Genomic DNA, 288,358 nt, shown 5'->3' with positions numbered 1-288,358 from the left:
GCTTTGTGAACTTGTTTAAAGTGTGGTCTATGATGTTCAGGTGTTCCTTTTACCATTATTTTTATTTTAGTTTTTATTTTAGTTTTTATTTTAGTATGTAGCATTTGAAAACCAGTGTTGCAGCAAGTGAGTCATGCAGTGAAGGAGGAATAATCTTTCCAATTATAAAAATACTCATACTTATTTGTTTTTTGCTAAAAAATTTTTTTTATAATTTTGCATTGGAAAATGAGCCTTTTGGACTGAGATTTTAATGGTTGGATTCAAGGAATAGTTACAGCACTTTGATGCTTGTGTGATCAATTATAACATATTATGTTGTCAATACAAAAAAATCCATTGACAAATAAATATATGGCTGCAGCACTGGTTTTAGCATTCTCGTAAACATTTTTACTGAGCTAAATTAGGATAAGATTCTAATTTGAATTGTGGTTCCAAACTTCCAAGTGCAGCCATTGTAATAAAAAAACTATCCCTGGGAGAGCACCCGGTGAAGCAGTGTGAATATACAAATTTATGTTAAAAATAAATGTCTTCCATTAATGTATTCGTTGGCTGTTTAATGCCATGCAGTTCGGCAAAACACTTAAGCCTTCATGTACATATTGAAATCATGTTTTTTTTTTTTTTTTTTTTTTTTTTCCTTAGTGAAGTTTTAAAATTAGTATTAGCGATAAAGTAAAAAAATTTTTTTGTGTGTGACTGTGTTTTTGGAATTTTTATTGCTCTCTCGTTGTTTTGAAAAATATTCATGTTTTACAATCTGCCAAGTTGTCTAATATAAATGGTATATAAATTATTCATATAGACACTTCACGCATTTGTTTACCCGTATTGGGTACTGTTAATGAAATAATCAGTGACTTACTGTGTTGGACTTGTTTGCTCCGTGGTTAGAGCTTTGGGCGGGTGGGTCAGGAGTCCTGGGTTGGGAACTCGTTGCTGAGTGGTTCCTTCACCTTCATGCTGCAGAAGGCAATGATGAGCCATTGCAGTATCAGCTCTCCTGGTAGGCCCCAGTCAGGTCTGGCCCACCTCCCAATGGCAGGTTCTGGGATGATGAGTTTTTCATTGTATAAAAATTTTCACTGTCTTTAAAAGGAGAGATTTTTCAGTTTTTCAAAGAAAGATTATTTAGTAAGTGTGTATTCTCACCCTCCCTTCAACTTATAATTTCCCCTAATGTTTACTCTTCAAAAATTATACAATTAACACTATTAAACAGCTTGCTTCATCTGTGTGCTCCCATTGGTATGTTTCGGGACTGCTGACAAAATAAATGCATTATGTGAGTGGAATGTTTGTGGCGGCAATGTGAAGTTTGAGTATAGTTTGAAAGGTTTTTGACATTGTGCTGAATTTTAGACTGCGAGATCAAGATATGTCTGTACGAGAGACTTGTGTTTGTACATTGAGGAAAATATATTTAAAATTGTGATAAACCTAAAACATTGTATGAGAAACATAATGATTTTAACTTTGTATATAAGTTAGTGTTGTGAGTTGTGATATTTGCATTGTAGTAAAGCATTTTTATATTGCTTGTGAAGATAACACACCACCTATTCTGTGATAATACTAGCTCTACCATCAGCGGTGTGCTGTAATCTGGGTTTGAATAAATACTAGTTGAAATTCACAGACTCAATACTTTTATTTCAACATTGTGTTTTCTGTAAAAGTTAAATCAAAATAGTATTTTTTGTATGTATATATCTGGATAGACCCACTTTTAAACGACAGATTATTTTTTACCAGAACGCCTATAAACCTTTAAAATGGTGAAAACCTGTTTCACATATTGTTTGGAACTACCATAACTACCTCAGAAGACCAAAGAAGCTAATTGTGTTTGTCCTAAATATTTTACTTGTAGCATAGATGTTTATTTCTGACAGTTTAGTTAATGTTATTAAAGTAAAGATACTATTTTTTGGGAGATTTTAGTATTATTTCAACTTATATTTTTATCACAAGAATTATGATTAATCATCACTGGTATCCATTAAAATAAATGGCATTTAATAAGTATTCTAAAAAAAAAGTTTGATTTAGATGGTTAATGGTAATGATTGGTTATCTTATTTTAATTGTCTGTGGAATTTTTATGTAATCTAATATACATCTTGTGTACATGAATAATATATTTAGCTTGTTTCCAAAGTTCCTTTGTTTAATTATGTAACTTCTAAAATATACATATTATACACTAAACAGTATTTAATTGGTTGCAGTTCTTTCAAAACATTTTCTTTTTCCTATAAAATAAGTGTTGCTTTCAGTGGTGCGTCTGGACTTGAAAGCAAATCATTTCCGCCCAGGCAAGAAAAACTACGAGAGAGTGCGCTGGTGTTTCACACACACAGAGCTTACATTTGATTTGCTTTTCGCATGGAAACCCACTGGTACGTGACTCTTTCATATGTGAAAATGTCTTTACATCAGTTGATTAAATGTTGAGTTTTTTTCAACGGCGCAGTTTTTGTTAACGAAACTAATGCAGTAACTTCCGTTGCAGAAGTCGAAATCTGCCCTTCGTCGGTTGCCGCTTACTTTGTTTCTCGTGGCTACAAAGTATCGCTGTGCCAACCTCGCTTCCTGAAGCGACTTGATTACAACGTTAAGGTTCCCGTCATAGATGAAGAAAAAGGTTGTGAGCCATCGGCATTACTGGAGTGGGTTGGTGCGTACAGCATTCAGGCAGATCTGTAAGTACAGAGCTTAAGTTGTGTTCAGTGATGTCTGTGCAGAGATTACAACTACTTTAACTCTTTCAGCTGACGTACAAATGTAATTTCTTTCACTATCACAGTTTTGATACAGGTGGAGCAATTGGCACAGTAGTTATACACTGGACTGTATACTAGAGGATTTGGTTCCAATCCCGGTTTGTTTATCCTGATTTTTTTCCCCAGTGGTTTCCCAAAAGCATTCTCCGCTAATGCTGGGATAGTTCCTGACTGTAGGCCATCAGTTTCTCCGGATGTTCTTGTTCTGTGCCTTGCATCTACTATCTTTAACAAGTGGCAAAGTTACAAGGTTTTTTCGTGTATTTCTATGAGTTTGATCACTGTTTATCTTAATTGATTTCCACAAGCCCATACAACTACACATATATAATAGTTAAGATTTGAGTATAGAATAACTATTACACATTTACCTTTTTTATTAAGGTGTCCAAATATGTTAAGTTTTCTATGATTTCACAGTTTTGGGATTTTAGTCACATCTCAGCGGCGCCCATATAGTTTGATTGAGGATATGTGAGAATTAGAATAAAAATGTTGTATGAACATATTATTTAAAAAATTGGTCTACCAGTTAAAGTTGTTTTCTATTTTTATCCATTTTTATTGTGTACTCGTATGATACTGACAGTTAGTAACTTGTGTAAAATAATTTTTTTATGGGTTGCTCACATAAAAAAAAAAAAAAAAAAGAAACTCCTGGAAGTTGTGTTCAAAGAAATTATGTCTTTTTTCCCCTTCAAAATAGTGTAAGAAACCTTTATTTGCTTTCATTTCAATAATTGATTGAAATTATTATCAATAGTAACTATTTATACTGTGATAAGTATGTGTGTGTGTATGTATATGTATGTGTGTATGTGTATATATGTGTGTGTGTGTGTGTGTGTGTGTGTGTGTATATATATATATATATATATATATATATATATATATATATATATATATATATATATATATATATATATGTAGTGTCAAAATACAAGCATGTCCAAAAAAAATTAATTTTTATTTACTTTTCGTATGATTTGATTTTGTACTGTAAGTGTATATGTTTGTAGTGTCAAAATACAAGCATGTCCCAAACAAAAATCAATTTCTATTTTGTTTCATATGATCTGATTGTGTAGTACCTGTGTTGTTGTTGTGGTGTGGTGCAGGGAGTGTGGTTCCCCCGAGGACTTTGCGAGCACATACCAGCCGCCCGAGGGCAGCAGACCGCTCGGCCACGTGCTGTACCTCCAGTGGACGGGCTTCTTCATCGCTCCCGACATCCAGAGGCTGCTTGCTGCGCTGAGGTGCTGTCCACAGCAGGGACCAGATGTGCATCTTGATTTTTTCGCCTTCTTAAAATTTGCGAATCCTGATCAAAATTCGCGGGCAATGTGTGGGAAATGCACCGTAGGGCGTAAATGGCCAGTGCTAATTACATACAGTGGAATCTCGATTAACCAAGTTTAATGTGGTCTGAAACTCTGAAGCAACCTCAAGTTAGCAAAATTCTGGATAACACGGCTATAATACAAAATTCATCTTGGTTTTCAGTTGGCCCGGTGGTATCATTTTTCTGTTGATATTTCTCCAGCTTTTCTTCTGTGTAGATTCTTTAACGTTACATGATGATTTACCCAACCAGTAAATAGTATCTTTGAGGTTATTTACCTGTAGGCTTTTGACAACAGTTAGATCATTTTCTTGGTCCTCAACTATTTTTTCAACAGCTTTGCTGATAGAGGCACTTCAAGTTGGTTTTGATAATATGGAACCTCGTTAATCGAAGCTGGTTCATCGAGACTACCGTGTACTCAGTGGCGGATGCAGGTGGCTACATCACCTTCTGAAGCTATGAAAAAATTTTCAAAATATCAGTGAAGACAAGTGTTACTGCATGAGAAGCCACATTACCTATAGCTACTACTGTAGGTGCATATATCAGTGTGTTAGGCTCAACAACTCCAATGTAAGTTTTTTTGTTCAATTTATTTTTGAAATCCCCCTATTCCAATGGCAGGAAAAAAATCATGTATCCAACCTCTGACTACTAACATTATACGAGAAACTGGTTAGTAATGAACTGATGATATTTCATTTGATAGGTATCTACACAGTCTGAAATGAAAGAAATAATGCAGCCTGTTTAAAATATGTTTAAAAGAAATGTTGGAAGCAGTTTGAAGTTTGCTAATGTGATAGACTGTATTAATTAATTTTAATTTGATTCATTTAGTGTTGGTGCAGTTGAACTTTGGCAGGACTTGTTTGTGGCGTTGTGGTGCTGAAGGAGCTTCTTGTCGGTGCGAGAGGACGTCCCCTGGGTCAGCGCCTACGTGCAAGGCTTCAAGGACTCCCCCGTGAGCTGGGCCCTGAGGGAGCACCAGCACTACGCCAGCGGGGGAGAACGACTACGCTCTGTTCCTGAGGCCCGGCGGCCACTTCCTGTCCTTCACGGTGCTCGCCTCCAACAAGAGGCCGAGCCGGAAGCTGTCCTCCAAGCGAGGCCGATGAAGCGCCCGGCGAACCGAGTCTCGTAGCTCGTGGAAGTGTGTGTCCATGCTGAACGTAAAAGTTCAGTTTAAACTTGTCAACTTTAGTAGCTATCTACAATTATTATTTTCTTTTAATTTTTCTTTTTAAAATTGTAAGGTTTTGTAGGTGATGGATGGTCTCGTGCTAAATAATAACATTGATAAAATAAAAAGTTTTTAATTTCAGATATAAAAAGTTCTTACTAGGCTTATAAATTATAAAGTGAAGCTAGTTCAAAAAATTGTTTTTGAGTAGTTTCAAACACTGCACCCAGTGTACTGTGAATAGTGTAATGCCAGAACAGTAATAAAACTTGTAAAATGAAAAGAAACATTAAAATAAAAAAATCACTTTTTTTTTTGTGGAGGGTGTGAACTCTGCTTCCCCCATAAAAATTATCCAAGGCAAGTTAACCTGAGTGTGGATCATCATATCTATATGTTTTATATATAATTTAAATAAAATTTTTCAACCCTAGAAGACAAACATGATATAATTACTAAAACTTACCTGGGTGGCTTATATGTGATTTCCAGCTGTAAATCTATTAGATTTACACAAAATAAAAAATTTAGAGATAAAAAATATAATGTTCAAAACAAAACATTTCTTAAAATATACTTGTTCAGTTTAATCATAATTTTTAAACTGAGGAAGGCTGGGTGTGCATGTATCTTCTTTACCGCCTCCTTCCTTTCTCTTTCAAACCACCTTGCTCCCTTTCACTACTAAATTTTATTGAAGAGCACTACAATGCCTTATCTTCAGCATGATGTATTTTGAGTTATTAAATAATACTGTTATGTCAATTTATTTAATTTCGTTTTAATTTGTCAAATTGTTAACAAAAATTCCTTTATCAATTTGGAGCAATTTTTTCATGATTATCATGTTAAAAACATAGTATGTACGGTATGTGCCTACCTTTAAATTATTTGCATAAGAATAATGTATTTACACATTTATTAATGTTATCTTGGTAAGTTATAAAAATCTATATTCTCGTAAAGAAGGTTTTGCATTTTTCATTTTGGTCCCCAGAACAGATCTGTCCAAGCCAAACTCGAGACCAAACATGGTCAGTTGTTATCAACTTTGACTATTGCATTTTAGAAACTGACAAAACACGGGAGTCATTCATAATGGACTCTAGCAACGTGCTTATTTAGCAATACTGCAGAAGTTTTCCTAGACTTTGTACCATGAATACGAAATGAAAAAGAATCAAACGACAAATCAATAACACGGTACAAAACAAAGTAGAGGTCTTGACATGAGAACCCTTTTAAGTATTCAAGAGAGCTGCAGCCGGTATCACGAACATCATCATTTGTCATGGACTGCTTTGACGAGAGGAGACAAGCAAAAGAAAACAACAGTGTGGACATGCAAATGTCACGCATGTTATTTTAATGAGCTTTTGAGAAAGGAGGGGGAAAAAGATAGAGAAACTTTTGTTGGAGGATGAGTGGATGGTTCAGCCTATAGAGAAATAGTTTTATGACGTACAACATCTACACAGCAGTGTTCCATGGACTACTATACTAGGTGTGTGTGCAAATAATTTACTTATTCCCAGCACATTTTTTAAAATTGTTTTGGTCTGGTTTTGCTTTTTAAACTAATGGAAATTGTTACATTCAAGTTTGGCTCAGTCGGGCTACCCAGAAAGGTAACATGCCCTAATACACTTGCAAATTTTAAGTTATGTTTTTCTCATACTTTTTTGAGATTATATCTTTGAGTAAGAGTTTTTTTAAATAATAATTTTTTTTTATTCTTTGCCGAAGCGTAGCCAACAACTTACAACGATACAGTTCCAGATGATTCTTCATGTACACGTAACTTGTTGCTTGATTATATAAATAAAAAAAAATCGGACAAAAGTTGATTAATACCTTCTGTTTAGACTTAAACAGAAGTAAGATAAACTGTAAGACATGGATGGTCTCATCAGCATTACTGTTGCCATGGGCATGTGCCAACGCTTGGGATTGATTTTCTAATTTTTTATGCAATTTATCTGTATAAATATAATTCTTCTGTACATGTGTAATGTCACTGAACTCCTCTTAAATGACGGGACCAATTTTGATGAAATTTTTTGTGTGTTTGGGTGGATCCCTTGATGGTTTAGATTCTATGAAAAAAATATGTGGCATGGAAATACACAATGCATCAAATTGCCAGACAATTTTTGCAAAATTAAAGATGTATCAATTGTAAGCATTTTCCCAGATTTAAGCGCTAATTACGTTAATCATGTGTGGCTATGTGACGAGCTATTTTGGCCGCAAAAAATATTGATGTTGACTATTAATTTCAAAATACAACAGTCATTGCCTGGCAATAAGATGTTCAAATCAATCTACGTTGTTGATACTGACGAAGCAGTAAACTATCCTGTTGAATTCACTGGATTTACCAGGTATGCTACCACATAACTTGCGATTAAAAATTGATTCACCAATCATTTTGCTTCAGAATTTAAGTGCACATAAGCTATGCAATGGCACGTGATTGGTCATTAAAAAAATCATGGGCAATGTTCTTGAAGTTACCATTTTGAACTGCAAGTTTCAAGGTGATGTTTACCTGCCATGGATTCCAATGATCTCTTCAAACTTGCTCATTCCATTCAGATGCCTTGAATGTACATTTGTGGATTGGATCTAGAAAATCCGTGCTTCTCACATGGCCAATTATATGTTGTGTTTTCTCACGTTGGCAAATCATCAAGTTTGTTCATTTATACACCTCGGGGATTGACGAAAAACATTGTTCATCAGATCACATTAAGATATACAGTAAACAAAACAAACTGTTTCTTTAAGTATTAACAATAAATATTTATGTCAGTACTTTTTTTTTACATTAATAAAAATATGATGTATAGAAAAAAAATGTTTTTTTTTTCTTTGCTTGCTATTATTTAATCAAAATGAAAATCATCCAAATTTGCATCAAGCATTATATTCCTCTGTTACTTGCAGTCCATCTTTGGTGTTCATATGGTTCAGTGAATCCACAGAAATACACAGAAATATTTACCACCAATCTCACGAAAAGTATGTTCAGGTAGGACGTCTTTGAGTCAGCTAGTGTGTGTAGGAATGTTGGTATGTATGACATTGATAAACTCATTTGTAACTCTCCACTTCTATGTAGTTCAACCGATCGCCATGGGTAAATTCAATTTTATGACAGAAAATCATAGGTCATAGACATACAGTGAGTGTGCTTCATTTCTCTATGTCCCCCACACGGTCATACAGTGTCTGGCAACTTTTTATCCTCCTTGGTGAGACCTGTCCGCTTAGTCAGATGCTTTGTATGTGTGAGCCTACGTCAAACGAATTACAAAAAAAAAAAAATGAGTGAGGCATTGCAAGCTATGCCAGGCATTAGCTAGATAATGGAATCTTTTAAATATCAGTAATCTTTCATTTGTCCATTTTTTTTCTACAATTCTTTGTAAATTCTAGATTACATACAGACCATCCATTTTTATGTATGTAGAGGTCAATAAATATACACTGGCAGACGTTCTGCCAGTGATAAAAACTGTTTTGCACACTTTCCATTCAAATTAAGAAGACAACATATTGCCTACACCTGGTTTGGAAAACAGTTCTCTCCATCCTGTGTTCAGCCCGGGCAACACCAGGTACTGCAGCTAGTGTGTATATGAAGGTTAAAAAAACTCCCGCTTGGCTGTGAACCAGCAAGCGTTAAATTCATGGTCTCACGATCAGTTCATGATTGGTTGTGAGTTGCCGGTGATGCGGCCTGTCGCCATGGCGCTCGAGTGACGGTTGGGGACGCACCTACCTTCCCTTGCAAAGGTGAACCAGGACGAAGCAGCACCAAGGGCAAATCGACCATTCACGACAAACATTACCTCACGAGTAGGGAGATGATTACGAGGTGAATTGCGATAAAACTGAAATAACACCGCAAAGCTTGTCAGTACAAATTACACCGAAATGCAAGTTAATACACCATTTGGCTCCGAAGTGTAACTAAAGACACGAAATAAACCAGCAATATGACTACACAATTCTCAAATTTCAAAAATGTAATCTTTTATCATGGTAAATACACGTTGAAGTAAATTATTCAGCATGAATTTTGTATCAGAATATGTGACATGAATGGAAGAGGAAAAAAAATAGTATTATACTGTTTAATTTTTCACCACTTACCATTAGTAACCCGTTTTTACATTAATGATGGCACATTTTTTAAACGCACAAATATTTGCTGATTTATTTTTATCTTGCTCAGTAGTTCTGTTCTAGACATGCTTATTGTAATGATTATACTGTATTAGTATATCAGGTGTCAATAAAAATGAGAATATTTTAGCAAAATAAATTTAAGATATATTTGTTGATAATACACTTTTTTTTTTTAATCTTGGGCATTTCTTGGGCAGGCACCAAGGACACATGTTCTTGAAACTTGAAGCATGGAAAATCTGAAATAGGGTACTTTACATTGCAAAACATAGTTAATTACTGACTAAGCTAAAAGCTTATAACTTTTTATAAAAAAAAAAAAAAACCTTTTATAGATGCAAAATTGACTCTGAAGACCAAGTACATGCATGATAAATATGATTATTTAAGTATCAGAAAAAATATACCTATTCGTCTACAAGGTATCAGAGGGTCCATAATTTTACACAAACACTATTTTTGGTTTTTTTTATTAAGCAATTTTTTAGCTTCAGAGTACTAGTCTACACAAAGCTAAAAACTAAACTAAACTTAAGTGTTAAAACTAAACCCTATATTAAAAATCAAGAACCTGTTGAACACTCATTGGAACTTAAATTGTTGTATTATCAATGATACAAGCCAATGTTACTATATGTTATAAACTTGAGAAAAGATGGATTTGGTGCTTGTTATAGGTATAAAAACATAGGTACATACTTGAGTGAAAAGTAATAAAGTAGAACCACTTTCAAATATTGTTAGTGATATTATGAGAATATTTCAGCAGTCCTGTGGCAAAATATCATGTAGGTCTATTTTATTGAATAGTTAACTAGTCTTTTGATGATAATTTACACTCAGAAGTATATTGGATGCTCTAACCAACAGTGGTTAAGCCAGTTGCATTATAATTTTTAGGCTTGTGAATTTCCTTTGAAAATGAAAGAAATAGTATGAAAATTGAAAAAAAAAATAATTCTAGCTAACAATGGTAGAGTGTGTAACTCAGTAAACATAATGGAAGTGAAACTTGTTTGGCAATTCAAACCTTGACTTGTAAGTATATTATAGGCATGTTAAACTGTAGAAAAGTTGTATTTATGAAGAAGAAATAATTTGGTTTTTATAGTTTCACCCGTCTAAAACTTGTATTACGTGCATGTTAAGGCAAGTTCTATTTAATTCAGACTTCTGCAGATCCGGACAGGGATGAGCCGCGTTCAGCCCGGGTTGGCGGGACTCTGCTATGGCAGGGAAAGAGTGGCGGTGCTGAAGGGAGAGTTGCAGTCCGTCTGAAGCCTAGTTGCGTGGTGGGTGGTGACTGCAGGTGTGCTCGTGTCAAGCCAAGCTACTGGCACGAGCCTCAGGGGAGCAGGTGTCTGCCGATCACCGTGGGCCAGCTGGCGGAATGGGCGGCCGAAGAGTGGGGCGACAGAGAAGCCCTGGTGTCCGTGCATCAGGGAATAAGATGGTCCTTCAAGGAAGCCAAGGAGAAGGTATGCAGGGCACGTCGTCTTTTACCTGTCGTGAACATCCGTAAGCTAGGGTAAAAAATTATTGAAGTGATAAAGAGCACTAGCTTGATTTGAAGTCCTTATTAAAGAATTTCTTGAAAGAAAAAAAAAAAATGAAGTGAGATGGTTTAAATTTAAATTATCCCCCCTCGCCAATCATTGAAAGACACATTTCCAAACGCTACACACGGTCAATATTGCATTAAAACTTTAAAATGTTATTTTATCACGCTATTAGAAGATTTAACATAACAGCAATATTTTGTTTTCATACTTTTTTTTGTGTATGTACCAGAAAGACACCCGACCTGAGAAATTCTTGTACCCGAAAGTACCCGAATGTAGATGTGGGTGTACCCGAATTGTTTGGATTATGGTTGGCAACACTAAATGGATTTGCACTTCCAGCAGTGCATTCGAGAAACGGTAAGCCAGGATGATTTTTTTTGACCAACAACTTCAACATTAGCCATTATTGCTAACACGTGCACACGTGGTGGAGGTTGTGCGCTTGATCCCAGCACCCTGGCCCGGCGAGCCCCGAGTTGGCAAGCAAGTCTTCCGTAGTCCACTTTAATCTTGGAAGTCCTCTCGTCTTAAGTCTGTGTGTAACTGGGCGAGTTGAAAACCTTGGAAAAACAAAATAGTAGTACAGGAAGAAATCAAACTCATTCCTTTGATGATGCAAGAGAGCTGAGGAAGTCGTCGCTTGACTTGTACGAAAAGGGTGCCATCATTAATTAGTTTAGTTGGAAACGTTTCACGTGTCAACCTCATGGCTCAGATAATGTCAGAAATTTTAGGAGTGACAAAGGCTATTTATTATCTTCCCCCCCTCCTTCCATGCGTATGCCCCTGCCAGCATTTCCGAAGCTGTCCTTGACTAGGATGTGTACCCACCGACAAACCCCAGTGCCACTACGTAAGACACTGCTCATTAGTACTGATAAAGCAGTTAAACAAAATGTTTTTACAGTGGAGAGGCACTTCGTGAGAGTTAAAGTGAGTTCAGAACACAAATAAAAACTACCTAGCTGAAAGTGACTGCATGTAGTTAAAATGTGTGGTAGTGTTATTATGTTAGTTTTTAATATGTCCTATATTTGAGTAAAATATTTTGATATTCTTTACCATGATAAAAGTGTATCCGTATACGTGTTGTGAAATTTGAAGGCAGATGAACTTGCCGCCGGACTCATAGCTCTGGGCCTGAAGATGGGCGACCGGGTGGCCATCTGGGGCTACAGCTCTAGTTACCACTACCTGGCAGCGCTCGCAGCTCCGAGAGCAGGCCTGATACTGGTGAGTCCGTGCCGACGGCACAGGCGGGGCGCCCGTGGCGCGTCGAGGTCACCGCTGTTCCACCTCTGTCGTTCCACGGCCCAGGCGAAGGTGGACCCCAGCAACCGGGCCTCGGAGCTGTGCCACTGCCTGAACACGGTCGGGGCCAGAGCGCTCCTGGCCGCCGAGACGGACGTCTCGCAGGACTACTACCAGATCATCCACAGCCTCGCGCCCGAGCTCTCGTACTGCGAGGCCGGCCGGCTGCGCAGCGAGAAGCTCCCGGAGCTGACGACCGTCATTCTCACCGGCGACCAGCCTCCGCCGTAAGTCTGCTCGCTCACTCGAGCCCCCACAAAATTACAAATTCTGGAAAAAAGTCATTAAAAATGAAAACAAATTCCAAACACATTTAAATTTGGAAGTCTTAATTAAAATTTGTTTCTCTTATGATAAATTGTTTTAAATAAAACATAGAATGTGAAGGTTAAATAACACTCGAAAATACATTTTTTTTTTGTTGTGTTGGGGGAAAGGGGAACACACAATTTATATTTCCAAGAGGAAAAAGAAAATTAATTCTTGTTATGTTTGTGCTAGTTCATTTGTAATAATGAGCTCAGGGTCTGTTCGTTTCCTTCCCTGCGTGTCGATGGCCATCCTTTTCATGCGGGCGGCATTATCACTGAGAGGTCAGCCGGTGGTTACACAGGCATTAAGGGGCATTACGGGGAGATGCCCCGTGACAATATATTGTAATATTTTTATTTACTTTTTTCTTGTAACTTAAATGTACAAAAGAATGAATGTTTGGCATTGTAATAATGGAATACAAACTTCCCTAATTATGTCTTTCACAGAGGAAAATTGTACTGGAAAATGAAAACGTTAGATAGGAAATTAAAGTTGGTGAATAAATTAGGTAATGGAATTGTGGGAAGTGTCGCCATAAGTTGGCGTTAGCTAGGTAATGGAGTTTATTCTAGTGGGGGGGAAAAACTATTTATCACTACATCTGTTCTCAGTGACAAGGATGGTGATTCATAACACAATCCATAGGTTCCAGAATAGGAGACAGACTCTTGTGGATACATGCAACGGAGATGGGTACTATCTCAGTCATCCATATACATGACTGTGTAACCAATTGGAGCTCAATATTTGTCCAGGGTGGATGTCATTTTTATTTTAAATATGTTAAAAGTTGTTTCGACTTCGATACCATATGACCTCGACTGTTGTTCCGTTATGTTGTTTGGTTTTACTATAGTGAGTAGTCCAGAGGCTGCACCCCTTGTTCACCCCTGTCGCCCTTCTTCCCTACGTCAGCGTGTGCCGAGTGCACGAGCCGGTGTTTGAACAGCACATCAGCAACCCCGAGACATACTGCCAACTAACATTAAAGATAATTGCATTTCTTTTAATCTTATTACCCAAGGGCAGGGGTGCAACAACTAAATTACCTTATTATAAAGAATCATCGATCCCTCCTATTGAAGTGGGGGGTCCGGGGGTCCTCCCCCGGGAAAATTTGTATTTCAAAGTGGAAAATGGTGCTATTTAAGCAGTTTTATCATCTAAAAATTGATTACACAGCACTTTATTTGCCCCCGTTTGCCCCCACTTCAAGGTTTCAGAGGGGGGGCAAAATACCCTTGCCCCCCCCCCCCCCCCCCCCTGTTGTTGCGCCCCTGTCCAAGGGTACTGTATTTTAAACTCACACTAAAATAGATTCAAATTAAATTTTAATACAATGTTTTTTAATTTTATTGATTTAGGGTTCATGCTGTTACTGTGTAATAATTTCTTAATGTTTACGGCACCTTTCTAAACTAGCACCAGCGGTCGCCACATGGTGCGAGAAGCGCTGGTTTAGTGCTGTTGGGTGCTGACCTTTACCCCAGTCTCCCATGAACACCAGCACCCCGAGGAAATAAAGAAATTCAACTGTGCTGCTCACTGACAGTACTCATCCTGGTAATCCAATTCAACTCTATAACTTTTTACCTATTCTCTGGGCCGAGAGCTCAGGAGGCAAACTGTTCAGTTATCTGTGTAATCCATGCGCTGAACTTTTGTCACCAAAGCGACCAGACTTTATCCAACTGCGTGGGTGCGTTGGATTTTATTTTAACTGGTTCTGTGCCATAGAAACTTTTATAGTCGCTGTGACATTGTTTTGTATTAATGTACGTGTAGCACTGGGACCATAAATGTGTTCCTCCGAAACCACATGGGATTGCATTCACAGAGTAAGGCTTGTGGGATGCCTAGAGAGTTTTATAAAGCCTAAGAGCGGACCAGATCTTTGTGAAGGCGCCACTCGGGCCATCAAGCCCTGAGTTTCTCGGAGGGCCCGTGCACCCTTATTCTGTCATGCCCATCTTCCAGGAAACATCGACTCACTCATGACTCATACCCTCAACAACAACACTTTAAGCTAGTTATGTTCTGACATGATTATTTTCTGGTAACCACAAGCTTCATGATTTATTTACTTTCATAACTAGTCCTGGCTTTTTTCACATTTTATTTTTATATTCTGTATTGCTACATTACTAAATTAAATCCTATACAAACATGTATCTAACTTTTTTTACTGTTGTGCTAATCTCAGTTGATTACATTTCCATCTGTTGTAAAAACAAATTGACTGATGGCGAAATGTGAAACGCTTGCGCTTCAGTGATCAGCGTTATATGATCATGCATCCATCTCACCTGAGAACCCACCTAAAAACTTAAATTACGGTACACGGAACATTAGCTAATATCTGTTGGTTTTAGGGGCGCGTACCACATTGACGAAATACTAGCCATGGCTACCCCAGAAGCTTTGGAAGAGGTCAAAAATATGCAGAGTACTATTCAACCTGATCAAGGAGCTTTCATCCACTATACTTCGGTAGGTATGATGCCAGCTGTGTTTCTTTGACATTTCTGTTATTAAAAATATATAATTACTGTATTTTCAGGTATATAAAACTAGAATTTTATGCAAGTTTGAAGAGCTTAACGCTGCTTCTCATCTTAATGACAGGTTGTCTTATGTGGAACTTACATTGCTTTTGCATGGAGTCCACACACCCAGCGGTACTTATGCTGATGTTGTATGGAGGATGATAGGAAATAAGTATTTTTAGAAGGAATTGACTAGCTTGAGCCTGGTTTTGATCTTTTTACCTCCACTTTTTTTTTTTATCAGTATGGTCTCATTTTCTATGCTGCAGAAATTAAAACCACGGTATTTGAAACTGAGCTCTCTTCTTTTGTTTATATACTGTAACTGATGTTTGAAAATTTTTAAGGGCCTCACACATTATATGAAGAACATGTTCTCAAAATCAATAAAGATTGCGTCCACCTGTTTGTCCTCCAGCAGTCCAGCCATCTGCGTCTCACAGGAGAAACCCTTCCTCTCAACCATCCATTCCAGCTCTCTAATTTTTCCTACCATATACCTTACTATTAGTTTTTCCATCACCTGCCTATAATTTTCTGCTTTTACCTTATCTCCACCTCTCTTGAAAATAGGCCCCACCACTGCCTCCTTCCATTGCCCTCCTCTAGTGACTGTGTGTATAGTACTTGCAAGTATCTACAGACCTCCTTCCCTCCTAGCTTGAGGAGGCTGTTTCCTATCCTACCTGGACCAGCCGCCTTCCTCCCCTTTAGCCTACCCACCTCCCTATCACCTCCTCTATCTTTACTTCCAGGTCTCTCTGTACCACCAGCAGCTCTTTACCACTGCACCGGTACATCGCATTAGTTGTTTGTTTTTTTTTGTTCAAGGCGTGGCATAGCGTATCCTCAAGGAAGAGCATGTATAATTAGTAGAGCAAGAGTGTTTTGCTTGTAGACTGCCGTAGCAAAGCACGGCATCAGCTAGTTTAAAATAAAGTTGTGTTAGGGAGGCCTTAAGGGTCATATTGTTGTCAGGGCTGACCTAGTAACACTCAAGGTCAAGTTTGACAATATTCTATATTGCTGCTATCCAAATAAATCAACATGTTGCTTGATGACAATAGCTTAGCAAAGTACCCGCACAGCATAAAAATGAAATATACAAAGTGCAACAATATAAATCATAACGGTAGTAAAACACGTAACGACAACTGAACCTTTTCAGGGAACAACTGGGACGCCGAAAGGAGCCTTATGGAGTCACCACAATGTCGTCAATGCGTCCTACATCTACGGAAAAGTGCTTGGTTTTAACGATGGTGTAAGTACATGAGGCCCTAAATTGGCTAAAATATATGTCTCACTCCTTAAACGTGTCTGTGTTTCTCAAGATGGGATATGTCTCCAAATATTTTCACAGTTTTGACATTTTTATAACATGGTTTTTGTTTCGAGATTTTCTGTGAAATTATAGCTTATATAGTCTGGATTCGAGAAGCTTATTATTACAAGCGAGAAAAATGCCTTGTTTTAATGTCTATAATCTTATAATCTCTACGACTTACAAGCAGTGGTTTCTAAACTGTGTGTATGTGTAGAAGGGAGGTAGAGGGGGAGGTTAAGTGAGTTATTCTTTGGGGGTGGGAAATTTGTGTTGGGGGGGGATGTTTAATGTGAGAATATGTTAATTTTTTGTACATATCACCATTATATTGCACTCTCTATTCCTATGCAATATAATAGTATGCTTAAAACACGTGTTTTCCTTGCTAAGAAAGATTCCGTTTACATTCCTTACTGTTTGCATTGTCGAAAAGTGTTAAGAAGCAGTGACTTGCCACATCTCAAATGGGGCATATTTATTGGTGAAATAACTGTTTTATCTGGGTTGATGTTAATGTATTAAGTTAAATGTCTTAGTAGCTACAATAACATGTATTTTTAAATATTTTCATTTTGTGGTATTTATTTTAGTAAAAATAATGTTTGATATCATGTCTTGAAGACATAAAATACCAAACTAAAACACTTTTTTAAGTGAAGGTAACTCGCAGAGACTTGGGAACGACATGCCACGGCCTCTTGTCGCAGGTGCACCGACTCTTGGCTCAAATGCAGAGCTGTCACATTGGGACCAGCATGACTGCCTTTGCGAGTGGCTTGCACTTCGGTTGCACGACGGTGTTCGCAGCAGCCAAGTTCGACCCCCGCTCGTCGCTGGAAGCTCTCCTCGCAGAAAGGTAACGTGCGATGAGATGTAGTGGAAACACCTAGAACCTCAAAGTGCTGCCCAATCAGATGAAAACCACATGCAGGAAATTATTAGGTAGTAGAGTAAATCATGATTAAGTAAAATAAAATTTTTTTTAATAAGCCATACTTGATTAGAAAAAATTATTATTATTAAAGTGTTTGAATGATTTGATTTTGGAGTGAAAATTTTTTGGTAATATGAATAACTAATTTTATTTTTTTATTTTTTTAGGTGTACCTTTTCGCTGGGGACACCTGTAATGTACATAGATATGATAGCAGCTTTGCGAGAACTCAGTTTAACTATGAGCTACCCTAGATGTGCCATCGTAGGAGGCACAACGATTCCTGAAACTTTAGCTAGAGGAATAATTGATGCTTTTCAACTGGATAGATTTATTGTAAGTACTCTACTCAATAAAGTAAGTGTTAATACACCAGTGTGTAACTTAAAAATTCATTGTTTATACGGTGTTGTTTAGTTTTTTTTAAATTTTATAGCTCTTTAAACTACAAAAAAAAATTACTTGAAAAAATTTATTTTTATCACATTTTTCCAGCCTGTTTATGGAATGACAGAGGGAGTACCTTTTTTCGTTTCAAGTAAGGAGGATACACTTGAGCAATCCATTTCAACCATGGGAAGGGCAGTTGAAGGTTTCGAGGTAGGTGGTTAAATCTGTTTTAGATTAGTTTTATGTTGCAAAGGTACACCTGTGAGGAAAACAAAGTAATGCTACTTATAAGGACGTACATTTTTAATGTTTATTATTTGCATCATTAGCATAATGTAGGCCAGCGCATGCATTGGAGTGTTCTAAGTGATTCCTTTGTTTCCTACACAGTTCAAAGTGGTGGATGAGGGTGGAAAGATGGTGCCCATGGGCACCCCCGGAGAACTGTGGGTCAGAGGATTCTGCGTCATGCAAGGATATTGGAGGAACGAAGAGAAGACTAAGGAAACCATCACCGAGCACGGATGGTTAAGGACTGGGTAAATGTTATTTTTTTTTTTTTGAAAACACGATATTGCAAACAAAAAATACACGATTCGTCGTTAACTGTAAGTCAAAACTACCGCGTATAAATTAAAAATATTAGTAGCTGTTTATTTATTTTTATTCCAGTCGTGATTGTTCAGATGCAGAAAATAAAACATTTCCAGCACCATAATTTTGTTAGGTCTAAAAAAAATTTTTTAAATATTTCCGCAGCAAATAATCATTCACGTAGAATGTTCATTTTATTTTTCACAAAAAAAAAGAACTTCCAAGGTCAGATTTAAAAAATTTATTGACTGAGATGGGATTAAGGTTTTGAAATATTTTCATTTTGTAATATTTTGTCATTTGTTTTATTTTCTTTCTCTCCTTTAATATTCCAGACTGTCCCGGCAAAGCAGTCATAAAGTAACAAGTCTGAAAAAACTATTGATGTGTAGGTTGGTGCTGTACTTGAAAATTGCTTAGGAAATTTAGAAGTTAGTACATTAATTTCTAGATTAAGTTGCTGAATGAAAATAAAATAATTTCTTAAAACTTATTTGTTTTTTTGCTCTTCACTGTTTGGGGAGCTTTAACAATTTTGTGATTGCTAAATAAATAATTATTCACACTTGTGATTGTTGGGAATTAGTAGATCACACAAATTATCACGTCAAAACACCATTTTGCTGAAATTTTCCACTGTGAAATTCTACCTTTCTAACTCCGCAGCTGCTAAAAGGAATATTTTGTACATTTGAACGTAGGTGCATGAAAACTAAGTTGTTTCAAATTTCAAAGAAAGGTTTGCTTTCAAAAGTTTGTATCTTGTCTAGGGATCAAGTCATGCTGAGTGAAGACGGCTACGGACAAATCGTTGGCAGGATCAAAGACATGGTGATTAGAGGAGGGGATAATATATTTCCTAAAGAAATCGAAGACTTTTATCTCACTCATCCAGAAGTTGCAGATGTACAGGTTTGTTGTAGTTTGTAAGTAAGTGCATTAACTAAATAATTTTATTAATAATAATTTTAATTGAAATTATACTACTTATACATAAAATATTGTTTCCAAAATTTTATTTAAAAATTAGAGATGTTTAATATATTATATGAAAAAAAAATTAAGAAAAAAATGAAACAGATCCACAATTATTTTAAAAGATTTAATTTTTTCTAAATTTCTTTGCATGGCATGTAAACCAATGCACAGTCAGTGGACAGACAAGGTGTCTTAAAGTGTTCAGACAGAGGGGCATATAGCTTGTAAGTAAACTGGTGTTCCACAAATTAAAGTGTGTAAATATATCTTTCTTTTTTCTAACAAACTCTGAATAGATAATCATGTTTGGCGACAAGCAACTTGTGATTTAAAAGGATAACACATGCGTTGCAGTCATTCAGATACAAAGGCATTTAGCATTATGATACTCATCAAGAATAGAATAAGTGTCGTTCAGTATAACAAATACATCACTGTAAAGCTTTAAGTAATATCTGGAAAGGCATGCGAGCACACAAAAAAAAATTATTACAGACGTTTACCAAAAGATTAAATATAGATATATATAATATATATAAATTACAAAAAGTGAGTCTACACGTGAAATTTATGCCCAATAAAAGTATGTGGCAAGGCAAACCACCCTACACAGCCCGGTAGACTTTACCACAAAGTTAGCTGTCAAACTGCGTGCACCCAATATACTACGCTGCAAACATTTAACAGCCAAGGAATTAAGCAAGAACCAAACGGCCTAAATGATTTGTAAGGCGAACTAATTAATGCAAGGCATAAGGAATACTGCACGCTACAGCCAGACACGTGACTGAAACTAGCAAAAATGGTAGGCGATCCCGAAAGGCAAAACATGTAGAAAACAGGAGTTAAATTTAAATAAAGAAATACAAAACCCAAAGCAACAAGCAAGACCGCGGCGCGCGAGACTCACCTCGGCACGACATGGCTGTAAGGGACACACAACTCACTGGCACCAGCACGTGAATATTAACGTTACTGACGAGGGACAGGAATATGGGAAGGTGTAAGTAACCAGCCCTTCTACTATCGAGGCGGGGTCAAGAAGACCTCCCAGTCCAAGCCAGGGACCTGCGCCCCTCCCTCTCCGTTCAGACGAAGGCCTATTCCTGTAGAGGGAGACTCACCAGACGAGGCCTCGGGTGTACACCAGGGCCCAAGATCGCACAGCGGCCGAACGAAGAAGGATTGTGGCAGCCTCAAGCCAACCAGCCACATTCTTCCCCGCAGCCATTAGGCTTCCACCGACGAAGTACCTCCTGCCAAGGGAAACCAGCTCCCAGCTTCAGGGCAACCGCCCTATAGGGAATCACCAAGAAACTGGAACAACCATTTCCAGGACAGGACACTCCCTGCTGGGGATACCCTCCCCGAGTTAATTAAACCATTCCCCCCTTTCCCCGCCCTGGAACCAGCATTAAAGGCGAGCCAGGTAAAGGCAAAACGTTTCAAACCAATTCAAAGGTGCACAGGTCAATACGGGCATACCAAGCATCACGCTACACAAAATAGTGAGCTTGTTCCAATCAATGAATTTATTATTAAGGCCTCTAGTTCAAGTACTGTGATACTTTATGCAGTTGCTGTTGCATTTGTACTCACGTGGAGTGGGGATGGAAAACCGCTTTGAGGCAAAAAGGGAAATATCCATAGTGCAGCTGTCCAAGATCAAACACAAAACTTTGTGATTGCAAGTCAGATGTTCTGATATTTCATCACAACAGTATAATGCCAGGTAGAAAATATAAGTAGGTGGAGTGAGTGCCTTGATAAAGATTCACCCTGTGTGTTCGTTTTGTTTCTAGGCATTTGGCGTTCCAGATCCACGTTGGGGCGAAGAAGTCTGTGTTTACATCCGACCAATAGATAAAGCAGATCTCAGTGAAAAAGACATGAAGGAGTTCTGTGTCGGTAAGGTAAGTACACAGAGATTATGTTCATTTGTTGGTTAATGGTAGATGCAATACTGTAAACATTGTAATTGGTTTAGAAAGTGCCCAATTTGCTTGCATTTTACAACTCATTTCCAAAAACTAAAGGGGTGGTTTTTTTATTTTACAGTGGAATCCGTTTATAATGACATCGAAGGGAATTGACAAACACGTCATAATGAACGGAAGTCATACAAGGCGTTTTGTAAAAAAAAAAAAAAAAAAACCTTTTTTTAGGTGAATACTGATGTATTTTAATAGAGACACTTAGCATATAAACATGTGTACAAACATGATACATATATGTACATATTTTTCATTTTTAAACTAAGAAATCTGTACTTTTTGTCTGTTTTTTTTTTTTTTCCATTTTATTGTAATAATGATGAACCACAGAATGCCGGATTAACAACCTTGCACTGTAGTAAACTCACAGGGTAATTTGTTATTTCTGAAAGTATGTTGGAGTTTTTCTTTCTTTCTTTCTTTCTTCTGCGTGGTATGAATCTTACTGATGTTAGGTAGGCCTGTGCGAATACTAGAGTTTTGATGCGAAGCGAATATATCAAATCGAATGTTTGAAATATTCAGGAAGTAAAATCAAATAGTGAATATTGTTCTTGCAGAAGCTGTATTACTCTTATTTTATAAAATAAATGATTGAAGTAAAAAAAAAAAATTCTTTGATGTTCATAATGTTTGAACTAATGAAAAGATAATCAATTGGGCCATATGTATAACATCATTTAATAAAAACTTATAAAATAATATATTAATACTGAGCATTCATAAAAGCAAACAGAGTACCACCTTTTGATTTTTTTAAGTAATAACAGACTTCATTTAAGCAAAACATATACAAAACATATATTCATGAGCGAATCTTATACTTCCAATGAAGCTTTGAAACAAATACAAAGCTTCACATCATACGTGAAGCTTTGCATCACAACCGAAGCTTCAAATAAAACAAATTGCAAATTTCCTGGTTTAATCGAATATTAAAAAGAGCTTAGATTGATTTGCTTAGTCGAAGCTTTGCACAGGCCTAATGTTAAGAAACTCTTAGTTCAGAATTCTTGATGAGTAGAGTTAATTCAACTACCCTGCTGAAGAAAATGCTTTGAAAATGTCTAAATAGACGGTCACTTTCAAACAAAAGAATTTTTCTCGAATTTAACAGCAACTAGTTAGTCTAATCTTCAAGACTTGAGCCATTGAGTCATGATATGAGCACATCTATATTTGTATGATAAATATTTTATAAGGTACAAGCCCTTACCTGTCATTTGAAATCATTTATACATAAATGTTGTTAGGGCATACTTATTGACCAATGACAACAGCATCTTTGTTGCTCTAGGTTGCTGACTTCAGGATTCCGAGATATATTCGTTTCATGCAAGACTTCCCTCGTAGCATGACAGGTAAAGTAAACAAGAGGAAAATGAGAGAAGAGTTCCTGAAGGATCCCGAATTCCTAGAGACCCAACAGTCAGCAGACAATTAATTGAGAGAAGTTAAAGTTGGCACACTTGAAGATTAGATAGTAATTTGTATTTTTGTATTGTATTTAAACATGCCTGAATAATGATATAATGGAGAACATTTTACATCAGTTCACATGTGTAGCACGAAATACATATTAAACTGAAGAGGCCCAGAGAACCTCTTCGTTTATTAAGCCTGAACGTCACGCCTCACACCTACCCCCCCCCCCCCCCTCCCCACCACACCTCTTCCCCTCCCTCCTTTCCACTCCTGGGTCTGTGACACAGCGTTTCTTTTCCCCTTCTCCCCGCGCTGCGATGGTGGCGCCTCCAGTGGCAAGTCAATGTGCGGCCGAGGGCCTTTTTCACCTCTAGCTCTGGTTGGGGTCGGTTGTGCGTTCGGTGGTGATTGTCCACTCTTTCGTCTGGTCTGTAATGTATTTGGATGCTTTGATTGTCTGCGAGGTGACCGTGGAACTAGCGTAAAGTAAATCGTGTGTTTCCATAATCTAACTGTAACATTCATTTGGCTGTCACCTTCTGAAATTGTCTTTCGCTCCTTTCATGGAAACACACGTCTCTTGCCGACCTGGGTGCTGCAGGATGGTTTTGCATTGCCATTCTTTCTGCCTTTTTTTTTCGTGCCCTTTGTAAAGTGTGGTTTTCATTAGCCTCCTGGTTGGCCACCCCTTCCCCTATTTGAATACCCGGTATGGGGTTTCGATCGCAGGCGCTGCTGGTTCTGTCGCACGTGTGCGAGACGTCTGTGTGCACGTCTTAAAGCCCGGGTTTTCTTGTTTTCGTGCAGCGTGCTTAATTTCTGGATACGTTTCCTTCCCCGACGGTCGCAATTTACGTTGGGCCATGCCATGCCGATTCCAACATTCTAGAGGAGGAATTTGTCCGAGCGTAGGTGCTCACTTTAACTTAGTTCATTTATGCTCGCGTTTAACTCGCTCAGTACTACCGCTTGTGGCGCACGATCTACCTTCATAATCAGTAACTTGTTTTTGTTTTGTACTTGTGCACTTTAACCTGTACTTATTATTCCAAAGAATATATATACATTTGTGTGTATAAGGATACTTAATACACTAGTCTCATGTTCCTTATGATCCCGTCTATTTGTATACTCCTTTATGTACACCTATAAACTAGCTGCAACAGGTTCTACTAGAAGAACTCCCCCCCCCCCCCCCCTATCCTATATTGATTAGCAGGTTGAAGCATCCTTCAAAACATCAATGACAATATGTAAAAATCAGCATTTTGTGTGTCTAATTAGCTTTTTTGACTTAGAATCAATAATAAAGTAGAAACATTGATTTTGTGTATTTCTTGGAATTTTATTTATAATAGATAAACTATTTTGAATTGGGTTGTCGCTACATTAAAATTTTCTAAGTGATTTAACTTTAAAAGTAACAGTGTCATATCAACATTTAAATGGCTTTCAAGGTGTACATATATCCATAAAAAGTGCAAATATGGCATTGCTAAGATTTTGAAACTTAATATGATATTATGGTGAAATGTTATGCCTCCAATGTGCATTTATTTATTTATTTATTTATTTAAAATTGTAATATGTCAACCAATAGTCTTTAAGACTTTTATAATGACACATATAGACAAATACACGATACATGTATACAAATACAATGATGTCACTGCAAATATATGGACTCCCACCCCCTCTGTACCATAGTAGGCCAAATTCGCAAATGGCCTACATGAGGATAAGAGTACCACATATTAGCAGTGTCATCAACAAATACAAACAAACACAGATACAATAATTAAAGACAAACACAATTAAAAAACTAGAAATACAAAATAATGCATCCTACTGTAAGCACAAAGAGAATCTAGTAATACAGTAAATGAATAATGTATAATGGAGATAATGTAACTAGTACAATAACATAAATTGTGTAAAATAATATATATATATATATATATATATATATATATATATATATATTGACGACAGTCGTCGTACCCTCCCAGATACAGAGGCCGTACCTGGCCACCGACGCGGGCCTGAGGGGGCCTATTTTCCCCCCCAGTGAACCCCAGTGTGTGCGACGGCCAGGGACGCACCCGCGTGCGCCCTAGCATGCCAACGAGTGTTTTTTCTATGTGACTTTATCTTTTATTTCAGTGTGTATATATTTGTAAACGATTAAGGGATTTGAATGTGTGTAATTAACTTATTTTATTTATTATTCATTGTGCAAGTTCGCTGTGTAATTAATGTCTCGTGTATGTCTTTGTAAATAATTCAATAACTTTTTCTGAAGTGTTTCGCCGTAGTATGTAATTGCAGCCTGGCGCGCCGCGGGACGGAGCTCTCTCCCACGCCGGCCGATTTTCCCCTCCCCCCCCGCCACCCGCGGGCGCCGGCCCGCGGGCGAGCGGGGAGAGGCAGTCGCGTCCTGGTCTCGAGCGGAGACAGACGTGTTCGTTGCTCCGCGAGCCGCGCACGTTGCGCTCGGGATTGAACGTTCGCTCAGTCCGCAGTCGGTCACGGCAGCTGAGCTGCCACCGCGAATCAGCTTAGCATTGTTAACTTACGAGTCATCGGGAGACGTGTCTAGCGGGCAGTTTCTACAACGCGAACGTGGTGCTTCGAGTCTCTGAACTTTTCGCCGTCCACGGAACATTACGTAACGGGCCGCGTATGTACAGCGTTCCGTCTTCGGGCCCTTTCTCACTGGGTCAGCCTAGCATTAATAAACTTTACGATTCGCGCCGAAACGTATTTGAGAACCGCCCCGTCATCAGGGAGTCCGTGTCGCCGTGGTAGGGCACTTGTTCCGCGACGGTTCCGCCAGGCTGCGGCAGGACTTTATAAGCGTTAATAAAAGACGGCTCGTGAAATTCGTTAATGCCGTGTTCTGCTTGCGACAACCTACCAACATTCCTCGCAATCACTTCACTCTCCCTCCAGGTCCCGCCTTTCCCGGTCCCGGCCACGTTGGCCTGGACCCACACCTCTCCGACGAGGGCAGTACGGGCATAACAGGACATTTATTTCAACGGGAAAACGGGGACCTGAAGCCGAGGGACGTCATTTGGCGCCCAACTAGTGTGGCCGTAAGCATACGCAAGCGCACGCAAGCGCACGCAAGCGCACGCAAGCGCGCAGGTGCAGGACAGAACGGAAGCAGGTGCGGCTGCGCGGCGTGGGAGCGGCTCGAATTCGAGACGTCGCGCCGGCGCGCCGGCGGGAGATAACGCAGCGCGGGAACGGCGCGAACACGAGACGTTTCGGCGAGAGATAGCGCGTCGTGGGGGACAGAAATACAAGACGGCGGTGCAGCGGTATCCCGGACTGAAGATAACGCGCTGGGGAGGATCGTATTGTATTACTGGGGGAGATTGTGTTCACGATCCGCGGATCAGTAGCACAGGAGGACAGGATGGCGTGGAAACAGGCGGGACAAGAAAGATACGATCTAATCAGTTTCGAAACGGACTTGTGTGAGGAGGGAGACTCCGCGAAAATGGACGTAAAAAACGAGGTTTGCGGGTCCGGCGGCGCGGCCGAGGGCGCAAACAGCACGGACAGCACAGTTGAGGACAGTAAACGGGAACAGGGGGACAGGCACGCGGACGCAGATGGGCCGGTAGTGCGGTACGTGAGCACGCAGTTTGAGTTGCCAGAGTTTGCGGGGAAAGACAACGAGGACCCGCGGGAGTTTTTGCGGGAGTGTGAACACCTCCTAAAACTGTACGAAGTGCGACGGGCGGAGTGGACGCCGCGAGTGGCGGGACAGCTCCGCGGCGAGGCAAGGAACTGGTGGTCAATGGCCGGGAGTTTTGATACCGAGTGGGGACATTTTGTGCGCCAAGTCAAAACGAGGTTTGATAACGATCAGGCGCGGGCAATGTGTTTGCGGACATTTTATTGCCGAAACCAGGAGGAGGACGAGAGTGCAGAGCAGTTCATTTACGAGAAGTTACGCATGTTCCGCCGATTGGGGACAAGTGGGGACGTGAGTGCGGCGTTGCCAACCATTGTCGAACAATTGCTGCCAGAGTTTCGCCCCTTCATGAGGACGGCTGCTGGTCGTGACACGGAGGAGTTCGTGGCCCTCGCCCGCGTGATCGAACGTGACATGTCGCAGTGGAGGACGGCACTCAGGGGCGCGAGAGCTCCCCGTGCTCGCTCGGGGCCGCGAGGGGTCACCGTCACAGAGGTCACGGACAGTGACTTGACCGTGGTGAGCTACGCCGGCGGCGCGGGACCGCGCAGGACAACAGACCGCGGTGGCACCAGGGAACGCCCGGAACCAGCTGCGACAGGAGGAGGACGTCACGAGCGGACAGATACGAGAGAGAGGGACGAACGTCCGCCGCGATGCCGTTTTTGCCCGGACGCGTACCATTGGCATCGCCTCTGCCCCACCAGAGCCGCGTGGGAGGAGGCGCGCGAAGGCAACACGTCGCAGGCGGGAAACGCAGGACCGGGGGCGGAGGGACAACTGGGTGCCGCTCCCCGGCCCGCCAGCCACCGGCAGTCCCAGTAACTGACAGAACACGTCGACCACCACCGGCGCCTACCGCACTAACGTCCTGTATGCCGCCGGGAAGCAGGGGACAACGGGACTACTCCTCATCAGCTGTCCCCATGCCGAGGCAACTGCGGGGACAGCTGACTGCCGGCGCCACCACCGCGGCCCTGAGGCCGGGTATACCAGGGCCGGACCAGCCGCCTCGTCGACACGCCGTCGACGGGGTGGACAACCAGAGCGTCAGCGCAGGCATCCCGCCGGCCATCTCCGGGCAGGGACAGCTGACTGCCGGCGCCACCACCGCGGCCCTGAGGCCGGGTGTACCAGGGCCGGACCAGCCGCCTCGTCGACACGCCGTCGACGGGGTGGACAATCAGAGCATCAGCGCAGGCATCCCGCCGACCATCTCCGGGCAGGGACAGCTGACTGCCGGCGCCACCACCGCGGCCCTGAGGCCGGGTATACCAGGGCCGGACCAGCCGCCTCGTCGATACGCCGTCGACGGGGCGGACAACCAGAGCATCAGCGCAGGCATCCCGCCGGCCATCTCCGTGCAGGGACAGCTGACTGCCGGCGCCACCGCCGCGGCCCTGAGGCCGGTTATACCAGGGCCGGACCAGCCGCCTCGTCGACCTGTCGTCGACGAGGTGGACCACCGGAACGTCAACACGTCGGCGCCGGAGCGAGCCGCGGACCTCGCCGCGAGTTCCCCACGCCCGGACGGCCAGGTGGCCGGGGGCGGTGGGGGACAGACGACTGCACAGCTGGGGCAGGTCGGCCCCGAGGAGCAGGAGCTGCTGCGAATTCCTGTCCGCGCTAACGGGCGGGAGATGCTGGCCCTGGTGGACACCGCCGCCAGCCGAACCTACATCGCGGCCCACCTGGTGGGAGCGGAGGCAGTGACACCGCGGAGGGAGCTGGTGCAGCTGGCCACCAGGGATGCCGTCGTTGCAGCAGGGGGCATCACTCAGGTAACAATGAGCATCGTTGGTCACGTTAGCCACGTCGAGGCCTGGGTGGTCCCCGAGCTCCGCGAGGGGCTGATTCTGGGGGTCCCATGGCTGCACGAGGTCGACGCCACCGTGGAAGTACGAGCTGGCCGGATGCACTTCGGCACCCAGGGGCGCTGGACGGTGTACGGCGTGCACCAGGTTCCCCCCAGTCCCCCTCAGTCAGTCATTCGCCTAGAAGACCTTCAGCACGGTGTTCCAGAGGAGTACGTCGATGTCATCAACCATGTCCTCACCTCTCAGGCACAGGTATTTGCGGCCGCGGACCGGCTACGACGGACAAACGTGACGGAGCACCGGATACCGATGGTACCGCACCGCCCTCCCTTTGAGAAGGTATACGGATTTGGCATCCGGGAACGGGAGGCCATACAGACTCAAATTGACGAGATGTTACGTGACGGGGTAGTGGAACCCAGCACCTCCCCGTATAACTCACGGGTGGTGCTGGCCAGCAAGAAAGACGGAAGTCTACGCTTTTGCGTAAACTTCAAGGCGATAAACAAACTGACCATTCCCGCCCCGCCCCCGCAGATCAATATCACAGACGCACTGGCAGGACTGGGGGACGCCACTATTTTCACGACACTAGACTTAAAATCAGGCTACTGGCAGGTGCCGGTATGTCTGGAGGACCGCCCTAAGACGGCATTTACGGCACCAGACGGTCGACGTTACCAGTTCTGCGCCATGCCGTTTGGTCTCATGGACGCCCCTGCCACGTTCCAGGCCCTGATGGTACGTGTTCTGGATGGGTACATTGGTGAGTTCGCCAGTGCCTATCTGGACGACGTTATCATCTGGTCCAGGACGTGGGAGGAACACGCGCACCATCTGGCATTGGTGCTAGAACGTATGGCCAGACACGGACTGACGTGCGCCCCAAAGAAATGCCACATTGGGGCCACGGAAATAGAGTTCCTAGGACACATAGTGACGGCGGAGGGGTGCCGCCCCCGACCTGAGCAGTTGGAGCTAATAGAGGGAAAGGGGGCACCGAAGACCAGGAAGCAGCTCCAGAAGCTGCTGGGGCTGCTCAACTGGCTGCGGTCCTTCGTCCCCGACTTCGCCACGGTGACGGCCCCGATGACGGACCTACTGTCGCCGAAGACTAAGTTCCGGTGGACCCCCGCCGCGGACGAGGCCTTGCGACAGGTGAAGCGCCGGTTCAGGAACTGTCACACGCTCTCACGCCTGGTGCCCAGCCGCCCCATCTTCATCCAGACGGATGCGAGTCAGGAGGGGATGGGGGCGGTGTTGTACCAGATGGATGACCGGGGCGAGAGGCGCGTGATCGAGTACGCCAGCGCCAAGTTTGGGCAGGCTGAGCGGAAGTATCACGTGAATGAGCAAGAGTGCCTTGCGGTGGTCTGGGCCCTACAGAGGTACCGTCACCACGTCGAGGGCCGCTCATTCACGCTGAGAACCGACAGCCAATGCCTCCGCTGGTTGGACTCCGCTCAGGGCCGGAAGTCTAAGTTCACTCGGTGGGCCATGCTGATCCAGGAATTCTCGTTCACGGTCGAGCACATTCCTGGACGTGAAAATCAGCTGGCCGACGAGTTGTCCCGGAATCCGGACCCTGAGAATGAGTTCCACGACGACCAGGGCTGGGAGGAAGTGCTCCTCCCTGAGCGTGAGCGCGGGGTAGAGGACTCGGTGCCGCGACCGTGCGCGTTGTACGCGCTGACAAGCCCCACTGCTCCTGCACCTGACGCGCGACCCGAGACTATGACTGACCTGCTGGCGTGGGTCCACGCGGCGCAACTCCGGGACCCCGACACCCGGACCCGACTGACAGAGTGTGGGGAGGGGGTGATACCGGGCTGCCGGAGCCTGAACGGGGTGCTCCAGACCAGGGGGGCTCACAGGTCGAGCGGGTGGCGGACCCACGTGCCGCCCGAGGCCAGGCGCTGGGTCCTGAGCTACCTGCATGACCACCCCCTGGCGGGACACCCGGGCGCGGAGCAGACGCTGCGTGAGGTCAGACGGACGTTCCGCTGGCCTGGCGACGCGGCAGAAGTAAGACGCTACGTGCGGGCCTGCCTGCGTTGCCAGGAGCGGAAGTCCAGGCGACCCGACGGCAAGGAGCAGCAGGTCCCACGACGGCCCCGGAATCCCTTCCACACTGTGGCGGTGGATATTATGGGGCCGTATCCTCGCACGTCCCGTGGTCGGCGATTCATTGTTGTGGTCACGGATGTCTTCACCCGCTGGGCGGAGGCGTTCGCAGTACCAAACGTGAAGGCCGGCACCGTGATTGCCCTGCTCGAGCGCGAGTTCTTCCCGCGATACGGGTACCCCGCGGTCCTGCTGACGGACAACGGGGTGCAGTTCACGGGGAGAAGCTGGCGAGTGTCCTGCGCGGGTTGGGGGGTGGAGCATCACACGACGCCCACCTACCATCCGCGCGCGAATCCGACCGAAAGGCGGAATCAGGACATTAAAACTCAGCTGCGCATCCGGTTGGACGAGGACCACACCAAGTGGGACCTGCACCTGCCGACGCTGCTGTTTTGCCTGCGCCGTCGGACGAACGCGGTCACGGGCCATTCCCCCGCTGAACTGGTGCAGGGCCGGAACCTCGCCCTGCCCGGGGAAGCGCGCGCAACCCCCGACTTGCACAACATGACCACGGACGATCTGCGCGAAGACGCCCGACGTCGCCAAGCTGACTACCTGACTAGACGTACGCCGCAGACGCACCAGCCCCCAGCACGACTAGAGCCTGGCCAGCAGGTGTTTGTTAAGTGTCATCACCTGTCGGCTGGCGAGCGGGGCTTTTGCGCCAGTCTGGCTCCTAAGTGGGCGGGGCCACAGGAGATCGTAGACAGACTGGGCACCACCTCGTACCTCGTGCGTCGCGCCGACGGACGGACAACTAAGGTGCACAGGGACGACATTCGACTGATAGGCGACCCGCACGACGAGTACGACCACGACGACAGCGGACCAGTGGACGGTGACGAGGCCGAGGATGACGTCACCGAAGGTGTACTGGCCGACCTCGGCGCCCCTGTGGTGGTACCGCCGGAGCCGGACCTGGGACGTCGACGGGGACACGCCCACCCCAGGTCACTGCGGGGGGTTGGCAGGGACGTTGACAGGGACGACGACACACGGGACGGGACCGATGACAACGTCGCAGTAGGAGTCCTGGTCGACCTCGATGACCCCGTGGTGACGCCACCGGAACCGGATCAGGGACGTCGACGGGGACACGCCTACCCCGGGTCACGGCGAGTGGCAGGCGAGAACGCTGACGGGGACGGTGACACACGGGACGGGACCGATGACAACGTCGCAGTAGGAGTCCTGGTCGACCTCGATGACCCCGTGGTGACGCCACCGGAACCGGATCAGGGACGTCGACGGGGACACGCCTACCCCGGGTCACGGCGAGTGGCAGGCGAGAACGCTGACGGGGACGGTGACACACGGGACAGGACCGATGACAACGTCGCAGTAGGAGTCCTGGTCGACCTCGGTGACCCCGTGGTGACGCCACCGGAGCCGGATCAGGGACGTCGACGAGGACACGCCCACCCCAAGTCACTGCGGGGGGTTGGCAGGAACGTTGACAGGGACGACGACACCTGGGGCACGACACATGGACGGGCCCCCACGACGACACCGACTCAGCCTCCTACGGGGGGACAGCAAAAGGGGAACGGTGGTTGGCAACTGGCAAGAGGGGGCGGGGAACGGACGCCCGTCAGAAGGGGCGGAAGGGGTCCGCGTGGCGCAAGCATGGCAGAGCTGGAGCGCTTTGTGGACCGGGTGCTCCCGCCTGATGACGTCAGCGCCTACGCCAACGACACTGATGGACCGCTCATCGAGGACGTAACACATGACAACACTGCTCAGGGCGACCTGGTCGACCTGAGTGAACCAGTGGTGACGTTGCCGGAGCCTACCCAGAGACGTGGACGGAGGTACGTCCACTCCTGGGAACGGCGGGTGACGGGACGGACGTGAGCAAGGACGTGACAGACGGGGTAACGGTCCGGCTCCTCAGTGGGGAGGGCGATGTCGACAGGGCCCAGCAGGTGGTCCTGGACTTGCCTTCCGGGGAGCCGGGGATGACCGCTCACGCGGGGAGGGGACCGGCGTTGCGCCGGTCCACGCGTGAGAAGACGGCCCCCCACTACCTCCGGGACTACGAGTGGGGGAGTCAGCGCAAACCCCGCGACGTAAGACAAACGACCGACGGGGGGTTACGCTGCAGCGTGATGCAGCTCCTGCCCCAGTTTGCCCGACCCGGACGGAATGACGTGACGAGCTCCGACGACCAGACAAGTGGCCGGACGCGGACGCAGCTGCCGGTCTAGGTCGGCGTCGGGGGCCAGGACGGCCTCGGGAGAGGGGGGGCATATGACGACAGTCGTCGTACCCTCCCAGATACAGAGGCCGTACCTGGCCACCGACGCGGGCCTGAGGGGGCCTATTTTCCCCCCCAGTGAACCCCAGTGTGTGCGACGGCCAGGGACGCACCCGCGTGCGCCCTAGCATGCCAACGAGTGTTTTTTCTATGTGACTTTATCTTTTATTTCAGTGTGTATATATTTGTAAACGATTAAGGGATTTGAATGTGTGTAATTAACTTATTTTATTTATTATTCATTGTGCAAGTTCGCTGTGTAATTAATGTCTCGTGTATGTCTTTGTAAATAATTCAATAACTTTTTCTGAAGTGTTTCGCCGTAGTATGTAATTGCAGCCTGGCGCGCCGCGGGACGGAGCTCTCTCCCACGCCGGCCGATTTTCCCCTCCCCCCCCGCCACCCGCGGGCGCCGGCCCGCGGGCGAGCGGGGAGAGGCAGTCGCGTCCTGGTCTCGAGCGGAGACAGACGTGTTCGTTGCTCCGCGAGCCGCGCACGTTGCGCTCGGGATTGAACGTTCGCTCAGTCCGCAGTCGGTCACGGCAGCTGAGCTGCCACCGCGAATCAGCTTAGCATTGTTAACTTACGAGTCATCGGGAGACGTGTCTAGCGGGCAGTTTCTACAACGCGAACGTGGTGCTTCGAGTCTCTGAACTTTTCGCCGTCCACGGAACATTACGTAACGGGCCGCGTATGTACAGCGTTCCGTCTTCGGGCCCTTTCTCACTGGGTCAGCCTAGCATTAATAAACTTTACGATTCGCGCCGAAACGTATTTGAGAACCGCCCCGTCATCAGGGAGTCCGTGTCGCCGTGGTAGGGCACTTGTTCCGCGACGGTTCCGCCAGGCTGCGGCAGGACTTTATAAGCGTTAATAAAAGACGGCTCGTGAAATTCGTTAATGCCGTGTTCTGCTTGCGACAACCTACCAACATTCCTCGCAATCACTTCACTCTCCCTCCAGGTCCCGCCTTTCCCGGTCCCGGCCACGTTGGCCTGGACCCACACCTCTCCGACGAGGGCAGTACGGGCATAACAGGACATTTATTTCAACGGGAAAACGGGGACCTGAAGCCGAGGGACGTCATTATATATATATATATATATATATATATATATAAAAAAAATTGGATTAGAATACAATTTTTTTTAAAATTAAAGTTAGATATTAGTCTATAATTTATATCATTTTTGTTGTGTAGGTGACCATCGAACAAGTATTCAACAACTAAGGAGGCAAATTGGAGTGTACAGGATGAACGTGAATGATAATACAAAAATAAAATATAAGTTTGAAATAGTGTTTGTTTAGTAAGTTTTTTTGTTTTTAGTGAATTACTTTATAAATAAATTGAAAACATGTATAAACTCAAAGTCTCCCGAGCGGAGGCTGTACTTACAAGGTTTCAAACTGAATACTGTAGCTATATGAGCCCATGTTTAAGTGCAATGTCCTAGTTGTTTAAGTTTGAAAAGGCAACAATGAGATGCAAGGTTTTGATACCTTCGTGAAACGTCTTTGCTGGAGGGGTAACAATTTCCGATCGTGTGAGGGGAAATATGTGGTGGGGGAACCAGCAGAGGAGGGGAATAGTTAGGAAACTGTTCTTCTCAGCCAGCCAAGCCCCCCACTTGCTCTGTGGTAAGGCAGCGCCAGAAGGCAGCCAGCCTGACTGCACTTCCTCACACGGGCCGCAGGTACAAGAGGAGAACCTACACCAACCCTCAGCCAGTGCTACCCTGCAACTCCCTCCAAGAGTGTTGGGCGGGGAAAATAATTTATCATTAAAAGTAGTTTAAATATTTTCAATATCCCTATACGTTGGTTTACATGTAGGTATTAACAGTTACGTGCGAGGTCAGGGGCATAGCCAGGGGGGGGGGGGTTTTTTAGGGGTTCAAACTCCCCCCTTAGCACAAATCTTTAATTCATTTCTTATTCATCACTCAAACAAATTTCATATTAAAATTAATAAAATTTTTACCATTACAATATTTAAATTTAAGTACCGAAAACTGCTAAAATAGCACTATTTTTTACCTTAAAATCCAAATTTTCCCGGTGGAGGACCCACGGACCCCCGCTTTAATACGGGGGGGGGGGGGGGGGGGGGGGGCATGCTTCTTAACACCCCCCATACACAAATCCTGGCTACGCCACTATGCGAGGTACATACTTTAACTGTTACGTAATTGAAGTTATTTTTTTTTTTTGCAGGTATATTTCACTAAACTGTTGAACTATTTACAGTATTTTTAAAGTACCAATTTAACTAGAAATCAATTATTTTTAAATAATAATAGTTCTGAATTTTAAGTTTTCGGCACTATTTTTTTCATTCTTGCAAGTCTGTCAAAACTTTATGAAATAAGGTGAAATAAGTTAAGTTATTCATTCCAACAGACTTAATTAATGGAGTTGTAAGTAAACTTGCATGACAAAACGAATGAAGGTGACAAAGCAGAGTGGGGCTGGCTTAAGAGCACACTGTCTTCACAAACTTCAAAGAATGATGTGCACAATTTATACTAAGCTACTTATGTTCTGAAAACACGATGGAAATGCTGGGAAAATAGTGGGAACAGCATCTTGTCATGATCTGTCAAAACAATTCTCCAAAACATGAGCAGAACACTGCCGGCTATATTGGGTGGGCAGCCAATCTTTCCTTCTCACAGCCTTTATCCATAGTGGCCTGATCTCTTCATTGATAGGAAATCTGAATAACAAATAAAACCACAATGTTTATTTTCCCTAGTAAGTTGTACTTTAATAAGGTCTAAATATTGAATGACTAAAACCATATGTATTTGCTCTGTACATTTTACGGGTAGTTTATCAGTGCCTTGCTTGTTCTATTAAATAAACCAATTGCTGGCTAAATAAATAAACTACTAACCTGTGTTAAATGTTACTTTTATATTTTTAAAATAACTTTTTTTTTAATGTAGTACCTAGTGGTGGTCTGCACCTGACTTATAAATATGAACGTTTTATCATGCGGTTTATACATAAAATTCACTTAGTACTATCCTCATTTCTGTGGTCATTTTTGCAGGGAAGGTGTGGCTTTTCTTAAAGATTATCAATTATTTAATGTTTCCTGGTGGCATAATGTGTAGTTTTTTAATAGTTTATTTTCATCTCTTAATTTTAATATTTTACATTAATGTAACCTTTCAGCCATGTTGACCTATTGTACATATTGTTGCAATACTGACGTCAGCCGGGGCTTCGCCCCACGAGCCTGATCATCCTCCGTTCCCTTTCCCACCACCTTTCCTACCCGGCATTTGTATTGTGACGTACGTAGCCGTGTGAGATTCAAACTGTGCGCCACGAACTACAGCAAGAGGGCGCTTAGCTGCAGTGCGTCGCACCCCTATAAGTCTTAATAATTATTGTAATCCTTTTCTTTTCGCCCCAAAATAGTGTCATGACGCCTATGTATGTGAGTGTCTTTTGTTTAATTAAATTACGATGTTTTTGTAGTAAAATACGTGCAAGCACGGACAAGGACGCTCCCTAGCGGGCGACGGCGGAACTAACATGCAACTTGATTTAAACTATTTTTACCTACATAAGTAATAATTACAGACGGTCTGGTCATGGGTGTGATGTGCTATTTTTTATAAAGACTTTATGTTATTTTCCATAATAACCCGGGGCACGCAATAGCTAGGATGTTAACGGTAATTGTGTTCGGCGCGAAGGGCGCCATGTTGCCTTCCGCAAGCCCATGTCTCTCCCCAGTCTTCTTCTACAGCCGGCCGAGAGCGGACGTCTCTGCCGACACCCCGAGGACATCACCGTTGTTTCACCGAAAAGTAGTTCTGTTAAGTAATTAATCCAAATCGTTTTATTTATATCCTCGGGGCCTCTCTCGGTCGGAGAGACTGCTTAACTAATTATTGTTTACTCTCCGGAGTTTTTAGTCATCCGTGTAAGAAGTAAGAACTTGAGGCGACCACGTGCGTGGTTTGCCTCCTCACCGGGCCTACGTGCCACTAGCCCAGTATAATAAGTGTTATGTAATAGTGAAGTTTTTGCTCGTCAAAGTATAATTTGTCATGTTAGAGTTAGGTTACCACCGCTGCACGGTATCGTGCCACCAAATGTACTAATGAATCAGTCCCTGGGACACATCTAGATATCACGTAGAGTCGCCGGAGACACGGGACTACGTGCCACTAGCCCAGTATATTAAGTGTTAGGTAATAGTGAAGTGTTTTGTTCGTCAAGGTATCATTTGTCATGTTAGAGTGTATTTTGTAACCGCCGCATCGTGTGTACAAGTCCGCCCCTCACGCGCATTAAAATCGTGAGCCGCCACTGAGGAAGTGAGCTGCGCGTGTGACTAGTCGCGTCGGGAAAACCGTTACGGCCAGAACGGGCAGCAATATGTATAGGGCTGTGCCGTAGTAAATTCATCCACTATTCTCCAGAAACTTTGTTCTTCTTCAGGCGTCCCGAGTGCCCATAACAGCTCGGGGGGCCCTACTGCGTTAACCCCTACCTCCAGTAGCGGATCCAGAGGGGGGGCTAAGGGGCTCAAGCCCCCCCCCAAAAGCATCTGGGTCCACTATTGTTTTAGTGTTTGCCTTGATAAAGCCTAGCCTCAGCTGGGTCAAGCCCCTCCCAAACCAAAATCCTGGATCCCCCACTGCCTACCTCTAGCCACAAGGCCGAACCCTCCGAGATCTCGAACCCAAGCAAAAATCACGTCAAAATAGTAAGAGGTAGCGGGGACGGCGTCAGTATTAAATTTTGCCGGAACTTTAGCCGGAGGTCATAAAACCGGCCCTTAGTGAAGCTCGCGATGACCTGCGAACTAACAGTGCTAGCAGTAATTGAACCCACTATTATAAGTGTGTAAAATGTGAATTTGGGAAACCTTTTCACAGGTGAGAGAGCCAACACCCGAAGTTCATGCTTTTTTTCTGTATCTTTAATGTAGCTTTCCTAACCAAATAAACCGTCCACAATGTTTTAAAGTATTTATAATGTAGCTAACCTAACCTAATTGACCATTAGTATCCTTTTATCAACACCGCCATATTTATTTACAATGAACAAAAAAAACCGCAGATGCACGATCGGGCGTTTGGCTCTCTCGTCTGTGAAAAAATGGCTTCCCGTGACTCCTGCCTTGGTTCTATGATCAACAAACAAATCGTTAGAAATATTCACATATATACTGATGGAAGTATACGTTAATATAGTGTGCCACTTGATTTGACATCATCCAGCCCTGTGGAGTAGTCGAAGCCCGAGTCCCAGTCCCGGCCGCAACACACCACCGTTTCAGAACATGCATATTAAAAAATTGCAGCTGCTAACGACACGTATGTGTTGTGTTGATATTTCACAGAGACTTCAAACAAGGAAGATGCACTGTCAGTGTAATTAATGATTTCTTCAGGAGGTCGGGACAGACTGGCCATAGTTCATTTTTAATTTCGTAGTTGTTCAGGATATCTATTCCGCTCCGATTGCCCCATGTACTATAATCGTTACCTCCAGACTAGCCTGGGCCGATTCTGTTACATGGATCTCTAGCATCTTTCGTCTTAAAATGATTTGTATGCTATTATTTTAACTTAACTTTGACTTGTCCCGGGCTTCTGCGGGGGACCCTGGAGTGGTTCAGGTGGGGGTAAAAACCCCCAATGAGTGACGCGATCAGGCGTCTGGGCCGAAGAGCTCTTGCAGCCATGCAGCAAGTCTGCCCGAGATGGGCTGCGGCCGCGGGTCGCGAGGGTTTCGGGGGGCGGCGGTTGGGGAGAGGAGGAACTTCGATGGCGGTGAGGGGAGGAGCGGGAGAGCCGGTGGGTGAGACTAGTGTAGGGGTATGAAGGAACAGGAATTGAGCAGAGGGCGAGTGCCCTGGGGAGTAGGGAACAGGGGAGTTGTCCAAGAGATTCGGGATGGTAGGTAGGGCTGTGTTCCACCGGCCCAGTGAAGTAGCCCAGCTGGTACGGCTAGCGGCTACAGCAGCTCCTTCGATGTCGGCTATTTTTGGCATGGTGCGGCAGAAGGGGGAGTAGCAGGAGCAGTCCCCGAGCAGAGGTCGCTGCCTAAGAAGAGGGAGAGGTTACTGCCTACCAGAGGAGGAAGGAGTAGGAGCAGTCCTCCAGGGAGGTTGCTACTTAAACATAACTGTTCAATTTTATGACAATTTTGTTTCCCCAGAGGTTACTTGGAAAAGCTTTCACCCTAACGATTTTATATATTTTTTTCTAACCCTGGCTTAATTTTTTTTTGGTTTTTTCCTAGCCTAAGTTAATTCTAAGTGTGTAGAAGAGGGTCCAGGTTAGGGGAGGACCTAGGTGTGTCTCAGGCCGAAGCCTATACACTCTACCATGCGGGTTTCGAACCATGCAGGACAAGGGCGCGTGCAATCGTGTGCGTAGTGGGGTTTACTGGCCAGCCATGGCTGCAATTGGCACCATGACTGACGCCCCATTGGTCGCCTAGCTTAAAAGCTAGCTAAATGTGACCCAGGTAAAACCTGCATAGACACAGGGAAAACCCTGGGCCGGGTCATGCGGGGATCAATTATCATGCATTAAGCATGCAGGTAACTACTGGACAAGAGGGAAGAAGGGTCCAGGTAAGAAGAGTTGGAGGGGCTGAAAAATCAACCATGCTGGAGTTGGGTGCTTGGGCCTTGCGGCCCGCATTTAAAGTTTGGGAACTCCTGGGTTGTTATTAACCAGGGGCGCAAGCGCGCCCAGGGGCGGGCGACTTCACTCGTCAGCCCAGCCACAGCTGCCCAGGCAGCCACAATTAAAACAGAAGTGGGCAGACGAGCCAGTAAACCGGCTCGAACTGTGGGCGCACGGAGCGAAAGGCAGCCTGATGTTGCGCCATCTTCATCTTCCTTCTTCAGGTTAACAGCAGTACTTTTCAAGCCAGGGTGGGGGGAGGGAACCAACCTCGCCACCCAAAATCCCCGAGACGGTTGAAGGTCGCGCCGCTCGAGGCTACTACTGCCAGACCTACAGTAGCCCCAGCTGAAGGTTCCTGATGTCTTCCTTCAGAGTTCCGATGCATTTCAATTCCGTTGCGCGCGCAGCAGTTCACAGCTCCACAAGTTCCAGCCCGCAGTTCGTCTACACTTCGCTACTAAGGCACATCGAGCTCCCCTGCGGTGCTTTCGCCGACGAAGATGCTTCCTGCCATGCGCCGAGCTACATTCAGGCTACCTTTACCCCGATAGCCGTAATAACGACTCCACAGGCCGGCCATTGGTCCGCGGACTGCTATTGGTTATTCACAGCCACCCCAGCGAGATTGCAACTCTCGAGCTGGGCTCCTGTATCCGCCACCCGCGGGACGCGGTCGGTAGCAGTTGGCGCTGCTAGGCCGCCCCAAGCACGCACACAAATCCCACACGCACTGCCAGCCTTCGGTTACCCAATAGGGCGCAGGGAACTCCCAGCCAACAGCCCGCGAGAGAGATGCGCACGCTCCGAGAGACGACCACCGACATAACGACTCTTTCATTCTTTCGCCTCATATTATATAGCACAGAAGCATATGCCTAAACTTATGGAACCGGCTGACGCAAGAGTGTTTTTAATTGATTCTCGGTTATGGTTGCATACTTACAGCACCACCATTATGTACTGCAGGTAAGTTGCAAATTAAATTGCAAGTTCTTCCTCTTTTAGTGCTCGGGTGATACAATAAAGTGTCAGCCATCTAGCAAACAGAAATTTAAGTGCTGCTTTTCCACTGTTATTATCCTTTTCCTTTTACTTAGCACAACTAGAAGAGTTTGAGTGTACTGGCCCACATAGGGGTGTGTCATTGGGTCCAATCATGTGGTATAACTACAGCTGCATCTGCCAGTTTCCCAGTCGCCTTTTTTTTCTCTCGATGTGGATATGACCTTAGTATGGCACAGGGCCCGAATGGGCCACCTTCGGCCTAATTGTTGGGGAAGCTTTTCGATAGCTGGTGCTGGGCAACATCATCTATTGTCACTGAGCATTCCCGTTCCATTTATTGTTTAGTAGGTACTTTTGAAGGTCATAATTTGGTACTGATGCCGTCCCCGCTACCTCCTATGATTTTTACGTGATTTTTGCTTGGGTTCGAGATCTCAGGGAGGGTTCGGCCTTGTGGCTAGAGGTAGGGGTTAACGCAGTAGGGCCCCCCGAGCTGTTATGGCCACTCGGGACGCCTGAATAAGAACACAAAGTTTCTGGAGAATAGTTAATGAATTTATTACGGCACAGCCCTATACAGGATGCTGCCCGTTCTGGCCGTAACGGTTTTCCCGACACGACTAGTCACACGCGCAGCTCACTTCCTCAGTGGCGGCTCACGATTTTAATGCGCGTGAGGGGCGGACTTGTACTCGTGATGCGGCGGTTACAAAAATACACTCTAATATGACGAACGATATCTTGACAAACAATACACTTCACTATTACCTAACACTTAATAAACTGGGCTAGTGGCACGTAGGCCCGTATCTCCGGCGACTCTACGTGATACCTAGATGTGTCCCAGGGACTGATTCGTTAGTACATTTGGTGGCACGATACAGTGCAGCGGTGATACCTAAACTCTAACATGACAGATTACATTTTGACGAGCACACATTCCACTACTTTATAACACTTAATAAACTGGGCTAGTGGCACGTAGGCCCGTGTCTCCGGCGACTCTACGTGATGCCTAGATGTGTCCCAGGGACTGATTCGTTATTACTTTCGGTGGCACGTGTCGCCTTCTGGCTGCCCCGTGCGGGCCAAAACTAAGTAGCCGGTAAGCTAAGTTGGGGCGTGAAGCGCCGACGTAAAGTCTCGTAGACTCCCCACAGTACTCACATATTATGTAGAACACTCATCTTGGAGCACTGATTTAATTATGTGAAATACCTCATGGTAGATTGAGGCCGGCCGCGGAACTGTACGTAAACGATTATGAAAATATTATACTATTGAAACTACATGTCGGTGAAAGCAAAGGTTGATGGTTCCGCGTTGCGCGCAGGCTGCCGGCCTGTCGGAGCTCCTGAAGGACACTGCCAGTGTCACTGTGGGCGACCCCCCTCCCCCGCCAGCCCTCCCGCGGAAACGTGTGAATTTCGCGGGAAACTGAACCAGCCAGGTTCGGGACAAATCGCACAGTGAAACATGATTTTGCAAGGACTGAAATATTAATTGATGAAAAATAATGTTTAATAAAAACCTGTGGAAAAATATACAAAAATTAATTTCTTGTAGTGCGGCGGAGGGATATGCCACACCTGGCCGGATCCTTCCGCCGGCGTAGCACTCGTTTCCAGGCGTTCGCCTCGTCGCACGAACTACACTTTGCTGCGTTCGGTGCACATGCTGTCGTCGCCTGGCCGACTAGCCCCTGAATAATAGTATTTAGCCGGTTACTCAGTGTTCGGTAGAGAGGGTTCGGGCCGCGTGGCCAAGGGACTAAGTCACCAGGATAGCAATTAATACACTCCAAGACGGTTTCCAGGTTCTTTATATACGGAAAATCAAACCCTTTACAAGGGGCTGCCGCGTTCCCGCCTATGACCGATCCTGTAGGGCGGAGCCCGGTTCCGCGCACTGTTGCTGCGGTAGTTGGGTCGTGGGGTCGATTGCCCTGCGTGGCCCACTAGGACCATCGGCGGTGTTACGTGGGTCTGAGAGATTCCCTACTCGGCGGTGGTTGGGGATAGCAGGTTTAAAGAAGCGTACGCTGGAGTGAGTTAATAAATGACGTGTGTCATTTATTCAGTCGACAGTGGCTCTGGTGTAACGTTGTCGGTTACACGCCACGTCGTACAATAGGTGGCGTTACAAGATACAAATTACACAATTACACTCAACTGAGTCTGAGAGTTACTGAATTACCGTAGCACAAGTTTACAAAAGGAATGTTACACGAGGTTGCGTTATATAAGTTCACGAATGTTACGTGGAGAGGTGCGTCGCACAAGTTTACAAAAGAATGTTACACGAGGGTGCGTTGCACAAGTTTACAAAAGAAATGTTACACGAGGTTGCATTGCACAAGTTTATAAAAGAATGTTACAACGTCAGTAGTTGTTCCGTATTATCGTGTCCCTAGGCGTTTCTGAGCCTGACTGCTCAACGAGGGGTGAGGGTGATTGGAGGCGGCCAATCCCGTAAATCTGCGTATTGAGGCGGTGCTCGCGTCCACGGCAGTGGAGCGCGGACCGCAGCTAAATTCGCTCAAGAGTTCCCTTACGGGGAGTGTCAGCGCCGGAGCGACTGAGATTAACAAAAGTTCTGTCCTCAGGAGTCGGCCCGTACCGGATAGTGCACCTACCCCGCTGACCAAGTGCGGTGCAGGGGGGGGTGTGATATTTATGCGGCCGGATTAGGTCCTGGACCGAAAAAGCTGGACCGGGTACACACGGAGAGATTATTAAAAAGGTTTTGAAGAATGACTATAGTTACCAGAAGTGAACTCGGTGTGGACAAAGGATGATGTCTCTCCGTGGGACGTGCGTCCGCCCCGGTCCACGAGTCGCGCTGTACTGGCGTCATGTCATGGCGTCCGGCCGAGGCTCGGTGGCCCTCGCGCCAGGGTTGACCTCATTACGTTAATTTCTGATCTGATAAGTTAATAAGAGAATTCAATGATGTTAAATTCTTATATAAATTATAAAGGCTGAATTAAGGTCATTTGTCCCTTCTATGAATTGAAAGTTATTATATTTAAGAATTATTGTGTTTGAATTTTTTACGTCACACCAGCGACTGTTCGTTTCTTGTCAGATTGTTCTGGTGTGGTTAATGACGCAACACAAGGTTTGAATAATTATGTCATAAGGTCTGATTGATTAATTCAGGCAGAAGGCCGCCAGGGGAACACTCACACGCGTATTTATGTAGTTGCACACGTGAGTGCCCGGGCACTCCTACGTCGCACTTCTGTCAATCGACTTTAAATTACTACGTAATATAGTTTAATAATTAGTGTTTGTTTTTATACGTGGTTGATTGAAGTGACGGTCTGTTTATTTGGGAAAGGCCGGGTTCTACCTTAGTTGTTGGTGGCTCGCCTGACTCGGGTGGGCCATGGCTAGGGGCGCGTTCCGTTAGCGGGGTTGCTACTGGCGGTTGCAGGTCGGGCTTTAGGGTGGCCTTCGGTCGGACGACGTCAACCTATATACAAACTGTGAGGTTTCAGTGCACATTATTTAAGCTTAATATGCATTGCTAAATTTATTCGCAATAAAGAATGCTGCAAATTAAAGAACATATGAGTTTATTATAATTATTCCCTCTCAAGATTTTTTAGTTCAATTAAATAGAATTTTAGTTTGTGTAGGAGTTGTTTGCAGCCAGCCTCAGTTCAGGCTGAATGCAGTTCCTCATGTTAGTATTTTCGAGCTGGATACTATTCTTGATCTTCCCAAGGAGCTCTTAAAATGAGGCCAATGATTTTAAAGTAGTTGTAAAACTTGTTGCCATCTCGTCGAAGTTCTTGATAAAGCGTGGCAAAAACGCCTGTTTCATCGCGCCTTTGATTAATAGGGTGTACCCAATATGTTTTGGTACATCGGCGTCTTTGTCGTCGAAGACGTCACCTACTGTAAAGAAGATACATGGCCACGACACGTGTACGATCCATTCCAATGCTTACTTGCGACTACGCAATGGCTAGCGCCCTAGCTAAAAAAGGCTCCCCGTGTGAAAGAGTGGAAGGTAGGAACGGAAAAAGCTCCCGCTCGCGAGTGCGAGCCGCACGGCTCTCCGTGTGAAAGAGCCCTTAAGTTATTCCCATTTCCCCCAATAATTTTAATTTAATGTTAGGCATTGGGAGCATGGCAAAATATATTACTTTCATTAAAAAAAACTTACGAGTTTTTATTTTCATACACATTTATTAAAAAATGAATATCCAAAGTAAGTTCTAAATTTAACCAAACATTCAACCTGGGACTAAATATTAATGTCTGCTTTCGGTAGCGAAATTGGTACGTGGGGGGGGGGAAATTGTTGTTGTCAAACACTTCCACTAATGGTATTCTTTTTAATTTTATGGTACGTTTTCACATATAAATATTTATTATTATTATTTTTAGTATTATAATTTGTCTTTTCGACCCTTTAAATCCCTCCTGTTTTTTTTAACCAAAATTTTCATGTTAAATCTGAATTGTTGGCTCTATTTAGTTACAGTGCTAGCTACACTTTTACCATAGACAAAAGGTGCTTTTACTGTGAGTCATTTGTTTTGATAGGTTATCGCATAATATAGAATTGTAAAGCAAATTGTCACTGAAATGTCTAATTTTGCGTAAATTTTTGCTACGAAGTTGTTTAAATTATCTGTATTTCGTATTTTGAAATAATACAGTTAGTTAAGTAAATGGGTGTATTGCAAAATAAATATAACAGAGTAATATTAAGTGGTAAGTGACTTTCTAATGTTTCACTTGATTACATTGAAGACTGCAAAAGATAAAGCGATAGGACTGGCAGAAATCCCAATTTCAGTGATAAATAAGTTTATGTAGGCGCTATTGTGTTTTAAAGTGTTAAAGGTTTTTATATAAGTAGTTAGGATAATTTATAGGCTGTTTTATTACACTGTGTTAGCAATATTTACATTTGCATTCTTTAAATGTATTTTATAAAAAATTTTTAGGTTCAGGAAATATGGACTAGCTCCAATGCTTTATCCAAACATTTTGGGCGGCATTCTAGACATTCCTGAAGATGTCGGAAGCAGTCTCTTCTGGCTTTCATCAACTAAGTGTAACAAGTAAGTTTTGTGTTAAATAATAATTCTGTGTAAATCTAATAACAAATCAAAATTTATTGTGTGATAGCATGTGAACAGCATGTAAAATTTTCATAAGTACAACACAAGTGAAGCTACATTTGAATACATCACACAGTTCCAAAGTAAGGTAATTTTCTAGATTGGCAGCTTTTAAATGGGGGGGAAATGGTACTTTTGAATTTATTTCAAATTGCTACTGGATTCTGAGTCAGTAGGCAAGGCCATGTAGTCAAAGATAATTGTGGAGTAAAATCATTAAAGATTATAAATATTTTGATTGAAAAATTATTAAAATCTTTGGAAAAAAAATTACATTTGAAAGTAATATTTTACATCAATATTTACTTGTTTTCATCTTGCTAAGTGACAAATTTTTCCAATCTTAAGCCCGTTTTCCATTTATGTGTTTTCTACAGTATCATGTGATATGATCAAGTGCTCTGGATTTTCAACGTACTAAATCAAAACAAGTATCATGTACATCAGAATCAATGTACAAAGGATAAAACAATTAAGATCAAATGACAGGATTTTTCGACGTATAAATTAAATTACAAGATCATGTAGGTACTTTAGAATCAGCGGTAAATATTTACTTGGGCGGTATTTCCGAAAAAAAATGTTAAAAAACCGAAAATACCTTTATTTTATGCTCTTCAACTTCCTCTTTTCATTAAAAGTGGCGGAGGTAAGAAATTCCAAATACTTTAGGAGATATCGAATTTTTAAATTTCATCATATTATGTAGTTGATCAGTATTTGTGAAAATAAATGTTAAAAATCCGAAAATATCTTTATTATATGCTCTTCAACTTCCTCTTTTCATTAAAAGCGGCGGAGATAAGAAATTCCAAATACTTTAGGAGATATCGAATTTTTTAATTTTGCAATACAAGACCTGTTGAACCATTCGAGCGGCGCCATTTTTGTTATTTTGCGGTGTGTTCGTGAATACGTGATTCGTGAATGCGTAATTAATAAAATGGTTGATTAGGTCAGGTCAGTTACATTATTAATACTTTCAAACTAAGCCGACATTAAAAATTATTTTGTGAATTAATTTTAATGGCTGTTTAGTTTTAAAATATTTATAATGTAACTGACCTGACCAAACAAACCCGGACAGAGGGTGAACAGTAAACTAAAATGGTCGATTAGGTCAGGTCAGTTACATTATAAATACTTTCAAACTAAGGTGATATTAAAAATAATGTGAATTAATTTTAATTATTCTTTAGTTTTAAATTATTTATAATGTAACTGACCTTACTTAACAAACCCGTAACAAAGGATGTACAGTAACAACTCACGTAATTTTTTTTGTTACTTATTACTTGCACAACAATATCAAAATAACAAATAAGACTTTAAAATTAGAAACGTTAAAAACTCACCTAAGTTGGAGGCGGTAATTAAACACCGTTTTAAACAATAATTGAACTAAATAATCACATATTAGTTCATTTGAATTCTGTCCTATCACGAACAATCACGTGACATCATTATCCAATAAAAAAATAGATACTCGTACGTAAACAAGAAACAATGGTGCACGCACGCCACAGGAATGCCCTGGTTTTGTGCTGAAATTTAAAAATTCGATATCTCCTAAAGTATTTGGAATTGCTAATCTCCGCCGCTTTTAATGAAAAGAGGAATTTGAAGAGCATATAATAAAGGTATTTTAGGATTTTTAACATTTTTTTTCGCAAATACCGCTCAACTACATATGAAGAAATTTAAAAATTCGATATCTCCTAAAGTATTTGGAATTTCTAATCTCCGCCGATTTTAATGAAAAGAGGAAGTTGAAGAGCATAAAGAAAGGTATTTTCGGATTTTTAACATTTTTTTCCGGAAATACCGCCCAAGTAAATATTTACCGAATCAGCATATACATAATCATGCTATCAGGATCAGATGTGCAGGAGGTTCTACATATAACAACAAAACTTCAACAAATCATGAACAAACCTATAACGAAGATGCGTACATCTTCGCTGTGAACAGAAAATTATGTAGATGTTTGCGATCATATTGAACCTTTTGACCAAAAATGAATACTGCGAGGTACCAAATGTAATGAGGAATTCGCCAACCATACTCGGGTACTTTCTGCCGTGCATCACGCCACACTCCCAGAAACACCAGCCACGCTTACATCGGACAATACAACGGTACAAAATTGACTTATCCTCATTGAGCAATCATAATTGTCTGCTTTCAGCTAATTAAAGCTTTTCACTTATGAATCCACACACCAAATGATTCAATAACAAAAATTTAAATTTCATGAATCTTGCCTCCATACTGAACTGTTACAATTTTATCCAAAGTTTGTCACTACATGGGTACAAATTCTTCTTAAAATTCAAATGAAACAACGCTGCAATAATAGAAAACAATTTAAAGTTTTAAATAAATTTAAATGGAAGTAACCTAATAAAATGTATGTGTATGTACGTCGTGTGTGGTTGGCACTCAAAATACACAATAAATAAAAACTTCTTTAAAGTGGCAACTCGTACACATCCATAAAATAATGCATTAATACCTAGTTTCCATTATTAATAAATGACCCTATTTGGCACAAATGCTACCTTAACAAAAAAAACACAGAGTTAATTAATATGGCGTAAATGATATACTTACGTGAATACATCACTTGAACCGAAAACCTTTTGCAGGTAATTAAAATCTCACAATATTGCAGTCCTGTCTGAACACTTCTACCATGATGGTTAGTAGAACGGAAATTGAAATATATGAAAAGTTCTTTTTTTATGCAGTAGCAGCTAATCTAGCTAATTACTTATCATTCAAACTGTTTTCACACACTAATATAATTATGTTGAAATTTTCCGTTTCACATGCTAAATTTTGTCAGCTTATAAAATATAAAGCAGTTGTTTACCTAAATCCAAAGCATTTAATTTCACCATTTTGGTTTTTAATGACTTGTAATGATCAACTGTAAAGCATTGCCTCACAAATAAATTCCACAGTCACATTAGTATCACTTGTTATATTTTAAAGGCACATAAAACCATTCATTAGATATTGTAGCTGCTAATGTACCTATTGTTGTCTGAATTATTGCAAACCGAAATTAGTTAACTTTTGACAACTTTCTGGGCGGTGTGCGCATGCTTTTTGCAAATTTAGCAGATGCTATATATTTATGTATATTTGACTTGCGTGCTTGCGTACATGTGAACTGTATGTGCATGCTGCTGCAAATTTAGCCCAGTCTTTGGTCCATTTATTACTTGAAACAGGTGCTGTTCAAGTGAACAGCAAAACTGTGTGTAAAAAATTTTGATTCACTCCAGATGTAAGGTTAATTCTGAAGAATAGCTTCACTTACATTAGGAAATTCTATTTTAAAAAAATTGATGCTTTTTTTTTCAACAGAGCACAATATTTTTTTTGCAGGAGAAAGTTTTCTGTGAAAAAGCAAAAATTCCAACAGTATTTTTATAACTATTATTGTTACTTGCCTGTTCTTCTAAGGGATAATTTTGAATTCTCAGTAGTGGCAGAGTCTAAGCCCATGGAAATTATGGTTTGAAAATTATTAAAACAGAAAATAGTGAAATGAAAATAATAAAAATAGGTATAATATGTAAAATACAGAATTTTCATTTGATATCCACTAATTTTAAATTTTGTAAACCACATAATTTTCCTCTGCTTTAAGAATCTTCACAGCAGCCAATTTTTCCAGAATCCATTGAGAATAAAAATCTCAATTTTACTAGAATTCATACTTTGTTTTGGATATTTTAGAGTATTTTAAATGTTGTTGACCTAACCTAACTAAACTATCAGTTTAGTTAGGGTCATCTGGGTGTGCATAATACTGCTTCTTAGAAAAAAATAAAGATTGAATTTTTACCATTTTAACTATTTTAAGAAAATACTTTCCATTTTATCTATCTAGGCCTACATGTAAAAGTGCAAACGCCTAGCCTCCTCGAAAAAAAACATCACTACAAAAACACTCTTCGAAAACAACCAATGGTGATTTTAAACACCTTAAAATTACATAATTAATGCTTTTAAAAAAAAAAATTTTTACAGAGCCACATAAACTTGTGCGGACATTAACATTTGTCGAAACATTTTTGTTTTGTACCCTTACACATATTAACCCGTAATATCCACATCATCTAGATGTATCAATTGGTGTAATACTTAATACATACAATGATTGTGAAGTTTATTTTAATATAGTTATAGCATAGTTTTTAATTTAAAAAATGTGCTAAATTAGTAATATGTTTAAAAAATAAATAACTTTTTTGTTTTGGCAGTTGAATGTGCTCACCTGAGAGGCGGCACTTTTCTAAAGCCAAACCCTTACGTGGAATTTTCTGTGGATGACAAAGCGCCCCGGAAAACAGAAGTGGTGAAAAACACCTACCAACCCAAGTGGAATGAGGAATTTACTATGTGAGTAATTTCTTCACTTCAAATCTAGTTTTTAGTAGCACATATTTATTTAAGGAATAATATGTTATAAATAATTTTTTTATATATATTGGTTTCCATGATTTACTGAAATCTCTTCAGGTGTGCAGGGATGGATAAGTACTCTAAAGCTGGACACTCAGTGATTTGTAACGTGCGTCCACTTCCCATCGGTCCATCAAACGCGTGACCTCAAGCCAATCAGAAGGCCCGAAAAAATTCCATCCGTTCGTCAAAGGCTTCCCTAGCTTTAACTTTCAGTGGATGAATGGATAAGTGCTTGATGGCCGTACGGATAATTGGGAATTGCTTGGCTCATTGATGATCGGACGGGTGACAGACGGACGGATGGATAGACATGATTCTTTTCCAGATTTGCGTCACTGATTGTTTTGATTTGCGTTTCTAATGACCTTGTTATCAACACGGTGTAAAGGCCCAACATTCATTTAACAAATGATAAAAATCTAAATCATCCTTTTCCTTTACTTATAAGCTATAGGATTTAATACCATACTGTTATAGGAATGTTACACGGGATAGATGCTGTATGTTTTCAGTGATGTAGCCATGGAGAATGGAAAGGGAGTGGGGATGACTAAAACAAAAAAATTGTATCTGCCAAGCATCACCAGATACACAATGGATCGGTGTGAGGTCTCATCCCCGCCCTCATCATGATATAATTAATATAAAGTAGGCCTACTATTAAAAAATCTCTTACAGTTACTTTGGGCATTGAAATACCCTGATAGAAAACTATTTTACTTTTAGTTGAGAAAATATACAGTAAAAATTTAATTACTTTAAAAATTACTGATAATTTTTTATCTCTACAGTTAAGTTTTAACTCATGGTGCTTTCATGACTATTGGGCTGCCCCGACCCTTCAAGATTTAATCATGTATTGGAGTATTACATGAAAAAATAAACAGTATCAAGACATAGTGACTTATCATTATCTTGTGGGAACTTCAAGTGTGTCATTGGCGACTCACTGCAGGCGAGATTAAAATGTTGCAGAGATAAGGGTTGATGTTCCTTTGACCCGCCAAATTTCGCATTTCTTTGACAGTAAACCACAGGTACTCAAATGGGATGTACGTGTTATTGTAGTGTTTGTGTCGGTTGTGGTCTCTGCAAGTGTGTGGTATTGACTGCCCGTGTATGTTGGCCAGTTGCGATAGTGTCCGCCTGTTGCGGTGCTTCCTTCAGGTGGCGTCTGCCTGCTCTTTCTTGGTGCCTGCCGAGGGCAAAGCCCACGTACTTGCTGTAACTTCGTTGTCTTTTGTATGTGTGTTCGTGCCCACTGTGGAAGTCCCTTGAATGTTGGTGAGCAAGTGACTAATAAAATAAATAAATAAATCTTTTCAAAATTAAATTCACTTTTATGGTATTAAAAATTAGTAATAACAGGAAGTTCGCATTCTGAGAAGTCAGGGAAAATCAGGGAAGTTGAAATTGGCTAGGGAAAGTAAGGAAATTTACTTGAAATTCTGGGAAAGTCATGCTCCCGTGTGCCATTACCCAGAACGTGAAAGCAATTTTTTTTTCCTCAAATGGGTAGAGCATAGTCATAGGTACACACTAAAATGATCTATGCAAGGTTCTGCTTGAACTACTTTGGGGATGATCAAGGCTGGATTATCTTTATTTCTTTCAGAAAATTGTAAAATAGATAATTTAATTTAAAAAAAACAAAATAGGGGTGATGTGTTTTTTGGTTAGAGAAAAAACAAAAAAATTATATTATATATTTGTGTGGACACCCTGATTAAATATTTATTTCTTAAGAGTATTTGCTTTAAATATTTGTAATTATAAAAAAAAGACGCTGTGGAAAATTATATTCCCAAATAATGGAGTAAGGTGGCACACTGGATTCGCATCCTAGGATATTGGGGTTCAAATTCCAGTCCAGTAATTAAAATTTCTGTGATATCCATTGTGACATTCATGATTCCAGCCCCCACGAAGCAAAGATAATGCTACCGAGTTGTTTTAATACACAGCTGGTCTAGAAATTGTTTTACGAGACTGTTCTGGCTCTGATATAAGTAGAGATCGGAAAATTTCGCGCTCTCAACGGCCTTCAGGATAGTCTACGTATGCCCCTGTACACTCGGGGAAAATAACGCAAGTTCATTGGCTGCCGGCTCGTAAGTCGTCTCGGCCGGTTTGTCTGTGATTCGATCCTTCTTTGGTCGAGGGTTTATAATTGGTCGAGATTCCGTCCAGATGAACAGCAAGCCAATGGCAAAATCATCTAAGAGGTACATGTATTTGAATTCTAGCCTACTGCCGAATGAATCCGTGAATTTTTTCCGGTCTCCAGATGTAAGTACTCCGAGAATATTCTCGCAGGGTTCGCATCCGAAGAAGGCAAGCTCGGTTTCCGATAATTTACGAACACATCCGGAAATTCATGAAGACGGCCAGTTTAAATGTAACCAGAGTTATTTTTTTTACATTCAAGAGGAGAATGTTTTAACGGTGTACAAGAGTCGGTGGGACTCCTGGGAGAGCGTGGCGGGCGGGTGTCGGCAGCCTGGTGACGCCCCAGTCGCAGCTGCACTTCCGGCTGCTGGACCACAGCTCGTTCCGCAAGGACGGCCAGCTGGGCGAGAAGCGGCTGGGGCTGCGCGAGGTGCTGGCGCACTACGGCGGGGAGTGCCGCGACCTGGAGTTGACTCTGGACCTGGTGGGCAAGCCCAAGCACGAGGCCGCTGCCCCCCCGGGCAAGGTGGGCGAGCTGGTGGTGCTGCTCAGCGGGCTGCGCCTGGGTACGTGCAGGTTACAATACATCTGTCATGTTGCCAGACATGTGAGAAGGAAATTGCCCCCAAGACCCCGACACGACAGTCCCGACACGACGAAAAAATTTCAACAGCCAATAAGAACCTGGTTCATCCCGACGAAACAGGTTCTTATTGGCTGTTGAAAATTTTTTCGTCGTGTCGGGGCATTGTGATTCCACCTTAAGGAGGTAAAATTGAAAACTAAGTGAAAAAAGCTGAAGTAAAAGTACAGGAACCCTGTCTTTCCTTGTCTTTTTTCTGCCTTGCAGGTGACAGAGTAATCAGATTACAGATGAGGCTTTTCTAAAGGACACTGCAAAATGTTGTAAAAGCCAAGACACCACGAACGGACATGTGTTACGCTATTGAGTGCTCCATGCTATTTCCCGTGCATTAATAAAGTCTACTGACAGAGTATTTAAGTAATTATATTGGTGATTGATGTACGGGTAGAAAGTCATTTGGCTGTTCATTTTGACAGCCGGTAAAATGTTATACACAATCAGCTGAAAAAAAAAAACACTTTAAGCAAACTCTCTCAAAAGTGCTCAGTTACTCCTGAAATCATTTTCGTCTGTTTGCAACAAAGTAGGAAATTTATCTTAATGTCACTAGTGTATAAAATGTTGTGATGAGCCATGGTCTGTATTGCAGGCCAGGCCAATAATGAGGGGAGGCCACCCACCAATCGCAGTGTCTTAAACGGCGGAGTGAGGGGGCGTGTGCGACCGGCCGGTAGCGAGAACACTGCCCCCTCTGTACCTCCCTCCCACCAGAATGGTATCCTCACATCTCCTTCGGCAGGCCCAACAGGTGAGTCGGTCTGTTACCACTTCTGATTGAGTCTCGAATGAATGTCGTTCCGTGCCTCTCGCTCCCTCTTCTGCGTGTACTTGTTCACGTACTTACTTGCTCTTGTTACTCTAGAGTAGCCACATTTATCCGAGTCTTGCTCTACGGCTTGATGAATTGCAACCGATTTACTGAGTCATTCGTGGTTTTACCAGAGTTTGACTTGCACTTAGACATAAATGGCTTAATCTCCGAGCCAAGCATGTGGATATGGCCGCTGGCAGGATCAACCAGGTAGTTGCATACAGCACGTTCACAACACGTACACACACCACAGGCAAACTGTGCTGATAGTGGTAGAGTGTTATCTAAATGTATGTTATATTGTCATAATCATTACAAGGAAACTACACTTTTTGGTATGATTATAAGTAATAACACCTATCCTTGTCCTAACTTAGTTTTGTTGTCTGAACGCAGCTTTTACTTATATTCACTTTTTCTTAGCTGCTGTTACAATTCCAAACTAAATTGTAAATACGTTATTGACAATACTGGTTCAAGAGTACTGCAGTTTAATAGTCTATTTCAGTCTCCAATATTGTACAGTAATCATTAAAAAAATGACTTTTAAATAGATTAATTACTAAATTTAATAAATTGGCCGTATCTCCAACAACTATTCATTGGCACTTCGATACATAGTTACGTAAATTGTGTATATTTATACCTTATATCTTATTCAATAGTATTTATTGTGTTAACATTGTATAGGTATTGTTTATTTTCATTATTTTAATATTTCACATTACATGAGTATTTTTTGTTTTCATATGTCTGGGTTATATTTTTTCTTTGGCTTAGTTGTATCTTTTTTGAATGTTGTATTTGTGTTTTGCCAATCTCTAAAGTTAGCTAGCTTAGCTGTTAATAGGCATGTTTCAAATAAAAATATATATTCTCTGTGTCAGAATATTTAATACTGTGAATGTTTGGCCTCAAATGTTGTGAAAAGTATTATTATGTAGGATGTACTTTTTATCAGCTACAATCTCTTGAGAGTTAAAATTGTAATGCTGGTAGTAAATGCTGTAGTTTATTATTATTTTTTGTTACATTCAAATTTTCATTTCACACCTAAAGTTTGTAATACGTGTAAAGTAATAAGCAGTAAACCTCAATGTTTTATCAACTCCTGATAAGTGCAGATAAACAAGATAGTAACTGTATTCCTGGAGTTTAAGTTTTCATGGCAACCACATTGGTAGAAAAACAGTCTCTTAACTGATAGAGTGGCAGACAATTGTCACTTTGTTCTAAACTTTCTCAGTTTTGACCTCATAAGTGGCATTGTTATTTACTGACTTTGATAACTAAAGTGACTATTTTCGTACTAATTATTATTTTTTGGTCTGTACATGTAAATTTTCAGTAACTAAATGTAATGCATGTTAGTTATGAGTAAAGGTAAGATTATATTGTGAATAGTAATTAAACCAAATAAACAGTGAAATTGTAGTCATACAATGCCAAACACTGAAATAGAAGTCAATACATGGCATAACACTGAAAGGCAAAGCAAAAACACAAAATGCAGTGACATACATTTCAGTTGTCTCATTTGTCTATTAAAATCTTCTTATATATATATATATATATATATATATATATATATATATATATATATATATATATATATATATATATATATATATATATATATATATATATATATATATATATATATAAAATGAATGTTTGTGTGGTTGTCTTCTGTACGCACACACATCGTTCATTCAATAGAGTTGAAACTTTGCACACTTGACCTTTGAAACAAGGCGAAGGTCACTGTCTATGTGAGATTTCGATAAAACAAAACCTTAAAGCATAATTTAATTATTCTTGGTGAAAACTCGCCATTCCATCACAACTTGACCACTTCTGGAAAGATGTGCTTCAATATACATAGTGGCTGAGATTATTTTATGGTACTCTTAAAGGAAGAGTATAATAGTAAATCATACATCCAAGCAATTTAAGATGAAGGTAAAAATTATGATTTAATATTTATAATTAATGCCTGATTCTTTAGAAATAAAGATAATGTTCACACAACTTGTCAAAATATCAAAATACTGCTCTAGAGCCAATGTCTAGACATTGCATTTAAAAAAAGTCTAGCTGTACTTATCATTTTCTAGTTTCTTATAAACTGAAGAAAATTAAAGATTATTAAAGATTTTTTTGTTTAACTTTCATCAATATATGTAGAATTCTTTTTTTATACTTTTTAAGTATCTTAACCTCTCATTTTGGTATCAGTTCATTAATGTCATTGTTGTTTAAATATGTTTGTATTATTACATACGTACTTAATTGTTAATGGAAGTAAAATGAATTTTGCTATTATTACTTACAAACTGTGGTTTTCAATAAAACCTTAAAACCTTGGCTTTAGGTATGTGTAGCTGTAAGTGTGTGCGAACGTGTTTAGAAAACCACAGTAATTGATAGATGTTTAAACTTGGAGTTTTTAAAGACATTATGCATGTATCTTGGGCTAGCCAGTCAACCTTTCGAGATATATGTTTTTATTTAAAGCCAAGTAATGGAATGAATTGGGCAGGAACTAATTTGTGGCATGCCATCTGAAACTCAACATTTGAGTTTTAATTTTAATTGCATATCATGGGAAATTGGGGGGGAAAAAAAGTTTTCATAGAATTTAATATTGTTGTTTCGTTTAATTTATTATTTAGATTTTAATGTTCCAGCAATGAGGTAAGTATTAACGGATCCTTAAAGATTAAAGTAACACAGCTCAGTAAAATCGTAAAATGAATCCATCTTGGGTATGGTTGGAAACAGTACCAGTGATGATTTTGAGAAACGACGGAAAAAAAAAAAATCAGGCTGGCTGGACCCGAAATTTGGATCCAGACCCCTCTGTGATTCTGGTCCGAAGTTTCTGGATTGGGATCACTCGGCTGAGTGTTTTGATCGGGTGTGCCCCGAAGCGTGGCGGCAGCAGGGTGTCCACAAGGAAAAAAATATTTCGTACCAACTTAGGCGAGAAAAAAGTACTAGATTATAATATTGTTATGGTTTTAACAATTTAGGAAGTTATAATGAAATTGCAATGCTCTATAACAAATATCACACACCAAACACACACATACATTCCATAGTTTTTAAAAAATAATCATGCTTAATAATGAAACATATTGGAGTCACTGTAATATGTTTATATTAAAGAAAAATGTACTAGATCTGAGTGTAAATGTACTTGACCACTAAAAAAGTTACAAAAGTGTTAGATCTAGTAGGAAAGTACTAACTGTGGACACCCTGGGCGGCAGTCTGTTGCACGGTGACCGTCTTGTCCTCAGCCTCAGTGAACGGCTCGGCAGGGGTGGTGCTGGGCCCGCCCCCGGGGCTGCCCCCCGCAGCCAACGGCGTGGCGGGCCAGGCGGCCGGCCCCCAGGCGGACCCCGCGCAGAGGGGGGCGCAGCCGGCTGCACCTGAGGAGCCCTTGCCACCGGGGTCAGTGGCGCCTGTTCCCCGTGGCGTGGTCGATGGCCACGATGGTCACGGAAAAGAGTTCAGGAATAAACAGTAACAGTGTTGGAAGTTACTAAGTTCGAATTTCCGGTAACCTTTTTGCCTTGCATTTTTTTTTTGACGCCTCACTTCAGTAAAAAAAAATGCACTTGGTATAAATATTTGGAGACTCTCCGTTTAAATCAGATGGAAATTATCTCTGAATTTTTTTTTTTATTTTTTATTTTTTTTTTTAGCTTTTCCTCAAAAATTGACATGTGTCTGTGAATAAATAAAAAAAATAACTACAACAAAATAAAATACATTAGAAGGAGGAAGAGTTTTTTTGCCGAAGAATTGACAAGATTTTATTAATGTTCCAAGATAATTGTTTTGAGTTCATCATCGAATGAAGATGAGTGTCCATAAAAATGAACTCGCCCGTGAATTTAGGATGAGCCCAAGATTATAAGAATCGTAGACCTATATTTTGTATTGTGTTTAGTTTTGCATTTTAATTATAAAAATGGCTCTGTTAATATAAGAAGTTGTGAGAAATCTTTTAATGGTTCTGAAAAAGTCCTGAATTGTGTTCGCTATGTATTTGTAGACACCCTGATTATTCTCTTTCTGAAACTGCTCTTAGCTGAAACATGTAAGCTTCTGATTCTTAGAATTGTTAAAAAAAAAAAAATTTCTAAGTTCTTACGCAACTTGTTTCCACAAAGTTATGGTCATACCAGTGTGCATTTTAAGAAATATTATTGTATTTAATTTAAAAGTTTTTTGTTTTGTTTTGTTTTGTTTCTATTTCAAGGTATTTTATTTTTGTTTATTTTATTTAAATATATTTTAAGGATTTAAATACCAGATTTTATGTAGATGATATGATTATTTAGGAACCTTTAAAGTATTTTATAAGCCTAAAATAACTTTATTTAAATGTATGAAATCTCCTGTTGATTAAATGTTTAGAGAATTTTAAACACAACTTTCAGTTTTAAGCTAAGGTAGTATATAATTCATGATAATTTACAATTTATATATCGTACTGCTGACAAGCTTGAATCCTTCGGTAAACACACACAATATACAATACATAAAAGTGTGAAGGTTGTATTTGCTTGCACTGAGGGATTAATGCCATGTGGACTGTATATAGAAACTACACATTTCAGGGATATTTGGGAAGGATTATCAATCATGACCTGCATTTAAAAAATAAAATAAAAAAAGTGGAAAACCAAAACGAGGATGGATGGCTAGATCGAGTATTGAACCGGGGTTTCTCAGGATTGCAAGTTCAGCATCTTACCAATGCACCTTTACACTGCATTTATTGGAAATTGTATAAATAATGGGATTTTGGGGGGAAAGTGTTTTTTTATTTCCTCTTCCTCCTCCTCTTCCTCCTCCTCTTCCTCCTCCTCCTTCTCCTATTTCTCCTTCTCCTCTTCCTCCTCCTTCTCCTCCTTCTCCTCCTCCTTCTTTTTCTTTTTCTTCCTCTTCCTCCAATGTACATGGTCTATCATTAATGTTGTTATTTTAAGGATACTTAGCATGCATCAAAGGTAGCTGTGTAATATAATATTAAGTCTAGCCTTTTTTAGTTGAAACTATGCATTGACTTGAATTTGATTAGGTCCCCCACTCTGCCAGCATGAAATTGTCATCTTGCTGTTTAGTAACCGTGCTAAACGATGTCTCTCGTATAACTTGTGTGGCCCGGTGCCAGTCGGCCTGGCGGAGAGAGAGAGAGAGAGAGCAGTGTGTCTGGTCGCGCGGCAGGTGGGAAATGCGGTTCGACGTGTACGGCCGGAGGTACTACGTGGACCACAACACCAGGAGCACGTCGTGGGAGCGGCCGCAGCCGCTGCCCTCGGGCTGGGAGATCAGGCGCGACCCGCGGGGCAGGATCTACTACGTGGACCACACGACCCGCACCACCACGTGGCAGCGGCCCAACACGGAGCGGCTGCAGCACTTCCAGCACTGGCAGGGCGAGCGGGCCCACGTGGTGCAGCAGGGCAACCAGAGGTTCCTGTACCCGCAGGTAACCAACACTTGCCCACCTTTACAATTTTTTTTCGTAAGATGCGCGAAAATCACGTCCGTTTCACAGATTGTACAAGGATATCTGCAATGTTAATGTATGTTAAAACAAAGTTTTTTCTTCTTTGTGATACTAAGCTAAAATTGTTTCCATAATGGTAAATAATGAGAATGATTGTTGGTCTGCAATGTTAATGCATGTTAAAACGATTACATAATTTCGATACTCGAAAAAATGTGATATCATGAAAGTTTATTAATTTTTAAATGGCCGCGAGCAGTTTACGCATGTTATATAATTTTTTTATGTATTTTACTAATTGAGGGTTTCAAAAGTTGGCAAGTCTGGTGGTAACCCATGCAACTTCTTGTAAGTGATCACAGTGTGTAGTGGTTGACGCCTTTGATGCTACAAACAAGTCAATTGAAAGGATTGGCAACACCGGAATAAATTAACTTGTGCTTTTATCATGTTTATCGGGTTTGTTAAGTATCTGTTGAAAACGATTACAAAAAATTGTGAATACCAGCCGATACCAGTACCAGGGTTGCTATGGTCAGGTAAAATCAGGAAAATGCTAAGGAATTCAGTGTATCCTGGAAAAAACCAGGAAAATTAAAAAATATTTCTGGAATTTACTGTACATACTATGAACCAACACACTTTCTCCCACGCTGTTGAGGTATAAACTTTTGGAGTTGTTTAAGGAAACATGTTTTTTCCCCCTGTAATTTTTTAGTTCTGTTATGTCGCAAACACGACAGACATGATGGCATTTAACAAACCACAGTAGACCTTTACACCTTTCCTGTCACTTCGACTGATTGATAGCCATTGATCTTGGAATGGCATGATGCTGTGATGTACATTGTGACTGATACTTTGATGATTTCAACTAATCTGTGTGGGCCATAGAAGGAAAAATTTGTACATAGCGCACTGTACAGTCTATGATTGGCAAATTCCCTGATCTGCCCAGCTCTAATTTACTAGAATACCCCTTAATAAACATGTAGTAATGACAATAAAATCAAATAACAAGCATAGTGGGACTACAGAAGCAAACGATCCTTGGGAGGATGGGGGGATCTGTTTAACCCCGCCGGGGATGTGACTTGAAGCCCGTATGGGCAGTTGCCGAGTGTGGTACCGTGTGTACCGATGCTGACTGTCGTGCGTGACAGCACTCGGCGACGGCGACCCCCGCCCCGGAGCAGGAAGAGGACGCCCTGGGACCCCTCCCGGCCGGCTGGGAGAAGAGGGTGCAGCCAGACGGCAGGGTGTACTTCGTCAATCACAAGAACAGAACCACCCAGTGGGAGGATCCCCGGACGCAAGGGTGAGTGCTCTTCTCACCCCTGGCATCACAGTACTTGCCTATCAACATTCGAATCTTCTAACAAGAAATTACTTTATGTCTTTGAAAGTGTATTTTCGTGTGCCTCTTGCCTCTTCTCTGCGCTCTCCATTCTTATATCCAATCCCTCACGCTTTTAGAGTTGCATTCAAACTGAGTGTTTGTGTGATCCAGAATATGTTTAATCTAATTAGTTTTTAAACGTAAAATTACAGGAGCATAATTAAAAAAAAAAAAAAAATTCTTGGTCATAGTTCATTAGTGAAATTGCAATCTTGTTTCACCTCAGAAAATCACTTATGTCACTAGTGCAAGAAATCAGTTAATTTATAGTGAAATCATTTCATGTATTCGATGTAACGATGTAAGAATCTGTTTGTGTTTCCAGTCAAGAACTAGGAGCCGACGAGACGCCACTGCCTCCTGGTTGGGAGATACGCCTTACAGAGGATGGTGTTCGGTACTTTGTCGACCACAACACTCGTAGCACGACATTCCAAGACCCCAGGCCAGGTGCACCAAAGGGGTGAGAATATTGCAAATGCAATCAGAAATTTTATGACATGCTTAGTAACTTGTGCTTGTATAAATACAGAAGTTAATAGAGAATGTATTTTGCTGAAATATGAGCAAGAATGTTTCTTTCTGAATGTAAAATTTTAATGTTTAACAAACACTGAAATATTATTTTACGCATAGGTGTGCAGATAAACCAGGAAGGAGAAGAGATAGTGTTGCGTTGCCAATTTAAGATTAGAGATTATATCTTAACTATGCAATATTAGTACTTAATGATTTGGTCAGGTGAGGACATGTAACTTAAACTTAAGATCTTAAACGTTGTGGTGGAAATGTAATGTTTCAGTCCCAAAGGCGTGTACGGCGTTCCCCGGGCATACGAGCGCTCGTTCCGCTGGAAGCTGAGTCAGTTCCGCTACCTCTGCCAGAGCAACGCCCTGCCCAGCCACATCAAGATAACGGTGACGAGGCAGACCTTGTTCGAGGACTCGTACCACCAGATCATGAGGCTGCCTGCCTACGAGCTCCGCAGGAGGCTGTACATAATATTCCGTGGGGAGGAGGGCCTCGACTACGGCGGCGTGTCGAGGTTGGTGTTCGGGCTCTGGGGCCTGTGGGGTGGGGCCAGTTGCAAACACGCCTTGGTGTTGAAGTTGTCTGTCCCATGGGTTCATTATTTTTTTTGTTTGTTTGTTTGAGTTGGAATCCAAATTACCTTTCAAGCCCTTTGCAAGAAAACAAGTTTTTAAAAGTGTGTATGTAAATTCTTGCTAAGAAGTCAATGTTTAAAAAAATTTAAGACTTATTAACAGGGTAAATTTTTAAAAGGGTAAATGGATTAAATGGATTAATTGCTACATTTTCTAAATATACTATGTAGGATATTTTATAGAGGACTTAACCTCAACAGTGAATGTTGGTAAATTACAAACTCAAATATTCGTTATTAATCGAAAGTTGGTTGTTTGAAAGTGTTAGTATTTGAAATTGAATCAAATACTAATAATAAAATATTTTCGTATTCAAAAATTTTAATATTTGCACAGGCTTGCTAAATACCAAAGATATGACTATATAAGATGTTTACCTTTGTGTTGTACGCACAACACAAAAATCAAAGTATCGTGTGTAGTAGGAAAAACTATATTTTCTACATTTGAGAGATCAAAATACTTTTTTTTTTTTATTGAAATTTGTTTTCTGTGTTACAAATGTATGATGTACCGAATTATGTTTTGAAATGGAGTCTTATCAACTCATATTAACAGCTTTATATTACGCCGAACTTCATGTTTCCACAAGAATGTTAAGATTTTGTGAAAAACTTTACAAATCTTTGAATTTCATTGTTTTTCGCCAATGTCATGGTTCAACATTTTCGGGGTCCCTACTAATATGCCACCACTTGTAAGTTCATCTGTTTGTGCCAAGTTCTCAAAAAACTTAAAGTGACTGCATGTGTGTTGTTCGCAGGGAGTGGTTTTTCTTGCTGTCGCACGAAGTGCTCAACCCAATGTACTGCCTTTTTGAGTACGCTAACAAGAATAACTATAGTCTTCAAATAAACCCTGCGTCCTATGTCAATCCAGACCACCTTTTGTACTTCAAGTTTATTGGCAGGTTCATAGCCATGGTGAGTTCACACTGCAAATTTTTTTTTTTTGCAAGTAAACAATAAAATTTCTTTAAGGCTGTTTTCTTATCCGTAAGCCAGAACGTTACACTTTTACTTAAAATGAGGAAAAGGTGTCAATGAAGGTGAAACTATATTGATTTGGACGTAGTACAAATTTTGTGGAGTGGAAGCAAATTAAAATAAGTTTGAAATGCTATTTTTTAATTTTATTAAGCCTTGACTCACATAATATCCTCGTAAAATGCCACCCAAAATTTTTTTGAAAGGGCTTTATCCCTTCCTTAATAAGGCAAGGCACTCAAGACTTTCATTTTCTAAAAAGTGTCTGAGGGTGGTTATTCAGCCATTCAACACCTTTGTATCACAAGTCTGTTGCATGCTGATCCATCCACAAATTATAATAAATTATCACTATTGGTAAGTCATGAAGGGAGAGAGAGGTAGGGAAAGGGATTTCTGTGTGTTGCTTGTGTAGGAGGTGTGTTTTGTCAATTGACATTTAAGTTTAAACATGTGTGACAACTTTTTTGGGTTTTGTGTCACACATTTATTAATTTGAAATGTTTTTTTAACACAGGCACTCTATCACGGTCGCTTCATCTACTCTGGCTTCACCATGCCCTTCTACAAGTGCATGTTGAACAAGAAGCTAACCATGAAGGATATAGAGTCGATAGACCCCGAGTTCTACAACTCCCTGGTGTGGATCAAGGACAACAACATAGAGGACTGTGGCCTGGAGCTGTACTTCAGTGTGGACTTTGAGATCCTGGGGCAGGTGATCCACCACGAGCTGAAGGAAGGGGGCGACAAGGTGCGAGTCACCGAGGAGAACAAGGAAGAGTACATGAGGCAAGTAGAAGGATCCCGGTTCTGCTTGTGTATTGTAGCCAAGCCTGTCGTTCGAGGGACTAAAGGAGTAATTATTATTCCTTCATATTGTAAATAAAATTGTGCTCTTCATGATTTTCTGATAAAATATCTTTTATTTTTGTTACAATCTCCAGTGTCATTTGACAAATACTATTTAGGAACTTGTTCTTATACTGTAAAATGGCTTTTTTTATGACTCTTTAAATGTTGACAGCACATATTATGTGTGTGTGCCTGTATGATACCCCATCGTTTGCATACTATAATAACTTTATTTTTTTGTTAACTTGATACTAAAATGTTGAATGTTGTGTGCTGCTTTGAAAGAAAAAAAAAGTTTCACGCCAATTTTGGTTTTTTGAAGTTTATTAATTGGTGCAAAAAAAATTTAGATTGTTGGCTTTTCAATAGAAGGCTTTTTGAAAAGGCTCAGGAAATTAGGTTCAGTTATTAAGGTGCAATACAATTTGCGAGTCTCGTGTTGGACTGTAACGTTGATGCCGAAGGTTGATGACGGAGTGGAGGATGACGCGCGGCATCGAGGAGCAGACCAAGAACTTCCTGGACGGCTTCAATGAGGTGGTGCCGCTGGAGTGGCTCAAGTACTTCGACGAGCGGGAGCTGGAGCTGATGCTGTGCGGCATGCAGGAGATAGAGGTGGAGGACTGGCAGCGGAACACCATTTACCGTCACTACACCCGCAGCAGCAAGCAGGTCGTCTGGTTCTGGCAGGTCGGTTCCGATACCTGCTGTTCACAGAACATGAATTGAAACATGATAGATTAGCCGCGTGACGCCCAGCGACGCGGAGAAACGGTAAACGGTAAAAGACTTGACGAAACTATTTACAGACGGCACTGCTGAACACGATGGCCGCCACAGTGGCGCACTCACGATCGATGGCGCCAAATTCAAATATCCAAACCACCACACACCACACATTCTAGCACTATGCCCAAACACCTGCATATGGTTCGCATATTTTACGCAGAGTTCCAATTTTTTCAAAAAAATTTTTGCAAACCTTACATGAGTTTTTTACTTGATAAAAAAAAAATATTAATATTGCACCATGTGGTTCAATATGAATATGTATATTGGTTTTTGATATATAACTCCACGAGTAAGTATAATTTGTTTAATTCAAATAGCTTTGCTATGAATGTTAAGCACATTGGAAAAAACTGTGCCGTTATGCTACATCTTCCCCCCCCCCCTTTCCCCCCTCGGACAAGGCACCAGCAGTAATGAGATGAGGCTGGCTTATGGTCGGAGGACGTTCAGACACTGCTCAGTACAGCTGAACTTTCGTCTGCAAGAAAAGAAGCAGATTTAATCTCAAAAGAGTACACTTATTTTTTCTTTCTAAAATTTCAGAATATATGATTATGACTATCAGTATTTGGGGAAATAATTTTTTACATATAAAAAATAAATACGTTGATCACTGACTGACTGTAACACTGTATGAATTCTGTTTCCATGCGCTTTACAGTGTAACATTTTCATTGCTCTTTGCTAACCTGTTCCTCCTAGCATTGCTGCCGAGTCCGTGGTGCAAAAATAATAAGCATGACGAGGCAGTTTCAGCATTTTTCAGTGATAAAGTAGCGAGACGTGGCTTAGTTTGCCACATTTTGGCCACATACATCTGTTTAATATAATTAAAATTGTTAGTCTCCACTTTCAAATGTGAATTACCAGTCACTGTTGTGTCAATTTTACAGCCTGATGATAGGTTTAAATTGATCGCGAATGGATGTTAAGGCACATTTGAATTGCACTGCCAATATGTTTGCCATCCTGGTGTATATTGAATTGAATCCACAGCAAGTAAGATTATTGAATGACCAGAGACAATTAACATGTAATGTAGTTTTTCAAGAGGTTCTTCATTAAAAACTTTTTTTTGTCAAATATTTTTTTATTATTATCTACTGTTTTTTTATCTTAATTTTTCACATACATACAAAGTGGCTTATTAAATTTTGAATAATTATGATGAATATATTTGATTATACTAAGTATAATTGAGTATTGAAATAATTATATTTGGCAGGATAATGGTTTAATTGGACAGATTACTCTCACCTCCAGTCGAGGTGATTCAGGTTTGATTACTGGCGGGGCCAAGCCCAAATTATTTACAAGTGGGACATGTGGCAGCCGTTGCAGTGGCACTCCATTTCCTTCACTCATTCACTCATGAATGCCTCACTCTTGTCTCATCACTCGTAATCATCTATAAAGATCTTGGTGGTTGTAAGATCACAATTTTTTTATTTTAATTTTAAATCCTTGGATTGATCTCTAGTTTATATCATCTTAATAAATGCGTACTACAGTTAATTAAGAGTGTGTGTGTTTGTTTGCCAAATTGCACTGTGGCAGAGTACAGTGGCGAGCTTGTATATTGGGCGTCTCTAGGGTATCTTGCGTATCTGGCATGAATGGCCACTATTTTAGAACAAGTGCTGTCACCACACACACACGTGCACCGTACATTGGTGAGTGTTAGGGAATCCGTTGTGACATCACAGAACACAAAGTTCTCTATTTGCTTATGCATACAAGTTTACTAGAGGTGAAGGATACCTCTTGGATGTTCAATGCTATGTCAAATGTCAAAATGTGTAGGGAATGTTATAAGAATACAAATTGTTGAGAGAAATGCAGTCTTGTGTCATGCATGAGAAAATAAAGTTTTTTTTTATAGTGAAACTTCTTTGCTGAGGGGGGCTAAAATTTTCGAGCATTACGAAAATTCTGATCACATGAGGGGAATAGTCAGATGCGTGGTGGGGGAACCGGTAGAGGAGGAGAGTGCGTCAGTGGCGACGCCACTCCAACGCATGAACTAGCGGTTGAAAGGGAAGACCGCAAAAGGGGGGGGGGGGGGGATATGTACGTAGCGTAGCATGCTATGTATGCTATATGCTAGATGTAACGGCCGGATGAAAACACATCAGGGGAGAGGTAGAAATGACCCAGCAGTGATGCTGCTAGTGTTTGTCTGTTCATCAGTGTTTTTTTTTTATTATTAGTATTTGAAATCACACCCGTATCCTTGTTATTAAATCTTGTTCAATAAAAAAAATACTCATAATTTATCTCTATCTATACAGAATAAGCCAGAAGTTTCACTTCTTTCGCGTGTGGACTCCATGCGCACATTTTTTTTTCTTGTATTTTTTTCAAGCTGTGGTTAATTTATTTTCTAGTTTGTCAAGTCTGCTGACAGCGAGAAGCGGGCAAGACTTCTGCAGTTTGTCACCGGGACGTGCAGAGTGCCTGTTGGTGGCTTTGCAGAGCTCATGGGTGAGTTCTTCACATTTGTAGTTACAGTATGAATCAAAGCTGGTGCAGTATTCTAGTTAGGAACATATTTTCTGAAAAGCCTGGCGAGAAGTTACTTTTTACTGCAAAACTTCACGTGCCCATGTGCCAATATTTTTGTTTACAAATTAACTTTAAAGAAAACCATGCACTTCACCCTACATCAATTTATCCAAGTGATTGAAAACACACAATTTTGAGCAGTTTAAACTCAAACTATTAATGTTGGTCAAACCATTTACTCAAGAATTTATCCAGCATTTCGAACACCACGACTAATATCTTTAAGTTATTTCACTACTGTTGCAAAATGCTGAAGAGGAACACAGTATGTGCAAAATTGAAATCATGGGACTATTTTACATTTTAAACATTAAATAAAACTTTTTTTTCTTCTGGTTTTGGGGGAAATTGTCTAGATGATATTGAACACACAAACAAAAAACAGGGAAACTGTTATGCTATGAACAAAAAGTTAACACAGTAGTAAAAATGTTTTGTACGAATTGATATTCACTACCAAATTTTCACCATGTTAACACAGAAATAGCTTAAATGCTGCATTATCTATAGTACCGCAGATGTTTTGACTTTAAAACAAATAAGCACATGAAAACTTTAGAAAATTAGCCAGATTTTAGCAGAAATTCACTGTAAATGTATGTGTAATATTGCTGAACTAGGTAGGTAGTTGTCATAAGTAACTAAAATGGGTGTATAACTAGGGTTAAAAATGTATGTATGAGCTTATTTCATTGAAAATTTGAAAAGGAGGCTGATTTTTTTAAATTTTGCAGTTATAATCAAATTTTAATTTTCTTTATCACTATTGAATATAATAGAATCTGCAAACTAAAATTTCTTTATTTTCAGTTAAATTAGCTGCATAAAAACATTTTTTATTTCAAAAATTTTAATATTTTGACAAACTTTTACATATTATTATTATAACTAGCTCAACGTAACCAACCCAGTCATATTTCTCAGAAGCTACTACACTGTAAATTTACCTTTTTTTTTTACCTTAGTATTTGTTACATGGTGTGAAAATATTTTTAGTGGGATTTCAATTCTCACAGTATCATTCTTACTATTCAAAATTGATATTTGTATTCGAGAAAAATTTATTAATTTTATTCGTTTCAAACTAAAAAAATTAACATTCGCACAGGTGTACTACTTAAATGAAGTGTGTGAAAATTTTTATTTTTATTTATTTCAATGAGGCTTTAAAAACAAAAGTGATACATGTAGTTGCTAGGCTCCTCATGGAGCCAGCTTAATTACGTGTGTGCTGTTTGATCTTCAGGAAGCAACGGTCCTCAGAGGTTCTGCATCGAGAAGGTCGGCAAAGACACGTGGTTGCCTCGATCCCACACCTGCTTCAACCGCTTGGATCTGCCCCCGTACAAGAGCTACGACCAGATGGTTGAGAAACTGAACTACGCCATCGAGGAAACGGAAGGCTTCGGCCAGGAATGAGAGAAAAACAAGTCCTATTTTTACCATATTGTAAATTAAAATTCATAGAATGCACTTCCATGACTGCAACATACGTTTACTGTAGTCCATTCTAGATGAGGTTCACTTGATTTCTAAAGTCACATTCATATTCTCCCTTCAGTTATGCAGCAAACAGGTTTTCATAGCTGTGTAAGCAACTGTTGGAAAATGAGTTACACCCACTAGTACACTAGTTTTTTTATTATTATTAAATAGTTGGCCCACATATGTGTAACCATGCAGAATGTGTTTACATTTTGTCATGATACCCATCCAAATTATACAAATTTTGCACCACTATGAAAGTTCCATCAACAATGCTACCAGTTAAAAATCACAAAAAACTTTTATGCAGTTTATTATTTTTTTTTGTGTGCTTTACTTAAATTTATTCTTGGCCTCACTTAAGATTAATCATTATATGCATTTCTTTTCATACCTATAATTTTTTTAAATTTAGAAGTATGTGCAGTGATTAACCCCCCCCCCCCCCCCCCCCCGCAAAAAAAAGTGAGTTGAAAAATGCTGCAGTTAGTTTTAGTTTTCAGCCAACCCAATTTTTCTGCTGCTACGTTTATCCACAGTTATATAAAATTATCTGATTTAAAGTTCCCTAGATATAACTTGAAACAAACTCTGGAATGGTCTATATGTAAGTACAGACACATTTTTTTATTATTTGCTAAGCTTTTTTTGATCCAGTCACTCTAAATTACTATTTTTATATATAAAAATTTAAAACTTAAATAGTTTTTATGCATGCTATAAATTTGAAGTCCTCTGTGCAATAGTGGGAAGTGAAAATACAGTATCATTTTTGTGCTATTAAGCTACTCCCTTAACAGCACAAACAGTAAGATTATGATCGAAAGGTCCTTATTCTTTATATCATTGTAAATTAAAAGTTAATATTTTTAATTATTTTATAAAGGCTATATATATCTCTTAGCCAAAATGCTAGTATATTTGTGTAAATTACATAGTGAATTTTAAAATTATTTGTCAATACTTTAAAAGCTGTTTGTATATTCATGAAGAAACTTGATAAAAGCCTAAATTCTAAAGTTTACAAAGTTGTAATTTGTATTTCATAGATCATGTGCAGAATTGTCAAAACTTACTACAGCAAACTCATTTTGAATACATACTTTCTTCTTAGGTTTCCCTGATTGATATTTTTTAGAATCCCACTTCATTATCCTGTTTGTACATTGTATGTTATATAGTTAATAAGTAGACATTATTTGTATCCTTTCATTTTGTGTAGAAAATATTAAAATGGGTTTGCAAATAAGTACTGTCCATGTCCAAGATGAACCTTATATGTTTGTATATAAATATTTTAGAGTTTAATAGACTGTAAATAGTTGTGTACATATAAATGAAAGGTGGAATGAATGAAATATATTTGTGAGTTTGGTACTGATTTTTAACATTGTAACAAGTGCTGATGTGGTGGTTGAATTGCCATGATAAGAGATGTTAGTTTGTATGTTTACATTAAAATTCATAAAATTGTGTAGACTTGCATAAATACTGTAAATATGCTGGGTAAACTTAGTTACAAAATGGGCCTGTTTTACTCTATTTACGCTTACATCCTGCAGGTTTATGTTGGTAAAACTGGAATGGCGGAAAAGCACCCTGTCCAACCGTGTTTGCAGTAGGTCTGTTAAGTTTACTTTTGTACTGACCAAAGAGTTAAGGACTAATGTGTAAATCTGAAAGAATTGGTAATATCATTGACACAAATTCTTATTTTATGTGCTTGTGTATTGTGTATTAAATTTATGTGCCAAGAAGAAATAATATTCTGTTTGTCATGGTCCTGTTCCGACTTATTTCACTAGATAATTGATTGCATTGCTTCTATCACATTCCGCAAAAACAGCTAGTTTTTATTTGCTCTGCATAATTGACAAAATCCAACCAGTGAAAATATGAACTCCATAAAAATTTCAACTTACTTTCACAATAGCTTTTCATACATTGTTCAAAATATAGTTTAATAAAGATGCAGTCTACAGTGATGGAATCTTTTGCAATACGTAGAGTAGTATTTTTACTGGATGAAATTTGGTTGGTAATATGTACTAATTTCTATATTTCACTTAATAACTTTACCCTGAATTGTATTTTTTGTTTATTACAACAGCTATAAAAAAATATAATTTTTCACATAAATTGAAACTTTTGCAGCTCAACCACAAAATTTGGGAAGTCTCAATTATTCTTTCAGTCTCTAGCTTGCTATTAAATGAGTAGGAAACCTTAAATAAAACCTGAAGTCTGCAAGCATGCTGTGCTTAAGTTAGGAAGACAGAACCCTGTGGTTTCACAGCATAGTGGATTTGGAAGAGGTAAGGTTTGATGTTGTGATAATGCCAACCTTTTGACTGACTACAACTACTGTGAAAATTTTTATTTCTTAAAAATTCTTTGTATTACAAAAGAGAATCATTTATTAATTGAATTATTTTTCCAAGTGTCTGTCCTATAATTTGTAAATGATTGTAACTTAGACAATAGGAATCATATGGAATTGTAAATCAAAATTAAACCAGTAACATTGTGGTATTACTGACCAATCTGTAACTATTTAGTGTGCTCACACTGATTCCAAAGTGACTGCATTATAGTATACTATTTTATATTTGCAATTATTCTGAATGTATGTAGGGTGTGGAATGACATTGATACACGAATCACCAAGAGAGCTACAGTTACTGATACTTACAATGTAGCCACTCAAATATAACATCATTTGCATAACATGCACAAACACTTAATAATTGTAATACTGTTGCTATGTTTTTGTGTCTCTGTTGTAAGAGAATTGACGTATTTTGAGTAAAGAAAAAGATATTGTAAGAACTGAAATTTTTATTCGTAACAAATGAAACCAGCCATGAACTGAGTACAACCAGTTAATTTGGTACCTTCACATTATGGAACATCGCTCACTATGTCCTATGATCTAAAATCACTATCATGCATTTTTAAATAGAGATAACTGGTAATTATAGGTAACATTATTTTAAAATCACACATGAGAATATAAAAAATATTAAAAACTAGATTCATATCTAACTTACATATAAACCATTACAAAAATTGATTTTTTGCTGTCTTAGAAACATACAAATTACTTAACATGCAATCGCAAATTTCACTGAGATCCAGGTTTTGAACTTCTGTGTCCTCAAGTAATTTATCATGCAGCAGTTTTTCGGCGTTTGTTCTTATCATTGATGACAACTGAGCCAGCACTTTTTGTAGAAAGGGTATCCTGCTGAAACATTTTGAGGTCTGCACAAAATAGAATCTGCAAAATATGAGCGGTCAATTCATTAAAATTCAAATATTTTTACCTAAATATACAAAGTCACATTTTGCCATCCACAAAATTGTTCAGAATTCTTCCAGCAAGTTCTTTTACATGTGTGTACCTGACCTCAGCAAGTTCTTTTACATATGTGTGCCTGACCTCAGTACCTTAACTGTTATTTGCCGACTTTGCTCGAATATTTAATTTTCACCACAATTTCAGATACCCTGCTAGTAGTGTAGGCAAAAGCTTCATTTTTTTTTATGGTTTTTTTTATAGTTCCCAAAAATAGCCATAATTTCACTTGGCCATTACAATTTAAAAACATTAGGTTTTTTTGTTTGTTTGTTTGTTTGTTTATTTATTTATTTATATATTTAAATTGTCACCAAGGTTTAAACGTTTTATTATTATTTTGAGGTAACCAGGAATTGTTTAGCTTATACTTTTATCAGTACTTTAAATATTCTAGCATTTTTGGGTTGTGCATTAAGTAGTTTTGGGGTTATGTAATCAATCATTTTTAGTTAACATTGAATATTTTTCAGCTTTAACTTTTGCTAGTACTTTAAATATTCTATTTAGCATTACCTTAATAAACAAAGGTTACAAAATGCAGGTGCATTTCGGAAGGAGAAGGAGAAAGTTGTTACTTACTGTGTGAGCCCACCCAGCATACACCCCGTACAGGTCTCTGAAGTAGTCCCCGATCTCATCGTAAACCTTCGCAGTTACCGACTTGTACTTCTTGAGGTGCGGCATATACCGCTGCGAGGCCACTTGGAATATGTGCGTGTCAACTGGGATAGACTCGAGATGGTTCAGGGACATCAGACAAATACAGTCAGCCACCTGAAATGCAAAAAAAAAAAAAAGTAGGTAGTTTGGCTCTTAGAACTAACCATACATTAACACAAACACATCATAGTATTAAATTTAATTACATCTGCATATCAGAAATTTACTCAGGAGTCAACCTTAGTTTACAAAAATAAAATAATGTTTAATGAAAATAGGTGTTATAAATTAGGCACTATCATGATGTTGATATTTATATGATGTATCCTTGTTTTATGTATGTATATTCTTTATTTACAATGTCTGGAAACTAGTGATGGTTCGAATCCCATTTTTCTCGAATCCGAATCCCAAACTACCTCGAATCCACCCCTCGAATCCGAATCCAGTTCTCAAGGGTTAATTATAAAATAATTTATAAGTTAAGAGAAAAAATTAAACATTATGCAGAATTATTTAACCCTTTAAATTTTTTTTTAAAAAAAACAAGGATTTTGACACGGTCTGGATTAAGACGATTCCTTTTTTGGTCACATGTTTCCTGCAGTGCTGAACAAACGTTCAGAGAACACTGTCGTAGGTGGTGAACACACATATTTTTTGGACAGTTTATGTAGCCTGGGTGAACACGCATACTGAGTTTTTCAGTATTTGAGAATGTTTATTTCTGGGTTAACTGTAGGATCACGTAAGAATCTGGTCACTTCATCAATTGCTGTAGAATCCGACATGGTGGATTTAAGGCATTCAGGCATTATCTGTGAGTACAGTGATTCATGTATCCACGGAAAACGAAAGTCAACATCCGACGGAACAATATTTTGTAGTTACCAACTTGACATTTGTTTTAAGTCCCAAATGAAGGTAAACGCTTTCCTGAAATATTTAATGGAAACTGAAAGGCGCCATCTTGGCTTCAATGGTTTTAGGCCATAAGAAATATTGTCGTGCATCTTTTAAAATTAAGCCTCACTAAAGCATAGTGATTAATATGCCAGAAGTTAAAAGAGACGGAGTGTTTTCTCTAGTTTACCCATTAAAATTTTTTATATTAATATTAGTTATTTTTTATGTTGCTCAAAATGATTGGCTAACAAATTCATTGGTTGGCCATCATGGAATTCTCAGATAATACATATTTTAACGTTGGTAGTCTACACAAACCAAACTTGGTCCTAAAAAAATTCATAAATAGAACGTGTATCAGAATATTTAAAATTGAATTGCGATTAAAATAATAATTGTATAATGTATTAATTTTTGTCATTCATTATTTCATTGTTATTACTACATGTGCGACCGTAACTTGTGATGAAAGTAGGCATCATTGTTGTATTACTAAGTAACAGATTTCTCTGTAAAGTTATTTTTAAAAAAAACAAGATTCATATTTAGTCTAGATCCCAAATGTACTTTATTTTATTTTTTAGCATATTCTGAGAATACATATGTGATTTATGCCTTATTTAATGCCAATGTAGCGACAATGCATCCATGTTCATGAATATAAAGTAAGTTTCCCAAATCAGTACATGCTTCATAATTTTTTTTTATATAATAACGAATTAAAAGTACAATACAGTAGAACCTCGTTAATCCGTGATGCGCTAATTCGGGAATCGGATAATCCGGGAAGATTTAAAAGAGAAGAAAAAAAAAGTAAAAATTGTCAGCGCTTAAAATTAACGTCACGCGGGCCGGCGGCCGGCAAACACTGCAAGCCATCGCGTGGGCCGCCAAACTCTGCAATGCTGTTTGTACCGACCCTGTGTCGCCCCCCTTTCAGCTGTCACATTTGTCACTCTTTAAACTTGAGGGGGATGTCCTGACTTCTGCTTCCCGTCTCCCTTTGTTTGTTTCCACCCGCCAACGCACGGCAGGCGCCTGGCGAGTGACGTGTCTGGCTGGCATTCGGCTGTACGAAGTGGGAGAGGGGGGAGGGTGCAAGGTTAGCACGATCTTATCTTTCTCTCTTCGGCTGTTGTAAATGACAGTGAACTAATGGCTAGGCAGTGCTGTATTTTTTAAGCCGAGACACTAATTCGAAGACGGCCGGCCCTTACCGTGAACCTTACCCTGAACGGCCTTAACCCAGCTGCACGCCGGTGTCTGAGAAGCTTGACAAGACCTTCCGGGCTTTTAATCGCTAGTCCGTGAAATTCTGTAATCCGTGATTATCTCGGTCCTGACCATCACGTATTAACAAGGTTCTACTGTACCTCAATAGGATGTGTTCCAAGGAAAACGTAAACAGGCCAAGTAAATTGTAAGCATTTAATTTTTAAAGTACTACATTTACATCAATATTTTTCCTCGAATCCCGAATCTTTTCCCTCGAATTTCGAATCTTTCGAATACTAGAGATTCGGTGGGATTCGACCGGCCCATCCCTACTGGAAACATAAGTGGAAAACGTTTCACTGCAGCTGCTCCTAAGAGGGTTGAAGCTTTTGTTCTTGATGAGTCTCTCCTGGAATGGGACTATAAGAAGTATGCTGTGAACTGGTGCTAGGTGCAGGCTGAGATGAATCACAACTTTGATTGCTGGGCCCAGACTCTGATGAACTAGTGGTGGGCCTAACAAGGGTCGCAGGTATCCTTGTACAAAAAGAGAGCTTTAGCTGCCTGCCTGACTTATGAACATTAAGAAACTCGCCACTTTCCCCCCCCCCTTTTTTTTTCCATGGCATTTATTTTCTTTAATTCCAGTGTGAGAAATATCCACATATTTTTTTGTGTAACGTACAAAAAGCCGAAAACGTATCCTTACCAGCTCTTAACCACAATTTCCATTCCTTCTCTTCCAACCTAAAGTCTTAAAAATGACACTTCCCTGGCATTTTTAACACTGATAAAACACTGCAAAATACCAGCTGTAGGTGTGCTGAAGACATACCACAAGTTTTTGAACAATTAAATTTTCACACACAATCACAATGAAAATACACAACAAAATAAAAATGTTGAAAAAAACACGAGTTTCATAAACACACGTCCTTAAAAAAAAATACAGCTACATCTTATCTGTACACTTGTTACTTTTTATCAGTAATTTAATTTGTTACGCAGAAAACGTCAATTCCACAATAATTTACTCATTTTTTGCTTCTACTGTGTACTAAATTATTATTGTTAACCGCACAGTCGTCACAGGCTTGCACCGTCATTACAACATGATCACGGTATTTGCTCACATCCAAGTAGGTTTTCGCTGAGAAGTTTTAAAAAAGAATAAATATTTTAATAAAAATTAAGCTGTTATGTATGATAAAAAAATGCCTGTGTGTTGTTGACAAGCACCCACAGTTGTAGAGTTAAAATTATTTATCATACTGTAACAGAAAAAAAAACATGACCAACATGACTTATCCATGAGCACAAATTCAATATCACGACTTTCATCACTTTTGTGACCCTGTTACAATTGGGACCTAGGTAGAGTGATTTCTCACCTAAATTCAAAATCCATATAGCCACTTTTGTGAATGCCAGTGCATGCTTACATATACGCATTGCTCGTTTAACAGTAGGGGAATGTAAAAACTGAATCACAATTAATAGCTACTTTAAGTTAAATTCATTCACAACTTGTCCTTACTGAGTCTGTTGTCACACAAGGTAACACACCAAACGAACCTTTGCTCCAATGCCAGGAAGCTTCATCAGTTCCGCCTTGGCCTCGACGTACGGCAACTCTTGCAGCTTCCCCAACCAAGCATCGCCGCCCATTTCCTCGATCTTGCAAGCAGACTGGTGGATGAACTTGGCTCTGTAGCCGAATCCAGCATTGCGCAACGCCTTCTCCACGCCGGTGCTCGCAAGGGCTGAAACCACCGGGAAGGCGTGGTACACTGTGTCGCCTACAGTTGCAATCTTCTCCCCGTACAACACGCACAGTTTTTCAACCATTGACGATATTCTGTTAACATGAAATAGAAAATACCGACCTAAAAATCCATTCTGATAACCCTCCAATGCAATGATAACAAGTAAAAACAAATGTCAAAACAAAGATTATAAAATTATACAACCACAAATGAGACAGGCTTTTGATATCAGTTAAATTTACCCAAAAATAAAGATTCGTGACTATTCCTTCACTTTTTTAATTAGTTAAGGTTACTTTATTGCATCCTTTAGATTTTTTATGCATACAGCCGACGACGGTGGTCGATGAAGATTCTGAATAAATGTCCGAAACGAGGTTGGTTACCGCCACAGCCTGGACCACAGCCATGAAGTTTGTCCCTTGAGGGCTTGATGCACATGAATTAATTGCTTGAGCCACTGCCAAACACAACTTATTCAGACAACATCGAGCAGAGAACTAACGGGATGATGCCACTGTCTTCAGCCAACACCAGGAAGAGGAAGACACATGACCAATTGCCCAATCAAAAAAACAGTTTTCATAAAACAACCAATAACACGTTTCACTACAGAAAAACTTCCCAAGTCCATGCCTGGCTTTACTGTCTTTCGCTTTCCTTAGTCAGATAAAAAATTCCGTGGGAACTGCCCAGGTCCAACTTTCTCATCATAAGAATACATACAGAATTTGCCAGAAAGCTTAGACAGATATTAAAAAAATTCTGAAAAAAATTTAATGCCTCCGAGTTGCACACCTGTCTCGTCCTTTTATTCACCCAAACAATACCAAACATTCTAGAAGCATTATTAAAGCTTTCGAATAAAATCAAATGTAAAATAATATTAATAGGCATTAAACAAAAATTTAGAATACATTTACTCACATAACACGAGAACCAATAAAAATATATATAAACTTCTTTTCTAAATAATTAATCTTAACACAGAAATTATTTACAAGAGTATTAATAATGATAAAATATAAGTATAAAAAACTAGATCACTATAAACTTTAAACTATATAATCAGCCGATTCCTCTGAATGACAAAGTACAATATTTATTTCTCAAAATTTATTTTAAAAGCTAGGAACGCAACGTTACACATTTCTCACTGTCTCTTATCCTCTGAAACCAATCTCTGCTCCTCATTGAGCAGCTGGTCAGCAATCCACAAATGTATAAAGAAAATAAAAAAATATATAGATAAATGCACCAAACATAATTTACAACTACGTACGTGTGTATATTATTTTTATTGAATATAGCACAAATATTAATTGGCAGAAGGATAAAAAAAGGGCCAACTAATAAATTAAATATTTAATTTGTTCTTGAAAGAACTGTTAAGTTAAAAAGTATGTCTCTTGTAAATGTGGGAGGGTATGCCCTCCTTATTGGCACATTTATTAGCAATCTTACACAGAATGAAGCTGAGAAAAAAGTTTTCAAGAAATGTGACGAATTTAACCTGATGTGGTTGAATAACTATAGTTATGAAAGAAGAATGAAAAGAAATAGGCACATAAAAATACTGTTAAGTATGAACTGCCAAGGAGAGAGTTGTATTTTAAATGCAGTGGAAGAAGACCTCAACAGATGGGAACAGCAAATAGCCGTAAGGGATACCTGAATCGTGAACGTGCTATACAGGCGTTCAACAAATAATTTACCTACTAAATAAAAAAACTAATACACACCTTGATATGTTGTTGTTAGAGGAACATATAAACGAAAACAAGTTTTCTACGGGATCTTGAGCAAGGATTCTCACTCCTTGAAACTTAACAGCTGCTTGCTTGAAGTGAGGGTCCTGCTGAGACCACTTGCAGTAGAGTTCCTGCAACGACTCGTCCAACCGGAAATACTTCCTCAGCAGCTGTGCCTTCTGCGTGTCGTCTTGCAAGTGGCGTGTGCAACCTCCACTCGCGTCAGCACCTTCACCGACCCCTGGGTCCTCCGCTCTGTCGGCTGGCGAGGTGACCCTGTACAGTACGTGCGTGTCGTCTTGCGACAGCGTCCACACGGCGTGACCAAACACACCGGTCCATTCGTTCTCACCTGATGACTTCCATCTGGAACAGAAAATTCAAGACACCACTTTGTTACTTTATATTTTACTGGTGAAACATTGTCACTTTCCCCACTTATTTAATGTACACTATGTATAGCTTTCTCACAATGAAATGCTATAAATATGTTAACAATAAAATGCTTGTCGATGATTCCTCGGTACTGGGATTTTCTTACGTCACCGCTTTTTTGTAAATAAAAAAAATATATATATACGAAAATTGTTTTTCCAGTACTGCAAACGTTCCTTGTTTCACCCTTAAAACAGTGTTGAAAAATTCCCACTGGTTTCTGAGATATTAACATTTATCGGTCACATTACAATACCTACTGATGCGGCCAACATCATTTTTGTGTAAATTTTGTATTACATGTTTTTATGCAGTGAAAGGTTAATACAATATAAAATATATCATTAGTCCCTACTGCAAATCCAAGCTTTAATGCTAAAGGGCCTAGCAAAACCTGTAATACTAGGAACGGACTTCTTAACTAGGTTCAAGATATTTGGATTTCAGAGGGTGGATTATCACGTCTGCCGATCATACACAAACATCAAAGACCACAGATAGTGGCAAATTTTGGAAAAATATGTAATTTTGATTAGTCAGCCAACTAACTTTGCATGTTTATAATTATTCCATAGAGAATTTAACAGCATCTGAAATGGATTTGTTTAAAGCAGTACAAGAAATCGAAATAATTATTTCAAATTTAAAAGAATAGTTCTTCGCCAGTTAATGAAACTTCATACATTTTCGAATAAACCAGGTTTAGACAAACTGTATCGAGCGAAGACTGAGGTGAAACCCGGTGAATCATTTCATCATAAATCTTATCCGATCACAGCCAAATATTTGAAAGAGGCCGAAGAATACCTTAACCTCATGCTAGATTAATGTAATCACTAGATCAACCAGTCCATATGCAAATCCTATTTTGTGTGTCAGAAATTAAGATGAGACAGTACATATGAGTTTAGACACATGCAACATCAATCGCATTACCATAGGTGACCAGCAACATTTTACGTCTATACCAAGAAGTTAAATTTTTACTAACTTGATTTATCCGCAGGGTATCTGCAAATTCCTTTGAATCACAATACGGTAAATATGTAGTTGGGCGGTATTTGCGAAAAAAAATGTTAAAAATCCGAAAATACCTTTAGTGTATGCTCTTCAACGTCCTCTTTTCATTAAAAGCGGCGGAGGTAAGAAATTCCAGATACTTTAGGAGATATCGAATTTTTAAATTTCATCATATGTATTTGAGTGGTATTTGCGAAAAGAAATGTTAAAAATCCGAAAACACCTTTATTATATGCTCTTCAACTTCCTCTTTTCATTAAAAGCGGCGGAGATAATAAATTCCAAATACTTTAGGAGATATCAAATTTTTAAATTTCATCACAATACCAGTGCACTGATGTGGCGATTATCATTGTTTCTTGTTTACGTACGAGTATCTACTTTTGTTTATTGGATAATGATGTCACGTGATTGTTCGTGATAGGCCAGAATTCAAACGAACCAATACGTGATTATTTAGTTCATTTATTGTTTAAAACGGTGTTTAATTACCGCCTCCAACTTAGGTGAGTTTTTAAGGTTTCTAATTTTAAAGTCTTATTTGTTATTTTGATATTGTTGCGCAAGTAATAAGTAACAAAAAAATTTTACGTGAGTTGTAACTGTGCATCCTTTGTTACGGGTTTGTTAGGTAAGGTCAGTTACATTATAAATGATTTAAAACTAAAGAATAATTAAAATTAATTCACATTATTTTTAATGTTGGCTTAGTTTGAAAGTATTAATAATGTAACTGACCTGACCTAATCAACCATTTTATTAATTACGCATTGACGATTCACGTATTCACGAACACACTGCAAAATAACAAAAATGGCTGCGCTCAAATGGTTCCACAGGTCTTGTATTGCAAAATTAAAAAATTCGATATCTCCTAAAGTATTTGGAATTTCTTATCTCCGCCACTTCTAATGAAAAGAGGAAGTTGAAGAGCATATAATAAAGGTATTTTCGGATTTTTAACATTTTTTTTCGCAAATACCACTCAAATACATATGATGAAATTTAAAAATTTTATATCTCCTAAATTATTTGGAATTTCTTACCGCCGCCACTTTTAATGAAAAGAGGACGTTGAAGAGCATAAAATAAAGGTATTTTCGGATTTTTAACATTTTTTTTCGCAAATACCACCCAACTACATATTTACCCACAATACAAAGCAGTACACCACATTCTTGTTTAAAAACTACCGATATGTATTTCAGGTTATGCCATTCGACTTATGCAATTATAACGTTGCTATAATTCCTGTAAAATCCAACTACTGTTAGTAAAGTCCTAAACACTTTTCAGAATTGGAAAAATTGGTAATCACGTGTAATTTTTCGGGTGCTGGTCCACCATCTTTTCAAGGTTTCTGAGACTTACATGCACACGCAGCACAGGTGATACGCATTTCCATTTCATATTCACAAAATTTTGGTAAATATGTATTGTACGGATTAGCGCCAAAAAAAATCGTACAAATATGAAATAACTTTCATTATATGCTCTTTTACGTCCTCTTTTCAAAACCGCCTGCGGAGATTAAAAATTCCAATTACTTTTGGAGATATCGCCGTTCTTATTTTGCAATACAAGCCCTATGTAATCATTCAACAGACGCCATTTTATATTTTGCCGTGTGTGCGTGAATGCCTAAATAACAGAAATTTTCCATTAGGTAAGGTTAGTTACATGATAAATACTTCAAAATAAACGGAAATTAAAAATAATATCAATTAATTTTACTTGTATAGTTTTAAGTATTTATAATGTAACTGACCTGACCTAACAAAACGGGACAAAGGTGGATTAGGTCAGGTCAGCTACAGTATAAATACTTTGAAACTGAACGGACATTAAAAATAATAAAAATTAATTTTAATGGTTGTTTAGTTTTAAAGTATTTATAATGTAGCTGACCTGACCTAACAAACCAGGAAAAAGGATGAACAGTAGGAACTCACGTAATTTTCTTTTTACGTGATGTAGTCGTTTAACTACGTCTCGGAAAAAAAAAACATAATAATACTTGTAAACAAGCAACAATGGGAACGCGGGAAGCCTACGATTCACTCATCCTTCTGGACATACCCGAATACTCATGTTGGCAAGCCTTCTTTCAACAGACGAGAGGCAAACGCCCGATCGTGCATCTTCGGTTTTTTTTTTTATTGTAAATAAATATGCAACTCATGAAAACTAATTGTCAATTAGGTTATGTTAGCTACATTATAAATACTTAAAAACATTGTGGATGCTTGATTTGGTTAGGATAGCTACATTAAAAATACTGTGAAATCATGTAAACGGTTTCCTAGCGCTGGATAGCTACATATTAAAACGTTATTTGCTAAGCAACCATAAAATGATTTTACAGTTTTTTTAATGTAGCTATACTTACCTAATATAACCAACCATCTACAATGTTTTAAAGTATTTTTATTTACTTCTTGCTTATTTTTAAGAAAAGAAGGCTTGCCAACGTGAGTATTCGGGTATGTCCATAAGGATGTGTGAATCGCAGGCTTCCAGCTGAAACGCCGCATCAGTGCACAACATGAAAATTAAAAAATTCCATATCTCCTAAAGTATTTGGAATTTCTGATCTCCGCCGGGTTTAATGAAAAGAGGAATTTTAAAGAGCACAGAATAAAGCTATTTTCGGATTTTCAAATTTTTTTTTTAAAAAATTGCCAAAAAATGAATATTAAAAAATTCGATATCTCCAAAAGTAATTGGAATTTTTTATCTCCGCAGGCGGTTATGAAAAGAGGACATAAGATAGCATATAATGAAAGTTATTTCATATTTGTACGATTTTTTTTGGCGCTAATCCGTACAATACATATTTACCAAAATTTCTCCTACCAAATGCTGTATACAGTGATCTAAGATGTTTACACATCAATAAAACCAAACAAATTTTATTAGTTCATTATTTTAAGGTTTATTATAAATTTTACAAATTGTGGTATTGTGAGACAGATTGGTTACCTTAAAAATACATTAAAAATACTTTAAAAAATTGTGGACAGTTGGTTAGGTTAGATACATTTAAGAAAATTTTAAAACAATGGTTGCTTGGTTACGTTAATATAGTTACATTATTTTTAAATATTTCTAATGTAGCTAACCTAACCTAACCTAACCACCCGTTCACACTATTTAAAAATATTTTTAACTTAGCTCGACAGCATCTAATTTTCCTAAATTACGTACTACCGAAGCTATGCTGAGTCGACCAGCAGCATGTCAACAATATCCACTTATTTTATGATCACATGTAAACAGTAGCTAATTAACCTGAAGCACTGCCCTCCTGTAAGTGTGTATAACAATTGTAGTTCAGACTTCGAACATGGTAATTTTTTCCACATAATTAAAAAAATAATAAACACCCTTAAAAAATATTCAATCAACCCGGCATGGACGTCTTTAAACGTTTGAAAAATTAAAAATTATTCATCGAGCGCCATTTATACATACAAATGAGAATCAGAATACGCAAATCAATGTTGACAACTGTAACGCTCAAAGCAGACAAGCGAGAGAGCGCCACGGGAAGCCTTCTTTTCACATACGAGACAGCCAAACGAACAATTGTGCAAGTGCATCTTCGGTTTTTTTTTTTTTTGTTCATTGTAAATAATATTAAAAATTCAGGAATACTTTTATTTTGTGCTACAAAAATTCGCCACAGAGTCGCTCGTGTGCGTGGGCTCCAAAAGGTCTAATATTATGAGTAGAAGCAAAAGTATCTATTATAAAAGTATTGGTATCGTAAAATAGTACTCGATACCACAAAATATCGATACTTTTTTGTGTCCCTAGTTGTAAACATTTATAAGATTAAGATTTTGAAAATCGTTTATTCAGTGAATACGTTATACATAATCAGCACACAGGGTGCGTGAACTTAAAGGACAAGTACGTTTATAAACACCATAAGATTTGTAACCGTGTAACTATTTTTTTCTTTTCAAAAATGCCCACGGACTCTCCCGTTGGTCCTGCACGTCTCATTGACTTTTCATGTCAAGTATGTTCCAAATCCTCTGTTTCTGAACTAGGAAAATCATCTTCATCTTGCATTCTCAATTTAAAGGTTAGTATTTTTCATTTGTATCGTAGTTTAATTGTAATTGTGGTTAAAATTATATTAATTATGATGAATGATATTGTGAAGGAAATAGGTAGTAGACTGAGGTAAGGGAGAAGGCATACGCCACATTTGTCAGGCCAGTGATGGAGTATGGGGCTATGATCTGGGACCCCTACCTAGTGATGGAGGTAAGGAAGCTGGAGAAGGTGCAGTGTAGAGCAGCGAGGTGGGTGATGAGTATGTGGAAGAGAAGGGAAATGCATAGTCCATCTGAGATGCTAAACATTACAAGGGAGGAGAAGGGTGGAAAGGTTAGTCGGACTGTATAACGTGATAAAGGAAGAGGGACTGGAGACAAACTGAAAGTGGTAGGAACGCTGTTCCTGCCAAGACAGGAAGGGAGTGGAATGGGTTGGATGAAGAGTTGGTAGGGGTGAGAGATGCAAATGATTTGAGGAGAATGCTTAGTTGGGGGAGTGGGGAAAATTGAGTGAAAAGAGAGGACTCCTTGCCACCGGGTGAAAGCCCAATTGCAAGCGTAATGGTCAATTTAATTCAATTTGCGGATGACTCCGTGTGGTATGAAACTGTGGGGGCAGCGGCTCACCTGTAGGAGGAATGAAGAAGGTGGAGGATTGGTCGACAGTGAATGGAATGGATTTTAATATAAACAAAATGGTGTCGTGTTACATACTACAGTCCTAGGTACGTATTCGGTAAATATTTACTTGGGCGGTATTTGCGAAAAAAAATGTTAAAAATCCGAAAATACCTTTATTTTATGCTCTTCAAGTTCCTCTTTTCATTAAAAGTGGCGGAGGTAATAAATTCCAAATACTTTAGGAGATATCGAATTTTTAAATTTCATCATATGTAGTTGAGCGGTATTTGCGAAAATAAATGTTAAAAATCCGAAAATACCTTTATCATATGCTCTTCAACTTCCTCTTTTCATTAAAAGCGGCGGAGATAAGAAATTCCAAATACTTTAGGAGATATCAAATTTTTTAATTTTGCAATACAAGACCTGTGGAACCATTCGAGCGGCGCCATTTTTGTTATTTTGCCGTGTGTTCGTGAATACGTGAATCGTGAATGCGTAATTAATAAAATGGTTGATTAGGTCAGGTCAGTTACATTATTAATACTTTCAAACTAAGCCGACATTAAAAATTATTTTGTGAATTAATTTTAATGGCTGTTTAGTTTTAAAATATTTATAATGTAACTGACCTGACCAAACAAACCCGGACAGACGGTGAACAGTAAACTAAAATGGTCGATTAGGTCAGGTCAGTTACATTATAAATACTTTCAAACTAAGGTGATATTAAAAATAATGTGAATTAATTTTAATTATTCTTTAGTTTTAAATTATTTATAATGTAACTGACCTTACCTAACAAACCCGTAACAAAGGATGTACAGTAACAACTCACGTAAATTTTTTTGTTACTTATTACTTGCGCAACAATATCAAAATAACAAATAAGACTTTAAAATTAGAAACGTTAAAAACTCACCTAAGTTGGAGGCGGTAATTAAACACCGTTTTAAACAATAATTGAACTAAATAATCATGTATTAGTTCATTTGAATTCTGGCCTATCACGAACAATCACGTGACATCATTATCCAATAAAAAAATAGATACTCGTACGTAAACAAGAAACAATGGTGCACGCACGCCACAGGAATGCGCTGGTTTTGTGCTGAAATTTAAAAATTCGATATCTCCTAAAGTATTTGGAATTTCTAATCTCCGCCGCTTTTAATGAAAAGAGGAATTTGAAGAGCATATAACAAAGGTATTTTCGGATTTTTAACATTTTTTTTCTCAAATACCGCTCAACTACATATGAAGAAATTAAAAAATTCTATATCTCCTAAAGTATTTGGAATTTCTAATTTCCGCCGATTTTAATGAAATGAAGAAGTTGAAGAGCATAAAATAAAGGTATTTTATACTTGAAGAATAAGCACTACTTTATAAAGTATTACTTATTCGCCAAACAAGCCTTCGACTATGAATCCCGCCCTTAATGTTTTTATTAAGAAACGAGGTGAAGTTACGAATTAATTATTGTTGTATGGTTGGCAACATTTTTTAGCAGATGGCACTGAGAAACTCCTTATCCTTTAAGATCAATATCAATTTATTTCAACAATACATTCACGTGTTACAAACAATTTTTAGAGATAGTAGGATTATTTTTCTCAATTTACAAGGATACTTCAACAATGAGAATAACAGTTCAGTCAACATAATAAGATTGTGTCAACAATTCACTCTGCATCAGACACAACCTACATGTGGTAAACGTTCAATGGTCTATTGGTGCCCATTGTACAATGCCAAGGTAGAATGCCTGCACGACTTCTTCTTCTGGAATGTATTTGAGCATCTTTCGTACATCTTGTAATTTGTCTGCATTAATTGGGATAAAACCATTGGGATAAGCTTTCTGAGTTGGAAGACCTGGGTTGTGGGGATATGTTGGGCCAAGGGCAAATGTGTGAGCAACTAGGCTATCAATAAATGGCTTGGCTACGACAATGCCGAAGTGGTCTGCAGAAAATTGGAACTCCATGAAGGAGGAAATGCTGAACGGGATTTTCTGACTTCGTGGTACATTGCAGGTTGATGATTCCAGGGAATTTACATTCTTTTTGTAAATAGTTGGCCACCAACTATGAAAGTTGTACACATTTTCACTTTCGACAATGTTCACTGCAAATTTTTTCTTTGCACTAGAGTGCACAATTAGCTCACACACATGCTTTAGTGTGTAGAATCTGTCCAAACGATGCAAACACCTTTTCACCACAGCAAAATCTCTGTCCGAAGGTAAAAATGAATGGCCTCTGATGGGAAACAGAAGTCTGATCTTGAGGAACCGTTTTTGTGCAGTTAATGCCATTAAAAATCTGATGACAGTGTTGTTTTTGTTCTGGCCTGGACATCCGTCACAAAACAACCATATCTCGGTTGCTGAGTCAGGAATAAAGTTGTTCATGTAGTCAAGTAGGAAACTACATACCTCGTTCGGCCCCTTTTTGGCCTGTCCTTCGTGGTATATGTAAAATACGGCCTCGCTGGTTTTAAGGTTGTGCACTGAAAATACAGGAACAGTCAGCTGACGAAGATAATACATATCCTGCACTGGAATCTTTGGCAGCGATATGTTTTGCATGTAGTCAAATGACAATGCAACAAAATCATCTCTTTCGATGCACAATTGAGATGCACGTTTCAATGTTAAATAGAATTTCTTGCTCCTGCGTTTATGCACAAGGAGTTCGGCCGTTGCGACGCGTTTGGCGGTGTCATTTAGACAGCTTTTCAGTTTAATACTTTTTTCTTCACAAATTACACAAGTATCAACACTAGGTCTACCAAACTTCAAACTAAAATGGCTCTTGAAATACTTGTGGTAGTAATGATATGATACATTCCTGTCTGCATACTTGTCAACAAACATTTCATGCATTTTCTTGACTGTTAGTTCTCCACTAAGATAATAAATATCAACATCACCATAATGAGTTTGATGAACTGGAAAGGAGGATATATGGCTATGAATATCCGCAAGAATAGTAGCGTCTTTTGCACTTGATGGTTTGTGTTTTCCCCTCTCATCACTTGGTGATTTTCCAAGTAGTATCAGCTGGCACAAACGCTTGACACTAGATTCACTAACACAATAAATACTCAAAAATGCTTTCTTACACACAGCAACCAGTTTACCAGAGTCCCTTACATGGTACACAAACATAGCTTCTCGTCTGCCAGGTTCGTCTTTCCTGCCCCTTCTTCTTTGAACGTCTTTACGCATTATTAGTCCTTGCAAAAACACATCCTGCTCATTCTTGGTATTAAACCCATTCATTTGGTTTACTGCCTCAATGAAGGTATTATCTGAAACTAGCCTGAAGCACTTTTTCTTGCAACTGAAATCAAAGAACAGTACATAATTATTATTACCTCTTGTAATTTGTTCGTCACTCGTCAATATCTGTTAATGTTAGTAATTTAATTGGTATCTAGTACAAAATGCAAAAATACACCAAACAGTCTACGCCCTACTATTTCTAACCATTCGGAAATCTGTGAAAAATAGTGTGATTGAGTTCGAGGTACATAACTGAACACAACCATTTAATTTTATTGTTTAGCTTAATTATATTATTTATTCAAAAATAAAATATGACATTTTGTTTTGTAAAGCACTCTAAGATTTTTATATGCCATAGAAGTCACTAGTTTAGTAACCTGTATCCTGATTCGAACTAGGTACTTTATAGTAATAAGTCGTGCATTTTCTGCAACGTTTGCATATAACAACAATTATGTATAGTAAATGCCGTAAAAGGGGAAGACTGGATAGCAATATATAAATAACATTCGTGAGAATGTGACAAATAATCTATTGGCTGGAGGAATAACTTTTATTTTTTTTATTTTTGGAATAAATGTTAACTTATATTGTATTATTATCAAGTATCACTCTTTTTTAACACATTTAACACACAAGGGGTTTGTGTTGTTAATTATATTTTCAGGACATCTATTAATAAACTATTCTGAAGGTAAAAAATTTATTTTCTATTCATCTATATTTACAGAGAAACATTTTACTGATTTAAATGTAATGTTCTGCAGTTCGTTTTCCTGAGATGGCAACACCACTAACATTTCTCACTAATTGCAAGACCGCGAGTGTTCTGGTATTCTCATTTTACTGTATTATTTAGTATCGTTCTTACAACTTATTAGCACTATGTACTTACCCACATTCTTGTCCAGTGCATCTAGCTGGTACAAGCTTGTTTACATGGTTCTTGTGTTCCAAACCTTTTACCTTAGCCATTTTTATAATGTTTCTTTTGTATTCAGCAGTCCTTTTGACACCCTTCTTTCGTATATCATTGTTGTCAATAGCTTCTTCAAAATAACTCTTCAAACTACTGCTAGAACACGCCATTTTCCTGCAAACTTACTTTTGTTTTATTTCACAACACGCACGTTTGCAACAACATTTTCGTTCACACTGAGCTGAACATATTTGTCAACAGATAGCATACAAGTGTCAGAACATTTAGTTCCAGTTATTTAAGGTAGATGGCATATGTGTCCACACAACCACGCTTACTCTCACGTCAAAAAATTTTTCACAGTCAAAACGACCTAAGTCCGGGACTTAGGTTGTTTTGTCTATAAAGATAAAAATTCAGGAGCAGATAAAAACGCAACAAAGACGTGGACTAAAGTCATTTTACTAGTAAACTGTAGCCCTTTGCAATTGCTTCACGATTAGGCAATAATCTCAAAACACCAAAAATGTGACTTAAGTTGTTTTGCAAATTCACCATTCAAATATTTACCCCACTGGTATTTTACTATACGCTACAATCCCGCTTGTTTTAGTATATTCGGCAACGCTACTTTTTATAATATTATTTTACTGCTACCATTTTAATGTCCTGGTATTGTTATGTGTAGACACTATTATAGCCCTACCTATTCTAGTATAGAACACAATACCGTTAATACATTACCTGCATATATTTTGCGATACTAGGCCTACATATAATTTAATTGTTTTTTTTTTTTTTTGTTTTTTTTGCTATGATTTAAACTTATTGGGTTTCTTTAAGTATATGTCAGCCCTGCCCTTTCTAGTCCATTATTTATAATGAACATATCAACGTTCAATATATTTTTTTTATCTATAGCTTAAGTTGCATTGTTGAAGGTAACTATTGATGGAGCACTTGGTTATAAAGTTCAAGTTAAATTATCCTATCAGTCGACAAAATCACCTTGGCAAGACTAATGAGATAATCAAATAATGTAATGTGGAAATATGAATTCTGTTATTGAGTGTATGGGATGTAGTTTCATATTAGTAACTGTAGGCATCCAAACAGTTCTCATGTTGTACTTATTTTCAGATGGAGGATAATGTGGCTGATGTAAAGGACACTGCTCCTGTTTCCGATATATCGGTAGAATTGTCACAACCAACGCTAAACACACTTTTGGAAGGACTAGGTAGAATAAGAGACCAGCTTTCAACTATTACTGCTAAGAAATGAACATCTGCAGCCGGAAAATTACATATACCTGTATTTTCCACATTAAAATGTGGATATTACAGTTTGTTTTGATTATGTAGCTATATTACTGTGATAATTATATTTTTTGACAAATGTTTTTTGAGAGTTAATAAATACATTTAACTACAAAGTAGCCTATTGATTTTCAAGCAATTAGTAATGTGAAAATGTGTTGTTCAATATTTCCTTTGTTTGGCTAAGTTCTGTAATCCTCTTTATTGTAAATTTTTTTTTACCTACCTGTGAAGATCTTGTGCTCAGGCACGTTTTTTTCCCCTAGTTTTTCCAGAAAACATAATTTAGTATACGTTGCCCCTCCCACCATGATACTTCACTTTACTCCTATCCTAAACTGAAAATCTCTGTCACTCTTCTTAAAGAGCTTCTTGGGAGGTATTAAAACTGAGTTGTCTACTTTTTCCAATTACGTATGAGTATCCTTTGCTTTAAGGTGACGTCGTCCGGGCCTGCGGCCCCTTTGAGCCCGATATGCCACCGCCCAACCACCGTCTCAGTTCAAACCTCCCGCTCGTGCGTGCGTGGGTGCGTGTGTTTCTAGCCCGGCAAGAGGGCGCTTAGATGCAGTGCGCCGCACCCCTAAATATGTTAATTAATATTGTAATCCTTTTTCTTTCCGCCCCAAAACAGTGTAACGATGGCTATGCATGTATGTGTTTTTAATTAATAACTTCATGATCTTTTATTATTTTATAAGTCCAAGCACAAACAAGGACGCTCCCTAGCGGGCGACGGAGGAACTAGCATGAAACTCATTTGAACCCTGTTTTATGTTTATAAGTAACTAGCTGACCCGGCGAACTTCGTACCTCCTTAGCGTAGCAATGATGCACTACTTTATTTTGTATAGCTGACCTATCTTAGGTATGAGTACCTATTCAATTTGAACTGGAATCTATAATATCCTCCATATAAAAATGAATCCATAATTCCCTGGTATCACTATAACTGAAAAGGACCTTACTAATTTAATTAAATAAAAAACAAAATATATATTGTCAAAATAGTGTTTATTCCATAGGATTCAATAGTTCCACTAATGTTTTTACAAATTGCTATTGAACAACTTGGCATTTTTAAGTAAACAATGAGCTCAATACCACGCGCGCTCTATAAATCAACTAATAGTCTCTGTACCCCTCACTGCTTCTCTCTACTCTAATGCTTTTTGATAAACTATATTTTTAGTTTTATGTTCTGGCGCGTAAATAAATAATGTTGATGGTTTTCCGACACGGGAACAGGCTACATATAATTGGCCATGTGAAAAACATGGATTTTCTAGGTTGATGCCACATACACTTAGCGACTGCCCTTGCGATTTATTTATTGACATTGCAAATGCAAGCCGCACTGGAAACTGTAAACGCTTAAAGCTGAATGTCAAAGGTTACTTTAAAAATATTTATATTGTACAAAGTGTTGGGTTAGTTTGGAAATAATTTTATATATGGTGGTTCAGTATTCTTAAATTTTCTAATTTTCCGTTATATTTTTTCTTTCATAAGAACCTTCTCGTGACAATAACAAACACAACAAAAAAAGAATTAGTGAAATCGGTTCAGTCATTTACGCGTGATGGCGTGACCAAGGGAAATAGGAATTCATTATTCTTAAATTTTCTAATTTTCCGCACAATTTTCTTAATTTTTTCTTTCATAAGAACCTTCTCCTGACCGTAGCAAACACAACAAAAAAAAAATTAGTGAAATCGGTCCAGCCGTTCACGCGTGATGCCGTGACCAAGGAAAACGGGTTTCATTTTTATATATATAGATTATTACAGACGGTCTGGACATGGAAGTAATCTAATAATTATTGTAAAATTAGTTATGTATTTTCTAAGAGTAACCCGGGGCACACTACAGCAAAGTTGTAACGGTAATTGTGTTCGGCGCGAAGGGCACCATGTTGCCACCCGCAAGCCATGAGCTCAGCCCAGTCTCCTTCTACAGCCGGCCGAGAGCGGACGTCTCTGCAGACACCCCGAGGACATCACCGTTGATTCACCGAATAGTAATTCTGTAACTTAATTTATTCAAATCGCTTTCTTTTTCATCCTCGGGGCCTCTCTCGGTCGGAAAGACTGCTTAAGTAATAATTATTCACTCCTCTGAGTTTTTATCTCACCGGTGTATTAAGTAACGGCTTGAGGCGGCCACATGCGTGGTTCGCCTCCTTACCTAATCTGAACCGTGCCTCAGGCGTTTTACAGTTGTATCAGTGAAGGAGCGTGTAAGGACGTATACCGTGAGTAGAATAAAAGCCAATTAACTGTGTTACATGTTTTTTTGTTCGGGGGGCCACGTGGGTCCCTAACCTGGCCAGCGGCGTGTGGGACGCCCTGAGAGCCCACTGCGGAATAGAAGCGTGCCCGACGCTGAGAGCGGGCTTAGGTAGGGACATGAGCTGCGTGTAACATCTGGAGGGCTAATATCTCGCCGCACACGGGCCACGTAACGCCCTGGGTTAGAGTCTTCAGCCGGGTCCACGTGCCCACTCACGTGGTGGCGCCCATTAATTCCTTCCGATATTCACACCTCAACACCGGTACGCCATCAAAGGTTATTAATTTTCAGACTAGGAAGTCAACAGCCTGCTTTATTTTCAGAAAGTTGTGGTCAAGTGCAGTAATGAAGAGTATGGGCGAACATAAATGCACATGAACCCAAATTTAGAAGAGGATGCGTTTATGAATTGTATATTTAATATATTTTTAATTCAGTATAGGTATGCTGCCAAATTGTTTTTTGCACAATTAAAATTATTCTGATTGTCTCATGGCAACACTCATGTGAACACCCAGTTTTTAATTCACCAGCCACTACTGTTTGGAGTGGATCATGCTAGTTGCGTACTGGTGTAAAATTTCTTATAAAATTATGCAAAACTCACTGGAATTGAGGAAGTGATTGATCAAGTCATAGGTAGGAAATGTTTATTTTTTCAGGGTCATGAGTGGTTTAACAGTTCAGAGATTAATGTTATACCTGGTTGAGCTCCTCAGAGCAATTAATGACAGGAAATAGTCCATTAGTAAAAATTCTGAAGTTTCAGAATTCGATTTTTTAGTGTTTCATTAACATAAAATATGTTAAGTAATAGTGTTTAATAAACATAAGCAATTTTAAGTATTAGTGTCTATGAATATTTGAAAAAATATTTTATTTTAGTGAATATTTGCTATTCAATATTAATTAATAATTTGTATTTGATTTTATAATTCATATTATATTATAATTATATACAATACTTTAGGCATGTTATAAATGATGGAGTGGATTTTTACTATGCGCACGCAACATGCAACATAAATGTTTAATTTATCTGCATTATAAATTATTACATTATTTAGTAAATAATTAAAATTAATGAATTAGAATAATATTCTATTGATTTATATTATTAATTTTATAAAATATATTATTAATTTTATAAATATGTTTAAATTAATATTGAATACTGATTATCAAAAAAAATTAATTTGATTGTATTTATACATTACCAACTGTATTTACAATATCACTCTAGTCCTTTTATTATTTTATTTCTATCAATTATTTGCATGCAAAATTAAAATAGTTTTTTATTATGCCAAGTAAGTATAACTTCTAACACACCTGCATAACTATACACACTTTTTTTTAATTATCAAAAGACAGGCCTACATCATGTGAGACTTATGCACAAAAAAAATTGCATCATATAAGAAGCAGTGAACATTATTTATACATTATATTACATTATATTTTAACAAATAATCAGTGATTATATTTTAATATTATTAGTAATACTACATTTTATACATAAGTATAATCATTTCCAGCAACAATTTTATCACTTTAAGAAAATGCATTGTCAGGTCCCCCCCTCCCCAGCATTATTTGACTCCATTTTTTTTCTTAATTTTTTATTTTGGATCAATGTTTATTGGACTCTTGTGAAGTTTGAAGAGTAAAGTTTCATTGTATGTTAAAATTTTATTTGAAAAATATTTGATATTCGTGTATATTGTGATATTGTATTTGAAATTCAATTTGAATAAAAAAAATTATTTAGTGCCGTTATTAAAATAAAATTTAACCTTTGCAATTACACTCCAAGCTACTTAAGCTTCAACTTATGTAATGGACTTATGGTGCAAGCATAAAAATGTGGCCTAAAAAGCTCACTTTTTTATATTTATGGCTACATTCTGCTTAATTTTTTTTTGTATGGTACACCAGACATGTATGTTCTGTTGGTTTATTTTTTCGTAGAATGTGGCAAAAAAATTAGGTATACAATAGGTACAGATCTCAACCACCCGAGTTGAACTGGGAGAACATAAAAAAAATCTAATGTTCATAACCAAAATAATTTATTCTCTTGGATATTGTTTTCTTAGCCAGATTGAGTTTACCACATTTTTGAGTTGCAATATTCGCAATTCAGCACGTAATGTTTAAAAAAAAAATTATCTATGAATGAATCAATAGTTATTATCCATGATTTGAAGTTAAGACTTGTTAAATTTGTACTTTTTGATAAATATTATATGCCACATTTGCCAGTTGGATGGACGCAAACGCAGGGGACACATCATGCACTGTTCTCCAGTCTGGATGTTTGCAGGTTTTGATTTTTAATCTAGTCTTAAGCGATATTTTTAACAGACTGTGCAAAAAGAGGGGTATTATAACAAGCTTTTTTTTAAAAAAAAAAAAAAACTTATGTGATCACACAGATCTGGGTTTGATTATAATAATTTTAATATTTTTGTCAGTATTTCTTACAGTGTAATTTTAATTGAAACATGCCTACCTGTAAAGAATATGTTTCAATAATGGTCTGGAATCAGTATGATGGTTGTATCATTTGACAGCAACTGTGTTCAAACTCTGTTGGCAACATTGCTTTATGTATTGAGAGGGGGAACTTTCACAGAGGTTCTATTTTCAGGAACGCTTAGTTTTATAACACACACTTGTTTTATTCACAACTCAAAAATTGATTCCGATGAATGAGACAATTTTGTATTGATATGTGGAGATAAGTGTAGGTTAAATAATAAATGAATAGTTTTTTTTTTGTAACAAATTTACTGAAGCAAATTCTGAAGTCACACACTAGAATATAATTGCACATGTATGACCCAGATTGAACATGTAAAATAAATAACATGAAAAAATGCAAAGAAAAATTTTATTTCTAAATCAATCTGATTCTCAACAAAAATATTTTTCTGATTACTAGATCATGAACTTCGAGTCACATGACATTGCTAGTTCACATAACAGGTGGAAGAGTAACATTAAATGCCCACGTACACTTTGAGTTTCATTCCCATACTTCCTGTTCATACGCCAACATGAAGTGATCGACCGTCGCTTAAATTACAGCTAACAATAGTGCAGTGAGGTTATTACAACTATGTACAGTAACAGAATCAGAGTGTACTATCACCAAAGAAATTCTCCGAAACAAGCCACTAGCCATTTTTCAGTTGCATGCAAAAGCAATCCCACAAAATTGTTAAAAACCATTTTGAATTCAGAAAATTATATAAATCCACAGAAAACCATCATTTGATGGTTACATTTGTCCTTTTTTTTTTGTGAACAATATCCCAATTTTATTTTGGTAGAAAATTTAGTCTTTAACTTCGCTTCTCAGTTCACAGTTGAAGTGCAATTCCTGGCTTCGTTTTTGTCTGCAATATTAAACATAACTAATGGCAGGAAATAAATCCAAAAGCAACAGAGGTGACAGTTTTTCACATGTATTTGAAATTAGTGAAGTTAATATTTCTCCCAAAATGATGTGCGAGAAGCAAGGCTACCAACTACATGATGCATCTTGCATGCAACCGAGATGGTGTGCAAGGAATGGGCCAGGTTTAAGGCTGGCCTTACACGAAGTGGAGCTAGCACGCACGAGAGCTTCTTACATCCTGGAGGCAACACAGAGACCGAAGAAGGAATAAAGGGATGTTTTGAAAGCATGTTGAGTGACTGTAATTGCTAGTAAGGCATGAGCAAATTGTATAAAAATGCTGAATACTCTTTAATTAGTTTGATATCATGTCATTAATTATCCAGCACCTCTGATTTTTTTTTTTAATGAATAGTGTACTATGTTAACCAATTGTTTAGGAACATTATGAACATTTCTATTTTCATCATGAGTCATGGTTGTCAGCCAAGTTCAAAAATAAAAAGAAATGTGTATATTTTAGGGGCACTATTTACTATGGCAAGTCCACTGTAATACCTCTAGCACAGATGGGGTGGGGGTGCGATTGCCAACGAAAAAACTTTGGAACACTTACAGATAATGGTACCACAGTCAGCAGCCAGCCAGCCGTACATGCAACTAATAATCTTAAGGGTAGGCCTACCAGGGTAAATACCAGGTCATGCAAACACAAACAAAATATATTTATTCAAACAGTTATAAAATAAGCAGCCAATATTCAGACAAAAATGATTAAAATATGTAAAAAGTGGAATTTTGATTATTTTGTAACATCTAGTACCAAAAAAAAAATTTAACTTCATTATAGGTCCTATAGCAAAAATTGTTTCAAGAAATCTTTCAAAATACCTTAACAGTGCACACACTCCAAAATACAAAATTAACAAGCATGGTTATGAACAGAGGCTTACGTAGTACAACCTCTAAAATGATTGTTGGTAATGGACCACTTGAATACAAACTCAGAAGTCTATAGTTATAATTTTGAGTTCTGCTTGGGGGGGTTAAGATTATTCCTGTGAACCTCAATGACAATACTCAACTCGATCACAACCATCAACCACATTTTAAAGGAATGGAAATAATCAAGAAAGAGCTGAGTATCATAAATATTTTAACATAAGACAATTTCAAAATCATTTCCATGCAAGAATTTTTCCATATGAATGTAATTAGCACACTGATTTACAATTTTACTTATATGAGTGTCTAGTGAACTTAAACAGGCAGACTATTTCAACAGAAGCAATTTATACATGGCACAAATTTGATTTAAGTTTAACACCCTCTAAAAACAGGATACTGACTAGTATCAAATCACTGCTTGAAACTGGAGCAACCAATAAATTAGATAAAAATTTGATTACAAGTATTTTAAAATTAATTTACAGCAGTATTTACATCAACCAGCTGGTCCTGAAGATTTGACTCTTCAGATAAAGAGCATGAACTTCCACTCAAATATTGCACAGTTCATGCCAGCATGGACTAACACTTCATGACAAGGACACACAGCTCCTTACAGCAACATCATATATGGATCCTCTATAAACTCTTTGAACTTTGACAGCCATTGTGCCCCGACCGCGCCATCTACCACTCTATGGTCACAACTTAATGTAAATGACACAAAAGTTGCTTCTTCGTAACCCTTCTCCGATAATTTACTTGGAACCAGTCTTATGTCACTAGTGCCAACTGCAAGGATGCATGACTGAGGAGGATTGATGATAGCACAGAAATTTTTCACTCCAAACATTCCAAGGTTGGAAACTGAAAATGTCCCTCCTTGAAATTCTTGCGGTTGCAACTTTCCCTGACGTGCTTTGGCAGCCAGAGTCTTAATGTCCTTACTTATAGCTGCAATACCTTTCGTATCAGCATTGAAAACTATGGGAGTTATGAGACCATTTTCCGTAGAGACAGCCACGCTTACATCGACAGAATTGTACTGACGAATAAACACGTCCATCCACGAAGAGTTTGCTTCGGGTACCTTGGTGCAAGCCATGGCTGCTGCCTTGATAACAAAGTCATTTATGCTCAATTTGCCACCTTCTTTTTCAAGTTGCTTGTTCAGTTTGCTACGAATCTCCAAAATTTTGTCAATTCTTGCATCAATGGTCAAGTAGTAATGTGGTATCGTTTGCTTCGACTCAAGCAACCGTTTGGCTATGATTCCACGTATGTTGGAAACTGGTAGGTCTTCAGAAGGCGCCCCACGTACAGCTGTAGCTACGGACATCTTCGAAGCTGCTGTAGCAACTTCCCCTCGTAAATCTGTGGACTTGATAGATCCAAACATACCACTTCCTTTGCCTATTGCTGCTAGATCTATACCTTTCTCGGCAGCCAGTTTCTTCGCTAAGGGACTTGCATACGGTCGCTCTGTGCCTGAAACTCGTGAAGTGATGGGATCAGCTGGAGTTTTGGGGGCTGGTGGTGGGGCTGATGGCATTGCTGGAGCTGGGCTAGGAGTTTCCACTTTTGCAGCTGGCGTAGCTGCAGGTCCATCTGTATCTTTGAAATCTTTAAAGGCTGCAACATCTGCCTCATTTTCAACAATCACACAAACCAGCTTCCCTATAGGTACATCTCTTGTACCTGCTGCAATTATAATTTTAGCAAGATACCCTTCATCTGGGGTTTCGAAACCGATTGTTGCTTTATCAGTTTCTATCTCAGCCAATAAATCACCTTCGTTTAACTTGTCGCCTTCTTTTTTTGCCCAACTAATGATAGTACCAACCTCCATCGTCGGTGAGAGAGCAGGTAGCGCAACTTTGCTGTGCGGCGGGTAACTACCCGAACTGTAAAAAACATATTGATTCGTATCCCACATCCACCTGAACACAACTCTTCTTACCAAGGGTATGCCATTACCATGAATGTGCTTTCTTCTCTTGCACTCTACACTTAAACATCTAACGATATTAGATTTTAATGTTCTTGAAGTGAATCTACACATCTCGTTTCGCCAGACAATCGTTCGTATCATCTTCAATGCAGTACTGACTAGACCTTATACACAATTTACAATTAAATATGAAACTTGCTGACAGCCCCTAACTGCTCCAGCTGCTCTTCGTTTTAGTAAAAAAAAATATATTCTGTGTACCACACTACCCAGCAAACATTTCTCGGTAATAACAAACCTTAAAAAATCAAATGAAAAACTTAAAGCGAATTGACCAAATAAATAAAAAAATAGATCGTGTCACAAATTAAAAATTACATTCACACTTCATAATCAAGAATACAAGAACATACAACAGCAGCTAACAAATCATAATTTATTTGAATAAGATGTGAATAAGTAACTAACAGGTATACGCGGCATTTTTTTTTTTTAAGAAACTAATAAAAATATAATTAGAAAACAAATCAAAGTTAGAGACATTAAAATGCTATAATGGAAATTTTGGTCTCAAGGGCGGGGTTCCTGGCCTCGTGGCTGCAGGCAGGGACGCGTCGACAAAGGGCCCCCCGGGCTGTTATGGCATCCCAGGACGCAGTATTAGTAAAATAAATACGTAACTTTGATTGTTTTTTTCCGGTAGCACACGTTACAGAACGTTACACAAGGCACTGGCACGTGACTGGGCGTATCGTCGTCAACCTTCACTCCGCCTACACGGCCCTCGAATGGTGGCACTGATTACGTCTCACGGTGTTCCGAGGACTGCTCCACTGAGGGGTGCAGGCTAACCTGAGCTACGTTGATGACTATTCGTGGTGCGGCAAGTCTGGTGCATAACACGTGATGATTCGTGATACACGTACTATGTGAATCTGTTACTGTCTATGCGGGTTAACAATTAATACTGACTTATACATGGACATGATGATGACGACACACACTAATCTAAACACGGCAATTAACACTGAATAATTATGAGTACGTCCCGGACTCGAGGTGAGGACGGTCTCCAGACGTCTAATGATCACGTGATGCGAGACTGGTTCTCGCAGTGGCGTGGGCCACGTTTAAACTGGGAACGGGCGCGACGGGACCCAACGTGGTCTCGAGTTCACGTCCGTTGCACGTCCCAGGGGTTGAGGCGTTCGTAAGTTTAGTTACGCATTTGTCACAATGCCGCCATGCGTGGGCAAAGTTCTAATCCTCAGTGGGGAGTTTTTATAGCGTGAGGCGCAGGCGCCTCAGCGGGCCGCCTAAAAACATAGAATTACGTATTACGCTGAAAAACCTGTGGTCGGGATGCACACTTTATCTAAGGACCGCACAATATGTCGTACGGCCGGTTAGAGCCGACCGGGGAGCTGTAGAAAGAAGATTCGGAGATAATTACCTATTGATGCTAAGCATGCAAACTGGCGCGAAAATTGGAGGCTCCCCATGCGTGGAGCTGCCGGCCCTGGCGAGTGCTGGATTGCGACTGACTACTCTCCCTGGCAACAGGGTCAGGGAGGGGAGGAAAACCAGCGGGAAAAACGACGGAACGCGGGAAGGCGATGCCGGCCAGTTTTGTGAGCGGAAACATATGACACAACCATTAATTAATTAAAGACAATTTTTATGCTTATTAAAATTGTTAGTTTCTGTTTGTTAAATAATTTACATGTGCACTGAATACCTGTTGCGCATTGCCACACCCGGCTGGGCGCTTTGAGCATTTAGATGGCCGTGACTGATGTCACGCCGTTCGGGGCGCTGCACTAAGACACACGCGCGGGTGTGTTCGTCACACTAGCACTGGCTCAGGTGTTGAGGACACATAGCAGCCTGTGCTCTCAGAGGGAGCACGGACGGCGGTGTCAATATATATATATATAAAGGTAATTTAATTACATGTTTATTTCAATTCTTACAGGTACTCATAAAATGTATAAAAGTATTCATTTAGAAATAGTTTTTGATTTTAATTAATTTTATTAAAATTTCTCATTTGTTGTAGAGCTTATAAAGGGCGCACAGTTATTATAAAGTTTAATACAGTTGTAAAAACAATTTCACTGGCAGTAATATTTGTGGTTCTGCCGTCGTCCGGGGTCTCGGGCTCGAGTCCCGGTGCGGCGCCTAGCGGGAATGGCGGTTGTCGATGTATTGTTTCCGGGTGGGTGCCAGACTAGCTCTGTTTCTAGTCGATAGGTGGGTCGTGGGGTCGGTTGCCCTGCGTGGCCCACTAGGACCATCGGCGGTTTTGCATGGGTTATGAGGAATTCCCTACTTGGCGGTGGTTGGGGGTCGTATGGTTAATTAATCATACACTGAAGTGATGCAACATATGACATGCGTTGTTTATTCATGCGACTGTAGGTTTGGTGTAATACCGTTGATTACACGCCACGTCATACAGAGGGTGACGTCACACAATACAGAAGTTACACAATTACACAAAGTTAGTTTGAAAGTTACGTAATAAGACGTGGCACAAGTTCACAAAACATGTTACGCGGAGGTGCGTCGCACAAGTTTATTGAATGTTATGCGGTGACGCGTCGCACAAGTTTACAAAAGAAAACGTTCTAGATTCAATGCATCGCACGAAGTTACTAAATATTACGTATTAGCGTGGCACTAGGCAGTTCTGAGCCTGGTTACTCAAAGAGGGGTGAGGGCGATTGCAGGCGGCCAATCCCGTATATCAATGTCTCGAGGCGGTGTTCGGGTCCACTGTAGTGGAGCGCGGACCGCAGCTAAATCCGCTCAAAGTTCCCTTACGGGGTGGTGTCAGCGCCGGAGCGACTGGTTTTAGTTCAAGTTCTGTTCTTAGGGAGGCGGCCCGTGCCGTATGCTGAAACTACCCCGCAGACCAAGTGTGGTGCAGGGGGTTTTAAAAGTTATGCGGCCGGATTAAGTCCTGGACCGAAAATTGGACCGGGTACGCACGGAAAGATAATTAAAAAGGGGTTTCGAAGAAGTGACTATAATTACCAGAAGTGATTTCAATGCAGACAATGGATGATGTCTCTCCATGGGACGTGCGTCCACCCCGGTCCACGAGTCGCGCTGTACTGGCGTCATGTCATGGCGCCCGGCCGAGGCTCGGTGGCCCTCGCGCCAGGATTGACCTCATTACGTTAGTTTCTAATGTGACACGTTAATAAGAGATTTTAAGGGCGCTAAATTCCTACATTAATTATTAAGTCTAAATTAACATCACTCGTCCCTTCTACAAATTGGAGTTAGTATGTTTACGAATTATGTCCTCTAAATATACGTCACACCAGCGACTGTTCGTCTCTTGCCGGACTGCTCTGGTGGGGATTAATAACGAACACAAGGGTTTAATAATTATGTCACATGGTTAATTAACTAATCTAGGCAGAAGGCCACCAGGGGGACACTCACACACGTATCGATATATTTACACATGTGAGTGCCCGGGCACTCCTACGTCGCACTTTCGTTAATCAACTTATAATTTATACGTAATATTGTTTAATATTCTGTGTTTGTTTTTGCAACGTAGTCGGCTGTAATGTCTGTCTGTTTATTAGGGGGCCGGGTTCTACCTTGGTTGCTGGTGGCTCGCCTGACTCGGGTGGGCCATGGCTAGGGGCGCGTTCCGTTAGTGGTGTCGAATACTGGCGGTTGCAGTTCGGGCTTTAGGGTGGCCTTCGGTCGAACGACGTCAGTTCAATGGAGGAGTTTTCAATTGCTTACCGTCTACAGTAACACTGAGGTTGTTTTTCCTGTCGTCTATTGTCATTCAAACGATGCTGTGAAGCATGCTCTATTGACATTGACTGTGAAGGATGAAAATATCCGGAGTGCCAACTTGACGTCGTTCGGCCGACGACCACCCCAGAGCCCGACCTGCACCCGCCAGTATACGCTCCCGCTAACGGAACACACCCCTGGCCATGGCCCACCCGAGTCAGGCGAGCCGAACAGCGATTAAAGGCAAACCCGCGAAAACCTGAGTAGACAAGAGAAGAACCGTACCCATTCCTCCTGGAACATTAAATTAGGATTTTAGCGACAATAAAGTCTCTTCCAGACACACCCATTTAGAGTCTAGCGGAATGAGGTCAAACCTGGCGCAAGAGAGGCCGAGCCTCCCTCGGACGCCATGCCAGTTCGGCAGTTCAGCACAGCTCACGGACCGGGGCGGACCTACGTCCCACGGAGGGGCAACAACCTTTGTCTTCATCGAAAGTAACGTCCGGTAAATATAGTCACTAATTAACAGAACCCCTTTTTTTACTTAACCTCTCCGTGAGTACCCGGTCCCCCTTTTCGGTCCAGGACCTAATCCGACCGCATCAGTTTAAAGACACCCCGCACCACACTTGGCCAGCGGGGTTGATCTTCAGTATACGGCACGGGCCGCCTCCCGCAACTCACAGAACTTTACTTAAGGTCACGCGCACGGCGCTGACCACAAACCCGCAAGGGAGCTTGGACAAACTTAATTGCGGTGCGTGTTTCACCACAGTGGGCACAACACCCGCGCAGAGACATTCGTATACGGGATTGGCCGTCTCCAACCGCCCACCCCTTAACTCAGTGTATTTTTGTGTCCCGTATATTGTATTATTAACTTACGTCACCCGAGTAACGAGTGCCACGTAACTTGTGCGCGCCCCCTTAATTCAGTGTATTTTTGTGTCCCGTATTTTGTATTACTAACTTACGTTACCCGAGTAACGAGTACCACGTAACTTGAGCGCGCCCCCTTAATTCAGTGTATTTTTGTGTCCCGTATTTTGTATTACTAACTTACGTTACCAGAGTAACGAGTGCCACGTAACTTGTGCGCGCCCCCTTAATTCAGTGTATTTTTGTGTCCCGTAGTTTGTATTACTAACTTACGGTACCCGAGTAACGAGTGCCACGTAACTTGTGCGCACCCCCTTAATCCAGTGTACTTTTGTGTCCCGCCTTTGTGTTACGAAATTACGTTACCCGCGTAACCAGTGAGACGTATGAGACGTAACAGCGTCCGAGGCCCACGTAACGCGGAACACAAACAATACGGCGCCACGGAATAACGAGTAAACCCCCCCCCCCCGGGGACCTCTGTAGAGTGTTGTATTGTGTACGACTCGCTCCTATGAATAAAAGGTACGACACCACCACCTCAACTCCACGTCTCTTATTTAAACATCATCTCACGCAACACCGCCGCCGGCCCTAGTGGGCCACGCAGGGGCACATACATCCACGACCCCAAACTCACGACTAGAACCGAGCTAGTCTGGCGCCCACCCGGACAATACGTATCAAGAACCGCCTTTTCCCACTAGGAGCCACACCGGGACTCGAGCCCGAGAGCCCGGACGACGGCAAACTCATTGAGCATTTAGACTTTTTGCTCTTAAAGCGTGATGTTGGCAAGTGTATAGAGAACCAGAAATTCAGTTGCCCGAAAAAATACTACAGGATAGCTTAGATCGCTAATAATACTTATGGAAACGCAGAGCTAGAAATTGTCAAGAGAAGCCATGTTGTGAAGTAGTTAAAGTCAAATTTAAACTCAACATCGCCATAATATTCCACCCAAATCATTTAAAAAAAAAAGAAAAGATGCTTAATCATGTTTGATGATGATATGTAAATATGAATTAGAATCTCCATCGTTAAAAACAGTTACTTTCATTTTTTTTAAAAAAAGTCATTTTAACAAGTTTCTACACTGCAAACACTACACATTATTCTATTTATTTGATGTCTAACCAATATGGCAAAACAATTAACCGGAGAAAAAAATGCTTCACATGTTATCATGCAGGCATGGCCACCCACTGAATGTAATGGTAAACAGGTTCTTTGATAAGATTGTCATTTATTGCAGAGGGTACGTGTTTGGTGTTCCTGATGTAGTCTGTCACAAAGAGGTGCCAGGGTTCATCGTTATACATATGCACAGTTTGTTGCACATGAAATCTACTGTGGCACCACGTTTAATGTAAGGAGTAATGACCACAAAAGCACCGAAAAGAGGCTGATGCCTATAAGGTTTTAACCAGTATGAAGTAAAGTAGTCTTTTGATATGAAACATTATTGTTCATAGCACAAGTGTTCTGATGGAAATGGTTAAAGTATTTATGTTGAGGTGAAAAAGATCAATATGGAAATGTAAAATTTAGGAGTACCATGACATGCATCGATTTTTGATGCTGCTTGGAGGCTAGTAACTATTCATACCCTCCAAAGGCACATACTAAAAGGGGTGGCATTTAGTACAGAAATTAATAAAGAACTGCTCAATGGAAGCCATGTTTGTGAAAGATAAATGCTAGTTTTAATATAATATAACATTAAATCGACGTCGTCCGACCGAAGGCCACCCTAAAGCCCGACCTGCAACCACCAGTATTCAACCCCGCTAATGGAACGCGCCCCTAGCCATGGCCCACCCGAGTCAGGCGAGCCACCAGCAACCAAGGTAGAACCCGGCCCCATAATAAACAGACCGACATTACAGCCGACCACGTTGCAAAAACAAACACAGAATATTAAACAATATTACGTATAAATTATAAGTTGATTAACGAAAGTGCGATGTAGGAGTGCCCGGGAACTCACATGTGTAAATATATCGATACGTGTGTGTGTCCTCCTGGCGGCCTTCTGCCTAGATTAGTTAATTAACCATGTGACATAATTATTAACCCCTTGTGTTCGTTATTACCCCCACCAGAGCAGTCCGGCAAGAGACGAACAGTCGCTGGTGTGACGTATAATTTAAAGGACATAATTCGTAAACATACTAACTCCAATTTGTAGAAGGGATGAGTAATGTTAATTTAGCCTTAATAATTAATGTAGGAATTTAGCGCCCTTAAAATCTCTTATTAACGTGTCACATTAGAAACTAACGTAATGAGGTCAACCCTGGCGCGAGGGCCACCGAGCCTCTGCCGGCCGCCATGACATGACACCAGTACAGCGCGACTCGTGGACCGGGGCGGACGCACGTCCCACGGAGAGACATCATCCATTGTCTGCATTGAACTCACTTCTGGTAATTATAGTCACTTCCTCGAAACTTCTTTTTACTTATCTCTCCGTGCGTACCCGGTCCAATTTTCGGTCCAGGACTTAATCCGGCCGCATAACTTTTAAAACCCCCAGCACCACACTTAGTCTGCGGGGTAGTTTCAGCATACGGCACGGGCCGCCTCCCGAAGAACAGAACTTGAACTAAAACCAGTCGCTCCGGCGCTGACACCACCCCGTAAGGGAACTTGAGCGAATTTAGCTGCGGTCCATGCTCCACTACAGTGGACGCGAACACCGCCTCGAGACATTGATATACGGGATTGGCCGCCTCCAATCGCCCTCATCCCTCTTTTGAGTAACCAGGCTCAGAACCGCCTAGTGCCACGCTAATACGTAATATTTAGTAACTTTGTGCGACGCCTTGAATCTAGAACGTTTTCTTTTGTAAACTTGTGCGACGCGCCACCGCGTAACATTCAATAAACTTATGCAATGCACCTTCGCGTAACATGTTTTGTGAACTTGTGCCACGTCTTATTATGTAACTTTCAAACTAACTTTGTGTAATTGTGTAACTTCTGTATTGTGTGACGTCACCCTCTGTACGACGTGGCGTGTAATCAACGGTATTACACCAAACCCACAGTTGCATGAATAAACGACGCACGTCATTTGTTGCATCACTTCAGCGTCTGATTAATTAACCATACGACTCCCAACCACCGCCAAGTAGGGAATTCCTCATAACCCACGCAACACCGCCGATGGTCCTAGTGGGCCACGCAGGGCAACCGACCTTACGACCCACCTATCGACTAGAAACAGAGCTAGTCTGGCGCCCACCCGGAAACAATACACCGACAACATCCATTCCCACTAGGAGCCGCACCGGGACTCGAGCCCGAGACCCCGGACGAAGGCAAAATTAAATGTTAATAACTTTGTTACAATAATTTAATACAGAAGATACCCTACAATCGCTGCAAATTCTCGTTAAAGTAGTGACAGAGCATAATGGAATGTACAATTTTCATGTGAAATTATAATTAAATGATTTGCCATCACCTGGGGTCTCATGCTGGAAACCCAGGGTGGGCCTAGTAAATGCTGGATGAATTGAGATGATGGTTGTCCGGGATGGCGCCAGATTAGCTCGTGTTTTCTAGCCAAATTGCTATTTACATGGGTCATCAACCCTAGCATGTTTCACTAGGCTTGTAGGCTACATATTGACGTCGTCCCGACCATGGCCTCTAAGCCTGTGCTCCGCACCGCTAGTACAGAATCCCATTTTCGGAGGACACCCCTAGCCCAGCGGGAATGAGTGAGGTGAGCTCCTCCCGCGTGACCCCACTAGACTCAAATAAACTTCAGGGCACGATTCCTCGGGGCTCGACCCCATAAAACAATTAAGGAACAAGACATTAGGACACAATTATTTATTCACAAGCATTAAACAAGTGTGTCGTAGCTACTCCGTGCGAGCACCGCACGCACGGAGTAGACAACGAACCTCATTACCAGTCATTGCGGCCACTGGCCTTAATTAAAGTGCCTGTGACAATGATAGAGTCAGATTAGGAGAAATCCAACTAGAACAGTTCACAGTGAGACAATATGTTAGTAAGTTTACATTCGCCAACTTGATGCCACAATTCAAATAGATAATTAAATACTATAAAACAGTTGTTAAGTCTTAAGCACCCAATTACCAGTGTCGCCGAGCGGGCTGATCCCCTTATTGGTTGTGTAGGTTCTTGGGCTAGCTCAGGTGGGGGTGGGTTTCGGGCCGCGTGGCAATTAAGAGGATCTAGCCTGCTAATAATGAAACTACATAGGGTTTCGTGGCACTCACTCTTTTTATTGGCCACTATTTGCACCGGCACGGGGCTATCGCAGTTCCCGCCTACGACCGTTCTTAGGTGAGGCCTGACTACACGAGAATTTCCCCTTACACGGCCGCCTATGGGAAGTAGTAGGCGCCGGCGTCGCGGCGCTAACCGATGGCGTTTGTCCCCAAACCGGCAGGGCTTTGATTTCCTGTCCTATAGCGACTTCAGGCAAGCACTATCTGCGAACACAGCTTCTGAATTGTCTCATTAATATGGCGAGGTCTCGTCCATGACACAATGGTACTATTTTATCCTAGGTAATGCACGACTATACAAGCGAATAAAGATATATATATATACATACATACGAGAGGAAAGGAAAAAAATTACGAAACGCTAGTAAAAAGAAAACTAAACTATCTACAATAAGGCGACCCCTTGGCAATAGTTGACATACTAATCTCCATAGTTCCGAACTGCCTGACACGACTCGAAGACTGTTGCTGATCTATTCCCCGCGTCACTGTCGTTAAGCCCGGAGGCCTCTATGCTCACCCGTTTCACTCGTCTTGGCGAGAGCTCGCGGCCGACACGTCTCTGCACCGCAGTTCTCCAGACGCGACTGCCTCCTCTGCTCGCGCCGACCCCCTCCCCGCGCGCGTCTCGTGCAGCACCTGACGTCCTCGTGGACGGGAACCCGCGACTTGTTCACCCCGTGCATATTAAAATACACGTTATTTACCCTTCTAATTTAAATTATACATGATGGATGATATTATAGTTTTTACAATAAAAATTATGTCCTGCTGAAAGAAAAGAAAATATACATAAAAAACTACGTCGGAGGGACACAGGTTTATTGAAGGTGGCACCACTGGCTCCCGCACACGCCCGCGCACAGAAGAAGGCGGTGACGCGCCATAACGGCCTGTAGGAGCTGGGTCGACGTCACCAGTTGTTAACCTTTAATTGAGCACCTGGAACATGTTTTTAGCTTATAATAGAGCAAATTAAGTTGATATAAGTTTTTGGTGCCGACTCATAAAGGAGGTGAAAGTTTCCCTCCCTTGCGAGGCGGCCATGTTCAGCAGTCTCCAACCACTCCGCGCCTGGTCAACACGTGTGTCCGTGAGCAGCCTTCCACTTTGTTCCACTGATCGTTCATTCTGTAGTCACTTTAATATTTAAACCTTTTCTTGTACTTCATTGCTGCTCACATCGACTCGGCGTGTATTTTGCGGGCCCGGGCTTATCATGACCGTTTTCCTTAGTGGTTCCACACCGCGTCGCGGACCACGCTATTTACGGCAGTGGCCGACTCCAGCCAACATGCTTTCGCTAGATCGCCACGGATACGCCTGCCAGCTGCAACCTCAAGTAAGTGTAAAGTGTAATTTAGGATCGCGCTCACCAAAGCCCCCCTAAGACAGTTAACTTTCGGTACTGGCCGTCTCCAGAGCACTAGTAACCGCGCCCCGCGAGACTGTCACGGCAAATTCATAGTGTTAAGTCAGTGCCGTGTTTTGTACTGTAATCAGCGTGTGTTAATGTAACTGTAGAACAGCTCAGACTTCGGATAGCGCATTCTCATAGTTTTGTAGCGGTTCTGACACCGCGTAGTGTACACATAGGAAGTACCATGTACCCATGCGTACCACCGGAGAAGTCCATGAATTAAACGCAAATTAACATAAACTGTGTCGCTTACGATTATTTCGCTCCACTTCGTCCTCCACACGGCCGAGTGTCCTCACAGCCAAGTAGGGAGGTTCAGGATAGATTTAAAATGGCGTACCTGGCGGGGCACGCGGGGACAGAGTACCCACGACTCATCACCAACTGCCTAGTTACCTCCTAGCCTGCCCCCCCCCCCCCAGACAAAAGCAGCACTTTGACGTCCATAGCGCCCGTCAGCTACTTCCCGGGCCTTCTACAGAGGCCGGGTGACGGCAAGACTCAGTCGATTGTAATTAAGTATTTTGATTTAAGTATCTTTAAGTACCTAGTTTATAAGTGTCTACTTCATTAATGTTCTGGTACTCCCTTAATCACAACTGGCCCCGTTATTGATAATGAAATGAATGTTGATACCTTAAGCAATTATTTTTGAAACTGAAACACATAAATAATACTGTTATTGTTTAACGTTGTCTCTTTTATAATTAAAGTTTATTTTTATAGAAAATAAGTTTTAAGTTATTTAGTGTAATTATTTTATTTAAACCTCTACGAAAAATAAGAATTCATATATTAGAATCTCCTGAGAAAAGATCCTTTGTTTTAAGTCTTAAATGTCGTAAATCATCTCGCAGCTCTACAATTATAATGATTTAATGACTTTTATATAGTTATTTCGTTTTTCCCCAAAGAAAGATTCCATCTGTTCTTGATTATCACCTGGTGTTTTATTGTTTTATTTAGTCCACAGCCCCTGTCCATTTGGGATCAAAAGAAACTAAATAAATTAATAATTAAAATGACTTAAGGCCTTTATCTGTCATTAAAAATTTAATAAAAAAATTTCATCTTGAACTCATTTGTTGATTGCAGAAAATGTTGGTGGCTTGATCTGTAGGCATTTTAAATTTCCAAGGAAGAAGTTGCCAAAAGAAGTCTTTCCGAATCTTCTATACCTTAGCAGTCGAAAAATTTTTTAATAATGAAAGCAGATACGGAATAAGGTTGTGTACAACTTTTCATTAGCTGACATATTTCATTACGGGTTACAAAATGTTACATTGATAATGAATAACTGAGTTTTTTAAAGTTAGGTATATTTATAAAGCGGTTATATTATTAATAACAACATATTCTGTGACGTGTTTTATTATTAAAGTCAATTATATGTATTTTAAACGATAGTTATTTTATACATCAGGTGAAACTGGACATGGATTCAACTGCGATCGTGACCACTGTATGATGTGTATTTTTCGTAAATGAAAATTTTTTTGGCCACTTATTTTGAACTCTAATTTAACATATTATATAATTGAAGACAATGGGAAGATCAAGAACGAAGAGTAAATCTCCGAAACGCCGACATAAGAGTAAACATTCGCGCAAGAGATCAAAATCTCGCGAAAGAAGTTCCCACAATAAACACAAGGAAAAAATTAGAGAACAAAGTGCTAAATCTAGGTAAGAACCCAAAACGTTTTTAGGGGAATATTTCAACTGTATTTGTTATGCATTAAATGAGAAACTGCAAAAGAAAAATAGTTGCAGTGCATTTCAGATGAAGGCACCATCAGAGTCGGTAATTTTCGGACGTCGTGGCTTTTTAGAACGGAAAGAAAAAAATTGGAAAATTTTGTTTTTAAATTCCTTTTATAACGTTTTTATATTCATCTTTACGTGCTTGGTACAATTAGAAAGAGCACAAAATTTGTTACAAAATGGTGAAATAAAATTTGTGGTTATTTACCTTTGCACCCTCACCCCACCTAAAGAACTGTTTGGATGGATAGAATTTTTGTTAACTTTACATACTTACGGAACATAAGTTTATATAAATAAAATAAAATTATAGAATAACAGTAGTCAAAGTTAGCCCTGTAAACTGTGCTCATGAAAATTGCATTTTTTTACAATACTGGTGGCATGTAATGTACATACCTGAAGTAGGTCTACTTTAAGTTCTTTATCAATGTAATCTATGAAGAAGCTGATTCCATTTTGACTATTTTGATGTAATTCTTCTCTCACTCACGGAATTCTAATGCACCCTTCGAACCTGAGCCTCAAGTTATAGAACATCAACCGTGCAAAGAATGTTGACTAATGGCACCCAGCATGAATCTTCCTGGCCATAATTACGATGTTTTGGCCAGTAAAATAGTTTAGCTGGCCAGTGAGGATTCATAAACTTAATCATTGCATCTTCATCTTTTTCATGCACTAACTCAATATAATAGTTGTAATTGTAAAAAAATAAAAGTAAACTCTTAAAAAGAGTTTAATTCAGTTCTTTAATTTATTTCTAATTATTCTGTGGAGGTTTTAATCCGATGGGCAGATTGATTGCCCTGGGCCACAAAATACTCAACTGTAAAGGAAGCCACATCTAAAGTGAAATTAAAAAAAAAAGGGACAAACTTTTGAGTACCTGAAAGTATTATGTTTTTATGGACTAACAGCCTAGGCGTGGAACAGTAGCTGGAGGTTATTTCACCTCACTATAACCTTCGAATATATATACTGTATAGAAGTCACCAGCCCAGGTTAAAATTTCTAATACGGTTTAAGGTAGTTGGTTAATTCACCACCGAAATCGCCACCATCTCTAGGGCATCGACTTGTGGTGGTCCCTAGCGGACAAGTGTCGAACTCTTCAAACACCCCTTCCCCCTCCCGCTGAACGACCTTGAGCAGCAGTGAATGATGGATGGGGGGGTGCGGGGAATGTCAGCGGGCGACAGTGCTGCGCTCTAACGTGTAAATAACAACTAAGACGATACAGGGCATTACGGCAGCGCACTGCAGCGGTGAAGTTCCCAAGCTGCTCATCAAATGCTCCTGTAAAACGTAGAGTAAATCCTATCCACTCGCGACTTCTATACAGTATATATATTCAAAGCTATAACTTAAATTTAAGAGCTATTAAATTACATTTTAAATATAATTGTTTAGTTTTAAAATATTTTTTTTTACAATACTAAAGTTAGTGTTATCAAATATTTTTTTGTAAAACATCTTTTTTTTATTAGTCCTGAAAGTGTTTGATTTATATAAAATTTGTTTTATTAAAAAATTACACTTAGAGTATTGTAAACTATTCTACATCCTACCAAGGTAAATATGTAGTTGGGCGGTATTTGCGAAAAAAAATGTTAAAAATCCGAAAATACCTTTATTGTATGCTCTTCAACTTCCTCTTTTCATTAAAAGCGGCGGAGATAAGAAATTCCAAATACTTTAGGAGATATAAAATTTTAAAATTTCATCATATGTAGTTGGGCGGTATTTGCGAAAAAAAATGTTAAAAATCCGAAAATACCTTTATTATATGCTCTTCAACTTCCTCTTTTCATTAAAAGCGGCGGAGATAAGAAATTTCAAATACTTTAGGAGATATCGAATTTTTAAATTTCATCACAATACTAGTGCATTGATGTGGCGGTTAACATTGTTTCTTGTTTACGTACGAGGTACGAGTATCTACTTTTTTTATTGGATAATGATGTCACGTGATTGTTCGTGATAGGCCAGAATTCAAACGAACCAATACGTGATTATTTAGTTCATTTATTGTTTAAAACGGTGTTTAATTACCGCCTCCAACTTAGGTGAGTTTTTAACGTTTCTAATTTTAAAGTCTTATTTGTTATTTTGATATTAATGCGCAAGTAATAAGTAACAAAAAAAAAATTACGTGAGTTGTTACTGTGCATCCTTTGTTACGGGTTTGTTAGGTAAGGTCAGTTACATTATAAATAATTTAAAACTAAAGAATAATTAAAATTAATTCACATTTTTAATGTCGGCTTAGTTTGAAAGTATTAATAATGTAACTGACCTGACCTAATCAACCATTTTATTAATTACGCATTGACGATTCACGTATTCACGAACACACTGCAAAATAACAAAAATGGCGTCGCTCGAATGGTTCCACAGGTCTTGTATTGCAAAATTAAAAAATTTGATATCTCCTAAAGTATTTGGAATTTCTTATCTCCGCCGCTTTTAATGAAAATAGGAAGTTGAAGAGCATAAAATAAAGGTATTTTCGGATTTTTAACATTTTTTTTTCGCAAATACCGCCCAACTACATATTTACCCCTACCAATTCTAGTATGTAACGCAATGCCGAAAATGTATTGCATATGATATCTTAAAGTTATCTCGATCAATCTGGTTTATTGTTTGATACCCAACGTGTCTTCTATGTTATTGATCTGGGGTGAAGAAAATCCACCTCTAAGTTGTGATTTAATGTGTGTCGTGTTGCAGGAAACGCTCACGTTCCGAGTCATCGAGCAGCACCTCAGATTTGTCTGCAGAGGGCACACGGACCAACCACATGAGGAAAAGATACAGCGATAGGAAAATGGGCGAGGTGGAGAGATTAGCAGAGATGGAAAGACAGAGGCAAGTAATTTGACTTTGATTTTTAGGATAAGACAGTTGTTTATTTATTTTTTTGTTTGGTTTGTAACATTTTGATTTAAATATAAGCTCTGTATGTGTTTTCAGCAAGGTTTACACTTTAGGTCATAAATAATTTGTCTTTGGCTGGTTTTTATATTAAAAAAAAAGTAATCTTTAGAATAGTTAAGCAGATGTAAAACTTTTTCTATTGCACATTCTATTCCCACACACAAAGAAACAAAAGAGTCTTCTCTGATCTCGCTGTGTGCATAGATTATCTTCCCCTCCTGCGGCAAGCCAGAAGAGGGGGTAGAAACCAACCGTTGTGCTTGAGTCAGTCTTACATGAGCAGCAATGTCGTAACTCGGGAATTTATTTGATCACTCGTTTGGTAACTCAATCATGTCCAAGCATTTTAAGATTGCTGTCCAAACAGTAATATGTTCCTTGAGCTGTCATTAAATTTTTTATTTTAATATTTTGAATGAAGATGTTACTTGAAACTAAATGTTTCAATTCATTTTACAACCCACAGATAAATATACAAACTACTTTCAGATATTCATAAATTGAAAGTTCCTTTGCGATGGCATGGCTGATGAAACTATTACGAACCAAGAATAATTAATGGCATAGCTAAAAAAATTAACTGCTCAGAAATTATACCCAAATGCTAAAATATACATTTAAAACATATCTGTTACTTCAGAACATTAAAACAGTAGTAAAATGTTGCCACTCCATGAACAAGAAAAAACTATAACAAACTAATTTTTTCTTGGTACTTTTTTTTACTAAACAAAAAAACTCTTTTGCCATAGTTCACATTCAATCAGTTTTGAATGCCTTGTTTAGGTATGATGCTGTAGGTTTTTATTCAACTGAACACTGATATTATTTTTCCCCTTAGAAATTTGGCAGTACACCTATCCCTCACTTAGCACGTCTTCAGATTGCACTTATTCATTTAGCGCGATTTGAATTTTACTGCCCCAGTCTTGAATAGCACGTCTGTAAATTTCAGTTAGCACGAAATCTCGGCAGGCAAAAAAAAGTCTAGCACGACGCCACGAAGTCTGTTTCAAGTTATGTAAAAAAAAAAACAGATGTGCCGTGGGATACAGTTAGCCAAACAAGGGGGGAAGAGATGTGTGCGCAGGTCTGTTTATGCTATCGGCTGTCGTACAAACATCAGCTATGGCAAGTTAAATTGTGCTTATGGAGTGTAAAGGACCAAATGTTTTTACGTCGGTGCGTATGCCGCCGTGAAGTACCGTTGTCGTCTGGCCACAAACGGGGCTGTGCACTCAGTCTAGCCAGTGACAGGGAATTCATTAAAACAAAAGCAACGTCTGCCCATTCAGCTGCCGGTAACTGTACGTGCTTGATCAGTCATAATGCATCATGTTCAAGTATTTGAGACAAAACTAGAAGTATTACGGCGCACAGATTATCATGAAGGCCACACTTATGTTGTTCGCACTTTAGTTTTGAGCAAGTCAACTGTGCGCACTTTCGTACGAAATAAGGACCGTTACCAAAAATTTTACATTAGTCTGATTCTGTTGGTTGTACTAGCGGGAATATATTTGATATTATATATCGGATCAGAAATGAACAGATGATTCACGTGGAAAAGGTTGTTAAATGAATGTTGCATAAAAAAAAAAATCATTGGCCTGACAGGATTGGTGTGGACCATGTGGTGATACGCGAATAAGCACTTTAATTTTTGAAAAATTAAAATGTAATTATCTAGACTGTAATATCGGTTTCACTGTCAGTAAAGGATGGTTTGGAAAGGTACGCGACGTGAGTTGAAGGTCACGCCCGGGCGGGCAAGTCGACCAGCAGACTGACTTTAAAGTACATAACCATGTATCTCCCGTTACGCGGTGTCGTATTTGTCATACAAAGTGCGATGGGAGGCATATAAATATAATGGTGTGTCATATTTATAGTTGAGTGTTATTCAACGCATCTATTTTACTTGAAGTATATTTTCCTACATCATTTTGCAACACATGAAATAAATTAGCCTTGCTATTTATGGAAACCAATGCTTCAGAATACGCGATTTCAAATAACACGAGCATTTTTAGGAACAAAATAATTGTGCTAAGTGAGGGATAGGCATATCATTGATATTATCTCCAGACTTCTGTTATGACTTTAAAATAAACTTATCGTCCAATGGATTTAGTGATGCCAATTTCCATATTTGAGTGCTGATAAGAAATTTTGTGATGTGTAGTGTAAACGTGATTTGGTCAACATTAACTGCATTTCTATCAGTCTTTAAAGTCACCTATTTGTAATTGTCCGAGATAATGCCTCTCCAAACAACTAATCCAGGCTTTTCAACTAAAATATTCCTCTTTGCTTTGACACTTTTTCCAGCAAAAACATAGCAACGTATATCTCAATTATTTCTCTGCAGTTTAAACTGCTGTCGTCTTGCAAAGCCTTCTATAACTAAATATAATTTTGGAACATATTCTTTTAGAGAATAAAAATCACAGATTTTCTGTCTACTTCATTTACTTTTCTGTGCTCTCTTTTCTTTGCCTGAGGGTGTCAAAAATTCAAACTGATTTTGCTTGGTCCCTTTCCCTCTGTCAGAATTTGTTCTGTTGCTGATATTGAAAACCAACAAGCTATGTTGCGACACAGTGCACTTCTTTGTTCAAAATTCGGGCTCGCCCCTATCTGCCCTTTGCTGGTTGAGGTGGCCCGGCAGTCGGGATTGTTCGTACTCACCCCAGAGTTCGCCATTCCCACACGCAAAGAAACCCAAGCCGCAGACAACAGCATGCAGTGCGAGTGCTGCCATGTATCACACATTTATCCGTCACTTCTTTGCATGCTTGCCGTTTTCTGTAAAGTATAGGATGTCAAACTGAAAACCTGCAACTGTGTTCTGTCTGTTTCGCTATTAAAATTCTGACTGTTACCACTTTAAATTTTATGGCAAACATCCTTTTGCGAACGTCCTCGACGTGTTGTCGAAGCCCAACGTGCATGAGATCAGGACTTCACCTGACTCGCAAACCCACTTGTACCTTACAAGAGGATCGTTTTTTAAGTTGAACTTATTGCTAGCCATTATTACCCGAGGCATCTATGTGCAGCAGTAAATTTATATCTGGATAAAAATATTCTCATTCTCCTTTGTGAGAATCCACTCTAAAATCTAAAAAATTGTGTGTGTGCATTGCTCAAACTTATTTTAAATTTGACCTTGAAAATGAGGTGTCTTGTAACTTTTAGGAATAAAATTATGAAATCACTCATTTTCTTGCAGCTAGCCACTGGAAATAGCTGGCCATTCGCTGAAGTTTGCCAAGACACTAATTTTACGCGTTTCTAAAGATTCATTTTGTTTTGATGTTCAAAATTTAAAAAAAAAAAAAATTTTTTTTGTAACAAATCAGTCAACATTTTTGGAAATCACCAATAACTCACATAATAAAACTAACTTTGTCTGCAATTTTTTTCACTTTGTGTGTGTGTGTGGCGAAGATGCAGTTACAACTCCAGACAATGTACACGAAAGCCTGCAATATTTACTATTAAATTCCTTTTGTGTACTATTATTATTTTTAATACATAGCAATGATAAAACATTATATTTGGCAAAGATATTGGTTAGATGTGTTCTACATAATATTCCTGATGATTTAGCAAAACACAAGTTAGTACACCTGGGATGCTCTATTTTTAGTTCTTATTCCTTCTGACTTTCATGATAGAAAGAGTAATGTTTTAATCCTAATATATGGGTATAATATTGGGTTTGGGTGCATTACTATGAAGTATCTTAATGTCTTTAAACCATCATATTATTTAATCATAGAATTGTTGGCGATTAATAATCCCTATCTTAAAGTTAAGGCTGATCTCATGGAGATTTTTTATGAATAGTAACTAATTCATAAGGGTGTGCCATTAGATATTGCTTTCCTTTTTAGGCGACAACGAGAAATGGAACAGAAGTTAATTGAAGAAGAAACAGCAAAAAGGATAGAGGAAATGGTGAAGAAGAGGGTGAATGAAGAACTTGAAAAGCGCAAAGAGGAGATAGAGGATGAGGTTTTGAGGAGAGTAGAGGAGGCTAAAAAGGAAATGGAAAAGCAGATGATGGAAGAGATGGAGAGGCGTAGACAGCTGCAGTTGGAAGAGGAAAAGAAACGAGAGGTAAGGCAGACAGCAGTTGTAAGAGAGGACTTTGATGGTGTTCGGGAGCGTCTCACATGGGGAGGGAAAGACGATGTCAACTTTGTGATCAGCCGTAACTTGCTTTTCATACCAATGTATGTACCATATTTTTATTATCATTTATATATTTTTTTGTATCAAAAAGCACACACTGATAGTAAGATTAACAAACCTTTCCTGTAAGGTATTTATTAACTTGTCCAGTTCTAATTAGTGATACCATATTTTTAATTTAAAAGTACAGTGCGTAACTAATTTTATCAAATTTAAAAATTTGAAACAAATAAAACATGTGCTTATCGCTGCATTGAAGAAATTTGCCTGTTATAATAGCACATTAATAAACACTGTCATATATAAATACAAATTCCCATTACAATGGTAAATATTTCAGTAGTCATTACTGTAGTTTCATTATTCATATTATTTTAAGCTTTTGTCAGTCCCAAGGTATTGAGGTATTGTTACTTAATCAACACTCAATTATAAATACTAATCAAAGGCAGCAAATCCACTGAAGATTCAAATAGTGAATAGTCCACTAGCAAAATCCTAAAGTCGCATAGTTCTAAACTCATTTTTGTATTTATCATGGTTGTTTAGTGACTGCTTATAAAAACAAGTTGAACAATGTTTTTTTCTCAATAAAACATTAATTTATTTCAATAATAGATATCTTCAGAACAAATGGATATTATAGAAGCACATGTACAACTTTCTTGTCACCAAAGGAATGAACACTGAGTTTTGCTGCTTTTTTGTGAGCATCCAGCATAAAGTCCATTTTCAGTGGGTTTGTGTGGTATAATTTCCATGAAGATATAGGCTGTCTCGAATAAAACATTACCATAAAAGGCTAAATAATATTGATCTAGAGAGAAATAAGGCACCTAGCTTTCAGCAAGTGGCCAGTGCAAAGGTCATTTTCAGTTGCTTGTTGAAACAAATTATAATGTTTTACATATTTTCAAAATATGAAGTCATTTGAAGTAAATGTACAGCAGACGGTAATATTCGACAAGCTGTTTTCTTAAAAATCCAAGTTTTGTCTTTGAGTTAAGCTTAAATTCAAGTTCAGTGGCTTCTTATGAGAAAGTTAGACATTTTGATGAGTAACATCTTAGGTGTTTTTATACAGCATTTGGTAGAAGTAATTTTGTGGATGGAACCGAAGTCCCGAGGAATGGAAATGTGTAACCATGGGGCTGTCATCTGTGGCAGATGGCACGAAGCAAAGCTCACAAAACCAAAGGAAAACTTTATATTACATGTTTAATGAATTTGGCAAGATGGGCAGTATTTTAATAAAATTCCTTCCTGAAAATCAAGTTCAAAGCTGGGGTTTATTATGTTTTCGAGTTTTTTTTTTCTCGGAACAGTTTCATTATATAGTTTAACCTTTCGCTCTGCAAATCAAATGTTTCGATAATCGACTTACCTGCTCTGGCAGCAAATCCTATCAGCAGTTGCGGAAACTACATGTGATTCGCATCAATAAATGTCGTTGAAAACACAATTTTCACATATTTATCATGTTCTGCATTATTTTAATGAATTCTGTGTTAAATTTTGTGTGAGAGTTTCGTATTAGAAATGAATTTGCTTGTTACTGATGTTAGATGTTACATGTCTCTGGCGAGTACTAAAAGACCCACTCACGTTTCTTTAATGGCGGAATCAGTTTTTTCAGTAGATAGGCGGCTCACACTACACAGTACCTAGCTGTGTGACCAATGTAGTTTGTACAGGAATTTATTTTGAGCCTGTAAATAGCAGTCATGCTATAAACCTTAATAGGACTTTTTTTTAATCAGTTTCCATTGATCTTCCATCCATTTTTGCTGGAATTGCTTAAGAATAAAATAAAATAATTGTTCAGTTTATTAAATGGATAATCGAGAGTTGACTACTTAATGTGGAAAAGTTAATTTTTACTTTGGGTCTTTTGCCTGTAATTTTGTGCAAAAAATTATATAATTTTAAGTCCTTTAGTTTTGAAATCTTAAAATACACTTAAGTACTTACACATACAAATTGAACCAATAATGCTACCCAATCAGGTTAGTTTGTTTTGATAATTTTTGTAGTTTTGGCAGAGGGCAGTTCTTAGCATCCAGAAATGCCAAATGAATGTTGCTTGTATTGTCAGTACTTAAAGTGTGATTATTTTTTAAGAGGTTTGAAGACATATTTTTTAACTTTACTATGTTACATGGTTTTGTTTGAAAGTGATGTGCGAAGCTGTTCATAAAGTTGGTATTGTTTATGGTAAAATACCATTATAAACATCTTTGTGTTGATGGGAAAAACATTTCTTGGTTATCTTCATTGTGTATTCTTTATAATTGTTACTTTTGGATTTGTTTTTTAGACATTATTATTTTCCTTATATTCTGTGTACAGTGATAAACAGTTTAGCAATATTTGTTAATTTTATTTTAAGTCAAGAACCAATAAAGATACAATTATTTATAATTACTGTTAATAATTTTTATAAATTAATTACGTACTTTGAAGTAGACAATTGACTAGTTAAAAGTTAGATTTAGTTAAGTTAATTAACGTGGTTAACTAATTCAGTAACATAGCATTTGGTAATACTTTCAAGGGACATATTAAGGATAACCACATTTTTCTGTTATAAAAGTAATTGTATCTTTTTAATTAGATATGTTAGCATATCATTCGTTAAACATGTCCAAGCTATGATGGCTTAATGTATGGTGTGTGTTTTAATATTTAGTTTATAACTTCAAATTTTTTGGACAATTAAAGCTCATTGTTTGATAAAATTACATATTTGTGCCTATTTCTTTATAGAAAACGTCTACCTGAACAGCATGATTTTGGGTTGGGCCTTATACAGTCTTATGTATTTTTATTCTTTGTTTGGCTTAACAGGTTTTATATTGTAGACAAAATGCCTATCATTGATGTATCAGTTAAATCTTTTGCAGATATTAGTTGTCTTAGTTTAATAGAAAAAATGTCAATTTAGCTCAATAACTTCATACATTTTTTTTTCAAACTGGAAGCTAAAAATTGTAAGAAGTTGGCTACAGGTAGCATGCCATAACCATGTGACAGCTTGGTAGATATTAATTATTTTGAGTGATTTTTGGCGACGTACATTTCATTATAATATTTATTTTTGTTTGTTCTACTTGTGTGGCCACACGCTTGCCTCACGCTCCCCCCCTCCCTCAGTGCCACGGATGTCTTGCTGTGACTATTTATAATGCCATATTGCCACCACCGGTAAGAGACACACGGCAGGTAAAGGCGTGTCTCTTGCCTGCTGTGTCGCACCCTTGCCAGAGCTCACGCTGAGTCAGGTTCATCGTGCGTAGACGGAAGACAACCGCCGTTAGTACTAAAGACATGCATTTGAGGCTGAGTTTACAGTTGAAGTGTGTGTGCGGCGTCCGGTTCCTGGGCTACATCATGCAAGGTATTATCCAACAGTTTCTATTCTTTAAATGTCGGTTACCAATTTTGGTAATTTTTTTTTTTTTTTTTTGTTAAAAGTGTTAGAAGCTTGGCTGCTACTTACTTTGGAAAAAAAGGCCTGTGTTTATGCCACTTCAAAATGTGAATTCTTTGGAAATAACTTTTGTTATTAAGTAGCAGTCATGCTTTGTGTCTAGTAGATAATTTTATGCTGTTAATTTGATCCACTTAGCCTTTGTACATTTCACAAGGCATCCTCCAGCACATAATATTCATAAGTTCTCTAATTGTTGTTACACATTGGTGGGTTTTGTTCTTAGAAACAATAAAAAAAATATTGGTTTTTAATGCTGAAGCAAGTACATAAGTAACTTACAATAAAAATAAAAATTCCATTTTGTGTTCTTAGTTTACTTTCAGTAGTATGAACTTGTTAAAAGTGTGCAGGTTGTATTCTATATATACATGTATTACAATAAGGAGAGAGAAAATTACGCAAGTATTTAGGGTTGTGTCAAATATTGGTTGATGGATATGGTTCCTTCCCAACATTTGTATGAATTTCTTTGATATCTTTAACATTGCGAATTATATGGTCTAGTTAAATATCAGCCTGCCGTAATTTTTCCCAGTATCCATTCAGTAGCACTCAGCATACCACTCCACTGTAGGAAATTAGTCATTAGCATCATAGTGGTCGTAAGACCAGAATCACAGCTTTTGCTAGATGGTTCAGACCGTTTTCATTGCGCTGGCAGCAGTTTTGAATGGTTGTAAAAATTAAGTACGCGTTGTTTCACATTTCCGGGCATCGAACCTGAATGCACACTATCAGAGAGGTGCTTGTTGGAGAATATGGATATATGTGTAGTGGTTAAAAGAAAATTCGTAGGTTCGATCAAGCCTCATCACTTTTGTTATTTTTTTATAATGTAGACATTGACCGTTACAAAAAAAAGTAACTAGTATAAACAGTCATTTACATTAATAAGTTACTTTAAACTTTAATTTCAAATAAAATATCTTACTTACATTTTATTTTAGTGAAGATATACTTTATTTCGTTAACTGCTGAACAAAACTGTGTGCAGGTCTTAAGAATAGCATGGCATAAATTATATTTGTAACACATTTTTTCTTCCATTTCATCTCTAAAATTTATTTTTGGAGAGTGAAAGTGGGTTTTGTCAGAATGATTTTGGGGTATGTAGCTGTATGAAGTCTTAAAAGCTCCATAAGAACTTGCGCTACACGTTCCTCTATTTCTACACCATAAAATATCAGGGTCACTACTTGAAAGTCTTCTCTCCCTGCACAAAGGAAAGTCTGTGTGTCAGTTCGGAGCATTGCGCACATAGTGGCGGTACTGCTGTATATGCATCAGCGAGCATTACACTTCTTTCGTCTCACGAACATAAACTTCTAGCTAGTCTAGCTATGCATTAAGCCTTTTGTCGTAGCCCCTCAAAATTGATGTTTAAGAGATGCCTTGTGAAAATTTTTATTACATTTCAGGGGCTTTACTTTACATCACCGCTTGTATTTACTTTAACAAATATCTGCTGTGGTTACAGCAAATTAAATGTAATATCATTACTTAAATTGAAGATCATGTATAATACTGTTTCATCCCAAAAGTGTTTTTAAAATAGTCTTATTTTGGGCCCATATTTTAGGCTGTAGTGCTTTGAATTGTGACTCTTTATCAACACTAAATATGTTTGATTTTTGTTGTTACACATCATGTCTTCTTTTACCATGTTAAATGCTTAAAAATATTTTAGTTTTCAGGTTTCACCATTAGATAATCTTTCAGTCTTAGATATAGGGTGCCTCCAAATTATTTTTTCATCCTTAAAATATCTTGCTAGTTACACTAGCACATAGTCTCTTCTCCTACCAGTTCCCAGTTTCAAACAATTCTTCCGTATATTCACGGTTTGATGTGTGTGTGCGTTTGAACATTGCTGTTGGGGAACATTGCTTGCATGTCATAAGCCTGTGCCATTTTCATGTGCTCACATGAAAATTTGTTGTTTATAGGAAGAAGAAAAGAAGAAAAGAGAAGAGTTAGAGCAGATTTTGGCTGAAAACAACAAAAAAATTGAAGAAGCCCAGAAAAAACTGGTAAGTTTGCAGTGTTAAGTCTCGTTTCAGGGCTGTTGAAGGCTGAAGTTTTTTTAAATGTTTTTAGTTCATGTTTTTTATTTACACTATTTAAGTCTTATAATTGTAAAAATTACCTGGATAGTAGGTTTATTATCTTCAAATGTATATTAATAATAAACACTTAAGGTTATGATTTAGAATTTTTTTTTGCTTTCTCAACTATCAACTTTAATATTAGTTATTCTTGTGAGTTGTGTAATCTTATGCTTGATGTTACCTTAAATTATGTGCATTTGCTGAAAATGGGTACAAATCAATTAGTATATGAAAAAATATGTACAAAAAAAATGATACTCAATGTACACACAAATTTTGACTACTCAAACTGAGTTCTGTACTGTTTATAAACTAGGTCAAAAAATCAATAAAATTTTAAGGAAAAACCACAGAAAAGATTACATTAGAAAATTTTTAAAGGTATTGTAACTTTGGTGTTATTTATCTAACTCAATACCGGACACTTGGACTGTTTATCATGGAGAAACACGGAAACCATGGACACTAGATCCTTGACAGAGTTGTTTGTATGGAACTTTGTCTACAAAAGTGGAGGGATATTACATAATTACTCATGACTAAGAAAAATATTATTGTTTAAGTAATGTGTAGAAATTCTTACCAAAGGAAATTCCTCTAATTTGTTTTTAATCAAACTAGGTATTCAGAACATCTTTGACATAATGCTTAATGGAAGCAGCGATATCTGAAGAATAAACCCTTATTTATTTTGAAATCATTGTGTGTAGCTCCTTTTGATTATTTAATGTTTATTTAATCAACAAGCATTTCAAGTTTGTTAATGTAATTCATGTCAGTTTATGGTAATGAATACAACAGTTTTGCGTTCTTTTGCACTTGGTAATTATTACAGCCATAAGTAGCGCATATTTTGCCAGTTGACCTATTATCACTATATCCCAACTGATATCAATGTTGATGCATTACGTTAAAAGCCACGATAACACACATTCGAAAACAGGCCAAATTATTACTCATTATTCTTAATTATGCAATAATTGATATATTAACTAGACAGATTCGAGCCATAATAATTGACTAAAATGGGACGTGTACATGTTAAAGGAAGAACTATTTTAAAATAAATGTGTTTTTGCTTTTTTTATGGTACAAAGTTTGAACATGATGCTAGTATGGTGCTAGAAAATGACCTAATGTTAATACTTATCCACAAATTGTGAATAAAACATAATCCTAGGTGTCATTATGGGAAAATTGCGTAATCATCCCCCACTGTTTTTCTTAAACGATTGTGTTGGAATATGTTGGCAAATTTCATGAGTTTTTTCCATTGATTTCAATCATTTTATATTTTTTAAATTTTATCTGTGTAAAATAATTCAAGTTTTCTATGATTACCTACACGTGTTTTTGGAAAAAGTTATTTCAAAATATGTTGACAAATTTTTTTAACATATTTTGGTTTAATTGTATCATTTTTACTCAAGTTCATAGAAATTTTACTTCTACATTGAGAAGATATAGATAATTGATAGTAAATGTGCATATCTGTTTTGGCAACAAAACTTTTGAAGCACATTAGTTTTATTACTGAATTTTATTAGATTTTTCATTGTTACTTGTCTCATGAGTCTGGTACTTGTTCAAGGGAGGACAAACACATTGGTTTTGCTGACTTGATCAATTGGGCTGATTATGGCTTGTAAAACTACAATAAAAAAAGTAAAAACACTAAGGTGTACTAATGTTACGGTACTTCGGATTTGTGGTAAAGAATTTAGTTTGTCATAGAAGACAAAGAGTTTTATTTCCCATTTATGAAATTACGACATACAAAAATTATCACATCTTAAAAATAAAATTAATATGTGGGGGGGGGGGATGTATTATCTTATTACTTCATTTTTGTTTTGCATTTTTTGGAAATGGTATCTTGAAGATAATGTGCACTTGTGTATATGTTTGAGCACATGGTTGTATTTGCATGGTTTAGGTCACTTTGTAAGTATGAAATATTTTTGCAGGCAGAAGAGCGTTTGGCCATGGTTGAAGAACAGAGGAAAATGGAGGAGGAGCGGCAACGGCTGAGGAAGGAGCAGGAAAAACGAGTGAAGGAAGAGCAGAAAAAAATACTGGGGAAGAACAACTCGAGGCCGAAATTGTCCTTCTCTTTGAAGCCTGCTGTGACGTGAAGCATTGCTTGCATCTGTTTCGTAATATATCGTGGCTGTTGCATGTTGCAATGTTGTATGAAATTCTTTGTGGTCACAGTACCTGCCTAGAAGGATACTTGTGTATGAATGCAATTTTTTTTTTTTGAAAATGTACTATGTACTTGAAATTCCTGCTGCCAAGATTACAACACTTTTTTTTTTTTAATGTACAATGAACTGGTTGATGTACAATGTACAATGAACTGGTTGATGTACATTTTAGATAAAGAATTGTGTTTTAAGATTTTTTGTATTGATTCTGTTATGTAATTCTAAATTAATAAAGTTGCCGAACATTTATATTTTGAGTGCTGTAGTGAAGAAATATTTAATGAGATATTCAAGCACACCTGGTTATATATTGTAAATATTATTCCATATGGTACTGTATTATAGTACGTATTAACTTTAATTTAAGCCACCTCAGCTCTTTTAAAGTATGATGATCAAAAAGTTTGGTTTCAGGTGAAAATAATTTTGATTAATAGTGTAAAAATTAACTGTGTGAATATGAAGATCTGACCCAACAAATTTTGGTCATTGTAGTAGAAAAAGTATGTTGATTTTAACTTGGTATTTGGCTCAGTAAGAAGAAACCTTAAATTTAATGAAAGTTTTTTTTTTTTTTTAAACAGGCTCCAGTGTTAGTGAGGGACCAAAATGGTCTTAAATGTGTTTTTCATGCCATTGTGCTCATGCAGAGCTCTTGTGTGCCAGGAAATTATGTACAATTTGCACATACCCATTACCGCCATAAATAAACCTTGAAATGTATGCCATTACGAGAAGTCCTGCAGCTGTTTTAATTTTCCTTTGTGCGTGGCTTTTATTGTTGCAAGAGCACATTTGTTAAGATTGCCATTATCACAACTTAAAAATTTTTTACTTTTAGACCTTTCCAGTAATTTTCGTTTTTTTTTAATCATTATTAGTCTTCAAATACATACATCTCACAGCATGCAATCAAATTTTAATTGCAGTAGCTTTTATCTTGTAAATAAAAGATAATCATGTTGGTAAAAAAGGGTATAAAATAACCAATTTTAATAAAATTGCATGAAATGCTGCATGCATGTAAACAACTAATGAAGTATCTATCATCACATGTGCTTGAAAAATCTCATAAAAAATTTTGCGGAAATGAGTAGGAATACCAACATTTTATTGCATGTTGTTTTAAGAGATTCCTTAATTTTTTTTTCATTTAATTATTTATATGAGTGAGTGAGCAGACACCATTTTAACTTGGTCAATACTTTCAAACATTCAAATAAATTTTTGTGGTGATTATTTGTAATTACTATACATACTTTTATTTTAAAAATTTATAGTTCCGTGTAAGGAATAATGCACACTTTCTGTTTGTCCAGAAAATGGATAAGTGTAAAAGAAAATGTTTTTGCCATTTTCTGTTTGCGTACGTATGTACAATAAAATTTTAAATATATTTGTACATGTTTGTGTTTAAGAAAAGCTTTGAAGAATTTTTTTTGTAAGGGGATTGGTGAAGATAATGTTCTGTACCTAAGAAGTTTCTGGTAAATCATGTACGCCCTCTGGTTTTTATTTTTATTGGTAACAGTTGGTGATGTTCAAAGAGCAAGTTAACTTTTAGATATAATTTTTCTTTTGTGCTCACATGTTGCATTACTTTAGGGAGCTGTCAAGGTGTTAATGTAGCACATTTAAAATTGGTAAATTAATACACACAAAAAGTTAACATTTTTTTGTTATCTGCATGTATTCCTCTTTGAAAGCAAGTTATAGAGTGGTTATATAAATTAATATAAAATATTAAGTTTCAAATCCAGAAAGAAATGTTACAAATACTATGTATATAATATAGGCATTTTTATGTATGCCAAGATACTGTGTACAGTTAACCAAACATTGATGAAGAAGCATCTTTCTTTCCAACCTTTGTATGCCACTTTCCTTTATCTTTGTTTAGTGTATCCCACTTGCAATTTTCTCAACCAACTCTAATGAAAACAAGGCAAGGGCAGAAATATTTTTGTGATGTTTTTTTGGGTTTTTCAAAATTTTGAAAGATGATAATGATTTCCCAGTGTTTTATCTTAAGATTTCGGTGTAATGAAACTAAATTTTTTTCTTTTTTCCCCCCCCCCCCCCCCAACTCCGTAATCAGGGAGTACTCTTTAGAAGTTGCACTTTATTGACACTGCTGACTGTTTAACAAATGTGCTTTCACAGATTGCGAGAACTATTTAAGTCACGGAAAAAATCTCTACCTCCCCCATTCATCTTCATCTCCCACTTCTCAGGCTTTTCTTTTAACACAGTGAAACCTAATTAGTAAAAACCCTGTTAATACAAAACTCTTATTAATACAGTGTTTTCACAGTCTTTAGAAATTATATAGGAGTTAAAGTTATTTTTGTTTCAGAGGTAAACAATTATACGTAGTAAATTATTTTTAGTACAAATATCCCAGTATAAAGTAAAGGAACAATGTGAAGTTTAAACTAAAATAATACTGATGCGTGATGCCATTCCTACGTTTCATTGTAGTCTGGGAAAAAATCTTAGAGCTTTTATTCTTTCTAATGATGGTAGTATGTCTTTTGTAAGTCATTTCTAAACTTTTGCTTTATTTTTCTGTCTTAAATCCTAAATGTGATAAAGTAGAAAATATTTTTTTTCATGCCACAGATGTAATCCTAAAATTGCATTTTACGATCACTTAAAAAATTGGTGCAGTATAAAATTGTATGCAAGTTTTAACTTTATTTGAATTTTTTTTTTATGAATTTTAAAAACTTGTGGTTAAATTTTGTAATAGTTTGGTTATTACAACCTTGTTATTGCAAAGTGAAATAATTATGGTCCCTGAAACCAAATTGGGAAGAAGTAAAACTGTCATGCATTGATAGCAGGTTGGTTCGTTTGTCATAAACTAAACAATTTTGTAAAAAAGGAGTCAACTATTGAAAAAAAATTACAGCTTCCTGCAGTGAAAGGTTAAATGTATACGTTACCTGGTATATGCACATTTAAATTAGCTGCCCTGTGAATAGTTTATCCTCGGTAATAAATTTGTTTTTGGCATTATTTTTATGAAAGTTAAATAATTTCCTGGCCTGGTAATTTCTTGTTTATGTTCATATTTCCTCTGTTTCATGTATTGTGCACAATAATACAAATCGTAAGGCTGACGCTAATGATAATTTTGATGTGTGGCAAGAAGATACATAAGTAGATGTAAGTTTTAAGTTTTTTCGAATTCGGATGGAAACAAACTGTGTTCTACTTAATATTGTACAGTCTTTGATTACAGTTATTAGTCTGATATGCTTAGATATGAGTGGGAAAATATTCTGTTTAGAGGGGTTTCTGAAAAAATATAACCACATATTTTTCTGGAAATTTTTCCTTCTTTCTAGAACAACTAGATTTACATAATTTAAGATAGATTGATAAATGTTTTGCTTTTTCTGCAGATTGGTAGGTACTGTTTAAATAACAATTTTTTGATCCTCTTAGTTGGTAGAAGATAGCATGGGTCATACCAAACTCTCAAATGTTAAGTGAGCCATTATTCTGTAAAGAAAGTCCAATGTATGTTTTATTTGGTATTGTTTGAATTTTTAAAAAAGTTAATAAAATTTAATTGTTTTTTGAAAGTACAACACATTAAATTTTTTTTCCCAAAAACACTTTTCTGGAAAACTTAACATCTTTTATTACATCCTACAGTGTAAATGTTTACCTGACTGGAAGCTATAAGGTGTGAGAAGAAGAATAATCAAACTGAGTAAAGACAGTTGATTTTAAAATTTCTAAATTTCTGTACAGAAATGAAAGCCATAAATGTATAGCATTAAAACTTTTACTTTCTCTCTGAAGTTAGTTGGAAATCCACACAGGTGCTGTTAAGACTCAGGAAACATAGCAAGCTATTGTGGCTCTACTGTAATTTAAATTTTGGGTTGTGACTTGGTTTGAAGATTTTGTAAAAGTTTTATTCGCTTTGTCTTTTCTCTGTCTCTTTCGCTCTCACTACATATGTATGTAAACGTACTATCCTGCTCACATGACTGAAATAAGACTACATATTTCATTTCTACCAACCTTTGGATTTGTGAACTTTTTCAACAAATTGAAATAAATTAAATTGTGAGTTCATAATTTTAACATTTTTACACTTAAAAAAAAAAAAAAAAAAAAAAAACATTTTCCTTGTTGCTACATTGTAGTCACTCGCTGTTGCTCCATGAATGAATGGGTAGGTTGATCATGTATTTGCTGTAGGTTGTAGTGTCGCCACCTATGTCCGTGACGTGATTCATTCACTCAGCCTTAAGAAGGGAGGGTCCTAGTCTGGGCTCACTGATTTGACTTAAACTGTGTGAGTAGAAGGAGGCAGCTGCACCTTTCAACATCCTGAAATATCTCATCTTACTGGGCCTTAGGAAGAAAGAAAAAGTTCTTTAAAGATTTTAAACCATTATTTTCTGGGATTTTTTTTCATGAATTTTCAAATCAGCAGCATGGCTCAGTGGTCAAGCGCATAAGTGATAACGATATATCTGTTATATTGTATCTACCAACTAAAATTTTTGATGTAAACCATTGGCAAACAATTGAAGCACACTAATGAGGTGAAAAATTATTATAAATTATTTCATATGTGTTTAGGTTTAAAGAGTGCCTATGTACTTTAGTTTGCTGCTGTTTACTTGAGACTATTTTTAAAATTTTGGATTAATCTGTGTAGGTATTAATTGTCAATGATTTCTGCCATCATACAGTCTAGGGTGAAGTCTCCTGGTTTAGCGAATATCAAACACTGAATAAATATGAAATGAGGATATTGTGTGCTAACATTCCTCATATTTTATAAAGGAATTATCAATAGGAATGATTAATTCCTATTTTTTTTTTTATTAAATTAAAATGTCTGATAATTTGTAAGAATCAGTGCACAATCCTCTTCTTTTTACAAGCAAATAGAGCCTGTTTTGTGTGGGAAAAACAGAAAATGGACGACATCCATATAATTTGTGGCAGTGTCCAGGGCCATCAAGAGAAACCAAGAAACTTGGGGGGGGGGGATAATTTTTTCTGGCCCCATCCCTTTTATTTAATGCACAACTTTTCAAACCCTGCTATTACAAAAGAAAATCAGATCAATACTGTTAATGTTACTATTGCCATTAATATAAACGTAATCTGTATGTATCGAAATATTTGTAGCGTTTTATATGAATTCTATTAACAATAGACTTGTACCTAATTCTCATCTTATCAAGTGAAACAAAACATTAAAAACAAAAAAATTTCCAAACTCTCAGCTGGAGAAGCCAGTTGTTTGCCTTGTTGAAGACAATCGGTTCTGTAATTTCTCAGGCAAACTGCGTTAGGTGAAGTTCATTCATTCGTGATACTAATTTTGTTCCATTCCGCAAATTTTTGTTTTTAAAAATAAGTAATTATAATATAATATTATAGGTGTTGGAAAACAAGGTATTTAGCGTGAATAAATGCTAGATGACAGCTTGCAACATACCAAAGTTAGTGATGGAAATTTTGAAGATGGGTGTGAACATCAAAGGAGACTGAAGAAAATATTTTTGATTCTAGGCGATAATAATTTTCAAAACAGTGCATTGTGTTTCCAACTCTCCATTATAATCACGTGGGTTTGTAGGTTCAAGTTAGTTAACATTTTAAGGTGTACATTACTTGTCTGGCCGGGGTTACCTGCTACAGGACAGGAGTAGACTCAACTTCGAGTGTCGGGCGGCGGTAAATAACCTGACTCCCTACAGGGTCCAACAGTCTAGGGTGTAGGAGACCTTATAGGAGGGTGTTGAGCTCCCAGTAGAGGAAATGCTACTGGAAACTCAGCATCATCGGCAAGGATCACATTCAGGAATTAGCAGGCATGGACAAGGCGTCTTTAATGGCTGCTACACTGCTTGCACCACAGGCTCACCTGGCGGCCTGGTGTAGGACGCGATAGGCCTAGTAAGCCGGTGACCGAAATTTTTTTAACTCGACTTGAGAAAAGAAAGTGAAATTCAGGATTTGCTGACCCAATTATATCAGTATAGTAATTGTAGAACTTAACATTAAAATTTTTCTCTAATAACATTTGTAAGAATATTTGCAGTTACCAGTGAATATTTCTCCAAATTTTTTTAAACAAATATTCCATAAAGGTTGGTTTATGTGGAGACAAGTATGTATTTGATAACAGAGGAGTAGTTGAACATTGTCACAAACATTTAAAGAAAATGGTTCAGTTTGTATTTGGTGTGCTGGATTAATTATTGTGTTATTTTGTTCAAAAATGTAAAACTTTGTCTGGATAAATGTAAAATATATATGTTTTAAGATTAGTACAGTAATCACAACCAGCTTGAAGCAAATGTGCATTTTTAAGAATGTTGAAGTGCCCATGTGTAAGCTATCGCTGAAATTATATTTCAAATGCTAGAGTCCACCCGAACTAAAATAAACAAGTTTTGACAAGTATAATTGATGATGAATTCGAAGTTTGTGATTTTATTGTAGAGCATAGTTAGTTTTAGATTGAATACATTTAAATATATTTTAGTAACTGATTAAGTTAGTGCAGTTAATTGTCTGCAGTCTTCATTTACTACCACAAAGATTTTTCACGATATTTTAGTTTACATGTTCATCAAGAATTTGTAAAAAACTGATGTATTATATCTAGGTCAATTTTTTTTCTTATTTTTTAATGTAATCTTTTAGTTGTAAATGTCATGTGTTTGAAGTTTAGTGTAGGAAAAGTAACATTAAAATTGTGATGCAAAATCATCCTGAATTTTCTTTATACCACACCTTTGATACCACATGTTAAATACTGCCTATCTCAACTATTGATTTACTTGTAATGTACAGATGTATTACATTAAAAAGCCTTTTTTTTTAAATGTTTTATGGCGGCTTTATTTTTTATGTTACGTGGTGAGAGAGGAACTGATATCACTTAGTGTCTAGGCATTGCTATGAAAATGCCCTCAAATAAGTCTGAATCATAAGCTAGTAAATTAATGATGTGCTTGCTTGAGGAACAACAGTCTCTTAAGTTTTATTACCAATTGTCACTAGGTGTTAATGACTGTATCTCATCATCTATATCTGCAGTGTTTTAAAATATATCTGCAGTGTTTTAAAATGTGAAATTTAACTGTGTGTAGTGAAGCCAAATGCAGTGGCAGTCCAATGGAAGGGGCAATATTTAAGGGCCCTGATATTTAAAAGAGTGGTTTTACTAATAGTGGAGGGGCTTTTGGGGGTTACAATAGCCCACAGAAAATTTGAAAAATAAGCTCTGTAAATAAATCTTTTTTAAGCCGACCAGAAACTTAGGTAAATCATGAAAATGGTTTTGCTAATTTATTATATAAGCACAAAAATTAATAACAATAAAGAGGAATAGGGTTCTGTAATTTTATGACATTACATTTTTTTTCAACAGGTGTGTCAGTGTAGTAAGAGAGCGGGCATGGGACCGTCCATGAGCTGTTTGACCTGTGTGAGGTGAGGCTGACACAGACCTCTCATGGGGGAGAAACTCTAATTACCGAGACTGAGACACAGTTTTTGTAGTAGTTTGGGGCCCACCAGCCAAATAGTAGCTTTAATAATATAATACCAACATAGTTGCACTGATTGTGGGAAGTAATGCAAGAGCTATTATCATACAAACAAACCAGTGAAAATAGATTCAATTTATTTTGGCAGTCACATGTTTTGTGGTGTGTCATACCAGAAATAATGCATCTCCTCATTTATATAGACTTTGTTACAAAACTGTATGAAGTGTTTTTTTTTGCACAGTTTAGATTTCTTCTACTAAGCAATTAGTCATCAAATAGTTGAATTATTATTATAAAACGTAACACTCCCGCCCGAGTTTGAGTTTTTTTCTTGTAGTTATGGGCCCACCCAACAGATAGCATCACATGCTGTGCAAAACATGGTCTTAGTTTCCATTGAAAGAGTCACACTTCTATATCTCCCTCCTCATTCTGGGCATAACCTGAAGTTAAGAACACCCACCAGACTTAATGGGACTAGGATTGTGCTTGAGAGACTAAAAACTGCTGGTGTGGGATGTTTGAAGCTACCACGGAAACCAACTCCCATCTGCAGCATTCACGTTCCACATTCACGTATTTATGTGTAGTTAGATTTGAGTTGTAAAGGAACTGAACCTGAATTATACTGGCTAGCAGTAGTGCTTATGGTGTAGTCACTAGGCAATCTGCAGTTGACATAAAGATTGTGGAGCTATCCGGAACAGCTAGTGGTTAGTGCCAGAGAGCGATGGAAAAATTTTTTGGAAGTGGGTTTAGAGTACCTTTAGTAATTAAAGAAAAGTTTTAGTGGAAAAAATTTTCATTGAAAAGAAACACACAATCATCTGCAGATGACTTACTTGCCGCGACTGGGTGTAGTACTCAATAGAGCAGTTGCTCCCATTTTCAGTTGATTCATACACATTATGCATGTAATATAACACATGTTTTTAATGAATTAATTTATCTCTCACAAGTATCCAGGATTAAATTCTGATGGATGTTTCTCAAGTTGAAAACATGCAAGGCCTTGAAATGATCCGTAGGCTTACTCAAGGTATTGCCATTTCTCCCACCCGTTCACTCTGTCAGTTCTCATGTTGCACATCATCCATAAGCCCCCAAAGTGTATTAGATGATAAGCCCTAATTCATTTTAATAAATTGTATTTTGAAGTTGAATATAACAACCATACCTCACTTCAAACAGCAAAAACTGAGTCTGTTTTTGATCAATATTTTTAGTATATGTAGTTTTATTTAAATTGTATTAAAAAGGGCCCAGAAATAACAGTATGGTGATCTATTTAATCATCAGGGGAGGTTTTATGAGACAAGCTTTCAAGAAGCTATCTATTAGCAACTGCCTGGAGGAGAGCAAAAATTTATTTTGGGGTGCTCCTGTGTGCAAATGTTTTTATTTATTAAGTACAAGAAAATGAGATAATATACTGTATTTAGGGAATACGAGACACAGAGAATAAATAATGGTTTTAGCTTGTTTTGCAAATAGTACACAGTAATATTACTCTTAAATTTCAACTTGCATTATCATTTAACAATATTTTTCAGTCTATTATTGATTAATTTGTTTTTCATGATTTCAAAAGAAATTAAGTTTAACTGGTAAAAATTTTGTTTTAGACACCTTATGTTCAAGCGTTATTCGGGGCCCAGTATTGTTTAAATTATTTGACATGAAACATTGCGAAGTAATTTCAAACATCCCGCGTAGACTGCCGCCATTTCGTCCCGCTCGTGTATTGATTAGTGGCGCCGTGCTCTGGTGTCAACTGCGCGAACTACTCGCGCCACAAAGCTGCTGAGGTGTTTAGCAGTTGGCACTGGCAGTGTCTCCAGGTCCGGCAACCGTCCATTCGAAACTCGATCTGTGAGCTCGGCAGCTGGGATGCTATTTTCACACCGCAAGCCGGTGGCTTATTTATAGAAAATGGCCGATCTCCTAAAACAAATTTGGAACTGGCTGTCGGCGGGATGGAGCAATATGGCCGACTTGGCTGATAGAATAGACGATCTGATCTGTAGCTTCGAGGGAGGCAGCGAAACGACAATGGACACAGTGGCGATGTTGATTTTCGGATGGATGATATTCGGACTGTTCGTGCTCGCCGTCGGCAGGTACATATATTCGAGGTTCATCAGTATTTCCGACGGCAAGGACAAGCCGGTGGTCCCCGACGCGTCCGCCAAGCCGACGTCCGCCGCTGCCCCGGCCGCGGCCGTGAGCGAAGTCGCGACAGCCGTCGCGGCGCCTGTCTCGACCGCCGGCGCCACCGTCCCGCCGACGCCCCCGATACGACGCCGCATAAACGCTAAAAGGACGACCGCCCCTTCGCCGTCGCGTTCCTCCGTGGTGCCTCCGCCCCTGGCCACGGGACCCGACAACGAGTGCGTGCACTGGGTCAACGAGGTGTTCTACTGGCTCTACTCCGACCTGGTCGTCGTCAACGAGATCCTCAACGTGTGGCTCCAGACGCTGAATGAGTTCACGCAGAAATCTGTCACCGAGGTGAGTGCGTGCGGCTTTTCAACAGAGGGCGTGTTTAGTAAACAAACAGCTGCATGCGTGGCGGAATAATTTAAGTTGAGAAGTTCGCATTGCAGTTTTTTTTTAAATTGTGTGTGTTGATGATTTTTAGTATTTATAATTTGTTACAAAAGATTGGGGAAATAAATTGACCCTTTTGAAATAGCATTTCAGCGGTGTGATACTGACGTTTACCGCCGCCCACTTTTTTTCTTTTCATTATGAATGGTATCGGTATATTGTTAAGAAACACGTTCTATACGGTTATTTAAAGCGTTTCAATTTAAAAACAACGTATTCCTAATAATAAATTTAAGTTACGCAATATTTGTGGTCAATGTGAGTGCGTTGCTATTCATAGTAAACGTCAAACCCACGTGTTCTTAATCGTAGCAGTGACTTTACACACTGTTATGGTGAGATGTTTTTAACAGACTCAGACAGATAAAAAAATTTATAAAATTATCCCAATAACTTTTGTTATGTACAAGATTATCTAGTCTGGTGCTACACAAATCTGTTTTGTTTTTACGTCAAAGCATGAATGTTCATTGCAGTATGCACCACCCGTCGAAGTTTCACCTTATCTTGAACATAGTGTAGTACGTGTTGACGTCGTACCGACGCTACCCTTAAGCCGGTTTCACCCGATCAGTGGCAGGTTGCCCTTTCGGAGCGCATCCTCTCCAAACCCCGGACGAGTCAAGTGAGAGCTCCGCCACGGGACCTAATTCGATGCATAACTTATAAACATAATATAAGTACAATGATCAGTCCCGTTAATTTCAATCACCACCAACACTTTAATTACTTAGTTAATCAATGCGCATCAGTGTAATTACGTGTAAACAACAGTCGTCCACTGACTTATATTTTCAAACAGTTACTTGCTAGTTTGTCATATATCAAGCCCTCAGCAATTAGTTTCCAGATACTAATTTGTAATTAAGTACCTGGAACGATTTTTTTACTTAAACTTATAGTTGTAAGGTGATATAAGTGTCTTGGCGCGCGGCGCGGGGTGGTGGGGGTAGCCCGGAAGCTACCCCGCGCGGCGGCCATCTTCCGGCAGTCTTCTCCAAGCTCAGGCCCGGGGCGCAACTAACGTTCCGTGAGCGGCCATCATCTTTGAATTCAACGATCACTCATTCTGCCATGTGAGTAATTACCCCAAAACTTCCTTTTATTAGCTGCCCACGTGTCCCCGAGCCCTTTTTCCGCGGATCCGGGACTATCCCGACCGGCTTAAAGAGCATCGAGTGCAACTGCGCCACTGGCTCCACTTGCGGTACTGGCCGTCTCCAGTGAACTTTTTAATTAACATGTCGTGCAAATGCCTGCCGGTATCACGAGCGAATAATTTGTAACGCCAAGCTTCGTAACGCCATCACGCGACCCCCCATGGTAACATACGGCACTGGCCGCCTCCAGTGAACTTTTAACCCGCAAGACTGCCGCGGAGTTAGATCGTAGCGTAATAATTAATTAGTGTTTTCATTGGGTAACCCGGAACTTGTACCGTGTACCAACGTAACTTGTCATTCGTGAGTAACGACTAATAAAGTTACTCAGAAACGTCCCCGTGTGTAATTTCAGTGTTCTTGTAATCCCATCAGCCAGGCATGCAACCCCCTATATTGCTTAGGGCGTATCCAGCACCAACACAGTAAGTTCGTCGTCATCGTAAGCCGACTTATCTAGCGGACCACGCTGGGGCAGAAAGAACCCACGATTCATCTCATGGTCTAGTTCAGGCTAGCCTGGCGCCCACCGGACATTCAATCCACATACACGTCACTGCAACCCGCTAGATATTCCCCCTCAGCTCCCACAGAGAGACGGGCGGCGGCAAATGGCGCCCCTGCGTGGTGCGTGACAAGAAAAACGAAATCAGAAAAATTCGAAAAATTCGCAGGAAAAGTAGGAAATTACGACGGAGAACGACCATTTTTAGAAAGCGAAGGGCGAATAGTCGCGGGCGTGACGTGGAAGGCAGACAAAGGTTTTTCCACCCCCCACCCCCTCAAGATTCAACATTCCAGCAGGACGTGCGACGCGGGCGGGCGACGTCACACTACCCCCACTCCGCGGCGACCGTTTCGCTCTCTGCTTTGTGCGGTGTTCCGGGCATTCCTCCTGCCCACCGTTCGTTCTCGCTCTTCGCTTCACACAGCCGGCGCGGCAGCCCCTTCCACCGACGATTTGGATCGGCGCGCGCAGCTCCAGCTGCCACCATTATCGGCCTCTGTTATATGCGACAGTCCGGGCACCTAGCTCGCGACCCGGCGTAGCGCGCACGCGGACACGCAACAAAACAGGCACGTACAGTGCGTGTCATCACACGGCCACGCATACGAGACGAAAGTTACGTGTTAACACTAGACATCATGTCATACCAGGGCGGCGGATTACCGGCTAATATGGATTTATTAACCGGACCGGAACCCGCCTGGGTACAATTCCTAAGTGGAAAGGGGAAAACGGAACCCACGACACAAGTTAACAACGGACTCACCGCGCCCGGAGCGACGGCTGTTTGCCCAGCGGCAAATCACGCCGAACACGTGCCCCAGTTACAAGACACCACGCGGTACATACCTGACTGGGCCACGGTGACCACACTCGCACGACCGAGCACTGGCCAGGCGATGTCGCTACCCGAATTCGGAGGGGCCCCACACGAGGACCCAAGCATGTTTCTCGAACAATGCACATCGCGGCTAACGCATAATGGCACACACCCTGCCGAATGGGCGGAGAGGGCCAGCGGGCAGCTACGCGGCGCGGCGCGGACTTGGTGGACCAGGTGGGGGCGCTTCGGAATGCCGTGGTCCGAATTCGCCGACAGCTTTACGCACCGGTTCGATACCGGATGCCCACTCATAGACTGCTCGGCGCAGTTTTATGGGGTTAGACAGCGAGAGGGTGAAGATGCGGAGGCATTCGTAGCCAATAAGATCAGGCTGTTTCGGCGAATTTCGCCTAACCAGGATCCCGCCCAAGCACTGCCAGTCGTGACCAAACTGCTTAGGGACGACCTACAGCCATTCATGCGGCTATACCAAACCACGTCCGTCGTGGACTATGCTCGACAAGCACAGGCCACGGAAAACAACCTCGGCGCCGGGAACCAGCGTCATCAGGCGTCCACGACCCCGCGACGACCTTCGATACTACCCCCACCGCCTCAGGCGACGCAAGATGTTCGCGGGCACGAGGAGCAGTCACGCGGGACAGCCGGACGAGCGCCAGACGTTAGGGTAACCGAAGCCCGGGCCCCCCAGTGCAGGTTAGGTTGCCCGCGCGGCACGTTCCATTGGCACAACGACTGCCCCCGGAGGAACGACTCACCCGGCCCACCGCCACCCACAGCACGACCGGACCCGCCCCCGCAGCGACAGACACCCCCGTTCGCCCCCACCATGTCGGGAAACGGGCCCCGGGGGGACCATTACTGAGTCCCCCGGCCGTGGCACCAGCTGTCCCGCCGAGCGCCCATCAACCCCTACCGACCCTGGGGCAACTGCACAGCCTGCCCGCCGGTCTTATGCGTGTGCTCGTGGAGGTCAACGGACACCCAGCCACCGCACTGATCGACACCGGAGCAAGTGCGGTCTTCGTGCGCCCCAACCTGGTGCCGCCTGGCACAATGCACCCGGAGCAGGGCGAACTACGCCTGGCCACCACCGCCCACACCGGACGGATGATCGGCCGCGCGGATATCAAGGTAAGCCTACGGGAGCTCGACACCAGGGTAAAGGCCATTGTAGTGCAGGATCTGAACGAGGAGGTCGTGCTGGGCATGCCGTGGTTAATTGACCAGGACGCCGTGCTTGAGCTACGTCATGCCCGACTCAACCTGGGCCGGACGGAACGCTACGTGGCTTACGCTATGGGACAGACGCCCGTGCCGGAAGGCACCATCACGACGTTAGCCGACATCCGTCATAATGTCCCTCCACAACACCAGGCCGACATAAACCGAGTGCTGTCGGGACGACCGGGCGTCTTCATGACAACAGGCCCGTTGAGACGCACCACGGTGGCAGAACACCGTATCCCGACCACCTCTGATCAACCAGTGTACGACCCACCACGAGGTTATGGTTTCCACGAACAGCGAGCCATCCGAGAACAAGTCACTGAGATGCTACTGAGCGGCGTTATCGAGCCATCACACAGTGCCTACAACTCCTGTGTCGTTCTGGCCTCCAAGAAGGACGGTACGAACCGGTTCTGCGTCGACTTCCGCCCCCTGAACGCCGTCACTGTTAGTGCCCCGCCCCCTCAAATCAGCGTCGAGGCCGCCGTGGCCGGACTGGGGAAAGCGTGTGTATTCAGCACGCTAGACTTAAAGTCCGGTTACTGGCAGGTGCCGATACGGCGCGAGGACCGGGAAAAAACGGCGTTCACGGTACCCGACGGACGCCGATTCCAGTTCCGAGCCATGCCCTTCGGACTGAAGTGCGCCCCAGCCACCTTCCAGACCATGATGACCAGGGTCCTGGAGGGCTACATCGGGGAGTTCGCCCTGGCATACTTAGATGACGTCATCGTGTTCTCGGAGTCGTGGGAGGACCACTGTCGACATCTGGCGCTGGTGATGGAGAGACTGGCCACCAATCACTTGACCGCTAATCCCGCAAAGTGCCACATTGGGGCGACCGAAGTCGATTTTCTGGGACACATAGTTAGCGAGGACGGCAACAGGCCACAACCGGGTCATCTCCGGCAGATAGCTGAAGCGGAAGTGCCACGCACGCGCAAACGGCTACAGCAATTCGTCGGTCTTATCAACTGGCTGCGAAACTATATACCTAATTTTTCGCAACGGATCGCGCCGCTTACAGACTTGTTGTCGCCCCAGACTCGTTATCGATGGACCCCGCCCGCCCAACTGGCCTTCGACGAGATAAAACAGGAGTTCACCCGATGCCACACACTAGCGCGCATAGACCCTGACCGGCCCTTGGTCCTACAGACCGACGCCAGCGCCCTCGGAACCGGCGCTGTACTGTTCCAGGTCGACGACCAAGGGGAGCGGCAAATAGTGGACTATGCTAGCGCTAAGTTTGGGGCAGCCGAAACACGCTACCACAGCAACGAACAGGAATGTCTCGCCGTCGTGTGGGCGATTAAGAAGTACCGCCCACACCTGGAGGGCCGTCCGTTTACGCTCCGCACGGACAACCGCTGCCTCACCTGGCTGCATACCATGCAGGGGCGGAAGGGGAAACTGATCCGCTGGGCACTGCTCCTACAGTCCTTCGACTTCGTCGTTGAGCACGTGCCCGGCGTCGAGAACCAGCTCCCCGACCTGCTCTCCCGTGAACCCGACACCAGCGAAGGGGTGGTGGATGACCACGACTGGGAAGACGTCCTGCCCCCAGACTACGCCACGGCACGAGGCGCCCAACAACCCGCCTACGCTCAGAACATCGTAGGCGAGGCCACGGACGACGCGCCTCCGAACACGGCCGCCGACGTAGACCGCCGCGTCTTAGAGGCCCAACAGCGATCTCCTGATGCCCACCGCCGTCGGCAATCGGCCGAGAGAGTGGGGCAGACGACCTGGCTCCTCCAAGGGGACAGGATAATGAATAGGTCTCCCGACCCGACGGGAACATGGAGGACCTACGTGCCACCGGAGGCCCGCGAGGCCGTGTTGCTGTTTCACCATGACCACGACCTCGCGGGACATCCGGGGGCAGATCAGACCCACCGGGCCATCGGGCAGTACTACCACTGGCCCGGGGTAGCTCGGGACGTCCGTGAATACATCAAGGGGTGCGAGGTCTGCCAGCAGCGCAAGGCTCGGCGTGGGGACGGGGTGCAACAACAACAACCCCGCCTACCGTCGACGCCATTCCAGACCATCGCCCTCGACGTGATGGGGCCCTACCCGCGCTCACCACGTGGCAAACGGTTCCTGATCGTCATCACGGACATGTTCACCAGGTGGACCGAGGCCTACCCCTGCGGCAACTCCCGGGCGGCAACCATCATCGGCCTACTGACCCGCGAGTTCCTTCCTCGTTGGGGCTACCCCCAATCCGCACTGACGGACAACGGCAGCCAGTTCCTGGGTGCACGTTGGAGGGACTGGTGTCGTGAGGCCCACATCGACCACCACACGACGCCCTCCTACCATCCAAGGGCGAACCCCACTGAGCGCCGGAACCAAGAGCTCAAGATCCAGCTACGACTCCGCCTCGGGGACGATCATGCTCAGTGGGACAGCCACGTCGCCGACGCGCTCTTCTGCGTCCGGAGGCGCGTGAACGCCGCCACCGGCATGACACCTGCGGAGATGGTACAGGGCCACAACCTCCCTCTGCCCGGCGAGTGGGCCACCCACGGCGTCCCCCACCCCGAGGAGCGAGGGGGAGAACGCGACCAACGGCGCACAGCTGAACATGATGCCGCCCGGCAACAGCAGGAACAGTATACCCAACATATCACCCCCCAGACCACCAGGGCACCACCCCCTCTACGGACGGGAGACCTGGTGTTCGTGCGGGTCCACCCGCTGTCCACCGCCCCGCGGAATTACTGCGCCGGACTCGCACCCCGTTGGCGGGGGCCCTACGTTGTCCAACGCCGCGTGGGAGCGACCTCGTACCGGATCAACCTGGGTGGTCGCCATGTCCGGAAAATTCATCGAGACGACCTCCGGCTAGCGGCCGTACCGGGTGCCCCGCCGCCCGATGGAGCGGATGACGACGGCCCAGTGGAACCCCGAGACGACGATGAAACAACTCCGGCCACCATGAGCCCGACGCCGCATGGGATGGGCCCCGCGGACGAGCCCCACCCCAACCCAAATGGAACCCCGGACCAGGCCGTTACCCCTCAAGGGGCTCAACGGGGCACCACGCGCCCCAAGAGGCTCTGCTTCGCCCCCACGACGGCAGGCGAAGAAGGCCACGGAGCTGGGCCCGCGTCTCAGAGGGGCGAGGGGTCGCCTGGCGAGAGAGTAGACCGCCCCCGCCGAAGACGACGCCGCCCTGCTCGGCGTCGGGGCTGTGTCCCCGACCGCGCCCCCGACGGGAATATGACGAGTCCCACAGGCGAAGTCCGCGTGACACGCCCAAGCGACGGCCCGGGAACCAGCACGGACAATCGGCTCGGCACGTCCGGCCCCGGGACGCCAACGCCCGGGACCCCCCCATCCGACCCGGCCACGGTCTTCATGGGCCCCGACGGGGATTCCAGCCGGAGCACGAATAGGCCACGACGGGAGCGCCACCCTCCGACGTGGCTCCAGGACTATGTGCTCGACGACGGCGAGCCAGGCGCCGCAACGCCGCCGCCCGACCCGGCAGCCACTGTCGCGTCGCCCCGCAGCGAACCCGCCGGACGTGAACACTCCCCAAACCGGGAGAGCTCCATCGCCCACGACGTGGCCCTACAAGGGGGAACGGACCGGGATTGGTCAGGCCAGTGTCGAATTACGGAGGCGACGCCGTCGGAGCTCAGGGACCTTGACGGGAACATGTCCGACGCGAACCCCGTCATCACGGAACCAGACGAGCCACTAAGCATTGCTACGGGAAGGCCACGACGGGAGCGCCACCCGCCGACGTGGCTCCAGGACTATGTGCTAGACGACAGCGAGCCGTGCGTCGCGACGCCGCCTCCCGGCCCAGCTGACATCGCAGGGATTGGGGCGGCGTCCCCATGCGCCGCGATGCTGCCTCCCGGCCCCGCTGCCTTCGCAGGGACTGAGGCAGCGTCCCCGTGCGCCACCGCTTCGTTCATCGCGACGCCGCCTCCCGGCCCAGCTGACATCGCAGGGATTGGGGCGGCGTCCCCATGCGCCGCGATGCTGCCTCCCGGCCCCGCTGCCTTCGCAGGGACTGAGGCAGCGTCCCCGTGCGCCACCGCTTCGTTCATCGCGACGCCGCCTCCCGGCCCAGCTGACATCGCAGGGATTGGGGCGGCGTCCCCATGCGCCGCGATGCTGCCTCCCGGCCCCGCTGCCTTCGCAGGGACTGAGGCAGCGTCCCCGTGCGCCAACGCTTCGTTCATCGCGACGCCGCCTCCCGGCCCAGCTGACATCGCAGGGATTGGGGCGGCGTCCCCATGCGCCGCGATGCTGCCTCCCGGCCCCGCTGCCTTCGCAGGGACTGAGGCAGCGTCCCCGTGCGCCACCGCTTCGTTCATCGCGACGCCGCCTCCCGGCCCAGCTGACATCGCAGGGATTGGGGCGGCGTCCCCATGCGCCGCGATGCTGCCTCCCGGCCCCGCTGCCTTCGCAGGGACTGAGGCAGCGTCCCCGTGCGCCAACGCTTCGTTCATCGCGACGCCGCCTCCCGGCCCAGCTGACATCGCAGGGATTGGGGCGGCGTCCCCATGCGCCGCGATGCTGCCTCCCGGCCCCGCTGCCTTCGCAGGGACTGAGGCAGCGTCCCCGTGCGCCACCGCTTCGTTCATCGCGACGCCGCCTCCCGGCCCAGCTGACATCGCAGGGATTGGGGCGGCGTCCCCATGCGCCGCGATGTTGCCTCCCGGCCCCGCTGCCTTCGCAGGGACTGAGGCAGCGTCCCCGTGCGCCAACGCTTCGTTCATCGCGACGCCGCCTCCCGGCCCAGCTGACATCGCAGGGATTGGGGCGGCGTCCCCATGCGCCGCCATATCTATGCAGCACACGTTCAAGTGCTGTATTTGGCTGAAGATACCAAGTGACGTCGGAGACTAATCGGCAAAACCGGGCTTCTCTAGGGGGGGGCGTTTGACGTCGTACCGACGCTACCCTTAAGCCGGTTTCACCCGATCAGTGGCAGGTTGCCCTTTCGGAGCGCATCCTCTCCAAACCCCGGACGAGTCAAGTGAGAGCTCCGCCACGGGACCTAATTCGATGCATAACTTATAAACATAATATAAGTACAATGATCAGTCCCGTTAATTTCAATCACCACCAACACTTTAATTACTTAGTTAATCAATGCGCATCAGTGTAATTACGTGTAAACAACAGTCGTCCACTGACTTATATTTTCAAACAGTTACTTGCTAGTTTGTCATATATCAAGCCCTCAGCAATTAGTTTCCAGATACTAATTTGTAATTAAGTACCTGGAACGATTTTTTTACTTAAACTTATAGTTGTAAGGTGATATAAGTGTCTTGGCGCGCGGCGCGGGGTGGTGGGGGTAGCCCGGAAGCTACCCCGCGCGGCGGCCATCTTCCGGCAGTCTTCTCCAAGCTCAGGCCCGGGGCGCAACTAACGTTCCGTGAGCGGCCATCATCTTTGAATTCAACGATCACTCATTCTGCCATGTGAGTAATTACCCCAAAACTTCCTTTTATTAGCTGCCCACGTGTCCCCGAGCCCTTTTTCCGCGGATCCGGGACTATCCCGACCGGCTTAAAGAGCATCGAGTGCAACTGCGCCACTGGCTCCACTTGCGGTACTGGCCGTCTCCAGTGAACTTTTTAATTAACATGTCGTGCAAATGCCTGCCGGTATCACGAGCGAATAATTTGTAACGCCAAGCTTCGTAACGCCATCACGCGACCCCCCATGGTAACATACGGCACTGGCCGCCTCCAGTGAACTTTTAACCCGCAAGACTGCCGCGGAGTTAGATCGTAGCGTAATAATTAATTAGTGTTTTCATTGGGTAACCCGGAACTTGTACCGTGTACCAACGTAACTTGTCATTCGTGAGTAACGACTAATAAAGTTACTCAGAAACGTCCCCGTGTGTAATTTCAGTGTTCTTGTAATCCCATCAGCCAGGCATGCAACCCCCTATATTGCTTAGGGCGTATCCAGCACCAACACAGTAAGTTCGTCGTCATCGTAAGCCGACTTATCTAGCGGACCACGCTGGGGCAGAAAGAACCCACGATTCATCTCATGGTCTAGTTCAGGCTAGCCTGGCGCCCACCGGACATTCAATCCACATACACGTCACTGCAACCCGCTAGATATTCCCCCTCAGCTCCCACAGAGAGACGGGCGGCGGCAGTGTGTAGACGTAATATGCAAACCATATTAATCTGACTATTGAACACACGTGTACTTAAAAAAAAATGTTGGGTGCGAGCGTTAGGTAGCCTTTTAATTATTTTTTTTCATCCACGTGCAAATTATATATTTACACATGTTATACTATTTTTTTACGGTAAGTGGAGTCTAATAATTTACCCAACGAACGTCGTTTTGAAATTTAAAAAATACCAAAAAATTAAAAACAAATTACCTCTAATTTGCTACAAGGTACGTATGGCTCCAAGCCTTATTTTATTCCACGTGGAAAATTTTGGGCAATAACTGCCATAAACTTTATATAAAAAACACTTCCACTAAAAATTGGTTGTCTGTAAAGTCGGTTTACGGACGATAGTTTAACGTGACGTCATAACAAAATATTGATGAAATGATTGCATAGTTTATGAATAAAATTGAATAATTTTTATTGAATTATCACTATTTTGTATGGATACAAAGAAGGAGTGAAATGAAATCTACAATTTAATTAATAATTTACTTTTATTTGCACTCATTAATTCAAATATGTTTATTACTTTAACGAACAGATTATTTTAACTATAACTTTTATACATGTTTGCTATTTAACTTATTCCAATCTGTGTTATTCTGTTAAGGATAGGACGATGATAGGAAAAGTAGGAAACGAATGGGAGTGTTTCAAGTTTAATGTGCCTTGAAAAAGTTAAATCGATGGTTGTTCCAATCGAGTGGAAGAGAGATTGATGCGGCGCAAGCGTACAATGAGCGTAACGGGACAATGAGTCATCCTTTTTCGTGCGTGCAGCCGGCGTTTATCGATTTATTAGACGTTGTCACGTCAAAAAATAATTAATGGAAAATGCTAATAAAAAATAAAATTAGATACGGAATTGTAAAAAAAAAAAAACACAATACAAATGGTTCTTGCAATGTGGAAGATTAATTCAAGATGTATTTTTGGACACAAGACATTGCTAATTACAATGTACTGTATGCCATAAGAAACCCAATAACAGACAAGAAAGAAAAATACGCAAACACACCAAAAAAACAAGCCAAAATCAGAGGATGCCAAAAAAATTATAGAAACATAGTCATCACAGATAATTCCGTGAAAGGAATGAGTCAAAAAATTATTACAGCACAAATTGACATTTGGCTAACGACGACTAGAGACAGTAGCAACAAGAATAGTAAGTAAAAGACAAACAACTTTGGAAAACTCAACAACATAATGACCCAACGATGATAAAATGGACAACACAATGCAACACAGAGACGCACAGACGAACCCAGCGATGTGACAAAACAGACATTTTTGATACCAAAACGACGACTGCACAGACGAACACCTGTGGGCTTCCTACGACTTTTTTTTTTTTTTTTTTTTGGTTGAGTGGCGCTTTATACAACAGATCCAGGGTGTCCACAAGGAAAAAATATTTCGTACCAACTTAGGCGAGAAAAAAGTACTAGATTTGAAAAAAAAAAAAGTACTAAATTATAATTTGTTATGGTTTTAACAATTTAGAAAGTTATTATGAAATTGCAATGCACTAACTTAAATATCACGCACACATACATACCATAGTTTTTAAAAATAATTATGCTTAATAATAAAACATATTGGAGTTACTGTAATATTATTATATTAAAGAAAAAAAGTACTAGATCTAATCGTAAATGTACTTGACCACTAAAAAACTTTTAAAAGTACTAGATCTAGTACGAAAGTACTAACTGTGGACACCCTGCTGAGATCTGTTCCCGTCCTCAGGCGTACACAGCCTATGTTAGAGGGGGTGAAGGAGGGCGTAATCCACGAGACACGGGCACAGGTTGATTACAGAATTTTTTTTTAATGCCTCTGGAAGTAGGTTATAAATTACAAAATTTTATACCCAATTTATGCGCTACGCGCATATCACATTTACAATTGTTTACAGTCAAACGTGTACAGCCTTAAGATTTATTAAATAATGTAATTGGAAAAGTTGTACATTAAGTAACATTATTTGCCCCCTTCCAACACCCCCTCTCTTTCGACGGTTCTGCCGTTCTGGTCACACAATGCAGGAATGATTCATTCAGAAAATTCACAGCAGTGTGACGTTGCTGTTACGAATATGTCTAAAATTAAAACCAAATGTTACTGGAACTACCCGCCTTAAGTGCTGGATTTCACGGCCATCAAATCAATAAACTATTCTTGCTTTCGAGGTCCAGCCGCATCGCAGGGGTAAATGTGTATCGATGTTTCACCCACAGAACAGCAAACACATTCAGGGTGATTCCAGACGTGTGAATGATATTGTACGTGGGTTTAAGAAGTTCCGTGGCAGGCAACCATTTCTCTGCTCAATTTTAATTTGTAGTTTTTGTTACAGATAGCAGTAAACTTATTATTCGATCGGGTCTGAACGATATCCTTCAAATACAACTTTCAACCAAATAACAAGTTGGCTTTTAGCCGGTTGGGGAGGGGGTCCATGCCCAACCACAGATTATCAGAAAGAGTGCCGATAAAAGGCTTGCTCTAGAGCAGAGTGCAACGAGTATCTAATGCAAACAGCTAGTGACCCAGCAGTCCACATAAATAAGTTTGTGTCTCTTTCTAATCCGACGGTTCTCGAAAGTAGCATCAGTGGTACCCATGACGTCATGTTTGTTTACGAACACGGACAACCACAGTAAGTTGTCTACAAACACTGTTGGCAGGACAACAACGGCAGAAGGATACATAGACCGCGACTTCCAGTTTCATTTTTTTTTTTGGCGTGATAACGTCTTATAAATCGATGAACGCCGGCTGCACGCACGAAAAAGCATGACATCGTCACGTTCCGCCTGAGCCGAGCGTGCAAGCGAGAGCGCGGAACAAGCGATAGAGAGGCACGATCGGCTTGTGACGCATCTATCTCTCTTCCACTCCATCGGCCGATGCGTCCGAGTAGAAGAGAGACAGCGGCAGCACACAACCAACACGAGACCCCTTGCCACCGGGCGGAAGTGTAACAATCAATCAATCAATCAATCAAATCACACGACCAACTGTATGTGGCTTTGTCACGATCAAGAGTTGCAAGTGAAGTTAAATTGTCTATTGAATTAATCAACAGCAAGGAAGTTTATTGAATCACTAGACACACTAATGCGCCTGCAATATATTAAATATATTAAAATAAATTGAATTTTTAGTAAATATTTCGTGTATATTAAATCAAAGTGTTTGTTGTATTCATCATTTTTCAAAGGGTTCCGTCGGCGCCTTGCAGCAAACTAAATTTACGTTAGGAATTAAATAATAAATTCAAATTTAATGACTTTTTTTTTTTTTAAGTTACACTTCTTTTGGCGCGTTATGTAAAAACCACTCGTGAATTTTTATGATTCGCGTGCAGCATTAAAAAAATATATATATATCCCTCGGTCAACCTGATGCTCTATCCACTCCTGAGTGTAGCCCGACGTACCATTTCGCGACAAACGTACAGTATTAATTAAATAATAACTCAGCTGGCGAATTATTAATGTTACCAAATAAAAGCATTTTTATGTAATTTTAATAATTATTTGTATAAAATATTTTATAGGCGTACACAAATACCTTTCCTCTTCTAATTTATTATAGGCAGTCTGGCAGGAAACACCTAGTCGCCCCCTAAAGAATCAGCACCCCCCAAACCCAATGCGGACATAGAGTCCAAGCGCCCAACCCCCTGCATGGTAGACACTTTTTACTCTGTCCAACTCTTCTTCCTGAACCATCCCACTGTTTCCCGTAACGATCCTGCTTGAAATCAATGCATGAAATTTTGCATCCCGTATGTAAGTGCCCAAGGTTTTCCCTGTGTCTATGCAGGTTTCACCAGAATTTTATCGTTAGCATTCATAAAACTAGTCCCGAAGTAAACTTTACCAGGAAAGAATATAACAATTTATCTAAATAAACTAGCAAACCCATCGTCGGATTTCAGGAAATTATTATTCAAATTTTCTGGTGGAGGGATCCCGAAACCCCCGGGCTCCCTTAGAGGCAGGCACACCTCCCAAATGTTAGGTCCCCGCAAAATTAAATGGTCCAGGCCTCCGCAAAGTCTACAGCCGCCACTGCGTTCTAAGGACTGCCAAGTTGCTGACAAGTAGGGTTTTTGCCGGTTAATTGCATATAGGCGCGGTTCAGCCACGTTAACCAATGCAACTTTCAAATAAAAATCACTATGCACTGCAAAAAAAAAAAAAAACACACACACAAACATTAAAAATAACTTTTCCGTGATTTTTTTTAACAGTATTTTTTTTTTTTGCAATGGAGGCCTAGGTTTTATTTGTTACCGATGTTGGTGAAATTGGCTGAATTGCGCCTAAGCGTATTTAGCATATAAAACCCGATCTCTGTGCGAGGCTGGGCCTCCAAGCAGGCAGGAGTGAACACAGTCGATTTACTACTGAACATATTCATGAGTTTGGTGGATTATGATCCCAAAGTGGTTTTTGTGGTTATACCCATTACTCTATTATTTATTTTACTTTAATTTTAGTGTGAACTTAAGAACCACTTTCTTTTCTTAGTAAGATTTATTTTTTTTTACAAAAATAACATCAATGTTGAACTAATTAATCATTACCGTACTGTGGCAATACTGTGTCGCTCTTTGCGTTTGTGTGGTTTCTGGCGGCGGGAGTTGTTGAGCAACATGGAGGGAAGCACAGTGGGAAAACTGGGTGATCCAGCCAAGGACTTCAGTTTCCACACACGTACTTCCCCAAGGCCACCTCGCCTGTCCCACTCTTAGATTGCAGTACACGGCTTATGGCGCGCGCTGTTGCCAAATCTCTAACACATTACGAATTTCAGGAGATGTGTGTCTTTGTAATTCGGATCGAACAAGAAGCACTTTAAGAAATCATATCGTAATTTATAATATTTTATACTATTACACATATAAATTTGTAATAATGCCACTTTTATGTAAATTTCAAATAAAAACTACCTATTGTACACGAAAATTTCTTATAGTTTTCTTTTATGATCTAAAAATCCCATATATATATAATCACATTTTCATGGGCCCGATAAATTCCGTATTTTTGGACAAGTCATGTCCAAAATGATAAATAAAATACGGTAATGGAAATTCTCGGACGAGTAGTTATGGGAAAAATCCGAACAATTGGGTCGAAATGGGGAAGATTTTTTGAAAAACAGAAAAATCGCAACAACTCCCATAATATGAATAATATCGCATCCGTTTTAACGTATGATAACTCGGAGTACCTAATGCCAAAAAATGTTTTCTAAATAAATTTTTCTGACGACCAGCCATAACTGCATGGGTTCGAAAAATATTTTCACCGGACAAAAAAAAAACGTAACTGCCTTAGTAGGCACCTTATCATATATGTTTAAATTGTTTGTAAATATCATAATTATTTTCCAAAACTTTGTCAAAAACAATGTTTGATAAGATGCTTGGTGTTGAGAAGGATAGAAAAATAATTCAAAATTTTGTACCATCATCGCTATTAAATTCCTTCGTATTTATTTGATACATTTTACATATTATGTTCAAGATTCGATTAAAATATATTTTGTAACAACCATTACTGCAAGGGGAAGAAAAAAATATGGGTTTAAGGATATAAAAATCCCTTTTTGTTCCAATGTAATAAAATATTATCATCAAAATCTTCCTGCGCCTTTAGGCTGTGCCGATAAGGAATTTTTTTTAAAATTTAACTTACAACAAGAATCTGTTCACACACATTTCATTCATAGGAATTTATACGATAAATGTAACGTTAACTTGATTAAGAAATTAATAACATCACATACCTTTTAATCACTATCGCTACCGCTGACCAATGTTGATACCCCTTCCATAAGAGTAACACAGAGCTGACCATAAGAATGGTAAGCTTCCTTAATTTCATTGCACACACTCATATTTTTTGAAAAATACTCAAATACATTCAACACAATCTTGCGCTCCCTCCCGCGTAGCCTACCGATATAATTTCTTTTCGGTGTTCTAACTTCCATATTTTATATGTACGTAATAAAAATAAATGTAGAAAATAAAATCACGTATGTTAATATATAATTTGTTTGTCAAAATTATAACTGTAACGAGTCACCGGACACAACGCGTTGCTTCGTCGCGAGACGCGATACGAACTGGCAGGCTGGTTTTCAGAAATGCGTGTCTAAGGAAATACATGGTTGACTAAGGAAGCCATGTATTTGAAATTGCTTGCAGGACAGAACCCCACTTATCTAAACACACAACCGTTTCCTCTTACGACGGCAGCTTGTGAGAGAAACCTCTATTGCAGCGCGCTCTTGTACTGATAAGTCACATCTTTAACAGCTATTTCCACGGAAACTGTAGAAGCAATTGAGATGGAGCTGCTCTTAAAAACTAATTCAATTCATTGTGAACATTTTTCACGCTTTCGTCCCCCATCTTATCTTTAATAGAAAAAAAAATTTCCGCTGGTCAACTTTTTGATGTGTCAGTTTGTGAGAAAATGCATTTCAATATATTAAAAAAATTATTTAAGTGAAACCTGTATAGTTTTTGTCTTAACATTTGTTCGGTGGCGTCCTAAGGCATTAATTTATTAATAAAAAAAATCTGAATGAAATACACATGTAGGTTATTTTTTTATGATGTGAAACATCTCGGAATACTTCAAAACAGTTCGCAGTTAATAAGTTATGTTTTTTTAATTTTTTCGGACGCTTAAAATATTGTTAAGTATTCAAAATAAGCATTGGCTGATGCGTATTTCGATGCTATACAATATGAAAAAAATCTTGGTCCAAAAATTAAAATTTTAATTTCGTTTGATATTTGGCAACAACGCACGAAGTAACAAGGACAGCGCTAACGGCAATCGGCGTGTGTTAGAGAGAGAAAATGCGCCCATTTACTTCCACACTGCAATCTAAGAGTGGGATGCTCTATCGCTGGTAACACTCCCTACACTTGAAGTCGCGTGTGGGCAAGGTTACGTACTTCTACCGGGGGCGGCGTGTGTTCTTCCTCGCGGTGTTGCCACACACGACCCTGCAGTGCCTCTTGTGCGTGTTCCTATATATTTGTGTGAAATGCAACATAGCCCACGGACATTGTTGGGTGTTGAATGCGGCAGCCGTAGTAAGCAGTTTAAAAAAAAAAAACTGTTCGGTGACATACTTGGCAATAAATTCATTGCTGTAAGGTCCTTGCACCGACAAATCATTAAAAGAATTTTATTTCTTGATAAAACTGGTTTAATAAATTGTCGCTGAAATGTGATTTTAAGTTCGCATTCGTAAGTCAACGCTGTGGAGCTTCTGGAAGCAACTCCGGTTTATTTATGCGTTTGGTACCAGGCCCATGCATAAAATTTAATCAGAAATAGCCTAACTATAGGCTATTTAATTTCCATTCGTGACTTTTTATTTGTATCTTTCTCGCCACCTACATCTGATTGTGTTGCACCTTTCTCGAATGTTATTAATGCTGGAAACCAGGGGCGATATATATATATATATATATATATATATATATATATATATATATATGCTCTCCTCCCTCCCTGTGTAAAAAAAAATCTTATTCCATAAAAAAAATTTGAAAGCGAACAGCGGACAAAGTGGTTCTGTCCCCCTCTCCATTCCCCCCCCCCCCTCCCCACCCTGTTGCTTACACACGAAATTAAATTGTGTACGCTACTTATGGTAAACAAACGCAGTGACTACAATAAAGGATTAAGATTATGTGAACACTTATTATAAATTAAACCATTATTAATAGTAGGGCTGCACGTAATAAACTAATGAATGATACACACACACACACACACCTATATATATATATACACACATATATATAATCATCCTGTGTTTACCCCGGGCAACGCTGGAATACTTCAGTTCAGCTAGTTAATTATAAAATGTATAATGAGCAATCCAAGGAATTACTATACTAATATATGTATAAAATACGATGGTTTTTGTGTAGTGACTTTGTTACAAACTTTCACATCCAATTTACGAATAACGTTGGTTATAGATTATCCAGGGATCTTCGTAACTTTAAGGACAATGAGTTAACTTACTTTGGACATGAATACTAAAGAATATTCTTGGTACAATAACAAAACATTAAAAAAACTGGTCAAGTCTACAGCTGTTAATTTTGTGCACGTGTGTGTTTACCTTTGTTAAGAACGGAACATAAACACGGAAGTTGAAATTCTACGCAGTTTCAACGGAGATTCGGAAATTTAAATCACGAAGAACTCTTAAATTTTTTTTCCAGGTGGTATATTCGATGGAAAGTCCGTAAATTTGCTGTACTTTCAGTGGACTTTCTCTTGATGATTTAACAAAGACTCATTTTATAATTTGCTACCGTATTAGTGGGAGTTAAATTTAACGTGAATCAATTGTTGTGACTAAATATCCCTGCAGACGCCGCGTCGCGCCGGAAACACGCCAGCGGAAAGGCGGGGCGCCGCCATCTTGGATCCGCTGTGCGCTAGGTGGCGTGCCCGCCGATCGTCCATTGTTTTGTGTGGGCGCGCCCCCAGCAATTCTCGTGTCACGCCGCTAATTTCATTACCTGGCTCGCGTCTGGCCTACATCGCCCCTAACAGACCACGCAAATTCTGTCAATATTCCAGCTATGGGCGCTACCCTAAATCATTTTGCTTCCATAATTTCGTGGTATTGCTCATTTTTTTAAAATTAGCTCTTAATTTAATTATTTTGAATTGTTTATAAAGACTTCAATAATATCAGTACATATTTATTTGATAGTTTTTTTAGAAACTTAAAAGTACATTTGTTTTGTGTCAACCCTAGCATGTACTAACAGCATACAATTCTGTTGGATGCAGTTCATACAGTTTTTTAATTAATCGTTTCTTTGTAGTATTTTGCATGTATTATATTTTCGTATTCATAAATTAAAAAAAAAATTATTTCCCAAAACCCTGAAAAACTCAGGTTTGTAGAATTGTGTGAAAAATAATTTTTTTATAGGTTTGACAATCATTTCAAATATTGTAATATGACAAAATATGAATGTCGTCGAAAAAACCGCGAGACAAGTGATCGCATTAATCTTGGCAGCATGAGCTGTACTTAGCGTTGTAAACAATGTTGTTAGTAAGACATTTTTGAATTTTGACGTGACAACGTCTAATAAATCGATGAACGCCGGCTGAACGCACGAAAAAGTGTCCCGTTACGCTCTGTCCCGTTACGCTCTGTCCCGTTACGCTCATTGTACGCTTACGCCGCATCTCTCTTCCAGTCGATTGGAACAACCATCGATTTGACTTTTTCGTGGCACATTAAACTTGAAACACTCCCATTAGTGTCCTACTTTTCCTATCATCGTCCTATCCTTAACAGAATAACACAGATTGGAAGAAGTTAAATAGCAAACATGTATAAAAGTTATAGTTAAAATAATCTGTTCGTTAAAGTAATAAACATATTTGAATTAATGAGTGCAAATAAAAGTAAATTTATCAATTTAAATTGTAGATTTCATTTCACTCCTTCTTTGTATCTACACAAAATAGTGATGATTCAATAAAAATGATTCAATTTTATTCATAAAACTATGCAATCATTTCATCAATGTTTTGTTATGACGTCACGTTAAACTATCGTCCTTAACCGACTTTACAGACAACCAATTTTTTTTATTTCACTTTTGGCTTCTAATAACACCATTTGGTGAAGTTTAGGCTTCCCGAATTCCAGCTGACAATCCACAGAGTTTTCAATGGGTAGAAGCATAGGTACATAAATTAAAATTTCGCGCGTATGGTTGCAGCTCACACCGCTAGGATCGGATCTTTGAAGTAACGCGTCTCGTGTCTCTTCCATGTTAACGAGCCTGAGTTTCCTATATTGTCTAACACAAAATTTGATGTTATACAAAATATTTGTAATACATGTCAAAGGCTACACACAAGCGATTAATTTAAAACTATATACACGATTGTATGCTCTTAGTTCATGCTAGAGTTGACGTATAAATTGGTCTTTAAGTTTCTAAAAATCATTAAATAAATACTTATTAAATTTATAAAACATTTTATAAACAATATTGTTATTTTATTCTAAAAATCATTAAATAAAGACTTACTAAATTTATAAAACATTTTATAAACTATAAACGATAGTTGTTTTATGAAAAACACGAAATTTTGGAAGCAAAATAATTAAGGATACTAACCTCTCAACCCCCCCCCCCCCCCCCCTTTTTTTTTTCGCCTTCCCGGGCATACGCAGGGTGTGCAGAGATTCAGAAAAAAACATGCTAGGTATATGAAAACTTGCCAAGATATCCGAATGGGGTCTTTTACGAAAAGCATTTAAGAATACGTTCGTTTTAAACTGCATTTTTGTAACAGTGAAATGTCCTAAAACGCATGTTTTCTGAATAATGTTTTGGCATGAAACACATGGTACAGATTCTTGAAAGCACTCTTTGGGTCTTGCATCATACCTGTATCTTTATTTCTCCACCTGAGGCAGGAGACCGGTTGGTCGGCCTTGATTATAAAAGCAAGATTTCCACTTCCTGCAATTATTTTTGTTTTAACATTATTCAGATATAGGTAACTCTTTATGTAAATGTCATAGAATCCATATGCACGAGAAGACTGCGCGTCAGTCCACAGTCTGTGTATATTAAGTTTTCACCCTCAACGGGCCTAAAGAATTATAACCTCAAAAACGATAATACCGTCTTGCTAAACAAAGTTAGGTCAAAAGGGAAAAAACTTTAGTTTTTTCCTAAAATAAATACTGTTTGTAAATACATTTTCTCGGAATTGTTTCAAAGCACTCTACGTTAAATTTGGTGTCCGATTTTTGTATTATAAGTTTATTTGCAACATGAGAACACATGAATTTGCTCGTTACCAAGGTTATATGTTTACACAACATTGGCGAGTACTGAAAGACTCGCCCACAATTTTTTTTAAATTTCTTTCATTACAATTATTTTAATTATATATTTCAAAGTTTAACACGATAACGCTCTTGATGTGTTATTTCACTAATATTTTTAACAGATATTCACTAAGTGTAATATAATGGAGTGTAAATAGTCGCGCAAGTTCCGTAATATATTTCACTTGCGCGATATTTTACACCCATTATATTACCTACACGTAAGATGGACTCGAAATGTTCCGTCTCATCCGTCCGTTAAAACCTGGCCAGACTTTAACTCTTGACAGACGGACGGATGAAAATATAACCTCAAAAATGTTTCAAAGGCATTGTCTTTATTTTAAAAGGTTTTCTTTTGTTTGTTTATTTGCACAGCTGCTTCCATGTTATGTTTTTTTTTAACTCGCTTTTGAACACGTTTTAAGTACGATATTTGAAACAAAATGCATGAGACACAAAAGTAATTAATATTTCACGGTAACTTGAAAGTATATCGAGATAAATATTGTAGTGTTTGTTTTATCATTTTTAAATGCTTAGCGTACATGATCGTCAAACTGGTAAACCTTTACAAGGCAAGATTCCTCAAAAAAAAAAAAATAGAAGCCTTAATAGTTGTTGACAGCATCCAAGTGGAAAAATATTATGACTGACGTACTTGATTGTGTACAGGTTTAGTGAAAATGTTTGTTCAAAATATTTGCGAGGGTAAAGCAAATGCAAGGGAGTTAGCGTGTTAAAATTTCAGTTTTAGCTCTGAGATAATTGTAATGAAGAAATTGGTTGTCTGTAAAGTCGGTTTACGGACGATAGTTTAACGTGACGTCATAACAAAACATTGATGAAAAGAATGCATACTTTAAAGAATAAAATTGAAGCATTTTATTTAATTATCTCTACTTTGTATGGATACAAAGGAGGAGTGAAATGAAATCTGCAATTTAATTGATAAATTTACTTTTATTTGCACTCATTAATTCAAATATGTTTATTACTTTAACGAAGAGATTATTTTAACTATAACTTTTATACGTGTTTGCTATTTAACTTCTTCCAATCTGTGTTATTCTGTTAAGGATAGGACGATGATAGGAAAAGTAGGAAACGAATGGGAGTGTTTCAAGTTTAATGTGCCTCGAAAAAGTCAAATCGATGGTTGTTCCAATCGAGTGGAAGAGAGATAGATGCGGCGCAAGCGTACAATGAGCGTAACGGGACACAGCGTAACGGCACAATGTGCGTAACGGGACACTTTCTCGTGCGTCCAGCCGGCGTTCATCAATTTATTAGACGTTGTCACGTCAAAAATTCAAAATTCAAAATGACATGTGAGACCGAGCTGTTACTGAAAATATTTTAATATGGTCAGGTAATAATGAATTTGTTTGAAATCGTGAGCAAAAACACAAAATGCAGGAAGCGAGCTGAAAGCGTGCCAGCCGCGACCGGCGCCGCGGGGGAGACGTGAAAGGTCGGAAGTCGCCCACTGGCCGCGAGCCAGCCCCCGGCGCGCCGTGTCCTTATCGACCGCCGTTCCAGCGGTGACGTAACGCCGGCCGTGACGTCACGGTGACATCACCTGCGCGAATTCACGCTGACGGCTGCCCTCCACTGCCTGCCTGGTCCGCGCGCGCGTGTTTTTTTTTTTTTTTTTAAATGCCGACGCGGCATCGTTGTTGCTGACTGACGTCATCCGCTGACAGCGCGCTCCTTTATACGTGACCCTTCGTGACCACAAGAGTAAAGGCTCCTACACACGATCAGTCCGGCTCGGACTGCTCGGTCTGAACTGGCAGTTTGGACTGGATTGAGCCCCCCACCGCACACACGATCAGTCTAGGTTCTCAGTTAGGGACGAACAGTGGCGTAGCCAGGATTTGTGTATGGGGGGGGGGGGGTGTTAAGCATGATTCCCCCCCCCCCCCCCCAACCCCGTATTAAAGCGGGTGGTCCGGGGGTCCTCCCCCGGGAAAATTAGGATTTTAAGGTGTAAAATAGTGCTATTTTAGCAATTTTCGGTACTTAAATTTAAATATTGGAATGGTAAAATTTTTATTAATTTTAATATGAAATTTGTTTCAGTGATGAATAAGAAATTAATTAAAGATTTGGTGCTAAGGGGGGGGGGGTGAACCCCCTAACCCCCCCCCCTCCCCCCCTAGCTACGCCCCTGGGGACGAACAGTCTGAACAGTCAGTTTGGATTGAACTGAAAACTTCCCCCCGCACACGGATAAATATTCTGGTTGCTGCTGTTGTTCGGTGTATCGTTTCATCATAGAATATGAAACAATGGATGTTACAATTGAATTGCAGTTGCTCTTTTAGTTAGAAAAAAAGAGGGGGGGGGGGGGTTGGAATAGCAAACCAACCAAAGAGTATAGACAAAGATGTCTGCCACGACACTCAGCTGATGGACTGATGGATTGATTTTTTGGATACACTGCAGTTGGGATTGAGGGTTCTCGAGCCCACAGTCTGATTTGATGTGAAGCCATCAGTTCATAAGTCCATCAGTTCCTACCGACCAGTCCACCGTCCTTGCTCACACGCGGCAGTTCCGACTGTGAATTCTAGACTGACAGTGTGTGGGGGGTCCTTAAGTGAAGAGAGACTGAGAGAGACGTCACTCCATTGTTGGCGAAAGTTCCTTGTCGGATGGTCTCTTATATGGTGGTGAGTGGGCAGTAGATCTCTGTATGCGTACCAGCCTCTTGTCAGTAATACTTACTGGAAACAAAATCAACAGAGGAAGCCCTCCCCCGGAACATTTGAAACATTGACTCAAACAACATTTTAAGTTACCTTTGAACTGAAATTTCGACGATGTTTAGCTAATTTATGTTAAGAAATTTTAATATTCTTTCGTGATGAATTATCTGTCAGCCAGTTTCGTAAGTGCTAACGAAAGTTTTGAAAGTTTTTCTAATATGAAATCAAGAATTTTAAGTTTGTATTGACCATTACTTTAATTTACTTGCTAATATAATTGTAATTTTCCTTTTACCATCTATGTGCATATTTTAAAAAGAACTCTGGAATAAAAATGAACATCGGTGCTGTGTTCTGGGCGACTGTCCGGCTTGCCCTGCCCTGGAGCCGTCCGTGACTACAAAGTGATGTTATTTTTCTCACTGACGTTTCATCTCGTCGACAGCGAGGTCATTGCATTGGGCAACACACTCCCAACACGCTTCAAGGAATTGAAGTCAAGGAATTTGAGGTAGGAAGAGGCCGTGGCGAATGCCAGCATTTGCCTAGTTATCTCGGGGAATCGTGGAAAAACGAAATAAAACATTTTGGGGAGGTTGAATGTCGGGAGGATCTTGAGTGTGGCGGAATACCTCGCAGGTTTTATATTTCGGTCAGCACTAGTCGGGGATGTGTCTGTGTTAGTGCGACGCTCGCTGGTGCTTCTAGCGCGGTGTCGCCTCTAAGCGCAAGGCTCTGAACTGGCGCGCAATCTTCTCGTCGTGTATAGGACAACTATGATATTTGAGTGGCAAACTCAACACTATACGGTGGAGAAATGAAGCTAAAGGTGTAATGGCAAGTAAGGCCCTTGAGTAGTGCTTTCAAGAATCTTTACCGGGCTTTTCATAATCTCTAAAGATTGTTATGAAAAAAAAAAACGCGTTTTAGCCCTTTTCACTCTCATAAAGAACTTAATTTGAATACGAAACTCCCCATTAGTCTTAAAGTGCATTCTTAAATGCTTTTCGTAAAGACACCACTCTGATATCTTGAGCAGTTCAATACCGTGTGGTTTCTTGTGGATCTCTGCACACTCTAGGCGTGTCTGGGTAGGCGGGGCCCTTTAAGGCGTTCAACCTGGGGCTCGCAAATTATTCCGTGAGCAAACCCGCGAGTCCGATCCGTTGTCCTAAATGTAGGATGAAAACGGCAAATTGTGTGGTGTGTACGTAGATCGTACTAACAAAAAAAAAGGGGTTTGGCTGTGTCATCGACACGGCCGTATGTTGTACGTGAATACGTATCTTTGGATTTGGCTTTTTGACGCGTATGGGCCGACATATATTTTTGATTATATATCTATTTTTTAATTCCATATATATTCACTATAACTATTTTACACTAATGTTTTATATGTGTAATCGATAGATATTGACGAGAGCTGACGATTGAAACTCAAAAGAACGTCGTAGCTTCTCCGAGTCAAAAGTTATACTAAATGGAAATCTCGAAACGCAGCTAAACGACCTCAAAATGGCGGCGCTTCCCCCTCCACCGCGCACGATGCGTCACAGTCCTCACTTAGCGTAACGAATTCTTTGATCCTTTAGGTATCCAGTGGTGTAATTAAATTTTGGATGGAGATTTTAGATATGTAGCTGCAACACCAAAACTGTATCCCTCGATTTTGTTATCATTCGTTTATTTTTTTAATTGCCTCCCACTATGGAAGCAATTTTGAAGACGTATTCACGTAAAAAGTTGGAATCCGATTGAGTATTGAATATGTTCAATGGATTTAGGAATATGAAGGTCGGGCAATTCTTCCCCACCCGTCTAGCCGACTTAGGGCCGGGTTACACAGTGCAAGCTGCTTGCTTGGCAGTCGACAGCTGCTGCACCTGTGTACTAGCGTTGTTTGTCGGACGTCTCTCGTGACATGCCTCGTGCAGTGTTGTCGCAAAAATACACGGCGGATCACGGTTCATACCACAATAACAGCGGTTTCAGAAATTCTTTGCTGAAATACTTCGAGCTGAAACACGCGCAGGAACAGAAAATGCACCCGGCATATGGGCCCGAGCGCACGGAGCTACTGGCATTTCGCAAAATTGTGCGAGTTGACATCCGAGCTGTTTGTTGCTTGTGACGTGGTGGAGGGGTAGTCGACTGGCGAGTAAAATACAAACAATTTTATGGTAAACTCGGATGCGAGCTACCATTGAATATATATATGGAGCTACTGACCGACTCGCACATGACAGTAACTCGAGTAGATGCACTGCAGTAACTTGACTCGGCCAGCTCCACGCTAGCTCCCACTGTGTAACCCGGCCTTCAGGACAGTGCTGCCGGACAGACTTAAAGTACGCATATACAAAGCAGTTGTCCTGCCCGCAATGCTCTATGCCATCGAGGTGTGGGGTTATGCAGCCACCCGCACCATCCAGCGACTCCAGGTCGCACAAAACCAAGCCCTGCGACTCATCACGGGCATGAATCGATACACACGCATTCGAACTCTGCACAGACTTACAAACATGCACCTCATCTCACAGATGGTTCTCAATAGGAACATAAAATTCTACAACACTGCCAGGGCGCACAGAAACGCCCTAATTCGAGAACTGGGGAGCTACGACCCGGAGGAGGTCGTTAGCTACAAACGCCCACGTCTCGCAGCACCCTGAGCGCACCACGGAGACTGGCGGGACTCGTGCGCTGGCTGCTCGCGGCTCCCGGCCGTGGGGACTCGGTGCGGGGGTCGAGCCACGCACCACAGACTCCGGGACCAACCCCGCACTCACGCCTGAAAGAGAGGGAAGGGGATACGCAACACCACCGACCCACAGATCGTTCCACAGCCAATAGACTCAGTGCACGCTGCCCGAGGAGCTCCGCACTGCGGGTCAAAAGTGTGCGGCCACAGGAGGTCGACAAAGGCAAATCTAAGAGGACGCAGTCGTTAAAGGTGCCTCGAAGAGCGAGCAGGGCAGGCGGGCGCGGCGTTCAACACGCCGCGGCTGTACTGGCGCCTGCGCGCGCCCGCGGTGCGACAGTCGCGAGTTCTCTCGGGGGCTCCAAGCCGGTAGTGCAAGGCGAGAAAGGAACATCTGGGGTCACCGGTGTGCGAACCCTCGACTCTGGCATTGACCGCAACGAGTGCAGGGGGAGGCGGGACGGTGGTGCCTACTCTAACCTCTCGTATCGGGAAACCCGGCCGCGAGTCTGTGCGCTACAGCGGCGAGCCAGAGCACTGGCTGTGCTACCACATGGCCGGCAGTCTCCTGGAGCGTGCGAGGGACTGGAGTGGCGGCCTGTCGCGGGGAGAGCTCCCAGGGGTCGTATTGGGCGGGGCTGTCGCCCTGTGCAGTGTGTCACTTCACTCATCTCCACAATAATTCACATCAGTAGCGGGAAGCATACCTGGAAGCAGGGGCTGGGCCTTTCACTCCCGCGCGCCGAAACCGATCATCAACATCATCATCACATTCTGAGAGCCCAGAAATGAAAGACTCAAAAAGAAAAGAAAAAAAAAAGGAAAAGGGGTGAGAGGGGGGGAGAAAGAGGGAAAAAATCTAAAATGACAAAGCTACACAATCTTTCAACGCTGACACACATACACGCTCTCTGCATATCCAGGCTGTCAACTCTGGCAACTAGAGCACCGGGCAGGCAGTATGACTGAAACTGCTCATATTGGGACTCGAACCCGTTTCTAAAGATTTTTTTTTTCCCTTTTTTTTTTTTCTTCTTCTTCTTCTTCTTCTTCTTCTTCTTCTTCTTCTTCTTCTCTCTCTCCCCACTTTCTTATCCACAAATAGCCCTCAGCAGGGGGTAGGTTTTTAAAGCCCCGACCGCCCCCACCAAAGGATACAAGTTAAACAACACTATAGAAGTAACTCAGCATCATATTTTCACAGACATCCACACATAAACTTTATTTTAAAACAAGAGGTAGTGGGCGGCAATCCGCGGCCTGGAACTCTTCGCGGGCCCTTGGTTCGATGCTTTGTTCTGGCATACGGACCACGAGGCCCGCAACTGCTATGATGACAATACAGTTTGCGGCACACTGTGTCGCAGTGTTGTCTGATAAGCAAACAGTCTGAGCAGGACAGACCACCTACACTTTCCTCCCGATATCGGATAGTGTGTAGCGCAGTCAGGCGTCGGTTCCGATTAGTTTTGTTTGTGTTTCAAAAAAAATTGTGTTAATATTTTTTGAACGGCTTTACCTTTCTTAGCAGTTCCATAAAACATTGTTCATTTACTGAAAATTCGTAAATCGTGAGTTCAATTGCTTCAATAATATGGAATGGGTAAATTTATTTACTTTGGCCACTTTTTTTTACCCTAAATTTCATTTTTTGGTGGGGGGGACCTTTGAAGGAACAACATAAACGGTGCCATTACGAGGGTGTGGTCAGGTCGGGAGTGGCTAATGACGAGATCGGAACAAGGAAATTGTGGAGAATGGATAACGATCTCCTCTCCAGATTTGGAGACCGGGTCTGTTTGGATGGGAAGGTGTGCAGGGTCCTTCAGCCGAGGCGCCGACGGAACCCGAGCTGCGCAAGACGACCTCCCTGCCCGTCCGGCCCTGACCCGCTTCCCCGCTCCCGGCGCGCGCGCGCTTAGAGTGGCGGATACGTCTTCAAAATTGCTTCCATGGTGGGAGGCAATTCAAGAAACGAATGATAACCAAATCGGGGGATACAGTTTTGGTGTTGCAGCCAGTGGCGTAGCCAGGATTTGTGTATGGGGGGTGTTAAGAAGCATGCCTGTCCCCCCCCCCCCCCCCGTATTAAAGCGGTGTATCCGGGGGTCCTCCCCCGGGAATATTTGAATTTTAAGGTGTAAAATAGTGCTATTTTAGCAGTTTTCGGTACTTAAATTTAAATATTGTAATGGTAAAAATTTTATTAATTTTAATGTGAAATTTGTTTGAGTGATGAATAAGAAATTAATTAAAGATTTGGTGCTAAGGGGGGGGGGGGTTGAACCCCTACCCCCTACCCCCCCCCCCCGGCTACGCCCCTGGTTGTAGCTACATATCTATCATCTCCACCAAAAATTTAATTACACCACTGGATAGCTAAAGGATCAAATGAATTCGTTACGCCAAGTGAGGACTGTGACGCATCGCGCGCAGTTGGAGGGGGGAAGCGCCGCCATTTTGAGGTCGTTTTGCTGCGTTTCGAGATTTCCATTTAGTATAACTCTTTTGACTCGGAGAAGCTACGACGTTAGTTTTGAGTTTCAGTCGTCAGCTCTCGTCAAAATCTATCGATTGCATTATTTAAAACAATAGTGTAAAATAGTTACAATGAATATATATGGCGTTAAAATAAAATGTTAAGAGTATTTTATATTTTGTATAGAAAATATTACCTGTTAACGTACACGTATTCACGTACAACACACGGCCGTGTCCATTACACAGCCACACCCCTTTTTTTTAGGAAGGGGGGGGGGGGAGGATTTAAAAAAAAATGCGAGCGAGTCTTCTAGTACTCGCCAGTGATGTGTAAGCATCTAACCTCGGTAACGAGCAAACTCATGTGTTCTCATGTTGTTCGTGTTGCAGATAAACTTACAATACGAAACTCGGACACGAAATATAGCATAGAATTATTTTAAATAATGCCCGAGCGTGATAAATATACTGATCAATAAAATATTCGCTTTTCAAATACCAACATTTCTTGACGCGAATCACACACGTACTTTCTGCGTCCGCCACTAGAATTCGCTGCCTGAATCGTAAATGTTTCTTGTCACCATCACGATAACAGCTCGAAACAGATGGAAATTTTAAAATGTTAGAAATGGCTCCGATAAAATCGAAAACGAATTGAAAAAATCCAAAGCCCCGGCTTTCTTAAAATACTACCAATCTTGTTAAAATTAATTAAACAGTTAATATAATGAAGTTTCCGCACACGTTAGAAGTTATACTTCTTAGGCATTACTAAAATATTAACCTGAAACATTTTAAAACACATGTAACACTAAATACATGTTTGTGTAGTTATTTTTGCTCAAAATACTGAAAACAGAATGTAAATACTTACTATAAACAATCATTAACCTTATTGAGCTGATCGAATATTACCAAATTATATAACATTTTATTAATTAATTATAATATTAAAAAAGTAAAAAAAAAAAGTGACTAGTTTGAACTATTTCGAAAATTCGCCGTTAAGCTTAACAAACAAGCGCTCTACCGCTGCTCTTACCTAGTCTATTGGGACTGGAAGGAGAGGCCAATTTTCGTAACGTGATTACTTTTTACTTATGAATATTTTATTTTACCGCATATATTCCACGGAAGATTCACTATCATATATTTTCATTTAGCTCACCAGTACGTTTGGTATGTCGCCTAAGGTATACCTACGTCTTTATGTTGCTTCAAGAGGATCCGCCGCCATCTTGACGACTTCTGCACCGTGGTCACGTGTTTCCGTTCATTCGTCTTTCGCTGTATTCACGAAATTACTCTTACCAAACTGACGTATACCGAGAGCTACGATGTTTACCCATCAAAAGTTAAGTTTTGAACACATGTATTAAAATTACTCACATTACTCATGACACTGACACATACGCCTACAGAAGTAGCTGTAGGTGACACGTCTTCTCACAGCTGTAATTTCAGGTGTTGTAACAGCTCACCTTTCATCACCCAAACAAAATAACATAATATCTTCAGTGCTGATATTTGAAAATTTTTCATTAATTTGGGATATATATACTAGCTGCCCGACCCGGCTTCGCACGGCTATACTAATGGAAATAAATTAAGCCACATCTCGCATTTACAGTAGTGGTAAATAAAAAAAATGCAGTGAAAATTTATTACAATGCTGTATAATGTACCGGAGAGAAAATGAATAGCACCGATGGTTTCCCGACTCGTGCACGCAACGTACAACTGATGTACCTGTACTTCGCTACGGCAGTCTACAGGCAGATCACTTTTGCGCCGCTCATTATACATGCCCCTCCTTGTGGGTACGCCACTGCCGCGCGATGCCCGTTGCCATGGAGACGCAGAAGGCATGAACAATGCAAAATCCTGTTCTCATGCAGACAAAGTACCCACTGTTGCCTGGTTTTAACCACCCATGGGATCTAATTTTCGGAAAATGTCATCCTGCGTAACATAAGGAACATTAATGTGAAATTTCAAGTCTGTAAAGTATATATACTAAAAAAAAAAGGCAATAAAAAACAAATTAAACACAGAGAGAGGAAAAAAAACAATAGTTTAGGTTTGCGATTTAAAGTGATAAAAAGTATTTAAATACTAATTGAACTCTTATGAGGGTACTGATTGCTTCGTTGTTAATATCACACGGGTGTTTTTTACTTGTATGGTAAAATTAAGAATGATAAGGCATCTAGTGCGTGGCAGCATTGTTAATAGGCAATAGGAAATAAACTTCTAGCGCCTGCGGCATTGCCAACACACATTTCGTACGTGTACTGCATGTTGTATCTAACCCCCTCCAACGCATTTGATTCTAAATTGGACTTTTAGTAAGGATCCCTAATGTTATTGATAATATAATATAGCCTATAACCTTCCTCGATAAATGTACTATCCAACACTGAAATAATTTTTCAAATCGGACCAGTGGTTCCTGAGATTAGCGCGTTCAAACAAACAAACAAACAAACTCTTCAGCTTTATAATATTATATTTGTATAGATATTACCTATATAATATTTATTCCGTCTACCCTCAACCCTCCTCATTTGCGTCTGCCACTGTATGTATTAGTCTATGGAGTGTCTGTTCTGAAGTTACAAGTCAGCATGTTAACAGTTGTCTACCAAAGAAAATCATGGCATTATATATATACTAATATGCTAGACTTTCGTTTAACAACTTGAAAGAAACTAGCTAGGAAAAATCGTAACAACGCCATTTTGTAGTGAGTATTGTTTAACAAACAAGAGAACACATCTGCAAGTTAGCGACTAACTTCATTATAGCAAAACATTGTTGCTCTTCAGATAGGAGAAAAGTGGTATAACTGGAGACGACCTAATGAAGTTAAGAAATAACTAAATTTGTTCTTCCAATATTGTACATCAAGCCTCTTTAATTTACAAATTGGTCAATTGATGCGTCGCAAATATTTTTTATACATAAATAATTCTTTTGATGAGTCTGTTTTAAATATCGTCATAATACATAAAATGTTAGTATATATGAAATATGTCAGCTTGATAGTCGCTGCAGGACTTATTCGTCGCACGCTTGCAGCTGAGACACGCGGACAGGATTATAATGACATCTTGGTGGTTAGAAAGCGAGCCATACTAGTCTGGGGAACTGTCTTATTAGAGAAGGTACTGCACATCTTAATTGCGTGTGTCAGACGCAGCACCGTTGTGATGATAATAGTCAGAGCACAGCCATCTAACAAGCTGTCAGTAGGCTAGTGGGCGATTTTAGGGTGGGGGAGGGGGGAGGGTGGTAATTGAAGTGAGCGCCGCCATGTTGGTGACGTTATTAATTTTGTTATGGTATCGTGATCTAGATTACTCCCACTGCTATTTTTGACGTGATAACGTATTATAAATCGATGAACGCCGGCTGCACGCACGAAAAAGCATGACTCATTGTCACGTTCCGCCTGAGCCGAGCGTGCAAGAACCGGCCAACCACCGTGTGAGATAATCTTCTATAATATCAAACAGGTTAAGGCGGGCTTTTTAACTAATTGTTCGTGATTATATTTAAACAAATTGTTTAAATTAAATTTGCAAAAACTGTAAGAAATATTTGAAAATTAAAAAGTATGCAATTTTTCATCAATTTTTCTTATGACGTCATTACGTAAATTTATCGTCCGTAAACCGACTTTACAGACAACCCCCTTTTTAAAATGACTTTAGTGTTAAGTGACCTAATGCCATTTATCTTCCCGTGTTGATTTACTAACCCGATATGAATAAAATTCAATACCCCATAGCATTTTTTTTTTTACTTTCACAACTAAATAAAATAAAACCCGATGTTGCACGAATTCGGACTATCCGTGCGTCCGACTCGGTTCACAGCAGTTGCGGGCCTCGTGGTCTGACTGCCAGAACTGGGCATCGAACAAAGACCCGCAAAGGTTGGTTCCTGGTATCGCGTGAAACTGCGACGGCACGGCAGCGGCGGATGACACACTGGATTAAGGGCCGGGGGGGGGGGGGGGGGGTTTGGGATTTCATCGGCGTGCTTAGCCAATGCTGACGCAGTCTCTCTTGTCGCTACCAACATGTTCCCGGCGACCCCTGCTCAATGCGTGGGCCTTGCTTCACTCGCTCACGCACCGCCTCAGTCTAACAGAGCATGTTTACCAACTACTAGTCTGCGAACTCAACTCGTTGCTTACAAACTCGCTGTAATCATACTATCGCGTACTATTTGTGTTTTTCCAAGTGTCACTAATTTTTGAAGTACGTTATTGGCCTTTTAAAAACATTTTTTGACGTGACAACGTCTAATAAATCGATGAACGCCGGCTGCACGCATGAAAAAGGATGACTCGTCCCGTTACGCTCATTGTACGCTTGCGCCGCATCTATCTCTCTTCCACTCGATTGGAATAACCATCGATTTGACTTTTTCGAGGCACATTAAACTTGAAACACTCCCATTCGTTTCCTAATTTTCCTATCATCGTCCTATCCTTAACAGAATAACACAGATTGGAAGAAGTTAAATAGCAAACTAGTTAAATAATCTGTTCGTTAAAGTAATAAACATATTTGAATTAATGAGTGCAAATAAAAGTAAATTTATCAATTAAATTGTAGATTTCATTTCACTCCTTCTTTGTATCCATACAAAATAGTGATAATTCAATAACAATTATTCCATTTTATTCATAAAAGTACGCAATCATTTCTTCAATGTTTTGTTATGACGTTGTCACGTTAAACTATCGTCCGTAAACCGACTTTACAGACAACCAATTTTTTTTGCTCATCAATTTTTTTAAACTTTAAATAATAAAACAAAGTAAATGCTCATGCCCACGGATTTTTTTTTAATCCAGCTAGCTTCCTCATTACATGAACCACTAAAGGAACGTATTTAAACGTCGTAACTTCGCGTGCCCGGGCCGTGGGCGCTGTGTCTATTGTTCCCGCAGCTCGCGACCCTGGGGGAGGGGGGGGGGGGGGGTGATTTTTCGCAGGGTCACGCGAACTCGCCCGCCATCGTGACGGGTACTTTACCCGGCAAGCGGCGTGCTTGCTCCAGTGGCGTAGCCAGGATTTGTGTATGGGGGGTGTTCAGAATCATGCCCCCCCCCCCCCCCCCCGTATTAAAGCGGGTGGTCCGGGGGTCCTCCCCCGGTAAAATTTGGATTTTGAGGTGTAAACTAGTGCTATTTTAGCAGTTTCCGGTACTTATATTTAAATATTGTAATGGTAAAATTGTTATTAATTTTAATATGAAATTTGTTTGAGTGATGAATAAGAAATTAATTAAAGATTTGGTTCTAAGGGGGGGGGGGGGGTTGAACCCCTACCCCCCCCCCCCCTTCCTGTCCCGGCTACGCCCTTGGCTTGCTCGCAGTGGACGTCATTAACGTCTGCAAGCGCAGCACGTCTTGCTACGTGCACAGCCTGGTGGGTGGTCGCTTGACCTCGGCGTGTCTGCGATAACTGCTTGCACGACGCACGTTATACGGCACAAATGAGCTATATATACCCCCCTAGGGCGCACTGCGTTGCACTTTCACACACAACTGTGTAATGTAATGAAAATCTGTTTATTGTATTTTGTAAGGTAAAAATGTGGAATGAGACTCGTGAAAATATTTTTTTCCTGGTGTATTTCATAAAGAGCGTCATCTGATAATATAATTTTATTTTTATTTTTAAGGATATATGCTTGAAAGGCACCATCTTGGTTTCAATTGTTTTTGTTAACATTTAGTTTATCATTTAATTGTAATAAGTTTGGCTCTTTTCAGCATGGCATATACTTTCATGAAATGCCTTGTTATTAATAGTGACTTATTGTTACAAGTAGTTTCTCCTGTGAAATAATAATTGGTGTTAAAATTTTAATTATTTTTTCTGTCATAATGACTACAACTGTGAGGTCAGTAGACACTATTTTATGGCCTTAGATAAATAAAAAATTATATTTAAACTTATTATGATTGATGGTATACAAAATAAGACTTTGAATGTTAATTAGCCGGTTAGTATCAATATGGCAAAGTGTTAGGTATTTGCAATGTACTGCAATCTAAGCGTGAAACAGACTATCGCTGACTTCCGTATCGTAGTCGGATGCACACCGGCTTACGGTGCGAGGGGTTCTGGGTTCGTGTCCCGGGTAAGGCATGGGTGTACAATTTACTACGTATATAATTATATGAAATAACGACAATAATAGAATTAAAGATACCACCATGGCCGTTGACGAAAATCCGTAGACCAAAAATAAGCAACAAAAAAAAAAAAGGCATGGCTATTTCTGAATCAAATGCTAGTTTCTACCACATCGAGAAAGATTCGAATTCCAAGTATAACATTTCTCGATCCTGTTTTCGGATTATAGTTTGGTCTCGTAAATTTTTGATGATTTAGTAGGAGTATGTTTTAACTAGGATTGTGTTAGTTGACAGGTTTCGAGCGTCACAGAAAAAACAATTTTTTTCTAGTTTCTATTTAACTTGTTAGTTTAAATTCAATCAATAACAATATAGTTTATTTATGTGACGATCTCATGTTTTAAAATTTCATGGAAACACAATTGACCAAAAAAACAAAAACAAAAAATGGCCACCCGAACATCAAGACAAGTACAACAGTCTACAGCTTGACTCGTCGGAACAAAGCGAGCGGTGAGTTAGCGAGTTAGTGTGAAACAAGGTGAGCGAGTTTTTTTTCGAACGAGCAGCTAGTAAACTCGCTCAATGTGATACACGATGCACGGACCGCTGGGCGAGGCCGGGCTAAGCCATGGACCGATGCCTGTCTTGTACACGAGGAGCTAATATCGCCTTATCGTCAGCTCTCAGAACTGTCGAACAATGGCGGGCGCGTTAGTTCGAAGTGATACTCACAGGGCCGGATTTAGGGGAGGGCAACCGGGGCGAAAGCCCCGGGGCCTCCACAAACGGGGGGCCCCCACAAATCCTTTGATATACTTTTTTCGCTGTTTTACCTTTACCTACAGTACTTTGTACATACGTGATTATATTATTGTTAAATATTAACAGAAATATTCATTAACACTAAAATTTAATTTCATATAATTCTTGTCTCCGGTTATATTTATGTATGTTTTTTTAAAAATTAATAGAATCTACTTGATTTCACAATAAATTATTTATTGGAAAACTCGACTGAAATTTTTTTTTTTTTCATTTTATTTGGAAAATATTTTGTGGCCAGGGGGCCTCCGCTCCTCTGTTGCCCCGAGGCCTCCAGACCTCTAAATCCGGCCCTGGCGTACTCACACTGTTTTACTTAGATTATCAAATGAGGAGTGTCTTGTTCAAAATGCGATATTCCTACTTACAATTATATATATATATATATATATATATATATATATATATATATATATATATATATATATATATAATTTAAATGTCGCACCGCCAGCACTCGGCAGGGAGAGCCACGGATGACAGTTTCAGCAGCGGAGCCTCAGTCACGCCTTTGAATATACATACTGTATAGAAGTCGCCAGGCCAGGTTAAAATTTCTAATACGGTTTTGAGGTAGTTGGTTAATTCACCGCCGCAATCGCCACCATCTCTAGGGCATCGACTTGTGGTGGTCCCTAGCGGACAAGTGTCGAACTCTTTAAAACACCCCTTCCCCCTCTTGTTGAACGAACTTGAGCTGCAGTGAATGATAAGGGGGGGGGGGGGGGGTGCGGGGAATGACTGCGGGCGACAGAGCTGCGCTCTAACGTGCAAATAACAACTAAGACGATACAGGGCGTTACGGCAACGCCCTGCAGCGGTGAAGTTTCCAAGCTGCTCATCATACGCTCCTGAAAAACGTAGAGTAAATCCTATCCACTCGCGACTTCTATACAGTACATATATTCAAAGGTCACGCTGGGCTAGCTTGCTGGTTACTCGTGAGGGAGTCTTTCGGTTCTCGCCAGAGATCTGCAAACTCTAACCTCGATAACGAGCAGATTCTTGTGTTCTCATTGTTGCAAATACACTTGTAATACGGAACTCGACACATAAATTTAACGTAGAATTCTTGAAAATAATGCTGAGCGTTATAAATATGTACTACGCAAATGGTGTTTTCAACTACATTTCTTGACGCGAATCACACGTAGTTTCCGCACCCGCCACTAGGATTCGGTGCCGAAGAAGCTACTTCGACTGTTATATCATTCCATTTCCAAACAGAAATTTTGAACTATATAATGAAACGGCTCCGATAGAAGCGAAAAAGACTTGGGAAAAAGAAACAAAAAACAAACCGTAGCTTTGGACCTGATTTTCGACAAGGAATTTTATTAAGATACTGTTAAAATTCATTACACAGTAACTAGTGTAAAGTTTCCCTTTGGCTATGTGAATTTTGTTTCGCGCTGTTTGCCACAGATGGCAGCACTTTTCCGTTCCATGCGACATTCAAGAAATTACTCTTAACAAATTTCGTATACCGAGAGCTAAGATGTTACTCTAATAATCTCGTGCATATGAGCGTGTTGCCGCTAGTTCTGCAGTTTTAGGGGAAGCCTAAGATGTACATCATGTTCTGTCCCTGCCCGAACACGCCCGATTATTCACCTTCGGCCAACCTCGGGTTTACTTATATATATTTATATTTCTCTGTTTATTTGAATGTAGCTATACTAACCTAACTAACCGTCCATAGTGTTTTAATGTAGCTAACCTAACCGACCACTTTTAATATTTGAATTCATTTTTCCTGCGCAAAAATAAAACAAATGCCGAGGTTGGCCGAAGGTGAGTATTCGGGCGTGTTCGGGCAGGGACAGAACTTGATGTACATATTAGGCTTCTCGCAGTTTTAGAAAGTGCACCCTCTTCGGGGACTAATTCCTCCGTGGTCGCTCGAGACTTGAGCCGGCCTCGGTGCGGCTGAACCGGAAACACTGCGGGTCAGCGGTCACGGCGCGGGATGGCGACCATTGTTTGCCCGGACCGCGCGCCATGTGGCAACGCCGGCAACAGCGCTCGGGGGGCGGCAGGAATCACGCTCGCCAACTGCGCGTGGAAGAATGGGCCCGGGTTTCCCGCAGGCGAATTCCGTAATCCATCGTTGTCGCCCGCAAGTTGATGTCATGTGCTTTTTACAAGGGAATTGGACATTGTTGGGAGATGGCATGCTGTGTCATTAATAATTAGTGTGCATTTACTATCTCTTTTCTGTGCACGATTTCTGCCATTATCGTTGTCCTTGTGTAAGTTTGCTATGTTGCCAGATATACCCAAAAATCACAAAAGCTTAAGACACAACTTTGTAATAGATTTTTTTTAATGCGTTTGAAACATTAATTGTATTATATGGTATAAGAAATTTGAAAATACATTCTCCCACGGGCACAATTTTCTATATGTTTTACGGGGGGAGGGGGATGAAGAGTTTTGCGTTTGGGTTTTTGCCGACACAAATCAACTCTCGGTAGGGTGCTTGTATGTTTATATTACCCATATGTTGTCCTATATGCATACAAAAAGCAGGCAACTTAAAAATATACATAAAATATTCCATAAAACATAGTTTTGAGGTTTACATTTATCAACCTCGTTTCACAGTCACGCTTTTGCAAGTGCAAGCGGGCCCCCTCAGTGAGGGGCGTCTTAATTCCAGGGGGAGGGGAAGCCCCCTGTTCTCCCCCCCTCCCATGTATGCCAATGCATTCTCCTGTTCTAGTTCATCAAGAGAATCATCCGATAATTATCAATCTTATTTCTAAGGTGGTGAAATGAACTTTTTTGTCAAAAATTTTATTATTTCATTTAATGTTTGAGCATAGCACAACATTTATGTAATGCCTTATTATTAATAGTGATACTGCTACAAATAGTTTCTTCTGTGGAATGATAATTTGTGTTCAGCATTGACTTTTCTTTCTCTTAGAATAACAACTGTAATCCTACTGTCAATAGACACTATTTTATGGTCTAAAAAAAGTTAACATATAGAAAGCTGAAAATTTTAAAAATTATTATAATTAACGAAGGTAAACTAAATACTTTTTTTTTTTAATGTTAGCAGGCCGGGTTGTATCAAGTTGGCAAATATGGAAATATGGTCGCCATTTGCTTCAATGCTGCTGTGGCTGAAGTCACTTTCTAGCTAGCTGGTGATCGCGTGGAAGGAAACACGAAAGTCATTGCGGAAATTGTGCTTGTTACACTTCTGATGATAATCGATAAGTATAAATTTAGAATTTATAAATCGTTGAATGCAGTCACTGCCATTAATTCCGGTCCATCGAAAGAGTTTTAATAAACAATGCAAAAACACCGCACTTCACCTAATGTTATTGTTGGAAATTTTAAACTTTATTTATTTCGAACGAACGCAATGTGGGGCGTGTAGAGAGGAGGCCGGAGTGCCTTCTCGGTACGCCAGTGGGGCCGCGGACACAGGTCACAGGGACCTTCTATCACTTGACCGGGGGTCAGCAGATAGCCCCCGCCGTCGGTCCGCCGGTCGTCAGACGCCGCTTATAGGACCGCTTGAACTCTCACGGGTCAAGGTGGCGCAGTGGTTAGGACGCGGCACCCCTGGTCCGTTGTTTCCCGAAGTCTTCCCAGGCAGATGCTGAGACGTAGATCGTGGATTTTCGTGTCCTAAGCGAGAACCAGAAAAAAAAAGCCGTAGGTATAACAAAATAGTCATAACAAGATGTAATCGCATCTTTCAAAGTCCTATATTTTATTAGCCAGGAAATTTGTGTTGGGAAGAACACGGCGTCAAGTATATTTAACATTTCGTTTGTTCACTAAAGCATTACGAACTCCGGGATTTATTTACTATTTTTTCATACTAAAAGTTGCAATCTAAATGATAAATCAAACCAATCTTAATTTAAAAAAAAAACATAACACTAAGTATATATATAGTTTTTTTTTAATGCTCGAACGACAGAAATTAGCCTGTAAATATTTCCTACAAACAAACTTAACTTATAGAGCTGATTCAACATTTAATATTTCACAGTAGTATTTTAACCACGAAGTTGTTTTATAAAAACATGGCGTCGAATATATTAAAGCTAACAATTTTTTCTCTCTATATATTAACTTTATACGGTGTAATGTATTTTGTTTGATAAGTTTCCGAAAATATCTGAATTCAGGCTGTAATGTATTTTTAAGTTAAAAGCTACCATACTGATTTAAACATAAGCTGTGTTAAATAGTATATATAAAATATAATTGTAACCAAAGAAAATTTTAATATTAAAGTGTGGGTGCCATATATAAGATTGCATTCATAACAAAACCTCATTTGATCTATTCGAATTCAATATTATATTTCGTTAAGTCGAAAGTTACGAACATCGTACAACAGCTGTGCGATTATCGTAATGGACGATTAGAATTTTGTCACAAAGCATCAGTACAAAACACTCTGGAGCATCTTACGAAGCTACATTCCTTGATTGGATTGGCTTATACGGACTATTACTGTAGCCTTTTCATTAGAAGCATTGTCCGCCGCTGGTCCAGTGTCACCCACCAACCACCAACTTGGTGCCAAGAAGCTTCGGCCCCAGTCCTTCAGTTGTTGAATCAACCCTCTTGAAGATGGTTGCAAGCGGGCCATGCCGAAACATCGGGCTCAAATCACCACCATATCCTCGGACCCGGTCTCCAACCCAGAAGCCACTGGAACACGTTATGCCTTAATTCATTCATTCTGATTTTTAAGTTTGGTCTGCGCTAAGAAAAATATGTTCCGGGAAAGGGGGGGGGGGGGCGGTTACATTTTCTTGTACGCCTGTGGTTGCTCTTTTGTTCTGTTTGGTCACGATCAGGACGCGTCACAGTGGTAACTGGCGGCGGAGACAGACAGAGACAGTGAGTGTCATTGGGAGAGCTGCCTGCCTCGTTTCCCGTGGGAAGCAGGTCGGAACACTGTATACGCACCAGCGCGCGGTGCCTTGTGGTTAGCAGTCCGCCAAGTAGGCTGCAGTCGTGTCGAACGCCCGCGCATCCAGACGATGGTTTGTTTGGTTGATTCAACCGAGTTGCCTGGTTGTTGACTCTCGACTTGGTGACTGCCGCGTGTGGATACTTTCTTCGGGCTGGTTCCACGCCACGAAACTTGAGGAATCAACTTCTCGTAATTCCAAAGGAAGAACATTACGATGTTACAAACCGAGGAAGCAGGAGCACTTCTAGTGCTTGGTCTCCTGCAAGAAGAGAAGCAAAAAAAAAAAAAAAGGATCGGCAGAGTATTTTTTTGTGACACATCTCTCCAAGCTTCACTCCTTTTTGATTTTATCTCTGTAACTTTGCTCACACCTCATATCGCGTGACTGCCACGAACTGTTCCACATTGAAACCGACAGGTGGAACTCCCTCAGTCACGACCTCGGTGGACTCAGCTTTGAGACTGCGGGTGTGGAGGACGAAGGCCGAGTAGTCCGCTGGTGGGGATGGGAACGAGAGCGGCACAAGTGCCTGTTGGCCGATCGCCAGAGCGAACAGGCTGACTGCGTGTGGTGTTCGCTACACTCCACGGCACCCGTCCGTTCAACTAGAGCAACCAACTAGTCGCCTGTCTGAAAGGGGTCTTACTTATCGCATTTCTGACGTTTCGTCACATTTATTCAAATTCCTTCCACAGCTGGGAAATATAAACATTTGCGTTCCCTCATTACAAACTAATTACATTCTTAACATAATATTTGAACCCATATAGAACCAACTAAATTACATTGCTGAGAGAAAATAAATGGTACATATTTAAATGCACAAACTCAGTGATAAAGATCACGTAGGTATATCGATGTTCCACAGTAGGAGAAGTTACCAACAGTCTAGTTGGTAAAATTATAGTTAATTTCTCTGTAAGGCTAAAACCAACACGGGCCCAGGGAAATACACTATCTATTCAGGATAATGTGGTCGACCTTTTTTTTAGACAAGTTATGCATTTTTCGTATTCATAGTGCGATAAATTTGGTAACTTACCCTTATGTTATCGTGTGACACAACCAGCTTTCATTTTGGTCAGTAACTGTCAGTAAAATTAACTTGCTAGATAAAAACTATCCAAATTCGCAGATTTTTCTCTTTGCAAGGATGAAAAAAAAGCTACAGTGAATTGTAGAGTACCTACATATTTTTGTAAATCCCCTATTTAATAAAAAAAGTATGGTTGTGTACAGATGTTTGCAAATAATGTCCTATTTATTTTTTTACAAGCGTTTGTGTTTTCGAAAACTTAAATCTTGACACGCCAAATGCCATAATGTAAACTTGTACACCTAACAAAAATAGGATTTCTTTTTAAATAAGCAATTAAAAAACCAAAGTCTGAACTAAAACTTAAAACTGCCTTAGCTTGAAATGAATCTTCCTATACAATAGTTAATTAGATTCAACATACGTTTCAAAAACACATCCAAAATGTTTGTTTTAATATCTCTCTCTCTTTCTCCGCCCCCTCCTTAAATTGCTTTGCTATTGCTGTCAATATTTATTCACACAAATTTTCTCACATTTAAGCGATTATTTTAAAAACAAAGAGCTGGATTCTGATCAGATCTTGTCTACTAGGCGATATTGAAGGATCTGCAGGTGGCTATAAATTTTAGATCTAGCGTAACGAAATTTTATCACGTGGTGTTTTGTATACTCGCACGTGATATTTTTTTACGTTAGCGCTTATCATTAATTTACTTAAAAAGTGTTCAAATGAACGTTGGATGCCTTAAAAATTGTTATGTCGCGAAATCGTAATGCATTTTTCAGAATCAGGTCACAATGCTTGTGTGCCTTATTAATTACGAAGTAACGGCTACCATTATTTTATGCTTTCGCTTAACGTTATTTTGAATATTTTTATTTTAGTGCACCATGTAGTGAAAGCTTAGGGAAATAATTTATAAAAATTTCAAATTCTAATAATAAATTCTGTTCGCCGCGATCAGTGTGTGAATAAATAATCTTTGATGTGTATTAATTGTCCACGATGTACCAACCGACCAAATAGTAAACAGTAAATGCCACGAAGGATCGATCTGTTGTGCGGAATGACAGCTCGTTATGCAGGGAAGGGGCGTTCAGATTACTTATCTACACGTTGTTTGTGTTATTTTCGTGTTTGAAAGACTGCCGAAGTTGTACCACGGAGTCGGGAATTGTCAGGAGATAAGATTCACCTCACCATCGTCATATTGCAACACATGAAACGTTGCGGACTTGATGCTCGACCATGCCTGGTTGTATAAATTTAATTTTCCATCGTCAGATACAGTCACCCACTGTTGGACCAATGGGCGTCGAAAGGATATATTTTTTTGGGGACGACGACTGCAATTTATTTAGTTGTTGAGGAATATCCATCCCCTGGAGAAAAAAAAAAAAAAAAAAGCGGTGGGTCCGGGGGCCCTCCGGGAAAATTTGGGGTTTGAAGGTGCAAAAAGGTGGTTTTTAGGCATTTTTCTTTCCTAAATATTCTAATTATAGTGGGTTGCAATATATAATTTATTTTTTTTTTTTAATATTTTCAGAGAACAAATTTGTAAAAACACAGTGCTCACATTACCACGATTGGATTAAATGGACCATGCGCAACATATGGGTTGTATCACAGAAATCATATTTTTAATATAACTACGAAACTAAATATATTATTGGAGGGGACGAAATTGAAGACTTTTATTATTGAGGGGGGACGTGTCCCCCCCCCCCCATCCCCCCCCGGTTGTGACGCCCATGGTTCATTCATTGTGTGTGTTTATGGGTGTCCCTTAAAGATGGCTCAGACAATCAGCTGGACAGGAGTGGCCTCTGTACAGCGCCTGGCGTCCTTATAGATTGCAGTTTACATTTAAATGGGTATGCACTTTCTCTTTCCAATGCACGATTTCTGCCGTTAGCGCTGTCCTCTGTTGCCTGATGCATGTCATAGAGCGCAAACGATTCAGACACAACTTTGTAATATAATGAAAATCTGTTTAATGTACTGGTAAAAAAAATAGTTTTTACTGAGGTAAGATTTGGAATGAGAACTGTGATAATAAATTTTTCTGGTGTATTTCATCAAGAGCATCATCTTATATATGTATATATAAAGGAGAAATGTTATTTAAATACGCCATCTTGTTATTAAAAACAATATCAATAATTACAAAATATAGTAAAATGTATTATGATTAACGGTGGCACACGGAATAAAACTTTGAATGTAAACTTGCCGGGTGGTATCAGTCTGGCAACCGTGTACTCCGCAATGGGACAGACCATGGTAATGCACGCACGGCCACTTCCTGGGGCATATGGCGCACGCGCCATGTGCGGCACGTGAAGCCTTCTGTTCACAGACGAGAGAGCCAAACGCCCGATCGTACATCTTCGTTTTTTTTTTTGGTTCATTGTAACTCATGATAACTAATGGTCAATTAGGTTAGGTTAGCTACGTTATAAATACTTTAAAACATTGTATACGGTTGATTTGGTTAGGATTAGCTACATGAAAGATACTGTGAAATCATGTAAACGGTTTCCTAGCCCTGGATAGCTACATATTAAAAAGTTATTTGCTAAGCAACCATAAAATGATTTTACAGTATTTTTAATGTAGCTATACTTACCTAATATAACCAACCATCCACAATGTTTGAAAGTATTTATAATGTAGCTAACCTATCCTAATCGTCCGCAAAATTTAATGCCACACCGGTTTATACAATGAGATAGAACGGAGCAAAAAAAAAAGCGAGCATGAACTTCGGGGGAACTTCGGGTGTGGCTCTCTCGTCTGTGAAATGAAGGCTTCCCGTGCGGCACGCGGTAACGGCTGGTGGTTGTGCGTGCGCGCGCGCCTGGCCCGGCAGCGGGGGGGAACCACTCTCTCCTCCTGTATCGGCGCGCCTGGTCGGTTAGAAGGGGGAGTACCTTGTTGCGCAAGCCACGGCGCTCTCTTCCGCAGAGCGCGTGAGTCGTGAGAGGTCCCTCTACGCGGCGAAGAAAGAGAGAGATTGGTTGCCCGGCGCGGGGCCAGCGAACTCCGCGCGCGACTCTTGACCTTATTTATTTCTGGGCGTTAGTCCTCGCAGCTGCTGCGATGCAACCTTTTGGATTGGTAGTCAGCGATGCTAACCGCACGGCCACGCCACGCCCGGAAATTTCCGCAGTTCTCCGAAGTTTGCCGATCGCGCGCGTGAAGAAAAAAAAATATATTGTAAGGATTTGTAATATTTTTATTTTACGGTCTTTCAGTTCTAGGGGGTTTGTAAAATTATAAATACAACAAACACTTTAATTTAATATACACGAAGCTTTTTATTAAAAATCAAATTCTTTTAATATCGTGCAAATTAAAATTATTTCTTATATAAATATTGAATTATAAATTTATATTTAACAGTAAATTACACACAGACACACACATACATAATAAAAAAATACCAACATTTTAAAAATTGGATTTTAAACTTTAAATATATATAAGCATATTTAAAAAATAAAAATAAATATTTTTAATAAGAGCGTAACTACAAAATTAAAAATATCAAAAGATTCCCAGTGATTCAAACTTAAATTTCCACAATGGGAAAATATTTTCACCGTTTTTCGTTTGGAGCTAATCTTTCTGAGATTTAGGTTTTTTATATAGTAATTTTAAGCTAAGTTATTCATGTGGCGCCAAAGACGATCATTGAAAAATTATGAATACAACAAACACTTTAATATTTAAGGTGTTCCACTTATGTAGCTGTATTTCAAATGTTACTCTATTGTTACACTTCCATTTTCTATTTTATACACATCTCTATGGAGTAGGCTAACATTTTTGCTTCATGATATGCCTGTCTCCAAGGTATATATATCTTTGGCGTTCCACAGTCAGTGATAAGCGTAACTATGTATATTTTTAAATAACGCTAACCTTACCTAATCAAACTTTCATTTTAGTTACGATAACCTAACCTATCATAACCTAACCTACCCTCCCGGGGAAAAAAAAGAACATTTATTTATTACACTGATCGAACCTAACTTAGTATTTTACCTCGGTAAAACTGGGAACTGTTTGGGTTGTGATAGTGGCTTTAATCCCTTTGAACGGTAGGCTATCAATGCATGCGGTCCAACTAATATCCTGTTCTGTGAAACACTGATAGTAGTTAGGTTCATAAATCATAGCATTCAATTTTGACTAAAAATGTCTCTTGAAGCACACGTTATATAAGCAAGCTCAGGCGCCGATTTCAAGTCGCTAGCGCTCTGGGCAGATAATATTTAGCGCCCTTCATTTTCCAGTTTCCCCCAAACATATTGAAATTTTAATAATTCAATCTTAATTATTATTAGTTTTAAGACAGCCCATTATGCAACTTAACACTGATGATTTTCCAAAGACATTGGCTTATTTCTTTTTTATTATTTGAATTTAATAAATGGTTGTTGCAGTTTTATGCTGCTGTTATAACTACAGTACCTAATGAAACATGAGTTATAGTAACCTGTATACTGTTAAAACAAGATGCACTGCAATGGTTAGTATAAACTAACATTTTTCCTTGACTCTGTCCATGAGAGTACTCAATGGTAACAAATTTAATGTTTTATAAAAAAAATAGAAAAAACAAAATAAAAAAACATTAACGTACGATAAAAAAAATTATTTTACCCGCCCTTCTATTTTTTGCGTACCTGAAATTTACCCATTCTACAAAAACTGGCGCCCTGGGCAAAAGCCCTGGTAGTCCGTTTCCAATCCGGGCCAGAGCAAGCTTTTTTTCCTATGTTAAAGTTGAAGTACTAAGTGCAGTTCAGTTGGCTTTGAAGTATGCGTCAAACATACGGTGCACAGCTGTTCGAAAACCATGATATTTAAAAACGGCTAGAGATATCCGAGTTGTGTCTGTTTACGAAAAGTATTTAAAAATATGCCGAGGGAGGATGAGTGGTCGTGTTTCCGTACTTCGATTTATAAACGGTATTTTTTAGGATAGTGAAAATGGCTAAAAAGCGTGTTTTTAGGATAATCAGATTCGCGAAAGCCTCAAGAAAATAGCATTACATTAATATCTCCATTTCTTTGCTATAAAATTTTTATGGTTACCATTAAGATATAGTAACCTTAATTAAGCACGACGAGAAGACAGCGCAAGTTCACAGCATTGCGCTTACAGGCACCAAAGCACCACCGAGTGTCGACCTTATCATTCCTCTTCATTAGAACAAATGCCACTCCTGACTAGGCGGCATTTTAATACTGTTAAATTTTCGTCCGTCATGTGTTCTTCGCAATTTTAAAGATCCCGTTAACTGGAAACGTCTACCATTTCCGTTTTGTGCTGATAAGCTGATACCGTCAAATAGCAAATATTTTATGTTAACCTCAAGTAATGCAAATTGAACAAACATTGCTACGCTAGTGACTTTTTCGATGACGTCATAACCATTCTACATTATTTCGCCAACTTTATGGAATGTGTTGTAAGCAAAGGCTTGAAAAGTGTGGCAGCGTTTTTAGCTATTTTTATTTCGTGTTTTTTCCTTACCAGTTTTTCTAGGTTTTTTTTTCGACAGTAATACTTCCCGCTTGATGGATTCGTCTGTGGCCAACCGTGTTTCTAAGAACGTGGAGATAGTAATCGCTGATAAACTGCACGACGTGTAGTCCCTCTTGTATGAACAACGTGTAGTATTCTGCCATGTAGGATGACCCGTGTTCGCAGAAATTCACACTGTATGTGAGGCTATTGTTTAGCACACGCTGATGGTATTTACTGCCGCCGTGAAGATTAGGTGTGGTCGAGGGGGGGGGGGGAGTGTTTGGATGTCCACGAATGCTGGAAGAGAGTATACGCCTTGTTGCAGCAGGACTGGCTCTTTATTTACACTTTGGTCCATACGTTTGTGTGTTTATCGCATTCCGAAAGATGTTTTGCCGTCGGTGGTTGGGGGGGGGGGGGGGGAAGTGGCTATGATCTTTGAATATATATACTGTATAGAAGTCGCGAGTGAATAGGATTTACTCTACGTTTTTCAGAAGCGTATGATGAGCAGCTTGGGAACTTCACCGCTGCAGTGCGCTGCCGTAACGCGCTGAATCGTCTTAGTTGTTATTTACACGTTAGAGCGCAGCCCTGTCGCCCGCTGTCATTCCCCGCACCCCGCACCTATCATTCACTGCAGCTCAAGATCGTTCAACGGGAGGGGGAAGGGGTGTTTGAAGCGTTCGACACTTGTCCGCTAGGGACCACCACAAATCGATGCCCTAGAGATGGTTGCGATTGCGGCGGTGAATTAACCTTTTAACCTGGGCTGGCGACTTTTATACAGTATATATATTCAAAGCTATGATTAAGACCGCGCATTCCGAAATTTCTGCGCATGTCTCCGCGAATGAATTGTCGTCGAGTGTTTCGAGCAACTCCCTCGCGTACTGTCTGCGCGTGGTTCTGTCGAGACTGTGGCTTGCGTGTCGTTTTAGCCATGTCTGGGCGTTCACCTCGAGTGTTTCAAGTAGGTCGCATCGACGACTATGCAGCGTTGAGCAGTATTCGTGCCCGACTGCTTTTTTGTAATGATCGCAGGCTCAGTTCCTTGCGGAAGTGTATTTATGTACCAGTTTTTGTATGTATACTTTTTTTTTATTTATTGACGTGACAACGTCTAATAAATCGATGAACGCCTGCTGCACGCACGAAAAAGTGTCCCGTTACGCACATTGTCCCGCTACGATGTGTCTCGTTACGCTCATTGTACGCTTGCGCCGCATCTATCTCTCTTCCACTCGATTGGAACATCCATCGATTTGACTTTTCGAGGCACATTAAACTTGAAACACTCCCATTCGTTTCCTACTTTTCCTTATCATCGTCCTATCCTTAACAGAATAACGCAGATTGGAAGAAGTTAAATAGCAAACATGTATAAAAGTTATAGTTAAAATAATCTGTTCGTTAAAGTAATAAAAATATTTGAATTAATGAGTGCAAATAAAAGTAAATTTATAAATTAAATTGTAGATTTCATTTCACTCTTTCTTTGTATCCATACAAAATAGTGATAATTCAATAAAAATGATTCAATTTTATTCATAAAAGTATGCAATCATTTCATCAATGTCTTGTTATGACGTTGTCACGTTAAACTATCGTCCGTAAACCGACTTTACAGACAACCAATGATTTATTTCAATTTGAAGTTTCTAACACTGTTGTGGTCTGTGGCGTATATCTGACAACAGGAACACACCGAAACAAGGACAGGACTAATGGCAGAATCATCGTGCATTGGAAAGAGGGAGTAAAATGCTCATTGAAATGCATACTGCAAACTAAGGATGGGAGTCGCTATAGCCGACTTCGAACCATCGCACCATCATTCCTGGGCTGCAGCGTCGGAGAACGCGGCGCGAATAATTTTTTTTTTCGTAACCAATCACGTCCGACACATCTGTGACGTCAGCTGACGTAACTCGTGGGCGCAAGGCAAGACTTTCCAATTAGAAAGTTTCTCTATTTCCAATGCGTCGCTGGTGCGAACGATATTGAAAGTAGCGTCGGAATTTTGTTTTTAAAACGATTATGGTTAAACTGGTGCATTGCTAGTCTAATTTTTTTCTTCATTTTTTAATTCACAATAATTTTCTGTGAAATCTTTTAAATGTGTTTACGCACGGTAATTATTTTCCAGATGAATGTTAAATTTTGATAAAATATTTCTCTTAAAAAACATGTCGAATGAAAATAAATATATGTATACAAACAGTTCGTTGTGTCTACATTATGACGAACGCGGCACTATTTCTACTTTTAAACTACTGCATGGCCGTAGCATGGGATTTTAGAGGAGGGGGGGGGGGGGGGCAAACGAAGCTAATACAAGAATAAATTTTCGATAGGCCTGAGGGGAGTGGTGTGGAACGTTCATCGCTCCCCTTCATGTCGCGGTTCTCAGACAAGCGGCTGGTCCTGTGTTCCTCCCCCAGAAAAGTTTTGAAAAGGTACAAATCTCTAGCTATCTGTGCTTTTTTCCCAAACGTAATTTTTTTTTATTTAAACGCGACACTTTACGAACGGTAGATACTTCCACTGTGAACTACTGCTTATGATTGTGTCCCAATACGTGTTCAAAGAGAAGATTACTTACTCTATAGTTTTTCATATTCGTGTCCATTTATTGGTTATTTTTAAGCTGGTTAGTGAGTTTCTGTAGAGGGATGGTGGGAGGGTCCTCATTACGCACTTGGATTCCTGACCGTTCCTAAGGGATCGTCCATTAATCACGTGAGGCTCGAAAAGGGGGGGGGGGGGGTCGGGGGTCGGGAAAAATCACGAAATATCACAAGTTGGTGGGGGGGGGGGGGGGTGTAGAGAGATATCACGTGTGTATTTTTTTTTCGCCCGATTTCTACTAAACCAAAAAGCGATGCGTGACCTTGACTCGCCGTAGCCAGGCAACAATATCCCCGCCCGCCGCAACATGAACCACCCGGCTCGGCTTGCCAGTCAGCCTTTCCTTTATTATTTTTATGCCAGTGAGAATAAATCTGCAACCTAAATGTGTGTCTGGACATTTTTATCACTGTGCTTAATTTTCCAGAATTAAATTAGATTATACCTATATTTAAAGATAATATTCCGAAATTTTTAAAAATATTTTGCACCAAAAAATACATGTGATTCATTGGGGGGGGGGGGGGGGGGTGTTTGTCTGAAACCTCACCACAAATAACTAGGGGGGAGGGGGGGTTAAAAATTTGCTAAAAAAAACATCACGTGATTAAGAGGCCGTGTCAGTAAATGTTTATTTCCAATATTCTGCTCTAGAAGTTCTCTCTTTTAACAGTGAGATTTAGTGGCTTTTTCAACCGAAGGAACTGTAGCCGCAGCGCGTGATAAAGCTACTATACCCTTATCACAGGATTAGTGGGAAGGTTGACAGCTCGAGTTTACTCGACGAAAAATGTATCTGGTTCCTCGACAATCTGAGAGGATGACAATCTGACCGGCGGCTCACTAGGAAATTGCAGATGCAGGGATTCAGAATCAAGAAACCTCACTTTAACAAATGTAGTATGAGTCGTATCTAAAACTAAAACTAAAAATTTTAATACTTTAAACGTATCGGAATACAATTAATCTTCAAACATGTGGTAATTATTCTTTATCTGGATGTAATAGTCCGTGAAAAATAATGTTAGTTGACATTAAAAAGTATACGAAATTCATCATGTAACGTTTTAAAAGGATAATAACATAAATGCATATGCTTAGATATTGCATATGCATCACACACAATCTAAATACAATCTCACTTAAGTCAGACTACCTAATTTTTTACAATGCACCATCATACAGTTTAACAGAGGTAGGTGAACCTCTTATCGACGTTGTTTCAAAGAATTTAAATTTACAAATATTACTATTTATCTTAATACGATATGTAGCCTACCTTTATGAATACGAACATACAAAAAAAATATTGAATTTATCACATTACACAAGACTAAAACACTAACAAAACTTAATTTTATACATTGCTGTAGCATATTAGAAGACGAAATAACTCACAAGACTAACATTAAGAGGGCTGCATTACAAATTTACTTTACAGAGAAAAAATATCCTTTCAGGATATTTCATTACCTCATTGATTACATAATACTGCCGTTGATGTGATCGTAGATATAAAGTATTTAAAAAATATATTCCATTATGTTTATGTAAATATTTTGAAAACGTTATTGCTTAAAGATGCTCATTATTTAAATAATAACGAATCTTTTACTTTTATGTACTGAACAAACAAAATACTTATAAGTTAATAAGAATAAGCTTAGTTGAGTAACATCTTCAATTTGTATTGAATTCAATGTACATATCGAAAATCATGTACAATGAATGCAACAGATTGAATTCAATAAATATTTGATCTTGTGAAACGGCCATAATATTGATGTAGATTAGGGACCGGAAAAATTCGCGGTTTCGACGGCCTTCAGGATAGACTGCACATTCCCCTGTACACTCGGGCAAATAACGGCAGTTCATTTGCTGCTGACTTGTTAGTCGTCTCAGCTTGTTTGTCTGTGATTCGATCCTTCTTTGGTTGGTGTTTTATAATTGGTTGAGATTCGTCCAGATGAACAGTAAGCCAATAGCAAAATCATCTAAAAGGTATATGTATTTGACTTCTAGCCTATCGCCGAATGAATCCGCGAATTTTTCCGGTCTCTATTAATTATAGATGCTCACATGCATCGTGAGAGTCCGTATAAAGCCTATTACAATTCTATAAGTATACATTAAAATGCTTTTAAAATATACATGTGTAATATAATTAAAACTTGTTTAAGTAAGATCATCACAAAAAAAATGAAAATCCTTCAACAGTAAGTGATGTTTTATAAGATTTTAACAAAACACATCTTACAATAAGAGAATACTAATCATACCACATAATTCAACACAAAATATACATTCCAGTAGGCGCTACGTAAAAACAACTTCTATTTTTATGCTGATTACTCTGCATTGTTTTATATATATATCATTATTTCTAACTTTTAATATTCTCTACACATTAACTGAAATTACTTATTTACAGAGTCTTAGATAATGTTGGTCTGTACCACATACAGTTCGTACGATATCTCTACGCAAAACACATACAGTTCATTATTAGTAATATCAATTATATTTCATGAACATAATGAAATTAGTATAGGCCCTAGGTTGTTCACTGTTAATTGAGTACTTCTGAAGTATTTTCATTGTGAGTTAACATACATACCAAATGCCATTCTTCCAGTAAAGTTACAAAGAAGACAACAAGATAATATAAATATGTATGTAGTACCATATTTTAAACTCCTATTAAATGAATAATAACTCAATCTCTATTCTGGACTATTAAGTAATAATTTTTATTACTGTTATTTATAACTTAAATAAAATGACAACTAACAAATTAGTAAAAAATAGAATTACGTGCGATATAGTGTGACATTTGTACTTGGACTGCAAACGAATATAATAAAATGTCTATGACAATGTTAACTTTACTCATTATTATGGAAAGAAACAAAATGGGCAGATAAGCATATTCTACGCTGACATTTAAAAATGCTCAATTCAAAATGAACATTCCCTAGCAAGAAAATTTATTTTATATCACCACAAAAAATCAAACTGCGGCGTCATTTTCCCGATGACAAACAAAAAAGTTGTATGGTCGCGAATAATACATTCGTATAGCGTCACATCAGCGGAATATTCCCTTGGCATAAATGTGTGAAGTCTGTGGCACTTATGGAGAAGTAAACCTTCGCTCGAACACAAAAACAAATGAACGAACAGCTTTTTTTTTTTTGATAAGATGTGCAATCGGAGACCCCTGGGGTGGTTGAAGAGTGTCAGGTCCGTCGCCAGACCAGATAGTAAAAGCTCAGGGGCTGAGGATAGAAAAGGCATATCTCCAAATTATTAAGTATAAATGTTGTCATGTAATTGTTAAAGACTTGATTACACCCAGGTTTATAAACCCATCATGATCATGAAGACACTGATCGGAAGGTAATGTGCAATACATTTCAATGGCGTTTTCAGTTTTTGCTAAATAATTATAAATATAAGCAAAATTTCAATGTATCTGGACAAATCAAAATATTGATAATATTATTTTCATCACAGAAATAATATATGATATGATAACTAAATTTGAAAAAAGCGGTTATGTTAAATGTATTGTATACTTTCAGTAGGCAAAATTTCCGGCCCCTACCTCTTATAGACTTTGAGAAAAACTGCCTTTTAAAATAACATTGATATAGATAGGAGCGCAAATTTGTGACACGGCCTCTTAATGGACGACCCCTAACTTATGGTCGTGTGTCGCCTGCAGCCAGAGTTGTGGGCGCCGCGCTCCATGATTGTCGGGTGAAGGAGTCCTTTTCACAGACGAGAGAGCCAAACGCCCGATCGTGCATCTGCGGTATATCTTTTTTTTTCTGTTCATTGTAAATATTTTTAATGTAGCTATACTTACCTAATATAACCAACCATCCACAATGTTTTAAAGTATTTGTAATGTAACTAACCTATCCTAATCGACCGCAAAATTTAATGCCACACCGTTTTATACAATGAGATAGAACGGGGGGAAAAAAAGCGAGCATGAACTTCGGGGAACTTCGGGTGTGGCTCTCTCGTCTGTGAAATGAAGGCTTCCCGTCGGGTGATGTGGTTGCCATGGAAACCCGTCCGACGTCGCACTGCAGCGTCGCCCGGTGTGTGTGTGTGTGTGTGTGTGGGGGGGGGGGGTGGGGGGAGGGGAGGAGGAGGAAATGCTATTTTAAATTATTAAGGAACCCGAGTATGTAGGTGTCAGCAAATGTTCCTGTGGAGTTTCCCGTAATTATCTGCGATGCTTACATTTAAGTAATGTTTTAAAACTCTGCAAATGAAACGACTACGGAGAACGGTAAATAATCTATTTTTAAAATCTTATCTCAAAGTATTGCATGTCCTAACCTCTTACATTAAATAAGTGAAGTGTTCTGAAGTGTGTTGTTCAGTTACTAAGTGTAGGTTTATTTTTATTGCACTCTTCTAATTTATCTCGCTATCTTCCTGCTGCAAACATCTCTCTCCCTCCCTCCCACCCTCCCTCTTCTCTCGCTCAAGCACGGACAAATTATTCAGGAATAATGTCTACAGTTATTTTATAAATTAAAAATTTTGTTTCACTATTATGTAACTTTAAAAAAATTATCGGAAGGTAAAAAAAAAACCATATGAGTCTTTAAGTACTATCCAAAATTGTGTCATATCTAACTTCGGTAACTAGCAAATTCATGACGTGTTCTCATGTTGCAAATACACTTAAAATACGAAACTCGGACACGAAATTTAGAGTAGAATTCTTTATAATAAGTCTGAGTGTGATAAATTTTTATACGCAAATCAAATTATATTTTAAACTACTTTTCTTTACTAGAATCACACGTAGTTTTCCGCGCCCGCCGCTAGAGTTCGTTGCCGGACCAGCTACGTCGACTGTTGAATCATTCCATTTGCAGACCGAAATTTTAAACTGTATAATGAAACGGCGCCGATAAAAGCGAAAAAGACTTTAAAAAAAAGCCCGACTTGGGCCTGATTTTCAAGAAGTAAATTTTTATAAAAATACTGCCCACTTTAATAAAATTCATTAAACAGTCGAAACTCTAAAGTTTCCCTTTGACTTTGTGATCTTTGGTTCGAGCCATCCGCCACAGGTGGCAGCACCGTGGTTACACATTTTCGTGCATACCCGTTCCGTTCGCGAAATTACTCCTACCAAATGCCGCGTACATAAAAAAGGGTGGCATTTGTAGACATTTGTTCCCTTGTGTGGCTAAGGCCAAGTCTCGTATTAGATTTCGCCGTTAAAAGTTTTTGCAGCGCGTGTACTCAACCGCCGGCGTTTTTCGCAACACCTGCGCAGTGTTGCAAGCAGTTGCTCAAGCCCTATTTTTTTTTTCTCCTTCAGCTGTGGCAACATGGGAGAAGGTCCCAGTCCTTGACCCTGACAGCTACGAAATTGCTTCGCCGCCGTGAGAAACCTCGCTGTTTTTATTTTTTGTCCTTCTGGCAACCCACTAAAAAAAAAAAAACCTCTCAAGTCCTCATTTTGTCTTTGACGTGTCTCGTGTCCCTTAAGATGACACGCACATTTTACTTACGCAAGGTACTCTTTTCTTCGTCACACTCTTTATAAACGTTTATTTTTCTTGTGAAAAATTTCTTCATTTACCTTTCTGAATGATAAGATTTTCCGACTTAAAAACAAAGCCTCGGCCAATATTGGGCGAGTTTACTGCGTAGATACGGCGGAATAATGATAATAAAAAAAAGCCAGTGTGATGGATGTTTTCTCGCCAAGTCGGCGAGTGCCGATTATGCATTGTGAGTAAATTCGCATACAACAGATTCGCGTTGGGTAATTTATTCTTGATTACGTTCTCACACTTTCTCTTTTCTTTGTCTCCGTATTTCTCCTTTTTATCTATTCTTTATATTTATGATTAATAAAACAATGATTTTAAAAAAAATTTGTTCTTCATATATTTAAAAGCGAATATAATATATAATGATCAGTTAAAACAGAACTATGGCAAGCGAGTTTGTAATGATAAAATAACTACAACTCTACTGTATGGAACAAAGTGATAGGTTATGTTGGTCACCGCTATTTCACTTGATCTTCAGATGTTCGAACTCAGGTGAGTGATTCAGTGATTCTCTGGCGAGTAGCTCTAATATTGCGACTGTCGTAGCCGGTATCTTTTTTCGTAGGAGGATATTTTTCGACGGTTTTATTTATTTTAACATCTTTGTTGTTGGGCGAAGATAATGCGATACGCCTGTTTCTGGCCACTAAGCCACAAATTTTAAAATTAATTCACTACCATTACATTACTATTTAAAATGAACAATTAAACATAACTGAAGTATAATTGATGATTAAAATAGGGAATACTCTGGAAAACAAACTGAAGCACTAATAAATGTTAAAAGATAATCATTAAACATTATAAAATCTAAGCACAAGATGATTTAAATGAAACTCATAAAGCATTATCTGCTAAGGTCTTTGAATGAATGCCGAAAATACATAGCGGAACACGTATGGTTTGTATCACCCATAGTTTGTCTTGGCGATTCTTAGAATTACTCTTTTACGTATTCCCAAAGACAAAGAAAACGAAAAAGAACATATATTTGTACAACTACCAACTACGGAAGCAAAAAAAAAATGTTCTTCCATTCCACGGTATCTCGGGATGATCTCCTCCGCCGCGGATTCGCCACTGGAACGGTTTTTTTTTTTCCCTGATGGACAGTGAGTTTAGCGATGAGGCCTAATTGTAGTGCGGTCATTTCACACGTAACAGTTCGTTCAAGGTAACCGCTAGCGTAATTGAGAACAGATGCCACCCAAATTTCATGTTATTTCACTAGTTTTTTTTTTTATTATTATAAATTTCAGGAGTACTTTTAGACGAAACAATGCCGCGGCAAAGAAATGTTTGTTAGAGCAAATCGATCGCATACTCATAATGCATTGTGATAATAAAACTATTTTCATTTAACTTGTTTACGTGTTTATCATAGTATATAGATCATCTGTTTTTTTTTCTCTACCTCTCTCTCTTTGTTCACTTGTTGATAAAGAGTTTTCTAGAGTTTGTTTCTGCTCCGTCGGTGAAGCAGTTATTTGTAAGTTTTCAGGCAACCACATGTCAAATTTACGCTGTTTTTTTACACAACCTTGTTCTATAACAATCATAATCTATCTCTTTCTAGCTTTTCTTATCTCTTTCTTGCAAGCACTATAACTTGCATCGTGTGTGAACTTTACTTGTGTCTCAGCACGCTGTTCGTGGAACACCAAAAATATCAATTACAAAGTTTTTTTTTTATGTAATTTTTTTCCTTGTTAACTTTATCGTCGTTTAGCGTGATATGTCGTGTATACTTATATTCAAAAGTGTTTTAAACAACGCACATAAAAATATGCATATACATGTTCACCGAAGTGAAGCTATGTAAATGATTGTAAAGTGAGGAAATAAAAGCTCGCGCAGAAGTAAAGGGGAGCCAGCCGGCCGTGTTAGGGCGCGGTTACACGGGAGTCTGAACTACTTCAGGTGAACATGTTCAGCTGTTGAGTGCGGTTACACACAGTCTGAACATGTTTCGTTCGAAGCCATTTCCCATTTAACTTAAACAGGTTGGCAAAGTAGTTCAGATCGACATATCTTCTACATTAGCCTCTGATTGGCTGTTTAGAATATAAACAGTCTTTTGCAGAAATTCAAGATGGAAAAAGTGTTTCTGGCACAAGTTCGAGTAATATTTTACCGAATGCAACAAAAAAAAAATCAACAGATCATTATATATATATTAATTGATCCTGACCTTAATTTTCTTAAAACTGAGATAGGTACTCTCGCTCAAAAATAATAATAAATAAGTTTAAAAATTTTACTGTGCATATTGTTTGAATTCCCGATTTGTAAAAAAAAATATTGAGCAATATGAAAACACATTCCATTTCTGCTGATAATGCTGTATAAACAAGTGAGAAAATCCCGAGTTTTCTGGATACAATTACAAAATAGAGATCAACAACACATTCATTCGTTGACAGTAGACAATCGGTTTTAGAGCTAAACACACTTTTCAGCAACTACCGTGTAACCGTACACTTTCGCGTTTGTAAACGTGTTTACTTAAACATGTTCACCTGAAGTAGTTCAGGGTCCCGTGTAACCGCGCCCTTAGTCGTCGGGTTCCTGTTCAGCTGTCCTCCCCCTCCAGCTGTCCTGCCCCTCCAGCTGTCCTCCCCTCCCAGCTGCAGCGCGCGCGGTAATGGCAGGAAGCGGGGCGACTTCCGGCGCGCAGCCAGGGCGATAGCGCAGGGCACGTGTGTTGTGGTGGCTGTCCTGGCCAGTCGCTCGTCCAGTAGCGATGGGCAGGACCATTCACTTGACCGAAATCATTTGGATCATTTCCAGTGCAACGATCCGTTCAAAAAGTGATTTCATTTTCGTTCTTTTTTTTTTTGACGTGACAACGTCTAATAAATAGATGAACGCCTGCTGCACGCACGAAAAAGTGTCCCGTTACGCACTTGTTCCGTTACGCTGTGTCCCGTTACGCTCATTGTACGCTTGCGCCGCACCGACAGAAGTGAAATTTAAAACTTTGTTTATAAATGTGTAATATGAAATAATTTCTACGTCAAATGTACGTAAGAAAATGAATCTGATTACTAGTATAATTTCAAGTATTTATTCTTTTATTATCAAAATAAAAATGATTCAATTTTATTCATAAAAGTATGCAATCATTTCATCAATGTTTTGTTATGACGTCACGTTAAACTATCGTCCGTAAACCGACTTTAAGACAACCAATTTTTTTTTGTTCCGACCACCGACAGCGGGATCCGGCACATCTCAAAGAGTCGTAACTCGTTCAACCGTTCAAGTATCTGTTACGTTCTAAAGCCTGGTCATTGTAATGTGGTCGGTTCTGACAGCTGAATTTACAGATGTCTTAGCTGTGTACTGACTTTTCAAAAAAAAAATGTGTGCGTGGAGTTGACGTGCGACAGAAGTGAAACTTCTTGCTTATTAGTTATCGGTGGATAAATTATTATATTGAACAAGAAATAATAATTGAGAATAGTAAGGTTACGGTTATGATCTCAAATGAAAAAATTCCTTTTCTGTACTCGCGCATACTTTCAGTGGCACTTTTTGGTGCCTCTTTTAGCGGTTTATTCCCGCGTTGCCTTTAATTATATACCTATTATCTGCTTCTGCATTTTTATTATTTTTAGGCTTGAGGTTAAATCACGATCTCCAACTAAATAAAATGAAAGAACAAAAAAAAAAAATCACCCCACTCGAACATACATTACACTTATAAAGTCTTATCTCACAATTCTATAAGTACTTTTGACATTTAAAATTAGTGTTAACATACCACTTATAAAGCTAACGTATTAAATATATACGTCTTGTTTTACATTTTCAACCACACTATTCGCATAAAAATGAATGGTACTTATAATGTTAATTGCACAAATCAATAACTCTTTTTCCCACACGAATAAGCACATTGTAGATACTTTAAATAAAATAAAAGAAATATGGTAGCATCAATCGTTAGTCGTTGCGAATACTGAGTAGTAGATAAACACAAGCAATGTTACGAGGATTCCGTAGCATCGCTGCTGCGTCATTTCTACCTCTCCCCCAGGGGGGTGACAGTAGATAGGACAAACTGAATCCTTAAAAATTGGATCATACCATGTTTCACCAACATCGGAAAAAAAAATATATTACAAATTTTGATCTCTTTAGTTTATTACATATCCAGTTGTTATAATTACATACGGCCATCTTTGTATTGTCTCGTGGTAATAATGGGATTTGAAACTGAAAGATTATATCTTTAAAATGTCACTTAAAACTAGAAACTGCGTGGCATATTGCCGAAAACGAAAATTAGAGGACGTTGGCCTGTCGTTCTCCATTTTACCTGCTAGCTACTTCTGTAGTTTTTGAAGTTGAAAATTAAAAAAATATATAATAGTGGAAAAAAAAAATAATAAACAGAATTAAAATTCATTACTAAACGATCATCAGTTTCAATCTGGCTATATAATTTGGACTTTACTAGTGCAGAAAAATATTCTATAACTACATACTCTTGTAACCAAATTTCTAAAATGAAATGGTGGTCATGTGGATAAAGGCGTATAGACTCAAGTGTACTCCGAACTAGTTCGCGGGTTCAAATCCGTCTTGAACCAAAGAAATTTTTTTCTTTTGCGGAAATAGTTTAACGTCCCATTATAAGGACTAACATAAAGCAATTTCACAATATCTGTATCCTTTATCGAAAAAATATAAAATATGGTGACTACAAAGGTGCCAACTATCGCGCGCTAAACCTTTCTCAGGTTGTATCTGGCTGTAATTTTTTCGTTGTCAAGTTGCAAAGAAATGGTATGATCGCAAGGGTTTTGTTTACAAATTTAAACAAACGATCATTGCTATGGGAGTGGCGCCTCTCCCTTTACTTACTCTATGCTCTCCCCTGCCGTCCTTTACAAATACTATATATCATGCTACGCTACGTACGAATGCCCCCCTCCTTTTTTTTTTTTTTTTTTGCCGTATTCCCATTCGACCACTAGCGCATGCGTAGGAGTGGCGTCGCCTCTGACGCACTCCCTCTACCTGTTCCCCCACCACTTACCTGACTCATGATACGTATCCCTTATGCGATCGGAATTTTTATAACGCTCGAAAATTGTAATCCCCTCAGCAAAGAAGTTTCACTTCAAAAATGTGCGTGAACGCTTTTCAAAGCTCTAGCCGATAAGTTTAGTAAGCAAAATCTTGACAGCCCATGAATAATAGCTGTAACGCGATACTTGTTAGTTGGTGACTCCCACTTCTCACGTATTTTTATGGTACCATTTTATCTTTGATTTCTTATCTCTTGTTCTTGCGAACACATGGGCGCTGCGATTTCCGCTCTCTTTTGACTCCCGACGCCATGAGTCATTTTACGAACGGATCTCGACTGGCCGGATTCCCCTTCCCTCGTTCCCTCTGCGTTTTATATTCTACCGGATCGTGTTCAGCTTTCGAGTGACCGACTCTAAAAGAACTGATTCTTTGGATCATATGATTTCGTTCACTCGAAGATTTGCTTCGTCTTGAACTAATCGTTCACGAACGGCACATCACCGTTCAGACAACAGCGTGGCAGCTGTGTTGCCATCGCAACAGTTCGCGCGCGTCGTGGTCCGACTGTCAAACCGGGCAGCGAATCCACGGACTCAGCGGCGAGATCCGGCTGACGAAAAGCTGCCCACTACCTCTATTAATTTCTTACAAGTTTTAAATATTGTCTTGTATTTTTCCATTTTTTTCTGTAATTATATTTTTAAATTATTTACCCCATTTCTTTTTGGCATGCCGAAGCACAAATCATATCTCCAAGACCTTCTATACGTTGTTTCAACCACATATTTACGACCAGGCTCTTGTCTGTAAGCGTCGCGAGTAAATAACTTATAACTTCACGCGGGCGACTACAACACTGTCCATAATGATACCAGTTCACAGGTGTTGACTTCAACAAGCAGCCAAAGCTAAGGCCTATGCCATGTCAATCCAAAGAGATTTAGCACAGAAGCTTTATTGCGAGCGGTATCAAAATATTTGAAATGGCAAGATGGCGAGGCTGATCATCCTTATAGAATAACATATCCTGGCATTAAAACCGGTGAACCAACACGGCGTCTTTCGGTTCGTGTCTCTCCCCCTTAACTTGTTAAAAAAAAAGTTTTGCGTTTGATGGACGTAACACATGCTCAGAATTGTAGCGATGAAGGGAAGGCGTGGGAATTTTTTTAAGGGGGGGGGGGGAAGAAGCTGCGTAATTTGGCACCCCCTCTTGCGAAGGTCTGCTCACAACTGCGCTGTATTTTTTTTTGTAATGAAACAGAAATATTTATGTATAATTACAGTTATTTGTAAAAATTTTCCGTTTTATGAAAAAAACTGTATTACTAAAAAATAGTGTTCGCGTTAATACTGAGCTCGGAGTCCTAACCCGGGTATTTACGCTGTGTGTTGTTCCCAGTACCTCCATTAGATACAAGTTATTTGTAAACCATTCCCTGAATGGCTTTCCAGTATTTACTGCGCACGTAATAAGCACGATACAACAAAATTTGAATATTCGATTATCTTTTCCGTTGAACTATGCTTTGAATGAAAAATCGATTAAAGTATAAAATTATTCAATAATTACCACTTGACATGGTGTTGTAAAAAGTTACAATATGTTTGGTTGTGGTATTGCGGACTATTCGTTTGGCAACTTAGTTTCCAAAGGGATCTTGTGTGGCGGTCATGGTCCACACAAGGGTGGGGCCGGGTGGACCCCTGGGTCCAGGGCCCGGGCCCAGTACCATTTATTATTTTTGTCTCAGTGTGTGAAATAAATATACATACTCGCTGTGGTTACTTTAAAGACAATTTTTTTTTATAAATAAAGCCTAGTTTGGATTTATAAAATATTAATCATAATTATACCCTGTATGTTCAGGTTAAATAACATTCTCAAAATAGTGTAGGTAAGAAATGACCATGCAGTTATAATGTAGCACGTGACTGTATAATTTTGTGTGTGTGTGTGTGTGTGTGTGTGTGTGGAGGGGGGGGGGGGGGTGTTCCAGGGAGGCCATGGTGGCAATACAGATTATTCCGACTTTACGGCCGGCGTTCTCGCGATCCCCTCCCACATATGCGCCCTAATAGGGTTAGGGTGGGAGTAGCAGCATTCCAGTTCTCTTGATTTTAACATTCCAGAGCTTTTAAGAAAACAGAACTGTGAGGGATCGCTCCCTGTCGTTGATCGGGAGGGTGTTAGCTTCGGCAATGACCAGCGGCTGGGGCCACCAACCCAGCATAGTCGCCGCCTCAGCACCGTACCTCACTCAGCTGACCAGAAAGCTGGCTGTGTCCTGAACCCCAGGGCCGGTGCAAGGTCAATTGGCGTCCTAGGCGAAAAACCTTAATGCCCTCCCCCCCCCCCCCCCCCAACCGCCGGACACCCCAAAAAAAGTTTTCCTTGCCTCAAAATACATCACGTAAGCCTAAGATTTTGTCAACAATCAAATGTAAGCAGGCTTGTGTTTTTTTTTACTTTTTACTATTACAAATCATAAACAGGTCACCGTGGACTTTAAATAATTACTTACATCAATATAAACATTCCAAACTGTTACAAAAATCCATTTTCATCTAGTTTCAATGATCGTTATAAACTTATTATATCAGCTGTTATGTGTCGTGCTGCGCCGCCCCCAGCTACTGCCTGCTGCCCCGGCCCTGCTGAGCCCTAAGACTTTAACAGCACTGCTGGAGCTTTCCCCGATCTCCCACATCACGGCTGGGAACCAGTGAACCCGTGGTCCGGTGGAGGTTCTATCCAAACCTCAACCTAGCCGTAGGTGGATAATCTTTGACCTAGCTGTCGAGGCTAGTACCGGAGCTGTGTCGTCGCTCACCACGTCGACTCCGCATCGGGCTGTGGTGGCAGTGAGTGATGTGGGCGCGCCGACTGAGAGAGGGGTTAGAGAGAGAGAGAGAGAGAGAGCGGCTGTACGGGGGTCCTTGTTCCCGCGGGGCGGAGCTGCACAAGGACTCGCATTCAGGCGCCGGGTCGGACCGGGCCTAGTCGCCGCGAATAGCCGCGCGGGCCTGCCTCCCCGCCGCGCTTCGGGCTGCACACCTCTCGACTTCTCGTGGCTACAGGGGCTCAGGGAGGGGCAGAATAATGTTTCTGATCAATTTTAGTTTATTTAGAACTGAAATACTGAACAGTAAGTTTAGTATGGTCTTAATTAGCTTGCTGCTCTACTTGAACAGTAGTTTGGAAGCTGAATAATAATTTTGTTAATTCTTAATTTATGTAGTCGTGTCCATTTGATTTCTGGTTCAAAAAACGTCCTTTTATATATAGCACTGCAGTAAAATAATACTTCAGTAATTTGGTAAAACTGTGATTGGGAAAAATCAGAAATTATTCAGTGTTCCGGGGGGGGGGGGGGGCATGCCGCTATGTGCCCCCCCCCCCCCTATTTTTTTCCCTGGATCCGCCAATGCGTGGCCAGAGGCACCATGCGGCTCTTCCATCCGCGATCCAGTCGTCTCGGTGCAAGAATCGTCTAAAAGAATCATTGTTCTGAACGTCGCGCCAACACCTACTGGGGGACATATAACACGGAGGTAGATATAGAAGTGCGACCCTTACAGTGGAAAATGAAAAACTGAAATCATGTTTTGTGTGACATTTGTCGGGTGGGCTCATATAGTCACTGCCTCATCGTTTGAATTTCAATAACGACTGAAAATACATACTGGTGTTTAAAAGTTAATACTTAACGAGAGTCTGAAATATTAGTAGGCTTTTACTAAAAAAAAAAAAAACTTATATTAAATATGGAATATAATCATGACGAAATAAAATCCTTAAGCGTTAAACAACAAGCATTTCATACATATAAAATATGGGTATTTCGTGTGAGAAAATAAGTCAAATTTTTGAAACGTATGTTAGATGAGACAAAAAATTTTTGGTACTCTAATATTTACAACTGATTAAATTTCCATGCGTGAAGTCCGTGAGAATGCCGGGCATATCTGCTGGCGCAATGTCGATCCGAGATCATTGCTATGATCCGACCCGAGAGTTGCCAATGTTCTTCGCTCAGCGCTCACGCCACAACGCGGTGGTCGAGTTGATGGTCAAACCAGCTTGTGACTTGAGGCCCCCGATCAGTCCAGCTCCCAGTTCGGACTGCCGACAGTTTGGATCCGTTGACAGTCCGCACACGCGATCAGACCAGGTGCTCAGTTCGGAACTGAAGTCCTACACACGATGTGTAAAGTGGTCGCTGTTACTGTTGCTGATTGTTGACTGTTGGCTGTATCGTTTCGTCGTAGAACAGTTTCAATTGCAGTTGCACTTTTAGTTAGAAAATAAATAGCAAAGCAACCTGAGAGCATAAACAAATATGTCTGCCACGACACTAAGCTGAGGAACTGGTGGATTTTTTTTTTTTGACTGGTGAGATTCTGTTCTCACGCATGGCAGTTCGTACTGAGGGTTCTAACATCAGTCCTGACTGATTAGTCCACCGACCATGCTCACACACGAAATTTCCAAATGTTGAGTTACCAACAAACGGATAAGTCTGAACTGACAGTTCAGACTGATTGTGTGTGGACGAAATTAGGCCCGTTATACGGAGACTGCCCCCCCCCCCCCCCCCCCCACCCCTGAACATTTCACAATCGCGTCTGCTGTTTTACGTAAGCCAATAAAATAAAATAAACATTTCCTAGTTTTTTTTTTCTTCTCAGTGTGGATTGTGGCGTGGAATATTTTTGTGCGCACGAGAAGGAGCGAGTGTTGCGCTGGTGCCGCGGCACGTGACGCGCCGTGCTCGTGTGTTGCAGCACGGGATCGGCGTGGAGTTCGTGCGCGTGCTGCCGGAGACGCACGCGCCCTCGCTCACGAACGTCTTCTGCGAGTGCGACTCCAAGGACGACGTGGTGAGTAGGGATGCAAACGATACATCGATGTTTTCAAAACATCGATGTATCGTTCATGAAACATCGATGTTAGCATCGATGTTTTGAAGAGCGATACGTCGCCGATGCATCGATGAAAAAGTCCAAAAACATCGACATCGTTCATCATTAAAATTACCCTAGTTTTTATTAATATTTTGGCTATCATTTCATGAATATTTATTGAATATATAAAAAAAACATTACGATACGATATTTAGTTTTTAAGATACAATTTTTTTAACTGTCTATACTTACTATAAAAACCTACATTTTTAAGTAGGTATCAAAAATGTTGTAAATACTGAACTATTTGGTTGATTTCAGTATCAATTTTTTTTACAGTACTTTAAAATGTGTAAAATCATTTGCAGGGCTGGTGCAAGGTAAATTAGCGCCCTAGGCGAAAACCCTTAATTCCCTCCCCCCCCCTCATCAATCTCCCCAAAAAATTTTTTTCCTTGCCTCAAAATACATCACGTAAGCCTAAGATTTTGTCAACAATCAAATGTAAGCATGCTTGTGTTTTTTTTTTTTACTTTTTTACTTATTACAAATCATAAGCAGGTCACCGTGGACTTTAAATAATTACTTATATCAATATAAACCTTCCAAACTGTTACAAAAATCCATTTTCATCTAGTTTCAATAATCGTTAAACATATTATATCAGTTGTTATGTGTCGTGCTGTGCCGCCCCCAGCTACTTGGCGCCCTAGGCGGTTGCCTAGTGCGCCTATATGGACGCGCCGGCCCTGATCATTTGGAAAAAATAAATACCATTAAAAAAATTGGTTTACATAAGAATTTTCTTTTCAATTTTGATAAATATAGGGAAAAAGCAGTGAGACTTTATAGACAATTTCATAGCTTGTTGTACATACAAGCTTTTGATTGGTACCGATACGGTCTCGCTAGCTCTATCGAGAAAATTAATGTTACATTTAAAACCTGCACATACACTTCAAGCTTTTTCCTTCTTTTTTTTTAAATTGCTTTTAATGCATGTTTTTGTTCTGCATGAGACACGACTGTAAATGGGTTGTAGATATTGTGGCTACATACTATAATTTAAATCATTTTGGCATGTTTTTCCTGATATTTAAAAACATCGGTTAAAACATCGATGTATCGGTTTTCAGAACGATGTTTTTTGACATCGATGCTTTTTCGTTTGAACATCGATGTTCGTGATACCGATGTTTTTAAGAGCGATTTTGCATCCCTAGTGGTGAGTGCTGCCGGCGACGAGACGAGCTGTGGATCTCCCCGGGGGCAGGGGGAGGTGGCACCCCCTCCCCGTCCCTTCCCTTCCCTTCCCTTCCCCTCCCCTCCCTTACCTTACCTTACCTTACCTTACCTTACCTTCCCTTACCTTACCTTACCTTACCTTACCTTACCTTACCTTACCTTCACTTACCTTCCCTTACCTTCACTTACCTTACCTTCCCTTACCTTCCCTTCCTTGCCCTTACCTTCCCTTACCTTCCCTTACCTTCCCTTACCTTCCCTTACCTTACCTTACCTTACCTTACCTTACCTTACCTTACCTTCCCTCCCCTCCCCGAAGTCCTAAGAAAAACTAAATAAATACATCAACAAAATGAAATTATTTGAAATCTAACATAAATGCAAAAAATGTTCTATTCGCCTCCCTCCCTCCCTCCCTCACCCCCTCCCCCAAATTTGAAATCGGCGTACGCTTCTGCCCGGGGCAAATAATTTTGTGGCGCACCTTGTCCATTACTGAATGTAAGTTACAACTTTTCTCACTCCACCAGTATATCTGTGCTTCTTGCGTAAAATGGGGTTAAGTCCAATATCATAGTTCGTGATTAGTTGTTTTTTTTTTAGCTTTATTAACTGCTTTAGAACTTTGGAAACTCATGAATTGTTTTAAAATAATGTCTCTAATCTCCCTTATCAATTTTAAAAGTAAATAATTCAATATCACTATGTATTTTAACAATTTGTGACTTAACCCCCCTTTACGCAACAAGCGCAGAATATTATAAAGAGGTAAAGTTTGTTTATAAGTTTGGATGTAGGGGTTAGCTCTGAAACTACTGATCCTATTTTGACAATTCTTTTACTAATAGGAAGCTACATTATCCCTGAGTGCTATAGGCTGTATTTTATTATGATAAAGGTGTGTTCTTAGTTGTACTAAAACAGGTGTTACCACAGATTTTATTCAATATTTTTTTAAATTTCCTGAATTATATTAATTATCACTTTATAAATAGTATTTTTCTTCGAAATGTAATCCATATCTGCAAATCTGAGAACTCTATGACTATTGTTTTTCAAATGTCAACGCAATGCACAAAACCCTCTCAGGACTATTGGTCTTATTTGTAAACTGAAATAGTTTTATGTTATAAAATGTAACACTTTAATTGAAACCTAGGGGGTCCCGGTGGTTCCCCCCCCCCCCTTTTATTATTTAATCTCTTTTCTTTCTGGACTGCCATGCGCAGGACCTTGATTTACTTGTACAGGATGAAAGACTGAATTCAACCGACAAACTTTCGGCTGCACTTTAAAAACAAATCGAAAACATATATTAATTTAAAACTTACTGTGTAAGCGTTTCTCAGGATTTACCCAAAACCCTGAATAACTTTGGTTTGTATGGATTTTTAGAAGAAGAAAAAATATTTCTCAACTATTAAATGATTGATATAGAGTATCATGACGCAGGCTGGATACGAACAGTTAATCCAAAACTATATTCCACATAATTTCATGCTTTCGGTACATGCTAGGACTGACATAAATTTTGCATTAAAATTCATAAAAAAAAAAATTAAATAAAGACTTGTTTAGTGGAAAAAACTCATTTTAAAAACAAACATGGTTGTATTATGAATTAATTTTGAATCTGAAAAAAAAAATAGTAGAGGTAAAATAATGTAGTATGCCACCCCCTTAAGACCTGCAGAAATTGTTTTCGCTCTCTGGAGATTCTATTGACGGAGACCATCTCTGGAGATTATAGTGACGGATACCATCTCTGGAGATTCTAGTGACTGAGACCCTCTCTGGAGATTCAAGTGACTGAGACCCTCTCTGGAGATTCTAGTGACTGAGGCCATCTCTGGAGATTCTAGTGACGTAGACCATCTGGATATTCTAGTGACGGAGGTCCTCTCTGGAGATTCTAGTGACGGAGACCCTCTCTGGAGATTCTAGTGACGGAGACCCTCTCTGGAGATTCTAGTGACGGAGTCCCTCTCTGGACATTCTAGTGACCGAGACCCTCTGGAGATTCTAGTGACCGAGACCCTCTCTGGAGAGTCTAGTGACCGAGACCCTCTCTGGAGAGTCTAGTGACCGAGATCCTCTGGAGATTCTAGTGACGGAGACCCTCTCTGGAGATTCTAGTGACGGAGTCCCTCTCTGGAGATTCTAGTGACCGAGACCCTCTGGAGATTCTAGTGACCGAGACCCTCTCTGGAGATTCTAGTGACGGAGACACTCTCTGGAGATTCTAGTGACGGAGACCCTCTCTGGAGATTCTAGTGACGGAGTCCCTCTCTGGAGATTCTAGTGACCGAGACCCTCTCTGGAGATTCTAGTGACGGAGACCATCTCTGGAGATTCTAGTGACGGAGACCATCTCTGGAGATTCTAGATACGGAGTCCCTCTCTGGAGATTCTAGTGACGGAGACCATCTCTGGAGATTCTAGTGACGGAGACCATCTCTGGAGATTCTAGTAACGGAGTCCCTCTCTGGAGATTCTAGTGACGGAGACCCTCTGGAGATTCTAGTGACCGAGACCCTCTCTGGAGAGTCTAGTGACCGAGACCCTCTGGAGATTCTAGTGATGGAGACCATCTCTGGAGATTCTAGTGACGGAGACCATCTCTGGAGATTCTTGTGACGGAGACCATCTCTGGAAATTCTAGTGACGGAGACCCTCTCTGGAGATTCTAGTGACGGAGACCCTCTATGGAGATTCTAGTGACCGAGACCCTCTGGAGATTCTAGTGACCGAGACCCTCTCTGGAGTGTCTAGTGACCGAGACCCTCTCTGGAGAGTAGTGACCGAGACCCTCTCTGGAGAGTGTAGTGACCGAGACCCTCTCTGGAGATTCTAGTGACCGAGACCCTCTCTGGAGAGTCTAGTGACCGAGACCCTCTCTGGAGAGTCTAGTGACCGAGACCCTCTCTGGAGAGTCTAGTGACCGAGACCCTCTCTGGAGAGTCTAGTGACCGAGACCCTCTCTGGAGAGTCTAGTGACCGAGACCCTCTGGAGAGTCTAGTGACCGAGACCCTCTGGAGATTCTAGTGACCGAGACCCTCTCTGGAGAGTAGTGACCGAGACCATCTCTGGAGATTCTAGTGACGGAGACCCTCTCTGGAGATTATAGTGACGGAGTCCTTCTGTGGAGATTCTAGTGACCGAGACCCTCTGGAGATTCTAGTGACCGAGACCCCCTCTGGAGAGTCTAGTGACCGAGACCCTCTGGAGAGTCTAGTGACCGAGACCCTCTCTGGAGAGTCTAGTGACCGAGACCCTCTCTGGAGAGTCTAGTGACCGAGACCCTCTGGAGAGTCTAGTGACCGAGACCCTCTCTGGAGAGTCTAGTGACCGAGACCCTCTCTGGAGAGTCTAGTGACGGAGACCCTCTCTGGAGAGTCTAGTGACCGAGACCCTCTCTGGAGAGTCTAGTGACCGAGACACTCTCTGGAGAGTCTAGTGACCGAGACCCTCTCTGGAGAGTCTAGTGACCGAGACCCTCTCTGGAGAGTCTAGTGACCGAGACCCTCTCTGGAGAGTCTAGTGACCGAGACCCTCTCTGGAGAGTCTAGTGACCGAGACCCTCTCTGGAGAGTCTAGTGACCGAGACCCTCTCTGGAGAGTCTAGTGACCGAGACCCTCTCTGGAGAGTCTAGTGACCGAGACCCTCTCTGGAGAGTCTAGTGACCGAGACCCTCTCTGGAGAGTCTAGTGACCGAGACCCTCTCTGGAGAGTCTAGTGACCGAGACCCTCTCTGGAGAGTCTAGTGACCGAGACCCTCTCTGGAGAGTCTAGTGACCGAGACCCTCTCTGGAGAGTCTAGTGACCGAGACCCTCTCTGGAGAGTCTAGTGACCGAGACCCTCTCTGGAGAGTCTAGTGACCGAGACCCTCTCTGGAGAGTCTAGTGACCGAGACCCTCTCTGGAGAGTCTAGTGACCGAGACACTCTCTGGAGAGTCTAGTGACCGAGACCCTCTCTGGAGAGTCTAGTGACCGAGACCCTCTCTGGAGAGTCTAGTGACCGAGACCCTCTCTGGAGAGTCTAGTGACCGAGACCCTCTCTGGAGAGTCTAGTGACCGAGACCCTCTCTGGAGAGTCTAGTGACCGAGACCCTCTCTGGAGAGTCTAGTGACCGAGACCCTCTCTGGAGAGTCTAGTGACCGAGACCCTCTCTGGAGAGTCTAGTGACCGAGACCCTCTCTGGAGAGTCTAGTGACCGAGACCCTCTCTGGAGAGTCTAGTGACCGAGACCCTCTCTGGAGAGTCTAGTGACCGAGACCCTCTCTGGAGAGTCTAGTGACCGAGACCCTCTCTGGAGAGTCTAGTGGCCGAGACCCTCTCTGGAGAGTCTAGTGACCGAGACCCTCTCTGGAGAGTCTAGTGACCGAGACCCTCTGGAGATTCTAGTGGCCGAGACCCTCTCTGGAGATTCTAGTGGCCGAGACCCTCTCTGGAGAGTCTAGTGGCCGAGACCCTCTCTGGAGAGTCTGGTGACCGAGACCCTCTCTGGAGAGTCTAGTGACCGAGACCCTCTCTGGAGAGTCTAGTGACCGAGACCCTCTCTGGAGAGTCTAGTGACCGAGACACTCTCTGGAGAGTCTAGTGACCGAGACCCTCTCTGGAGAGTCTGGTGACCGAGACCCTCTCTGGAGAGTCTAGTGACCGAGACCCTCTCTGGAGAGTCTAGTGGCCGAGACCCTCTCTGGAGAGTCTGGTGACCGAGACCCTCTCTGGAGAGTCTAGTGACCGAGACCCTCTCTGGAGAGTCTAGTGACCGAGACCCTCTCTGGAGAGTCTAGTGACCGAGACACTCTCTGGAGAGTCTAGTGACCGAGACCCTCTCTGGAGAGTCTGGTGACCGAGACCCTCTCTGGAGAGTCTAGTGACCGAGACCCTCTCTGGAGAGTCTAGTGACCGAGACCCTCTGGAGATTCTAGTGACCGAGACCCTCTGGAGATTCTAGTGGCCGAGACCCTCTCTGGAGATTCTAGTGGCCGAGACCATCTCTGGAGAGTCTAGTGACCGAGACCCTCTGGAGATTCTAGTGACCGAGACCCTCTGGAGATTCTAGTGGCCGAGACCCTCTCTGGAGATTCTAGTGGCCGAGACCCTCTCTGGAGATTCTAGTGGCCGAGACCATCTCTGGAGAGTCTAGTGACCGAGACCCTCTGGAGATTCTAGTGACCGAGACCCTCTGGAGATTCTAGTGGCCGAGACCCTCTCTGGAGATTCTAGTGGCCGAGACCCTCTCTGGAGAGTCTAGTGGCCGAGACCCTCTCTGGAGAGTCTAGTGACCGAGACCCTCTGGAGATTCTAGTGACCGAGACCCTCTGGAGATTCTAGTGACCGAGACCCTCTCTGGAGAGTCTAGTGACCGAGACCCTCTCTGGAGAGTCTAGTGGCCGAGACCCTCTCTGGAGAGTCTAGTGACCGAGACCCTCTCTGGAGAGTAGTGACCGAGACCCTCTCTGGAGAGTCTAGTGACCGAGACCCTCTCTGGAGAGTCTAGTGACGGAGTCCTTCTCTGGAGATTCTAGTGACCGAGACCCTCTGGAGATTCTAGTGACCGAGACCCTCTCTGGAGAGTCTAGTTACTGATATCCTCTCTGGAGATTCTAGTGATGGAGACCCTCTCTGGAGAGTCTAGTGACCGAGACCCTCTCTGGAGAGTCTAGTGACGGAGTCCTTCTCTGGAGATTCTAGTGACCGAGACCCTCTGGAGATTCTAGTGACCGAGACCCTCTCTGGAGAGTCTAGTTACTGATATCCTCTCTGGAGATTCTAGTGATGGAGTCCCTCTCTGGACATTCTAGTGACCGAGACCCTCTGGAGATTCTAGTGACCGAGACCCTCTCTGGAGAGTCTAGTGACCGAGACCCTCTCTGGAGAGTCTAGTGACCGAGATCCTCTGGAGATTCTAGTGACGGAGACCCTCTCTGGAGATTCTAGTGACGGAGTCCCTCTCTGGAGATTCTAGTGACCGAGACCCTCTGGAGATTCTAGTGACCGAGACCCTCTCTGGAGATTCTAGTGACGGAGACACTCTCTGGAGATTCTAGTGACGGAGACCCTCTCTGGAGATTCTAGTGACGGAGTCCCTCTCTGGAGATTCTAGTGACCGAGACCCTCTCTGGAGATTCTAGTGACGGAGACCATCTCTGGAGATTCTAGTGACTGAGACCATCTCTGGAGATTCTAGATACGGAGTCCCTCTCTGGAGATTCTAGTGACGGAGACCATCTCTGGAGATTCTAGTGACGGAGACCATCTCTGGAGATTCTAGTAACGGAGTCCCTCTCTGGAGATTCTAGTGACGGAGACCCTCTGGAGATTCTAGTGACCGAGACCCTCTCTGGAGAGTCTAGTGACCGAGACCCTCTGGAGATTCTAGTGATGGAGACCATCTCTGGAGATTCTAGTGACGGAGACCATCTCTGGAGATTCTTGTGACGGAGACCATCTCTGGAAATTCTAGTGACGGAGACCCTCTCTGGAGATTCTAGTGACGGAGACCCTCTATGGAGATTCTAGTGACCGAGACCCTCTGGAGATTCTAGTGACCGAGACCCTCTCTGGAGTGTCTAGTGACCGAGACCCTCTCTGGAGAGTAGTGACCGAGACCCTCTCTGGAGAGTGTAGTGACCGAGACCCTCTCTGGAGATTCTAGTGACCGAGACCCTCTCTGGAGAGTCTAGTGACCGAGACCCTCTCTGGAGAGTCTAGTGACCGAGACCCTCTCTGGAGAGTCTAGTGACCGAGACCCTCTCTGGAGAGTCTAGTGACCGAGACCCTCTCTGGAGAGTCTAGTGACCGAGACCCTCTGGAGAGTCTAGTGACCGAGACCCTCTGGAGATTCTAGTGACCGAGACCCTCTCTGGAGAGTAGTGACCGAGACCATCTCTGGAGATTCTAGTGACGGAGACCCTCTCTGGAGATTATAGTGACGGAGTCCTTCTGTGGAGATTCTAGTGACCGAGACCCTCTGGAGATTCTAGTGACCGAGACCCCCTCTGGAGAGTCTAGTGACCGAGACCCTCTGGAGAGTCTAGTGACCGAGACCCTCTCTGGAGAGTCTAGTGACCGAGACCCTCTCTGGAGAGTCTAGTGACCGAGACCCTCTGGAGAGTCTAGTGACCGAGACCCTCTCTGGAGAGTCTAGTGACCGAGACCCTCTCTGGAGAGTCTAGTGACGGAGACCCTCTCTGGAGAGTCTAGTGACCGAGACCCTCTCTGGAGAGTCTAGTGACCGAGACACTCTCTGGAGAGTCTAGTGACCGAGACCCTCTCTGGAGAGTCTAGTGACCGAGACCCTCTCTGGAGAGTCTAGTGACCGAGACCCTCTCTGGAGAGTCTAGTGACCGAGACCCTCTCTGGAGAGTCTAGTGACCGAGACCCTCTCTGGAGAGTCTAGTGACCGAGACCCTCTCTGGAGAGTCTAGTGACCGAGACCCTCTCTGGAGAGTCTAGTGACCGAGACCCTCTCTGGAGAGTCTAGTGACCGAGACCCTCTCTGGAGAGTCTAGTGACCGAGACCCTCTCTGGAGAGTCTAGTGACCGAGACCCTCTCTGGAGAGTCTAGTGACCGAGACCCTCTCTGGAGAGTCTAGTGACCGAGACCCTCTCTGGAGAGTCTAGTGACCGAGACCCTCTCTGGAGAGTCTAGTGACCGAGACCCTCTCTGGAGAGTCTAGTGACCGAGACCCTCTCTGGAGAGTCTAGTGACCGAGACCCTCTCTGGAGAGTCTAGTGACCGAGACACTCTCTGGAGAGTCTAGTGACCGAGACCCTCTCTGGAGAGTCTAGTGACCGAGACCCTCTCTGGAGAGTCTAGTGACCGAGACCCTCTCTGGAGAGTCTAGTGACCGAGACCCTCTCTGGAGAGTCTAGTGACCGAGACCCTCTCTGGAGAGTCTAGTGACCGAGACCCTCTCTGGAGAGTCTAGTGACCGAGACCCTCTCTGGAGAGTCTAGTGACCGAGACCCTCTCTGGAGAGTCTAGTGACCGAGACCCTCTCTGGAGAGTCTAGTGACCGAGACCCTCTCTGGAGAGTCTAGTGACCGAGACCCTCTCTGGAGAGTCTAGTGACCGAGACCCTCTCTGGAGAGTCTAGTGACCGAGACCCTCTCTGGAGAGTCTAGTGGCCGAGACCCTCTCTGGAGAGTCTAGTGACCGAGACCCTCTCTGGAGAGTCTAGTGACCGAGACCCTCTGGAGATTCTAGTGGCCGAGACCCTCTCTGGAGATTCTAGTGGCCGAGACCCTCTCTGGAGAGTCTAGTGGCCGAGACCCTCTCTGGAGAGTCTGGTGACCGAGACCCTCTCTGGAGAGTCTAGTGACCGAGACCCTCTCTGGAGAGTCTAGTGACCGAGACCCTCTCTGGAGAGTCTAGTGACCGAGACACTCTCTGGAGAGTCTAGTGACCGAGACCCTCTCTGGAGAGTCTGGTGACCGAGACCCTCTCTGGAGAGTCTAGTGACCGAGACCCTCTCTGGAGAGTCTAGTGGCCGAGACCCTCTCTGGAGAGTCTGGTGACCGAGACCCTCTCTGGAGAGTCTAGTGACCGAGACCCTCTCTGGAGAGTCTAGTGACCGAGACCCTCTCTGGAGAGTCTAGTGACCGAGACACTCTCTGGAGAGTCTAGTGACCGAGACCCTCTCTGGAGAGTCTGGTGACCGAGACCCTCTCTGGAGAGTCTAGTGACCGAGACCCTCTCTGGAGAGTCTAGTGACCGAGACCCTCTGGAGATTCTAGTGACCGAGACCCTCTGGAGATTCTAGTGGCCGAGACCCTCTCTGGAGATTCTAGTGGCCGAGACCATCTCTGGAGAGTCTAGTGACCGAGACCCTCTGGAGATTCTAGTGACCGAGACCCTCTGGAGATTCTAGTGGCCGAGACCCTCTCTGGAGATTCTAGTGGCCGAGACCCTCTCTGGAGATTCTAGTGGCCGAGACCATCTCTGGAGAGTCTAGTGACCGAGACCCTCTGGAGATTCTAGTGACCGAGACCCTCTGGAGATTCTAGTGGCCGAGACCCTCTCTGGAGATTCTAGTGGCCGAGACCCTCTCTGGAGAGTCTAGTGGCCGAGACCCTCTCTGGAGAGTCTAGTGACCGAGACCCTCTGGAGATTCTAGTGACCGAGACCCTCTGGAGATTCTAGTGACCGAGACCCTCTCTGGAGAGTCTAGTGACCGAGACCCTCTCTGGAGAGTCTAGTGGCCGAGACCCTCTCTGGAGAGTCTAGTGACCGAGACCCTCTCTGGAGAGTAGTGACCGAGACCCTCTCTGGAGAGTCTAGTGACCGAGACCCTCTCTGGAGAGTCTAGTGACGGAGTCCTTCTCTGGAGATTCTAGTGACCGAGACCCTCTGGAGATTCTAGTGACCGAGACCCTCTCTGGAGAGTCTAGTTACTGATATCCTCTCTGGAGATTCTAGTGATGGAGACCATCTCTGGAGAGTCTAGTGACCGAGACCCTCTGGAGATTCTAGTGACGGAGACCATCTCTGGAGATTCTTGTGACGGAGACCATCTCTGGAAATTCTAGTGACGGAGACCCTCTCTGGAGATTCTAGTGACCGAGACCCTCTGGAGATTCTAGTGACGGAGACCCTCTCTGGAGAGTCTAGTGACCGAGACCCTCTCTGGAGAGTCTAGTGACCGAGACCCTCTCTGGAGAGTCTAGTGACCGAGACCCTCTCTGGAGAGTCTAGTGACCGAGACCCTCTCTGGAGAGTCTAGTGACCTAGACCCTCTCTGGAGAGTCTAGTGACCGAGACCCTCTGGAGATTCTAGTGGCCGAGACCCTCTCTGGAGATTCTAGTGGCCGAGACCCTCTCTGGAGATTCTAGTGGCCGAGACCCTCTCTGGAGAGTCTAGTGACCGAGACCCTCTGGAGATTCTTGTGACGGAGACCATCTCTGGAAATTCTAGTGACGGAGACCCTCTCTGGAGATTCTAGTGACGAGACCCTCTCTGGAGATTCTTGTGACGGAGACCATCTCTGGAAATTCTAGTGACGGAGACCCTCTCTGGAGATTCTAGTGACGGAGACCCTCTCTGGAGATTCTAGTGACTGAGACCCTCTCTGGAGATTCTAGTGACGGAGACCATCTCTGGAGAGTCTAGTGACGGAGACCTAGAGGAACATGATGCGCGTGGGAGAATCGCCCCCGGCTCTATACGCCGGGCGGATCGGTTCCCACAACTTCGTGACGCTGGATCGCAGTGCTCGCACCCGAGACCTGTATCTCCAGTTCTCCACTGCTACTGCTGGTGCTGGTGAAGACAGACCGATTCTTTTCACCGAATCGATTCATTTGAATCAGTTCAAAAAGATTCCTTATTTTCGTTCCCTCTCGTTCCCTCTTGTTCTTCTATTTATGTGGCTGTTATCAAGAATTATAACTTCAATGACTACGGATAAAATGTCACGAAACGTTAAGCTTCCATTCATTCATAAAACATTTGATTATTTTTGAGTGACAATTATTTTATTACGTTTTTTGAATTATTTATTGTTGCTTCTACGCCGATCGCACTGTATTCCGTTAATCTATAAAAAAAAATTCCTCATAGGCAACTGTTTGGATTATCACAATATACAAATTTCCCAGGTACAGGCAAAAATTTGCAGTATCTTATTTAATTCCCGGATAGTGAGTTAAATTATTTTAAACATGAACTCGATAGATTCATCTTCGAGTATCAACAAAACTTTCAAGAAAAATTTAAGTTCACGACTAAAACACCCTTCTTCAAAGTGTTTACGAAGGACACGCGGAACTGTGAAGTTGGAACCCGGTGTAGTTCCAAGTACGAAGATCCAATCAACTGGAATTGCGAACAGCCCTTCGTTTGTTTAAGGCACGTTCTTAGCTGAAGAGCTCGCAGATTTACTGCATAATTTCTCAGATGTATAGATATATAGCCCCCGGATTTTGGGACTGTTACATAAATTATTGGATTCGTAGACAATTCTCGCCATTTTGACTTTAAGATTTCTGCACTGATTTGGGTGGTTTGTTTTGTCACTTGAAAAAATATATTTCAGAAAGGATATTACTTTATTTATGATTTTTTGTCACGTTGTTTAAATTTACTATCCATTTTTTCTTATTTAATAAAAATATTGTCTAGTCATATTTAGAAATACAAAAATTTTAAAATTGTATTGTTGTATAAAAGTAGTGAAACAAACCGGAATAGAAAATAGAACACACACACACATATATATATATATATATATGTATATATATGTATGTATATATATGTATGTATATATATATCCCCAGGCAAATAATTTAAAACATGAATTTATTGTTAAGTCTGTTGAAGTTTGGTGATATTGAAAGTCAGTTGATGTGTTGATGGTGGTGTAAGTCCTTATTGTTGATGGTGGTGATTCCCGACGGAGCGAAGGTCGTCTGTAATGTTTTCATGCCTTCCTGTCTTAGGAGTCGTGGTCCTCCTTGGTGGTGTTGTGGAGGTCACGAACTGTGCTTTTAAAGAGGATCGAAGTCAGTCAGTCGGTTGGGGTGCCTGGGGTTGGCTGTGTCGCGCTGAGCTGTTGATGTAGTGGTGGAGGTTGGTGTCTCGTGAACTTATATACATTGTAGAATTTGGTGACCATTCGATTGGTGATTGTTTCAAGGCAGGGCATTCCAGGCATGTTGTACGAGTGGTACGTGTGAAAAGTGCATATTTTTCTTCTTACACGATACATTCGGTACCAGTGTGGTTACGTGAACTGGAGGTGGTATAAGAGTTCAGGAGAAAGGGGGGAGGGGGAGGAGAGTAAAATTCTCGAGGCAAGTTTGAATTTCGAGAATTTTTTTTTTAATGCGCGAGTTTACCCTGATACAGTAGAACGAAGATTACAAGTATCTTACTTATCGGAAACCTTGCAAGTTGTGTGTTAGCATGAAACCAAAATTTCCACCGTGTGGCGGGCGTATCCACGCCAGCAGTGACAGGTGGTTGCGCCACTTCTTGCAGTTCATCTGTTTCTTCGAGTGTGGCGAAACTTAAAATTCTACATCTAAAGGTTTATTTTAAGAGTGCAGGAGGGATCCTCAATCTGGGACATGCATGAAAAGGAATACTTAGATTTAAATATATATATATATATATATGTTTTTATTAGTAAAGGTTGTGTTATTGCTCAACTAAGGATAGCATTTTTTTTTTTTTTTTTCGCTGTGTCACCAACACAAACAATGCTTTTGCTTCCCCCAAATCCATTTTTAAACCGGCGATTGGGAATGTGACGGGTGTGGCGCGTTCGCGGTGGCCCGAAACGATTCATGGGCGTTTTCCTAACGCATCGCGCGACCGCGCTGCGGCGCCATTTCGAGTGGCCCAGTGTGAGAGAGCCCAATGGAGTCAAAATTTAAAATTTAGTGTCCCAACTTTTGACGAATGAAAAGTCTGATACGTGAATTAATGTACTTAGGTAAACATGAATATACCCTACAATATAAAATATGAAGTATTTATTTGGGCTCGGAAGGGGTTTGTTAACATGAATATACCCTACAATATAAAATATTGTTACGAACGTTAGCAAGGCCACATCACGTCACGCCCCGCGGTGGAGACCCACGAGGGGTGCTGCGGCGAGAGTTGCGCCGGAGGTGCGGCCCAGCGAGGTGTGTGGAACGAGTGACTGAGGAATAGACATTTCTTTAAGTGTAATTAAATATTTGCCATTTTAGAAGATTTTTGTGACATAAGTAGTGGCAATAAATAAAACTGTGTGTGATAAAAATCTTTAATTGGGCTATCCTTTTCGAACCCGCGGTAAATCGTAACAATATGAAGTATTATTTGGGCTCGGGAGGGGTTTAATCGCTTGACGGCAACAATCAGGCCGAGTGGGCCAGAACAAGCGTGGAGGTGACGTGCAAACACAAACAGCGCGCCAGCAGAGCTGCTATCTGCGGGGTAGGCGGCCGTAAGCCGAACTAGGGCACGGCTAGCCGACACGTGAAAGCGGCGCCTGCCCGCCCGCCTGTCCCATTAGGGACGACAGTTACGTAAGATGGCTGTCGAGTAGTACTCTTTAAAAGCCATGCTTGGCCGTTCGTCGTTTGATTCTTTCTGCCCAGTGCTCAGCCGTACAACCCAATCACCAAAATAATTTACCAAATTTCATGCAAGAAGGTACATTTTTCCCTTCATTGCTTACGGCGGTTAAAAAATTCGCTTCCACTTCGTATTAAAACCATGCTTGTTAAAACATTAATTATGCCTCACTTTGATTACTACGATGTCCTCTTTCCTGATCTAACTGATAAACTAGCTAAGCGACCACAGAAGCTCCAAAACTGCTGCGTAAGATACATTTTCAACCTTAAATTACGAGATCATCTAACGATCTAACCCAATACTATCAGCAGCTAAAATGGCTCACTCTCGCGCAAAGACGCAAAATACACATACTTATCCTTGCTTATAAGGTGCTGCAGCAGGTATCACCTCATTATATGTTAGCCAGTATTAATTACCTACATAGCTACCATAACCATGCCACGCGATCCACACACAACCCAATGCTATCTATCCCAGTGCACTCATCCAAATGTCTGTCTGTATCTTTTGAAACCGTTAGTAGCAGGCTCTGGAATAAATTAGACGAAGCGACAAGGCAAAAAAAAAAATCTAGCTTCCTTTAAGTACAGGCTGAAAAAACATTTTTGTAACAACTGCTTGTGCTGCTATCTCTAGTTTTTTTTTTTTTTTGCCGTAACGATTGTGTCGATGGTTGCGAGAAGTCCGCTGGAATGCGTTGAAACCAGTTCCTAGACTCTCGCAGGGCACAGTTTATTTAAAAACTGTTGCCGATTTGTTTGTCCGGTTTGGACACGTTCTGGAATACGGCCCGCGAGTTAGTTTACGGTTGTGACCCGACAAGGCAGTGCTTATTCGCTACCTTGCCCGAACGTCTTGGAATGCCGCCCTTACAGTCAGATCCAGGCGTCGAAGCACAGGCCATCGGATAGTCCCGGACGAAGGAATGACCGTCTCTGTCTATACAGATTATGTTTAGAACTAGTGCCATAATTGAGGAGGTTGCTGCAATTAAGGGCCTATAAAGACCATGGGCTTTTTTTTTTTTTTTTTTTTTTTTGGGAGAATGCAAAACTGAATTCTACAGTATCTTAATCTCGATGGTCACCAAATATTAGCCAGATATTTTAATTTTTTTTGTGTTGGTTGGAAAAGTTTTATGTGATGATGTTATGAGCCCTTTTTTAAGAGAACCATTTTAATTTGTTTAAAGTTTTCAGATAAATAGATTACCTACTATTTTAATATTTTAATGTGTTTGTATATTAAAATAGTTAAAGATTAGGAAAACATTTGTTTCGTAAGTTGCAGAATATTATTCAATAACTTATGTACGTGTGGGTTCATTGGCGTAACTGTGCTCCGACTTCATGTGTGCCACCAAGATAACATTGCACCTTCATATCTCAGAACATTGTTTTGGATCATGGGCCCTTAATTGCAGCAACCTCCTCAATTTCAGTAAAGGTTTGGGGAATATATGTGAGGTTATTTGTTGACGTGAGTTTAATTAAGCGGGGTTGCACTAGGATCTGGAAACCGTGAGAGTCGCAAGTACATTAGGCCTACTGCAATCTGTCTAAAGCTTTGCTCGTGCCTGACTGCCGGGGACACTAGCAGCTATAGCTCGTCTCATTGATCTATGGCATAAGCGTTTTTCCGTGTTTCGGTTCACAATGTTGCCAGATCTACAACATAAAAACATTGTTTTAAACCATTGGTTATTAAACGTTCTTGTAACCATGGACCACTTTCAGAATTTCAAAATAACCTCGGACCCCTGTTGAAGAAAATTGTAGGAAAAGAACCCAACGCGTTTTAAAAATCACGTTTATTGGTTAGTTTACAGTGTTAGTAGTAGTTAGTAGTTTAGTTTACTTTAATTCTTAACTGGATTATCAATTATCATATCATAGCTAGATTAATGAAAAGGATGCCGTTGTTTGTACTCAATGAGCACGTTAAGTTGAGGTATCGTCTTCGATGAGGCAAGGCGCGTGTCAATTTTGACGTCTAATCGATTAATATTTTTAGTTTTAAACGACACCAGAACTGAGAATGCTGTGGCTTGTGGATCCCACTTTAAGAAACCCTGTTTTAGACACACCTTTGTAATACAATGAAAAACATTTTTTTAATGCATCTGAAACATTGACCTTTTCATAAAGTAAAATTTGAAATGAGAATTTCTGAAATGCATTTTCATCAATGGCATAATCTGATGATAATCATCATTTATTTATAAAGGAGTGGTAATCGAAGGCCGTTATCTTGTCAACTGTTTTTTAATTTTTTTTTATTATTGCAAATTAATTGTTTTGTCTTTTGAGCATAGCACATATTTAATGGAATTACGAACTCCGACAAACCGTCCCCCCCCCCCCCCCTTTTGTGAAATAATAATTGGTGTTCAGTATGGAATTATTTTTTGTCAGTATTACTTCAAGTTGATTAAATTTCCAAAAGCCAGGACATTAAAAAAATACAGAAATTAAAAAAATATATATATATTAGACCTGTTTATAATTAATGATAGCATTCATAATAAATATTTGCATGTTAACAAGCCAGCAACCGAGGTCGCCATTTCCCGTGCACTGCAGTCTCGGCGACTGTTCACGTGCGGTCCGGCTCCTAGTTCAACCCGTGGCTCCCCGGCGGGCCGGAAATACTTGCCCGGGAAGTTCGGCCGCCGCGAGGGAGGGACCCCGGCTGCGCGATGCTAGCGCTCGCGGCGAGTGACAGGGTCGACAGAGAGAGAGCAATGTGCACGCGGGCCGCGCTCTCTCTCTCTCTCTCTCTCTCTCTCTCTCTTTCTCTCTCTCTCTCTCTCTCTCTCTTTCTTTCCAAGACACGCCGACTGCCGTAAGCGCTCTCTCTTTCTAACACACGCCGACTGCCGTATACGCTGTGTCTCTATCTAACACACGCCGACTGCCGTGAACGCTGTGTCTCTATCTAACACACGCAGACTGCCGTGAACGCTGTGTCTCTATCTAACACACGCCGACTGCCGTGAACGCTGTGTCTCTATCTAACACACGCAGACTGCCGTGAACGCTGTGTCTCTATCTAACACACGCCGACTGCCGTGAACGCTGTGTCTCTATCTAACACACGCCGACTGCCGTGAACGCTGTGTCTCTATCTAACACACGCCGACTGCCGTGAACGCTGTGTCTCTATCTAACACACGCCGACTGCCGTGAACGCTGTGTCTCTATCTAACACACGCAGACTGCCGTGAACGCTGTGTCTCTATATAACACACGCCGACTGCCGTGAACGCTGTCTCTCTTTCTAACACACGCAGACTGCCGTGAACGCTGTGTCTCTATATAACACACGCCGACTGCCGTGAACGCTGTCTCTCTTTCTAACACACGCCGACTGCCGTGAACGCTGTGTCTCTATCTAACACACGCAGACTGCCGTGAACGCTGTGTCTCTATATAACACACGCCGACTGCCGTGAACGCTGTCTCTCTTTCTAACACACGCCGATTGCCGTGAACGCTGTCTCTCTTTCTAACACACGCCGATTGCCGTAAACGCTGTGTCTCTTTCTAACACACGCCGACTGCCGTATACGCTGTGTCTCTATCTAACACACGCAGACTGCCGTGAACGCTGTCTCTCTTTCTAACACACGCAGACTGCCGTGAACGCTGTGTCTCTATATAACACACGCCGACTGCCGTGAACGCTGTCTCTCTTTCTAACACACGCCGACTGCCGTGAACGCTGTGTCTCTATCTAACACACGCAGACTGCCGTGAACGCTGTGTCTCTATATAACACACGCCGACTGCCGTGAACGCTGTCTCTCTTTCTAACACACGCCGATTGCCGTGAACGCTGTCTCTCTTTCTAACACACGCCGATTGCCGTAAACGCTGTGTCTCTTTCTAACACACGCCGACTGCCGTATACGCTGTGTCTCTATCTAACACACGCAGACTGCCGTGAACGCTGTGTCTCTATCTAACACACGCCGACTGCCGTGAACGCTGTCTCTCTAACACACGCCGACTGCCGTGAACGCTGTCTCTCTTTCTAACACACGCCGATTGCCGTGAACGCTGTCTCTCTTTCTAACACACGCCGATTGCCGTAAACGCTGTGTCTCTTTCTAACACACGCCGACTGCCGTAAGCGCTCTCCTTGTTCCTTCGTGCGCTGTTTGTTGCCATGTTTAACACGGATTTAAAATTGTATTTTGACGTGACAAAGTCTAATAAATCGATGAACGCCGGCTGCACGCACGAAAAAGTGTCCCACTACGGATGTCCCACTACGGATGTGTTCTGTTTGCTCATTGTACGCATGCGTGGCATCTCTCTTCCACTCGATTGGAACAACCATCGATTTGACTTTTCAATCATATTTTAGTCGTTTGAATTATTAATATTATGTAATTTAACGATCGTCCACCGATTTTCAGCACAATCGGTACGGTTATTTAAAAGTAACGTTGAAAATTCAAATACGTTTTGAACCAACAATGGTGTTTTACAGTTACACATAATAATTCAAATTACACCCGGGATCTTTTGCACAATGTTTTAAAAAATATTGTAACACATTATAAATAAGTTTGGTATATTTGGGATGCGTATTTGTTATAAAATCGTGTTAATATTATTCCCCTACTGTGAACAAAATTTATATATATATATATATATATATATATATATATATATATATATATATAACATTTGAGACTACATTTCCTTAGTATGACCTCGTGGGCGTGTGGTTAGCGTACCTAACTCTTGAACTAAAGATTGTCGGTTCGAAACCCGGCAGCTGCGAAATGTTTTTTTGTACTTGTAAAAATAAATACGGCGCACGCAACATCTCAAAAGTAATAAATATATTTGAATTAATGAATGCAAATAAAAGTAAATTTATTAATTCAATTGTGCATTTCATTTCACTCCTTTGTATCCATACAAAATAGTGATAATTCAATAAAAGTGATTCAATTTTATTCATAAAAGTATGCAGAGGTAGATTTTATCATGCAAAAGATAGAAAAATTAAAAAAAAAATTCTTCCTCAAAGAATATAAAATTTTTAATGCCTAAATGGTTTGGTTGCAAAATCCTATTACGGCTCAGTCTCAGGCCGAATATGATATTTCCTTTTCTTCTGGATCAATCATTTCATCAATGTTTTGTTATGACGTTGTCACGTTAAACTATCGTCCGTAAACCGACTTTACAGACAACCAATTTTTTTTTTGGACAAAGCTTTTTTTTTCTATCTCCATATTGTATGGCATCGAAATACGCAACTAGCAACACAAAGACCTAAATATGTATATAAAAAAGTAACATCGTCACTGGGAACTACTTTGAAGTGTTCCAGGATGTATCACATAAAAGAAAAATTAACATACTGTTGTATTCAGTTCAGATATTTTTTTGTTTATAATTTCATTTTTTAGAACGCCACCGAATACACCCTAAGACAAAAACGGCCCAAGTTTCAGGTTTGATATATAAACCTAAAATGCATTTCCTATTAAACTGATAGATCAAAAAGTTGATCAGCGACCAAATTTTTTGCAGTTAAATTTATATGGGGGTTGAAAACGTCAATTATATTCACAATGAAGAGAATTTGTTTTTAAAAGCAACACCATCTCAATTGCGTCTACGGTGTTAGTGTCCGTAGCTGTGAAGGCGTGTCTTATCAGCGCAAGAGCGCGCTGTAATAAAGGCTCGCTCCAAAACTGCTGCCGTAACAGGGAACAGGGCCGTGTGTTTGGAGGAGTGGTGTTCTGTCCTGCAAGCAAGTTCAGAAAGGTTTCCTTCGACACGCATTTCTGACACCAGCCTGCCAGTTAGAGCAGTGTCTCGTGACCAAGCGATGCGTTGTGTCGGGTGACTCGTTGCAGTTACAATTTTGACGGGTTATTTATTCACACACGTGATTTTATTTTCTGACTTTATGTTGATTACATAAATGTTAACTATGGAAGGTGTAAAACAACTAAAATAAACTACATTGGTAGGTACGAGGGAGGGAGCGCAAGATTGTGTGGAAAGTATTTAAGTATTAAAAAAAAAACATGATTGTGAACAATGCAATTAAGGAAGCTTTGGTCAAATTTGGTCAGCGCTAGCGATAGTGATTAAAATGTGTGTTTTCGTTCCAATGAATGTGTGTGAACGGTTTCTTGTTGTAAGAGTAAACAAAGTGGTGATTTATTACAAATTTATTAGCGTGATAGTATACTGTATTATAAATTACGACATGAGTTCATAAAATGCTTCTTTGGCAATCAGAATTCCAAAGAAACGCATATCCTGAAATTTGTAATGTTTTTGAAGATTTGGCAACAGCGCGCGTCATGTACTGCAGTCTGAAAATGAGACGTCTATAGCAATGATCCTAGGAGAAGCGCTGGTATAGCGGGATTTGCACACTTCGCAAGAAATGCAACCGGGACAAAGGACCCAACAAACGCAAGAAAACACAATAGTTTGTGAAACACGCAAGTCGCTACGCTTTACAAATAAGTTTCATCGTCGGGCTTTTATATACGAAAAAAACAAAACAATAAGTCTTGCGTAATTTATAAAGGGGTATTAGAAAACGTCGTTATTAAACTTTTTTTAATGTTATTTTTGCGTAACTTGCGTAATTTATGAGAAAAACTTAAGGTTCACCGACATGAAAATCAGACAGTAGAATAATCCACCTTAGTAAATCTTAGGATTTTTTTTCCTGTTGTAAAAGTAAGTTACATAAATGATACTGCAATGTACTGTAATATCGTTTTTGAAGTAAAACTATTTTTACAAAAATATATAGGGTTTTTTTTTCATGAGGGGTAGGTTTTTCAAACTCCGTGTGGTCGTAACTAAACTCACAAAAAATATATGGTTATGTTGGGTTTGCGATATTCAGAATTGTACTCTAAAACTGTATGAATGTATATATTGCAGCGTCCGACCGCAACGCTGCACTAACGAGCGGCAAACTGACTGCATGTCTGTGAATCTTAGGCTCGCAGAAAGAAAAAAAAACCGTTGGTATCGGCGGCCCGGGACAAGCGCTGTTCGGTTGGTACGCGCGGGCAGGTTACTGCCGTCGTCACTATAAACCTCTTAATTGTCTATGCACTAGAGTTGCGAATGTTTCGGGAGACGGCATGCTGTAACGTAATGTGAGGCTCTTTTTTTTTTTTTTTTTTTTTTTTTTTACGTCGCCATCGCCGTTATCGTCACGCCCAAAATATTGCGGTTATGGTGCTCAACCACATCTGAGGTTGGTTGGCAAGTGTGAATTAGAATCCCCATTGTCAAACGCAAGTCACTTCCGATAAAATATAATCATAAGAAAACTACTTTCCGCAGAGCCTACACTACTCTATTAGTAGAGACTGGAAAAATTCGCGCTTTGGATGACCTCTAGGATAGACTCCACAATACCCTACATACTCAGGCAAATGCCACCTGCTCATTGGTTACCGACTCGTGACAAGTGTCAACTGGGACGCTTGCGATTCGATACTTTTTTGGTTGAAGGTTTTTCATTGGCTCAAAGTCCTTCAGATAAACTGTGAGCCAATCAGAGAAGCAAGATAAAGGTACAGTAGTTTGGATTCTATCATATCGTGAAATGAATCCGCGTATTTTTCCGGTCTCTATCTATAAGGTTTTGTTTAAGCGTGAAACCAACATTATCTGAAGAAAAAAAAAGAAGCTTCACCCGGTTACCACGTTATAGTGCAGGCGTCCTAGCCGTCGAGAAGTAGCCGTGCGGCAGCCAAGTTGGAGCGGCGCCCGCGGGCGAATACCAGCCCGAGACCACCCCCTACAGCAGGCCTGCCAACTCCTCTCTCTTCTCTCTCTCGCTCTAGAGAGAGAGTGAGTGAGTGAGTGGCCAAGGGCACAACTGTTCGCGCACCGCGAGTTGGCAACTGCAGGGGCGGCTCCAGTGCAGGGCAAGCCGGCAGTCACCCCGTTTTTTTTTTTTTTTTTTGCATTTTAATTTTTCTTGTTTGCCAATGGTTTTTTTTTTTAATTATCGATATTAACGCGAAAAGGAAAATTTTAATTTCCATAGCATCTCGCATTAGAAAAAAAAACTTTTCAAATATTTTTATCTCCTTGCGTAATTACGCGATTCCACCGGAATTTTATCGTAAGCATAAATGAAACCGACCCGAAGATAATTTAGCGGGGAAGAATATCAACATTTCTTAAGATGAACTAGCAAAAATCATCTGCGAAATTTAAGTTCCATGTTGGTTTGAAATAGTTAACTTTCCAAATGTTCTTGGGAAGGGGGGTGGGCTTCCATGAAGGTAAACTCCCAGGGCCACTGGTTTGTTTGCTTGATCATATAGCTCATGTATTACTTCTCACAATCGCTGTAGCTGTGTTATTGATATTATTACGTTAGCTACTATCTAGCGGGTGGGCCCGAAACTACTTCAACAACTGTGTCTCTTGTCCCGGCAATTATAGTTCCTCCCCCATGCCCAGATGGACCGGGCGAAGTGAGTCAAGTGGCGAAGCTATTTACCGCTGCCAGCGAGCCGCATTTTCCCTTTCCACTTCCTTCTCCTCCTGTCCCCCTTTTTTCATACTCTACTCACACCGTCCCACCCCCACTCCTCGCCGGTCGGACGCAGTGCGGGCCTCGCTGCAGCGGGCGGGTAGCAGGGCAGGGTCGCCAACCGTTACAAAACATTCCAACCAGATACGTACCAAAAACGACCAGAATCAACTTCGCAAAAGGAGGGGGGGATAATAAAATTTACATTCTCCACAATGTTTATGCAAACACGTTCAAAATATATTAATAATTTATATTCTGCCTACAAATAATTTGATTAAATAGCATCGTTGTTCTTCGTTTTAAATGTCTGCTAAGCTAGCACGAATATTGCAGTGAGTCAATATCATATTTTTGATCTTCACAATACGTGCATTTCCTCTCTCTCACACACACGTACTCTATCACAGCGGCTTACCGGGCATGAGACACATTATGCATTTCATAACGAATATTTATTATTCGTTATTAAATTACTGATACTTAAGGCTCGGGCCCACACACTATGGAGGTTATTTGCTTGTCTTTACTTTATATTTTGTGGGCTTTTCCTTTCAATTAATCACAATAGCGCTATTGCATTTTATTTTTCGTCTAACATTTTCTCAGGTATTTACTGAATAAATTATCTAATAGCGGTAATTATGAATATTTGAATGTTTTTTACACCTAGAAAGTATCGTTGGCATCTGGCGAGTAAACTAGTGACGTAACAAATGCAAGAATTTACAGACAAATCCCTTAATTAATAGTAACGAGAATTAAGTACTATATTACAACTAGACTGAATTACATCAGGTGAGTAAACTCTTGAGTAAGAGCTATGGAATACATTTCCAGGCAGGTCCCTTAAGGGTGTGTGTCCCGTTCCAATTCATTAGTTGAAGACCTTTTAATTGGCCGAAATTCAACAAATTATAAAAAAGTGTACATATACGTATTGCGTTATTCTGGCCAAGTTGCATTTTTAACGTTTTTGTGCAGTGTGGATTAGAAGAATGAAATGTAATATGAAATTGAAAATTATTGAAATCATCAGAATTCATATTATTTTAAAAAGCTAAGTAAAATTAAATAAAATTTTCTGGAAGCATTTTAAACCATACCACGCAGTAAACACCAGCATTGCATTTAAACCCAACAATTTTGAGTTATTTATTCCATTTGGTTCTCCATACTGCTCAATTATGTTAAAAATTCAAATAATTATATGTGTGTGTGTATATATATATATATATATATAATATGTGAAATTTCTGCCACTAAAAAAAAAAGCCAGTTTAACTGTGTGGAACGTAAATATAACATTATTGACAAACAAAAAATCACAACTAGACTACAATCCAAAACAACTAAATTTACGTCTACAAACGAAGTGGTTGTTTATTTTCCCTCCCAACACAACGCTATTGGAAACATCCAGGTACCTTTAGTTAGTTGTGAAATGAATAAGTTGGCAACACTGATTGTCGGGACGCCGGGAGTTCTCTCCCTCTCTTGCCGCGTCCCTTCCCCTCCCCTACTTCTTCCACCATCTCGGGCGCTCCGCGGCGGGTCGTTACTCCGCGTCGGGACGGTCGGGCGCCGGCCGGGCGTTGCCGCATCGCGTCGGTACCCGGGACCTCCCCTTCCTCCACCCCCACCCCCACCCCCACAATCCCCCAAGCCCCTGCTTCGTCTCCCGCACTGCAGCTGGCGTGCGAGTTCGATCCCCGCCGGAGTCGATTTCGGTTTCACTTGCACCATCTAGTTCAGGGCCGGTGCAAGGTAAATTGGCGCCCTAGGCGAAAAACTTTAATGCCCCCCCGCCCCCCTCCCCCGATGGACACTCCAAAATTTTTTTTCCTTGCCTCAAAATACTTAAGATTTTGTCAACAATCAAATGTAAGTAGGCTTGTGTTTTTTTTTTTTTTTTTACTTTTTTACTTATTACAAATCATAAACAGGTCACCGTGGACTTTAAATAATTACTTATATCAATATAAACATTACAAACTGTTACAAAAATCCATTTTCATCTAGTTTCAATAATCGTTAAACATATTATATCAGCTGTTGTGTGTCGTGCTGCGCCGCCTCCAGCTACTTGGCGCCCTAGGCGGTCGCCTAGTTCGCCTATATGGACGCGCCGGCCCTGATCTAGTTGCGAGTTCTCTCACGTATGTGACCACCTGGGGCCTTATATCCCGGTGTTATAAACTACGCAAGGAGTGCAATGACCCGAAATTAAAAAAAATTAAAAAATCGCAATAGGAAGAAAATCACGTTCTTTGTTGTTTACTCGTGTTTATCATGAAAACAAAATAAAATGATTTAATTTTTTTTTTTCACTGTGCGAAAGTTTAACAAAGGTGTAACGTCATGTTTATCACCATGGCTTTCTATGCCCATAACCTCTGCGTCTTTAAAAGTTTTCGGAACACTTCACTTCCAATATGGCCGTCGAAAACGAATGAAAGTTGGAAGTTGAACAATATAGTTAACCCGGGCCTCTTCAACTCGGACCAGTTTTGGAAGAAGAAGAAAAAATACGTTGTTAGTAAATGAAGACTTGTTTTAAAGACGATAAATCGCTGTTCTCAGCAGGTACATTACTTGAATTCACTTGCCAGCCCGGCGAGTTCATTGCACTCGGTGTTGATGAACCAGCTGTTGTTAATGACCCGCACATAAGCAGTAGCAAACACAGATAAATCGATGGTTTATTCAGAGACGAAACATCGCCAAACGAGCTTCTAATGCTAAAACAGATGCGAGATCGCGCTGCTTGTAAGCGATACACAAAACCCAGGCAGAAAAAGCTCACTGCCTTTGTACGGTGTAAATACATATTATGTGTTTTTAGGTGAAAGTGTGACGATAGTAAATGTTTAACCCCATTAAAAATATTTTTGGTAACTACATACATGTTCCTTTTGACTTGATAACGTCTTGTAAATCGATGAACTCCGGCTGCACGCACGAAAAACATGACTCATTGTCACGTTCCGCCTGAGCGTGCAAGAACCGGCCAACCACCGTGCGAGAAAACCTTCTATAATATCAAACAGGTTAAGGCGGGCTTTTTAAAAGCAGCATTTTTAAAATTTTGATTTATTTGTCCAATTTCGTCATTTCGAACTAACAATTTATTGACATTGATTTCATTTCAGTTTATTTCTTTAACTAATTGTTCGTGATTATATTTAAACAAATTATTTAAATTAAATTTGCAAAAACTATAAATAATATTTGAAAATTAAAAAGTATGCAATTTTTCATCAATGTTTTCTTATGACATTATCACGTAAAATTATCGTCCGTAAACCGACTTTACAGACAACCCTCTTTTTTTTAATCGTTTTCCCCTCATTCTCTGCATAACACGGATAACTGACAAAGCCATACATATCCAGTATCTCGTTTCAGGCCTGGAATATTAGAAACATTTACTCTCAATGTCATATTAGAGCTTAATACAGTCTATGAGCTCTATTATTTTGAAGCCTTTATTTTATATTCTGTCCCTTTGCTGCATGAATTATAAGATGCATTTTAATATCGTGGAATAAATACATTTAATTTGAGAAAATGGAGTCTGGATGGTTGAATATTCAGTTTTCAATTTTTTTTTTTTAATAGATGAGAAGTGTCAGGTATTATGAGCCAGTTGGTTTTCTCGGGGTATTTCTGATTTCTCCATTAATGATTTCAATCACTAATTCAGTCTATCCTCAAGTTGCCCCGATCGACAGATCTGTCGAATAGGGCAGCAAGCTCATGCATAAGCCATCCCCATTCCTTTCCTTATCTAAGAGACCTCGTCCGTATTTGGTTCTTTGCGGGATCTAACCTGTAATCTTTCGCGAGTGGGAAACATGGCAGATGTTTCCATCTGCCAGTGGACTTTCTCCATTCCATCATTGTTCCATTATCATCTTATTATCTTATGTACCTCAACGAGACGTTAATACTTAGTTCATCTTATCCATTCCTTTCCATTTTTAACCTGCCTATGGTGAAATATAACTGGTGATTTTAATTTTAATATGAGAGGTTAACACTGGAAAATAACAGTTTATCCAGTGTAGCGGCTTCTTGAAAATAAGGCGAATAGTAATTAAAGTGAAAGGTCGGTTATAGTTGTGACACCAGCTACATAAAGTTTGTGTTATGTGTTAACGTAGCTGACTAACCAGACCAACCTTTCACTTTAGTTATTATTCACGCTATTCCGGTACTCAGCGTAAGCAGCTGTTGCTGTACTTGTTCTGTCCTTCTTTCCCCTAGCGGGAAGCCTACAACTCACGTAGTTTCGGTTCCCTGCAAGAATTTCCGAAGATTTCCGAAGTTTTGCGTTTTGGTATTAACGCCACTTCAGCCGCTAAATCAGAAGTTTCCAATGAAAACAAGCATGTTGTGACTGACCTAACCTAACCCTTCGATTTTTTTAATTTCAATTTTTGAGAGAAATTCGAAGTTGCACGAACGTGGTAGGGAACCGAAACTACGTTGAGTTGTAGGCTTCCCGTCAACGAGCACAGGTGATGGAAGGATGGCGGTGCGCGTGTTGCAGACCATTACTTGTGACTGCGAGGCCACCCCGGCCCTGCAGTTGAAAGCATTCCGCCAGAAGGGCGACAAGGTGGAGGTGAGCCACTACCGGGTGAACGTGAACCGCCTCAGAGCCCGCCTCAACGTCGTGTGCATCACCGAGAAGATGATCGCCGACGTCAAGTGCGACGGCTGGCCAGACGTGAGTGTTCTGCCGGGAAGCCTAAGATGCACATGAAGTTCTGCCATTCACGATTACCCCCGAACAATTCACCTTCGGCCAACCTCGGGTTTATCTATACTAATATTATAAAGCTGAAGAGTTTGTTTGTTTGTTTGTTTGTTTGTTTGTTTGAACGCGCTAATCTCAGGAACCACTGGTCCGATTTGAAAATTTTTTTCAGTGTTGGATAGTACATTTATCGAGGAAGGCTATAGGCTCTATTATATTATCAATAACATTAGGGATCCTTACTAAAAGTCAAATTTAGAATCAAATGCGTTGGAGGGGGTTAGATACAACATGCAGTACACGTACGAAGTGTGTGTTGACAATGCCGCAGGCGCTAGAAGTTTATTTCCTATTGCCTATTTACATTGTAGCCACGCACTAGATGCCTTATCATTCTTAATTTTCCCATACATGTAAAAAACACCCGTGTGATATTAACAACAAAGCAATCAGTACCCCCATAAGAGTTCAATTAGTATTTAAATACTTTTTATCACTTTAAATCGCAAACCTAAACTATTGTTTTTTTTTCTTCTCTCTGTGTTTAATTTGTTTTTTTATTGCCCTTTTTTTTCAAGTATATATATTTTACAGACTTGAAACTTCACAGTAATGTTCCTTATGTTACGCAGGATGACATTTTCCGAAAATTAGATCCCATGGGTGGTTAAAACAGGCAACAGTGGGTACTTTGTCTGCATGAGAACAGGATTTTGCATTGTTCATGCCTTCTGCATCTCCATGGCAACGGGTATCGCGCGGCAGTGGCGTACCCACAAGGAGGGGCATGTATAATAATGAGCGGCGCAAGAGTGATCTTGCCTGTAGACTGCCGTAGCGAAGTACGGGTACATCAGTTGTACGTTGCGTGCACGAGTCGGGAAACCATCGGTGCTATTCATTTTCTCTCCGGTACATTATACAGCATTGTAATAAATTTTCACTGAATTTTTTTTATTTACCATTACTGTAAATGGGAGGTGTGGCTTATTTTTTTTTCCATTAGTATAGCCGTGCGAAGCCGGGTCGGGCAGCTAGTAGGTAATAGATAGGTATTTTTCATTATTCATTAATTAATTCTGTTCGTTCATTCATTCATTGTTCCATTTGTGCCATAAGACACAATGCATTATTGATCCATTCATTCATTGTTCCCGGAAGACACAAGGTTTTATTTATTGATTGATTGTTACACTTGCGATTGGGCTTCCGCCCTGTGGCAAGGAGTCTCCCTCCCCTACTCATCAATTTCTGAAGCCTCTTCTCACATCCAGTATCTTTCCCTCAATCCTATTCCACTCCCTCCCCATCCTCACCTGAGAATACTTGCCTTCCTCTTTCCGTTCTTCTCCACTCTCTGAATCTTCCACCCATGAAGATCCGTCCTCCTCCTATACACCCCTTTGTTCAACCTGTCTCCCAGCGCCCCCAGCCTCCCTCACCCCTTGTCACCCTAAAAAAAACTTCACCAGTCTCTCTACTTTCCTCCATCTGTGTAGTGTGTCCCACCCCAGCTCCTTCATCATCACTGATGGCCTGTGCATCTCACCCTTCGTCCCTTCCCTCCTTACCAACATACCCATCACTCTACTGTGCACCCTTTCCAGTTCCTTAATTTCTATCCCTAGGTATGGGTCTCAAATTGCCGCTGCATGTTCGAACATTGGCCTCAACAACATTGAACACAACCTTCTTCTTTGCTCTCTGTCATGTCCCCTTTAGTGTGCGATTTTTAATTTATGCATTAAATGGTCATACGGCTGGAATAATATATTTGTACAGTAATAAAAACAAAATTGAGTCGAAACAGACAACTGTATTAATTTACATTTACAATTTATCGATAATCAGTAGACTACTTACAATAAAGAACACAGGCCTATTATGAGCTTATAACTTTACCTTTTTTAGTTGTATGACTTCATCACCCTTTGTGTTATTTTTCAGCAGTCATTCATTGATATTGCTTTCAGTACAGTATTTTAGAATAAGAGTAAGACTTTTTTGATGGTCATTAAATTTTTTCAGAGTTCAGAATCTCACTGTGTAGTTAAATACCAGAATATAGAAGTACGTAATGATTTTTGGGTTTCAAATGAAGCAAATAATTATATATTTAAAGTAGAGCACATTTAATGTTTAATGGTTTCTTTCATTCACACAGTTTTAAATTCACGAAAATACTTAATTCTAACATATTGTCAGATAGGTGTGTCTGGCAATGCTTTAAGAAGCATTTTGTTACGTGTAATGGTTTTCAAAATATTTTTAAGGATTCACATCAGTGTGAATGACAATAGTATACATAGTTTCTTTGCTGCATAGTTTTAAAAGTGTGTTATTGATAACATTTCAAAGTTACGTCGTGATTTCCGAAGAGGCCATTCTGCATTAGAACAGTGGCCTTGCAGTAACAAACATTATTGTACACCAATAACCAGGCGTGAATAACCAGGTTGAAATAACTTGCATTACATTGTGCATGCAGTGAATGTTGAGAGAGCAAGACTTAAATTCAAGCTAGCTCCGCAGAAGGAAATTTTTCAATTTTTCTAGCAACTTTCTGCGCCTATCTATTCAACCGCTTAACATTGCTTAAAGGCAACGTGCACTGATTCATACATAGGTACACCAAGTAATATGCAAGGAAACTATTTATTTGTGTTCACGTTGTTATCATAGTCTTTTTTAATCTCTCATTCAGGGCCGGTGCAAGGTAAATTGGCGCCCTAGACGAAAAACCTTAATCCCCGCCGGACACCCCAAAAAAATTTTTCCTTGCCTCAAAATACATCACGTAAGCCTAAGATTTTGTCAACAATCAAATATAAGCAGGCTTGTGCTTTTTTTTTTTTTTACTTTTTTACTTATTACAAATCATAAACAGGTCACCGTGGACTTTAAATAATTACTTATATCAATATAAACATTCCAAACTGTTACAAAAAATCCATTTTCATCTAGTTTCAATAATCGTTAAACATATTAGGTATATGAGCTGTTACGTGTCGTGCTGCGCCGCCCCCAGCTACTTGGCGCCCTGGGCGGTTGCCTAGTTGCCTATATGGACGCGCCGGCCCTGCTCTCATTACTATGCATGACAGTGAACTGTGTGACTAAAGGTTTATTCTGTTCAAAACATCGTGATTGTGTGATTGCTGGCAGATAAAAGTAGCCTTGGCTCCAGTCGGCAGCATCAAGAGCAATCTCGACGAGCAGCAACTCCAGGACGTGCTGTCGGAGATAGTGGTCCTGGCGCTGCGCAACAGCACGGCCCACGTCAACCTCGCGCAGTACCCGACGTGCCCCAGGTTCATCCGTCAGACGGTCAGCTCCGGATTCAGCCTGCCGCTGCACTACGATAGCATGGTCAGCAGGTTACTGCAGTTCAGTGGCGTAGCCAGGATTTGTGTTTGGGGGGGTGTTAAGAAGCATGTTCCCCCCCCCCCCCAGTATTAAAGCGGAAGGGTCCGGGGGTCCTCCCCCGGAAAAATTTGAATGTTAAGGTATAAAATAGTGCTATTTTAGCAGTTTTCGGTACTTAAATTTAAATACTGTATTGTAATGGTAAAAATTTTATTAATTTTAATATGAAATTTGTTTGAGTGATGAATAAGAAATTAATTAAAGATTGGGTACTAAGGGGGGGGGGGGGTTGAACCCCTAAAACCCCCCCCTGGCTACGCCCCTGCTACAGTTTCAACTCATTTGTCCTTTGATTGAGAGCTTCTTTTTTGCGTCCCACCGTGCAGGAGCCGTAGCCAGGGTTTTTGAGACGAAGGCGGTCCAGTACATACATTATATTGTTTTTTTTTTTTTTTAAATTGTGTTTTAAAAGAAAGTTTGTACTCAATGAAATCTCAGGGAAAAGTAAACTTTTTAGAAGTCCAACATTTACACATAGAAATTTACGTAATGATTTTGCCTGAGAAAAGAAAACATTTGATATTTTTTTTTTATTTAATTGTTTTTAATACTTTTTTCTTAAGTTTTTGATTTCATTGAAACAAGTCATAAATTCATATGATAATTTTGTTTAATACATGAAGCACACATTTCAAGTTTGTATGAAATACATGATTACAAATAATAAACAGCATACTTGGAAACCATATTCCTGCAGCTTTTGTGTGTTAGGCATGTTGGGCTGGGTGGGGGATGGGACACATGGCATCCCACTGAGGATTACTATAATCCCTACAAATTAATTTCTCTGTTAACATATGTAGTTAAGTTGCTATAAATTAATTTTTCTGTCGTCACACCTTTTTTTCTAATTTGGGAAGGGAGGGGTCCGGACCCTTTAGACCTCCCCCCTGGCTACATTCTTGCACCCTGGCAGGAAGTAAGGATCTTGTCAACTGCTTAAATCAGCATTATTTAAATGCAATCACTAGGGGCATGTTTTTTTTTTTTGCAAAAAAAAAATATGATCGCTCATTGAACTGAAAATTAGTTATGCCTGGGATAGTGATTGTTCCCTCGTAATTGGCGGCCATCTGCAAGATAATCCATTGCCCTAATTGGCTTAGCCATTCAGGACTTGTTTGCTTTTGCACCAGATAGCTACGATTGGTGTGCTGGCAGTAGTCATGTAGATTAAGTAAACATAGCCAACCATGAAACACTCAATGCTACGAAGTTTTAATACACGGCTGGTCTGGAAATCGTTTTGCAAAAAAATACATGGCCCTAGCAATTGCTAATGTTCCTGAGACTGGCAATTAACTGTGAAATGTGTTAATTAGTGATTTTAATCATTTTCATTTTTATTTACTTGCAGTATTTTTGTCTGTGTTGTTACTGCAAATTAGTACTTAATTTTTCAACAGTACCTAATAATTTTTTTATGATAGCTAAGAAACTTAAAAAGTATGCTTAAAAATACATTTTCTTGAAAATGTTAAGATTAATGTTAAGATTAAGTCCAAGAAAATAAAAATATATTTTCTCAGAAGTGCAAATTATGGATTAAAATCCTGTTCATCGTGCAATAAAACTTCCTTCTCTTCTAGTAGTTTTGAAAGCAACATTCTAGAAAGACCATTCTTAAACAATTTTCTGCAGTGTAAGATACTGTTAGTAGAGTCATTTAGGTTATGTTTTGCATACTCGCCTCTACCAGTGAGTTATCTGTTAGTCATAACAGGTTAGAATGCCAAACTTACTTGTCCTGATATGTGGTCTAGTTTGTAATTACGAACATGCCAATTATTGTTACAACTGAATTTTGAGTGCCTGCAGTGTTTCAGTTTTGTTAAATTACATAACTTAAGCTTTCACTAGTTTACAGTACCTACTGCTAACTTAGTGTAACTTTTCACTGGTGCTTATTTGTGTTGTGTTGGCTAGCTTGAGACAGGGAGTAGCGGGATGGGATCGGGCGTGGATACTCAGGTTAGAAGTGTCCATAGAAGGTCAGACATTACGTCAGAGGTCAGTGTACTGTCCAGAAGAAAGAAAGAAAAAAGCATGGAGTTTGCCTTTTGTTTTGCCCCACAATTCATCCCAACATCATGGATGGATTTTTCCCTTATGAAATGCGTGGTTTTTCCCCCCCAATCTTAGTGCAGCTTTTCTTAAATATTGCTCTGAAGATACATTTGTAAGGTAAATTACAGATGGTACAGAGTATTCATGTGTGACGAGATTATTATATTTGTCAGCGTATAACAATTCTAACAGACGCTACAAAGTGAAATAGAAAAGTAATAATTTTCTGAGATTTTAGGAAGTTTATGTAGTAATATGTGGTGATCAGGAATGACAACCAGGAACATCACCGTTGTTAAATTGTATTGTAATCTTTGATATTTCATAGTACTGTAATGAATTAATTAAGTTACTTATATAGAATGTTCTGAGGATTCTGGGATGTAGGACAATTTAATTTATAAGTTACACATATGTATATTTATACACATAAATTAGTTAATGTCAATTCAAAATACATGTTCTCCCTTATTAAAATACTTGCATTGCAATGCATTTCATGAACAAGAGTGTACTTAAGAATGGTATAAATTAAGTCTTGGCCATTTAAAGTAAATTTTAGTACACAGTAAAAAAGTTGGAATAATGATTTTGGTAAAAAAAAAAGTTCAACTTACCATAGTTCAATTTTTTTTTTCTCTTTTGTTAGGTTAAAGAATTAAAAGATATTTTACAATAATATATTTTTTTTGTGGTTTGCAGTTATCATATGGCTGCATTGTTATGAGAGACTTTTATAATGATTGAAAATTAAAAAAAAAAAAAAAAAAATCAAACGATATAAAAGTACACTGAAATTAATATGTATAAATTACCTATAAAATTTTGTCAGCATATTTTAATAATCTCTTTATTGATGTTGATTGAGGAAGGGTTGTCTTGTTGCCCAAAATTGTAAAATTTGCAGAAATTTTTTTATTTAATTTTCTGAAATATGACACACTATTTGGGATAAATCAAATTTTTCTTTTTTCTTCTTTTTTTTTTTGTACTAGAAAATAAAAAAAACTTTTGAGACTTGCTGCTGTCTTTTGAAACGACAACAAACCATTTTATTTTTTGTAATCATTAAGTTAGCTACTAATAATTTACTAAATTGATAACACCTAATGGAAGCAATCCAATGTAGACTTGTGTCCTGTCAGATTTTGTGTTTAAGTTTGTGTCAAGAAATAATTGTTGTTAAACCATAAGTGTAAAGTTATAAAAACTAAGAACATATAAATAGAAATGAGTTTTCGAGATTGTTGTTTGAAATAGGTAGTGCATTTTCTTTTGATGTAGTTTGATGTAGTTTTATCAAGTTTTCCATTTGTATATTATGGTTTTTACTGAAGTAACATTTTAACTTGGTACCCAGTAACTGTCCATGCTTACAGTAAATGAAGTAATTTGTTCTGTGCTATGTTGCATGTACCAGAGTACTTTTATAGTACCTAGATACCGAGGAAAAACTAATTTGGTAAAAACCTTTCAAAGCTGGTAATTTTTTTTTCCATCATACAGATGTTTTTAGTATGTATGTGTACTACCTACATGATACTGTAATCATGATAATTTGTGTGTTGGTCTAATAAAAAAGTTAATATTAGATGATTTTAGTATTTTTTAATTTTATTTTAGTTGATAATGTAATTAGAAAAAAGTGGTTGGTATACTGTATAAAATTTTACTGGTTTTATATGTTTACTAGATGAGCAACCAGTATTCGTCCATTCCATCAAAGACTGCAGTAGAGAAAAGACTTCTGGTGAAGGTTGTCAAAGCCTTTGGTTTGGGAGGCGCCAAAGGTATCTTAATGCTGAGAAGAGCTATTTAACTTTTTATACCTTATTGTTACCATTGCAACACAACAGTGTATAGCACAGGAGAGGGAGGCTTGTGTAAAGTCAGGAGGTGGCTATGTCTGCATGATTACCTATATAGTAACTGGGTGAAGCCATTTTCTTTTTTTCTTTTGCTAACTGTTGCACCATATTGGTTAGATGCCCAAAACATTGGCTGAAGTGTTAATACACGTTTGTGGACAGTTTTAAATTTTTTTTTCTTTGATGAAAGTGACTGTTTAACAATGGAGATGATAATTCACACTTGCTAACCATCAGACTTTATCATGTACCAGTTGTTTTGGGTGGAACAATATGGCGACGGTGATGTTAAAAATAGAGGTGTAAAAGTAACGAAAAAAAGTGTACCCGTATGTATTCGTTACTATAACAATTAGTACTCGTTACTTTCGTATCGTTACTCGTTACTTCTGATACCGCATAACATGCTATGTTATGTAACAGCAACGAATCGAGTCGTATTTCGTACGCGTACAGTATGACGTCGCGTAAATAATAATAAATTGAATATAAACAATTAAAAATATTTGATAATTATTAATTAACAGCTTTTGTTAATCAAGAAACAATTAAATCTCATTAGAGCGGCTTTATTATATCTCTTTTAAGATAAGAACAAAAAACGTGAAAATACGCGATAATAAAAAACAAAAACATACATATTTATAATTTGTAAAAAATACTTTCTTACGTTGTTTCTGTTCCAATCTAAAACTTTGTCTACACACACAATACCTTTAATAAACAGTAAAAAACTTGGACGACGAATTTCCAACTATACTTTTCTAAATAAACAAACATCGTTCTTTGTAACGAATAAGCGCGCGCATGCGTAAAACATACGAAAGATGCGAGTAACGAAATGCATTCGTGTGTAACGTTTCGTTACTCAGTAACGAATACATACGGTTTGCTACAGCTCTAGTTAAAAAACACAGACTTCAACTACCACACCATGCCGTTTCCTGGCAATAACTAACTCCACATTATAAATGTGAAAAAATATATTTTATGAAACAATTTTGATATTTTTCAATATGGATTTTATAAAAGGTTTTTTTTTTTTTTACAATAGAATGAATTTTAAAACTAATTTAGTTGAAAATTTTTTTTAAAAATTAGCTAAAATAGCATGATAAAAGAAATGAGTAAAAATAAAGATTTATTAAAGTGTAAATTAGCAAACAATTAGCAAGAGCAAGATGCTAATTTTTCCGGCCCTTACCAGTTATTGTGTCGTGTGCTCAAACTTAAATGTAATGCTAGTACATACAGTTGAATCATATAGAAACATTGAATATTTCTGCTAAGCTCCGTGAATAAGTTATTTCTGTTCTGTGATGCAGGTTGTGGGGAACCATACTGCGTGGTTGAGATGGATGAGCCACCTCAGAAAAATCAAACTTCCATAAAAAAAGACACCAACAGTCCAGTGTGGGATGAACATTTTCTTTTGTAAGTTTTTATGTGGTAAAAAAATGGTAATTGTTACTTATCTAGTATCACTTCATCCTGATGGCATGACCGTGTATAAATTGATCCTATGGTGCGTGATGCTTGCTGTTTAAATTTAGTGCGTCGAAAGATCCTGGCCAAACGAAAACTCAAATATTGCAATGCATAAAAATTATGGCAGGTCTTGTGAAAATATTTTTCTTTCATATTGAACTTACTATTATAATTCATTGTTACATCGCAAGTTTTTGTGATGTTCAGGGGTGACATGGAACTTTTCTTTATCTTGCTAAACAATAATTTTGTACATTATTTGTGTACAATTGTTTTGTTATTTATTTCTGATAATAATTATAAATTTCTTGCATTTGCAAATATTTTATACAGTGATGGTAAAAGTCAAATTTGGTTAAAGTCAAAGTTCTGTGTTCATTGAAAAATACTTTTGGTATCATTTTACCACCTTGTCAGAGCACCTATAATTCTGTCAGTGTAAATCCAACATTTTCAACACATGACCTTTTTTGGTGACAAGCTGAGGTAGGTATAGGACAATATGTGTGTTTAAAGAAATTATTGATGTTTTGTACTCAAAGGGTATTCTCTACATAAATAAATACTCATCTTCCCTACCAGTTATGTGGATATGGATCGTCGGTGGCAGTGATCACTAATGCATCACACTAAAAAGACCAGGGTCATGGGTCCGATCCCAAAACCCTGGAAGGACTCATAATTTATGAGTACCAAATTAGTACCTAAATGGTTGGAATCCCACTATAATGTTGGAGGTCACTTTAACTTTGAGCCTTTATGCATAGCTGAATGATGAATCAAACAGTTTTGTGGATACTCAAATGTACTGTTGTCGGAGGAGCAAAGGGAAGTAGTTATTCTTAAAATTTTAATGTTTTTAATTTTAACTGTTGCAGAGAGCAGATCGCGTGCCTGATGTAGTAGTGGGTTAAGGTTTAAAGAGTTGTGTCGGTGCTATTATAATGGAATCAGGTTTTGTTATTTTTTTTGTTTCATATCAATTCAATAATACACATTGAAATAAGCAAATGGAAAAAAAAAACAGGCAATGGAGAATAGATAAGGAACTCAAGTAACTGTAGTGGTCAAACAACTGAAACTTCCCGTGTGTAGATGTAGGTTCACTGCCTGGTGGGATCCGAACAGGGAGAAGCAACACTGCCGTTGTCATTAGCCACTGGATTTTCCCAATGAATTCCTTGTTGCTCCTATCTTAAAACATTTTGTTACTTACTTATTCTTCTTTTGTCAAGGTAGGACGGAAGGACTGGTTAATTGGTATAAATAAAAGATTTAAAAAAATTGGGTGTTTTAAAACATGTAAAGGTCTATGGCTGTCGTGACATTATTTCACAATATTTTTTGGGTTTGGATCAGAAATTCACACATACGTCATTTTCCTTCTAAAATAATGGCTTATCCAGCGATACGTGCTGCTGGCTAGAACCACTGGTGGGGAAGGCGTTGGGGCCCGGGCAGCGTACCGTTGCGGCTTTGAATATATATACTGTATAGAAGTCGCGAGTGGATAGTATTTACTCTACGTTTTTCAGGAGCGTATGATGAGCAGCTTGGGAACTTCGCCGCTGCAGTGCGCTGCCGTAACGCCCTGTATCGTCTTAGGTTGTTATTTGCACGTTAGAGCGCAGCACTGTCGCCCGCTGTCATTCCCCGCACCCCCTCACCCATCATTCACTGCAGCTCAAGGTCGTTTAACGGGAGGGGGAAGGGATGTTTGAAGAGTTCGACACTTGTCCACTAGGGACCACCGCAAGTCGATGCCCTAGAGGTGGTGGCGATTGCGGCGGGTGAATTAACCAACTACCTCAAAACCGTATTAGAAATTTTAACCTGGGCTGGCGACTTCTGTACAGTATATATATTCAAAGGTCTGGGTTAGGGAAGAATCAGAGCGCGTCTCAGGCCGGAGCCTATACGCCTTATCAAGCTGAGGGGTTTCAAACGTGCAGGAAGGGTAGGCTACATCACGTGCATTAATCGGAAAATTGGCCAGCTGTTTGCTGCTGGCGGGGAAGGCACTGGGGGAAGCACCGGCCCGGGCAGCGTACCGTCGCGGTGAGGGTCGGCGCGATGCCGGTTGCAGCGACGTGAGCCCCGGCACGGCGGAGCTGCTGTTCGAGGTGTACGACCGCGGGGGGCCCAACAAGGAGAGGAGGTTCCTGGGGCTGGGCATCGTGGGCGTGGAGGAGCTGCTGATCAACCCCAGCCAGCGGCAGACCATCTCCCTGCAGGCGCGCCCCTTCGAGAAGGACCAAGTGTCGGGCATGCTCACCGTCGAGGTAGTGCCTGTGTTCACAGTACACCTCCTTAATATCCTTAAAAAAAAAAGTCCATACAAATCTTATATTTCACTAAGAACCCATAAAGACTCCTTAAGAGGCCACTCCAGTGTTTCAGGGGCACTACGCAACCCGCGTTAACCTCATAAGATTCAATGCTATTTTCATTTTGCTTATAACTAATTAACTAATATAGATTTCGAAATGATGCTTGCTTGATATGTAAGACAATGATGCTCTTATCAAAACCCCTTTCTTCAAAAACGTGCATAAATTATGGTTTTATACTAATCTTTACTAATATGCATAAGTGTATTGTCTAGGTTTGAACCATAATTTATGCACGTTTTTGAAGAAAGGGGCTTTGATAAGAGCATCGTTGTCTTACATATCAAGCAAGCATCATTTCGAAATCTATATTAGTTAATAAGTTATAAGCAAAATGAAAATAGCATTGAATCTTATGAGGTTAACGCGGGTTGCGTAGTGCCCCTGAAACACTGGAGTGGCCTCTTAATAAAAACTGATAGCTTGCATGCAATGGATAAATGTGTTTCCAACTTGGCAGCAAACAACGCTTTGTTCGTTCCAAGTACAGTTGGCAAATTTCGGGCGACGTGATTATATTTTATAAATAAAAAAATTTGAATTAATTTTTTTTGTAGTCTGTATCTCACTTTTAAACTAAGAAAGGTGTGTTTTATTGTCTTACTTTGGACTTTAAAAGTAAATGTAAATGTTAGTGGTATGAATTTCAGATAGACAGATAGTGTTAGATGTGTTCCAGAGATAATTCTGGACATAAGGGGCTTATTTGTAAGAATTGAAATGAGCAACAACATTTTTTTTGTGCTTTAACTATTTAACATTGTTATATTTTCGTAGGTAATTTTATGATTTTACAAATGGTTTTCTATCGCTTGATGGTGGGAAAGGTAATGAAGTAAAGTGCTCCTTAAAAACTTCTTAATTTTTTATTGCTCAAGAGGATACGGACCATGGTTCCAAATATAACATCTAATAGCAGCTGTTTATTCACTAGCGAAGCCATCAAGCGAGTTTTGTTATTCAACCTGGTTCATGGGGGAGGAGGTTCCATGGTACAGTAAGTCCTCGGTTTACGTCGGGGTTACGTTCCTGAAAACCGCGACGTAAATAGAAACGACGCAAAATGAGCCATGTTTCATGCCACCGGCCGGCCACGGCCCAAGGTCGGCCGGAAGCGCTGGCATACAGACGTGACAACGGGCAATTTTATCAGCAAATGACAACCGACAGCGTGGGAAACAAGTCCAACTAGTACTTCTCAGCTTTATAGAATGGTTATTTAACCAGCTGCTTAATTACCTTTATTGATTGAAATATAAAAACAGATATATAGTACATACTGTACGTAAGAGCAGGAAGCGTCCCTCATGATGTATGATAAGATAAGGCGGTGAACGTGTAGCTTACGCTACATAGCATAAATTAACTACCGAAGGAAACGAATTATAAACGAATTATGTACGGTGTTTTGGTTAAAATAAAGATTTACGGTCATTGTAAACGACGTTATTGTGAATCGGCGACAACTTAAATTGAAACATGAGTACTCAAACATTAGCGACGTTAATCCGAAACGACGTAAATCGGTACGACGTAAATAGAGGACTTACTGTATATCCATAATAAAAAGCTGCTGATCATGATGATGGTGCATCTCTATTTTGTAATATTTTTCTTTCAAAGTATTGAAATACCAAATATAAACCTGTTAATACATTTTTCATGAATATGATGTTTATATTTTGTTCTGTTTTAATTTTTTTTTTTCCACTTTGAAGGTGGAAAGCTACATCTCCACCCCCATGAGATACCCTGAATATGCTTTGTAAATGTAACTGTTGCATAAATGTAATATTACAATACTTGTTTATAATAGTAGGCTACATGCAATATTAAGTCGGTACTTACTTGTAGGAAAATGCTAGACTAAAAACTAATACTCGCTCTGATCTCTTGGAGTGTTTCAATTTCACAGAATAAAATCTGTAGAGGGTGGATTTTGTGTGTTTTAAACATTTCAATGGTGGTAATTTATGGTTATGTTATTAATTCTGTACACATTTTGTCAATAGATTATAGTCTTAGAGTTAGGGTCAGTAGAATTTCTGTTGCAAGTAAACATAATATTTATTACATTTCCTTAAAAAATGGCTCATCAGTATTCCAGTGACACAAGGCCCAACATTTAGGGGTTAATTGTGTCTACTATCTGTTTTGGTAATGTTTGCAGACAATTTAATAGTGGTACTTATACCACATGTTTGTCCGATACAATAAAATTTAATTTAAAAGTTTATATATTTCAAACCTGTAATTAAACAAGGACAAAGTTTATGCATTATGACACAAACTACACTACACTATTTAATACAACCATTGAAATAACCTCATGTATCGCAGCATGAGTTTGAGCTGTTTCTTGCCTGGAGACATAGCTCTGGTTTTCAGGATTTTTGGTACCTAATTGTCTAAATTCAATGTGATTTGTGATACAAGAGACAGGCAGTAAATAATGTTAGAACAATTTTCATCTTGCATTTTTTTTTTTGTTAGCTTATTCCGAAATTGATTGTGGTGTTTTTTGAATATGCACTATGTATAAGCCTCATGCCGAACAATTGACATGATTTGGTAAACATAGTTAATAATTAGGTCTGATCGGTTGACCGAATTTTCGGTTCGGTTCGGTCATTTTAGTAAAAACCGAAGCCGAACCGAATTCCCAGAAAAAACCGATGATTCGGTTTTTATTAGGGCATTAAAAACTAACTTCAAGTATCTACCAAATAATGTATTTAACATTCATATTGGATAAGAAACGTACCGCTTGCATAATACATCAAAACACATTTAAGACGCATGCTAAGTTTTTCACTATAAAACGTTTAAATCATCTATTCTCTTAATGTTCGCCATTTTAACCATGGGATAGTAAAGTCTAAGCGTTTCTTACAGTTCACTATTTCCTATGTTTAACGTCGGAAGTTTCTGTCGGAATACTACTATTTTCTCTTAAATATATGGTTTTTTCTTATTTAAAGGATATATCACTTCCGTTACTAAAATAATATTTATTTAATTCCGGTTCGTAAGCTAAAACGGTAGAAGTTTCGTAGCATTGCTTAGTTCCGTTCGTATTCTGCAGGGCGCTCACGACGCATGGCGTCACTCAGTTCTATTTTCACATCACAGAATGTGCTATACGTGCGCTAGGATCGATTAGTTGCCTTCCAAGTTCCGTTCCAAATGGCAGTTGGAGAATGAATGTGCATGTCATCAGACCCTTTAGATGTAGTTTGTTTACTATTCGCGCGTGATTATTGCGGCTTTGCGTCGTTATAGTCTAGAGTATTTGATTTCTCGTAAAATAAAACTTCTTTTTTGCCACTACGTCTTGGTAATTGGAGGCAACTATGAACATCTGTGACGAAGGAATTAAAAATAATACCGCCCGTGTTCCGCAAAGATGATGATGTTACGCACGTGACGGAAAAAAAATCCTAGTAAATACCGCATACTAAATATGAATACTTTACTTGTGATTTTGAAAATATGGTCATTATGATTCATTCTGCCTTTAATGCACTGGTAGGTTAAGACGTTTTCTTGGTTAAGACGTTTGTTTATGTTGGCTTGTCCATTAACTCCCGGCATAGAGGCTACAGTAGGAAGTTTTACTTTGTATATTGCTTTTAATCACATTATTGCTATTGAATTTTATTCCAGTACATTTCATAAATTCAAATTATGTTTGCCACAAATATCCTCAGTTACGAAAAGTAGTAAAAGAGGTTAAAAGGTCACGAAAAAATAACAAGTAGGTAATGAGAATTTTTTATTAGTGAATATGGCGCCATGGAGTCATGTCTACCACGTCTGCGCACGTACACACGTACACAGTATTGTACATTGAGTTTTCCAGTAGTGGTCTCATTTCCAAGAGCTTTGCTAGTTTTTTTTTTCATGACGATAATTAATATTCATGGTTTAATAGCCCATACAGCCAGACGTTGTCTGACAATCATGTTTAACGGAACATTTAAAAATAAATAGGGAAACTTTTTTCAAAGGTGGGAATTCTTTTCTTACAGCATACAGGTTGCATTTGTTTACATTTTGACGCTCGTGAATGTAACTAGTACAAGCTGACCGAAAGTAGTTTCTTTATTATTTATTGTTACAAATTGTAGCGAAACGCAAGGATGGTAAGATAATAGTAACTCTTTTTACAATGACTGAACCAGAAAAAGAAGTTAACATCAATACGCCCGGCTGTTCCACTTGGGGAAATAAAGTGGCAATCTTTCCACTTTTTAAACAGCAAAATAAGATCAGCAAGGTTTCTCCACCTACAAAACCGGACGACAATGAATCGAAGCCTAGAAATGAGCTGCAGAGAAAAGTCAGTGGCTCAAATGTGTGGATGTATTACGAAAAGGTGCTGGATTCAGGTAATAAAATAAGCAGTGCAAAATGTTTAGTGTGTGGCAACACCTATAAAACCAAGTATGGTTCAACTAGTATTTTAATTAAACACCTTGAAAAGCACCCTGACAAACATTTTGAATTCACAAAAAGTCAGGAAATAAAAGAAGCACAAAAACACAAATGTGAAGAAAGTAGTGCCACTCAAAAAACTCTAGCAGAAGTGATTTCCAAAAAACAAAAAAAATGGCCTGCAGATAGCACAAAGAGTGAAGCTCTTACCACCAAAATTGGAACATGGATAGCTGTTAACATGCACCCCTTCACAATTGTTGAAGAAGAAGGATTTAGAGATATAATGGCAGAAGCTCTGCCCAGCTACAATGTTCCATCACGCCACACATTCTACCGGCGTGTGATACCCAACATATATGACACATTGAAGAAAGATGTCAATAATGTTCTACAGAGTAACCTTGGCAAGATAAAATCATTGTCTTTTACTACAGACATATGGACTAGTCGGTCCATGGACAGTTTTATTTCGCTAACATGTCACTTCATGGGGGATGATTTTGAGATTCAACGCTTGTGCTTAGGAATGTCGTGTTTCCATGGACCAAAAGATGGAAAAGCAATATGCGAAAAGCTAAAAGAAATTGTGAACACATGGCACATGGATCTTGAGGACAAAGAAATTCCTGTTTACATAGTTACTGACAATGGGCCAAATGTTGTAAACGCTGTTTCTCGTACTGCATGGATAGGTATTTCTTGTTTTTCCCATACACTGCAATTAGTAATTTCAAGTGCCAGAAAATACACCACAGGTATGGAAGAAATTCTCAAGAAAGCACGTCGTATTGTTGGACATTATTCCCAAAGCAGCCAAGCAAGAAGCAGACTCCAAACAATTCAAAAAGCTTTCAACGAACCCGTACTTGAAGTTGTTCAAGATGTTCCTACTCGTTGGAACTCTGAATATGCTATGCTTGAGCGCCTTTGTAAGCTGAGAAGTTCTATAACTGCTGAACTGGCTTCTGCAGAAACCAACTTAAGGAAACTGCAAGATTCTGATTGGGCTCTTCTGGAAGGTTATGTTGAAGTGCTGGCACCATTTGAAGAAGCAACTCGGGAAATAAGCAAAGAACAGTACCCAACATCATCATGTGTTATCCCCCTGCTAGATGGTGTGAAGGATAAACTGAATATATTTCTGGGTCAGGAAAATTCCAAAGGCAAAGTCTTTGCTGCTAATCTGCTAAAAGAACTAGATTCACGTTTTTCAGATGTTAGGAAACAGGAAACGTACCTATACGCCACAGTTCTTGACCCCAGATTTAAAAGTGTTTTATTTACAAACGAAGAGACCAGTGAAGTTACAAGAGGCTTGCAGGATGAGACCAGTGCTCTCCAAAACAATGATTTGGAGTACTCTGTAGACATTTCTTCGGATGAGCAGGAAGGAAATTCTGTCTGGGATAGTTTACGACGTGCTGCTAAGGTAGCTTGTAAAGAAAACCATGAACATGATGAAGTTACAAACTATTTAAGAGAGCCTATTATTAAGAAAGGTAATCCCTGCGCGTGGTGGGCAACCAACAAAAAGAAATACCCAGCACTCTCAACTCTTGCAATGCGGTATCTTAGCATCCCTGCGAGCCAGGTTTCTAGTGAACGAATGTTTTCAGCAGCAGGTAATATTGTTACAATGCGTAGGGAGTGTCTTAATCCTGACACCATTGAGAAACTTGTTTTCATTGAACAAAACAAACAGTACCTATCTCATCTCAACAAAAAGTGACAATACTCTATGATACAATACTTGAGTGATTCTCTGGATTTGACTGATATGAAAGTGAATGTGCCTGCTATAAAACTGAATTTGTATTCAGGGTTATGTTCATAAATGCTGTGATTTTTTATTGTTACTTTTACACACAATTAAGTAACATTTGGAAGATACATTGTTTTTATACTTCTCTGTTAAATTTATTTAGGGGTCTGACTGAAATGATAGTGAAGGTGATTCCAAGGTTTTCTCTTTATGAATGTTATAAATTATTTTTTTACATGTGATACTTGTAAGTTTCACTGATTTTATACTTATGTCTTAAATAGATTTAGGTGTTAAACTCAAATGAAAGTGAAGCTGGCAACAAGGTTAATGTAATACTAATTATTAATGTTCTAAACTGTTTTGTTCTGTTCCTTTTTACACATATGGTTGTTTCAGTAGCATATAAACTTATTTATAAATACAAATAGTAGTTGAAAATAACTTTTATATTGCTGAGAAAGTGACTCCCCTAAGAAATTAAACTTTTGCAAGATATTGCAAGTAATCAAATACTATAGTGGAATTTTTTTTGGTATGACAGCTCAAAGAAAAATTTTGAAGTAGTGACCGAACCGAACCGAAAACCGACATTTTTAACAAAAAACCGAGCCGAGCCGAACCGAACTGAAAATGTGGGAACCGATCAGCCCTATTAATAATTATGGAATTAATTCACTTTTTGAATTGAATATGCAGTAAACAAAGATGATTAATTTCAATGACGGATAGATTTGTCTTGAAACATGCTTGTTTTTCTGATTTGCATTTTTCTGTTTGTCAGTTCCTTTTTATTGAAGGTGCTGATATCCCTCAACTTGGGGATAAGCCTTATAAGCTGAAGGAGACGCTGCGGACGTTGTCTCCTTCGGGAGGCGTCGTCACGACCACCAAAACTGTGTTTGAGAAGCCAGGTGAGTATTGCTAATGGAATAATTGAGTTTTTTTCATCTGTGTGTTTGTCCAGTGCAGGGGACAGGTCTTGTATGTTCCTCAGTGAGTGCACAATGCTTCACCAAAAGAACCTGAGGCATCACCTGGGCAGATGCTGCAACGGTTTTGCTTACAGTGTGCGAGATTACCGGCTACTTGTTTGCCAGAAAAGACGTGATCAAGTGAGCTCGCTACTACTGTCGACAAGTGTCGATTAAAGCTGGCTTTCTAACTTTGTAGAAGTTCCGTGGAAGTTTATGTTTTATGCTTGAATCATGTTGTTCTCTCATTTATTTATACAATTGTAGGGAACAACAAAAATTTTTTTATCATTTTGTTTATTCATGAGACTTCCACAGCTAATACACTCAGAACTTTTACTAACCTAGTCTTCAACTTAACTTGTTGGAACAAAGTGAGCGGAAAGTTATGGATGTAAGTTAATGTGATTAAATTAAATGAATTTGGTAGTTATAAGTGAATTAGCAGTGGAGTAGCTAGTATGAAATCCCCTTTATGGTCTGGTTATTTCAGAAAGTTTTAGCATAAAAGAAAAAGACATGCTATTTTAAATTATAGTTAAATGGGTTTAGCCTTTAGCCTCAAAATGGAAATTGTTGAAATATTTCTTATATGCCATTTTTTAAAGAGAATTAAAGGAGCATGCCTAAATTGCAAGACCTCTCTACTGAAAGCAAATCTTCCATTTATAATCTGCAGTCATTTTGTTGTTGAAGCCTAGGATCGCAGAATTTTTGAGTAATTGGCATAATACTTGTATAAATGCGTTTTGAATATCTTTAAAATCATATTCTCATGAGTGATCTGCGACATTGGTCCTTGCACTAATCAGTATCTAAGATGATGAATAATTTCATTTTGGTTTCAAGTACGATAATTTAAACTTTCTACGAATTTCTTCATGGCTACATGTGTGATGCTAAAACTGTAGAAATATGTTGTACAAGTGGAAGTTTTTTGTATGCATGTATGTTTTTATGTTGTTTTTTTTAAACCTGGAAATATATTTTTAGGCACTCTTAGTGTTTTCATTCTTCGAGGAACAGGCTTTTATGCTGTCCGGAAACTTGATTTTTCATCATTCGGACAAGTTACATTGGCCGTCGGTTTGCTAGCTTTCTGTGTACTGTCGTAATAGTTTTTAGTGCTTGTTGTTTGCATATTATTTTGCATGGTTTGCTGTGTGTGACATGTCCCGTGTTGGTTTCTTTTTTTTTCCCCTCGGACAGAGGTGCTAACGAACGGAGACGTGGTTACAGACTCGGCACTGAAGGAGCTGGAGATGCGTAACCGACCGGGTCAGACTCAGACGAGCAAGAGCACGCTCATCATCCACAGCGTGCAGCGGGTGAGTGCTCGCACCTTCCCCTCTCCCCCCGCCGTCTTGCTGCCTGTTCTTCCGAGTGCTACTAACGTCTCACATGTTCCTTTCCTCATGTAGCTTCAGCGCAAAGTTGTTACCGTTTTTTATGAAAGGTTTACTGTCATTTCACTACAAACTAGATTGAAATAGTTTGCTAGTTATTTTCATTAAAAGATTTAAATGATATTAATTTTTTTCTCTACGTATATTGATGAATCATTTTTAATAGTGATGATTGTTTAAAATAATAGGTTGTATGAAGTATAAATATGTTTGAGGAAAAAAATATGCAACTTACCTGTATTTTTAGCTTAAGAATAAATATATTTTGATAGTTATTATAATTTGCATATTTTCCTGCAAACCTGAATAGGTTACCACTAAGTCAGGAATCTGGTCCCGCCACTTTTTGTCGTAGCGGACTGCTGAGTAATCTCTGGGTGGAGGAGTTATAAGTAGGTCAGGGCACGGTAGCTTTGGTAGAAACTAGAGCATTGGTGTTGGGCCTGGCTAGCATCAGCGTCATGTTGGTAGACCCTTATTTATCATACTACTACTTAAAAGCATTTCACAATACCATCTAAAATATAAAGGGTGAGAAAGAGGTTTAAATGATTCTATCTCTACAGTAAAAGGCTCTCGGTGACTGCGAATTTTTGCAGCACAATAACGGGATGACATTTTTGGCGTCATTATTATTTGCAGAATCAGTGAATCTTTTTTAATTTCAATATTTGTGCATATGCTTTTTGGAAATTTGTGCATTGGGAAGAAAAAAATTATCCTTTTAAATTTTGGTGTTTTTGGGAAGCCTCTTAAGTCAGTTAAGGAATAATGTATTGAGCATGTAAAGGATATTTTTTTTTTTTTTAGTTGTCAGACTGTGTGTGCTTTTTCTTTCAAGATTGGTGTGATGTATCTTTGTGGCATCTTGTGGTCCATATTGTTTGGGTTTTTGTTGTAATACATGACGATCCAGTGACTGTTCATAATAACTTAGTTGTGTTCTGTTGAAAGCCTGGCAAACTAATGATGTGCTTGTTTGTTTCGTCCCTCTCGCTTGTCAACACACCCGGACTAAATCAGCAAACACAGCCTAGACAGCTGGTCAAGGTGAGTCTGTCAGCCGGCTGTGTGAAAGTCTTTGTTACTGTGTGTATGTGAGAATTCTCAATGCTGTGAAATATTACATTGACTCTTTATATCACAGGTAACGTGATATTTTGTGTTGAGTTTTCAATTCTAAAAGTACTGGGGTTTTTATGTGAAGGGCTCTGTAACATAGTGGCATTAGTCAAGAATTTTGCAGATTTGAGAGTGCCGTACCAAAAGATCGTTTGAATATTTAAGAAGTGAAATATGTAGATAACTTAAAAACAGCAAATTATTTGACTTGAATCTCTATTTTCCGGAATCCCTCATGTGTGAAAGAAAGGTTATACAAATAATGCTGCCTACGTTATAAACTTTGCAAGTACTATAAAAAATTTGGTTTTGTGAGCTTGGTAATAGTGACGTCTATAGATTTTTATGGATTATTTTTTGTTTATGTTGGTTCATTGTGCGGTTATCCGTGTTATCCGGTATGCAAATTAATAGTTGGTTGTTTGCTATAAGCATGAGCGCTACCGCATGAAAGAGGAACAGCAGCCCCTGTGGAGACGCTAGTACGGAGCTTTGACGTGGTCCGTGTGGGCGCAAGATTCGATTCCTCCCGTCCTTATATAATACAAGTACTAGCCCGTTCTGAGTGACAGGCACGCTGTTACTTACAGCCGGTTGATAGTCGTGTGTGGGCTCTTCAAGTGTCCCACACACCTCAGTCCTGATCGGATACACCATGTGATCGCTTTGACAAAGTACTCACGAGCATCAGGTAAAAAGGTTTTTATTAATAATACACAGTCCACACAATGTTAATCAAAACATAAAAAGAAATTAAGATGGTTAAAATGCCGACGACATGAAATCTCTTAGGTGTGGACAATGACACCACGTGACATGGTCTAGAAAATTATAAGTCGTCAATATATTTCAAAGGTCCATTGCCGGACTTAAAGTAATTGGGACAAACAGTCTACCACCTGGAGTAGGCCTCGAAGAGAGAGAAAAAGGTTTAAAAGTATTTGGATGAATGACGAATGCTACCAGATAAATATTACCAGAGTTGATGTCCTGGAGATGCATTGGAGTCTTCCTACTCCGGGCGGTGGTTGAGAGAGACTAGGGTATGGTGAAGTTTTTATGGCCTCAGGAAAGCTTAAATGACCGTTAGGTCATGTTTGATGACGTGTTGATGTTAAAGACATAGCAAGCCCTTCAAATCCTTTAAAAATAAATTATGTAAATATTACTTATACATTTGCACGTTTAGTATTTAAGTTGAAAAACTAAACTGCTAGAGCGGGGTGGGTGCGTTTAGAAATGTTTGGGTATAGCGCTGCTCTGGCCGTATCATTCTAAACCTGCAAAAGCCAAGGCAAAAATTACGTCATTTAATACTCATTGCGGGCGTATGAGGCACAGAAGCTACACTGGCAAGGTTGTGATGTCACACACACACATGCACGCATGCATGTTGCTGGTGGGAGGTTTGAAACTGTCCAGCGGAACTAGCGGGTGATGGCTGAAGGGTGCGGGAGAGATGTAGGGTGCGACACATCTGGCTTATGGGAGGGCGGAACCTGGGTCAACATCAAAATAAATTTTTTTACTTTTAAAAAAGTGTGTATTCAAATTAATAGTTATATAATAAATGAATAACCACATCTTATGACTTGATTCTTAAGAATACTTAATTGGATGAAAAATAATTTATAGTTTTAAGGTTGTTATAAGTATATTATAATGGAAAATATTTTAGTCCCTATATCAATAATGGTTTCTGTCTGTGACAAATATCATCTTTAAATTTTGACTAATGTTTTTAGATTTCAGTGGCAATAAGAATGAATATTCCTTTTAAATTTAATTATTACTTTCTTGTTTTGACAGTAAACTTCAGTGCTTTAGCTTAGGATGCAGACTGTAAAAGTAAGTTTATGTTTTATTACTTGGAAGGGGGATAAAACAAGTTATTTGCACTAGAAAGTTTTATTTTATGATGTCATATAATTGTGTTGCTGTATAAGCTTTGTTTGACATACGTTGATTTCATTGGTTTCACCGGAGTTGAAAAATTGGTAACATTGTTCATACACTGTTAGTCTGAAAGAGGGATTTTAAAAAAAAATGGGCGAAAATGTAAACTATTTTTGTGATGCAGGAAACCCCAAGTCTGTTTTTATTCCTCTTGTAATTTAAAATCCTGCCTGAAGGATAGGCAATATCTTGGGCTGTAACCGCAAGTAATTTTGTCACTTTGGATATCATCTGCGTGAGAAGGCTCTGCTGGTAAAGTAGTTCTTTTGACTTGGCATAACACACTATGTGCATTTCTACTAGCTTCCTAAACCTTTCCGGTGTTTTACTCCCTCGTTTCACTACTGTTATCATGCTAAGCCTCACGCTTCCGTGCTCCTGCGAAAAATGTGCAATTTTTGCCAGTGCGGATGCCACACCAGTAGTATTTATTGCCTATCCTGCCGGCAAAATCGACAACTTAGTCTGTGATTGACCACAAATTCTTTTTATAAACATAACACTTTTGTGGAGCTACCACCATTAAGTTTTTAACCATCGGGTTATTGGTACATACTGAGTTTGGTAACCCATGCATTTGGGTGTGTTTTGTGTTGTTTCTGTGCTTGAAAACTCTTTTTGTTTTGTTGGTTGTCTGCCAGGTGGAACAGACAGACACAGGAGAGTGGCATGAGGTTCCTGAACACGTAGATAAAGAAGTGGTTAGTTAATGAATTTTTTTCATCTATCCTCTTTGTCTCTCTCTCTCTCTCTCTCTCTCGCTGTCTCTTATTCTTCCTGCATAAAGTGTTTACTGTCTGTGAAATAAAAATTATGGTATTTCAGTGTTAAATTTTTATATTTGCAGTTTTTTTTTGTTATGCATATTTAAAGAAAGCTTTTCTTTTTGTTACTAAGGAGACTTTAATGTTTTGCTGTTTAACATAACAAGGTATGGTATCTCAAAGTATTTTTTTTTTTTTTTTCCCTTGCTTTTGCATGAATCTTCAAGCTAATCTAATTCACTAATTCACCTCTGTAGATTTTAGTAGGTTCTGTTGAAAAATTAATATTATCATGCAGGCTAGAAATAATAAAGAAAATGTTGTTAAGATATGTAAGAAAATTTACTGTTGTTATGTTAATAATTTATTACCTAGAATGAACTGTTTGAAAATATTTTCTGATAGCTATATTGTTGATATTAAGATTTATTATAAATGAATTCCACCAAAGTAATTCATATTGATGAGATTAGAAATTAAATAGGTTTTTATCATTTTTTGTCTTCATTTAAATGCATGTAGTAATGAAAACTTTGTAATAGTATTTTATATATGGTAATACATTTTTACTTTGAGCTTTATAAATGTAAATCCAGTGGTATATTGCAACAGAGTATCTAGATTCTTAGCGTGGTCACTTGAAAACATGGTGTGCCCTCTGGCCCAAAGGTTAATGTAGATTGGGCTTGGTCACTCGAGCTGTGTTGTCCGCGCCATAGAGTATTGATGAGATGGAGCATGTCCGCGATTTGCGCTATGAAACATCTTGTGGCCTCAACATGAAAAGGCTTGTTTGCCAATAGAACTGCGAAAAGTGTGTCTCTTTGTGGACACAGCATGCTGGTTGAGGTTATAAGATCGTAATAAATATGAAGTTTACCATTGGTTTAATCATCATAATCTTTATTACGTGCAATAGCATTTTGTAAGTCCGAGATTCAAAGGCAGCAAGTGTTTTGAAATTAGTACTGCGTCAAATCTCAATTTTACTTTCAATAATTTTAACAGAGGCTTGCTTCTGTTAATGTATCAATTTGTAAATAAAGACACACATTAATTGTTCACATCAGCATATTTTGCCAGTTGTATTCGCAAAATGTGACAAACCTAACATTCTCTTCTACAGTAAGTCCTCGGTTTACGTCGGGGTTACGTTCCTGAAAACCGCGACGTAAATAGAAACGACGCAAAATGAGCCATGTTTCATGCCACCGGCCGGCCACGGCCCAAGGTCGGCCGGAAGGGGTAGGAGAAAATGCTGTGTCGTTGCGGGAAGTAGATAACACTTCTACGTGCGAGACGAAACAAAGAATTATAAACAAATTATATACGGTGTTTTGTTAAAATAAAGATTTACGGTCATTGTAAACAACGTTATTGTGAATCGGCGACAACTTAAATTGAAACATGAGTACTCAAACATTAGCGACGTTAATCCGAAACGACGTAAATCGGTACGACGTAAATAGAGGACTTACTGTATTTACAGATGCTCCACAGAGCCTATGGAATAAATTTACTGGAAAAAAACCTTTAATTAATAGTAATAACAACTGAATGAAATGACAGAGCCTTAAGAGTTTCAGCACATAAAAAAAAGTTGACTTTCTCACTCAGCAATACTTCAATTGGTGTTGGTAACAGTACAATAATAGTTCTGGCTAGTCATTAAATTTTGTAATGATTTGAATTTAAAAAAATTAAGCAAAGCAAATTCATAATTTTGTGCTGATGCGTTTGCAGCAAGGCACGAAGGATATGTCTGGACAGCAGCTGGGTCAAGACGGAACAGACTCATCGCCAGCTTCAGGGACTTTGGATGGTTGGTATTGTACTATCTAGTGTGTCTTTTACTCCTTTATTCAATTATGCACGTGTAGATTTAACTATCCAAAAGATTTTTTTTTCTCACTTCAAAACTTACATTTGTATTCAGGACTGTTTGCTCGACAAATGTTTATTGCTCAGTAGGTAGCAATTTGTCATTGTTGCATATTTGTATTCAGGACTGTGTTTGCTCGACAAATGTTTATTGCTGAGTAGGTAGCAATTTGTCATTGTTACATTTCCAAGCTATAAGTTCCCATCTTTTCACACTCAATAGCGACAAAATTTTTTTTATCAGGAACGTGTATTTTTCTGAAAATTTTTATTTATTCTTAATTTTACCAAGCCACTATCAATAACTAATGTATTGCACATATTTTTTCATTTACCTCCAAAAAGTTAAAAAAAAAACTTCTCAAAAGAGAGAAAACCAATCCCATAAAAATTTTGGCAATATGTCAAAATAATGAAAACGGGTCAACAACAAAATTATTCCTTAAATGTTAATGTGGTTTTCTCTGAAGATCCTACTTTATTTTCAAATTGTTTTACCAAGTATTTTTCGAGTGTTTATGTATCGTCCAAACTCTTCACCTCCCAGTGTTACAGTCAACCCCATCCTTGCGTCTATTCCTTTATTTTTTATTTCCGAGAGAGGGCATTTAATCCTAAAACTGACTAAATCAACAGGACCTGACGGCATACCTATCTTCATTGTAAAAGGATGTTTTCATTTCTCTTATCATGCCTGTTACAGCATTTATAAGTACAAGTTTAAGAACTGAAAATTTTCCATAAAAATGGAACATTGTTAATGTGGTACCAATTCATAAAAAAGGTAGTAAACTACAATTACTAATTATAGGCCCATATCCTTGCTTAATATTTCACTAAAAATTTAAAAAAAAATTGTGTTCAGGCAGCTTAATTTCACCCTTCAAAACAGATTATCTGATAATCAACATGGTTTCAGATCATTGATGTCAGTGACAAAAAATTTACTCGCCTTTTTAACCCTGTTAAGTGTCAAGTTGATGTTTGTATGTGTCAACATTGTCTGAAGATGCTTAAATGTCCATTTTTGCACGTAAAGATCACAAGTTCATGTCATTGGTTGGGACAGTAAATGTTTTTTGTTAAATTTTTCTGTTTGAATTAAAGCAAGTGTGTCGCCATTCAATTTTTTTTAAGGTGTTTTATTTTAGAGTTATTGAGACTACCATGATCTGTTTGTTTTTATTGGAATATTAAATGTTTAAATTTAGTTCCTTCATAAAGTCCCATGTGTTCAAATTGCTTTATACTACTGCCAACTTATTTTTTGTTCTCATTTCTTGTAAACTGTGTTAGCAGACAGTATATGTGCAGTAGTTCTGTGGTTGCATGGTTCTATCTCTTCCTTGGGAAATTTTTTATGATGCAGTAGCTATGAGAATGTACAGTTAAAATTTTTTAACTTCCTGACTCACAAGAATTCAAATTTGGTAAGGAGGTTGTGGTAATTAATGCTAACGTGATAAACTGTGAAACAAGTTTTTAATGAACAAATTTTTATTTGCAGAAAGAAGTAGAAGCAGGAGGAAAAAACGGGACATATTTGGAACGATTAAGAAGCGCCTGGGCCGCTCCAAAAATCGGTCCAAGTCCATGGATCCTGGGGTGCGTGACGAGTCACTGAACCGTGACGCATCCATAAACAGGTCCATATCTGCCGACCGGGCCCGAGATCCTTCCGCACACTCAGCAGGTACTTTGTCATTGCCTAAGTAATTCATTTTTTTCATACGTTACTTACTTTTACTAGCACAATCACTTTATCTAGAATCGTGCTTTTCATTACCATGTGTTACACTCTCTGTGTTGTAATCAATGGCTTAAAATATTATTTTAATTTTAACGTACTAAGAATTGTAGTGGTGCACCAGTATAATTAACTAATTAACATATTAAAAATAATATCAGCAGATAGCCATATTCAGATTCTTTCTACAGCAGCTTAAAATTTCTTTTCTGAAGGATTTTTTAGTTCTTGAATTTAACTTGGAGTAAACATGGCATTCGAGAATATGTTGTATTGGATTGAAACCAACAAATTTAATACAATATATTAATAATAATATTAAAATAAATTAATAAAAGTGAAGCTGTATAAATTTGTGATTATTAGTAATTCACTAGTTATTGTTGTTGCATTTGTGTGCTACCATGTCTTGTTTGCACAGTCGTAAAGGAAAATTTAAGCTAAAACTTTGGTTGTCGATCAAAGTGAGAAATGTTTTACATTGTTACAAGTTACTACTGTGCAAGCCAAAATCTTGTATTTGTATTCTTTTTTATGTTTGAGTGTTGTGTTGTAGCACTGCACATTAGTCACCAATTAACCATTATTTTAAGTAGATTAATTTTTGTTTCATGTACGTATGTAGTAGTTTCACTGAAGGAGCTATTTCTGTTTTCTCATTTGTCAGAGACTTAACCTGTATGCACAGAGTTTGTTAATTGCTCTGCTTAACTAAAAACAAGAATGCAAGCAAATTGAAAATTAAAACAAATTCGAAGATTCACAAATGATTCATCATAATTTATACAGATTTATCCTGTGTTAATTAAAACACACATACTGTATGGGGAGGGTGTGAAATGTTAATTACAATGTTTTATTCTTAAAATGTCAAAATCTTAGCACACAAATAAAACTTTGTTGGTAACTTTATGAGCAACAAGTTACATATATGTTAAGACAACAAATTTAATCTAATGTACTTTCAGGATGGGCAGAGTGTAAATTCTTACAGTTTCTGATTCCGAGCCATTTCTTCATTTTAGATTCTCGATTCTAAGTGATTCTGATTTAAAAACAAATATTGGTAAAGAAAAAGTATCCGTATTTAATGTGTACTATGAAATACTAATGGTTATTTGTTCAAGTTCCTGTTCAAATTAATTACCAAGCATCCTGACTCATCAGATATTTTCACATAACTTTTTCATCATATTTAAATTCAAGTATTTTATCACTTAAATCATAAATATATTAACACTTTTTATTACTTATTGAGAGTATTTATTGTTTAAATTTTTGATATGCTTTGTACCTATTTCATTCTTTTTGCTTGCATCATAACATAATGTAATGTGTGACTTCACTTTTGAAATTTGAAATTAAAAGCTTACATATTTTCATAGGCTGTTCTCACATGTGCTACTTTAACTAGATTGTACATAATGTGTTCTGTAAACAATTTTTGTAACTGTGCATGATGTTTGCATTTTTTCTAATGTTCGTTTCTGTTTCTGTGCTGTGGCATCCTTGTTTCATCATTGCACCTCTACTTGATGGTAAGTGTGTTGTTCACTTCTCAAGTATTGTGAATACTGTGTATATTTCCAAAGTTATGGATCATTTTTTGTTCAATATGTTCATGACAGTGAAAGTTCTTTTATCCAGTATGTTTGAGACCACAACCATCCCAGATTAGCGATTTTGCTGGATTATTGATTGTTACTATAGTTTTAATGGTAATACCAAAGAAATATTCATGTACAGTACAATGGTTTTTAAAACAAGTTGTAACAAAAATGGTCTGTAGAAAGAAAGTGTTGATGAACAGAAATATACCCTTGAAATGTGAAATGTAAAATGTCACCCACAAGAAAAAACTGGAAAAAACTGCACTGAAACGAAAACTGACAGCAAGATCAACTCTTGACAGAATGTCGGCAATGTAGCAATGCAAATTCACCGAAAATTATTAACATGATCTGCTCGATTGTTACTGGTTTACAGAAAGTGCAGAACCATAGAATGCCAGGTTACAGACCTTCACTCTTATTTATGGAGAGGGTGGCATGATTTTGGTAGTAGATGCTACCAGTGTGACTGGTTGCAGAGAGCTGTCCATACATGTTAATAATTGACAGTAAAAATTAAAATAATATGTAAATATGTTACCACAGGATCTTTAATGTACAAGCACTTGTTATAAGACTAATCAAAAGCCAAACTGTTATATAAATACCACCTTGTTCTGACTACAGTCTATGCAGATTATGGGTAAACATTATGAGCAATTATATAGTAAGATTTAATATTTTTATTTTTTCTGGGATGGTTGCAATACTAAACAAGCTGATAGTATGTTTGTAAAATGTAATTTTTCTATAATAATAATATTTTTATTTTTATTGAAAATATAAGGAAGTCTTAAGCTGGTTTGGGAAAAATAGGTGGGAAATTATTTCTTGTATCCCAGTTTCGTTACAGTATTTTACATATCCCATGTGCCAAAATTTTTGTTAAAAAGTGTTTTTAAGGAAAACACTGTTATCTTACTAACTTACAAACTTTGTCCACTATTGAAAATAAAATTGTCAGACGCATTAAACGTCTAATAAGCAATTATTAATTTTTTTGTATCACATCCAGTAATCTGAATAAGCTACCGACATTGTAACTTACAACTCAAAAACAAAAATAAACAAACATGAACATAAAAGTGCCAGATTTGAGTGTAAATTTGCTGTAATTGTGTTTGTAGTATTGCCGAACTAGGTACATGGCTGTAGTGAATAAATAAAAGAGGTGAATAGCCAAAGTTGAAAACAGTAATTGAATTTCTCACTATTTCAAAAATGAGTTTTTTTTTTTTTTTTTTACATAATTTTTTGATTATAGTAAAATTAAGTGGACAGCAGTCCATGGGAGCTCTGAAAATGAGATGTTTAATGCTAATCAGTGGCGTAGCTAAGGTGACTGGCATCCCCCGGCCAGACTTGAAAATGGCACCCCCTCGTTGATTAAAAGAGGGGGGGGGGGGGGGGAGATGTATGTGTTCATATATTTAAACTTTTCTTATATATATATGGGATACAGAAATACGTCTTTGGCTGAAGCCTAAACACACGGTTATGCACAAACGATATTGGGTCACAACGGGATTTGTAAGTGTCGCGGCGGTGCCCCCCCCCCCCGCCCTCCTGCCCCAGCACCTCTGGCGGGGGCCATCCCTGCCACCCGCTTGCTACGCCACTGATGCTAATACGTTTATTTATCCAATTCACGCCAATTCTTCTGTCACCTCCTTTTCAATGTAGCAAAAAAAAAAAAACTGGGAAAGAAGAAAACAGTTGAGATCAATGATGTGCTGTAGTGTGTTGTGATTAGTGGAATGTGCCTCCTTGTACTGAAAGAGGGGATGTCTTTCGGCAGGCTACCTGTCAGTTCCTGGACTGCGGGGTATTGACGCCAACTCGCGAGGGTCCAGTCTGAGCGAAGCGTCGGGCGTCAGTGGCGCGTCGACCCGCACCTACGTTAACGAAGCGTCCACTTTGGTTCTGGAGACAGTCGAAAATGGTGTCAAGAAGTAAGTTCCTGGTTTCGAACTTCTTCGTGCTGAAAAAAAATGCAGTGAAACACTCTTCAGAAGTCTTTCAACAACTGACCAAACATATTCATTCTTGTCAGTCAGCGAAACTCATGTATGGTTTCAAATATGCCTGTGCGAATACTAGTTTTCTAACTAATTGGGCCCAATATTTAACATCATCCAATAAAAATTATTAAGTAACCATGCACAATATTAATATTGAGTATTCATAAAAACAAACTGAATGCCACCTTTTATTTTTGTAAGTAACCAACTTTATTCAAGCAAAACATACACAACACATAAATAGATATATATTTATTTTCATGAGTGAATCTTGAGGCTTCCAATGTTTCAAGGCTTTGCAACAAATGCAAAGCTTCACATCAGACATCAAGCTTTGTATCTCAACCGAAGCTTCAAATAAAATTAACTCGAAGCTTGGCACAGGCCTAGTTTCAAACTATTGATATTGGGAACTTTAGTTATTTTATTTTATTTATTTATTTTTTTACCATTTGTATCATGCATATCAACACCTTAAAAAGGTTACAAGGTTATGATTGATGTACATTTACAAAAAAGAACACATACATAATCGGGGGGGGGGGATATAAAAAAAATAACACAAGTACATCAAAAAATATATAGTTAAGGAAGTTATAGTCTATATTTTATTTATTATTTTTGTACAAATTTTAGTTAAAATAATAATTTTGGGAATTATTGATAGATTTATTTTCTTCCTTTAAAGTTTTAAGAATGTTAATTTTTTTTTTATTTATGAGATCATTAGTGTAAACAAATTACTGAAAACTAGTGTTGAAATAGTTTTGCTCTTAATTCTTTTCTGTGCTTTTTTTATTTTTTGAGAAGCTATCGTAACTGTGTCCTATGTCCAGTTATTCCAGTTAACTTAACTTGTGTTTGTGTGTGTGTGCAAGCTGTTTATTAAGTATACCTAATTTGGTTTTGCAGGCATTATCTTGTTCCATTATCAATGGCTCAGAAAAGTAAATGGAAGAAAAAAGGCACGAAGCTGCACATCTTCAATGATCATACATTCATAGCCAAACACTTATCAGGGTAAGTGTGAATGTTAATATAAGCATAGCGAGGAGATAATATCCACATTGTGAACATGCATGCTTCCATTACATGAAGAATGATCCTTTAGTAACTGAGTGAAAGTCATTAAGTAAGAGACAAAAAAAATTAATATCTCACAGTGATGGTCATTTCAAAACTATTATAATTTTTTCAAATTATCTCCAAATATATTTATGGACTCATCCCATTGTTTTATCAGTGCTCCAATACCAGCTGTTGCTGTCTCGTACACATTAACACATGCTGCTATTCTATAGTACAATCATCGAGAACCATCGCCATTTTTAAACTTGAATGACGCATGTAGACTGTATGTAAATGCTGTATACGTAGTCAGTATGAAATGAATAACATAAAATCGAATAATGCTGCCATCTATTATTCTTGGAAAGTACTTTGTACTACTTTGAGATAAATATAATCAATTTGTGACATACTTTAATAGTAATGACTTTCCCTTATAATTATCATATTTTTGGAGCATTCTGTGATAACCTGGGTACAGTTCATTCTTTGAGGAGGTGAAGAAAATTTGTTAAGCTGTGGGCTCTTAAGCAGTGGTAAGATGCATTACATCGTTGTAGTCATGTAATTATTGTTTAGGCAATGTAAAGCTTCATTCTTGGGGCCTGAGTATATCTTATTTTGGTTTCAAACAAATCTTAGCAATGTGCGTAAATTATTTGTCTTGAATTTATAATCATTCCTTAACCTACTACAGTTAAATATTTTTATACGTTCTCTGGTAGCCCACATTTTGGTGCCATCTCTCAGTTTCACCCCTCGTCCGTCCTCAACTCGGTAAAGGCTCGATAGTCCAGCACATTCGGGACCACAGCCACGCTGAATTATTAGGGACAAGATATTATGGTAGATTGCGCTGAAACATGCCAAAAATGAAAGGCATGTCAGTACACTACTATATAACACCCGAATTGCACGTTAATCCAACATAAAGCAACTAAATTACAAATATAATAATAAAATTATCCAGCATTTTAATCAAATTTAGTTAAATCACAAAAATATAAATGTTAAATGTATTTGAATGCAATGAATGTCATACGCTCAGCACGAGTTTATACGAAAACGTACGAACCAAATGAATACAGGAAAAATTAATGTTAAATGTATTGTTCATTTTTCATCTTACTGATGTTATATACACTTTTCAAATGCTTGCTAATTTATTGTGAATGTTCTGAGTAATTCTGTTCTATAAATGCATATAACAAAAATTTTTTTGTAAGGATGCTTTGGTAATCAGTCAGAATTACACTGTTTAGATGAAAGTTGTAACGTTGCAAGACCCTGCCCTCCAAGATATATAATTTTCTTTTAAACTTCTTTTTGTATAGGTAAATATAAACAAGTCAATGTTTTTAGAGTGGTGTGTATGTTATGAGTCATTATAATCAGACGTTATGGAAATTAATATATGTTATTTGCACGTGCTATGTGTTTTAAGAAGGTATTTTGTATTTTATTAGACATTTTTAATCATTACTATTTTTTATGTAATTATTCACAAAGAAGTCGCTGTAGTAGATTTTTGCCTGTTTGGGCCTACTTTTTCAGGTTTTTCTAAATAAGTTGAATTTTGTAAAGTAATTTGTATTATAATTGCTGTTTGTAATGTTCATTAACGTGTGGAATGATTCTAGAACACGGGACTGTGTCTGAAGTGATGGTTAGAAAGAGAGAGGCGTGAGAGGCCTGTAAGTGTGAGTGAGAAAGAAACAGTAATTCCCCTCGGAGATAGATAAAGATGGGAATTCCCCCACTGCGTGGGAACTGAGTGATAACTGCTGTCTCACGGTATGGGAGAGAGAACGAGAATGGGAGTCCCCGATTTTGATGTGAAATTGAAAAGAGACAGATCAAGGGAAGCCCCGAGTTATGTGTGTACAGGGTTTTTTCATGTATTGTAATTTGTTCTGTGATTGGCTTGTGATTTGTAGAGTGAATGAAGCGTGCGTGTGATTGGTCGGTGAGGTCATGTGACGTCTACTCCCTGCGTGGAGGAGACGTGTCATGAGTTCATCAGTACACCTATCCCTCACTTAGCACGTCTTCAGATTGCGCGGATTCATTTAGCGCGATGTGAAATTTACTTACCCAGTCTTGAATAGCACGTCGGTAAATTTCAGTTAGCACGAAATTTCCGCAGGCAAAAAAAAAGGTTGGGCACGATGCCACTAAGTCTGTTTCAACTTCTGTAAACAACAGATGCACCGTGGCATACAGTTAGCCAAAATAGGGGGGACGAGATGCCCGCACAGATCGACTGTTGTACAAACATCAGCTATGGCAAGTTCAATTGCGGCTATGGAGTGTAAAGGACCAAATGTTTTTACTCCCGCGCATATGCCGCCGAGACATACCGTTGTCGCCTAGCCACAGACCAGGCCGTGAACTCAGTCTAGCCAGTGGCAGGGAATTCACACAAACAAAAGCAACGTCTGCCCATTCAGATGCCGGTAACTGTACGTGCTTGATCACTCATTCATCATTCAAGATCATCGTGTTCAAGTATTTGAGACAAACCTAGCAGTATTACGGCCCGCAGATTGTCATGAAGGCCACGCTTATGTTGGTCGCACTTTAGTTTTAAGCAAGTTAACTGTGCGCACAATCGTACGAAATAAGGACTCTTACCGAAAGTTTATATAAGTCTGATGCTGTTGGTTGTACTAGCGGGGATATATTTGACATTAGATCGTAGAACAGAAATAAACAGATGATTCACATGGAAAAGGTGGTTAAATGAATGTTGCAATGAAAAAAATAATCATTGGCCTGACAGGATTGGTGTGAGCCAGGTGGTGATACGCGAATAAGCACTTTAGATTTTGAAAAATTAAAATGTAACTATCCGGACAGTAATATCGGTTTCACTGTCAGTAAAGGATGGTTTGGAAAAGTACGCGACGTGAGTTGAAGGTCACGCCCGGGCGGGCAAGTCAGCCAGCCGACTGACGAAAAAGTACATAACCGCGTATCTCCCGTTACGCGGTGTCGTATTTGTTATACAAAGCACGATGGTAGGCATATAAAGATAAATGGTGAGACATATTTATAGTTGAGTGTTATTCAACGCATTTATATTACGTAAAGTATATTTTCCTACACAATTTTGAAACACATTAAATAAATTAGCCTTGCTACTTATGGAAACTAATGCTTCAGAATACGCGTTTTCGAATAACACGAGCATTTTTAGGAACACATTAGTCGTGCTAAGTGAGGGATAGGTGTAGTCGTCCGTCGAACGCTGCACAAGTAGGTCGCGTTCGGTGGCTTCTCGCAAATTATGTAGAAGTTATTGAAGAGATAATTTAACGTTGGTGGTCAGAGCCAGGCAGATTATTAAGTTAACCTAATTTTTTTTTATTTTCATTCGGACAGTACCAAATTAGAAATTGTGATCACCTTCGTCGGCGTTTGGCTCGGGGCGAAATTCATTTTCGCTGGGTGCGGTCATGTTTAAGGCCGCACTAATTTTGTGTACTTGCAGTGAAACATTACTGAAGGACGCTTTTTTTTTCGTTAATTCTCATCACGCAAAGTACGAGCATTTTTCGACGGGCAGATGTATGTGGAATGAGTGAGCAACCTCTTTTGGAAGTGTTTGGATTCGTCTGTGCATTCTATTGTGAAAAAATAAAACAAAAACTAAAATTGGCGGAACATCTGTTTATTTTTGTATATAACGAACCGTTATAAAGTATTAAACAAACAAACTAGTGTCATATTTATTGAATAATACAATATTTTAATGAATCAAGTAATGTTATGAAAATAAAAACATAAAGATTGAAATTTCAGGTTCGAAAAACTAAATTGGATTAAATATAACACCATAAAATCTTTCTGCAGTGTTATCGAACATCGGTATAGTTTAATGGGAAGATAAATAAGTAATAATATCCAGTACAATTATATTTAAAACAAATTGTAATAATCTGCTTTATGACAAGAAAAAAATGCACTTGACCATTAATATATATTAGTCTCTTGATACAGTGTATAACGATTCGTTATATACAAAAATAAACAGATGTTCCGCCGATTTTAGTTTTTGTTTTATTTTTTTCACAATAGAATGCACAGACGAATCCAAACACTTCCAAAAGAGGTTGCTCACTCATTCCACATACATCTGCCCGTCAAAAAATGCTTGTAGTTCGCGTGATGAAAATTAACGAAAAAATAGCGTCCTTCAGCAATGTTTTACTGAAAGTACACGAAGTCAGTGCGGACTCAAACGTGGCCGCACCCAGCGAAAACGAATTTCACCACGAGCCAAAACGCCGACGAAGGTGGTCACAATTTCTAATTTGTTATTGTCCCAATGGAAAAAAAAAAAAAAAAAAAAAAAAAAAAAAAAAAAAAAAAAAAACAACTTAGGTTAACTTAATACTCTGACCACCAACGTTAAATTATCTATTAGCAAATTACTTCATAATTTGGCGAGAAGCCACCGAATGCGACCTACTGGTGCAGCAATCGGCAGACGACTGGTGAAATCCTGCCACCGTCTCCTCCACGCAGGGAGTAGACGTCACATGACCTCACCGACCAATCACACGCACGCTTCATTCACGCTTACAGATACAAGTCAATCAGAGAACAAATTACAATACATGAAAAACCCTGTACACACAGAACTCGGGGCTTCCCTTGATCTGTCTCTTTTCAATTTTACATCAAAATAGGGGACTCCCATTCTCGTTCTCTCTCCCACACCGTGAGACAGCAGTTATCACTCAGTTCCCACGCAGTGGGGGAATTACCGTCTTTATCTCGGTTCGCGGGGAAGCACTGTTTCTTTCTCACTCACACTTGCAGGCCTCTCATGCCTCTCTCTCCCTACACATCACCCCAGCCGAGACACAGTCCCGTGATCTATAATTATATTGCAACACGTTAATTAAGAAAAATAATCATAATACGAATTTACTTTACAAAATTAAACTTATTGAGAAAAACCTGAAAAAGTAGGCCTAAACAGGTAAAATTCTAGTACAACGGCACATTTGTGAATAATTACATAAAAAATAGTAATGTTTGAAAATGTCTAATAAAATAATAAATACCTTCTTAAAAACATAGCAAGTGAAAATAACATATATTAATAGCCATAACGTCTGATTATACTGTCTCATAACATACACACCACTCTAAAAACATTGACTTATTTATATTTACCTATACAAAAAGAAGTTTAAAAGAAAATTATTTATTTTGGAGGGCAGGGTTCTGCAACGCTACAAGTGTTGCATCCATTAATGAGATCTCTTATTAAAAAATTATTACAGATTACACCTAAATTTGTGAGATCTGCAGTCATAGCTTTTACGTGATTGGTTTTGAACTGAAGAATGTGAATCGTAGAGCGACAACTAACTTCTATGTTGACGAGCGTTTAAGGGGCCCTCCTAGTCAGGGGTGTATTTGTGTTTTTGAGATGTTACGATAAAATTCATCCTCGCTGGTGTTTCTAGCACGGTATCCCCTTTAATCTCAAGGCTCTGAACTGGCGCACAGTCATCTCCTCCTGCATAGGGCAGCAATGAGATTCGAGCAGTTAACTATATCATATGGTGGAGAAATGAAGATAAAGGTGTAACTTGAGGCCCTTGAGTGCTTTTAAGAATTTTTACCAAGTTTTCCATGCCCAAAGTCTATTCTCATAACTCTCCTGAAAATACAATTCTAAAACGAAATACGGAAATAGAACTACTCTTCTCGCCCTCTGCGTATTCTTAGAATGCTTTTCGTAAACGGATGCCACTTGGGTATGTTGAATTAGTTTTTTTTAAAATTACGTAGGGTTCGTTCTGAAGCTCTGCACGCTGCAAGTGTGTCCTGGTAGGCCAAAGTCTATTTTCATAACTCCTAAAAGTACAATTCTAAAACGAAATACGGAAATAGAGCTACTCTTTCGCCCTCGGCGTACTCTTAAAATGCTTTTCGTAAATGGATGCCACTTGGATATGTTGAATAGTTTTTTTTAAATCGCGTGGGGTTCGTTCTGGAGCTCTGCACGCTGCAAGTGGGTCCTGGTAGGCGGGGCCCGCAAGTGCGCACGGGGTCTGGAATGACGCAGTGTCGTGCCGTTGTCGTTGCAGGGGCACGGAGTGCCAGGTGTGTCTGAAGCCGCTGGCGAGGCGGCTCGGCAAGCAGGGCTACGAGTGCCGCGACTGCCAGCTCAAGTGCCACAAGCACTGCCACATCAAGGTGGACGCCACCTGCCCCAGCTCCACCATACAGAGCATAGAACTGTAAGTGTCGGTCTCGTGATTGGTTGTCTAAACTTGCGTCGGCTCAGCAACAGTGAGCACTGAGCGACAAAGCCCGTGCGGCGCGCTGAGAGGTGCGGATATCCGAGAACCAGCGAAACGTAGATTCATACACTTACCTCAGCCCATTTAATGTTAGTAAAGTAATTAACGTAGTTGTCAAATCTTTTTGCATAACATAATAACATGCAAAAATAAAACCTCTAAATATATATATATATATATGATTTGGATGCAATTATTGTTAGGATCGTAATGAATTTTATATTTAAATAACAAAATCTTTGTGATAGTAAGTTACATTATCAAGTAACTGTCCAGAACAAAATTGTAAACTTTTTTTTAGTTTCTAAGAGAGAGGAAAACATTTTATTGCACAAGCTTTTAAACATCTGAATGTGTACCGATGTCAACTAAGCACTTCTGATGGTCATAAACACTACACCCAGTTTTGTATAAAAGAGAGGTACAACCTTGTTCTGCTTGGCTGCTCAGTTATAAATGGTACTTTATCTTGTATACCTACCTGTTTAGCCAATGGATACATTTTTTTATATAAGTAAGGATGTCACTGTGTATTCCGGAATTTGTATTTAAAGATCTGAAGTCTTTCTAAATGAAATGTAAAACATGTTCTAAAACAATTTTTTAATTGTTTTTAAGCCACCTTATTTTAAGTCTCTTGGTAGTCTTGTACTTTGTAGCAAATATATTTGCCTAAGTGCTATTTTGTTGGTTCAAGGAATTAATAATCAGGATGATGCATTCGGTAGGTTGTGTGAGGAATGTTGCAAAGCCTGTGTGAATCACAATGCACAAGCTTGAAGCTTACTTAATCTTACTGGTTACATGCCAGGGTTCTGAGAGTAATGTTCCGGGTAGTGATGTGGAAATGAATGGTTTACTTGTCATAGCTAGCACTTCTGTGCAAACATAGAAATGCAAGTAAATTGTAAGCAAATAGAATTGTATGGCAGGAGTGCAGCCAGGATTTCATTTTATGGCCGGATATTTTTTGGCATTGTCGGGCAAAGCTTCATAACCGCACTGGATAGTTTTTATTTTAACAATGGGATTATAATTTGTCAGCCTTACAATTGATATGTTGCATACAATCAAATGAGCAAATACAACATGAATCTCGAAAATGTAATGTTTGAAGTGCGACTACAAAAAGAAATTGATGCATTGTGTTGTCGTTTGGGGAAAAATCAACATGGCTGCCAAACTTGAGGGAATTACCTGTTCCCTCACTAACCTAGTTAATTTATGGTTTCACATGGGAAAGCATTTTGAAGTATTCTGTGAAAACCCTGTCCGTTTATGTTCGCATCTACTTGTACCGCCACCAGGAGTCTAATTTTTTGCTTCAATATTTATTCACAGTGTTAGGTCATTATTACCTAGCTATGGAGTAAATAAAATGTAAGTTTTTGGGATAAGGGGAAGAGAGGAGGAGTCAAGTGTACTAGTGTACTGTTAATGGAGGTGGGAAATAAAGCTAATTAACATAACCACAGTTAAGCCAGTCAGTATACTTGGGCGCCATCTTGCCTCTGCCTCCCGCAATGTGCACTCATGGTATAGCAAGAAATTACATTCTCTGTAGAAACACAAATGGTAAATTAGTGGAATCACATTGATGATTGAATTTATGAATATCCCAGTCTCTGGATGCTTGTGTGTTGATTTATGTTTTGTATCTTGTAGATGATGTTTCTGATTATCATCTGGAAATAATTTTAAGTGGTATATCTTTATTAATGTCAAGATTGTAAATCAAGGACAAAAATTTCTAAGTATTTTAAGCTAAAAAAAAAAAACCTCTTTGGGCAATTGTATGTTTATAACTTATAAGTAGTGTTACTTTTCTTGGATTATTTTTTGTTTTGTGAATATTAACAATTTTTTTCGATTTTTCTCTTGTTGGTCCCTACTGCCGGTATTGAGTGAGTAGGTAAGATTCAAATTCAAATAATCTGCACGGTCGAGTGTATGTTTTGTGCGTGGATTTTGAAGTACGTACTTAATGTGTATTGTACCAGGAGGTACAGATAAAACATAGCCTCAAGGCTTCTTGTGCCATTTTTTTTATATTAATTTAGTTTTGGGAAGTTATGTATTTTGCTCTAAATCTCGAGGCTTACAATTTTTAAATCTCCTAGTACATACACTGCTACAAAGAATGCAGTGAATTGAATGCATGCATGTAAGTTTAATATGTTTTAGTGTTTTAGCATTCACATAGTAATACTTTTTTAATTTTCTCATTGAATGTATGAATGGTTTAGTTATCACTTAGTAAACTAGTCCTCGAAATGAAAATAATTATATATATATAATTTTATTTTTATATATATATATTAGACACAATTATACAGTAATAAGTGTTTTTTTAAAACATAAAACAATATGTAGGTATTTTTTATGCTAGTGATATCAGTATTTTGATTAGCACAAATATCTGTGGCTAGTAGTAGGTACTTTAAATTATTAATGTTCTTATAATAGAGCAGAAGATGAACTATGCGCAGGAAGAAAGCAGGCTTCTGTATCTTACTTGATAGTTAAGTTATAAATTTTTAAAAATCATTTAAAAGAGTGCTTCCCCCCCCCCCCCCCCAATAAATGTGCCCGGCTTTTCTTTGGATATTTTTTCGGATTTTTTTTTATTTAACCAAACTGACAACCACACTTTTCTATGAAAACAAAAAATTCCGCGTAGATGTAACTTTAACAGTATAGGACACAAAAAATTTTTGTATGTCGCAAAATGTGGTAATTTTGTAGTTACAAGAAAACCTTTAAAAATTAATAACTTCTAAACTAAACATAGCCTATCGTCGCAGCTGTATGTATTCTTTACTTACATGTAAAATAATATGTCAAAAAAAATAATATATTTCTTGGCAAAACTTTAGGTTCTGTGTGCTATTTTATTATTTTACACAGTGGTCTTAAACTTTTGACCGGTACTGTACTCCAGGGTTCGTATGTCTCCTTAATATTCAAAAAAGTAATATAGGTATTTGTCATAATTTGAATATTTGATCCTTAGAAGTCCTGAAATTAAATACTCCTTAATAAAAATTACTAGCATGTAAGTAATAGATAAATGCAAATATTTTATGTTATCTTTTTGTTTACAACTTGGCAGCAAACAACGCTTAGCACATGTGCATTACAATTTGTGAATTTCATGCATGGGTTTAGATTTTATGTGTAAAAAAATTTGGAATTAGTTTCTTGTATTTTGTATCTCACCTTTAAACTAAAAAGTTGTGTGATACTTTGAACTTACAAATAAATGTAAGTAGTGATTAGATTAAATTTTAGGGCTACAGATTTCAGATAGACACTATGCTTGGGTTGGATATATGTTCCAAAGATAATTCTGGAATATAGGGGCTTATCTGTAAGAATTGGTTATAACCAACAAAATTATTTTTTGGGCATTAACTATTTAACATTATTATTTTCATGAGGAATTTGTAATATTACAAATAGTTTAATACCTCTTGTTAGTGGTGAAGTTGATGAAGTGAAAAGGTACTTAAAAACTCCTTTATTTTTGATTGCACAAGAGGGTAAGAGCAATGTACTTTATATGCCTCATTTCATTTAAGAAATAGTTGACTTTCAGTGTTTATTTGTGCTGTTTCATTTACTTAACAGTGGAATTTGCTGAGTTGGTCTGAATTTATTATTAACTCATAATGCTTGTTAGATGTTTGATCAGTCAATTAAATAGAGACTCTGTACTACTATTTTTCTCTGCACAAACTTATATACTAACAATTAATTTTTGAATACCCTCTGGACTACAAGGAAAAAATTATTTTGCATTCATGCCTGTTACCTATTTAACTTAAAACCAATTCCTACCATAATTGTCAATTTGCATGGCTACACAAATTAGAAACATTATATACTTTGAAACTAACAAAATTGGTAAGTAACATTGGCATGCAGTGCTACATTAGTGAAATATAGAATTAGGCATCGTTCAAATATAAATTTATTTTATTCTTTGTGCTTCCGTTGTGCTGTGGTTGCATGCTGGATTTTAGTGTAAAATTTAAATATAATTATAATTCATAATGACAGTAGTGACAGTTGTAGTCAACTAAGTTCCCATAGTTATTTGTTCATGAATGTGAACAACCACCGAAAAGAATAACATTTAAGAGGTTTGAACTTTAAAGTAAAAATTATTTCTGTTTCAAACAGTTGCCTTATATTGTCTCTCTTTTTATCATCATTTAATAAGTGGATAATATTTAATCCATAACATGTAATAATAATAATAATAGTAAAATATTTTTTTCCAAGTATAATATCAATCTCGATTGACCAGGTGTTTTAAGATAACCTTTCTTCTTTAAATGTGGTTATACATGTCACATGATACTGTTGTACAAAAAGTTACAATTTAATTTTAGTTGGTATATTATATTTAACCCCTTATCAGCATCACTCGGAAGCTTCAAAAGATATTAAATGTATGCATTATTTCCAACTTCTAGACAGTGTCTGTTGAAGTTAACAAAGTTATAAAATGGTTTCCCCAGTTTTGCTGATATCATTTATTATTTACTGATATAACTTAGTGGTAGTTAGAAATGAATGCACATGTGAATCAGTTCCGCTTTAATTTTCAACTTAGTTCATTGTCATGTAAAACCACATTGAAGGATGAAAAATAATTTTGGTGGCAGTCAATTCGTAAGTCTACCTAGCATAGTATGATATGACATTCTTAAATGGTAGTTATATCCTGAAACGAATGTTTTTTTTATGTATTACAGCGATTACATTACGAGCCCGCTGATGGACAGAAGATTGTTCCTACTGAGAAACAGCTAGATGCGGCGGAGAGATGGAGTCTGTCTGCCGGCAGGGAAACACACCAATCACTTCCAGCTACGTCGCCCCTGAAGCCTGCCCCCCCTCCCCCACCGGCCAGCCTCCTAGGCGGCGCGTCACGGACTCGGGAGATAGTGCGTGCCACTGCAAGAGTGACAAACTGCACTGCGTCTCTTGCCTTTTTGTAACAAACACACTTTTTTTAATCATCTGCTGGGTATGTCTTTCAGTTTCATATTTTATTTTTGATTGGCACTGGTCGAAATTGCACCAAAAGTTTTATCTAATTTTTTTTTACATTTTATAATAATTTTTAATAGTTTAAAATATTTTATTTATATGCAATTTTCTGATTTTTTATGGTTTTCACATTCATTACTTGTCTGGCATCATATTTTATGAAAACTTTGCATAATGTGCACACCTGTATCTTCTAGTTAAAAAAAAATAATTTTGCAGTAATGCAAGTTGCATCTAGGATAATTCTGCAGTGTTGGTGGAAATAAGGAGCCTTAACAGTTTTGCATTTCATGTTATCTTGCTCATATTGTAGTATGTACGTAATTAAAAAAAAAATTACCAGAGCAAATATTTGCTGTTCTTAGGAACCTTGCAGTAAGAGAAACTGCTAAGACTTGCATATATGTAGCATGTTTAGCTTTACGTGGCTTGGATCACAGATAGTACACATTTTTCATTACAGTGTGTACATTGCAAGCATAAATAGTAATTTTGCTGGTGCTTGGACTTATTGAAAGTGAAGATGTATCCAAATTTTAGTATTTTTTGTAAATGTCACTTTTCTCTGGTTACTAAAACATTACTTCTTTTGAAGTTTATACATTAATTTATAAATAAACTTGATTTAAAAACTTAGCCCCATAGTAGTTTTTAAATTTTATTTTGGTATTTCTTTTAGCATTTGATATGATCTCTATGTGGTTGCTAATTTTTACATTCACAAAAAAATGGGGCTCCAATTTTTTACTCAATGTGGTTGTAAATTTGCTGTTGAATGTGTAATAGTTTAAGCTTCGGCAGCACATAAAAGTTGCATTGTGGATATGAGTGACACTATCATATCCACAAACTGGCAGTCAAATTCTTGTTTGGTCATGCAATCAGATTGAAAATCGATGCAGTGGTATGTTATGAATTTTTAAAACTTCTCAATCTGCAGTCTGTTTATATCTAAAAAAAATTATTGTGTGCTAATGTCAGATGTGCCTTGCTGCCATGTTAAGAGAGAGTTGAATCTACAGTAAGTCTGACACTGCAATGACTTGCTAAGCAGACGATGACTAAAATTTTGCAATTTGATTATATTGTAATATTTTATCATAAATATTTTCTTTCTATTGTTTTGTACTGTATAACAAGTTAGTGCAGTAGAGTTCATTTATAACAACTTAACTTTTTCCTTAAACTTTCTATTTTCATAATTTCATCCACAGTTTCCCATTAAACATTTTCCAACTGGCACTTGTAACACATTTACCATTAAAAAAGATACCATTACAAGGCAAGTAATTACTAGAGACCGGAAAAATTTGCGGATTCAATGACCTCCACGATAGACTCTACTACACTCTACACACTCGGGCAAATGCCACATGTTCATTGGCTGCTGACTTGTGAGTCGTCTCGACCGAGTGTCTGTGATTCGACACTTCTTTGAGCAAGGGTCTCTAATTGGCCCTCATTAATCCAGATTAACAGTGAACCAGTGGTAGAAGCAGCGCTAAGGTATAATTATTTGAATTGTAGCTTATCACAAAATGAATCCGCGAATTTTGCGGGTCTCTAGTAATTACTAATTATTAAGAGTTGAGACATTATTATAATCTTGATAACCAATACTTGTTACTGTTTAACTAAGTACCTGCTATATTTTTGATATTTAATTCTTTCAATAATATTGACATTTTTCTATAGTCATTACAACTTGAATTTACTTTTTGAATGCTGCAAAAATATTTAAATAAAATACCTAATCATGATGCAGAATTGTATACAGTAAAATATAATGTATTTTACATTGAAAGTAACACTGCTGAAGGAAACATGTTAATGGTAGTGTAATTTCGATTGAGAAACACAAGAATGCAATGTCTATTTGATCAAGTTTGTTTTGTGGACGAGTCCAACTAACAACCGTTCAAACTCGACAGTAGCTGGTGGGAATCTGAGGATGTCCTCGACAACTGGCGTACGTAGGCAAGAAAATGCATGTGGATTTCTTCCAGTGTAACCTAAGTATCGGAGGTTTAGATCTGTTGGTTCGATGTAGCATCGACTTGATATTGAAGCATCAAAGTACCTATTGGATGTCCCACCTCTACTGATCGTGCAATGTGCCATGCGGACTGCACAGCAGATTACTGACAAGAATAGGCAGGGCCGTCGAGAAAAATTAAGGGTCCGGGGGCAAATAATTTTGTCAGGCCACCACCCCATTACTAATGTACAAATTTTCAAACTCCAAGTTAAAAAAAATATCTTAATACTAAATGTTGACAATGGTAAAGGTGATCTGCATGTATCAAAAAAAAATTTTAGAGTTCCAATAAATTTTATTAGCGATTTTATTGTAACTGTTAAGATTATATGGTGAATTGCAATAAAATCGAAATAACACTGAAATGCAAGTTAATACACCATGTAGCACTGAAATACAATTTGTATTAGGGAATTAAGTAGCATTTAACCAAAACTTAAAACAAATCATAAAAAAATTATCTTTTAATGTTTGTAATTCAAGGAATGCCATTATTTCCAGAAAAAAATACGTTACCAAAGTTAATGGATCTTGAGGAAAATTAATTAAATTTTTTTATTTTTAGTTTGCATCTCTTACTGAATCAATTTTAAACCATAAATTCTCGCTAATATATTTTATTATTCTGAATATCTGTTTTAGACCAATTAATTACAAATTATTTTATCATAAAAATGCAGCATATAAATTTTACCACTACCTATCTTGGTGGAGTAGTATAGTCAAATCTCGATTATGTGGCCCTCGTTGGGATCCCCGGATAATCGAGTAGACATTTGATTTAATGTATCACATAAAAATGACAATTATATTCTAAAGACAATTACCACATGATGATGTACCTGACAGTACTTCATTCAATCGCCAGACATGTTTGTAACAGAAGAAAGTAGATGAATTTTTTGTTACAAAATTATGTGAAAAGTTATTTTATAATTTTTTTTTACGTAATTTTGTTTCAAATTTTTTTATCGTAATAAACAGTAAGTCTGCTGATTTAAAAATTTTCTCTTGCTAATCACCTATATTGGATTGTCCGGATTGCCTTTGATCCCAGTCAGTCCAGACGAACGATGTTTGGTTTAACTGTATTAAAAAACAGCTTTCATAAAAAATAAAAACAATTATACCGAAATCTCTTGTTTTTAAAAACAAAATTGGACAAAATTTAAAACCATAAACTCTTGTATCTACGTATCAGCTATCAGGGTAAACACATCCTTTATTAAAATATTTCATTACATAATAATCGGGACAAACTATCCCCCCCCCCCCCCCAAATGCTCTGACCCTGGAAATTTTTGCCCCCTGCCCCTCCCCTCGATGGCCTTGTGGATAGGTACCTAACTAGGAATCCCAGGCAAAACCATAGTGATCTCACTAGTGTCACATTAATTCCTCTATTGTTTGCTTCAGAGACAAGTGTCTGGTGTCAAAGAGCACCTAGCTGGTACTTAACTTTTTTTTTATAACTATATATAGTGTTAAATTTGTTTCAGATAAATTTAACTTGATATGTTTATGACAGGCAGACAGAGCTTGGAAGTGAGGAAGACTGTTCTGTTTGCATGTTTGCAACAATGCAACTTGTTTTAATGCATGTGCATTGTATGAGCTGAAGTATAATCAAAACTTGTAGAAAAAAGTCAATTCACATGGATAGTTGTGAAATAACTGAAGTAAGTCTTTATGTGGTTCTTTAAACTTGGCAGATTTGATTAATTTTTTGATAACATATTCATGCATTTTCTGATGTGAGGTGGTGTATTTGGTAACATTTTTATGGGGTTGGAGGAATTGAGGAAAAAAAGACCACAGGCATTTTGTGCTTGCAATATGATTGTATACAACAGTACATATGTATAATGAAACTTGTCAGATATTTGCAAGTAATAATTTTAAGAATTTGACAGCACATATTTGACAAACAATAATTCACAGTAAACAGTTGTCGGAACAAGAAAGTTTATATTTTATTTGGTGGATGGTTCGAGCATGGCATACTTTTAATTTTTGTCTCGTTGGTTGCTAACATACATGCAGAACTACCACCGAGACTTATGTTCTAGATAGTTGCCCATTATTTGCTCCTGAAGTCTTTGATGTACTGAAAGCTTTTAATTACCAGTGTATGTTTATATCAAGATTCATATTCAAAGTGCATATTAAAATTGCTATGCGATATTAAATAAATAGCGAAAACACCAGAAACAGATATTTGTCTTGTTTTTTTTTTGGTTTATTTATATTTAATTTACTTTGTGGAAGAATAAATAGCGAGAAATGTGTTCTGTCTGTAGTGATAATTTTGTATAATTAAATTTCTAGAGTCACAATTTTCATAGGAAAAGTTTCCATTTCGGACAGCCAGGTGAATTTGGCCCCATCACTTATGTACGTACGTGCTCGTACCCAATCCTAGCTAGGCGAGTCAATTACCGAATGGACCTTTAATCCTTCACATGCTTTGAACAACACTGAGTCAGCAGTAAACAGATGGCAGCGTGGTCAAATCACACACAGCCAGATACGTGGAATGATACTCTTCGTACTGTCGCAGTAGACATTAAACAAACTACTGATAGTGGCTTCTGTGTAAACATACATTGAGTGTGATGTCTGGAATAGTTTCAAAAGAATGTGCTAATTATTTGAGTCTGTTGAAATAAGGTACTAGTTACACACACAAGTAAAATGAACTCAAATATATTGCACATGTATACCGAGATCTTTTTTTATATTATTACGGTATATATTCACTATTTGCATACTTTTTATTGTTTTTATGTTGATAACATCATAGATTAAAATCTGACAAATGCTGCAATTTATTTAGTATGCTATTAATAAATGTCAAGTAAACAGATTCTTGATTTTACAATTTTATAAAAAGTAATAAATGAATTACTAATGTTTAATCTTAATGTACCTTTTAACTAGTTAATCCTTCAAGAGCAACTATAAATTAAACATTACTATTTGAGTTTATGATCATAGGTACTAATACTAAACTACTTTCAAGCTCTGTACCTAACTTAAATGAAATATATTTAATGAGGGACCATGGGGGTTAGTAATAGTAAAGCTGATTACTGAAACACTACCATGGAATAAGTAAAGCAATCAAGTGTATTTAGTGTTTGTACCTTATGTTAATTGATTGTACATAATCTGAATAGTTTTTTTACATCATTTTTGGGTGAATGACTGTGTGTGTTTGAGGGGGGGGGGGGGGATATAATACAGTTATGATATTTCTATAGCCTTAGCTTCCAGGTTTACTTCATAAAGAGAGCGAATCTCAGAAACTTCTGTATTCAAATAAGATATTTTTATGCTGATGTTAACATGCTACGAATTTACATTCAACCATCATGTTGTGAGAGGAATGAAATTACTAGATGTTTTAGGATTTTGCACAAAGATTGGTTACAATCAAAATGTTTACTGTTAAGAAATATTTGCGGTTAAAGTGAATTTGTTAATATTCATACAATTATTTATCCGAGAATAAAAGGTGGTTATATTACAATGTGTTAGATATATTTTTATCTGTGCAGTATACATAGTTGTAGATATTGTTGTAGCTTGACTGTCTCATGACGCCATGCAGTAATTTTTTAACTTGATTTTTTTAAATGTACATATTGTATTCCTGTATTTTTGTTAATACGAATGCTTTAGTTTTAAGCCAAAAATTAAATTACAGAGTTTAAATTGAATTATGATTTTATATGCAAGTGTTAGTTTGAGGTAATTTTAAAATGAATTTATTTTTGTATTTTTATTTTACCATCTTTTAATGGAATACCACTTAAAAAAATTTGATTTGTGCTATGTGAAATGTACAGTTTGCTGAATAAAAATGTATGCACAATTTTTAAAATTAATCTGCTAGTTACAAGCTTTTAATTTACGGTGTTTAGTGGGAAATCTACTGCTTTAAACTGCATAAAGAAGGCAACGAGTCATTGTCTATCCGTGCCTCAAGTCTACCTGCTATTTCTTGTTAATGTGAAAGATAATATTCCTTAAATGTAAATTTTTTTTTTTCAAACTTGTATGTACTTACAGATTTTGTCAATAAAAGCTTCTATTTTTTTTTTGTAAGTATAAATTGTTCTATTATTTATTGTTTGTTAGAAATAAATAACTAGACAGGAACAGTATCTACCAACTTAGGAATGTTTTTTTGATAGTTTTGATACATAACAAAATTCTGAAATATTTTGACCTTTCAAGTAGAACCTCTATTTTACATTACCACTTTTTATGTTTTCTCGTTATTTGCACCATTTTTTTTGGTCCCCTTTTAACCTCATTTGAAGCAATGCAATAAATTACTGTTAATTACAACGTGCCTACAATCTGCTTCCCTCAGTTTACGTTGTTTGTTAATACTATACCTAGATAAATTTGTTATTCCTGAGTTTGTTACGTATATCACATATGTGAAGATAACACTTTCGTGTGAAATACCAAATCCAAAATGCTGTTGGGAACACTAGCACTTCCATCGTATTTTCAAGAAATTGTTTCAGAAGAATGTTTTAGATACTATTTGAAGATTTACAATAAATTGTAACAGATTGTCCTTTAACCCCTGTTTTTTCTACCCCTTGCAGTTATAATTGGTCATATTAAAAATATATTGAACAAAATGATTTGGTATTGCTCTTACGAAATGTAACAACTACATACAGATGATATATATTTGTTTAATGAAGTGAGTTATAGCGACGTTCCTGATATAAAAAAAAACTTCCCTCCAGACGTCTCACCATGATAACAGCTACAATAGGCAGTTTTTCGTTCCAAATCTACCTTAGGCCTTGCTATGGAAATAATTTATTGTCTTTCACTTAACCCTCGACAAACGTTTTTATAGCAAATGCACTTACTGGAATGACTCTGTGGTAAAATATTACACACAAACAAGTAGTTGGGTCAATGGAGGCACAGGAAGCCATCTATTACTGTGTACCTACTTCTCAAGTCCATGCACTTTTTTTTGGTATACAAATGTTAAGTATATCCCACACGATACCAAATTTCCGCAATACCTTCAGTTATAAGGTTATAACCGTTGGTTTAAAAGTGGGCATGATTGTTAATATAGCATCGGAGGAGAAAGAATTTGTTAGTCCATATTGCTTTGCCTAAAGTGTTAACAGGAAACCATCCAACACTTTTGCTGATCAAAGCAAGCATACCGGCGTAAGATAAACATGTTACTGTCAATTTTATCAAAAAGTTGAAATGTTATAAGTTTTCAGATGTTTATTCTAAAATCATGTAACCTAAAAAATAATATTTAATATTTTACCTTATGCACGTTGCCGTCGCCCGGGTTCTCGTGTTCGAGACTCGGCGGTGTTCCTAGCGGGAAGGCTGTTCTGTACCGGGGAAGCGTGTCCGGGAGGGCGCCAGGCTAACGCGGTGGTTAGCCACGAGGTGGGTCGTGAGGTTTGAAAGCCCCTGCGTGGCCCGCTAGGAACGGCGGCGGTGGTGATGATGCTAAGGATCCCTAATGCCTGTTGCCCTACTGGCCCTACACAGCATAGGACGCTGATCCCTAACTGGATTGGTGAGGTTTAGAAATAATGTACACGGTTTGCACTGTCGTTCACACGTCGCGCACGGAGTGTGCGGAGTAGATTTTTAATTACGTTGGCAAATTACACGGCACTTAAATCACACGAATTCCCTAACATAAAGTACATTGTCAATTACACACGAGGCGCTCTGACGCGCCGTCACTAACGTTATGCCCTCATGCCAGTTGCAGTTGAGGGAGAGTGTTTGATTAGTCGGCTAATCCGTAATTGGTAATCGGCGACGCGCGGGCCCACCAGTGTGGACCATGGGCGTGCGCAGGACTTCAGTATTGGTGGTGCCAGATTACACAACAGCCCTGTCATTCACGGACCCAGAGCCTAAAGCGGGGGGTCCGGGGGTCCTCCCCCGGAAAAATTTGGATTTGAAAGCGCAACATGGTGCAATTTAAGATGTTTCCTAACAAAAACATTGAATACACAGATGTAAAAATTTTAACATTTTTTATGACAAATTATGGCTTTGAACATTATAATCACCAGGAAAACTACTAAACTATTTGCAGTTTTAAGCTTTGTTGAGCATTAAAGTAAATTGCACAAATTGTTTGCACGGAATTCATGCTGGTGGCTTTGAAAAAACCGTACTTACATGTTTTCTGAAGACGCCAAACAAATGCTAGAAAAAACATTCTCAAATGTAAAGTTTTAAAATCAACAAATCAAGGGAGTTTTTGTAACATACCTTAAACATGTAAAATATTAAAATAATACAAATACACAAATAAGAGTGGGCAAAAGTTTTAACTTTTGGAATACAACAAAAATGTTTTGTCGGCGACTGCATATAAGTCATCGAGTAAGCCTATCCTTTTAACTAACTAAACTCTCTCTCTTTTTTTAAAATAAACCCCGTGCGCCTGCCGAGTGGAGTGAACAGTGGACACCGAGCGCGCATTCTATGTAATTCGATGAGAACTATGAGAAGTATTTACATTTCAGAAGTTTCGTGGCCGCGGCCCGCGTGTACAACACAAGTAATTGCAACTGGCTTGTTTCCGTGTGTATAGTTGGTTAGATTGATAAATGATATAGGTACTGATAGTGTTATGAGCACATATCTGTAACTCGACACGATTGGAAAACATATTTTTTTGGAAATAATACGGTTTTTTGTAAGTATGTATTATTTCTGCTTGTAAAAAATAAAATAACGTTAACCCTAATGGTGGTGCCAAGGCACCTGTGGCACCTACCGTGCGCACGCCTATGGTGTGGACCGCGGCTCACTATTAAATTAAGAACACGTCTACTATTGGATGTAGCCAGTGCCTGTGCACTTGGCGGCTAAGCAAAAGTCTGTGGTGGCGGGAGTCGGCCCGTGCCGTATATTGCACGGCCCCACGTAATGCGTTGTGTGGGGCGTGTTAAATTGACGCGGTTGGGTTAGGCCCTACACCGGAAAAGGACCGGGCGCACACGGGGAGTATTTAAAAAAGGTTTCGGTTGTGACTATAATTACCAGATTGAAGTTCGATGAATACAAGAGATGATGGCTCCCCGTGGGACGTGCGTCCGTCTCGGTCCGCGAGTCGCGCTGTACTAACGTCTGGCCCTGGCGTGAGGGGAGGGGTGAGCTCCCTGTCGCGCCAGAGTTTCTAAAGTTCCGTTATTCGTAAAAAATTACATTAATAATAAAAAGCAAGTGGCTCTAAATTCATACAATAAAACTTAATGATTAACTTAATATCTATATATGTTTTAGAAATGACATTTAATAAGTTTGTCTAAAATAAGTTTGAATATTAGAGTCATATTGGAGACTGTCTGTTTCTTGATAACTACTCCAGTGGCGAATGATAATGCTAATTTGGGGCGGTTTGAGTTACGTCACATATTTCACTATTGAATTTAGGCTGAAGGCCGCAAGGGTTGAACTCAGCTGTTTTAGTAGAAAGCTACACGTGAGTGACCCGGGCACTCCTACGTCGCACTTGTGTTGCACGGTGTTATTAATTCAAAGTGGTGGGTTCATTAAAGTTTAGTGAATTTACTGTGTACATGCCTTGGTTTGTCTTGCCAATTAAAGAAGGGCGTTGAAATACTTATGTTCCGCGGCTCTCACCTGATTCAGGTGGGCCATGGCTAGGGGCGCGTTCCGTTAGCGGGGTTAGATACTGGCGGCTGCAGGTCGGGCTTTAGGGTGGCCTTCGGTCGGGCGACGTCAACGTCAAAAAATAACTAAGTTGTCATAGTATTTTTTTAAAAAAAGTGAAATTTTAGGCTTAACAAGATTGAATTTGAAACACTATAGTTATATGAAATCAAAAGGATATGAGGGATTTGGGGTTTGCAGAAGTTAGCTCTATTTGCTGGCTATATCCGGCTGCCCGTGACAGAGAGCTTGGGACAACAGCAGCCTAAGTCATTCCATGCAACTACGGCAATTTCCAACCGAGTTTTTTTAAATATATTGACGCCACTCCCGCTGCCTGTCTAAGTTTTTAAATTGATTATTAATGTTGAAAGTGATCTCAGGGGTTTTAACGGGGGTTCGGCCTCGTGGCTGCAGGCAGGAGCGCGTCTCTGTTCGAAACCTACCTGGGCTGTTCAGGCCACCCAGGACGCCTTATAATAACTGGTAAACGATTTGACACGACACTGCATTTTATTCAGAACCGATACACTTGTTGATCCCGGTACTGGTCGCTTCTGTTGTCTGACCGCTGCGACACGCGTATCTCTCTACGTAAACGGTACGCGCGACCAGGATAGGTTGCCCAGTGGTGTACACGGACTTATACAGTGGCCGATTATAAATGTGAATGGCGCGGCGGATAGCCACAGATCTCCTGTGCTGCAAGAACTTCTACAGGCAGTTACGTTAACATGGAAAACAGCACATACAAACGGACATTCCAAAGTTATTTGCAATCTAACCTGTGTCGAAATATAAAGGTCCCGAAAAGTATGTAACCCGGTACACTGGAATCATACACGTTACAGTCACTTATTAATCAGAAATTACTCGGTTAGATTGCACGTTACAAGTTACACATTTACAGACGATGAAAGTTAAGAGACGTAAATTAACGAGTAAGAACTCGACACACGTTGCTAAGAGTCTTCGACGATAACAATTAATTGGCTTTGAAGCCGGAAAGCTGCGTACCTCAATTACGCTGTCCTTAAACTGGACATGGAATCACGTAAAATATGTAAAACTCCCTGTTGGGATAAAATTAATTAGTTACGAGTCGCACGAAATATCGTGCGACTGGGTGGGGTCGGCGCAGAGCTGGTGAAAGGATTTTAAAACTTACACTATTGCTGATATGTGGATGTAGCGCGAAAGCTGATGGCTCTGCGTTCGCGGAGCGTCCGACCCCTGCGAGCTCCTGACGGTAAATCAGTTCGAGACCGCCCTGCGGCCTCGCGCCTAAACGCGTGGAGCGCAGGAAAACAGATCCGGCCAGTTTTGGGCTTAAAAGACATGTTACACAATATATGATTATAAAGTAATTAGACATGATTTCCCATAAATTAATTATGTTTTAAATTGTTATTAAATTGGTTGTTTTTGATTTCAACAGAATAATTACGTATTTAATTCGGCGCATTGCCACACCCGGCTGGGCGCTGTCGTCGCTTTGGTGTTCGTCGCGGCGCACTTTTACACACTCGGCGGGAATCACGCTCGGGCATGTTCGATGCACTTAAGAGGTGTTGTTGTGGCATAACGGCCTGTGCGAACCAGAGGGAGCACCGGCGGTCGGCGTCAATATTTACAATGTGGCAACATAACGATAAAGCAGTTACATAGCGACCTTCATACATGTGTGTAGGTACTATAAATAAAAATTAAATTTAGAGTGTGAACCATCGTACAGGTTGTCCCAGGTTCCCTGAAGGCCTCCAATGTGTTGTTTTCATGGACTATTTCACAAATATTATTTTTTTTTTCGCCCATTTTGGCCATTGTTACCGATAGAGCTGGTACGTAGGTACCGTCCTACAGGTATAGACTATCAAATAAAAATTAAATTAGCGAGCAATCGTACAGGTTGTCCCAGGAGCCCGAAAGCCTTCATGAGTTGTTTTCATAGTGTGTGTATTTGACAAACCTTTTTTTTAGCCCACTTTGGCCATTGATATCGATAGAGATGGTATGTAGGTGCTTTCCTACAGGTATTAATTATCAAGTAAAAAATTAAATTTAGAGTGCGAACCATCGTACAGGTTATCCCAGGATCCCTGAAGGCCTCCAATGTGTTGTTTTCATGGAGTACCGTATTTCACAAACATTAATTTTTTTTTCGCCCACTTTGGCCATTGGTACCGATAGAGCTGGCAGCTACCTACCAGCTCTATCGGTGTTCTTAACAACGACTATGAGACAGGAGAATGCTCTCTCAGAAATAATAAATTTGGAACTATCATAAGATGCTCTTCATGAAGACTGTCTTGTTTGCGAGCACTTGAGACAATCTCAAACAAAATCTATAGCACACAAACATTTAAATAAGAATGGATGTAAGAATTTCTTGGTGAAGGAATTGCTCAAGACATAATATGAATACCACGGAAGGTAAAGAGTTTTTCCCAGTACTAGGATTTATTTTTACTTCATAATAAAAAAAACAACAAAAAAAACAGGAAAAAGTTGCATGCAATGTAGTACACAATGCTTGTACATACTTATTACACGAGGGAGAGCTACGAAAAGTAGTGAAATTAAGAACTGAAAGTCCAGGTACCCTTGTGACCTTTGTCTCTTGGACTGATCATTGAGCACAATGTCGTAAAGGTACTGGTTTTCCAACGACACACCAAACTTTATGGCTACCAAAACAGATGGCTTTCAGGACCATATTCTCTTGCTATGAGAGTGATATTGCTTAAGAGGTGAGTAGCAGCTTCAGTCACAACAAATTAATTTCAAATTAAACCCCTAATTTACTGCATATACTATGAAAATGGAAATAAAATAAATGTGTGAATCCTCTTGCTGGAAGCTAAATAAATATCTGTGCATGCCAATCGCTAGAAGGGTATAGGCCATACCAGTCTCTTAAGGGGGCAGGTGGGAGGGGAGGGCGCACCGAAAAATCCCCTGTCATCACTACCTTGAACCCAGGATGTATCCAATAGGTTCGAAAGTAGCCCCAACATTGTCGTATCAGGCTTAAAACGAGGGGCCAGATAGGAAGGACAATGACATTGATAGGCCGAGCGAAGTGCTTAATACTTAAAATCATACAATCAATTAACATCAACATGTTTGATAAAGAGTGGCCATATGTTATTGACGCCGTCCCCGTTGCCTGATCTGAATTTACGTAAATTTACACTAGTGGGTTAATTTTGAATCTCAAGGGTGGGGTTCCTGGCCTCGTGGCTGCAGGCAGGGATGCGGCGACAAAGGACTCCCCGGGCTGTTATGGCCTCCCAGGACGCCTTATTAATGAAACACACACGTATTTGTAGCCGTTTTATTGCGTAGCACAGTCTACACGCCACACGTTCACGTAACTGGCCGCTTCATCGTCGACCTAAGCTCCGCGCACGATGAACCTGTTATGGCTTCTGCGAGAGTACTCGGACGCGACGTGAGGTGGGTGGGCGATCGGTCCCGCAAATTACTTATGAAAACACATGACACTATAAGGACGGCAGGTCCCGCGAATTTACTTATGAAAACACATTACACTAAAAGAGCGGTAGGTCCCGCGAATTTACTTATGAAAACACATTACACTGAAAGAGCGATAGGTCCCGCGAATTTACTTATGAAAACACATTACACTGAAAGGGCGGTGATTAGTCCCGCACAGGAGGATATGCACCTGCGGCTAGTTCGCGGGGTGGCGAAGGCCACGTTAAGCTGGGAACGGACACGGTGGAATCTGGTACGATATCACACACGTGGCCGTGGCACGTCCCAGTAGATGACTCGTCCGAATGTTTATGGTCGCGTTTGGCGCAGTGCCGCCCTGCGTGGGCAAAGAGCTATGTCCCGAGGTGGGACGTTATAGCGTGAGGCGCAGGTGCCACGGAGGATCACCTAATTGCTTACGTAAAATATAAAAATCCCTGATGGGATACACATTTTATTAATAGACCGCGCGAAGTTGCTAACGGCCGAGGTGGGCCGACCGGGGAGCTGATATAAAACGGTTTGGCTATAATTACCTATTGCAGTTACAAGATGTTGGCGCGAAAGTTGAAGGCTCCCCGTGCGTGGGCTGCCGGCCCGGGCGAGTGCTGGATGGCGACTGACTAACCTCCCTGGCCGCCGTGGCCAGGGAGGGGGGAAATTCCGCGGGAAAACTGCGGAGCGCGGGAAGATGACTTCGGCCAGCGTTGTGAATTATAACCCTTTATAAACTGATTATTACATTAACATTGATTATTGATGGTTTTAGATTTATTATTTTCTGTTTATATTCTCGAATACATTAAAAACAATACCCTTGCGCAGTGCCACACCCGGCCGGGCGCTTTGCACACGTAGGAGGCCGTGACTGACGTCACGCCGTTCGGGGCACTGCACTACGTTGCGCGCGCCGCGGGCGCGTTCGGGGCGCGGCACTTATTCGGTGTTGAGGACACATAACGGCCTGTGCTCTCAGAGGGAGCACTGACGGCGGCGTCATTATATAAGAAAAATCTCCAGTTCAGTGTCTGTTATCATTCGATTATATTTCAGACAAGATATGTTTTTAAGCAAGAATGTAATTTAATTTTTTTTTTTAACTTGAGCTTGAGTCAGTGCGCTTAAGGTTGTTTGTGACAATATTGTTTTTTTTTTATTGTTGGGGGGGGGGGGGGGGGGGTGTTACTGTTGTGCCTACCCTTGACATTTACCTACATTTTTATAATAAGATGTTTGCATTTTTGCATTACCATGATTTTCAAATTCCAAAGTGGCCATGTGTAAGGAAATTAAAATAAATAATAGTTAAAAAAAACACGCTTTATATAGATAAACAAACAAAAAATATAAAATAAATTTTAATAAATTTGTATTAAGAATAGTGTAAATTTTTTTTAATAAATATAAATTAATAATAGTGTAGAAGGATTATCATTTCGATAATATCTTAAAAAGCACCCAGGGGCGCCAGACTAAAGGGACACTAGGCCTTTGGTGATGGTTCGCGGGTACGCAGCCCCCGTGTGCCCCACCAGGTACACAACTGGGAATCTACCCTGAGACTCCCTACTTGGTTGTGAGGCCGCTCGGCCGTGTGGAGGACGGAATGGTGCGGAATAATCGTAGACGACACAGTTGATATTAAATTGGCTTTTAATCCACGGACTTCTCCGGTGGTACGCATGGGTACGCTGTACTCCCTACACATACTCTATGCAGTGGCAGAACCACTACAAAGCTAGGATAATTCGCTAGGCGGCGTCTGAGCCGTTGTACTATTACACTAACACACGCTGATTACAAAACAAAACACGACACTAACATAACACTGTGAATTTGCCGCGGCAGTCTCTCGGGGACGTGATTACTAGTTCCCCTGAGACGGCCAGCGCCGAAAGTTAGTTGTCTTAGGAGGGCTCAATGAGCGTGGTCCTAAATGCGATTCTACACTTACGTGAGGTTGTAGCCGACAGGCGTATGCGCGGCGATCTTAACGAAAACGAGTTGGCTGGAGTCGGCCAGTGGCATAAATTGCGTGGTCCGTGACGCGGTGCAGAATCACCGAGGAAACGGTCGAGTTATGCCCGGGTCCGCGAAATACACGCCGAGTCTACGTGAGCAGTAATGAATTAAAAAGGTTAGGTTATTTAATCAAGTACAGAGTGAACGATCGGAGGAACAAAATTGAAGGCTGCTCACAGACATACGTCTTGACCCGGCGCGGAGTGGTTGGAGACTACCGAACATGGCCTTCTCGCAAGGGAGGGAATCTTTCACCTCCTTTGTGAGTCGGCGCCAAAAACTTATATCAACTTAATTTGCTCTATTATAAGCTAAAAACACGTTCCAGGTGCTCAATTAAAAGGTAGCACCTGGTAATTGGATGCTTAAGGCTAAACAACTGTTTTGTAGTATTTAATTATTTGAATTGTGGCATCAAGTTGGCGACTGTAAATTTATTAACATATTGTCTCACTGTGAACTGTTTTGGTTGAATTTCTCCTAATCTGACTCGATTATTGTCATGGGCACTTTAATTAAGGCCATTGGCCGTGGTGACTGGTAATGAGGTTCGTTGTCTACTACGTGTGTGCAGTGCTCCCACAGAGTAGCTACGCACACTTGTTTAATGCCTGTGAATTAATAATTGTGTCCCAATGTCTTGTTCCTTAATTGTTTTATGGGGTCGAGCTCCCGGGGTTTCGTGCCCTGAAGTTTATTTGTGTCTAGTGGGGTCACACCCGAGGCGCTCGCTTGACTCATTCCTGCTGGCCTAGGGGTGCGCTCCGAAAACGGGATCTGGTATTAGCGGTGCGGAGCACGGGCTTAGAGGCCTTGGTCGGGACGACGTCAAAATCAGGTTTAAAATTAAAATAACTTTTAAATTAAAATTGCAATCAAACATTATAATTGAATATTTATATTTTTAATAC

General features: G+C 39.8%; 8 protein-coding genes and 1 long non-coding RNA gene across 19 annotated transcripts in view; 5 read left to right on the top strand and 4 right to left on the bottom strand.

Annotated features, from left to right (window-relative positions):
* The window catches only part of LOC134534980 (uncharacterized), a 10,814-nt gene extending 9,170 nt beyond the window's left edge, over positions 1–1,644 (top strand). The window contains exon 2 of the mRNA XM_063373765.1: positions 1–1,644. This exon is cut by the window's left edge and continues 6,029 nt beyond it. The gene's annotated coding sequence lies outside the window, so the exon portion shown is untranslated.
* A 4,589-nt stretch (positions 1,645–6,233) lies between these two features.
* LOC134534979 (medium-chain acyl-CoA ligase ACSF2, mitochondrial-like) lies at positions 6,234–24,268 on the top strand. Its single transcript, XM_063373764.1, has 13 exons — positions 6,234–6,824; positions 10,827–10,995; positions 12,187–12,315; positions 12,400–12,620; positions 15,081–15,198; positions 16,423–16,518; positions 17,289–17,437; positions 17,683–17,851; positions 18,011–18,115; positions 18,296–18,444; positions 19,270–19,411; positions 21,280–21,390; positions 22,769–24,268. The coding sequence occupies exons 1-13, from the start codon at positions 6,808–6,810 to the stop codon at positions 22,913–22,915; spliced, it is 1,722 nt and encodes a 573-aa protein (XP_063229834.1). The 5' UTR covers positions 6,234–6,807; the 3' UTR covers positions 22,916–24,268.
* On the bottom strand, positions 9,639–38,147 carry LOC134534981 (uncharacterized). 2 transcript variants are annotated; one of them, XR_010075563.1, is made up of 3 exons: positions 37,997–38,147; positions 12,277–12,663; positions 9,639–9,756 (listed from the first exon to the last, which is right to left on the bottom strand). It is a non-coding gene; the product is annotated as an uncharacterized LOC134534981 (long non-coding RNA). The 2 variants fall into 2 exon arrangements; XR_010075564.1 differs by having other exon boundaries at positions 38,019–38,147.
* Positions 38,148–45,016: 6,869 nt separating this feature from the next.
* On the top strand, positions 45,017–70,293 carry LOC134534977 (E3 ubiquitin-protein ligase Su(dx)). Its single transcript, XM_063373762.1, has 15 exons — positions 45,017–45,212; positions 45,449–45,565; positions 49,903–50,041; positions 52,607–52,842; positions 53,512–53,670; positions 57,039–57,192; positions 58,978–59,242; positions 60,427–60,581; positions 60,988–61,125; positions 61,465–61,707; positions 62,592–62,751; positions 63,332–63,606; positions 64,134–64,359; positions 66,849–66,945; positions 68,273–70,293. The coding sequence occupies exons 2-15, from the start codon at positions 45,520–45,522 to the stop codon at positions 68,443–68,445; spliced, it is 2,466 nt and encodes an 821-aa protein (XP_063229832.1). The 5' UTR covers positions 45,017–45,212; positions 45,449–45,519; the 3' UTR covers positions 68,446–70,293.
* Positions 70,294–71,331: 1,038 nt separating this feature from the next.
* Positions 71,332–83,150, bottom strand: LOC134534978 (N-glycosylase/DNA lyase). Its single transcript, XM_063373763.1, has 5 exons — positions 82,917–83,150; positions 78,162–78,536; positions 76,229–76,511; positions 72,452–72,646; positions 71,332–71,791 (listed from the first exon to the last, which is right to left on the bottom strand). The coding sequence occupies exons 1-5, from the start codon at positions 82,988–82,990 to the stop codon at positions 71,681–71,683; spliced, it is 1,038 nt and encodes a 345-aa protein (XP_063229833.1). The 5' UTR covers positions 82,991–83,150; the 3' UTR covers positions 71,332–71,680.
* A 2,820-nt stretch (positions 83,151–85,970) lies between these two features.
* Positions 85,971–88,945, bottom strand: LOC134535378 (uncharacterized). The gene is made up of 3 exons (XM_063374452.1): positions 88,507–88,945; positions 86,757–87,666; positions 85,971–86,006 (listed from the first exon to the last, which is right to left on the bottom strand). Exons 1-3 carry the CDS (start codon positions 88,698–88,700, stop codon positions 85,971–85,973), a joined length of 1,140 nt encoding a protein of 379 aa, XP_063230522.1. The 5' UTR covers positions 88,701–88,945.
* A 7,306-nt stretch (positions 88,946–96,251) lies between these two features.
* On the bottom strand, positions 96,252–98,679 carry LOC134534976 (dihydrolipoyllysine-residue acetyltransferase component of pyruvate dehydrogenase complex, mitochondrial). Its single transcript, XM_063373760.1, has one exon. The coding sequence runs from the start codon at positions 98,585–98,587 to the stop codon at positions 97,109–97,111; it is 1,479 nt and encodes a 492-aa protein (XP_063229830.1). The 5' UTR covers positions 98,588–98,679; the 3' UTR covers positions 96,252–97,108.
* Positions 98,680–109,922: 11,243 nt separating this feature from the next.
* LOC134534975 (UPF0430 protein CG31712) lies at positions 109,923–132,267 on the top strand. 2 transcript variants are annotated; one of them, XM_063373759.1, is made up of 5 exons: positions 109,923–110,476; positions 113,291–113,428; positions 117,400–117,625; positions 123,140–123,223; positions 125,269–132,267. In XM_063373759.1, exons 1-5 carry the CDS (start codon positions 110,337–110,339, stop codon positions 125,434–125,436), a joined length of 756 nt encoding a protein of 251 aa, XP_063229829.1. In that variant the 5' UTR covers positions 109,923–110,336; the 3' UTR covers positions 125,437–132,267. The 2 variants fall into 2 exon arrangements, 1 of the variants encoding a protein (XP_063229829.1); XR_010075562.1 differs by lacking the exon at positions 125,269–132,267 and having other exon boundaries at positions 117,400–121,097.
* Positions 132,268–134,869: 2,602 nt separating this feature from the next.
* On the top strand, positions 134,870–278,324 carry LOC134534973 (uncharacterized). Of its 9 annotated transcripts, XM_063373752.1 has the most exons (18): positions 134,884–135,563; positions 201,025–201,120; positions 228,590–228,769; positions 231,965–232,168; positions 235,986–236,082; positions 237,486–237,594; positions 239,735–239,930; positions 247,025–247,154; positions 248,424–248,542; positions 249,644–249,670; positions 252,340–252,399; positions 254,206–254,284; positions 255,851–256,036; positions 259,499–259,652; positions 260,634–260,741; positions 266,900–267,054; positions 269,002–269,027; positions 271,879–271,958. In XM_063373752.1, the coding sequence occupies exons 1-17, from the start codon at positions 134,985–134,987 to the stop codon at positions 269,025–269,027; spliced, it is 2,505 nt and encodes an 834-aa protein (XP_063229822.1). In that variant the 5' UTR covers positions 134,884–134,984; the 3' UTR covers positions 271,879–271,958. The 9 variants fall into 9 exon arrangements, with proteins under 9 accessions (XP_063229825.1, XP_063229822.1, XP_063229824.1 ...); XM_063373755.1 differs by lacking the exon at positions 269,002–269,027 and having other exon boundaries at positions 134,870–135,563; positions 266,900–267,052; positions 271,879–278,324; XM_063373754.1 differs by lacking the exon at positions 269,002–269,027 and having other exon boundaries at positions 248,454–248,542; positions 259,511–259,652; positions 266,900–267,052; positions 271,879–278,324.
* Positions 278,325–288,358: the final 10,034 nt, after the last annotated feature.

Source organism: Bacillus rossius, chromosome 8, assembly GCF_032445375.1.
Source record: "Bacillus rossius redtenbacheri isolate Brsri chromosome 8, Brsri_v3, whole genome shotgun sequence".
In the NCBI taxonomy this organism is placed as follows: Eukaryota; Metazoa; Arthropoda; class Insecta; order Phasmatodea; family Bacillidae; genus Bacillus; species Bacillus rossius.
This window is presented reverse-complemented; position numbering and strand designations above follow the sequence as displayed.

Excerpts from the sequence above, each read along its gene's own strand:
- LOC134534978 (XM_063373763.1), bottom strand. The coding sequence starts at position 82,990 with ATGTGGAAAAAATTACCATGTTCGAAGTCTGAACTACAATTGTTATAC. Across the intron at positions 76,512-78,161 it reads TCTAACAACAACATATCAAG|AATATCGTCAATGGTTGAAA; the intron begins GTGTGTATTAGT and ends TCATGTTAACAG. Across the intron at positions 72,647-76,228 it reads TTCCTGGCATTGGAGCAAAG|GTGGCTGACTGTATTTGTCT; the intron begins GTTCGTTTGGTG and ends TTTGCATTTCAG.
- LOC134534976 (XM_063373760.1), bottom strand. The coding sequence starts at position 98,587 with ATGATACGAACGATTGTCTGGCGAAACGAGATGTGTAGATTCACTTCA.
- LOC134534975 (XM_063373759.1), top strand. The coding sequence starts at position 110,337 with ATGGGAAGATCAAGAACGAAGAGTAAATCTCCGAAACGCCGACATAAG. Across the intron at positions 117,626-123,139 it reads AAGAGGAAAAGAAACGAGAG|GAAGAAGAAAAGAAGAAAAG; the intron begins GTAAGGCAGACA and ends TGTTGTTTATAG. Across the intron at positions 123,224-125,268 it reads AAGAAGCCCAGAAAAAACTG|GCAGAAGAGCGTTTGGCCAT; the intron begins GTAAGTTTGCAG and ends ATATTTTTGCAG.
- LOC134534979 (XM_063373764.1), top strand. Across the intron at positions 17,438-17,682 it reads GAAGCTCTCCTCGCAGAAAG|GTGTACCTTTTCGCTGGGGA; the intron begins GTAACGTGCGAT and ends TTATTTTTTTAG. Across the intron at positions 18,445-19,269 it reads CACGGATGGTTAAGGACTGG|GGATCAAGTCATGCTGAGTG; the intron begins GTAAATGTTATT and ends TATCTTGTCTAG.
- LOC134534973 (XM_063373755.1), top strand. The coding sequence starts at position 134,985 with ATGGCCGATCTCCTAAAACAAATTTGGAACTGGCTGTCGGCGGGATGG. Across the intron at positions 201,121-228,589 it reads GCGACTCCAAGGACGACGTG|ACCATTACTTGTGACTGCGA; the intron begins GTGAGTAGGGAT and ends CGCGTGTTGCAG. Across the intron at positions 236,083-237,485 it reads TGGTTTGGGAGGCGCCAAAG|GTTGTGGGGAACCATACTGC; the intron begins GTATCTTAATGC and ends TCTGTGATGCAG.
- LOC134535378 (XM_063374452.1), bottom strand. The coding sequence starts at position 88,700 with ATGGCGTGTTCTAGCAGTAGTTTGAAGAGTTATTTTGAAGAAGCTATT. Across the intron at positions 87,667-88,506 it reads TGCACTGGACAAGAATGTGG|TTGCAAGAAAAAGTGCTTCA; the intron begins GTAAGTACATAG and ends CTTTGATTTCAG. Across the intron at positions 86,007-86,756 it reads CCAAAAAGGGGCCGAACGAG|AGTGAATTGTTGACACAATC; the intron begins GTATGTAGTTTC and ends TGTCTGATGCAG.
- LOC134534977 (XM_063373762.1), top strand. The coding sequence starts at position 45,520 with ATGTCGGAAGCAGTCTCTTCTGGCTTTCATCAACTAAGTGTAACAA. Across the intron at positions 57,193-58,977 it reads GAGGAGCCCTTGCCACCGGG|GTGGGAAATGCGGTTCGACG; the intron begins GTCAGTGGCGCC and ends GTCGCGCGGCAG. Across the intron at positions 62,752-63,331 it reads TTGGCAGGTTCATAGCCATG|GCACTCTATCACGGTCGCTT; the intron begins GTGAGTTCACAC and ends TTTTTAACACAG.